We start from the raw sequence: 244,254 nt of genomic DNA on the forward strand, positions 1-244,254 counted from the left end.
AAAGACAATTTAAAAAAATTAACAAAAATAACAAGAGCAGCTTCTCATCTCTTTGAGGACTTCTGCTATGACAGAGAGCCCCCAACCTACAGCAGGAGGAATGAAGACAAAATTCTGTTATAAAAGTGAGGCTTTTCCCTGTTTCCCAGAAAGTTCTTCTTTCTTTACACTCCACTCACTGTCCTCCCAAGGCTGAGGAGGGCCTGTCTGTCTGGATAATCTGCTGCACAAATGCTCCTGGGCACGCCCTGGGTTCCTGCTCTGCGTCAGCAGAACAAGGCCCAGACACAGCTGCACTGTCCCTGCACTGTCCCTGCACTGTCCCTGCCGTGCCTTGTCACCAGTGTGCCCCAAACCCAGCAGCAAACCCAGCAGCAGCACTCTGCAGCCCCTCCCATCCTCACAGCATTTCACCTGCTCTCTAGGAGTTTCACAGCCGTGAATAAAACAGTGATTATCTGGCAGGAATAGCAGAAGCCTCACAGGGACAGCCAGAAAAGCTCCCTGTTGGCAGAGCAGGGCTCACCATCATTATCCGTGTGCAGTGTGGGCATTAAAGCCTGCTGTGGGTGTGCTGGACAGCACCAGCAGCCCAGCAATGCCAAACTTCCCCAAGCTTCACTGCACTTCTCCATTTCTTCCACTGCACCCAGGTCTTTCTTCCTTTCCCTGTCAGAGCACAGTCTGAATGCTCCCTCGAGGGACCAGGAGAGCAGTTGGCACATGCAGGGATTTGGTAATGGCTCATTCATTCTCTCTGGTGGCAGTGGTCAGGGTGTATAGACCCACACTGTGTCTGTGCACATCAGCAGCACAGCACTGAGTGCATTATGCTTCACAATGCCTGGCTTAGATAAACACACACCTGCAGTCACACCTTGCAAGAATGATTTTCCTCTTCAGCTCCTCCCGCTCGGGGCAGTGCACCGCAGAGTCTGGGAGGAGAAGCTCCCACTGATCCCTGCTGCCTGAATGGCAGACAAACTGTTTCCCTGGTGTCCTGACCCCTGGAGAACCTGCAGAGAGTTGTTTGTTTAAGGTTAGCAGCTGCTTATGACATGTAAAAAAAATGTAGAAATCCCTTTCCTGCAGTCCTTCAGGAAGGGGCTGCTCCAGCGGGGTCAAACCCTGCACCAAACAAAGGGACAAACCTTCAGGGACAAAACCCTGCCACCAAACTGCTCCTGGGGCCTCCCAGGGGACCACCACCCCCCCAGGGCTCCCTGCTGGGGTGAGGGCTGCTCAGGGCTGCAGGGCAGCCAAGCCCACCACACTACTGCATTATTTTTCACATTATTTGCTGAGGTTTAGGCACGTCAGCGTCGCTGTCCATTTCCACAGCAATGTGTTCAGTCTGGTTATTTGCAGGGAAAACCCATTGGGATGTGGAGCTCCCATACGAAATCTGGCCGTGGTAACTGGGAATTTAACAACTGAGAAGCCCTTCTGAATTTCCCAGCCTCACTCTGCATTTGACAGAGCACTGGGGATGCCAGCTGCACACTCTGAATCGCCCCTTTCACTCACCCTTACAACACCCCAACGTTATTTTTGCATTTCAGTCTTTCTCCAGACTTCCAGATCAGGAAGAAAGGGTGCTCTAAAAAAAATCAGTGAATTTTTAATGCATTAATATGGGAACAAGGAAAAAAGTCTCTTCATAGTAACCACTGTTAGCAGCTGCTGGCTGTACAGCAGGGTTGAGACTCAACTACATTTTTCCCAACACTCACAAATATTTCTTCAGAAATAAGTACAATACAGGTGAAACACATTGTTTTATTTATAAAAAGTTACTTTAAAATGTATCGATAATTTTTTTCATGGCTTTTAAACAAATTAGAACCAATCCCCATAGGCAGTTTGCTTTTAAGGAAAAGGGTGAAACGGAAGGGGTGTGGAGAGAGAAAATTACACATGATGCAGCATCTGTGATCTCTCAGAAAGCAAAAAGGTCAGCTCAGTGCACCTGGAACTACAGCCTGATAAAATCCATTAGTCTCCAGACATGTACTTTGCACCTCCAGTTTCTTCCATCTTTAACCATGATTGGAGGATTAAAAACTGTCCTTTCTTTCATCCTCATGTTCATACATATTTTTCCATTTCTGTAGTTCCTGAGAATCATTTATCTTCCATGCTTCAGCAAAGGACTTCATTTTCCTCCTGCGGGAGGAAAAAAAAAAAAAAAACAACCCCTAATCAAAATACAGACACATTTTTAAGTGAAGCACATCAAACCCTGAAAGTCCTACAGTCATCTGCAAAATATTATACACAGTCCAAAATAGCACAGCTCAAAATGTTATGTGATCTTCAAACAACAAGTTAACATTTTCTAAGATTCATGTTCCTGCTCTAGGTCAGCCAGCAAATTAATTTCATAACTAACTTACAGCACCAGCAGCACTGACAAAATGATACAAACAAATGGTAAGAATAAATTGTTAAAGGAAACAAACAGCATTGTAGTCAGCCCTGTTTAATTTTGATCATTCAGTTCGTAGAAATTTGTATTTGTAGGACCATAAAAAGAAAACATATTTTCAATATAAATGAGTGCACACATCCTTCCTGTTTTTTTCTCAGCATTTTTTGATTTTTAAGAGCTGTGACAAATTACAAGACGTTTAAAATGGGGTAACACACATGGCCAACGACAGGAATGTCAAAACTGGATGAAATTACCCAGTGGATTTTCTTAAATAATATGATTTAAAAAAACAAGAAGAGGCATCTGGCCCGTGGGCACTGTGACAAGGGCAGTGCCACCAGCAGGTCTGGGTGTGGTTCCCCAGAGCTGGAAACTCCTGTTCCCAGCACACAGAGCAGACCCACTCTCTGAGCAGCACAGTAAGGACCCTGCTCCAGATTTATTTCTTTTTTTTACTTTTGCCAATTACAGACTGATATTTCCAATTAGCATCAGCCACTGCATTATTTTTCCTATAAACTGTCAAGTACTTTCTAAAGTTTCTCTCTGGCTTTATTAAGAGGGGATAAAAAAACATCGTTAGGCGCCGAGCTCTGTCGAGTTTCAAAGTTTGCACCTATAAATAATTAGTAGTCAAAATGTTCTCATGTAAAATTATCCTGTCAGGATTAGGTACAGCCATCAGACAACCAAGATCTTGGTTCATTATGTTCCCATGGGGCTATTTGAATTTTGCTCACAGGACTGCCACGGGAAAAAAACAGCAAAAGAAAAAAAAAAATACAGTGAAAACAGTTATGAATATCTAAACTGTGCACATAATGCTACAGGATTTACAAATCCATAATGCCACTTGATACACACAGGAGTTTTCATAACTACTCTAATATATAAGGTACAAACACCCCTGAATGAAAACTGGGAATGAGGGAAATAATAAAATCCCCAGTAGTTTCAGTACAATTCTTAGTGTTTGTGGGGGCAGTCAAAACATATTATAAATATTTATTTTCAAGTTAAACCAGACAAAGAATGTCCGTATTTCCTTCTGCACTTTGGTATGCAAAGACAATTTCAAGTTCCAAATTAAGTAATAAATATTTTCTAAATTAAAGTCATTAGTATTTTCACTACCACTGATGAGAACATAAGTATTATAGAAGGAAATAATTAAAGAGAAAAAAAAAATCACATTTGTTCTGACCTTTTCATGTTCACTGTTCTCTCCAACTCCTTTGATTTGTGAGCTGCTTTCTTCAAGATTTCTTCAGGAATATCTGCCAGTTTGGCAACATTTAGCCCGTAACTCCTTGCAGAGACTCCTTTAGTTATTTGATAAAGGAAAGTGATGAATTCAGGATTCTCTTCCACTTCAGATCCTAAAAACATATCAAAATATCCTCTATGTAGCAAATACATAAGCACCCTGTCCTGATCAGCTTACAAGGTAACCAGATAATACAATATGAAGAATTATTTAGGGGAAGGGTTAATGGCAAATGGCAAGTCATTAAAGAAACACATTCAAACTTTTTACAATTATTCAGTGAACAGGCCTTTATGATGCCTCTTTTAATTGAAGAACTGGGGCCATCATGTTTCAAAAACAGTTTCAAAACAATCAGATGTGTTTTTTTCACTCCACAGAGTGCTACATTTTGGAGCTGCTTGACGCGGCAGGACGAAGACACTGAAAGTACACGATATTAAATTATGCAGCCCAGCTGAAATGAAATCCATGGGAGCTACAAAACACATCCTGCTCGTGAAGCCCCATAAATAGCAAATGTTTCCAGACAGTGAGATCTTTCAGAGAAGGAGCTGCCATATGTTTGATCCCTAATCCCTCCTCCCTAATCCTTTGTGCTTGGCTGCTGTGGGAAGTTGGATGCTGGGATGGGCGAATCTCTCCCCTACCCCAGCTCAGATATCCTCCTGAAACACGTGAAGGAATGCATGTCCACTTTTCAAACCCCCCCAAATGTGTGACAGTGGGTGAATCACATTCAGGTGAGGTGTAAATTGTCACACTGACATCCTAGGGTTTTAGCTTTTATAATTTTCATCTGTTCGTGGTCCTGCAGCTCTTGAGTGTGTAACTCTGAAGTCCATAGTCAGTGTCAGCTGCTGCTGCCCCGTTTTGGGCAGACACAGCAATTCCTCTCCAGGCCTGGCACTCAAGGGCACCTCACAGCCCCAGGGCCCAGAAATGTAAATAAAAGTGAGTTGGGGGCAGCAAACTTGGGCTAAATGACTTCATTAGCTGAAGCTGTGATTGGAACAGATTAACCCCCAATCTGCAAATGCACCAAACTTACAGAAGTGTGCAAACCCATGGCCCGTGGTCCATTTTTGGGTGCAGCCCCTGAGGGAGGGCTTTGTCTGCCCAAAATGTACCTGAAGGCCCTTCAATAAATGTAACTGCTTTTAACTCTCTTAACTTTGTCTGGGCCCTGTTTTTAGGCAGCCCAAAAAGCATCACTAGCATGGAGTGATCCCTGAAATGCTGGCAGCAGCCCCTGGGGACTGCTGAGGCTGGTGGGTCAGGAGGCAAGAAAAAGCATTTGGCAAGGTCTGAGGAGGAAAATGGCTATGAACAGCTTTTTAGAAGTCTGGCCCCTGTTTTTGGGTAGTCTGAGAAGGCATCAACATCAGAGTTACTCTGTGGCTGGTGAGAGGAATGAGAGATTTGTCTTTACAAACAAGCTGTGGGCCTGCTGGTGGATAAAACCAGCACTGGGAGAGAAAAGAAACAATGGGAAGGATTCCACTGATTGATGGATGGAAAAAGATGATTGCTTTTAGAAATAAACTTTAGGTTTGCTGGTAAATGAAATTGGACATTGAAAGATGAAAGAAACAGTGGGGAAGAAAAACCCCTAAATTCCATAAGAATTAAAAGTTAAAAGGGGGGGTTATACATTAGAGGGAAATCTCTAGTATCAGGTGTTCTGGGAAGTCTGTACCTCTCAAGTACCTCATAAATGGAGAAGATGTGGCTGGGAAATTGGGATAAAAAGGAGGCTGAGTCCTCCAAAAATGTGTGAGACCTCAAGGGAACGCCCCATGGCCTCTCCTTTCATTCCAATAAAGTAAAAGGACTCCTCTGTCTCCTTTTTGGACATGAACCTGTGATGTTTGTGGATGGATTTTCCTGGCACCGAGGTGCCTCTCACTGACCTCTGTGCTGCCCGGCGTCCTCCTCGCTGAGCAGGAAGGCCATGTGGTAGTTGCCCACGGCGCGCGGGTACAGCCGCTGCAGCTCGCACACCGACGGGTAGTGGGTGACAAACAGCGTCAGGGCCTGCACCTGCAGCACACACACAGCAAACACGCTTTGGCCCTCACAGGCTGCTCCCCTGTCGGAGCCCAGGACGTCTCTCTGACCTTCCTGGATGATCCCAGCCCCGGCTTTGGGGCCCTGGCAGGGGGTTCATGCAGGTAAAGACCCCTGCGGCTTTGAGTGTGGCCATGGAGCCAGCTGCCAACCTCACATGAAGAATTAAATGTCACAAAAGTTTAGATACCACAGCAGCAATAATCACAGGGTGAGGGAACAGTGTGAGGATTCTGTACGTGGGGGTTTGGGACTTTGCTGAGGCTCCAAGGGGAGGAATCAGGGCGGGCCCTGCCCTTCTTCCTTCTTCTTCCTGGCCCCCATGGTTTGGGGGATGCTGGCGCTTCCAGACTGGTCTGGAGTGGACAGTCACTGTCTGGCACAGGTGACAGCTCTGGGAACAGAACTGTACATACAGCACACGTAGTTTTTAGTGTCACAGACAGCAGCAGCCCCGTGGGAGGGCAGCGTGCCCCTGGCTGAGCTGCTGAGCAGATCGTGGCAGGCCAGGCAGAAAATGTTCAGATAACAATTAATGAACAGCCCTGAGAACTGCAGCCCAAGAGTCCTGACTCCTTCAACAGCCGGGTTGGGAAAAAGAGACTTTTAACACAATCTCGGGGTCGTGCTGATAGGGGAGACTCCCGGACTGCCTGAACACAGCCACGCTGAGCTGGTGTCCTTTCCCCACAGCCATGGCCGGCGCGGCCTACCCGCGCCACAGGCACTTACATCTCTGATGAAGTGCTCCAGGGTGGCATAAGCAATGGCAATGCCATCGTGGGTGCTTGTCCCTCGGCCCAGCTCGTCCAGGATCACCAGCGACCTCGAGGTGGCTTTCCTGATGATCTCAGCAGTGTCTGTCAGCTCCTCCATGAAGGTGCTCCGGCCTTTGTAGATGTTGTCTGCGGCGCCCATCCTGCACCGGGACACAGAGCACAAAAACTCGTCACAAATGGCAGCTAATGCTGTAAAAATAAAATAATCACAGGCGTGAAACCATTCTGTTACAATCTCTGGTAGCTGATACAAACAGAGGAGAAAATGCAGGCAGAACATTCACCTTCCAGAGCTGAGTCCCAGCTCACACGTCTCCCACCTTCACAAACAGCACGAGGCAGCCTGCTTTTCCCTCAAAAAGAACCCTGGGACTTCTGAACAGCCAGCGGACGAGAATTCCATCAAAGCTGGCTGTGAAGGTGAATTGTACCCCTTTGGTTTAGTTCAAAGCTCTATTCGTATGGGTTTATAATGCTAACAGTACCCAAAGGTGTCCGATACTGGCATTTCCACACAGAGTGCAAGCTCCTGTGAACCAGGTGTTTGTGCATCCAAACAGCAGAGCAGCCACTTCCCTCAGGCACTAACAAAACAACCATAATTTCCCCTAATTGCACAGGTATACAATCTTAACCAGCATCCTTTAACAAAATTTAAAGGTATTTTAGGAATTCTCATTCTGTTGAAACACAACTCTTAGCAGGCTGCAGGCAGGCTGCTCCACACTCAAATTCCTCCACACTCAAATTCCTCCACATTCCATACAACCCTTCTAGCTCTGAATCAGATCCATGTAACCCTCAAACCCCATCCCAAATTGTGAATTTGTGGCCTGTGTCTGAGAAACCTGTTGTTAGTCCACCCTGGTTTTCCCTTTTCCTGCAGCTTTCCTTACCTGGGCAAGTAATACCCATTCTATACTGAAGAAAGAGCATTTCTTTTTTGCATTTCTGCTTTTGAATTACATTAATCACATTAGAGCATCCCTTCTGAGACAGGTCATCACAAGCATGCCACTGAGGAGGGATGTAAAACTGGATTTATTCACTCTTATCAGACAGTATATAGTTACATAGGAGCCACATTGATTTAAGGGAAACTAACTCATGGGTTTAGCATATTGTATTTCCCAATTTAACAGCTGGCCACAACAGTATTTAGAGCCAATCAGAACCTTTAAAGAGAAGCTCAATATAGTGGTTTCTTTCTCTCCTTTTTTCCTGGGTCTCTGTCTATTATAATTGCTTCTGTGACCTCCTGAGGCACCACCAAGACACAAATGATTTTAGGAGGATCTTATGACTAAGAGCATTTGACTAAAACCAAGCAGACTGGCCCCAGTATAACTATGATTTGTATATATTCTCTGCTCCCTGCCCTGAAAATCTGTCGTGCTATCATGCATAACTGCATAATAAGCAAATCTTCAGTTATAAATTAACTACTTTTGGTTGGAGATGGGCATATGAGAAAACTGAGTTTTTGTTTCATTGAGTGTGTGCTTAAACACACACACAAAAGTCACACTCCCACATACCCCAAAAAAACAGGTGCTTCTGGCCATAAGCTAATTCAACTGCACATGATTTTTCTCTGAACTAAGTGTATAACTCAGGGTAATGAGGTTTTGTGAAATTAACATTTTATTAAGCCACTTACTGCTGTAATCCTTTCAAATGCTGGGTTAGGAACGATGAAGATTTCAGTGAATTTCTCACAGTGCCCCCACCAGCCCTGTGCCCCTTTCCCAGCTTGGGTCAGGCACCAGGCTCTGGTGTAAAATCAAACAATCCTCCTTACTGCACAGATCCACAGAGAACAGGATAATTTAGGCCACTTTAACACTGTTAGCTGCAAATACATTAATCACAACGACAAATACTTTTTATGTTTGAACAATCTCTGGCTCCTTAATGAACAAGTTCAGTGTTAGCCTCCAACGCTACAATTAGTGGCATTATTATTTTGTCATTTCTTACTTGGCTTTTCCTTACAGGGACAGCATCTCACAGGCTGTCTGTTGTGTGCCTGTGGTGATTACACACAGAGCTTCCATTTTTCTCTGGGATTGCATCATTTCCACAGAGCCCACAAAATATTTTAGCCTGCTTTGTATCTAATTTGCATTCACAAAAATAATTTCCTGAACTTCCTCACTAAATGCTCAGGATACAAAGAGAAATTAGTATTATCTTTCCCTTGTTGTCAGAGACAGCTGGAGAAGAAGTCTTTCCTTCCAGCATTTGAAAACATTCAAATCCAACTCGGGCTTGACTACAGATTAAAAAAAAGTGCATTTTTAAATGACATAAAACCTCTTAAATGTCATCCTTTGAAAATTGATAAAATTGTTCTTTCTGCTTCTGTCCTTTTCACTACAAGAATTATACTTGTTTTTTGAACATACATACTGAGCAGTGTTATTCCAGAAATAAGCAGGAATAACTGTTTTAGTGTGGATGATTGCATTTATTAACTGTTAGTTTGTTAATTTGCAGCAAGGCATTGCTGCCTAACTTTATGCTGTACTACTCCTGATAAAATAAAGCTGTTGAGTCACAAAACCTACTGCTCAAACAACCCTTTTTTTTGGGGTTTTTTTTTCACATTTAAAACAGCCACAATAAACCCCACCAAACCTCTCCAGGACTCAGTGGCTTGGAATCCACATCTTAATGCAGATCTCCTCCAAAATGTTTTTACACATTAAAACATTAAATTCTTCTTCCCCAGTCCTGCCCACAAGGAACGTGCAGACAGGCAGCATGAGCAGCGTCTCTTTGGATCCATCACTCCTCAGCAGATGCAATTTGGCTGGAAAACACTTGTTTTAATGTCTCTCTGACAGCCAAACCCAAATTAAAAGCTCTTCATCTTACGGTGTTCAACCCATTTATTATGCAAAATATAAAAAATTAAAAAAAAAAAAAAAGAGGATGGATTATCTGTTTTCAGTGCTCGGTTCAAGTAGCAAAGATTCCTGTCAAAGGCTTCAGGAAAAAAACAGCAGAGAGGCAGTGTTTTGTAAGTTAATTTTCAGAGGGTGAGTTAGAGGATATAACTGCACCGCCTCTCAAAAGAAGTTATCCCACGTGCTCTTAGAGTTGGCTTGGGTTTGAGAGCACAGTGTGGGCCCCAGGAAGTTCACTCCTCTTTCATTTCACTGTGCACCTCTCTCACAGTTTGTGGAAATGACCAGGCAGCCCAGCAGCTCACAGTGGTAACACTCCACCACTGAATCCCAGAAAACAAGACTGCAAAGCCAATCTCTAGAGCTTTATTTTCACACAGCTGTCAACAGCCCAGTGCTACTTACTGGTTTTCCTACTCTGTAAAATACTTAATGCTGGGAAAAAAACCCCCAAACTTAAACTAAGTTTTCCCATTGATTTTAGTAATACCCATCTGAGTTTAGAAGCTCACCTAAAATACTTACTGCAAAAATGGAACCTGTTGCAGAAGAATAAACCTAACTCAAGAACAATTAACATGAAAAGAAAATTACTCTTTTCTCCAGAAGGAAGGTGTAGAACACTCTCAGCACCAACAAAAATCACTTTCTGTGATTCAAAGATAACACTGAGAACCCCCATGAATAAAATAAATTTATAATGTAACTTTACAATTCCACTCACTCCCTCACACAAACCCCTTTGAAATGTCATTTCAAAGATCACTGCATTTGCACAGGAGTAATTTAAATTAAAATAACCACTTTACAGGAAGGGAGGACTAGATGTGCTGCTGCCTTGCAGCTCACCCCTTTCCTGGCAGGGGCCTGATCACCACAGCCTGCCTGTGCCCAGCAGGGCAGTGGGGACAGGGCAGTGGGGACAGGAAGGACACTGGAGATGCATTAAGTAATTCCTGAGGAGATTGCATGTGCGAATTTGTAACAGCTCACTGGCAAGAAAATAATGCTTCACACTCCCCCACAACCTACTGGTACATCATCCTCTTCGTTTCCATCAAGATCTCACTGATGCAGACCAAAAAGTGACAGAAAGAAAAATAATTTACAGAAGCTGTAATTACAGAATTAGGAAAAAAAAAGAAGTGTGACGGAAAGCATGGCTATCAGGATAGTTATTATTTCTGCATTATTCATGGGTGACTTCTAAGAAGCGTGCCAAGTTCCATGGATGATGACAGGGAACCAAAGGATGCTCATGGCATAAACCTGTTTCCAGTCTACATGCACACGTGCTCAACCATTTCTACAACTGCTTCTCTGCAACTTTAAATGGAGAAGTACCAATGGTATATTACATAATTAAGGAGAACAGCTGTTGAGAAGCCTGACAGAATGCATTCAGTGCAAAATACATTTTTCTTCTGTACATTATTGTAGCTATGTGATGCTCTCAGTCACTGAGAAATTAATGAAGATATTAAATGACTCTGAGGGATACAAACTTTGCATTATCCTAGAAAGAAAAGCGAGTCCAAAGTGATTTCAATACTCAGTTTCACAGTGGTTTCTAAACTTTTCTTTCCCCTTCTCAGTGTCTCAAGGTAACTGAGGCAGCCAGAACAAATAATACTGAAATCATCTTTTCCTTCTAGGGCTGGCCCACAGGGGAATCCTGCACACACCAGCAGCCCTGCGTTCTAAAACAAACATTTCTAACAGGATTAACTTTCAACATGTGAAGTGCATGGATTTTTAAATTTTTTTTTCTGAAAGCCAGAGGGAAGAAGAACACCCATGGACTCGATCTTTTCAAAAGCTTCAGCTGGACTGACAGGACAGGGAGGACAGAGTCCCTGTGAGTCAGTGCAGGGAAGTTACCAGCACCCCTCATGCCTAGACTTCATGGACTGACAGAAACTCAGTTATTACAAAAGGTTATGTCACGTTTACCTAGTGAGGAGCTCCCAGTAAATCTGCTTGCTGAAATTCAGCAGTGATACTCTCAGTACCATTTGAACTCCTTAAAAATACTCGTTACATTGCTCAGGGCAAATACATCACCGACTCCTTAATTATCAGTGTAAAAGTTACTGATCAAGAGAAAGACCAGCTTGTGAGGGCAAACGTTTTGCTGAAGGGTAAGATTATAAGAGCAGATACTCAGGTTAGAGTGTTTCTTTGAGAGTCACCACTGTTAGCTTGAAGAAGGTTAAAAACCAGACACAAATCAACACCTTCAAATATGCACAGGTTTGCACTCACTGCTTGGGACACCAGGGAGGGAACTCAAGGTAATTAAGTTAATGTGCATTTGTAGCTCAAGGATTGAGGCCAGGGGGGATTAAAGAGCAGGAACTATAGCAACAGAGTAGGGACAGTGGCTGAAGCACTCAGCACAAGTGAACTTTTCCCCTTTAGACCTGTGGACGCCAAGGACAATCCAATTCCACCTGTGACTGGGTCAAGTCATGGGATGGAAGAGTTTCAGAAAGGTAAACACAAGCACTCAACCTCCCTGTGAACAGCTGGTCAGCTCTGCAAGGCAGATTTCCTCCTCCCCTGGCCCCGTGCAGCACCATGGGGAGAACCTCTGCACCCCATCAGGGGCAGCAGGAGGTGCTCTCTGTGAGATACAAAGCTGTGTTTGGTGTCAGGTACAGGCAGCGTGTGTGCTTGTGATTGTGAGATGGGTGGAAACTGATCATGGGACAGTTAAAAGACGAATTCTAATAAAGAACTGAGGGAGTAAAGCATGGAAGAAGGCCTTTGAACCCATCCTTTGTTTGCAATTAACCTTTATAGCATCTGAATTAAAGCTTTAAGGATGTTGCTGCTGGACAGGAACTTTCTGCACATAGCTAGGCATTGAACAGCTTTGCAATAATAACCTTTTGAAGTATAATTTTAGAATGTTGCTTGTAGTAAGGAGCTTTGAAAATATAAGTTTAGAATACATGTAAAGGAAAGATGCTTATCTCAACACCTTAGCAAAACAGTAAAAAGCGGCTTGAGAAAGGAAGATGAACATCAACCCAAGGATTGATGGCTTCGACCAAGGGAAGCTGGACATCACTGTTACGAGATTTATAGTCTTTGCAATTAAAAGGTGGGCCCACATCTGGAGTCTGGACCGCACCAGCTGGGAGACCTCTTTCTTCTTTCGGAAGTCGGACCCCACCATCTGGGGATACTCCTTTCTGGGGTACATCCTGAGAAAAACTAACTCACAACAGTGTATAGGATTGTGATGTGAAAATTAGGAACAGAAACTGCTGAGAAGGCGTGTGTGCACCCCTGGAAATACCTGTGAGCCCCAACCATCGGGTGCAGCTGGAGGAAAACCTTCCCCCACTGCACCCAGCGCTGTTTGCTCATCCTTTACCCCATTAATTAATAAATTGATTGCTGCTTGAATACTGGCCCAGTCAAGCTGCTTGTTTATAACATCTGGGAGTGTCCCTGAGTGTGAGCACCTGCCCTGAGATGGATTTCCACACTCCAGTCCCTGCACACACAAGGGCTGTTCGTATTCAGACTTCTCCCAACAACAAGCATGCACCCCAAAGGCTGTCTGGCTGGGTATGGCAGTGCTCCACGTGTAAAAGATGCAAACCTCACACTGCAGATGCATGTTTCTGTGAAATGAACAGAGACATGAAACCAAATTAGCTACAGATACATGCACAGCCTGGCTTAACTCGTTCCTACAGAGCCACAGAACACTGTCAGAAGCAATTACAGTTCAAATGTACTGTGATACGTCCAAGACACAACTTTTGTAGAAAAAAACAGAACAAAACAATTCTTCAGTTTAACAACACTAACTACAACTTTTGCTTATTCTTTTTTTTTTTTTTTAATCCCAACCAAAGCTATCTTCACATTATAAAAAATGGTGCAATGTACTTAATACAGCACCCTGTTCCTCCCCAAAAGATGGGAACAATTTACCCCAGAGGTGCAATTACATGATTGATTGTGAGCATAAATGAAAGGCTTAAGTAATTCTTGTTACTCTGGCAGTAAACAAAAATACAATTAAGGAGGAACAAAATGAAGCAAATTACTGTGCCATAAAGAAGTAACATTTCTGAAAATTACTTTGGGGTTATTGACAGCTAAAAGTTGTGTTGGTCTGACTCACTGTGCTTTCAATACAAACAATACTTCCTTGGCATGTCAGTATATAAAATTCTCATGTGGACTTGCCATTCGCTTGGGACTGCTTTGTGAGAGCAGCTCCCTTCTTTTCTGCACAATAAATAAATCAATGTGCATGGCAGAACCACTAAGCTTTACCACATACACACAAAATAAACAAAGACCTGAAAAAGTACCTTTGATTTTTTAATTTTTTGACCATTATCTTTCAGAGTCTAACTGCTCAGGCAAATCGAGAGACTTTCTTCAATTTGATCTAATTTTATTTTTTTTCCCCCCAAAGGAAGATCTGAATGATTTAAACATTTATTTTCAGGTTCAAAGAACTTTTTAAAAAATCTCCAAAGTCCTGGTCAAAACCAGGTTATGTACAAACAAGTTGTTCAGCTGAGATAAACTCCTCCACAGTTTTGACTCAGCAATCAATCTCCTGGTGATTTCTGTACACACCTGCAAAACCTGCCAAACACTGCTGTCACCTCCCCACTGGTTTCACAGCCTAGATTTTTCTGATCATGAAGAAGCTGTCTAGAATAATGCCTTCATTTGTCTGAGGTGTTGTGGTTTTAAATGGTATTTCTAGGAGAAATTATCTTCATTATCTTACCCTGTAAGCTTCAAATAAATCATTAAAGCTTAATAAAGAAATAAGTGGAAGCAAGGATTTTTAAAATGTAGACTCTGGTCTTTAGAGTTAAAACCAGAAAAATTCACAAGTGATATAAAAATGACAGGCAATATTTGCCTATTCCTGTGCATTTAGGACCATTTCTAATAATGTACCTTGTTATTTATTTTTTATTTTAAATACAACTGTTCCCCCCTCTGTGCTTCTCCTGTGCAGCTCCCTTCTGATAAGCCAGTGAAACTGGCTGAATGAAATTAAGTGTAACATGGTTTGCCTAGTTACAAAAAGTTGAGCATTCCTTTTGCCAGGAGAGGTCACACCAATGGAACAGTCACAGACATTAATACTTAGGAGTATGATTTTAATTTTGTTCTCACGTGATTTACCTCAATGTATTGCAAAAAGCACTTGGAGAACATCTTCCACTCAGTTTCCAGTTTGACAGAAACATTCTTTTCCCTGCTTCACATACCCATTCCATCCTGTGCTTTCTGATTTTCTCGGGAGCTCTTACAAAATATACCCTCAGCAAGCCCTGAAACATTTTAACCTGAAAGTAAATCTAAAAGTAATCTAAATTAAGCAATTTTTAAAGTATCTTTCAAATTGAATGACGGCGGCATTTCAATAAAGAAAAGAAAAAATAAAATACAAGCATCCCAAATCAGTTGTCCAAATGCTTTCCACCATGATTTTAAACCTTACTGAAATTTGTGATAGTGCCACAGGTATGCACATTTCATCCAGTTAAAACAAAATGTTTGTCTACTTGTTTCTTTCAGCTCCACACACTTGTGAAACAGGAATGTGACTTAGTCAAGTTGTCAGAATTAAATAGCTGCAAATGCATTCAGGGAGGTAACACTCACAGTACATCTATTATAAGGCCTGACCTTTCTGAGAGTAATTCCACCACTTACAGATCAGAAAAACAGACATTTTAATAAACCATACAGAAGAAAGTGCTATGGCTTGTTTGATACATGGCCTCTCCAGAAGTCTGGAGTGATGAGGACCGAGTTTCCTTGGGCTCTTTTTAGTTTCCTTTGAAGAGATCCTCCATCTCTAAACTGTCCTCTAAGCCCTTCCTTCCAGATATGGGGAAGAGGATGAGGGCTCCACTCACCCTGCACAACCCTACAGGGACACAGCCACAAACACTCCCTCAGTTTCTGCCCCATAAATCTCTTTTAGGTGACAACAGTCAAGGCAGAGGAAAAAAAAAATGTGAGAGGATCCACAATGCCTGCAGGCGAATCATACCAGAAATGTCACTTTGGGACACAAACGCCCCTTCCCCTTCCATCTTTGTGAGCCAAATGCATGTGACTGCTGTGGCTCTCTGCTCACAGGATGATGGAGATGAGCAGTGCCAGGCACACCACTCCAGCAGGCATTCAAAGGCTGATTTATTTTTTAATGCCATTACGCCGTATCCCAGGAGAGTTTTGTGAGGTTTTTACCATGTGAGGTTTGTGCAGCACTCACAAACCTCAGTGGAATGGCCACACCTGGTCCGAGTGGGTTTCAGATCAGCTGAAGATCCCACCTGAGCAGTGGCACAGCAAGGGAAGTACAGCCCCCAGCTGGCAGAACAGCACTTAGAGGGACTCTGAGAAAATGTCTTGGCTGCTCCAGCAGCTCCCTAAAGACAAAAAGAGACTGAATCTCATCAGTCTCACCATGTTAAGCCAGGTACATGTAAAAGTAATACCATTTTTTCTTTAGCCTGGAATGAGTGGTATGTAAAAAACATGCATGGTCACTCTGTGCAAACACTGGGGAGGCCAGGAGCAGAGAGCTTTCCTCACGCCAGTTCCGCTTCTTGGAAAAGATGGGCACTTCTGGGTACCTCCAAGGCCAAGTGTCACACAAAACCAGGCTCAGCTGGGGTGGAATATCCAAGCTGGAGTGATCACAGAATCCCCTGAGCTGGAAGGGACCCACAGGATCCCCCAGTGCCACCCCAGCCCTGCAGAGACCCCCAACAATCCCACCCTGGGCATCCCTGCAGTGCTGTGCCCACTCTTGGGGAGCCTGGGCAGTGCCAGCACCCTCTGGGGGAAGAACCTTCCCTGATCTCCATCCCTGTACCGTTTTGCCCGGGGGTTTTGAGCTGATCTGATGAGCTCTCAACACCCCAGCGTTACACCCCAGAATAGCTCAGCATTCCTTGGGAGGCACAAAAGGAGCAGGAGGCTGATGTGACAGAGTCAGGAACAAAAAAGGTTTAATAAAGGCAAAATAACAAACTCAAAGCGACCCAGGTGCCACAGACTTGTGCTCCTGGTAAAGACACCTCACAAAAGTGATTTGGTTTCTTTGTTCTGTGCTTTTCTACTCAATGGCCCAGGCGGGACCTTTTGGCTCATGGCCAATTAGCTGTCCCCAAACTTGAGGTGAAGCCCCAAGGTCCTATCAGTGATTTTCTACCTGATCACTGGGAGAAACTTCTGGGCTCTTTCCTTTTTGGGGGACAGAGGAAGGTTCTGTCACTCTGTCCATAGGGGGCACGTTCCTACACATCCCAAACTCCCCTGGCCAGCTCCAGCTGTGCCCTGGTCCTGTCCCAGGGATGGGAGCTGCCCCCAGGAGCAGGTGCAGCCCCAGCTCTGGGGCTGGCCTCACCCTGGCCACTGACTCTGCCATGGCAAACTGAGTCATGCACATGCTGGGTGTCCCCTCCAGGGTGGACACAGCCTGTGTGCTGTGTGCACGTTTTCCCAGACCCTGCGAAGGGGTGTGCTCACCACCTGAGCTGTGTCACCTCAGGCCACAGCTGCGAGGACATGGCTGGCACTGCCATGGACCTCCCATGCAATTTTCAAAAATTTCAATTTTGCAAGGACCTTCCCTTGCAAAGGCTTCCAGTTCTTCTGTTGTTGCTTGAAGTGATCAAAATCCCCTCCCTGTACTGAACCCATCAACCAACCACTCCAAGGCAATGGCGGGATGGAATTCCTGTGGCTCCTTGGTGGCTGGAATTCCTGTGACCCAGCTAAGGCCAGTGGTGAGGGGGATGAAACTGTCCAAACATTTCTGTGCTCTGGTTTTACCTGAGCAAACAGCTTTCACACATGTTACACACCATTATACAAGAACAACGGATTGTAAAATACCAAGGCAGTGAAGTAACTTCAGAGCTGGGACAGACAGGCCCGGGATTCCATCGTGGCCACGTCTGTCTGAGGGACTCTGTGCACAGACATGTAAGGCAAGGTAGAATCAAAAAAACATCCCTCCCTAGCCAAGGTGAGCAGTCAGCATCTGTTTTCACAGGTATTTTTCATATATATATAAAGGAATATATATTTATTTCATATATATGAAGGAATCTGAAAACAAGTGAGTACCTCCTAACTGCAGACTCAGCAATGAGGAGGGCCCTCCACGTCAAAAATGCATTTAAATCATCTGTTACGAGGAGAAAATGCAGGGAAAAGTTCTTGACACCTAAACACAGATCATGTGACGTGAAGGGACTGCCCTGCACTGCCAGCCCCCTCCATCCCTGCCTTCTCCACATACCCTACAGACAATTCCAGCTGCATTTGATACCATGAGGATTCAAGTCATGCTCAGAGGCTAAGCAGCAAGGTAACTCTTTAAAGAGAGGCCAAGTGCATGGGAGGATGGTCTCCATGGCTCTGTTTATTCCTGTGACCCTCCAGCATGAGGCTGACCCCTGAAAGAGGCAGTTCTCAAAGGTATCTGAGGTGCTTCACTAGCTCAGCTAAGAGGAGCTGCACCTTTAACAGCATTTCCAGCTTGGCTGGGATGAAACCTCACCGCAAGGTGTGGGTCACTGTAGTGACTGTGCTGGCTGCCTGAAATGACTGAAAACAGCTCTTATTTCAACACAGGAAGAGAAATCCAGGCAGGTAATCCTCCAGGAAGGAAATAACTCTGTCCCTGTGCCGTCACCTGGCACTGGCAGGGGTTGTTCTCCCTGACACGATTCTTTCTGATGGCAGCCTGTGATGTCCAAAAATTGGTTCTCAAAGTCTTGAAGGCACTTGGTAGCCTGAACTGCTAATTATCTCATTTATTTGAAGACGTTTTGCCTTCAAAGTGCTCCAGCATTCCCCCTCTCCCTCCCAATTTCGAGCATGGACCCTCATGAACTACTGTTGGCCCACAGGAAGTAGGATAAAGCCTCCTAGCAGTGGGAAATTCTATCAATAATTGATTAGAACCTCTGCAGAGGTCAGCTTTTTTTCAGCAGCTGAACGCCACCCCTCCCCAGGGCATGATTAGGCCAGCAGAAGTCTTGTCATTAATTCCTCCATACATGGATGTCCACCCTTGCTTTGTCTCCCTGCCCAAACACACACAGCAGCAGCATTAGTTTCAGTGTCTGACTGACTCTATTAGAACTAACAAAAACTGAAGGCTGATTTTAAAGTAGAAAATGAGCCTGTTTACTGCAAGGAGAAACTTGGATGGGAGTTTTCAAACATCACAGAATTAAATATTCAAATCCCATTTAAAGTCAATATAGGTGGGATGCCAACCTCTTCAAAACCCTTCTAAATTTTTAAAATATAATGCCACTGATTAAGTTTAAATTCTTTAATAAAAGATTGCAAGAAAACATTATCCCTTATTGGAGAAGGGGGAAAAAAAGAAAATACCAACCAGCAAAAATCCTCAAAATCCTGTGTCCTCCCCCTAACCTGGGCTAGGCTCAGCACTGTCCCCTGTCTTACCTACCCAGTAGTGAAGAAAGATCATTCCCATCTTCTACCTGTAAGCAATTCCTCGTGCATCTCTGAAAACATTTGGTGTGATCCAGTATGCAAAGCCAATTTAGAGATGCTATCCTATATAAGCAAGGCATATCAAAAGGAATAACCATAGTAGCAACCTTTCAATTTCCATGGAAACCCTACTTGGAAAAACAAGATCCTGGGGATACAAATCCCTTAAACCTATATAAATCCACACTTGGAAGATGCAGTCTGCAAAGCAAAAAAGGGACTGGGAAAAGGTTTATCATGAAATCTTGGTCACCCTGGTGCACAGAACCCCTTGTAGAGCCAGCTTGTATCACTGGCTGATCCCTCCCTGCATCCTTCCCTGCATCCCTGAGCATCCCCCACTCTCTCTCCTGCAGGGGTACCTCACTAACAGCATCCCCCAAAACATCACCACAGCAGTGATGGAACTACCTTGGAGACTGGCACCTTCCCATGGTAAGTTTTTAAAGTACTAAAAATGCACTGAAGTCACCATCAGCAACAAAATGGAAACCTGCACTTTTTTCAGCAGGACCTTGTGGCCTGGGGTGGTGGTGCAGAAAGTAGGTCTACATAGCTGGTATCATTAAAAAAAAAAATTAAATCATAATATTAAAAAAAAATCCAAACAAAACTAACCTGCAAAACAAAGCATAGAAGGTGAAAACAAACAAAAAACAAAACAAACAAAAAACAAAACAAACAGACAAAACAAAACCCAAAAAAACCAAACAAAAAACCAAAACAAAAACGAAAACAAAAAAAAAAAAAAGAAGCAAAATTGGGTGAGAGTTAAGAGAAAGTCTCTGATCTCTTCCAGGTCATTCCTTACCAGAGGAGAGTACAGAGGCTTTAGAAAAAAGCATTAAACCTCAAGCAGGACATAGTGTGTGGCAGCTGGTTTATTGATTCTTTCCTCAAACCAGGCATTAAAAACTATTTCAAGGGTAACTTCCTGTGGCTGAGAAATTCCCTGAATGCAACACCATATTAACCTGCCTGACAGAACTACATACTTTAAGACCTTTCCCAGAACACTGAAAAAAACCAAAACCTACCCAAAAGACCCCAAACCAACCAAAAGAGAGGTGCCTCCTTCTTGGATGGTCTCTGTGTATCTCGAGCAGAATCTTCTAACCTGTTCCTTTTCTCCTTTTTTTTTTTCCTGTTACCTTTTAAATGATGCATGACTACATCTATCTTAAAAATGTATTATCAATTTCTTCCTGATTAATATTTAGTCAATTAGTTTACTCTTAATTGCTGGTGTAACTACAAGAATTTCAGTAAAATTGTTCCACATATTCATCTGGTGTTTGACACGTCACATTAAATGAGGAACAGTGCATCCAGCTGAGCTTGCAAAAGTATTACAGACAAGGGGAAAAAAAAAATTCAACCCCTTGTGTTAGAATGTGACTGGGCTACAAATTACACGGTCTGGAACCTCACAGAGTAAAAAACACTCTGTCTGCTTGGCTGTAAGTCTGAAAGAAGAAGTTTGCCCACACTACTTTATCAGAGAAGTTGTGAGAAGTACTTGGGTTTCATTCTAAGACAGAGAAAAGTGAAGCAGAATCAGGGAAATACACTGGGGAACAGGTGGAACACAGATAAAAATCCAAATTATTCTCTTTCAAGCGGGCCCAAAACAAAATACCTCTCCCAATGACTGTGTCATATTTCTTAGTATTTTCTGCAGAAATCATCCTTTTGCAATGACAGTCTAGGAAAAGCAGAGGAAAGCAGATACCCAGCTTGAGTGTGTGTATGATTAGAATTTAAGGAAGTGAGAACCCAAGCGAAGTACTCCATGTTCAGCTACAAACCCCAGAGGAAGACAAAAAACAATCTTCAAACGCCCCGTGATGCTCTAATGCTCCTCCTGTGTCATAAACCAGGCCCTGTGTGTCTCTGTGTCCCCACAAGAAAGGCTCACCTCACCACCCAGCCCACTGCTTCCAGCACAGGGTGGGGAAAAAAGTGAAGCGTTTTGATTTATCACCTCCAGTCACTTCTGGGAAGAGGATACAAACTGTTTGCTGCTGTGCTCAGCACTGACCTGCACCAAGGTGTGATCTTCATTTGTTTTTGTCGTGACACAGTGGAAAGTAAGAACACGACACTCTTAGAGGATGAAGCAATTGCAGGTGGGTAGTACCTCAGGTTCTTGATCAAAAGTCACCTCTGGAATACATGCTGGCATCATCACAGAACAGGAATTTCCAGAAATTCTTGCCTAGGCCACTGATTGCTGTGGAACTTATAGCCACACGTGACAATCCGCCTCAAATACCAGCAGCAACACCAAACTTTGATTAATTAAAGTGATTATTGAAGAAAAAGGGGGGAAACAGGGCAATAAACCCTAGCAATATTAGATTACAATATACAGAGTTTTGACTCTACTGATAATTTTTACAAATTACTCAGCAATGTCTCAGGAATGAGACAGTGAAATGAACTGTCATTATTCATTCTTAAAAGGACATCAAGAGAGGAGCAAGTGTGTTCAGGACTGATAGTGCAGGAAGGAGATTAGGCATGAAATATATGCAGCCCAAAATTTTCAGTCTGTAATATTTTGAGTGTACACAACAGAGCTTCAGAGCAGAAATTGTGACGTGATTTTCAGAGGTGACAACATTCGTTTTAGGGGAAACACGTGGCTACTACCCAGCAGCATAAATTTGGCTGAGATATCCATTCAGGCAGGTGAGCTAGATACCTGGATGTTAGTCAAGACAGACACATTAAAATTCTAACCCCTTGAAGATTCAGAGATTACAAAACAAGTACCATAGCTTACCAAAAAAACTGGAATCAAAACCTAGCAATGAACCTAAAGTGCCTCTAAAACGAAAAAAAAAAAAAAAGGAAACTTCAGGTATATATTCTTAAGTCCTAAATGAAAAATTAAATCATACTTTGATACACACACCCCCTGCCGCAGTAGCCTTCCCAGTTTTGAGAGGTTACCTGGTAAAAATTCCATCCACAACACCGATGCTGGCCTCTTCTGCAGGAACAAAGGAGCCAATCTGTGCCATGGCTGTGATCAGTGCCACTTGCTTGATGTAGGAGCTCTTCCCTCCCATGTTGGGCCCAGTTATTATCATGACCCTTTCACCATCTCCCTGCAAACACAAAGCAGTGGTGAAACACAGTGCCCTGCACACAGTGCTGCTGCCAGGAAGTCTGGTGTGCTCAGAAGGATACAGGACAAGTCTGCGGGGTTGAATGTTCAATTTCTAGGTGAACAGCTTTCCTTCATTCTTAGAGCTCATCACAATCACCTCTCCAGATATTATCAAGCCCCAGATGCACCAAAATCAACCTTGATTACTCTCGAGCAAAACGGACAGAGTGAGGGGGAACCTTCCTGTTCTCCAGCCAAGAAACAATCAGGGAACTCAGTCACCAGCACGGGGAGCAGTGAAGGATGCTGAGGGATGCAGGGCTGGATGCAGCCAGGCCAGAGGAGGCTCCAGGATGGGCGCAGGGATGGAGCAGCTCTGCTGGCAGCAAAGGCTGGCACAGCTGGCATTGCTCACCTGGGCAGGAGCAGCTTTGGGCTGAGCTCAGCGTGGCCTTGCAGGGCCTGAAGGGGCTGCAGGAAAGATGGACACAGACAATTGCCAAGGGCTGCAGGGACAGCACACAGGGAGTGGCTCCCAGTGCCAGAGGGCAGGGCTGGATAGGATATGGGATACTGGGAATTGTCCCTGGCAGGGTGGGCAGGGGCTGGGCTGGAGTTCCCAGAGCAGCTGGGGCTGCCCCTGGATCCCTGGCAGTGCCCCAGGCCAGGCTGGACACTGGGGCTGGAGCACCTGGGGCAGTGGGAGGTGTCCCTGCCATGGCAGGGGTGGAATGAGGTGAGTTTTTTGGTTCCTTCCAACCCAAACCATTCTGGGATTCTGCAGAATTCCTCTGGAGAAAGGGAGAAAATGGTGAGCTTCCAGCACAGCCAGGACTGCCCAGCTTTGGCTGTGATCTGGATTCCCCTCCAGTCTGAGCTATCACTGTCAAATGGGAAGATCTGGTAGGCAAAGACCTGACCTGGATTTTACATTAATAACTGCCTGGCTGGGTATGAAAAAAGGGCATTCAGAGTGGCTACAAGGAGGCATCAAGACATTCCTGAGTCTGGCAGTGCTTGGCTGTAAGACAGATGCTGTGAGCAGGCCATGCCCAATCTCCATCAGCATCTCTCATCACTAAAACCAGGCCCAAGAAAATGAGATCAGATGCAAGAACTCATCTCAGCTCTAAGACTCCCCATGGTACTGCTATGTGTCTGCAGCTCCACAATAAAACTCACTGTGTTCCTCAAGTGCAAGAGAAGTGCTGATACAAAATTAAAACTTGTCAATGGACCCGTAAAGCTGTCTCACAGCTTAAGTCGAGACTAAGAGCTGGAGTTATGCAAGGACATCACACAGCCAGACTCTCCCGGGGGAGCATCTGATGAAATGCAACAAGTGAGGACCTGAAGAGAAGCCAGCAGTCCCCACTGCCCCGTGGCAGGGGCAAGGGAGGCAGGACAAGCTGTGCATAATGGACATTAGTCACACTACGGGGGGAACTGGGCACTGGCCAGGCACTGTGGTAACAGCAAACAACAAATCTCCATGCAGCAGGTCTCAGAACCTTCACAGCCTGGGGTTTCAGACATTCTGATTATAGGGGCACACACAAAATGCAGGCAGGACTGTCACTTATGTTGTAATTCAGGTATTGGAGAAGACACAGGGCATCAGTATTTATTATATGTAAAAAGCTGATCAGCTTTTGCAAAAAAAAAAAAAAAACCCAACCATTCAGAGGTCACAATGCAGCCAAAATGTCAAAAATGCCATTATTGGGAATAAGGGATTGGATGTAATGAAGTGCACAGGACTATATGAGAACAAAATTCATATCATTCCAGCCTCCAAAGTGTAACTCAGTACTGCCACTAAAACTTTGTCAGGGCTCAACAGCACAGAATTCACAGACACTCAAACCCAGAATGGGTTCACAAGTTCATCTGCTGGGATGCACAGATCTTTTGCATGTGTCTGGTGTCTGTCCAGGCTCCCTCCAGCCGTGCTGTGGGACTGATGGCTGCTGTGCCAGGGCTCTGCTTCTCAGAATCTGCTGCAGTGTCACACCAGGGAACCCCTCTGTCCCCTCACAGCTGATGCAGCCATGAGCCAACACCTCCCTGGAATCCACAGCTGAAGAAAGCAATTCTAAAACAACCCACAAATGTTTGAGGAGGACAGGGGGAATGGAAAAATAAGCTGTTTATTTCAGGGGATTAAGGAAAAAAAAAAAAAAGCTTTTCCTCAAGTTAGATATTTGACAACATTTCAGCTGACAACATGACAGGAGATGCATTTTCCTGCTGATTCAAACACATCAGTTGAAAACTGGAGATGCTTTAATAAACTGGTTCCCACCCACCTCTCCCAAGAAAAAGAGAACTCAAAGAACTGTGGAAGCAGAAGTGATTCTGCCGTGATCACTTGGTTTTGTAATATTCAGTATTTAGAAAGCCAGCATAAGAATGGGACTAAAGAGGGAAAAGTGCATGATGATTCCTGAATGACACGCTGAATTTTTCTGGAAGTGCCATCTGTCGCTTGTTCGGAGTTGACAAATAATTTTGAAAACATTCTCTGATGTATTGCAAAATATCTGTAGCATTGTTCGGTACGGAACAGCACTTTAAAATGCTCCCCAAGAAATACACACGAATTTGAATGCTGTTTTTACAGCAATGCCCCACTCTGGCAGCTGTTCCATACCTTTCCTACATTCACTGTACGAAGAGGCAGAGAGAAGTTGTGAGGATGTCTTTTATATTCATTAAGGACAGCTATTTAATATTTATAAAAGTATATGGAGAGATAAATATTTAACGAAAAGCTTCAAACAGGCATGTAATTTAAAAGACAGATTTTAGTTTATCAGGAAAAAGAGGCTGTATGACACTAATATTTGCATAGAGAAAGGAAACTGCATCGTAGAGACACACTTTTAAAAAATACAAGCAATCTTAGAATTAATCTGAAAAATTAAACCCCTTTTCATAATAAAAAATTCCAGAAATCAGACAGAGCTTGTCTGATGCAGACTCCCTATGATGACACTGTTAAAAACCCTGGAATTATTCATTTGTTTTCTGAAAATGACCGTTTGATTGCAACACCCATTTTCCTAATTTTGACTTCACCTTCCTTTTCTTTATGCCTCGAGAGTGAACAAGGCTGCAAAGAGAGCACCTGGCAGCAAGGAAATGAGCAGAGGGACAGAACAGATGTGGTGACATCTAGCAACACCTCTCTGAAATGCAGCCCAGCAGGCTGCATGATTTAAACCACCTATTTCCACTGGCTGCCCAAGAAGCTCACGCCAGCCCCCTGCCCTGAATGATTCTGGAGCTCAGCCAGTTTCTGGGTACTCACTGAAAGGCTGGTGGTGTTTGGAACATACTGGTCCTGCTCTCCCAGCAGAACATCAATCACAGGGTGCCTCCCGTTTTTTATGATTATTTCACGACGATTGTCTTGCACAGCTGGTCTGCAAAAGAGGAAAGGTGTTCATCTCAGTGTTAGTGTGACTGAATATGTGAAACTGCTGTGACTGAAGCCTGCGGGATTGTCACCTGCAGTGTAAGTTTTTGTGGGAGAAGATACAAGTTATAAAAATTAATTACTGCCATCAAGTATTTCTAAGGAAAATACTTTCTAAACAATAGTTTCTCTGAGAAAAATAAAGCTACAGAATTGTAAGGCTGAAATTAACTAACACTTTGGGTGGGCCTCAAAGGGAAGATGTGGGGAGTGAGATTTTTCTGGGGTTGAAGAATGATGACGCAATTTTAAAGGAAAATGGAAACAAAATAAATGGCATCCTGCAAACACAAAGCACTGGGGAAAGAGGTACAACCTGATAGTGGTGGGGGGGTTTAGCACAAAGGCAATTCCAACAGTTGTGCAGCTGACATGAAACCGGTATAGGGACAGCCTTAGGCCTCTTACCACCTCTTCACCAGCATTCCTCAAACTGAGATTCACTCAAAAGTCTGCAGAGTGGGCACTCAAACACCTCTGGACTGCCCACACCATCACCCGCAGCTCCCCCTGGCAGCCTGAGAGCCCTGCTGAACTGCCTGTGCAGAGGAGGAGCCTCCCAGCACTCTGCAAGAGGGGCTCACCTCTCCCCAGCACCTCTGCCCCTGCCCTGGCTCACGCACTCGCCTCGGGCAGAGCCCTAGGAAACAACGCTCACAAACCAAAAAGCATTCCTCCAAACAGCACTAAACTCCAGCCTTTCCTCCAGCAGCCCGCCAGAATTAATTATTGACACCTCCCCTGCAGCTGAGGTTTCACTGAGAAGTCTCCTTCCTGCTAGTTCACAGGCTCTGAGCCACTCTGAAATGCAGTGAATTATTTACACTCCGCGCAGTGCATTAATCAGATTTCAGTTTGTTTTCTCACGAAATAAGCGGGCAATTATTTTCAAAGAGATTTTGTCAGAGAGACACCCAAGATCCCAAGAGCCCAGAAGTGATCAGTATTGTCCTTAGTGATGCACCAAGGCAGAAGTGTTTGCAAGTGGATTTCTCCTCATCCCCGTGCCTCTGTGTGGGTCTGGGGCAGAAGCAGCAGCTCAGCTCTTACACATGAGCCCAGCTGAGGCATCACCACTGCCCTGCAAGCTGGAGCTAATATTTACTATTAATTACCTGAGATACACCTTCCAAACACACCTCAGATACCCCAGATTGTTAGGTGTTATAAAGACACCATAAAATCAGACCTGTCTGAGAATGAAAACCAATAATTTTTTTAAAAGAAAGACATAAAAAAAGTCCAGCGTTTATTTACGTGTAAGTGAGATATCATCTGCTAGACTCAGGCCAAACAGCAAACATTAGGATGTCAAATTTGAACTGCAATGTTTACAGATTTGCATTAAGTGCTCTGCAAAATCAGATTAAGTTGAAACTGCTGTAAACAATTTCGGCAGTGATTTTTATCACGGCACACATATTAGAACATAATTTATTTTAAATACGCTCTATTAAATCGTATTTAAATACACTTTATTTTATAACTATGTATAAAATCCCAGGTAGAAATTAAAAATTAAAAATTGATTACCTGCAGTAGTCCCCTTGTTTGGCCACCTGGGCCAATGAGAACAGGCAGTCCACAGTTGCTAGGTGACAAATGGCTTTAGACACGGGGTGATAATGTTCACTGAAACGGCTGCATCAAAAGGGGGAAAAGTTACACAAAAACAGGGAAAGGAATAATTCCGCACAAATACAAAAGGATTGTCAAAATGCACCCCATGCAAGCTCCTCACAGGGCTCCTGTGCTCTTTAAGTCACTCTGGATCCAAATGCCCCAGCAGTGTATCAGACAGAACCTCAATCAAAGTGGACTTCACCTCCCATTCCAGCAGTGAATTATTTTTTCAGCACAGAAAATCAGGCAAAATTAAATTCATTAGGTAGCTCATAAAGGGTCAGCAGTTGATCCCTGCTGCCTGAATGAGGTGTACAAAAATGCCACCATTTATCAGGATTTATACAGAATACCATCAGCTGGATCCAGCTGTTGATTCAGCCTCAACTGTAAGTTACAGTCAAAGAAGAACCAATCTGAGAGTGCCTGAACACAGGAGTTGTCTAAAATGTCCAATGAATTATGGTATCTACGACAGAAAATTCAAGAATTCATTTTCAGTTTATGGTGCTGCTTCCCCAGTGCAATAAGGACATTATCAGGAGAACAGAGTTTTCAGTGGAGCTCATTCTCATAGTCCTCTGGAATTCCTTTTTTCCTCTCTCCTAGCCTCAAAGCTACAATATGGGATACACAACCAGCAGGGGAGCAAAATTTAATAAGCAAAGACATAAACGAATGGAGGGGTGGGAGAGAAGAGCACTTTCCTACACGCAGGTCTTTCCTTTTTGTCTGCTGCTCTCCTGCAGCACTACTGAGAACAGGCAAGTGAACATGGAGACAACTCCTTTACAGTACTGCAAAGGAAACACAGCTGGAAAAGTGTCAATTGGAATGCCTTCCCAGTTTCTACTCAATTTTCAGGATTTCTGGGCTCCTAACGGGAAGCAGATCCAGTGAGACAGCTTGAGCAGGGGCTTGGTAAGGTCTTGCAAACTATCACTGTGTGACACGAGGAACAGTTTCAGCAGTTCTGCAGTTCATGCAAGTAGAAAATAACAGAGGCATTTGGAAGTTCAGGAAGTATTTTTTTAAACTCCCATTTTGAAGATCCTTTCCTAGAGAGGCAAATGACCCTACTGAAAACTCTGACCTCAGACAAACACACGTGCCAGATGTGAGGGACAGTGAAACTCCCATTACTTTCTAACAGACTATCATGGCCAGGGTAGCAGACAAGATACAAAAAAAATTAATAAAACTACTGTGTAATATCAATAAGTAATATAATAAAACCAATGTAACCCACTGGAGGTTCAGTTTCCCTCAGAGTCAGCTGTACTTTCAGATTGTTAATGCTGTGGTATTCTTTTTCGGAGTTTGGGAAACACCTTGTATGCTTAATGGTGTGTTTTGTTTTAAATATTTTTAAATATTTAATGTTTTGTTTTATTTTATTCAGAATTTTAAAAGGCAGAGACACCACTGCTGGCCTGAGGCTCAGAGGTCTTGCCCTCAAATGGTTTCAAAGGAAGAACAGCATTTTAACTGACCACCAGCCAAGCTGCTGCGGACAATTATTAATGCCTCTGTTTACAAAACGAGCGTTTTCCTGTTGCTGCCCTCTCACAGAGCGGGGCACGGGGGTGGAAGCACTCACTCCAAGAAGCACAGCCACCCTGCGCTGCAGAGGAGGGCCAGCTGCTCACGGAGCTGCTGCAGGACCCTGTAGCTGTCTGTGACCAGCGGCGAGTGGAAGCGGCTGACGGCCTTGGTGCTGCACGGGGAGACACACACAGAGGGGTCGAGGTTACCAAGTGTAAGACTCTGCCCAAAATTGCTCTCTCATCTGCCTCACGATCGTCGTGAAAAAAACTGAGACCACCGAAAGAGGATCCTACATCCTGGTTTGGTGGGGCTTGCCAAGGCCCCGGGACTGGGACTTGAGTTATTGTTCACAGGTGCGTTTGTCCACCTCATGCTACACTGCTCCCAGTGAAAGGGCACTTTGCCCTCCTCCACCTGCAGCGCTTTGCAACAATGGCCCTGGGATTTTTCCACCTCCTAACCTGTCTGGACTCTTTTCTGGAATGACCTTTTGGTGATCTCCACAGAAGACCCTTCATCTACTGTACAACCACCGTGACAGATGGACTGAGATGGGAGAAGCCGCTCCCTCCAAGACTGAGACATGAAATCCCTATATGGAAAAGACTCCTTTTCTCCTCAAGGACTGAAACCTCTAACCTGGGGGGAGGAGGGCAGTGTCCATGGGGGAGAACAGCTGATCAAACTGAGATGTTTGCCTGCAGGTAGTGACCACTGGACCAGGAACACAATGGCTCTCCCCCACTGCTGAGATCATGAGACTATTGTATCTTTTCCCCCCTCCTTCCCAACTTTCAATAGAAAATTCTAATAAAAACCCCTCGAGTCAGCTAGCTAACTCGAGATCTCCCCCAACGTGAAGGCGACTCCTCGACTGGACGTCAGCTGGACCTCGAAGAATTGCATTGCCTCTACGTTGGTAGATATTCTTTCTTTCTTTTCCTTTTCTTTCCTTCAGGTTTTCTTTCTCTTTTTCTCTCTCTCTCTCTCTTCCCCAGTCCCCTCCAATGCATTTTGCTGTGATCATTCAATAAAGTTCACTGATTTTGATTGTAACTGCAAACCCCCTTGCCGTGTTGGTGTTTTGTACCCTGAGATCAGACAACGAACCATCACAATCCTGTCCGTGAGGGTGGATCGTGGCACCAAGCAATCAGCTGCACCATCCACATGCCAAACTGGAGTCATTTTCTTATCTCTGCCAGCCCCCACAGGGGTGTGCTGGAGAAAAGTTCCCCCGTTGGGGGCAGCCACCTCTGGTGAGAGCGAAGCGCTGGCTGGCGGCACTCTGCCCGCTCGGGAGGCTCTGGGATGCTGTGCACAGCGTGCCATCACCACCCCGGAGCACAAAACTGCTCAAAACTGCTCAGCAGCAGCTGCCCAAGTGCCTGCTGCCTGCTTCAGCCAGACAGAAACAAACTCACTGCAAAGAGGGAAGCTCCATGAGAAGCCTGAAATAAACGCAGTTGATACAGATTGTCTTGGTAGTTTTCACTTGAGGTACTTGCTACTTATTTGTGTGTTTTCATTAAGGACTCCATTTGGCACATCCAGGCATTCTTTTACAGAATCCAGATTAGCTGTAATTTGTTCGCCATGTTTAATTCTGTCTGATCTGTGCACTTCTCAGTGTTAAAAGAAGTTTAATTAAAAGAGAATTGAGCGTTAATTCTTGCATAACTGAGTAGAGCATCACAGCAGAGTTCAGCTAAGGGAGAGATGTCTGCGCTCACACATTACACTCTGGGGCTTGTAGAGAATTCAGCACTTACATGGACATTGTAACTTTCAGCTATTCAAACCATCCAAATCATGAATCAAATGACTGAAAAGAAAAAAAAAGCCAACTACATAAATCAGTTCATCTCTGCTTCACCTGCTGGAAAATTATCCAAAATCAAGCTGACATCAGACCAACTACCACAGCAAGAAGAAGAGGTCTGTATGAGTAAATACAACTCTATTTCAAATGCACTGAATTTACCAAGATGTGCAAGCACAGCTACTTTAATCTTTCTGAATAAAACAGTAACAATCAAAACTGTGTGAAGGATTTGCATGTGCAAGCTACAAGCACAACTGAATCAAGGCCACAGATCTGACACCTTGAAGGACTGAGTGAGTAATTCTGTGCTTTGTGGATGCGCTGCATAAAACAAACGTTGTAACAAATAAATTTTTCTCAGTTTTGTTTGGTTTGTTTTTTCTTTTAAGCAACAGATTTACAGTTTGGTTTTCAACCTAAAAGACCCCCCAGCAAACCTTAACACGTGGGACAACGAGATTATGTATTTAATGAATTGTAATACCAAAATACCTCGGTTTTTCCTCTAAATTAAAACAGAACTAAACTCCAAAGACATTTTACATACCTACTAACCATAACCCAGTCAGATGGCACAGATGATTTATGGGAATTCTTGACTTCTATCAAAAACTGAAACGACAGAAATGTAACGTTACACACCATGGGAAGTCAGGAAGGTCAGAGAACCAGAGATTCATCATTTATCCAGAAACTGCAAGCACCAGAGGGAAACCATGCTCAGCCTGAAGAGAAGGAGCAGCCCGGAAGGGAATGCTCTTTCCTCCCCAGAAGAAGCTGGGGTTGTGACACACATCACCCTCGTGCACCTCTGCAGAGCTCTGCTGCAGGTTTGAGAGAGCTGGGGGTCAGACAGGGAGGCACAGGGACCAGCAGCAGCGGTGCCAGGGTGCCCGGTGCACTGAGAGCTACATGACGTGCTCCCTTCTCATGACTCATGTCAGTTATCTCTGTAACAACAGCCCGAGGTCCTGGGTGTCAGGGAGTTGAGGCATTCTCACGTCACAGAACTCAGCTGGAAAACAGATTTCCTGCAGAGATTAGGTTAACACAGAACCTGACCACATTTATGGAAAGCCACAGGACTCATGGCCGGCAAAACTTCTCCGTTGTGGCTAATGGGATTTAGAAACTTCCAGAGGAGCCAGCAGTCATGCCCAAGAACAAACAAGGATAACAATCCTAACACAGGAATAGAGCAGGGACAGGGTGCACTGATTCTTAATTCACCCAAAGCACTTTCAAGGTATTTCTCTGCTGTGGAGGAGCATTTGAATTTCACATCTATCAGGGTGCTGCAAGAACACAGGAAGAATAAAACACACAGATCTGAGGAAGAAAGAGCTCAAATCAAATAAATTCCTGTTCTAGCCCTGTGCCCTATTCCTCCAATACAACTTTGTTTCCATTACTTCCATTCCTCTGGCATCTTTCTTTTCCTCACTGGCCATATTCTCTGACCCCTCTCTGCTGCCTCTTTTGGTGTCTGCTGAACACTCACACCAGATGTCGTGAAATAAGAGCAATCCCCAGCCTCTGCAGCCCCTTTCATCAAGGCACTCTGTCTGCAGAGGTTTCTGCCCTGCTGCAAAGGCCTCCTCTCTGAAATGTGTGCAGTGACTGCTGCCTCTGGAACCACTTTTCAGTACTTCCTCGGATGCTCTCCTCCCTTTGATCAGTTCCTCTCTTTTCCTTTACTTCACACAGATGGCAGCTATTAACCCAGCTTCCCTGAGAGAAACCTTTCAGATCCTGCTCTTCCCTGCCTCAGACAATACTCAAACACACTCTTCCACTTTTCCTTTGGATTTCAGCCTCTGTTCTGACAGCCCACCCGACTCCTGGGCCGTGTGTTTCCAGTTGTCAGCTTCACCCTCAACAGGAACATCCAACTTCAGGTCTTTATCAAAGGCTGCTGTCTCTAATTCATCCCTTCCCTCATTCTCAGCAGTGTCTGCTTGCTCCCTCCTGTGTCTTTTGGATCTTTCTCAGCTTCCAAAGTGCCCCACAGGCCAATTCCAGCCCCTTCCCTCCCTGTCCTCACCCACTCCTCTCTTCTGCTCACACCTCTCATTCTGTTTCCCAACTCCTTTCTTTCCCCAGTTTTCTGTTTTCAGAGTTTTCTCCAGATTCCTGCTCTCAGTTCCAGAGGGCAACGCTGAGCAGTGCTACCTGACTGCTCCTTTCAGTGTCCCCACAAACGTGGCAGGGTCTGCTGTCTCTGCTTTCCACCACGGAAGCTCTCAGCTCGCTGGATCACATCCTGCCCACACTTGTGCAGCACCCACGAGCAAAAGCTCCAGTCCAGAACACCATTTCCGAGAACTGGAACTAAAACAACACTTATCACTCTTTAATACTGTTCCCTCTTCTCTCCCATCTTTCAAATTACAGTCTGACTCAGTACTCAGAAATCCTTTCACCATTCTCCAAATTAACCAAATGCTGTGCCTCCTGGTTCTCTGAGAGTATTCCAGTACTTAATAGCCACACAATTAACCTTGGAAGTATGTGTTTTTACGCAGACAGAGAAGCAACAAATTCAACTGCACTAATGTGCTCCTATTATTTAAGTCACTGAAGTGATTGACTTAACAAATAAAGGAGTCACACGGCAAGAAAGCTGCTCTTCAAAGTTGTACAAAAGATTATAGTCAAATACCCTCATGAAGCACCACACTCAGTGAATAGAGTTCCAGCTAGGCCCCGCTTTTAAGCTATTTTCTAGGCAAGGATGGGTACAGTCATACATAATAAACCCCACAGTACCTCTTGACCCGAAACTGCAACATACTCTGCAGAAGGGTTCTTAATCTGTTTACGAATATCCGGCAGATGCAACTGGATTTTGCAAAGCACATCCTGGATCTCCTCCTTTTTCTTTTGGATGGCAGGGAAGTCCGTCAGGTCCTTGAACAACTGTGTTTTATCTCCAGTCCTGCCCGTAAGAAATGCAAGGTAAAAATAATGGTGAAAAGAGGAAGAGATAGCTCAGTTCTACCAGCTGCATCCTTATTTTCTTTTTTTTTATTGGAACATTAGCTCGATTCCCTTTTGAGTACACATTTTCAGGTGCTTGGGCCATAGCACAGCCCATTTACCCAAAGCTGCTGTGTTCATGACAGGAGCAGAAAGGCACTCTGACAACACCTGTACTGCAGTTAAACATGAAACTTCAGGTGATTTCTGCATGCCATGAACACAGATTTTCAACACACTGAGGATCTGGCCAAATTTGGGCTCATTTTTGTAAGGATTGCATGGAAAAATCCTCCCCTCAGGGCCCTCAACGAAGCAGAATTCCATCAGTACTTTCCCTGAGCAGCTTCCTTCTTTTGTCCAGAAAAGATTACCCAGAATACTTGTAAGCACACGCAAAACAATGCCCTTTTCTAATTTCAGTGCCAGAAAAAAATGACAGAACTGTTTTGGCAGCACTAGCTCAGGTCAGGATTGCAAGCTGAAACAAGCAATGCCATTCAGATGGTTAAAACTGGGAAGCTGAAGTGGCAATTAAAAATACAGCTGCCAACAACAAAAACAAAAAATTTAACTTACCCTAGTAAGTATCAGGCAAACAATAAAAGAACACTGTGATCAGCCCTAAGTTAATTGCAATGTAACTTTGCATTTCAGAGACAATACAGAACTCTGCAAGTTAATTATGTAACTACCTTGAAAGCTAATATGTGGAGAGCAAGTAATTAGCCAACTGAAAGTATTACAACGTGGAAGCAATAAAAAAAAAAATCTAATATTCTACTTACTGCACTGCCCCTTGGCCTGCAAATGGAGCAGCAGCTGGAGCCAGGGGCAAGGCAGGTGGCACAGAGCAGAGCTCTGGCTGTGCACTCCTCCCTCGTTGGGATTACATAAGCGACAGTGAAGATGCCATTTTAAAGTACAATACTAATTTTTAGAAACGATTTCGTGCTAATTAGACTAGTTTCCATGGGAATGCAAGGCAGGAAAAAATAAAAAAAAAAAAAGATCCCCAGTAGCCAGCAGCTGATTGTGAAGACTGTCACTATGTGATGCCTACAAAAAATGGTAACGTTGGCAGTTTCAAAAGCACAAATCCCAAAATCTCAATCTCCCTGCTAAAAAAAAACCCCAAACCTGGAGAAAGGGATGCTTTTGAGAACAATTAGAGGATTTCATCCACACCTCATAACGAAAACAGCACGTGGTGCAGTCTGTACACGAGTGTGCATGGATGGATGTGAGCAGAAGCCAAGACTGTGATTAAAGGAATGTTGTTGAGTAAAACTAATACCACCACACACATTTGAGATACATAAAGGCCAGAAAGTCAGCTGGCTTAATCATTCTGAATAAATGTAAATAAAATAAACCCATTCTACAGATCATTTTTATCTTGTGTACTACTCTAACCATTGTTAGTTCAGTGACAGAAGAAAACACCCCATGTTTGGAAACTACCTACGCTGAATCTGGTATAATTTAGATTGGTATAATTTAGATACAGTCTGTTTTGGCACAAACTGTCACAACTATAATTGGGCACCAGGCATCAGCAGAAGTCTCATAATCCACCTTGCTATTGGGCAGAGGAAATCCTTCCGCCCCTCTCAGCTTCCAAATTTATACACCTTGGGTCCACCTCTAAGTCAGAAGCAAATAAAATAAAGTTCTGGGCTTTGATTCTCAGATTTATTTTTCAATCTGAGTTTGGAAAAGGAAAAAAATGTTTTATAAATAAAGTGGATTTTTTTTTTTAGTCTGTTCTGAGGAGAAAAGTTAAGACTAAGTAAACTTTGTGCCACAACCTCAGCAAAGAATCCAGGGATGACAGTGGAGGCAGCAGTGCTTCAGAACAAACAGTACACAGCAAAGTATTTAGAGATATTCTCCAATATAATGTGCATTAATTCCAACCTAGCATCTTCATCCTCTGCCTTCTCTTCTTCATGGACCAACAATGGGCATAATTAAGACAAAAAAGGGCAGACAGCTTTGATGAATTCTCACAAAAGCAGTGGAAGGCATATTGCTGACAGCAGAGCTGCCCCTCTGCTGAAGGTCAGGCCTCTCTTCAAAAGGAAGAGCTTCTCTTAAAAAAAATTAATTAAGAAGTTGTTAAACCAATTAACATAATGCAAAACGTGTTCTCCTGGGAATTCATCACCCAAAACAGGTGAGAAACTCTCAAAAACTCATTCAGCCTGAGGCAGACACCCTCTAGGCAAAACACTGCCTCACCTGGTTTAACTTTACAAAAGCAATGTAAGCCACAGGTAACAACAACCTGTGCTTTAACTAAAAGGAAATGTACCCACATAAATACAAAACAAAAATGTAAAACTGAGGTGTATTAAACCAAGAGGCATAATCTGCATCACTGAACAAATTTACTCAGAAAGGCCACGAGGCACAGGCTGTTTTCTCCACTTACTTGGCTGCTTCTTCATTAAGGATCTTTAAATATTGTTTCACTGGGGAGAGAAGTTCTGGGATTTCCAGCAGCGCATCTTTTAATAGAGGAGACCTCACATGGGATTGTATGACTGGGACAAAAGCTTGAATTTCCAAGTCCAGGCGAGACAGGGTGCTGACTATCAAGAAGAACTCCTGGGTAGAGCACTGAGAAGGGAAGGAATGTCTGAATCATTACATTTTTCACTTACAGGTTCTTCTGCTTTTTCAAAATGTAACAGCATGCAAACAAAATGTATGGACAGTAACAGAGCTGCACCATCTTGCCCCACTAATTGGGGGGGTTAATTAACCACACCAATTGCCCCATGCCTTGTCCTCAGGATTTTGGCAAGAGCTGATCTCCAGTGTTGCTGTTGCTGGGGGCAGATGTGCACACAGAGGCAGCAAAAGGGGCAGTAAGGTGAAAACAGCAAAAAAAGCAGGCTGGGAGGTGTCAGGAGCACCACACCTTGTCCACGTGGCCCTGTGCACCCCAGGGCTGCCCTGGCAGGGCAGGGTTTGAAAGGCAAGGTCAGGCTCAGACAGGGAGAGACTGGGAACAAGAACACAGGGAGGAGACAAAAATAAACACAGAAAAAGCAAAACGTGTCGGGTCTCACCCCCGGATTGGGGTGACCCCAAAAGATGGAAAAGTCTCTCCTCCAACCCGTGCCTGCAAAGAAAGACTCAGCAGTCCTCTGTTGTCTGTTCTCAAGGTTGTTTATTGTTGGTTATCTCAAGATTCTTCTCCTGAGCTGCTGTGGCCCGTTCAGCAGGTCAGACAGAGGCACACTGCCCTCCCAGGGGCTGCTGCCATCTTTTATATCACACATTACCTGTTACATGTTTATGCTTTCTCCCCAATACCTGCTATCTATATTGAATGGTGACTGTCTACTCTAAACCAATCTGTGAGTGCCAACATCACCAAAGACATGGAGGCTGGGAAGGAGAAAGAAGGAGCACAGGGCACACCCAAATCCCTCCATCTCAGAACCCCTGACCCCCATGTACAAAACTTGGACCCCTGCGTACAAGGCTTAAACCCCCCTGTACAGCACTCAGAAATCCTTCCTTTCACTTTGTGACTGCTTCTACTACAACACCTAAACTTGTGTGTGTGGCTTGTAATTCTCCACACAGAGTTGGTGATTTGCTCCACGGGCTAAGATCCAAACCCCACGTGTGTCTTTGGCTGCTGCCAGGGTCTCAGAGCCCCCTGCCCGGGGCTCTGCCCATCCAGGGCACCCAGAGGGGTGTCCTGGGTACCCACAAAAACCCAGCGCCCTGTTTAAAGTGCTTGTAGCTACTGACAGCTTGGGCTCTGCCAGCCCTGCCTGAGCAGGGCCAGGGGACACAGCAGCTGAGCTGTGCTCTTTGCAGGGCAGCCAGGACGAGGGAAGAGACATTTTCTTGATCTCATTTTTCAGAAGGCTGATTTATTATGTTATCATATATATTATATTAAAAAATGCTATATTAAAACTATATTAAAAGAATAGAGAAAAGGGAATTATCAAAAAGCTGGACAAGAATAAAATGGAATAAGTAAGAAAGGCTCGTGACTGACTGAAGAGTCTGACCCAGCTGCACCCTTGATTGGTTAATAATGAGAAACACCTGTTGCATTCCACAGCAACAGACAGCTATTGTTTGCATTTCTTTCTTGAAGCTATTTGGCTTCTCAAGAGAAGAAAATCCCAGTAAAGGATTTTCATACACATGTCGTGGTGACACTGAGCCACCTGAGCTACCTGTGCTGTGGCTCATGCACCGTGCTCCAGGGCTCTGCTTGTCACCTTCAGCTGCTGCTCAGGAAGGGTTTTTGGGCAGTCCCCACCCCTCCAATGCCCCCAGACACCCACCAAGGGGCAGCTGGCTCTGCAGTGCTCCCTGCAGCACTGGGTTTTTGCATTTGTGCTGCACCTCAGCTGCACAGCACACGGGGACACCCAGCCCTGTGGACAGCAGGGCTCCCAAACCTCGCTGAATTCAGCCCCACTCCCAGGACATTCCAGCCTCAGAACCTTGTTAAAGGGCTGTCCATAAACAATTATGCTGGTGTTTCTCCATATTTTACTGATCTGTGGAAACATTCCTCCTTTAGCCTTCTGAAATTCTCCCATCAGTCAACGAACAGCGCTGAAAGAAAACCAGTTTATTTCCTCACCTGAGGATGCAAGGAAGGCAATAGGATATATAATATTCAATGTCTGCCACATCCTTCTGTTCCTTTTTTTTTTTTTTTTCTCTTCTACCACAGCAATCTAGAATTTAATTTCTGGACAGGACTGTATGGTGACCAGCACAACACAGCTCACAGAAGAGACAGTGAATCACTATGCCACAGAACACATCTACATTTTTATTTTGTCATCCTTTGTCTTTCCATTTCTCCCCAAAAGTAAATTTTCCTTTCTCTTCCTTCCCACACTCAAATGCAAGAGCTAAGGCAGTTCTCTCATTTATTACACTGCAGTTGTTCCCAAGCAATGTCTGTACCCAAACACAGAACCAAGTATTGGCCAAAATGCAATTTAACCAGGGTTAGCAATTCAGGAGGGCCACAGACACTGCACCCCAAATACTTCTGGAAGACCTAAGCTCATCTGTTTTACAGAACCACAGAGTTTTGTGGGACAGGACACCCATTAGGAGGTTTCCCTGCAGATGCTCCACTTTTTCTGTGTTGTTTTCTTTTTGCCTGCTCTCAGGCCTATATATTCCAAGATACTGTGTGCTTACTACTAACCCATAATGCAACAATCATCATGTAAAAGTGTTACCACACAGCACAATTTTCCTTTCCATTGAATTATTCCAAATATCTCTACTTTTACTCCTTTGTATTACACTAACTGAACTGGTTTCTTGCTGTTAACACCCTTCAAATACCTCTAGGCCTTCTGTTCTCCTTTAATCATCAATTTAACCATTTAAAAAAAAAAAAAAGGTCTTTTAGTCTTGCTTCATAAACGACCCATTATTCTGCCTCATGAGAAGTTGGGGTTTCCTCTGCACTTGCTGCAATTTATCATCATCTTTCTGATAATCTCCTCTATCTTACAACAAAATTGAACAAAATAATAAAGGAGTAAACATCTCAACAGTTTTTCAAGTCAAAGCACGGAGGAAAGGCCTGAAACTGTAAACAAATGATGAACCCCAGCTCGGACTCCAAGTCAAATAGAACACTTTCTGACTGACTGCATCACCATCACCACCCACACCCACGAGGACGAGGGATAAAATCCTGCCAGGCTCCTCCAGAGTGTGCCCAGGAGCTCCCTGGAGGCAGCAGGGTGATCCACAGCACGGGAGAAAATGTGCACACCCAGAAATGCCTCAGCTCCTCAGGGAGGGGGCTTCAGCTGCTCTTCTTCTCAGGAAGGAAATAAAGGGCCCTGAGCAGTGCAGCACCTGTAGGAGCGTGGGAAAGGGGAGATGTTTGGGGGAACACCTGGCTGAGGTGTTTGCAACAAGGCTGGCGAGGCTGCTGCAGCTCAGGCTTCACTAGGAGGAGAAAGCTGCACTTCAGGGCACCTTAAACAACGCCTGAAGTTACGAGGTCTGTCAGAGGATGGTTAATAAACATTCTTAAATTCCTCACAGCAGCTCTGACGGCCCACAGGGCACGGTAAGAGTCACCTAATGAGTTAGAACCCGTCTGAACCCGTGGCTACAGACCTCTGGAGAAAGGGAAATTCACAGAGTTTCACTGCAAAAAAAAGTGTCCCCAAGAATGGGGTGAACATAGCTCTTCTGTGCTTGTTCAGGGTTCCTGCTCCCCCTCGCTCCACGCTAGCAACACTGCAGGACTTTGCATGCAAAATTTAATGTCTCCCCTGCAGAAATAATTCACTAAGCAAGCAGATAACTTGGAGCAGACACATTCAAATAAATCTGGGCTCCATTACAGTGGGACTGGTTCCATTCAAGTCCTAGGTAACCTCACAAAGATACGTGCTGTGTTATAAATTAGAAGCTTTTAAAATACAGTAAAAATTGTTTACATAAAGCAGGATTAACAGCCTTGCATTCGCAGAAGATTCTCACAAGCTGATCCAATGCTGTTTTTGGGAGGGCAGCAATGATAGCCATAACTTCTCTGGCACTGGAGAAATAAACGTCAGAGTTGACAGTGATGCCAAACAACAGTTTCAACCAGCAGTTTATCAAACTGCCCTGAAAATGATCCTGAAAATGTCCTGAAAATGAAAGATCACGGAGATCTAACACCCTCTCAGCAACGCTGACAGCAGTTCAGCCCTGTTTGCATTACTGAAATTGTTTCCAACACAGACCCACAGCCAGCAGCCACCATCCACTTTTAACTCCATTTAAAAGCATTTCAAATTTAAAAAAAATATGGGTGTCTAAATGCAATATACATTTATCACGCCTTTAAAACTGTAATTCCCACCTTTATCTCTTTAGCATAGGGAGCAGACTTTGGTTTGGGAGAAATGAGGTATTTAATTTTAAGATTATTAAGTCCCCTTGTTGTGACTTTATATTAATCAGCTTAACGGGGAACAGTTTGCTCAAATCAGCATTTAGCATTGCAAACCTAAAAATATCTGTGGTGCAGACTGTCTAAAAGATTAAAAGTGTAGTATAAGCAAGATGTGCATGATATTACCATAGGAGGGAAAAAACAAAAAGTAAAAAATACAAAGTATATGTCAGGTGAAGCCAAAGGATTATCGTATGGGGAAAATGTATTTAAAATGTATTTACTAATAGTAAACAAATAGTAACTCATTTCTTGGGCATGTGTAACAGGTACTCATTTCACACAAGAAAAAGCAAACCAAACACCAAAACAGTAACGTTTTTCTCTGAATCTTCTGAAACTCACACCCTGTTCAATGAAATACCAAATGTACCTCCCAGGGAAGGCACCACTGAAGGATTTCAACGCTTGGCACCCAGCTGAGCTGCACCCTTGTCCTCTGAGGAGCCTGGCTGTGTGCCACAAACAGTGAGGAATTCACTGGAAATGGGAAGGCAAGTCCCTCGGGGAGGCTGTGGGGGCACACAGAGCACACCCTGCCCCTGCAGCACCTGCCTGCTCCCCTCTGCTCAGGTGAGCAGCCACCTTCAGAGCCTGGTGCACACCTGAGCAGGTTTTCCCAACTGCTGGCAAGGAACTGAGGACGAGAGAGAGCCTGGGGCTCAGGTCAGGGGCAGAACAAGCTGAAACTGATGCTTTACTACACGGGGTGCTAAGGTTTGAGTACTGCTCTCCCTCCTTAGGTAAACAGCTCCCCTTTAATCTGCTTTGTACATCTAATGGCCAATTGTTATGATAATTCCTCGGGTGACTGTGCTTCAGTCAAAAAATAACGTTTATTGAGCAAAGGGTACAAATAAGATAAACACTTATGGGTTGAGCCTGTGTAAATATTTATCTTCTGGAACACACTGAAAACACAGGCATGAAAACAGCAAGAGACACCAGGTTGGCCCTGTAGGACACATTTCTAAAAGTGCAAACGGCATGTTTGCTCTGTACTGGCTGTAAAACCTGCTCAAACATCGGTCACTGACCCTCTTCTGCCACACTCCAAGGCAAGGCTGAACAGTCTCCACTTTAACTGAGGCAAAAAAAAAAAAAAAAAAGAAAAAAAGGAGGGCTCTGCCATTTCTGCTTTCCACTGATGCCAGAAGGAAATGCCCGTGGTGCAAATTGTGCTGGGGGATTTGGTGATTCTCCTCCCAGCACCACCTCGACCACCAAGGCCTGATTCTGCACCAGCTCCGGGCACTGCTGAGACAAAACTCAGCGTCAAAATTCCAAATTCCCTGTCCCTCGGATGCCCCTGCAGTCATCTTCTGAGTGCTGCCCAGAAGTGCTCACCCATTCCATCTCCAGCCACCCTTCTTTCCCCACAGAGAGGAAGGTGGGGAGTGGAGAGCATTTCTGCCAGGTGAGGCGTCAGGGGCTGGACCTGCACAAACTGAGAGCACCAGCCAGTCCTCGTGGAGCAGCTCCTCTCTCCACGGGACTGCAACACTGCTCTTGCCTCCTTAACCACTCCCTCAGTGCTCTTCCAGGCTGGGGCAAAACCACAGCTGAACTGTGACCCCCAAGGTGATACCTCATTCCCACTGTAAAAATACTGCTCTAATTCCAGAGTGGATGTACCTGGGGTAAACCAGATACAGGTCTTGGTGGTTTGAGGCAATGGGAATTTGTGAAGCGCCAGGTTAACAATTCCCAGCTTGAATTATGCCATCAGACACGACTTACTAGCAGGCTTTCTAAAAAAAAAAAAAAAAACAAAACAAAAACAAAAACAAACAAAACAAAACAAAACAAAAACAAACAAACAAACAAACAAAAAACCCCAAAAACCTCAGACCAGGAAAACAGACAGTGATGTTGTTGACCACAAGAGCTCCCATCAGGATGCTTTGCCTTGCTCTGCCTTCATCTCCTTCTGTCTTCCCCAGAGGTTAGTGGTGCACAGGCCTCTGCACAATACAATTCCTGCAGTGGCTGACCCGAATGTGAGAAGCATTCCAAAGAATGCTTACAATGCCTGAGACACCCCAGCCTTCTCTGCACACCTCAGAGTCTCCCTGCGCAGCACACCTCCTCAAATAATGACACCACTGAAGTACAAAGGGCCTGGAGGATGAAATGCTTGTCACATTCAGCTATTTTCCCTGCAGCTGACACTGAACTAACGAGCACATTCCTTCAGTGAAGTGTTCCACTCGGAGTCTTGGATGCCTCAGTGGAATGAAATGGCACTGAGCCTCACTTTGAGCCCGTGGGAGATGGACATCTGGAACTCACAGAGCTGGAGAGGGCTCTGTAGTAGGAGATGAAATGGCAGCATTCACTTGGGGGGGAAAACACAACAAAATCCATGAAACCCAGTCACTCCATGTCCTTGAATACATATCTGCTTGGCTGGGACCTCTCCTCAGGCTCCATATTCACCAGCTGTGTTCAGAAACAGCTCCCCAGCATTTGCTTTTATTGGAAACAGACCCTGCCTCCAGGGACACTGCCATCTCCTCAAAGTCCTACAGGTCTTCAGGGATTACTCAGTGCTTCAGGTCCTCTCCAGATGTTCTGCAGGCTTTTACCAGGGGAAGCAAATCCATCAAATAAGAAGTGTGTGCTTAGAGCTTCCCCCCCACTCATTTACCCTTTTTAAGGAGCCTGCTGGAGCATTCCTCCTCTCCTGCAGCTTCTTTCCAACATCTGACTCACTAAACACATCTTCATGCTGCAGTGGCTGCTGTTCAGACAATCTGCACTGTCACCTCATCCCAAAAACCACGTGAAAATCCAGGGTCTCTGCATGGCTCCACCTAAAAGCGAGCTGAAAGCTGAAGGCTAGCAGCTCTACAGCAGGGAGGGACATCTGAAGAAATAAGTACATCCAGAAATAAAACAGAACCAAACAAACCAAAGGAAAAACCCCACAGGGCAGCAGCAGAGTAGTTCCAGGGTGTTGTGAAATGCAGATATATTCCTAGAAACAGTACTGTGTATGGAACCTGAAATGAGTTAAACCATTAAAAAGTGAATTATCTAATTCCTGGGCAGTTGTTTGGACAGAGAAACCCAACAATTTTATCATGTGAATGTGGTACACTTCAGAGGATGGGCAAAGTGGTGCACACTCCTCTTTTCACAACCTTCCTTATGGCTGGATATGTGTATCCATCCCCTGAAACACACAAGCCCTTCCAAGAGCCACACACTGCAGGGCCTGAAAGACTGTATAAAAACTGGCTTTCAGATCTTCAGACACAGGAAAACGTTATGCTGTCACCATGCAAAACAATTTCAACTTTGCTCTCATTCTACCCACCTATTCCTTTATTGAAAGAAAACCTGCCAAAACCTCTAAGTAGAGCAGTGAAATAAAAGAACATGAAGTACTCCACAGGTGGCACTGGCACATTAATCTGCTTCAACTAAGAACTGTCAGTGTCTCATCTCTCGTAAGTGGTTCTTATTAAAATGTGGACCTGAGGTCCAAACTGGAGAATTTAAAAGCAAGCCAACATTCATTTGCAAGCAGCTAGCAGCAGCCAAGTGGCTCCACTTGCACGTGTGATTTTAGGTGAGCACAAGGAATGCAAAGCTTTGGTTTAAAGGCAAATAACAATTCATGGCAGGAGGGCCTATTGCACCATCCCACCTCCCTGAATCCAGAGCCTAAATCATGAGTCCTGCACCATTAGCAGTCCAAAGCACGTGCTTCAGAACCCTACTCAGACACTTCTTCTAGCAGCACATCACTGATCACAAACCAAGATTTCACCACGTCTGACTTTTGTAAACCCACGTGCCTTTAACACGTCAGCCTCAGTCCCGCTAAGTGGAAAACATTTTTAAACAAACATGCAAACCCAAAGGAAGTACCCCAAGAGAGAATGATGCTGCTCAGAAAACAATCAGTTAGTGTCATGATGGGTGTACCTTCTTGTGGAAAACACTGCAGAGGCCTCGCTCTAAATCTGGCAGCTTACAGAGAAGATTTTGAACCTGACCAAACACGCTGGATTCTGACAGCAGAATTTCAGACACGGCATCAAGGCGGGCATTTATTTCACTGCAAAAGAAGAAGAAGATCAATAATTAAAACCTGTGTTTCTCTGAGGGGAAGGGGGAGGCAGCGAACCTCTTCCTTCGGTTTGTTTTGGGTTGATTTGTTTTAGTCTTCGACTAATGCCACGTCCTCACGAGCAGCAGAAGAACTGAGGAATGCAGAGAACCTTGGGAATTCACACCAAACCCAAGCCAGAGCCTGGCCGTGAGCTCACTCTGCCCCCTCTGTGCTCACAAGACACACTTCAGTGCCCAATTCTGCATGTGCTCCTGGTGGCAGTAACACTGAACCCCGAGTACTCCACCCCACAGGAGCAGACAAGTGCCTGGAGGATGGGCAGGGGGTTTGGAGCTCACGCTGCACCCCATTTCACCCCAGCAGGGTGCAGACACCCCTGACCATTCTGCCCCCACGCCTGAGCCTGACTAGTGATTGGTAATTACCTGGATCAGCACTGTGTTGATTTCTCTACCTTTTTTTTTTGCTAAAACCTGTAACATTTATCTCCCTATTTGAGGACTGAAGTCACGGAAACATCCTCCTGAAGTGAGGAAACACTTCTTTAGTGAGAAGAGGTGATTCCATAGCTCTTGGCAGGTTCCTTACAATCATAAAAAGCAAAGGGCTGCAGAAATGGACAGCCACCACCAAGTGTCACCCAAGTTTTTAGAGTCTCCTCTGTATCCCTCCAACACGGACTGGCTGCAGATTGCAGAGGGAACCATCCATGGACTGGCTGCAGATTGCAGAGGGAACTCCATTTCTGCTTTCCCTGCAGCAAAATTGCCCTCCTGCTGCATTCCAGGGAAGTACTGAAATGGGGGTCCGTGGGTGTACCCAAAGCCCACCCAGCCAGGCAGCTCAAGGAGGAATCAGCCCATTGATGCAGACACTCCACACCCCAGACAAGCGTGTGCAAAAGCTGCCCAGCCCACCTTCTCAGGGACCAGAAGGATGCTCAGAGCTCAGCCAGCACAGAGGGATGGGAATTAAAGATTCAATCCGAATTTAAGATTTTTGGAAGATTGCCTGCCTTGCCCGTGGCTTTTACAGCAGAGGGTTCAGGCCAGCTGCCAGTGTGGCTGCTCATAAATAGTGTCCACGAGGAAATCAAAGAAATTAGGCAGCTCCAGAGGTTGCAGACATTACAACAGTCCAGCAGCCAGAGGCCTCTGGCCCTGGAGACAGCTGAATCTACGAGCCCTGGAAATTTTATTGCGCTTGATGTGGAAGGGGAAATCATGCCTGGCTGTGCTCTCAGCTAAACACAAATCTAACATCTTCCACGTGCCAGGACTGTTTCAGTGTCATTCTTCTTCATGCCAGACAGTAACACCAGCCTCTCACCTGCCACAGACGACGCCCTGATGGCCAGAGCAGCCTGGCTGGGAGCACAGGGTGGCCCTGCCCTGCCCACCTGGGGCAGGTGCAGCTGCACACCAGCAGGGACAGCCTCTGCTGCTGGGCCTCGCTGCCATCCCTGGGTGGGACAGACCCTCTGACAGCGGGACATCAACTTTAAGGAATTTAGAGGTTTTAGAGGAGCTGGGATTTTAGTGACAGGTAAGCTTTACTGGAGCTAATTACAATAAATGGGTAGGCCTTGATGGAGTTAAGAGTTAGTAGCTAACTAATAATGGATTGCTGGGCAGCACGATGTTTGGTCAGCTGGGTTTAGAACGAAGAATACAGAAATAATAATAATGAAGAATATAGAAACTGACAAACAGCTTTGAGGAACATAAAACAATTGTGGGATTCCTCTGCTCTGAAACCAACTGAAGACAAGGAATGGGAATTCCACCAAGGGTTCGTTTGTCACATTTGCATTGGAAAGGCAGAAAGGTCAGAACGAGGAGGACTCCATTTCCTTCCTCATTTTGGGACCCCTCCCCATGAAAGGGACCACCAACCCATTTCAAGGAACACACTGTGCATGCTTAATGGCTTTTGAATTAATTACCGTAGCAGGGAATGGGATGTACCAAAGCTATGAACATGCATTTGTATTCTGGGTATTCAGTACCTGCCCAAGTAAAAGCACTCTGTGATCACCTGTACATGTATTTGTATTTTGGGTATCAATACCTGCACAGGTAAAAGCACTCTGCAGTCACCTGTAAATGGCAATGTGCATTTGGGAGCTATCCTGCAATAAACCTAAAGTTCCTAACTTTAAACTGTCAGAGAGCTCATGTCCATCACTGTTGGATATCAGTATTAGATCAATACCCATATTTTTAATAAATCAACAGCACCACAGCACTCACCACCACCCAAAACTGGGGAGAACAGGAAGGTCAGACCTGGCAGGCACTGCTGCTGCAGGTCACAAGAACACCTGGCCCACTGCTCCAGCAATGCCAACAGGCACATTGTGAACATCTCCCCCATTCCTGTGGGCAGCCAGGCGCCTTGGAAGCAGCTCCCACTGACAGCAGGGTCACAGGGAGGAACCTGACACCAGTGGCAGAGCCACAGAACGCCCTGACAGCTGCAGGGACATCCTGAGGGGTCAGTGTCACCACCCACAATCCCGTTTTCCTGGGGAATTACCGACGTGTGCTGTACATGAAACCCTGGAGCACTTCTCCTCCACGTGAGGGAGTACTGAACTGTTAAACTGTACACATATGTACCTTAAAGAAGACAAAAACCTTTATTTTCCGTTATTAAAAAGCACTGTAAGCAGCAGAAGTCTTGTTAGTTAATTTAAGCAGCGCTGTTACTACGTGGCCAACTGGAAACTGGCAGTAATATGCAAAATAGATGCAGATATTTTAAAAACTCCTCCCCTCCAAAGCCTAATCTGCGCTTTAATCATCCTCACATATGGCTGTGTTACTGGAGCTCCAGTAATCTAAAAACTAAGCAGCCCTACAGGTTTTCTGCTTTAATCCCACAAATAAGAAAGGGTCAGGAAAATGGCATTCAGTACCAAGTGACCCATTTTTTTTTCCCACCTGTAAGGAAAACCTAGTAGGATTCCCATCTCAAAATTCAGAAAGTACAGTTAAGAATTGTCTAAAACACCATATACCCATGAGGAAGGAAGGGCTGGGACGAGGTACCACGAAAACAGATGATGAATTTCAAAGTATGCTTTTAAATGTCAAATATTTAGATATTTAATACACAAATCTTTAAATTACCAAACATTTTATTGAGTGCCAGTGTATAAATATATGTATTGCACTGATAGGTTGCTAAGCCATCTCAGAAGGAATTTGCTCTGCACTGCACAGTTTGGGGCTGCCAATCTCTGCATGGTCTGGGAAAGAATTCCACCACCAGAAAACCTGGATCTAACATTGTGCAAAGAAGCCCAGCAGCCAGCTGAACTGGCTACTACTTCATGCTGCATTCAGGTGAAATATTAGCCTGTTCTTTCTCATCTGTATAAACCATGTCAGCAATCTGAGTTTTATCCAATTTTCCAAGCAATCTTCTGTGGAATAATGTAACATAATTCAGTTGACTAAAAGCAATACTCTTACTTCTGCCATACCCTCCATCTAAGAATAGCATCATTAATACAGTACTAAAATCACTTTTCAGTGTATTTAAACATAACAAAATCTAACTGCAGAATTGTTATTGCAGCCATTTAAAGGAACTGCTTGAAGTGAAATAATGAGATACTCCCCTGCATTATTCTGCTGCCAAATAGTGAACAATACAGAAAATTAGAAAACGCGAAGAAGATGTTTGAATCCTGAACTAAAAAATTATTTTGACAAAGTAGAAGGCTGCAGACACGAAACCACTGCACTGAATTAACATCTGAGCAGCCTAAACAGGATTGCTGGTGTGCTAATAGAGATCTGCTGGTCTCTCCTGCAGCAAAACAAAACCTGACATTTTTAGATGTGACAATACATCTTTACATTCAAAGCAGAGTGAAATTGATAATGTAACTGATATATAAGAACTAAGCACATTTTCATTCATGTAAATTTATTATTTAAATACAAGGTAAATAAATATGAATTTATCAGAAATCTATCAACCTGTGCTAAATGCACACAGCATGAATTCATTCATCACGCTGAGGGCATAAGTCAGGAACAGTGTATACAATTAAGTTTATTTTGTTAAATCCATTCTAGGACACCAGTGATGTGCAGAACTGCCAGTCACAGGAATTCAATCCCTTAAAAAAACATAATTAAGGGTATGAAACAGCAAACATTGCTCTCCATAGACTATGGTATCTAAATCAAAGCCTAACAGCCTCCTAACTGCAGCACTGCAAAGAACGAAAATGTATCATTTAAATCACTCACTTCTGTATTATGGGGCTTCTTCTGACCTCCCCTCAGACCAGGGCTGACAAACAAAGACTCTGGATGAGCTGATTAAGTTAAAGACCATGTGAAATGGCACAGAGTGTCCCCTGCTTTAGACCACTCCTTTGATGGCAGGCAGTTAATGCCACCACAGCCCTGGCAGAATTACCACCGTGCACTCCATAAACTCAGGATGTCCTTCCAAAGAACAAGCAGATAAAGCCCTTGGGGGCCAGGGGGATGAAGTCCCCAGCACCGACAGGCACCAGCTGCAGAGCCAGCCAAGGCTGCTGAGGCTGGAGCAGGGGCAGGGATGCCTTTTTCCAGGACAAACATCCGTGCTGGAGACCAGCAGGGCAGAGCAGCGAGGTCAGGGAGCCGCAGGGTCAGCAGCATCCACAGCCCTGGAGCCCTCTCCAGACAGGTCTGAGCAGACTGCCTCCCGTGCCTGCTTTGCACAGAGAGCCAGGAGCTCCTGTCCAAGGCAGGAGATGTCACCATGAACAGCTCCCTGCAGGCAGGGTGGCCCAGGTGTGACAGCCCAGGGCCCAGACACCCCATCAGCTGCATGGGGACTGGAGGCAGGAGCATCAGCGACCCCTCTCTGCCCTTCCTCCTCTCTCATCCACCTCCCTCTCTCTCCACTCTGGTCAAACCCACTGCTGTGTGCTCATCCCACTCAGGACTCACAGACCAATTCCCCTGCCAACCCTGTAATGAAGATTATTAATGAAGATCACTAATTCCTAATGGAGATTTGTGCCCTTTTGTGGATCCCCCAACCTCTGTCCTTCCCTTCACCCATCCTGGGTGCTCCTTTCCCCTCAAGGCTGGGATGCCACCCTTACCTCTGCCTTTCTGCCTGAAGTGCTGGCTGAGCTAGGAACTGGCTCAGTTATGGGATGGACTTGTTAAATTTTAGTGTGACAGCTGGAATTTTATCCATTGGCCCCAATGAAATAGCACAAACAAGGCCAGGTATAAATAGTGCAGTGAAATTTAAGTGAAACCTAAAAAAATTAAGCATCCTTCTGGATCTGTTCACTTGTTTTTTTAAGTAACTTCCTCCCAAAACTCCTGATGTCTCATGCCTCTCCAGAGGGGTCCAGCAGGAGAGGACAATCTCCCTGAATGGATCTCAAATACTGAGCAGCAGTACACAAGCACCCCAAACTTCAGCTTCACATCTGTTAAAAGAACGTCCAAAATATGCAAATGGCAATCAAACACTTTTGTTTATGTTCATACACAACGTATTTCTGCTATTTGTGCCTAAAAAGGGAGCAATTAGCTACTTTAGCCAACATGAATGAATGCCTGATTGCTCCATTTATAAGGAATTAGACACAGCAAAGAGACCAAAACACAGCTAAGCAAAAACTGAGTCAATACATGTGATGATGCTGCAATCTTTTTCTTCCCTACAACAATTTTGAGATCTCAGGCATATGCTGTAACCTGCATTTGTGCATTTTATACTGGCACTGGTTCTGTAAAGTTGTTATTCTTAGGAGGAAAATTTAGCCCTGCTGTAGGATCAGTGGATTTTATTCACAAATAACTGCTGGGGAAAAAAAAAAAACAACCCAAAACTTCTAATCCTGCTCTGGATGAAGATGGCATCAAATGGGAACCAGTTTAACTGCAAAATAAGATGGGACAGGGACATTTAGACAGTCTGTTTTGCCACCCTGATATTTTAAATACGAGACCAAGGACAAAGTCAAACTTGAACGACCTTCCTTTAGAATTATACCTTGTGTAGAGAAGCATAAATAAAGCAGCACTCGATGCATTCAAAGTGAGAAAATGCAGAACAAGACATTATTTTATACTACAAAAGGCATGTCATTGCCTATCTCACTGTAAAGGGACCCTCCTCTTCCCAGTTCTACAGTACATATCCTCCAAGCAAGTCATGCTGCATTAGTAATGCAAATTTCCACTTCCCCTTCCTCAGGAACTGTCTGTAGTCCTGAACTCTGCAGTTCTGAATTTGCTGCACGGACAGTCATCCTGAGCTCCTGTGGACAAAGCACATTCACACTAACAGTAATTGTCAACACCATCCTACAAGGCTTTAGCATTATAAAAGCACCACCTCGTCCAGAACTGGAATGTTCTCATCCCCTGAAAACAGAGGACAAAGTATACTGGGATCCCAGGGGGAAAAAAATGGAAATACAGTTCTTGAGAGGTAATTAAAATTTTGGTTTTTCTGAGGCACAAAGCAAAGGTTGACATGGTTTTGGCAACTGTCTAAACAGGTACAGTTTTCTCCTTTCTTGAGATTTAAACATCAGCTTTAACTAAAAAAAAGATCAGGTTATCTTGGCTACAAATAAATGCAGGCACATCACAGGCAGCACTAAAAATGTAACAGAGACAAAAGATGATTAAAGAAATGCAATCCAGGCACTTGTGGGTCACTCAGTCTGCTTCAACTACTTCAAACACAAAAACCCCCACAACCCTGTAGACAGCACCCCAAAGAGAGAGATTACTGTGCAAACTGGTATGTTCATACCAAACAGCATTCCAGTTTATCTCACACACATCCCCAAGCTTTTTAAATTTTGCACTGGAAATTCTGTTAACCCCAAGGAAGCACTTCTGCAGCAGAGGCCAGCAGCAGCCAGGCTCTCCCCAGTTCCACAGCTGGGTCTCTCCCTCCTCCCTAGCACCAGAAATCAGTTTTTTTCTCCAGATTTCACCTCCTTCTTCAACTCCAGCCAACCTTGACAAGGCTGTGTGTTTGACACAGCCAGAAAAGAGATTTCCTAGGAATTGTGCAGGAATCAAGAGCTGAGCAAGGCACAGACACAAATTAATGCCCAGCCAGGGAAAGGATGCAGAGTTTATTTGTTTGTTTGTCTGATTGCACTGCAGATGGGCAACTGACACCTGGGGAAGGGAAAGGCAAAGAGGCTGGAAGGGAAGGAGGGAGCAGTGGATGTACAGAGAGAGGGAAGGACACATTCTGCAGAGGTCAGGTTTCAGATTGCTCGTGTGCAGGGCAGTGTCTGTACAGGACAGCATCCAAAATAAACAGCACAACAAGAGATTAAAGCTGTGGGAAACTTATCTCTTTCCTCCTCATGTAGGTACTGAAGAAGCAGCGACTTTGACAGCAGCCTCAAGGGTTCTGAGATCTACTTCCCATTAGGAAAGGAATTATTTGTAACTGTGGCACTGTGACAATTCACTGGTGGGGAAGTTTGGAAAGAATTTGAGATGGGATCTTTGAATTGTTCAGGATGATGTGGTTTATTTTCCTTATCTTTTACGTGGGCAGGAAGGGTGAGCTCAGCTCACATCTTCACCACACGGCTCAGAAGGTCACAAGACCTTTAGGTACAAGACCTATTAAGGATTCATTGACCAATAAAACACTGCCAACAAGGATATTTATGCTTTTGACCCAGTCTTGAAATATTCTGTCTTATGGACTCATGCTATAGTATAAGCTGTCTTAGCCAGTCATGTTATGGCACACAAACCCACAGTGCTGCATTCTAATGTCCTTGTTTACCTCTGTAACTACTTTTATTTTTTCTGTATCTTAAACTCTAAACTCTAAACTTTCCTTTCCTTAGCTCAACGTGTCTCTGCTTTAAACCATAAATCCACTTTCTCACTTCTAGCACCTGAGTTTGGGAGCCTTTTCCAAGGTCTCAGATCAAATCCTGGGTTTGATTCTAAGCTGTGGCTTACAGCCCCAAAGTTCTGAGAGCTCCCTGCGTTTCAGATTCCAGCACTGCACACAACACTGGATGCTGAGAGCTGTCCCCAGCCCCCTGGCTGCTCTGGTCCCTTTCCTGCTGGAACCTCACTGCCTGAGTGGGGACAGAGCCTCCCCTCACCCACAAATGCTCCAGGCCATCATCTCCTTCTCTTCCACCTACAGACACCAGGGGAGAAAGGCACTCGATGGAACTTGGGAGTTCAGAGGTAAGACAACACTTCTAAAACCCACAAATACCTAATTCTGCAGAAAAACAACCTTCCTCATTCCTCCTGAAAAGCTCAGTTGCTGGAGACTGATATGCTCTTATCTCACTATCTTCGTGTACCCAGGTGAGTAACTGAGGACACTACACACCTCTTGGCTAAACTTTTTTTCCTGCCATTTATTTTTTTTTTTCCCCAAATGTGTACATCTTGTCTCTGCATGCATTGCATCACTGGTGATTTAAAGAGCATCTTCAAGTTTGCCCAAATGAGTCTGTACACATTCCATCTTTATTCACCCTAATGCATGGTTTGTTCACAGGAAATTTAGTCATCATCCCAAGTGATTTTCAACTCTAAGGCATAAAGCAGTAATTACACCCTCTCACTTCTTGATACACCTACTCACCGACTGGAAAAGATGCAGTAACAGGAGCCTTACTTCCTCTGAGAATGTCACTCCAGGAGGCACAGGTGAATTGCAATTATGAATGTTCTCTGAGTGCATTTGTGTGCATTACTGAGAACACTACTGCCAGATGCCTGATGCACTACGTAAAATCACAACGTGAGAGTCAGAAAGGGAGAAGAGCACAGAGCAAAACAGCTTTCTCAGCTTCAAGCAGCACTGAGGAGCACCACCACCTCCAGCCACAGCAGCCTGACAATGCCAAGCATCACCCTCCAGAGGCAGGAAGGAGCAGGGGGGAAAGAGGAGGAAACAAAGCCACGAACCTGTGAGGCTGGACCTGCAGTGAGACAAGGGAGAATTTAAACTAAATATGTTGGTTAACTGAGTGCTGGGGACTGCCTGCCGTGCCGGGCAGGAGGAGGAGCTCCATTTCCCGGTGGAGGGGTGGCTGACCTGCTGCCCCACGGGTGTGGTCACTCGGGGTGGTCACTCGGGGTGGCCAGCCCCGGGAGGAGCCCAGCCAGCTCCTGCCCAGGGCCATCCTCAGTGCTCTGGCTCCCTCCACTGACAGCTGCACACACACACCCGGCATGTCTCCAGGGCAGGGAGGGAAATAAACTGATTTATTGACATTTATCCCTGCAAAGCGGCCCCGAAATTCTACCTGAATGCTTCTCATCATACAATGCCCTGGTTAACTGCCATACTGTTAGGATGGTTATATCAAAAAGCCTTTGGAAGTGGGAAAGATACACAAAAGCTATTACCAGAAGAATTAAAAAGAAAAAAAAAAAAGGAGAAAAAAAATTAACTTATTAGAAAAAGGCTAATAAGAAAATTAAGCAGTGATGCTGCAGAAGTACATTGCTTTAACATACTAGATTTTGTCAAGGAAAAAAAAAAATGCTCCTGAAGAAACAGTTGTAAATTACCAGCAACAGCAAGATGCTGAAACACTGATATATCTCCTACTTAAACCTGTCAAAAAGTAATGAGCATTAAAAGTGCTTAATTTATTTTCAACGGTAAAACAGAAAAATATTGTGGATGACCAAGTCAAAAGATCTCCTGTATGCTACAAGTGAAGGGAACAAAGTGACCACTTCAAAGAACTCTACACTGACAATGCTCAGGAAACACACACTCAAATGAATGGATCCAAAAACTCAGCCTGTGGGCAAATGCAGCCCATGGACTCAACACTGCTGTTTACCACATTCCACCACAGCACTCAGATCGACTCTGCCAAGAGAAATCAGGAAGGATGGAGTCCATCTCAGAACTGGGACAAGTGAGGAGCAGCAGAGTACTACCACGAAGCACAGCATAAACCAAGCACAGGTCAAAAACACTGGAGTGGCCAAATAACCATCATCACCTTTCAGGATTAATAACAAGGAACCCTCTGCTGTGCAATAGCTGTATACAGGGACAACAAAAGCATCCACAGCTGCTTCAGAAGAAATTAAACACATCAGGGATGTAAATGCTTGTGAAGCAAGGAAGACGTCCGACATTAATTGGCAAATTTAGGAACAAAACAAGCTCCAATCCCAGGAAATCCTCATTCATTGTCTGGAAAAGGGTACAGAATTGGAATGGTGCCCGCTCTGATTTCTGCAGAGGAATGTCTAACTTGGTCCAAACCCAATTACTACTCATCTGAGCCCAAAAGAGTGGTTTAACTCCTTCAAACCTAAATACAACACGCCCCACTGCTGCTGTGCAGACTCTGCTGTGGATCTCGGGTATTCTGGATAAACAAATTCACTGGGCACACTCAGTATCACAGCCAGAAAACAGAGATCCAGCCCAGCACAGGGAACCACCTCACCTCAGCCTCAGCAGGGGCTGGGTCACCCATTTCTTCAACCTTCGACGTCCAAACGAAGTTTTAGTGTGATCCAACACCCAGAGCAGGCTTCCCTTTGTTTTCATGTCAGTCTGAAACAACAAAAATAACTTAATTAATTTTACCTGCTTGGTCGGTTTTGCAGTAGAAGGATCTTCAGGTTATCCAAAACATTGTGTTTGGGGTTTAAGATGTGGCAACTGTACGTTCATTATCAACTTCATTAATCAACAATGCCTTACATGAAGAACCTCCAGGAGTCATAAGTTACTTAAGTATGTTTTCCCTTATGTTTTCAGGAAATGGGCAGGATAAATTAAACAGTTAAAGTAAGCCTGTGCACAGAGCTCTGAGCAGGAGCACAAAAACAAGCCCTACTGCAGACATCACTCAACTGCAGCTGCTGAAGAAACCAAACTTCAGGAAAGTTCTCTGTGAGTCAAAGTGCAGCACAGCTCCCAACTCGTACTAAAAGCTAGTACAGATTAACTTCATTTATGCTTCTGAAAACATTTTCTCCCTTCAGTCTGATCCCATTTGAAATAATTTAAGACTTATGGGTCGGATTTGCAAATCTGATGAACTTCATTGGGAAAAGCAAGTCAAAAAGCTGTGAAAATCTCAGCATTTATTAAAAAAATGTTACATCTGTCCTTACCTGATTCTGCAAAATTTCAAGATTTTTCATTGTTGTCCCATTAATCGTCATGTATTCCTTTTCACTGGACAACTGCTTGAAATTGCTGGGGAGAGGAATTTCAGATGTTGTATCTTAAATCTGGGCATGGGCAGAACACTGAAACACTCTCAAGTTTCTCAGAGTAGAGAATTCAAAGCTTCGCAAATACATTTTTAAAAGTCAAGCAAGAAATTAACATCTCTTCAAATGAATAAAATAACTGAGCACTAGTAACTTCTTTTAGCTTTCTGCTTGGGAAAATAAAATTTGAGACTCACTTCCCCATTTCCTACAATGACTCTGACAAAGCTGAGAACAAAATCCAGCCCTCCTGTTATCTAACCCTTTTCCACTAAATGGTTAATTTATTTACTTTACAATTTAGCAATGGCAGGACTAACAGTTAATACTTCAAGAATGGAACAAATTTTTAACACAACTCATCATCAAAACAATTGTATCAAAATACATATTTCTTTTTATTACTACTGCAAATTCAAACAGCCTGAAAGTGCAATTATGCAGGAAAATAAAAACAGGGGAGTTCGAAACTATTTGATTTTTGTTTTAATATGAAATAATCAAAATTACTTGACTTTTTGATACTCCTTAGCAGAACTGGATGAGACCAACCCAAAGGCTGTGTTGCTTTAGAATCACCATTAATAAAATACTGGTATCAGCTGTGCAGTCATATTAGGCCTGACAATCATTTCAGTCTCAGACACACAGGCAGCAGTCAGGACTCACTAAATGCTTCTGACAAACCAAGTCACGATTGTCTGGGTTAATCATCCTGCTGACTGCCCTTTGCACAGAATCTAGGACACTCTTTGCTGTCCTAGACTAAGCAGAACCACTTGCTGGGCAAGATTTAAGAGAGTTTTACTTGACTTTTTTGACTCACAAGAAGTTTTTCAGTGCATTCAACATTAAACCCTCTGGAAAAGCACTTCAGCACTCTACCTTTTCCTGTTAGACACACACAGCTGCCTTGCTGCTACACTAAAAACAAGAACAGCACCAAAAACTTTCAGAAATATGAAATATTCAGAGACTGATCTTATGTATTTATGTCATATGCAGGTGCTTGGGCCTGCTACCAAATTTTTTCCCTAAATAATGGGTCAAATTAGAAGTATTTTCCACAGAATTGTAAAAAAGGCAGATTCAACTGAGGGCCCTCAAGAAGTTTAATGACAGCTTGGAAGTGCAGCTGACTCAGAACTGTACCCATAGTCATAATTATTCTGCTTTGTGTGCTATTTCAGAGACCAAGGAAGTTGACCAGCAAAAGAAAACACTGGAGGCAAGAACAGCAACACTTTCCAAATCACACAATATTGCAAGCAACAAAACAATACTTCTTTTTATTGTCCTCAGTCACAACTGCTGATGCTGGCAAAAAATTAATTAGGAATGATTCCTGCTTGGCTCCCACTGCCTGCATGAAACGACGAATCCCATCTGCTGTTCCAAAAGCACCTTCCTGCACCCAGGACCAGTGCAGCTTCCCAGTTTGCCACTGCTCCAGCCTCTGGTCTCTTAAACCCAGCTGGGTGAGAGCCAAGCCCTTCCACCTGCTCTCCAAAGCCAAGAGGATGCTCCCGGGTTCTCCCTGTCACATCAGAGCTTCAGGATTGTGGGTTTTTCTGGATGTTCTCCTGGCTCCAGAGCACAGGACACACTCTGCTCACAGCAGGGCTGCTCAGGAGTGCCTGAAGACAACTCACTCTGTCCCACTGCACCGTGGGTTTACTCTTCTTTCACAGTGTATTTACAGCTCTTTTCAGATCACACAAGCTGAAGTTGTTTTCACAGCACAAATTATGTGTGTGTCTTACATCACCCAGGTGTTTTCTGTGTCTGAGTTACTTCACCCTGCTATTAATCGTGGTAATTGAGAGTTTAGAGCACATGAGTAACAGCCAAGATCAACTGCAGGATATGCCCAACCAACAATTCCACATGTCACAGCACAGAACATGTTTTGCTTCCACCCACTCGTCTTCCTTCAGCTTGGGATCAGAACTTGATAAAAATGTGGAAAAAAAAAAAAACAGCCCCACATTCTTTATAAGGTATGTAGGGACCAAAGGGCAGAGGAAGGGTGTGGGTAACTATTAAGCCAGGGCTGGTTTTGCAGCACAGGTCCCAGCACAAGCCTGGTGTGAAACGCTGCTGCCAGCCCTCCCTGCACTGCTGACCTTCCAGGAATCACTGGGACAGGATCACGAGGCCAAAACTCCTCCCGCAGGTGACACTGTGACCCCAGCTTCAAAGCACAGCCCCGCAGCACCCTGAGCACTCCAGCAGCACAGAGCCCAGTGGAAAGCAGTGGAAACAGCTGCCAAGCTCCACCACAGGAGCGTGGCAAGGCAGGGTCGAGTCATCTCTGGGCTCAGAGAAAGGAAAGGAGTAAACAAACAGAAGCTTCCAGGGAGATTTAGGAATCTTACAAGGAACACTCGTGAGAATGAGGTTCCTGCCCATAAAATTACTTTTTCAGAGCAGGACCACAGGATGACGAGTGTGAAAAGGTTACTGCTCTGCTTCAGCACATCCCCAGACTTCAGTTATCACGTGTAACTGGAGGAACTGGATCACCTGTGTCATTTCTGCACTACTTGAGGGGTTTATAAAAAAGAGCAGAGCAACTTTCTACGCAGGCAGTTAGGACAAGGGGGAACAGCTTTGAACTAGGGTAGGAGAGATTTGGTTTCATGAAGGAATTGTGCCCTGGCAGCTGGGGCTGCCCCTGGACCCCTGGCAGTGCCCCAGGCCAGGCGGGACACTGGGGGACAGTGGAAGGTGTCCCTGCCATGGCAGGGTGGCACTGGAGAAACTTGAAAGTCCCTTCTGATCCCAGCCAGCCTGGGATTCTGTGACTTGGCCTCTGGAGAAGCTTGCAGTGAATGGTGGTTTCAATGTGCTGCGTTCATTATTTTCTCCACAGGAGATAATACATGTAATTTCATACTCGGCATCTCAGCCCAAGTGAATGCATGTTATTTAGATCAGGAAGTTTCAACTACTTTAATTTTCCAAATCTCTTAAGGTTTCTGAGTGAAGCTGCAAGGCACCCTGAAAGCAACAGATTTTCTCCGCTCCATTACCTTTTACAGAGCTCCAGGGTCTATGTCTTTGAGATCTCCAGCGGTGAATAAACCACTAAACAAACTCACGCAGACAAGAAATGCAGGAATCCCTAAAAGCTTTAAGAAGTAAAAAAAAGTCTCCCCATTTTTCAGAAGCAGTGGTTTTCTTTAGGTTCCATACCAAAGACGTTTACCACAATCTGTGTAGCAAAGGATGTCAAGCCCAAGACTGTGTTTTGTGTTTAATTAACCAGGTTTAAGCTCATCAGTGAGTATTTCCACAGGGCTAGAACTTCTGATCCGAATCCCTTTTTGCTCTGTGTATGATTTCCTGCACTTCTTGAAGCTCATCCATCACTGTTCAAAACTTACAAACCACTGTCTACAAAGTCTCTCCCCTCCATATCCAACATGCTGGAAAACACAGAGGTAAACTTTAAACACACCACGCCACACTTCCTCAGCAACTGCTATGCCAGTGATGATTTTTTCAAACAAAATTGGGTATTCAAATGTGCTTGAAAACCTCTCCTAGATGTGCACTAACTTGTTGACAAAAGCCTTTAATAAAGGTCTCTCTGTATGCAAAGGTATTGGAACACACTGATTAACAAAAACTTGCACCATCCATTATTAAATATATTTTTTACTTGCTGCTGGAACTCTAAAGCAGCGTAGCCACAGCTTGGGGTCCTGCTGTGGCAGAAATCTTTATTTCTTTGTAATGTTTTGCTTTTTTTTTAGGATCTTAAAAGTACATTTAAAAGCTTCATCGAAATATTAGAGCAAAACCTGCTTCCCCCCACCAGTGAGGATTCCTTAATTTACGTGGTAACTCATGACTCTTCCTACTAATCTAAAATGGAATTTTTTTTTTCAGCTGGGAGAGGAGTGTTTGTCCAAAGAAGGCACAGAGGTGAAATGGATTTTTCTGTCATTCCTCCTGTCAAGCAGGTCTCCTTCATCCAGACCTGTGACACATAACAAACTGAAAACTACCTCACAACTCCCACTTCATGCTCTCTGACTCATCTGTATATGCTCACTGACCTGAATTCTTCTAGGAATTTTGAGTTCCTTGACAATGCAATGGAAGTTATTTCCCTTCTATTTCCCAATTCAGGACATTAATGAGGCTGACATCATTTGCTTAAAAGTCTTTCACCGTTCTGTATTCAGACAGCATTTCACTGGCATTAGGAAAAAACACTGAGGTTGAGTTTTTGTGAATATTTGGCTCAGTTTGTTGATCCCCATGACACACTATGAGCAGCAAGTGGAACTCAGTGTTGGGTAGCTGGAGCACAAGTGCTTTAAAAACAAGCACAGCAGAATCCAGGCTCCTGACCACAATGTTATCCCAAGAAATGTTATTTTATTTCTTCACAGAACTTCACCAAGGCGTTAGGTATTTCTTTTCCTTTTCCTTCAGATGCTCATACAGTCCCCAGAAATCCATTAGAGCAACCTTCAGCAGGCAAATGCCAATGCTAAGATTTAGTGCTTTTCCTTCCCAGTCTATAATGTACTTGATTTTAGGATGCAGCTGTTACAAATGTGACTGACTGCTGCTACATAAGCCTCCGCATAATTATATTTGTCCTCTGCTACAGAATTACTTCTACATAAAAGATGGATTTCACATTTTCTCCAGCTTAAAGAACATTCACCTCCTGTGTGATTGCACACAGGGCACTGTGACAGCGGTGACCCACGAGCTGACCACGAAATGCCATTTCCTTGGAATTCATTTTCTTCCTCAGAAGTTCCTCAAGATTTCTCCACCTATGCCAGCATATTAAAAAAACAATTTCTTTATTTTTTTTTTAAAGGGAGTCAAAGAAGATAAGCAGGCACACCACAGTGCAGGAGCACCACAGATCAGCACACCCCTTGGTGGATGAGCAGGGAAGATGCCACAGGAACTCTTTCCCCATCAGCTCTGTAAGCACACCAAGCCTTTTTGCTAACATTCAAGCACAACCTGGAGAGAAGGGCAACTTCAGGAAAGAAATCCATCCCAAAATTCAGAACACATGTATAGTTTCTAAATATTTTGGTGGACATCTGGGAAAGTGTTTAAGCAGTGCTTAAAGCTGGCACCTGCAGCTGGTGTTTTAAATGCAGCTGGTGATCTAAACTGATAATGCAGGGAGCCCTTCAAAACTGGGCTCCAAACTCTCAGAATCCCACACGAGATGTGAATGATCCACAAATGACATGACATATTTCTGAGTTTCCAGTCTGCAGCCAGGCTGGCTTTATTAAATCCTGCATACTTTTGGCACAGAGGAATACTGAGACAACTGGGAGAATATTTTGCAGGGGATCCACGACAGATAAAGCTGTTTTATTTAATAAGCCTCAATGATATTTTCAAAGCTAAGCCAGGTAGGACAGCAACGTTTTATACTCGTGCAAGACAGGATAAGAGAAGCTTTAACAGTGGCATCTTTCCATTTTCATTTGATTCCACCTGCACAAGCCTGTCACAAATCTTGAGTACTCATCTCAGCATGTCTAATACACCCAGGTGTTGGGACTGCTTGGGAGGTGACAAGGTCATGTCCACGTCTGTGTGGTTTTGCAGAAACTTGGCACAAACGGGGGTGCTCTAGCAACAGCTTCTGCCATGATCCTTCACTCCTACTTACCCCTGAGTCCAGCCAAGGCACTTTCCAGAAAGCCAGGATGTGCTAAACAGTTTTCCTTAAAGCTGATGACTAGATACAACAACTGACACAGACCTGCTGGGTCTGAAACAGACTGCCTGATCATTGCAACACAGAGCTCACACCTGCCTCCAGAGCCACAGAAAGAAAACATTATCTGCACACTGCTGGCAAACTGCAACAACGTCTGCAAAGCTAAGTTGATGTGGAGGATTTTGTGGACAGTTGGCTAGCTGAGAAGGGTCACACAGACATAATACCGTTGGTTAAGCAAGAAAGGGACAAGTATGGGAGTCAGCAGTCAGTATAAGGCAAGGGCACTGTGCCCTTGGTGCAGCAGCAGGATAAGGAGGAAGATCTTTGGTTAGAAATACGAAGAAAAGCAGAAAAGCTGTAACAGTATAACCACAAGAATGCTAAAATAGGTGCAGCTGGCCGATAAGTGACTAGCCAATAATGAGCTCGCCTTTTGCAATATGCATTAGTCTCATTAACACCAATATAAATAGGTGTGGCTATCAATTAAGTTTGGGATTTGCTGATCACTTATGTTAAGTGCCGCTTTTCTCCCGCCGACTCCAACAACTTGAAACAGCATTTTTTTTTTAAAGCTGCCCAGAAAAGCCCCACATTTTGGTTACACAACGAAACTGAGGCTGAGATACAACAGCTGATACCAACAAACTTTAATTTTTTTTTTCCCTAGGATCTACCAGGTTTTGTCAGCAGCACATGCTCATTCACATCACTGACAGTAATGTCTACACCAACATACTTCATAAAGGTTTTCCTGAAACACCACTCGAAGGAAATACTTGATTCTTTCACTTCTGATAAGGAAATCAAATGTAAGGTGTAATTTTTTTACAAAGACTGTAAAAAATTATTATGTGTTTACAAAGACTGTAAAAAATTATTAGTGTGTTTATCACTAGCGAGTTTTTCACTACAATCAGGAACACTGTCTGCTAAAACTTGCAAGAAGTGGGGCTTCGATATATAAGGCAACTTACCTTGGATTGTAAAGCATCTTTTCTAAATTAAATTCTTTGAGGTATGTAATTACTGCTGCCAGAGAGCAAATAACAGGCTTATCCAAGCTCAGTATTACAGACAGGTTTTGAGGACCTAAAAAGAATAATTTTTCTTGTTAAATGTTTATTTTCTGGTTAATCCACTGTGTAGAAAATCTGCTTTTCAATTTATTATAATAGAAATCTGTAATGTATATACAGTGCTGTATGACATCTATAAATCAACATAAAGCAAGGCTCCAAAATAACACTTATGGTTCCAAATAATGCAGACACATTGCAACACACGATGAAACAGAAAACATTTGACTCATGGGTTTTTCTTCATAAAAAAATCCACTAACTGTTGGCATAACAAACTTCTAAATATACAAACTAAGCATGGAATTCTGACATCTTCTTTTTTGTGCACAGTGCTCTACTACAGTGCCTGCTCCAGCTGCAACAACAGCAAAACTCACTCCACGATGCCACAGCACAAACTGGTATTTTTAAAAACCCCACACAGTTCAGGTTTATTCAGGGATGCTTTTAAAGCTGTTCTGAGGTAACACCTGCAAAAACTGTGGAAGTTGGTTAACAAGAATGTTGCTCCCATCTTCAAAGAGGGCAAGAAGGAGGACCCAGTGTCACTGTAGGACACAAAATGATGAAACGCTCACCGGTGCTCTCAAGGTGAAGAAAAAAGGGGAACATTTATTTTCTGACTCCAACATTTATAGTTTTCTGAAAGTGACAGTGTGTGCTCTTTGCAGGGCAGCCAGGATGAGAGGAGAGATGAGAATCTTGACTCTGTGTTCCAGGAGGCTGATTTATTATGTTATGATATATATTATATTAAAATGCTATATTAAAACTGTACTAGAAGAGCAGAGAGAAAGGATCCATCAGAAGGCTGGGCAGGAACAGAAAGGAATGAATAACAAAGGCTGTGACTGAGCAGAGTCTGAGCCAGCTGCATCCTTGATTGGCCATTAATTAGAAACACCTCCATGGACCAGCCCCAGGTGCACCTGCTGCACCCCACAGCAGCAGGGAGTTCTTGGTTACATTTCATTCCTGAGGCTGCTCAGCTTCTCAGGAGAAGAGAATCCTGGCAAAAGGATTGTCATAAACATGTCGTGGTGACAGCAGTGGACTGGAGGGTGGCAGTGCCACCTCCCCAATGACCCTGGACCAACCAACAGTCCATCAGATTCCTCCTCCTCCATAAAGGAATGCAAAACAATGAGTTATTTACAGAAAGTGTGTGAGAAAGTTCATTACAAGAATGTAAACATCTGAAGGTGATGTGGTGGTCTTCAGGGCAGTCAGGACTTGGTGAAGGTAAGGAGAGATCTTGACTCCATTTCAGAAGGCTGGTTTATTATATTATGATATATATTACATTAAAAAGACCACACTATAACTATACTACAAAGAACAGAGAGAAAGAATCATCAGAAGGCGAGACAGGAACAGAAAGGAATGAATAACAAAGTTCTGTGACTCCAGAGAGTCCCAGAGCTGCTGCCTCCTGGATTGGCCACCAAGCAGAAACATCCCACACTGACCAACCGAGGAAGCACCTGCTGCATCCCACAGCAGCAGATCACAAATTGTTCACACTTGAAGCTGAAGCCTTCTCAGCTTCTCAGGAGAAGAAAATCCTAGCAAAGGGATTTTCATAAAATATCATAACTACAAGAAGGCTTAGAAAATCTTAAAAATCAGGGCGACAGCCCAGGACACTCCCAGGAGCCAGCTCCATGCCTGGGAAGGTGATGGGACAGGCGGCTCTGCAGGTCATCACCAAGCATGCAGAAAGAAAAGCCATCAGGAGCGGCCAGCAGGGGCTGGGGACACTGTGTCCAGCAAGGGGACACTGTGTTTGAGAGAGCTGGGCAGAGAGAAACCCAGGGAGGTTCAGCAAGGGCAACTAGAGGTCCTTGGGAGGAATAACCCCAGGCACCAGAACAGATTGGGAGTGACCCAAAGGAGACCAGCTTTGTGGGGAAGGACCTAGGGGTGCTGGGGGATGGCAAGTTGACCATGAGCTGACAGTGTCCTGCGTACCAGGAGGGCCAGTAGGATCCTGGAATGCATCAGAAAGAGTCTGGCCAGGGACAGGTCAGGGAGGGGATCCTGCCCCTCTGCCCTGCCCAGGTGAGGCCACATGTGGAATGCCGTGTTCAGTTCTGGGCTCCAGATTCAAGAAAGACAAGGAGTTGCTGTAGACGGTCCAGCAGAGGCCATAAAGATGATTAAGAGGCTGGAGCATCTCTTATGAGGAGAGGCTGGGAGCTGAGCCTGTTTAGTCCAAAGAAGAGGAGGCTGAGAGGGAATCTCCTCTGTTATAGATATGTTTTATGGAAAATTATTTTTTTAGGATTTTTTTTTTTGAGAAGTTGAGAGGTTTCAGGAATAAAATGTAAATAATAACTATTTACTGTTGTGGAATGCAGCAGGTGGATCTGTGATTGGTTTTATGTAGTTGTTTTTAATTAATAACCAATCACAGTGCAGCTGTCTGGATTGTCTTAGTTAGTTATAAGATTTTATTATTATTATATTTTTTAAGCTTTTTGAGAGAATCTTTTCCTTTAATATAGTTTTAATGCAATATATATATCATTAAATAATAATATATCATAAAACAATAAGTCAAACCTTCTAAAACATAAAGTCAACATTCTCATCTCTTCCCTCATCCTAAAACCCCTGCAAACACCACCATACTCATCAATCCATACAAATACCTCAGAGGGGTGTCAAAGCATGGTGCCAGACCCTTTTCAGTGGTGCCCAGTGACAGGCTGAGGAGCAGTGGCCAGCAAATAAAGGCCAGCAGCAGGGATTCTGTGGGATTCTGTGAACCCGAGGAGCATTTCAGATGTTGAGTAATCCCCCTCAGCTGTTACGTACGTTTAAATTTAAATCTGACTAAACAAACACCTTCAAGCTATGAAAGAAAGAAATGGCAGCCCTGTTTCATTTCTGTTTGAATGACCCTTTTCCTCTGAGCTCAACGTGAGATCCCACTGTGCAGAAAATGAAGCAAAGGTGGCCAAAAGCCTGTGTGACTGTAAAGGCTAATGCTTCAAAGACATTTGGAATGAAAGATTTGTAATGCCAGGCACTTCTTTTGCATAAAAATCTGAATGAACATACCTGCAGTACCAGGCACCTCTTTTGCATAGAAGTCAGAAACCCTCTGGAAAGCATGGCTGTACTCAAAATTGAGGCTTTCCATCCTTTCTATCCTAATTCTGTCATCCTGTAACCTGCAGAGAAAACAACAAAAACGGACTTTCAGGTTTTCACACACCCTTCATGAAGGAGGTTACAAAGGTGCACTTTCTTTGATCTTTGCTTTGTTAGGAGCTGAATGGGTGAAGAATTAAGAGATGAGCTATTAAAGTAGGTTGAAAACATTTCCAAGCATGCTGTATTTTTTTAGATGTTTCTTCTAACACCTGTGAGAGTACAAATAAAGCAAACCCAAACAGCAGCAAGCACAGCCAAAAGAGAGACTGCAAGAGGTGGTGTAGCATACCTGCAAGGTAGATACAAACACATCTCCACCAATTACACAGCAACTATTTGCTTTGTCTCTTCTTAAAGACCTCTGATGATCAAACACTTAAGCTATTATCCTATCCCATTCTGTATCTAATGATCCTTTGGAAGATTTTGTTCCATGCTGTAGAACTAAGGGGCTGGATTTCTTTTAGCCTTACTGCAGTCTGGGCAGCCCAGGCTGGGTTATTACTGATAACCCCCTCCTGCCAGCAGTTTTATTACTCACATCAGCTCCTCCCAGTTTTAACAGCACCACCAAACACGAGATGCAGCATTTCCATACTGTTTTCCCTAACTGGTGGCTGGAATTCAGACGGGATGCTGCCTTATCACTGCTGTTGATAAGCACTGAAACAGATAACGCCGGTTTAAAAACCCCAAAGAAGAACTCGTGGTGGCCCTGCCTGCCTTGAGCAGAATTACACAGTGAGCACTGAGCCACGGGCCAGGAGAAAGCTCCAGTGAAGAGAAACACACAAAACCTACTTGGCCTCAGGGTTTCCACTCACTCTCACACCCCCACGGGATGTGAAGCAGCCAAGTGCTTGGAGAAGACTGGAACTGTGCCAATGAGAGGGACAGAGCAGGCATTACAGCATGGAAGTTAGTCAGGACCCTTCCAGCAGGGCTTTCCAGCTTCACAGGGAGAAACAGACAGATTTTCTGCCTTACATTCTCCATAGCCCCACCTGAAAGGACCAATACATCTCTGAGACCCAGCTCTCAAAAAGGGCAGGTAACTTCCACAACGTGTGTCCAGCTAACCAGACTTGGCCCAGCACACGCCCAGTGATCCTGTTCTGCCCTCAACTGACTGATCAAATTAAGTTTTCAATCTTTACACACTCTGGAGTCCCCTCTTCCCAAGCCTTCTCAGGATGAGCAAACATCCTTCAAGCAAAGGAAAACACCAACTCCAGTCAGCTGATTTCTTCCTGGCCTTTTCCCCCTTGTGTTGGACAATACTTTTTTCTGACCCACAGATGGGGCGACTGAGAGGCGTTTTAAAGACTTCTATTCCATCTTCAGTCTCAGGAGAAGGGTGAGACAACACAGATGTTGTAATTCACACCAGTCAGAAGCTGACTGTTCCCTAATTCCAGTACACTCTAAGAGTTTCTTGGCCTGCCAGCTTTAGCCACACCATGCTGTGGATGCTTTAAAGCCAATTATCTAAAATTACCCCTCATGGGTCCCACTGCAGTGCCCCTTTCACAGTTCTGTTTCTCCAAAGTATCCACTCTTATTTGCAAGGCCATCCTTCGAAACTTGTTTCCAGCTCCATGTCTCTCTCAGCAATGTCTGTCCCATTCCATGGCATTTCTAAGCCAGCATTTCTGGTCTCAAGGTTTGCACACTGTGTGGGCCTTCTGCCAGGCTTTGAGAACTCTCTACAAATCCATTCCCCACACTTCTCCCTCTCTCTTGGACAGAAAAAAAACTTCTTTGATGGTTTTGTTCATCATTTGCCGTGCACAGCGAAGTACACAAGGCACTATCACTAACACCGCCACTACCACAATCAATGCATATAAACCTATTTTGCAGAGCTCCTTCAGCCAAGGTGCAAAACTCCATCCTTCAAACAAGTCATCTAACCATGACCCATCATTTGTTTTAGTTTGATTTGTCAAGTCTCTCCGTTTCTGAAGTTGTTTGTGGACGGACGCTGAACGCTCAGAAAAGTTCATGCAACACAGTCCTTCAAAATCTCCACAAATCCATTTCCCAACCCATGCTCCATGCCCCACCAATCCTCTGGGCTCGGAGACAGCAGAGCTGTGGCTGGAGCTGAGCACGGCCATGAGATTGGCCAGCAGAAAAATCACCCCAGCAGTAGAAAAGTGAGGGCGTTGGAGCGACGCTCTGTGCACGAGCGCCTGTCCAGGATAATCCCTGAGCTGCAGGAGTCTGTCCAGAGAGAGGTGAGGCAGCTCTCAGCTCAGGGCTGCGCTCTGGGCACGGTGTTTGAAGGCTGGCCAGCAGGTATTGCATTGGTGTGGGAACCCAGCACATCCCTCTGGGTGCCCTGGATGGGCAGAGCCCCGGGCAGGGGGCTCTGAGACCCTGGCAGCAGCCAAAGACACACGTGGGGTTTGGATCTTAGCCCGTGGAGCAAATCACCAACTCTGTGTGGAGAATTACAAGCCACACACACAAGTTTAGATATTGTAGTAGAAGTAGTCAGGAAGTGAAAGGAAGGATTTCTGAGTGCTGTACAGGGGGGTCTGAATTTTGTCCATGGGGGTCAGGGGTTCTAAGATGGAGGGATTTGGGTGTGCCCTGTCCTCTTTCTTTCTCCTTCCCAGCCTCCATGTCTTTGGTGCTGTTGGCACTCACAGATTGGTTTAGAGTAGAAAGTCACCATTCAATATAGATAGCAGGCATTGGGGAAAAAGCATAAACATGTAACAGGTAATGTGTGATATAAAAGATGGCAGCAGCCCCTGGGAGGGCAGTGTGCCTCTGTCTGACCTGCTGAACGGGCCACAGCAGCTCAGGAGAAGAATCTTTAGATAACCAACAATGAACAACCTTGAGAACAGACAACAGAGGACTGCTGAGTCTTTCTTTGAAGGCACGGGTTGGAGGAGGGACTTTTCCATCTTTCAGGGTCACCCCAATCTGGGCACGAATCCCCACACATTGGCAATGAGCGAGCAGTGCTGAACCAAAGGCGCGTGTGCTCGCAGCGCCTGGCTGGAACGCTGTCAGTGTGCTTCTGCCGCGTGTGAGCGGGCAAAACACTCCCAGAGTGAGCTGTAACACTGAGATCTGCGTGTGCTGCCGGGGAGGAGAGCTGCTGGCACCTTCCCCTTGTCACAGCCACGCAGTGACAGTGATGCTGGAGACAAACAGCTCGGGGCACGCTCCCGGCAGTCCTGTTTGTGATTTGCACACAGAGCCCTGCTGGCGATAGGTAGGGACCTAAAAAAACCATCTTTATGCAAAGATTGTATTTTTAATTTCTGCCTCTTTATGTTTTCACAGCAATGACTACAGAAAAGCAAGGCTTAACAAGGTCTGCAGAGCTGATTCGTAGAATGAAAGTCAAAAAAGAAGGCTTTGAGGTGTATTTCACTGGATGGCTCATGCCACACCTGTTTGCTTTCTAGTGTTTAAACATTCATTGCTGTAATTTTCTTTAATCCATTTGTGATTTTCTTCCCTTTTACAACCAAATGTGTCCAACTCCTTAGCATAAACTCTGGAACATGATAGTTACAATCAGTATGTGTTCAGTGACTTCTGACAGTACTTGTGTTTGTTAACTCAATAAATGGGAAACATTCAAAATTACTCACTAAGTTATTAACTCAGTGATCTGCAAGGATCTTCAAATATTTTAGCATTTCTATTGTAGACACAGCAATATCAAATACATATATGACATTGTGACTGGAGAGTATGCACCTGATATTTCAAAGTAAAAAAAGTGCAAAGTTACAGATTCAATGCGTGAAAAAAACCCTAAATTTTTAACAAGATGCATGAAAACAAAGTTTGCTGCAGAAGGTTTTCATGTGTGTCCTTTGTGCAGCAAGATGATCACCAAAGGCCATTTTCCTGATTATAGGCAGGATGGAATGTCGATGCTTATTTTATCTCTCTTGTTTTGTCTCTCCAGCCACCAATGCCTGTTTAAATCAGAAGTCAATTCCCCATCAGCCTCTGTAAACATCACTCTTGTCAGCAGCTCCAAATGAGCTGCAGCTCAGCTCTTCCCAGCTCCCTGAAAACGAGCCCTGCTCTCAGTCCCTGAGCTCCTCAGGGATCAACTCACCAACCCCTCCAAGCTCCCTGAGCCCCCCTGCCCAGTCCTTCTGCACCCCTGGAGTGGACACAGAGTGAGCAGGGAGGGATGAACCCCCTGTGCCCCCCACCAGAACACCCTGCTCCTCCCAGCCCTGGCAGCTGGGGCAGAACTGCCTCTGCTCTCCAGATAAATTACAAAATCTACCCAAAATCTGCCCACCACCCACAGCCAAGGGTCTGAAACCAGTGTGTCCACGGACAGCTGGATAAAGGATGGGATCCTACAACACACACAGGCACGCCACACTGCAGTAATGCAATAAATAATGGAATAATGCAATGTTGTAATAAATAATGCAATGATGTAAAGTGTGGCGTGTGCGTCCTAACCTGCTCCTGTCACTGGAGGGACTGATTGATCTGTCACCCTGCTGGCAAAGTGAAAAAGGATCAACACTGCTGGGTTTAATTCCTGTATTTATCTGACAGTTCAATGCATCAACTTAAAATTCGTTGCTTAACAAGTGCTGTAGGAAAAATATTTAAAAGAGAGCTCTCAGTTTGACAGAGAGGTCTCTTAAGAAAAACATTTTTGAAAATGCTGGAAGCTGAAAGGAAACAACACAAATAAAACTAATTTACAGAAGCTGACTCAAGATACCTAAAAAATAATAAAATCTTTTATTAGGAATGAGCTTGCTTTCAGCACAAGAGCTAACTGCACTTTGCTGAATAAAGCAGGAATCACTTCACTGTTGCTCTACAATTCTCAATTAAAACAGGCATAAAGTGAATAAAGACTTGCTGCAGAACAGACACGTCCAAACTGAGTTTCCTTACAGCTCAGTAAGTCCTCCTGAGGAAAGCAAGTAACTGCAGAGTTTTACCTTTATCCTGCCATGCCCATTCTGCTTTAGTACATTCAAATGCAGGGGTGCACAGACCAGAATTTCCCTGCACAGCCCTGTATCTCACCACAAGGACACCAGTGATGCAGAATTTGGGAAGGTGTCTGCTCCTAAAATTTAGTACAACACTTTTTACTTCTGATGCTAAGCACAGATCTGCGAAGCATAAATCATTTATTTAGTTTTTCCTGTACAATTTATTCAGACTGCTCTTTTCTCTGCATCCCTCATAGTTTACTCTGCTGGGATGACCAATCTGCCACTGAAAAAATGCCAGCACTGCCCAGCAGGGCGAGGCAATGTGAATGCATTAGTCCTTCCAGATATCCAAGCACGCTGTGTCACCTTCCCTTATCACCACACCTGGCAGAAACTCCCTTTCCTTCACCTGTCACCACTGGGTTACCTTTGTTATCCAGCCTCTCCTAGCTCAGGGTGATGCCTTATCAAGGCTGAGCTGGAGCAGAGGCTGGGCAGAGTTACAGAATAAAGCAGGGATTTATTACAAGGATCTCCTCCCTGGATCCACCTTGGGCAGCACGAGAGCCCAGCTGTAGCTATATTTTATGAAAATCCTTTTGTCAGGATTTTCTTCTGCTGGGAAGCTGAGGAGCCTCAGGAATGAAATGTAACCAAGAACTCCCTGCTGCTGTGGGGTGCAGCAGGTGCATCCTTGATTGGTTCATAGGAGGTGTTTCTAATTAATGACCAATCAAGGAGGCTGGGTCAGACTCTCTGGGAGTCACAGCCTTTGTTATTCATTCCTTTCCATTCCTGTCCAGCCTTCTGATGCATCTTTCTCTCTGTTCTTCTAGTATAGTTTCAGCATGGTTTTTTTTAATATAATATATATCATAATACAATAAACCAGCCTTCTGAAACATGGAGTCAAGATTTCCTGTCTCTTCACCCTTGTCCTGGCTGCCCTGAGAAGACCACACCGAGCCAGGGCTGCACCAAAGATGACCCAAAATGGTCCCAAAATGAACCCAAGATGAACCAAATTGGTCCCAAAATGATCCCAAAATGAACCCAAGAGGAACCAAAATGGTCCCAAAATGAACCCAAGAGGAACCAAAATGGCCCCAAAATGAACCCAAGATGAACCAAAATGGTCCCAAAATGAACCCAAGATGAACCCAAAATGGTCCCAAAATGCACCCAAGAGGAACCAAAATGGCCCCAAAATGAACCCAAGAGGAACCAAAATGGTCCCAAAATGAACCCAAGATGAACCAAAATGGCCCCAAAATGAACCCAGGATGACCCAAAATGGTCCCAAAATGCACGGGCGCTCCCGGGGTCTCTCCCTTGGCTCAGCTCTGCTCCATTTGCACCTTGCAGTTCATTGTCCCGTTCCAGCTTTAGCCCAGGCACTCCCACCCTGCTTGTTTTCCTCTCTGCAGCCCACGCTGTTTGTGCTCCTGGGCTGAGCTTTGGATCAGTTGCTCCCCAGCTGGAGCAGGAGTTGTTTTGTCTCCCTGCTCTGTGCAGAGAGCTCAGCATCCCCTGATGTGAAGCTCAGACCCGCACACTAAAGCAACACAGGATCTGGAAAATATCAAAGCTGAAACCTGAGGCATCAAGGGGGCTCAGTTCTGAGTGTGCCTGTGGAAATGGAGAACAACCATCCTCCCTTTTTGGGTGAGCCTTGGCACAGAGCTGCAGCAGCTTCTCTGGCAAAGCCCCAGGGACATTTCCAAGCAGTTGTTCTTTTGGCACCGAGCACAAACATTTTTAGAAGCACAGCTTTTTCTGCAGGCAGAGTCAAGTGTTTCCCCACGTTAGCTCTGAGCAGCTTTCAGATGCCAGAGATGGAGACTGCTGTTGCAAAAAAAAAAAAAAAACCAGCAGCACAGTCACCTTTTCTGAATATCTGACACAAATGGCTGCTGTCCATGAAGACCAAACAGAAATCACCTCATGGTGTTATCAGTATCAACACAGCAGCCCACAGCACCTCCAACTTCCAAAACGCCCCATCCCAGACCCTCCTGAATGCCAGAAGCTGCTGCAAAGCCCAGAAGCAGCTCTGACACACTTTAATATACATACACACATATATGTGTATCTGCTTACTCACATCCAAATATATAAACACACACACAGAAGAACCTGAGGAAAACTCCTTGCTTGCCTTTTTCCATCTGAACTACCAACACTTCTCAACACATTTTCTGATTTTCTCAGGAAGAGCTACATCTGAAAAGAACTCCAAGCACACTGACAAGCCTGGAACCAAGGAATTCTAAGAAAACGTTCTTGTAGCTTAAGGAACTCAGAGGCAGGAGCTGCCAAAGAAATGGAGTAAGGAGGACAGAGAAAAAGCACAGGGCTGTGCAGGCTCTGCATGAGACTGCATCCCTTCTGTCAGGGCAGAACTAGGTAGCACAGGACAAAACACAGGCACAGCTGTATTCCAGCAGCTTCTGCACCCACACGTAGAAACCTTCTTCAGGCTTCCTCCATCCTCCCGTCTGAAGAACGGGATGAGACACATTGCACTCATGTCTTGGAAAGTAGAAAGGATCAAGAACCGCTAGGAAGCTATTTATTATTAGCACCAGGATGAGCAACAGTCAACACTGAAACCAGACAATCCCACCACGTCAGTTTAATTCCCCTCAATTGCAGAGGAGCTGGCTCTCTGTGGACAGGGAAGACGCAGATCCTGTACCTGCTTGATCTCAGGGAGGCTATTTCACAGCTCCACGCGTCCTCAGAGCTGATGTGCAGAGCGTGATTCACAGGGAAGTGCTCTTACAGAGCGGCACCAGGCAGGCTGGAGAGCAGCACTCGGGCCCCCCGGGAGCTGAGGTGAGTGTTCTGAGCTCAGCACCGCCCTGGGAGCACTCTGCTCCAGCAGCACTCACAAAGGCAGTCCCAGAGAGGACAACTCCAGCCCACTCAAACACGGCGTGAGGCTGAGGCCAGGGAAACCAACTCACACTGTGGCAGAGAAAGCCCTGAAATGTACCCATGTTCTCCACCACGTATGGCTGTGAACAAACACATTGTGGGAACCCAGGACTCTCCTCTGGGTGTCCTGGATGGCCCGAGCCCCAGGCAGGGGGCTCTGAGACCCTGGCAGCAGCCAAAGACACACGTGGGGTTTGGATCTTAGCCCGTGGAGCAAATTACTAACTCTGTGTGGAGAATTACAAGCCACACACACAAGTTCAGGTATTGCAGTAGAAGTAGTCACAAAGTCAAGGGAAGAGTTTTTGAGTGCTGTACAGGGGGGTCTGAATTTTGTACACGGGGGTCAGGGGTTCTAAGATGGAGGGATTTGGGTGTGCCCTGTCCTCCTCCTTTCTCCTTCCCAGCCTCCATGTCTTTGGTGATGTTGGCACTCACAGATTGGTTTAGAGTAGACAGTCACCATTCAATATAGATAGCAGGCACTGGGGAAAAAGCATAAACATGTAACAGGTAATGTGTGATATAAAAGATGGCAGCAGCCCCTGGGAGGGCAGTGTGCCTCTGACTGACCTGCTGAACAGGCTGCAGCAGCTCAGGAGAAGAATCTTTAGATAACCAACAATAAACAACCTTGAGAACGGACAACAGAGGACTGCTGAGTCTTTCTTGGAAGGCACGGGTTGGAGGAGAGGCTTTTCCACCTTTCGGGGTCACCCCAATCCAGGGGTGAGACCCCACACATATGGAGGGATAAATGAAGCCCTAATCTCTGATGCAGAAGTTCTTTCCATTCAACACCCCAAGCTTGTAGAGCTTGGCAGCTTTAACACGACTGATGACAATCAATGTAACACCCCTATCTCTAAAATCTCTTTCTAGCACGGTGCAAGGCTCAGTTCATCAAGTGGATCATCAAACCCTGTCCCATCACAGTGCCAGGGCAGCTCCTAGCCAGTGAGCAGCACTGCCTACAGGAACTGCAGTGCCTTGTGCAGCTGTCAGATCACACAGCTGATCAGAGCCAGCACAGCCCACACCCCCAGCAGTATTTCCTTTCCTTTACATACACAGATATACGTTTGTATATTTCAAATACAGACAGGAATACTCGGGTAAGGTCAGTGTTTGTTTTCTGGTGTGCTCAGCTGTCTGTTCATCATGACCCACCTCACATGGCTCTGTGTTCTTAGCTCAGATTGCTTTTATCCAAGACGTGGGGAGGCTGCCACTGAAAAGACATTTTGGGAGGTAAGCTGAACTTCTGCCTGCAGTTAAAAAGTGTTTTGCAGGAGCTGTACAGAGGGAGGATGCAGCTCACACTGGTCTGGTCTGATCAGGAGCCTGGCTCAATCTGCCCTGTGTTTGTCCCAGTGCTCCCTCCCCCTGCACCCTGACAGAGATGCCACAGGCAGCCTGGTAAGCCAAGTGTGTCCCCAAAATCAGCAGTTCCTCCAGTCAGGATTACGCCAACCAGAAAAAGTCTCTCTCCTTGCAGGGCATCAAAAAAATTAAACAAAACAAAAAAAAACCCATACCAAACCAAATCAAAACCAACAACCAATCAAAAAAACAAAACAACCACCAAATAAACACCCAAATAAAAAAACATACCAATCAAAATCAAAACCAACAACCACAAAAAAAAAAAAACAAAAAAACCAACCACAGACGAACAAACCAAGGCAACAAGAACACCAGAAACCAAAGCACAGGAAAGCTCTGCCCAGGATCTGCCACACTACACACACACAGATGAAATAATGGATGAAATAATGCTCTTTCTATTACACCCCATGATGCAAAAACAGCTGCTTCTGAACAAAAGTGGGAGTGAGGAAGGAGAGAGGACACAGCCAATCATTTGCTCACCACATCTTGGGATTATCCCTGTGGGTACATACAAGTATTTCCACCTATCTGGATCTGTACAGCAAGGATGAAAAATGCCCTGGTGACACGGGAATGAAACTCCACATTTCTGCTGTATGTCCTAAAACCAGGCATGGAAGGCTCTTCCCATCTCTCTTCCTTTCACCTCCCTGGCAGGCCATGAAATGTGAGCCCTACACTGTGCTTTTGGGATCATTTCCAAATTCCAAGCCCCTCTTCTGTCCTCGAGGATGGAGCATTTCATATCCCTGTGTCGCCCAAGTTTCTGCCGAGTGGTAAACAAAATGTTAATGATCTGTGTTCTTTCCCATCAGGTAGGGTCACATTCTACATTTTCTTTCAGCGTGGGCCTTAAACTTCACACAGCAACGTACAGCTGGACAAGCAAACAATAAAAAGGGAGTAATTACTCACTTAATTCAACACTATCTCTTACTGTTGTGCCTGGTCTCAACTGCTGTGCAGCTGCAGCTCTGCGTGTTCACATCACTGCACCTCCTGACTGCCACAGCACCCCTCTCTGATTCTCTGTTCTTCACATTACCACTGCTGCTGTGCTTTGTAGTTTAATATTAAAATCTGACTTTTGCTCACGCCCTTGCTGGTGATTTTTTGAGCAAGCTCGGGACACCACTTAATTCTATTTTGGTTTCTTTTTGAGTTATCAAGCCTTTCAGAAGGCTTTTTTACCAAAAGGGTAAAAAAAAAAAGTAAGTCTGCAACACCAGACAATAGGGTGGCAGACAGAAAAGTTGAGTTCTCTATTAAACATTATATAACTCAAGATTTTCACCACTTTACCTTGCATCACTTAGAAGAAAAAAAAAAAAAAGACTTTGAAGTGCTTAAAAGATATTACCAATAAATTAAATAATAAGAAGAGCATGACCAAAAGGTGGTAGAGTCTCAAAACTAATTCTTTCAAGGCTATTCTGTCATCTTTTACTTTGGTTCCTTTCTAGCATGGAGCTGATGGAGGAGAAAACATCTCACTCCAAGACATACCCAGCAGCAGAAGAAGCAGTCTAAATTCAGCTTGAACAAAGCCAAGCTCAATGCCTAATGATATTTCCCAACTATTTCAATTATCCCCACTTCCCTCATGCTGTGTGTGAGCACAAAAACCTCCCAGGCATTTTAATTTCAAAATATTTGAAACAGCACTGGCCCTCCCAACAGCTGAAGTTACGTGGGTCATACACATCCATATGCAAAACACACAGAGTGCTTTGTCCAAAAAAACAAAAGCATTTCCCAGGTGAGGCTGCTCAATCAAAAATCAGAAGCAGGCAGCTACACCACAACACGCTTCTGGGAAGAGTCTCAAATTCAAGTTAATTACTTTTTTACCTCAAAACAAAGCTGAAAGCTGCAGGAGGTATCAGCCACAGAAAATCCACAACGGTTAGAGAGACACCAGGAGCTGCTGGACAGGGGCCAGGGCAGGCACACAGAGGATTTGGGCTCTGAAGCAACTGAACACTGAGAGATGCCAGCCCCAGCTGGACACGCTCCTGTGCCCCTGCCTGGGCAGCTCCAGAGGAACCTTCCAGCCCCAGATATCCTGGGATTCTGTGATACAGGAGGAATCAGAATCACCCAGGTAAGTGGTAAAAAGATACTCTACAAGCACAGACTAAGAACATCAACAGGAAGCTGAATGGAAGGCACCACCAGCTTATGGAACATCGTTTCTAATGATTAGGTGAGAAGTAACTGAGATGGTGAGAGACAGGGCCCGTCCATGTTTCTGATTTAAATCACCCTGAGCTAACCTCCCACACTGCTGCCACTACTCTACCTGCCAAGAACTGTCAGAAACATCATTCCTGTTCTTTAATCACAAGAATTGCTCTGGAAAGTTACAAGGAGCACTGAACATCCAAGACAGACCTCAGCGAGGAAGCACACTGCCTCTGCAAGCAGCAAGGCCACACCTGATCCTCCTCCCATCACTGCTCTGAAATTATTTCAGTTCAGGGCAATTTAGGTTCATACTCAGTGTCACACGAGGATGGGAGAGCAGAAAGGCCACAAAAAGAGGAAAAAAAGAGAAAAAACCTCAAAAAAAAAAAAAAAAAAAAGACCAAACAAACAAATAAACAAAAAAACCCACACCAAAAAACAAAGAAACAAAACAAAAAAACCCACAAACAAACAAAGAACCCAACAAAAACCCAAACATAACAAGTAAAGATAAAAATCCACCCCGCTGAATCCTGTTGATAAAACACTCAGGCATCATGTAAGATTACAGACTGACTTAATCAGAAAAAGTAAAATCAAATTAGTCCATGATACCTCAGTTTAATTTAAACATGGAAGGAAAGTACACACATTCCTGTGTTTTCAAGTTATGCTGGTGGGTTATCACATATGGCACTCAGGCAGCACACCAGCAACTGTTCTTTAATTCTATGTTTATTCTAAGAAGTTACAATAAAAAGGAGAAAAAAATAGAAAATATATCTTCAGGATTTTGATAATTTTATCCAGATATTTTTTGCACAGATATTCTGAATTATTGTCTTTGCTAAGTAACTATATTCAAAGTAAGTACCTGATCTATATCTGAATGTGAGAATTCTGGACACCTGCTCCTCTGGGTATTAGTCTTCATTTAAATTAAAAAAAAATATGGAAAATACATTCATTCAGGCTGCAGAGGAAGAGAAAACCAGCATGGTGATTGCATTCCATTATTAGGGGGCTACAGCATATGTCAAATGAGGACAGACTAAGGAAAGTGAATTCATTTGGCATGGAGGAAGTGAAGAGGGCATCTTCTACCACCCTGGGGGCATTCAGGAGAGCCTGGAGCAGATTCTGCTGAGAGGTGCAGGGACAAAACCAAGCAGCCATGAGCTGCATTCTGCCCCACAACGCCAGCTAAACACTCCAACAGGTGATGCAGTGAAGCTGGGCGCTTCCCTTCCTCGACTGTTTCCCAAGGTGGACAAAGACCTGGAACAGCTGGGCTCCAGAGAGCTCATCCAAGCCAAATTCTCCCAAGATTTTGAGGAAAAAAAAAAGAGATTCTGAGAAACCGTGTAAGTCATCAGGCGTGTCATAAACCAGCTGTGGACCAAGTGCACAAGTAAGAACAAAACACAGCAGCACAGCCACTGCTCCTGCAGACCCCCCTGTGCCACAGCAAGGAGAGCACACAATGTTTAGTGCACTGCTGGCACTGAGGGGCTCTGGGATGGGCCTGGAGCCTGCTCTGTGCTCACACCACAGGTGAGCTGCTTGCTCCTCGCCCCAGGAAGACAAGGTCTGTGCTCTGGGCAGGGGATGCTCCGTGGAGAACAAAGGGATTGTCCATGCAGGAATTCCCTTAGTGCTCTTGTAGAGGACTTCACCCACCTACAAGGTAAGAGACAGGATCTTATTCCCTCATCAATGGGCAAGGAACTGCAGGACGTACCATTCAAGCCAAAAAAGCATATTCTTCAGCCGAGGCTGTGGCACAAAGTCTCCTTTTTGTGTTGCTTTTTGGCATGTGTAACTCACTGCTCACATTTCATTCTCCTCTCACGCCACTGACAGAAGCACTTGAACCAAATCCAACTGAAAGGACATGATAGATTACGCAACTAATTCCTCTTTCCCTTTTTTTCTCCTCGATTTGGAGGCTCAGCATTTGGGACACTAGCACATTCAAGCACCCTCTACTCTACAGAAATAAAAATTTTAAAGCCACAACAGGATCTTCCAGACGTCAGCATCTGCGATTACAGACGTCATCAGAGGCCACAAAAAACCCCAAGTATTAAACAGCTCCAGCCTAAAAATCAAACCCACTGCTCTGGAGACACTTCAGTACCCATCCAAATTTGCCTCTGTACACGGCCTGGATCTTGCAAAGCCTTTTCACACTTTTCCAAGAAAGATCCAGCTGTGTGATGCTCCAGTGCATTGTCCCTAATGACCTCACAGCCACAGGAGGCTGGGAAATTGTATTACCCCTGATTTTCTTCCAGAAATGTCTCCATCTGAGCTCTCCTCCGATGAGGAAAATAAAAAGACTCCCAATTCCAAGCTCACAAAGACATCTTCAAGTATAAACACAATAGGCAAAGCTCTGCTCTAGCCCCACTCCTTTCCTCTTTGCAATTACTGGAGTTATCCTCCTTCAATGCAGTCAAACCATGGCAGAACAAAACCTTTAAGATGTGAGTAGGGAGGTGAATATAACAATAAATCCAAGTCTGAAGTGAGAAAGAAACTCCTTAGGAAGTAATGTGAATGAGAGGAAGAGAAGACATAAAAGAGCAGGAGGAATTATTGTTACGTGTGTTAACTTGGCAATTAATACTCCTTTCCTTCTGCACTCAAAAACCAGAAGAAGCTTCAGGGCTTTGGGAATGTGCATTAATGGTGTGCTATTTTTAATAATTCTTACCTCAAACACAAATGTGGTTTTCATACCTAAAAAATGAAATTTAAATTTAATTTTAAATCTAATTTAAAAAACAAACAAACAAAAAAAAAGTCCTGCAATTGGTAGCCAAATGTTGAAATAAGGCTTCAAACCCTGAGAGCTGTGTGCCCATGGCCAGGAAGGCCAAGATCTGGTTTCTGAAACGAGGAAGAAGCTGCTGAGCTTGGTCTTGACCTGCCCTGCCCAATGAGAAGTGTGGTTTTGGCACAAAGTGAGGGTGGCCCCATCCCCAGAGATGCCCTATTTTGGGAGCTCTGCAGCCCCTAAACTCCTCACAGCAGGGAAACTGAAATGTGGGAAGGGTCCAGGAGCCCTCCTGGCACCTGGGGACAGCCCTGTCCAAGCCTGGGAGCCAATTCTGTAACACCAAAGGACAAAACACTCTGCCCATGCAGGAAGATCTGCTCAGCCTCAGCCCAAAAAACACCACGGAAATCCCTCTACTGAGGCAGAATTTGGCACGGGCAGCTTCTCATCTCCCTCAGATAAAGAGCTTTGCATGTTTTGTAATGGTTTAACAGAGGCTGCTGGACAGAAAACGGGATGCATCTGGCTGGTCAATTACACTTGTAATTAATGTCTCCTTTGATAAGCTGATACAGACTTAAGAGTCCATTAAATGTGATGAATTGAACTTGTTAGTTTTTTTAAAAAAGTAATTTCAGGCTCTCCTGTGAGATGTACAAAGATGCTTAAACACAGTCTCATCTCTAACAGAATAAATACAAGTAGAGTGTTAACAATTATAACCCTTATATAAAGGGTTAAAACCCTTATTATAACAATTATATAAAATTTAAAAATATTTTAAAAATTAAAAAAATAAAAAATCTCTTATATAAAATATTTTCTTCTTATTCCACATTCCTGTAATCCAAGAGTAGGATGTTTTCACCAGAAATTGTTATTTACCTTGATTTCCTGTTCTGTGAAAAGCTAATACAGGAGAAAAAGCAAGGCAGCTCTTCCCATGGGTTAATTTAGCAGGTAACTTAACACACGCTGTGCACTGTGTATTCTTTCTTTCCAAGGATTTACCATTAAGGACCCAACTGCAAAAAGCCACTTAAATTATTTTACAAATGGAACCAAAAAAAAAAATTTTTTCGAGGAAGAAGGTGAAGGCAGCTTGGGCCAAGTGGTATGCTTTTAAGGAAAAAAAAAAAAAAAAACTAAAAAACAAGAAAGAACTCTAAATTGAAATTCAATTTATCTGATGTTTACAATTTGGGGGCTGGCAATGATTCAGCTCAAAATATAGTTTTAAGCATCACAAGGCTGCACATCATCTCTGGAGAGGTGAGCTGAAAACAGAGGCAGCACACTTTTGTCTTTGTTCTGCCAGGGGCTTTTCAAATAAGTCAAAAATTAAAGAAAAAAAAGTAGTATCTTAATTCTACTGACAGTGGACACTTATTCCAACTTATTAGACTTTGTAACTCAACACCTAAGGAAACTGAGTAATGAATCCTCTATTATCACCAACCAATTAAATTGTTACAATATTAGAGGGAGTAGAGGGATAAAACTACTAGGTGAAACTGAGTTTTTTTGTCAGATGAAGTATTTATGTTCACAAGACACACGGCCTTCTTTTTGTTCAGTCTTTTACAGCACAAAAACTTGAAGCTGTATGTAGTTGTTTTAAAACACAAGAAGTTGTTGGCATACCCTGACTATAGAGAATGTTCCCAACAAAATCCCAAGGATTCCTTTCACCCAGCTGAACGAGAAGGGCACTGGTCTAGATTCTGCTCAAGGTCAGTGATGAGCCAGAAGTATCTGAAAACACATCCTTATTAATACACACTAATTCCTTCATGTTTTTGAAATCCTTCCCGTGCCTGGGCTGCAGCAGAGGGGCTTCAGATCCTGCTGAGTCCTCCCTCAACAGCCAACTCCAAATGTTCCACTCTCAACGAGGCCACGCTCAGGACAAGTTCTCTTTCTTTGAAGAACAAACAGAAAAAAGGGTTATGTCAAAAGAAAGAGGTTTCTTGGTTTTCTTGGTCTCCACTTCCTGCTGCAGCTCTCCACGATGCCACACGAACTTTTGCCATGATCAGACAGAAAGAGGCTGTGGGAACACAGCTCCTTGACCCAGCTGCTGGTGAAACTCCATTCTGGGGCTCCTTTCCTCAGTACATTAAAACCCAAACTCGTTACTCTGCAATTAATAACACCTGACAGTGTGCTGATTATCTACCACAGGGCGATCAATTGATAGAGTGCACGGCTTCCCCTCTGCCACAGCTCAAAAATTACATCATGCCTTTGAGTACTGAACAGCAGATTGCAAAGCAATCACTCCAAAATGTGACTTAATTGGAGTTAATCACAAGTGCGCTTGAGGATGATATTCATGAAAGCATTTCCTTGCTTAGGCTTGCCCAAGGGCACTGGCTCTCAGATTCTGGTGCCAGCTCAGGTCTGTGCTCTGACTCTGGCTGGGTCCAAAAGCTGGCGCACGTGTGATTTCCCTCACTCTGCCCAAAATTGCTCTCTCATCTGCCTCATGATCGTCGTGAAAAAACCGAGACCACCGAAAGAGGATCCTGTTTCTGACATCCTGGTTTGGTGGGGCTTGCCAGGGCCCCGGGACTGGAACTTGAGTTATTGTTCACAGGTGCGTTTGTCCACCCCATGGAACACTGCTCCCAGTGAAAGGACAAGGAGCACCTTGACCTTCCTCCGCCTGCATCGCGCTGTGACAATGGCCTGGAGTTTTCCACTCCCAAGCCTGGCTGGACTCTCTTCTGGAATTACCCTTTGGTGGTCTCCACAGAAGACCCTTCACCCACTGTACAACCACCGTGGCAGATGGACTGGGATGGGAGAAGCCGCTCCCTCCAAGGCTGAGACATGAAACCCCTATATGGAAAAGGCTCCTTTTCTCCTCCAGGACTGAAACCTCTAACCTGGGGGGAGGAGGGCAGTGTGTGTGGGGAGAACAGCTGATCAAACTGAGATGTTTGCCTGCAGGCAGTGACCACTGGACCAGGAACACAATGGCTCTGCCCCACTGCTGAGATCATGAGACTATTGTATCTTTTCCCCCCTCCTTCCCAACTTTCAATAGAAAATTCTAATAAAAACCCCTCAAGTCAGCTAGCTAACTCGAGATCTCCCCAACGTGAAGGCGACTCCTCAACTGGACCTCGAAGAATTACAGAATTGCATCGCCTCTACGTTGGTAGCTATACCTACTCTGTCTTTCCTTTCCTTTCCTACAGGGTTTCTTTCTCTCTCTCTCTCTCCCCAGTCCCCTCCAATGCATTTGGCTGTGATCATTCAATAAAGTTCACTGATTTTGATTGTAACTGCAAACCCCCTTGCCGTGTTGGTGTTTTGTACCCTGAATATCAGATAACGAACCATCACAGTCCTGTCCATGAGGGCGGATCGTGACACTCACCTAGACTGCTTTGTCACACAGGGCTACTTCCACCTAGACCAACTCCAAGCACCAGTCCCAGAGCCACCTTTCAGAGACAAACCAAGCTGGGTTTTCCTCAAAGCCATCAGCAATAACAAGTGCACTGTACTGGCAGTAGACACAGGGTGCTTTATGGTAAGGCTGACCTTATCCGCTTCAAGATGCAAATTCATGTGCTGTCTTTTCAGAAAATTAAAACAGCTTCACAAATCAATTCATACTCCAAGTAAGGATTTCTGACAGCCACACAACTGTTTCCCCTAAATTAAAGGCTTTTTTTCCCTCTTCCTAGCTCCCTTTCTCTCAAATAATGATGTTTTTCTTTTTGAGATTTTTTATTTGGGGGGGGTGGTAGGTTTTTTTTCTCTCTGTTTTAGTTTTGAGGTCTTTTGTGAGTGGTTCTTTTGTTGTTGTAGTTTGTTTTCTGGTGGTTTTTGGGTTTGTTTTGTTTGTTTGTTTGTCTAGCAACAACAACAAAAAACGAACCAGCACTGCCCTGGGAATGGGTTTGATGGATGGACTGTTCAGGAATCAGGAATCAGCTGGTTGTGCACATCCAGAGGGCAGTGCCCAAAGGCTGAGTCCCAGGGGACATCAGTGACCTGCCCCTGGGTCAGGGCTGGATCCAGGCTGTGCTGAGCAAAGGGAGCAGCCCTGGAGGAGCCCTGGCGGTGCTGTGGGGCAGGGCTGGGACCCCAAAAACCCCTGTGCTGGGCTGAGCCCCAAAAACCCCTGTGCTGGGCTGAGCCCAGCGTGGGCAGCAGGGCAGGGGGGATTCTGCCCCTCTGCCCCTCAGTCAGACCCCACCTGCAGAGCTGCCCCAGCCCTGGGCAGCCCAGGAAGGAGCTGGAGCTGCTGCAGCCAGGCCAGAGGAGGCTCCAGGATGGGCACAGGGATGGAGCAGCTCTGCTGGCAGCAAAGGCTGGCACGGCTGGCATTGCTCACCTGGGCAGCAGGAGCTTTGGGCTGAGCTCAGTGTGGCCTTGCAGTCCTTAAAGGGGGCTCATAAGGTACTCCACTCAAGTAGTCCCATAAGGCCCAACAGGAATACACTCAAATATACTTGCTAGGAAATGTTCCTAAGTACATCTATCTCCCTCTGCAGAAAGGCTTTCACAAAGGCTGAAAGACTTAACACAAAATCTTTTTGGTTTAAAAAATACTGTGCTGCTAAGCGAAACAGAGTTAATTACAACATCAGTGATTCCAAATTCTCTGCTGAGAACCTGTGGGAACCCAGGACACCCCTCTGGGTGCCCTGGATGGGCAGAGCCCCGGGCAGGGGGCTCTGAGACCCTGGCAGCAGCCAAAGACACACGTGGGGTTTGGATCTTAGCCCGTGGAGCAAATCACCAACTCTGTGTGGAGAATTACAAGCCACACACACAAGTTCAGGTGTTGCAGTAGAAGCAGTCACAAAGTGAAAGGAAGGATTTTTGAGTGCTGTACAGGGGGTTTAAGCCTTGTACACAGGGGTCCAAGTTTTGTACATGGGGGTCAGGGGTTCTAAGATGGAGGGATTTGGGTGTGCCCTGTGCTCCTTCTTTCTCCTTCCCAGCCTCCATGTCTTTGGTGCTGTTGGCACTCACAGATTGGTTTAGAGCAGAAAGTCACCATTCAATATAGATAGCAGGCACTGGGGAAAAGTATAAACATGTAACAGGTAATGTGTGATATAAAAGATGGCAGCAGCCCCTGGGAGGGCAGTGTGCCTCTGTCTGACCTGCTGAACGGGCCACAGCAGCTCAGGAGAAGAATCTTTAGATAACCAACAATAAACAACCTTGAGACCAGACAACAGAGGACTGCTGAGTGTTTCTTCGAAGGCACGGGTTGGAGGAGGGACTTTTCCACCTTTCGGGGTCACCCCAATCCGGGGTGAAACCCCACAAGAACCCAGAAGATATTCACGTGAATTTTGAACATCTAACAGTCGTCTGTACTACTCCAAATTCCCAGAGGAAGAGTCCATGCCTGAAGCACACTCCTCAGGAGTCTAATTTACCAGAAGCCTCTTGCCTCTGCCATACATAGGAAGGAGCATCTGTTAAGAGACAAACACTCTCAGCCAAGCACAGAATCAAACTGCTGAAGGCAGCCCAAAAGATAAACCTTGCTCCTTCCTGCAGTCCCTTACAAATCCACTTGTTTCATTCTCTTCAAAATTAAGAAAACAATTACATTCTGTGTTTATGACAAATAAATGAATTCATGGCCTTTCTCCCTTCCCCAGCTCAGGAGGGGCTGGGAACCAGGACCACAAGAGCTTTCCTCTCCTCCCTCCCCATCACTGCTACCTGCATGTCAAACAGGCAGACAGCCTCAGTCTTCCTCTCTCCCACACTGTCTCATTGCCATCAGTGCCTGGATTGGAACTGCTGAATTTCTAGCTCCTGGCAATTTCTATCTCCCAACAACGAGGAAATGGGGGAAGAAGTGATGTTTGAGAAGTTTACACACCCAAGGTATCACTGTTTCCCAGGGAAGGAGTTATGTCCCAAGTCATCTTCAAAGCTGAATGAATGTACTTATTAAAACAAAACACTTGGACTTTAACAAACATGCCAACATTCACAGGCTGCTAAAAAAATATTTAAACTTGCACGCCAGTTTGAAGAGCTTAAGACTCATTCTCCATTTGAATATGTGAAAAATTGAATATATACTGAAAGGAAAAACAAGAAACATCACAGCCAGAAAAGACAAAAAAAAAAAAAGTATCACAACTTACTTGTCACCTCCTACAGTTTCTGATCTGTCCTGTAATAATAAATCAAACAGTTGCCAAAACATGCTAACAAAGGCTTTGCAGCTTTATTTTTCCTGCTTCTGTTTATAAGGTAAGGGGTTTTTTCCCTATGTAAAAGTTAACTTCTTGATACCCAGAAACTGGAAAAGCATCAAGGCTCAACACTTAACTGTTCATTTAATAATTTCTACCTCAAATGGAGGGGAGAAAAAAAAAAGTCTATGCCCATGAATGTTACTAATCAGTGCAATAATGCCACAAATGCAACTGCTGAACACAGCATGTTTTCACGTGAGAAATAATGCACCTTTGAGCCAGGTGTGAGTCTGGGGAAGCTCATCAGAGCTGTGGCCTGGGGGGATATTTACAAGAACACAAGGGCAGGGCAAGGCAAGGCCTGCAAAGACCAGCTGTTGCTGCAAAAAGCAGTGCTAACATTTTAAATCTAATTTATCATCCAGGGTGATGACAGCGCACTGCACTCTGCATTTGGACACAGGGCTTTGCAACTGCCTCTTCAACTGCAGCACCAACTCCACGTGCATGAGGGGACAGTGATTCCACCTGGAGAACATCCCAAACTGTGAGGGGCAGTCAGGCAGGCGTGGTGAATAAATAAATATAAATAAATAAAAATAAATAAAAACTTCACTCTTCAGCAATTTGTCAAACAAGATGCAAGCCCCACGCTTCCCTCACCTGCCACAGAAAATTCTGAATGCTGTATGGAGAACAGCAGCATGTCCTGACTGAGACAGGATCAAAGTGCCAGAAAACACCATCCAGCAACTCCACCAGGCCACTGCGAGAGGTGGTAACACTGTGGTGGAGTTTTCATCCCCTGTCCATTCAAAAGGAGAGAGCTCTGGCACGACCACTTCAAGCAGCGGGCTGCACAGACCATGGGCTGGGCTCTCAGCAGTGCAAAACACCTCTCTGGTCAGTAAATGTCTGCCCACTGATGCTTTTTGGGGTTTGTACTTGCAGGAAACAGCTCACGTGCTGGTTTTGCACTTTTTCCTTCCCTGCTGCACATTTAACTGCGTGCAGCTTCCATTGACACGAAACTCAGGAGGATTGTCACAGCTTGCCTTTCACTCAAAAATCCACGGGAACATTACAAGCTACACAAACCATGAAACCACAGCTTTTTATGACCACCAGCCCTTCAGACACTCTCCTCTGCTCCACCACCTAATGTGCAATGCTGTTTACTCTCACTGTAACCCTTTGGGGTCTTGTTTTTGCCACTACAACCCTTCCTGTCCTTGCTCACCTACAAACCTCAGGAGCTGAGCTATGTGAATAAATGCACATGCCCTTCACCAAAAAAAAAAAAAAACCAAAAAAAATTATATGAATGCATCCTCTGCTCTGAGCAACCAGCAGTCACATACAAAGACCACAAAATTAAAAGCATTTTGTACAACAGTTACAGGTCAGAGCTCATTCCAGCTGAGTTTCTACTTGACTGATGACATAAATCCATAACTCTGTCCATGAGAGCAATTAGCACTGAACAGCACCATTGACCAAATGTAATAAACCCACTACAGCTCACTCTGAGAGACCATGCCAGAAACTGGAGAGGAACAAACCTGCAGAGACCTCACCCAATACAGTTAAAAGCAGAGGCCACGGCTAAACCAGAGGGCTATTAGCACTGCACTTAGCAGAAGGAGCTTGAAAATATATTTGCAGAGGTCCTGAAACACAAATTAAAAAGGCTTGTGTTGAACATAATGATGGGGGTTCAGCCACTCGAGGGATTCCACCACGCCTGGAGAGGGAGGATGAGGTTTAGCTCTCAGTGGGTCTGAAAGAGAAGGGAATTCCAGGGAACCAAGCCCAAGCCTACTGCAGTACTCAGGAGAGAGCAGAAACCTGAGCCCCACATTCAGAACCCTGGGGTTATCACAGGCACCAAGCTGCAGCCTGAACCAAGCAGTGCAGAGCTGGGTGAAACGCTGTGGGTTACAGTTACTTGTGACCAGCGTGCTTCCACAGGGCGTCCAAGAATGCTACAGAATGAAACACTGAAAAAAAAAGGGGGAAATGGAAAAAAGAGGAGCAACGGAGCACCCTGAAGACGAGCTGAATTTTTCAACAAAACAAGGAAGGAGGAGCAAAAACATCCCAAAGGAGCCTCAAAGACAGGAGACCAATACAGGCTAGGTTTTAAAGCAGCCAACATGTTAAGGAGGGTGGGTGCTGACCCTTTACTAGAAAGAACTTGGAGTACAAAACACTGTGTTCTTAGGAAAAAAATGGAAGTATTTTCTGAAGGCAAGACTTTTTCTTTGCTTTCTAGAAAGAAGGAAATTAAAGCCATGACAAGATTTTGCTCCAGGCGGGTCAGCACTTGCAAACAGATGTTACTAACAGTTTGGGAACAGCACAGTACTCACCAGAACAGTTTCTCTTGAGCCCCTTTTTGTAACCTACTTTTAATATAAGCTTTGCTTTTGAGGGAAGGCTCTTCACTGGCCCCCAGCTCAGTGTGCTTCAAGAGTATTTTCTAGTCATTAAACCTGCTCTAGAAGAGCAAAGAATGAAAAACAAAAAAACCTCACAGAAATTGAAGGGAAGCACAGAGACTTTCAACTCTTGTCAGTGTAAAGGGGCACTGAACCAACTTAGGGCTGCTCTCACAAAGCTGCAGCGCTTTACCTTAGCTCCACATTTTATTTCATTCTCTTGGTAACCATAAGCATAGTCTTTGTGCTTGGCTCATTCAGTGCCAAGCTCTAGCACACAACATCCAACACCAAATCACCCCTGCTGCAACCCTTACACTACACAGGAGCAGCAGAAAGACTTCTTCCCTTTTCTCTTCTTTTTTCTCTTTTCTCTTTCCTCTTCTCTTCTCTCCTCTTTTTTCTCCTCTTCTCTTTCCTCTTCTCTTCTCTCCTCTTTTTTCTCCTCTCCTCTTTTCTCTTCTCTTCTCTCCTCTTTTTTCTCCTCTCCTCTTTTCTCTTCTCTTCTCTCCTCTTTTTTCTCCTCTCCTCTTTTCTCTTCTCTTTTTTCTCTCTTCTCCCTTCTCTTTCCTCTTCTCCCTTCTCTTTCCTCTTCTCCCTTCTCTTTCCTCTTCTCCCTTCTCTTTCCTCTTCTCCCTTCTCTTTCCTCTTCTCCCTTCTCTTTCCTCTTCTCCCTTCTCTTTCCTCTCTTCTCTTTTCTCTTCTCCCTTCTCTTTCCTCTCTTCTCTTTTCTCTTCTCCCTTCTCTTTCCTCTCTTCTCTTTTCTCTTCTCCCTTCTCTTTCCTCTCTTCTCTTTTCTCTTCTCCCTTCTCTTTCCTCTCTTCTCTTTTCTCTTCTCCCTTCTCTTTCCTCTCTTCTCTTTTCTCTTCTCCCTTCTCTTTCCTCTCTTCTCTTTTCTCTTCTCCCTTCTCTTTCCTCTCTTCTCTTTTCTCTTCCCTTCTCTTTTCTCTTCTCTCTTTTCTCTTCTCCTCTCTTCCCTTCTCTCTTCTCCCAACCTTTCCAAGCTCCAGTCTCCTGGGACTATTTTTCTCTCCCATCTCTACCCTGTTTTCATCATCCCAGTGTTTTCCTGCAGCATCCCCAACGCACAAAGAGGTGAAGACCCTTCTTGAGCCACAAGATCTTAGTTACCACTGGTTTAGTCAGAAAGGCCTTAAAAATATTATGGACAATTAAACTTTTTACAGCTCATGGAAGATTCTCAGCAACAGGTTTTGGAAAAGAGCTGCTAAGAGATGAAATCACCAGGTACTGGCCAAACCTGAATACTACAGACATCTCAGTATACATTAAAATGAAATAACTGCTGTGCAAAAGAAACCGCACAAAACCAAACCTAATTAAAAGCACAAGAAAGCAGCATATTGAAATCACTTAAATTACTATGAAATACTTCAGGGCCCTCTAGTGGTTTAATCTCTGGTATGAGAAAAAATCCACAAAGAATTGCTTTTAAAATAAGGCTACTGAGCTGTATGGCAATAATGTGCTCTATTTCTGTCCCTCTCATGTAATTAAGGGCATTTGGGCTGGAAAGCTGCCTAGCAAATTACCAGAAAGGTGAAAAAACTACAAACTAATCCCTGTTCACAAAATAGGCTAATGGGTAGCATTTTTTGTCTTCATAAAAATGAGAAGTCACTCATTAACATTCTCTACTGTGCACAACCAAAAAAAACACAAAGAAAAAGGAAAAAAAAATCACAACCACTCTCCCAAATTCACACCAGAATGACTATTTCATTCAAAATTGAAAAGCCAAGCTCTAAACCAGCTCTCTACAGCCCCAAACTGCATGGTAAGAAAGAAAAAAGGGAAAACCTGAAATTTCCTAAAAAGAAAAATGCATCTGCAACATTTCATCCCCTCTGTTCAGAACACTGCTTCATCTTTCATCTGTCACCCTAAAAGTTACATCCTACTCTGGCTTTACTACACAGAAAAAGTGATACAGAAAACAGGTAACGAATTTCCTCTTGGAACATGCCAAGAGAACTCAAAGCAAAGAGAAGATTAGTCACAACACTTCCAGGTCTGTACCCAAGCCCTGGATGGTGTAAAAGGACAAACAGGATCAAAAACCAGTTGCAAAGGTATTTTACACCTGTCTACATTAATAGAAAAGCAAGTTTTGTGTCTTTTAGAGACCTCAAAACTACAATAAACAGGGGAAAACAGTCACAGAACACCTCTTTTAGATCTGAAAGGTAAGTGAGCTTGGAAATTATTCTAGCAGATGCTGTGATGAGGAGTGTGGGGGCAGGACCACGATAATGACAATGTTTAAGTGCACAAATCCTTCACAGGCCAGAGTTAGAAACCATGAACCTCAGCCTAAACACAACTTAGGAGCAAGTGCCCACAACTCTGAGGGATTTGGGAAGTTCTGAACCCAGCAGCTGTTGCGTTCTCAAAGCAAAAGTGTTGTTATCTTACTGCAAGAGTCCCATACCTTCTCAGTGATTTCTCATGGGTAGTTCTTCTCAACACTGCTCCTTCTTCTTCAAAGCCCAGACAGCAACTGACTCTAGGTCCCAGTTCCCCCTGTCTTATGGGACTGTTCTTCCTTACTGGTTACAGCTGTGAGTCAAGCCTGTTTCTGATCTTGGATAACTGGCCTGGCTGCAACTCTTTGGGGGTAAAACTGCTTTTTACACATGTCTTATACTCTATTCCCACCACAAGCAGCAAACTGCAGCCACTCTGGAAAGGGCCACGACAGAACTCCACCTCCATACCTGCTCCTGGATCCCAGCTCCACCGCTGGCCCTGGGAAAGAGAGCCCCACAGAACTCACCTCATGGAGGTTATACTGTGGATGAGCTTTTCAGATGGATCTGACAGCCTTGATGGAAGAATTATCTCAACTGGCTGCAGGCGCAGAACCCGACTCTCCAGCTCCGAGCGCGAAGCACCGTCCCGAAAACTGTCAAAAATCACCTCTCCTGTGGTTGGCTGGATGGCCTGCCAAACAAAAACACACACACATATGTCCAGTGGATATCCACATTTTCAGGGACTGCTTCAGTGGCTCAAGCTGTTAGGCAGAAAGAAAATTTACGGTGTAAAATTACCCAGCACCCCCACACGCAGAGAAAGCAGCGGATCAAAAAACCTGAATGTGCTTTTTTTGAAACTGGTGACACAACAATAACCCCCAAAACACTAACACAACTTCGTCCTGGTAAGGGACAACAATACCTCACAAATGTAAATGTGCTTTTGTTGCTAGCAGTCCATCACTGTTCAATTTTTAACACCAGAAAATCTATTAGCTGAAGTCCATGAAACGCACGTGTAATTCGAACTGGAATTTGAACATTTGCTTCTGTTGTTCTCTCCCAGCAGCAGTATGACATTCAAACAGAGACACAATCAAGATGCTTTTTAATTAATTCATTACCAGCTGACTGGGCTTTGCTGTGTGTTTTGCTGGTCAAACAGGACCGGGATTAATCTTCACCAATACAAATCTGAAGTGTAAGTGGTAAAAAACCCTCTAAAGTCTCTTCCTCTAAAGAATGGTATTTTGTAGAGGAAAAAAGTGCTCACAAGCTTTAAAATATTGACCCTAAAAATGTTTAAGCAATGAAATTTGTAAAGGATCTGAACTAATGGTTTCCCTAATGTATTGGGTTAAAATACTAATATGTTTTCAAGTGATACAGGAGCAAAACTGTCCACTGTTCAACTATCCACTCCAGACCTTTTCTGAGGTTTTCAAATGTAAAGCCATCACAGTTCACACACAGGTGTCTTACCTAAAACACCCCTTTTTTCCCAAAAAAAAAAAAAAAAAAAAAAAAATTGCTACTCCCCCACAAAAAAAAATCTGAAAGACAGAACAGTCATGAATTTAACAAGGCAGCCGCCCACCTACCCAGAAAAGAAACAAAATGCACAACAAAAGAACCCCACAAGACCCTAAAATACTGACTCCTGAGAAACTAACTTACCATGATGCCTGTAACAATGTCACCTTTCTTCCTGTCCTTCGGGTGGTCTCCATTTTCACAGATGCAGAGGAGGTAGCTATCAGGGACATCTGCTGTTACCTCTCCAACATCTACAGAATCATCCAGCTTCAGCAAAGGGTTCACATGTGGCAAATGTTCAAAAAAAATACCACAAGATTTGGCTGGACTGCTCACAGGTCCTTCCAGACCTTAGTCTTGTACTCTCAGACATTAACCTAATAATCTTTTTAGCTCCTGGTATCTATTAAGTTTGTTTGAGAAATTAAATTAAAAACATGAGGTAGATAAGACAGGATAGGGCAAAAGAAAAAACGGAAGAAAAGAAATTAAATGCATTGGTTAAAAGCTGTTTCTCTCTTATTTTAACATTTTTTAGGCAAGACCTGCAGGATACTGCAGATTTGGTAAGTCCACTGCATGACTTCAGAAAGCAACTACAGTAAACACAACAAACCTACAGCCCCAAGGAGATTAAACTGTAAAGACAGCAAGATGTTTTACCACAACATAAAATTAAAGGAACTTCATTTCCTGCTGCCACTCTTATGTTCAGCTCATGTTCCATCCTAGTGGTAACACCAGAAACCAAGGCCTCCCAAAGGTTAGTTTCAAGCCAAGCTTATTTGGAAAGGATATCTTCTCCAATAAGGGTAGACTTAGTGTAGAGGGCAGTCAGCTTACGGCTGAAGAGAGAGCTTTTATTTTCTCCAGCAGCTTTCAGTGCTGCAGTTTCCATTTGTTTTATTACTCCGACCTACAGGCAGACAAACAAGAAACAAAGTTAGATCTCTGGCAACGAACTATTATTTTTATTATTCTATGTATCTGGTAACCTTTTAATATGTGCAAACAACAAATGCATAATTCAAGCTGGAATGCATGATCAACAGAAAGGGCTCTCACATCAATCCCACCAATGAGATTATAAGGCAGTGCTTTTCCTGACCCTTTTCCTACTCCTGACTGCCCTCTCAACTTCTGTACCTGTGCTTCTCATCCTATTTTGAAACAATTTAGCTGGACGTCATTGCTTATTAGAGAATGGCTGCCTGCATCCAATTTAGAATCAACAAGTCCTTTTCTTAGAAATGGAAGCAGAAAAAGAGGCTATCACCAGAAAGCCACAGAATTACAGGGATCCAGAACAGGAAGGAACAGAGGAAAAAAACAGTGGGCTGGGATAAGAAAAACAAGGATGTGAGGAATAATAAAACAGAGAGACGACACGTACATTTCTCCTTATTAAATGCAAAAACCTGACACAAAAACACTGAGGAAAATAATTGCTCTGGAACTGTTCCTGAAAAAATGAGGATACTTCTCTGAATCTGCTAATGGCTCATGACACCCCCAGCACAGAGAAACTGAAACAAAGGGAAGCTGTCCATTTCTACTGCAGGAACCAGGGATAACGAGCTGCCCACTTCTCAGCTGAAGCCAGGGGCTGGTACAAGCAGTGCAAGTTCTCTCGGGGCTGGTGTGTACTCAATTAGCAGGAGTCAGGGGTAACCTTGTGTCCCTTGGCTACGAGGCGGCGCACGTGGACGAAGAGCCGGTGGCTGGGGATGCTGGCAGTCATGAAGTTGTGATCCAGGTGACAGTAGATGTTCAGCTCCTTAGCTGCAATCTGCAACAGGAGTCAGCCAACGGGTCACAAAGTAATTTAAGAAGGTAAGGAGCTTATCTCTATGACAACAGTGATGCACAGCTGCAATTAAAAGCTCGGTGACAAAAGGGAAAACATTCCAGGAGAAAGCGTGGAGGGGCCCCTCCACCTCCCTGTCCCAGCACTGCCACAAACAGGGGATTCACTGTCACAGGCTGCAGGTGTCAGGTTTTAAGGTTGCACCTTGATCTTTACCACTGTGAGGTAAACCACCCACACTGCACACACAGGGGCTGAGGCACAGCTCAGCAAAAGGTCAAATGGTTTTCACGCCACTAGAAAGGCGGCGGGAATGGAAGTGTTCAGTTTGTGGTCATGAAGATGGGATTAACCTGCCCAATCCACTGAAATACTGACAAATCAATATTGAACAGCAGTGGAAACTAAATGCTTAATAAAAAAAGAGTAACAACACTTAGTGAAATGTGACATTATCATGCGTGATTTGCACGGTCGTTTTGCCCCAGGAGTTCACTGAGCAGGGGACGGGGTGCTAGGCAGGACCTGCAGGCAAACACTGACCTGTCCATCTGAGCTGCATATTTCTATTTCTGGGCTCTAAGTACACCAGCAAATGAGCAGACAAATTACACAGCACAACTATGATGGGGAAAATGAATTCCCAGTAACCAAGCAACATTTCTCAGTGGTCTCAAGTGTGAAAATAGCACCAAACAAAGGCTGGTGGCAACAACTTTGGTACAGCTTGTAAGAAAAAGCATGATGAAACATTTACAAACCATCACTTTAACAATACGTTTGTTACACAGTCCTTTCCAGCTCCTACAGATCTGCCATGTGTAGGTGCCACATCCAGGCATGCATTCAGGATGCTCTCTGCACCCAGGCTACACCTGCTACATTCATCTTTTCTAACACCACCTGCTCCACTGCCTTTCAGTCTGAAAGACTCCTAATGTCATGCATTACAGTTATACATTAAATATATATTACAGCAGAGTTCTGAGCCCTGATATGCAATCCACCTCAGAAAGTTTTTCAGCTTTAACTCTCACAAAACATTATTCAAGGAACTCACCTTAAATTCTCAATATACAAGACAGCAAGCACCACTGTGTGATCACAAAATAACAAATGCCACTTTGGCAAAAAAAAAAATTTAAAAGTGTGCATAACAGATAGTATTGAATTTCAGCACGCAGAGATTTTTCATCCTGATTTCAAGCAACAAAACAAACCAAAATACCCCTTAAAACTTATGCCCCACCCCAAAGAAGTCTCCCTTCCAGAAGTGGCCCCACACCTAGGATGACACCAGGATAAAACAAATATCTTTCCATAATCATGGAAACAATTACCTCAGCATCTTGTCCAAAGAACCGGTATTTGTATCCACATTCCACACACAAAACAGCATCTTTATACTTTTTCTTCATTTCTATGAACTGGAGCTCTAGTGGAGTGTAAATGCTCTTGGTTCTTCTATTAAGATTTGCCTCTGAAGAATTTTGAGAATTTTCATAGGACTTAAGAGACGCAGAAAACTGACTAAGATTACATTGTGGCTCCTCCTGTAAATAAAAGGTGGGAAAGTGGAAATTAGGAACCATCAAACAAATCAGCTGCCCTCTCCTTGGTGTGCACTGACCACAGAGCTAAAGATGGCTGTTGCATTGAAGAGCCCCCCAGCTGCAGCACAGCTGTTGCAGCAGGATATACAGAACACAGTATATTTGGAATGAAAAGGGATTAAAAAGTCATGAAAGTCAAAGTTAGCTGGCCCTCAGACACCTGGGGGGAAATCAGAACCCTGCTGTATCATAGGCTCTCAAAGCACAGACCAAGCCAAGGCAGGCTGCAGAGACTGGGCAGTCTAAACAGGCCATACATTGAAATAACTGCTCCAGTTTACAGGTGAGAAACTCCAGCATGAAGAGATTAATGACGTTCCAAAAACCCACAGTAAACCAAGAAATGAACCAATCCGAGTCTCGGCCACCAGAGCTGTACTCCTTCTCCAGTCTGCACTTCCTCCGTAGGCTCAGCAAACCTCTGAGAACACAGAAAACCAGCGCTACAGTTCCTAAAACCTTAAATGCAGACTGCTTTGAGTTCACTCCGTCTGCAGTGTACCATTTGCCATGACATGATGCAGCCTGTTCTTGCCAAGCTACCTCAGCTCTGCCACGCCGTGCTGTCCTGTACTGTCAGCAGAGTGATGGGGTCAGAGGTGCAGAGAAAAACGCTGGGAAGTGTTTGGCTGACAGCAAAATTCCTCCTCACTTCCATCACAAGATCAAGTACAGATAATATTGGTTGAAAAGAAAATACAAAGGCAACGCCCTCCAGAATTTTTTTAAGCATGCGAGTATTCAAAACACCATCAGGTTGTGCCATAAGTTCTGCACCTGCAAAGAAATCAAATAAACTTCCATTTCTACCAGGGATCCCGTTCAGATTGTAAGAAACAAAATGAGCAGACTGTTTGGCAGAAATGGTAATTCAGAAGAAAAAATTAAAAAAAAGAAAAAAAAGAAAAAAAAGAAAAAAGAAAAGAAAGGGAAAAGAAAGAAAAAAGAAAAAAAAGGGAAAAGAAAGAAAAAAGAAAAGAAAGGGAAAAGAAAGAAAAAAGAAAAGAAAGGGAAAAGAAAAGAAAGGGAAAAGAAAGGGAAAAGAAAAGAAAGGGAAAAGAAAGAAAAAAGAAAAGAAAGGGAAAAGAAAGAAAAAAGAAAAGAAAGGGAAAAGAAAGAAAAAAGAAAAGAAAGGGAAAAGAAAGAAAAAAGAAAAGAAAGGGAAAAGAAAAGAAAGGGAAAAGAAAGAAAAAAGAAAAGAAAGGGAAAAGAAAAGAAAGGGAAAAGAAAGAAAAAAGAAAAGAAAGAAAAAAGAAAAGAAAGAAAAGAGAAAAGAAAGAGAAAAGAAAGAGAAAAGAAAGAGAAAAGAAAGAGAAAAGAAAGAGAAAAGAAAGAGAAAAGAAAGAGAAAAGAAAGAGAAAAGAAAGAGAAAAGAAAGAGAAAAGAAAGAGAAAAGAAAGAGAAAAGAAAGAGAAAAGAAAGAGAAAAGAAAGAGAAAAGAAAGAGAAAAGAAAGAGAAAAGAAAGAGAAAAGAAAGAGAAAAGAAAGAGAAAAGAAAGAGAAAAGAAAGAGAAAAGAAAGAGAAAAGAAAGAGAAAAGAAAGAGAAAAGAAAGAGAAAAGAAAGAGAAAAGAAAGAGAAAAGAAAGAGAAAAGAAAGAGAAAAGAAAGAGAAAAGAAAGAGAAAAGAAAGAGAAAAGAAAGAGAAAAGAAAGAGAAAAGAAAGAGAAAAGAAAGAGAAAAGAAAGAGAAAAGAAAGAGAAAAGAAAGAGAAAAGAAAGAGAAAAAAGAAAAAGAGAAAAGAAAGAGAAAAGAAAGAGAAAAGAAAGAGAAAAGAAAGAGAAAAGAAAGAGAAAAGAAAGAGAAAAGAAAGAGAAAAGAAAGAGAAAAGAAAGAGAAAAGAAAGAGAAAAGAAAGAGAAAAGAAAGAGAAAAGAAAGAGAAAAGAAAGAGAAAAGAAAGAGAAAAGAAAGAGAAAAGAAAGAGAAAAGAAAGAGAAAAGAAAGAGAAAAGAAAGAGAAAAGAAAGAGAAAAGAAAGAGAAAAGAAAGAGAAAGAAAGAGAAAAGAAAGAGAAAAGAAAGAGAAAAGAAAGAGAAAAGAAAGAGAAAAGAAAGAGAAAAGAAAGAAAAAAGAAAGAGAAAAGAAAGAGAAAAGAAAGAGAAAAGAAAGAGAAAAGAAAGAGAAAAGAAAGAAAAAAGAAAGAAAAAAGAAAGAAAAAAGAAAGAAAAAAGAAAGAAAAAAGAAAGAAAAAAGAAAGAAAAAAGAAAGAAAAGAAAAAAAAGAAAAAAGAAAAAAGAAAAAAAAAAGAAAAGAAAGAAAAAAAAAGAAAAGAAAGAAAAAAAGAGATGGCTTAAATCCTATACTTATATGCTTTGGGTCATGGGAATGTACAAAGTGTGCAGTCAGAGATCACCTGGGGAAAAGCAGCACTTAGCTGTAACTGCAAAATCCCCACAACTGCACACCACTGAGCAAGAGAACCCAGTCCAGCTCAAATAAAGCTGCCCTGCACCCAGAACTTGGGGGGCTTCAGGAGCTCAGATGTCTCTGCTGCAAAATCCTCAGCTCACAGACGCAGCACTCTTCTGCCCAAGGTCTGTGCCAGGGTGACCTTGTCTCATTTTACAGGAAACCGTCGTGACAAACCATGTGAAATAAGGGCATGAAGCCAGGCAGAAGGGGTAGAAACAGACACACAAGCTGACTTGTTGAGGTGGTCTGAGTTACCAGCTGGAGGAAGGTTACCAAGTGAAAAGCAAGACACAAGCAGCTAAAAGGATTCCTTCCAAGGAAGGCAAGAAAAATCAGGTTTCTGGGCTCTCCAACTGACCACATCCTCATAACCTCAACAGATTTATCTGGCCACAAGCTGCTCACTTCAGCACCTGGACCCCACATCCACACAAAGCAGACCCACCCAGATAAAGGCCACAGCCCTCAGACAGGGAAGGTTAAAATCAGCTTTTCACACAAGCCAGATGGAGAGCTCCACTAAAGAGCAGCCACCACAGCAAGGCATGAGATGCATTCTAGGACCTGAGCAGCTGGCCCCCAAACCCCCCCAATTAACTAACGTTAATTAGTTCCCCCATCAGTAAAGGGGAAGCAAAATGCCATTATTCCATTCAAAATTCCATTATTCCATTCATTATTCCATTGATTTGCACCCTACATATCATCATGACGATTTTTTTTTTTTTTGTGTGAGCTACCCCTACCTTCTGCAGATGAAAAAGCAGTGACACCTTTACTAGTTAGATTTGCCAGCAACTAGATTAAGCCCCATCCCAGTGATAACCCCACACAACATTTCTGCAAAGAAATGGAAGCTTGAGAGCCCACAGCTGGAACTGAAAGCCAGCTGAGCAAAGTGCCTCTCTGAACATGTGTTGTTAGGGTGTTGCAGCTTCCCTCAGAGGCACAGGTGACACCAACAGGGTTTGCTCCCTCAGGATGCTGCTGTTCTGGCACTGAGGAGCCAGAACAGCCAACACCGTGCAAGGAGCTTCAGGAAAACACCTGCACACAAACACAGGTCTGTGGGGCTCTGCTGCACCATTCCACATCAGAGCACAGGAGCACAAAGGGGAGCTGGTGCCAGAGTTTGCTGGTTTAACTCGTAACAAGCAATCCACACAGCCCACAGGGCCACAGCTCTGCGTACCTTCTGTGCCACCTTTGAGCCGCTGTCCCAAGATGGAAGAGGATTTTTCAGTTCCGAGCTCCTCCCAGTAACGCTGGGACACTTTTCTTTCTCCTGACAGCCATCCTCCCGGAGGGTGGTACACTGCTGGTTTGAATCACTGCAGAACTCCCTCAGCCTGCCCAGAGTTTCCAAACTGATACGGGACTTCTCACGCTTGTGAGATTCTTCTTCAGTAAAAAATTCACAACAAAAACATATTAGCAACTTATTTTCTGCAAGGGAACATCTGTTAGAAGAACATCAGTAAGCACAGACGCAACCATTTTGCTCCACGTCTCTCTTCCCTGTGTTCCCTCTCCTCTCCCACTGCAGTATTTCTGCCAGCCTGACAGAATCATGCACCTAAACAGCTTGGTCAACTTCCCCAGAAAAACAGTATTCCTCACTTGTGTGCTTCTCTCTATGTGGGAGGAGATGCAGCTTTACTTTTTGGACTGACAACAGCACAGTCATGAAGTCAGCTAAGAATACTGGGAATCAAGCAGATTTTCATTCAATACATTTCTCTAAGCAGACAGCATTGCCTCTTGAAGGGTGTACCAGAGATACTTCAAAGCATCACACCAACAAATTTAACACCGTTCCCACTCTGAAACTCAAGAGGCTAATTCCTTCTATTGCAACAAAATGAACTTTACATTTCATACCAGCATTAACTTATTAAACTCCCTGCTCAAAGCCAGATGCAACTCAGGCATTTCTGAGGCAACGGAGCAGCTGACAGTGAAAAACTTATTTACTGGCTGCCAGTGCTTGAAGGTTTGCTAGGAGTCAACTCACTTTTATCCTGAGTCTTCGGTGGGTTGCAGATCTCTTCCAGAGTAATCTGCCGTGCCTTGGTCTTCTTCTCACAGGGTTCACTGCTTTCAGTGGATGTGCTCCTTTTTGTGCCACATTTAGAAGCCTGAAACGTAAATTAAACTAATAGGTTCAGTTACCTTTTCTGTTTGCTGCTCTATAAGAGAGAACAAAGCAACTTCACAGCAAGTTAAGGCAAAATAGTCCAACCTCCCACCCCTGGTATTGCTGAAGGCCAGACTGGAGGAGCTTGGAGCATCCTGCTCCTTACATGTCTTTTGAAACATGCAGTTGGAACACTATGTAAACAGAAAATTCACCAATTTTGCTGTCTCATCATTGATCTTTTGCGAGAAGCTTGACTAAATATGAAGAAGTAACTTGCAAGTCCAACAAAACACAAGCACTTTGCAGAGAAGCACACAACAGGTGCTTTCAGCAGCTTGCATCCACATCGTGACCTCAGCTGGTTTAACCACGGAATTTCAATTTCCCTAGAACTGAGCAGGAACGCCAGCCTCACCAACTAAACCAAAAAACCTCCACACAACCACAGCCCACATGAGCAGCAGTTTTCAAGCCCACTGCGAAACACCACCAAATTAACACTAATTAGGAAGTTTACTCTGCAAGGGCAGAAAGATGTAATCACACCTTTCAAAATACACTTGGACCAAAGGCAACCAAAACAGCTGGCTTGAGTCACAGGCAAAAAAAGGGAACATCCAGCCAGAGCCAGAAGGGGCTGGAAACAGTAACTACAGGGAGAGTGGAAAATACAAACTCAGAGGGAAATCCAGCAGCAGAGACACAGCCACTTCTCCCCAGTGGTGACACGGGGAGGATCTGCATCACTGCAGGCTCTTTTGGCCTTGCACCCACCTGCACTCAGACCCTGAGGCACCTGAGCTCAGCACCTGGGGCAGGAGCACGGCTCACTGCATGCCAGAGCTGCCCAAAATTGGGATTGATTCCTCAGTGTCACTCTTGCTGATCAAGCCCCAGAGAACATCCTGACTTACGACAACCCTAACATACCCCACATTTTGCAAAACTGGAGGGCGCAGGGGTTCAACACTGCAGTGGAGCCCCAATGACATGGACCAACATCACCAAACCTGCGCCAAGCTCCAGCTCCGCTGAAACAGGCACATCCTGTATCACAGAATCCCAGGGGATGTGGGGCTGGAGGGCTCCTCTGGAGCTGCCCAGCCCAGGGTGCCTGGGCAGGGGCACAGCCCCGTGTCCAGCTGGGCTGGCATGTCTCACACAGGGACACTCCAGGCCCTCCCTGGGCAGCGCTCCAGGGCTCTGCCCCTCCATGCACACGAGCTCTCCCCGCTGCTGGCCTGCCACTCGCTGCCCTGGGCTCGCTGCCCACTGCTGCTGGCCCTGGCAGCGCCGAGCAGAGCCCGGCCCGTGCTCCGGCAGCCGCTGGAGATGCTGGCATGGATGGACGGGATCCCCCCTCAGCCTTCCCTTCTGCAGCCGGCCCAGGCCCGGCCCAGCACACGATGCTGCAGAGCCCAAACCCTCTCTGGAGCCTCTCCAGCAGCTCCGTGTCCTTCCTGCCAGGCTGCTCCCCGACTACCCGGGCCCACACAGACCGTACAGCCGGGGCCTGGGGTGGACACCGGGATGGACACCGGGATGGACACCGGGATGGACACCGGCACAGCGGGCCGTGCCCGCCCCGCCCCGCCCCGCGCACCGTGTAGCGGGGCCCGCTCTCGCCGCCGCTCGCCGCCGCCCCGAAGAACCTGCTGAGCACCGGCTGCCCCGCGGCCCCGCCGCCCCGCCGGCCCCGCGGCATGGCCGGGCCCCGCGCCGCGGCACCGCCTCCCGCCGGATGCGCCCGCTCGGCCCGCCCCGACCCGCCCCGGCACGGCACGGCACGGCGCCGGCCATGGCGCGCTCGCTCAACTCCATCGTGGCCGTCAGCCAGAACATGGGCATCGGCAAGGACGGGCGGCTGCCCTGGCCGCCGCTCAGGTACCGCGGCCCGGCGCCGCTGCGCCCCCCGCCCGCACTACAGCCCCCAGCGCGCCCCGCGCGGCCCCGCCGCCCCCGCCTGCTGCCGCGCGGCGCGGGGCGCGCTGGGAGCTGTAGTGTTTGAGGGGATGCTGTGTGAGGCGGGAAGGCGGCGGCGTGGCGGGAGCGCGGCTGTGGGGTTGTTTTTGGCGTGGGCTCTCTCTCTGTCGTGCCGTGGCCGCAGGTTGTCGTTCATGAGAACGCAGCTGTGGGAGAAAGGTCCCGTCTCGGCCAGGTAGTGGCTCAGCTCTGTGCCAACCGCCTCTCCCCGGCCTCCGGCAACACACCCATCACCAGTGGGGGTTTTTGGTTGAAATTAGAGAGCTTGCAAAAAGGAAAAAAAAATATGTATAAATTAGAGAACTTATTCTTAAGACACGTCGTAACGCAGTTCGTGCTTCCCCGGCAGGAATGAGTACAAGTACTTCCAGAGAATGACGAGCACGGCCCGCGTGGAAGGTAACGTGAGGGCTGTGTGGCGCCCAAACTCGCGCTCGGCCTTTCCCTGCCTTGGCCCCTTCCCTGCTGCCCTCACACGTCCCACCAGTACCTCAGCCCTTTCAATCGGTCGGGCGACACGAGGAAAGAAGATTAATCATGTTATAATAGGAAGCTTGACTAGGCCGTTATTCGAGCAGCAATCAATTTATTAATTAATGTGGTAAAGGATGAGCAAACAGCACTGGGTGCAGTGGGGGAAGGTTTTCCTCCACCTGCACCCCGATGGTTGGGGCTCACAGGTATTTCTAGGGGTGCACACACGCCTTCTCAGCAGTTTCTATTCCAAATTTTCAGGTCACAATTCTATACACTGTTGTGAGTTAGTTTTTCTCAGGATGTACCCCAGAAAGGAGTATCCCCAGATGGTGGGGTCCGACTTCCGAAAGAAGAAAGAGGTCTTCCAGCTGGTGCGGTCCAGACTCCAGATGTGGGCCCACCTTTTAATTGCAAAGACTATAAATCTCATAACAGTGATGTCCAGCTTCCCTTGGTCGAAGCTATCAATCCTTGGGTTGATGTTCATCTTCCTTTCTCAAGCTGCTTTTTACTGTTTTGCTAAGGTGTTGAGATAAGCATCTTTCCTTTACATATATTCTAAACTTATATTTTCAAAGCTCCTTACTACAAGCAACATTCTAAAATTATACTTCAAAAGGTTATTATTGCAAAGCTGTTCAAGGCTTAGCTACGTGCAGAAAGTTCCTGTCCAACAGCAACATCCTTAAAGCTTTAATTCAGATGCTATAGAGGTTAATTGCAAACAAAGGACAGGTTCAAAGGCCTTCTTCCATGCTTTACTCCCTCAGTAAATTTTTTAGAATTCGTCCTTTAACTGTCCCACGATCAGTTTCCACACATCTCACAATCACAGGCACACACGCTGCCTGTGTGTACCTGACACCAAACACAGCTATTGTATCTCACAATCAGATATTTCAGAGGAGATGCATATTGCTCCTCTTAGGGAGAAATTTTCAAGTCCTTCTTTCATCTGAGGAATGAAAAACTTCATCTAAAGTTTACCTAACAAAAGCTACACACGAAACTCCTAGTTACAACGGGAAGGTTTTCACAGGCTGCTTACTTAGCAGAGGTGGTTTGTTTTCTGCAGGCTGCGTTAGCTTATCTAACTTGTTTGCTGTGGCTCAGCCTTGGCCATTCGGTCCACCCCTCTGACCCTTGTGACAGTAATTCTGCTTTTTTTCTGAGTTTTCTGAGTGCCGAGCCAAATCCATGCACCAGAAAGTCCAAACCATAGAGCAGAAATACTGCAGTTGATTGTCAACAGGGTCACTTTTTTCATGGTTTGTGTAGGGGGTTTTTTTTGTGCTGTTAAAATTCACTTTTTTTTTGGTAAAAACTCACTTCTGGTCAGCTTAATAAATTCCCATGTTTTGATTAGGTGCCCTACTCCATTTTCTGCCCTGAAGTTGCGTTTTGATTAGGTGACTTGTTCAAATTTCCTGATTTGAATGTCTGTTCCATAATCCACAAGGAATGTCTAATCTCATTTTGAAACAAAAAAAACACTTTACATGTGTTTAGACGACCTGATTCAGCCCTTTGCAGCCCTGCATATACTAAAAAAGGACAAAGCACAACTGGCAGTTGTAAGCCTTTTTTAGATGTCTGCAAGTTGCATCTTACCTGGCAGGAATAAGCTGTGAGCAAGAAAAAAGGTGTTTGGAATATAATTACAAAGAAACATCTTGCTCTGTCCTGCCTGCAGATCTTTTGATAAGCTGTGATCTCAGATGCTAGGCAGGTACAGTGCTTCATAACCAGACTTCCCAATGGATTATGCTGCCGTAAATCGCCACACCAGGGATGTCACCTTTGCCTCTGTCGTGTCTCAGCCTGGAAACACCATGGAGAGAGTGACCATGATGGCATGGTGGTTTTTTTTTCTCTGATAACTCCCTTTCCTCATAAGGAGGAATATTCCTTTCCTTAGCAGATTTACATATGAGAGGTAATCAGGTTGTGAATGCTTGGCTTTGGTCAGAAATTATGTTTATGTGTGAATGTTAGGGTGTGACTGACCACCCGTAGCACTTTGGCTTTAAATTTAACTGGTTCTTCTCCTAGAAATTATTGTGGGTTTGTGTTTTATTTGATTTATATAATTGTTGTGGGCCTGAGCTCGTGCTTTTGCTAGCTGCTGCAGAGGGGCTTGGAAAGGCAGGGGAGGTCCATCAGTGTCTCTAAATAATTCAAACCGATTCTCTCTTGCTCAGGTAAACAGAATGCAGTGATAATGGGTAAAAAAACCTGGTTCTCCATCCCTGAGAAGAACCGTCCCTTAAGGGACAGGATTAATATTGTGCTCAGCAGGGAGCTCAAGTAAGTATGATAAATAAGGGCTCTGTGAAACAAATAAAAACCTGCACCAAAAAATGGAGTGACAGCATACAATAGTTCCGAATGTAGCATTTTTGATACCTGTTCAGAAGGCTGCTGTTGGTTTCTGCTGTTGGTTCTGAGTGTTATGACTACTTTCATCTCAATTTTTAACTTTTTAAAATTCATTCACAAGGTAATTGTCATGCCTTTGCATCGTGAGTACTACTTCTGGCCCTACTCACAAACCATTTGACAGTTTTCAGTAGTGTTTCTGACTCATGTATTTAACTGTTTTTCTAGTTCCTGCTTACACTGGTGGCCCAAAGTCCTTTTTTTGAAGTTCATTTCTATTAGGATTTGTGGATGAACTGTCCTTTTCAGGAACTCACTTCTTGAATGCATCACCCGCAGTCAGGAAAATATTTTTAAGTACAGATGTCCATTTGTAGTGCTTTATTGCTTTGCAGGATGTTGGTGGATTTGCAGGTGGTTATGTGAGAGTGTTGGCTTTTCTACTGGTTTTGTTCTGAAATTGAACTCAAAATCTGCATTTTATTTCTGGATTTTCTGTATTTAGTGATCTGTGTTTAATTTATAATTTCTAATTTATTGTAATATTGTATAATTTATTATAATTTTAATTTATAGTTTATTGTGTCTTTATCTTATAGCTGTGTAAATTTCCCAGTTACACTTTTTCAGAAACGTGCTGTGAAATTCCAGATTCTTAATTTATAATGCCTCCTAAATTACAGTTTAGCTGTGATCTGTTGAACAATCCTAGTCAGATGAGACTTCTGACATAATTTAGCAGTAGCAGGCACTTCAAAATAATTAACTGACGTGCAGCATGTAGTTATTTGTCAATTCAGCAAAGCACATTTTGTGTCTAGATTGGGTTGATGATCATGATGAGTTCTCCTTGATTTATTTAGTAACAGAGCCTTGCTTTTTCTAGGGAAGCCCCGAAAGGAGCACATTACCTTTCCAAAAGCCTGGATGATGCTCTAGCTCTTTTGGATTCCCCGGAGTTAAAAAGCAAAGTCGACATGGTTTGGATCGTGGGAGGCACTTCAGTGTACAAGGTACATTTAGCCTCCTCCTAAATCACTCATTTTCTGTGATGGGGTGAGGGTGGAGTTCCTGTTACTGCTGCTTCAGGGGGTGCTTTCCCCCCACATCACCAGCAAACCGCAGTGGTTGCAGCAGGGCAGGTCTCAGAGAGTAGGAGCTTAACTCTCAAGCTCAGAACTCCTGCCTGGAAACTGAACGTTGCTCTTGCCATTGGGCCAGTGTCACGCTGTTGTTGTGCTTCTGAGAGCTTTTCATAAAGACCTAAATTGCTGGATTCTTCAGAAAAAGCCCATGTTGTTACGTTTATTTTGCTGAGCCCATGTTTTTGTGTTTATTTTACTGAGATTGCTGGCTGACCCTGCACATGGTGTGAAAAGAAAAAAAAAAAAAAAGGACAAGTGCTCCAGCGTGTTTAGCCAGAGTATGACACTTTGTACATGTAAATGGGGAAGAAAATAGGATTTAGAGAGAGATGACAGGTCGTGGTGTCAGCAATAACAGGAGATAACCACACAACAAAAGGTCGCAGTCGCTCTGCTTTCCCACCCAGCAGTGTTCCTACTGCTCCCTCTCCCTGGGTCAAGAACTGTAAAGCAAATTCTGTTTAACAGTGAAAGGAGCAGTGCTGCTGTCCTGTAGTCAAAACAAGCATGCTGGGAGACACTCTGCAGTTGTTGCTGGGCGTATCTCAGACTTGAGATGCGTGATGACAGTGCCATAGTGCACCTGCTGGGAACTCGGGGCTGATGCTGTGCCCTGTGCACGGGGTAGGAAAGTGCATTTTTCTGGTACTTCTTGCCTTTACACTTTGTGCTTTTCATTAATTTCTCCTCTGCGTCTGAGGAAATGCATCTTTCACAGTAAAAGCAGTGAAGTAGTTAGAGATTGCTGGGATTGTAAGACGATGAGGTGCGTATGAAACAACACTGTCAGGTCCTTGTGGTGAAGTCCACCATGTGTTCCCTGTGAGAAAGCATTCAGCCTGTCGTCAGATGCTATCCTACAGACAAATGTCCTTGGCTCTCTGCCATGACAGTGCCTGTGCCATGCAGAGGCTTTCTGGAGAGGGCTTCTCCTCACAGGGGGCAGAGCCAGAGCCAGCAGCAGCATTTGCCCCTTCCCTGCCACAGGCTCAGCTGTAAAGAGTTGTTGCTTCTGCTTCTTCCAAGAGCATCTGTCTTGGAGGCTTGTGATATTTGGAAGAAAGTAATGCCTTTTTTTAGACCATTAATCACATGATAAATTGGCAGTTTTGATCGAGAATAAATTGGAATGTACTATTTGTACTGATCAGTACAGGGGAATGTGTGAAGTAATAGGAGACCTGGCTACCCTGGACTTGGACAAGCTTTGAGAGAGATGGGAATGTCCACTGTGGAGAAGAGAAGGTTCCAGGGAGAGCTCAGAGCCCCTTCCACTGTCTAAAGGGGCTCCAGGAGAGCTGCAGAGGGACTGGGGACAAGGATGGAGGGACAGCACACAGGGAATGGCTCCCACTGCCAGGGGGCAGGGCTGGATGGGAGATTGGGAATTGGGAATTGTCCCTGGCAGGGTGGGCAGGGGCTGGGATGGAATTCCCAGAGCAGCTGGGGCTGCCCCTGGATCCCTGGCAGTGCCCCAGGCCAGGCTGGACACTGGGGCTGGAGCACCTGGGGCAGTGGGAGGTGTCCCTGCCCATGGAACAAGATGAGCTTTAAGGTTCTGTCCAACCCAAACCCTTTTGTGGTTCTAAAATTTTAGCTGTTTCCTCCCTTTCAATCATCTGCTCAAGACGTTTCAAAGGAAAGTGTAATTAAATTAGGGAGAAATCTGACCATTTTATACAGATTCCTGCACTCCATCTACCTTTGTGATGTTAACTGAAAGGGTTTTACATGCATGTCTTCCAAGACTACAGGTAATATTTTTAGTGCCTGTATTAAAGAAGCACAGAGGATTTTAGAGTAATATTTCCATTATACTATGTAGAAATATGTGGGAAACAAAGTAGCAATTGGTAATTGAAGCGAATAATTTTTTTGAGTAGTTGTAGGTATTTGGTTTTAAAGCATTATTTTGATTTCACTAGTTTGTGTGGCTCAAAGGTTGAGATCTGATTTTGTTCATTAATACAGGCCTGTGCTTGTCTGTAGAAAGACCTACCCCATTTTGATTATTCAGGCTGTTACAGGACCCTCTTACAGGAAACCAAGTCTGTTTATACTTTCTACTGTCAGACAGAAAGGATGTCCACCTGAGAGTTCCCTGCTGCCCTTTCAGACCAGGGGAAGCACGTGCAGGTGGCAGATGTGCAGGTTCCCAGTGGGATCTGCCTCCAGGCCCTCTGCTGTGGTTTTCTGTGTGTCCCTGTCGTGCTGTGTGCAGGGAGCATGGTGTGTGCAGGCTGATTGCTCTGCGGGCTGCTGGCCCCTTGAGGCACAGTGGTTTTCCACTGGGATCACGACAGAGTGGAACCACAGGCAGCCTGTCAGGGGCTGCTGTGGGTGTCAGGGGGAGAGGGAAGATGTGGGGATCCTTGGGACTCAGCTGCTGTGCCCAGGTTGGTCTGTGTTCCTGGGCACAGTCTGGTGACATTCCATTGGAGTGGGATTCCGGGGAGTAGGAAGCAGACACAGGATGCATGGGATGTGAGGGTGTCTGTCAGAAGCTGCAACAGTAGCTTTGCCATTGCCAGACAGCGCCTCCAGGGCCCCCATTTTTTTCACACAGTGGCTTTTTGTCCTGTGGACACTTTTAACACAGCTCCTAGCCTTAGCACCATATCATCAGTTAATCACTTTGCCTTGAGCTCCACCGTGATCAGGGCTGCTGCCACCAAGCTCTGGGAACAATCCTGCAAGCCTCTTTCTGTGGATGGTGTGAGCAGGGAGTGTGCCATGACCTTCCAGGCCTTTGCTGGTTTGTGTTCCCCCCACCCCGGGCAGTGCCCTGGGCTGTTCAGGATGGCTGGGCAGCTGCCCTGCTGTGCCCTCTGCTTGGCCCCAGTGCTGGAGCACCAGCCAGAGCTGCCCTCGGCCAGGGAGCTGGGCCAAGGGACAGCAGCTGCCCTGCTGTCTGAGTTTGGGACATAGGTGTGCACTCGGTCTCGGGTACAGCTGGCTGCAGTGCCTTGTCCAGCCTTTAGGAACTGATACTTGCTGTGGGGTTCACAGAGGTCCCAGGATGAGAGGAGAGGTGAGAATCGTGACTGTGTGACAGAAGGCTGATTTATTATGTTATGATATATATTATATTAAAATGCTATATTAAAACAATACTAGAGGAGCAGAGAGAAAGGATCCATCAGAAGGCTGGGCAGGAACAGAAAGGAATGAATAACAAAGGCTGTGACTGAGCAGAGTCTGAGCCAGCTGCATCCTTGATTGGCCATTAATTAGAAACACCTCCATGGACCAGCCCCAGGTGCACCTGCTGCACCCCACAGCAGCAGGGAGTTCTTGGTTACATTCCATTCCTGAGGCTGCTCAGCTTCTCAGGAGAAGAGAATCCTGGAAAAAGGATTGTCATAAACGTGTCGTGGTGACAGGTGCAAGCCAAGGTGCTGCATCATGTGCTCCAGGATGGTATTTTGGGTCAGGATGCTGCCTGCCAGCAGTGGGATGGAGGCAGGGGTTTGCTGCTGTTCACATCCTTTTCCTCCTCCAACTGCAGAAGAGCGAGGGCCAAGTCTGTGACCGTTTATAGGGACACAGAGCATCCCTGTGTTGGTTCTGGCCACCTGTCCCACTGCCCCTTGGTTCTCTAGGACACAGTTCTCTCCAGGGCGTGGGAGGATTGGCATCAGCTGCCTCAGGCCCTCTGCAGGCTGTGGTGGCCATCCAAGCCCTCATGTAGGTCATGCTGAGGCTGTGCTCACACAGTCTAGGAAACTGACCTGACCTCTGCAACAGGGGAAGGGGGAGCACTGGGGACAGGGAGAGGCTGGGTGGAGTGTTGGTATTGGCAGGTGAGAGCAGGAAGGATTGAAAACAGCTCCATCAGTTCAGTGAGGGTTCAGAAAAACTCATGTGGGTGTCATTGTCTTGAATTTGACTGGACACTGATCCCTCATCAGGTTTATCATCTCCTAATCTAGCCACAGGGCAGGAGCAATGCCCCCAGAGAAGCTTTTGGGCTTCTGACAGCACAGGATTACCAGGTAAATATGCTTGAACACTAGTGCAATGCCATCTGGATCCCCTGTGCACTGTTCTGGGTCTCATGAGCTGCAGGAGGAGCTGGGGTTGCTGTTGTTTGCCTGGATGAGGAAGGAGGAGCCCAGCAGTGGGTTACAGCAGTTATGAAGCTGTTACCCATCATGGCAGGCACTCTGGGGTTTTATGTGAGCACTTCATGTTTGGAGGGCTGTCTGCTGGCTTGTGAGTGCTTCTTGTGTGCTGGGGGCTTGTGGTGCTGGCTCACTCTGTGGTGCTGGCCCTGGAGTCCCTCGCAGCTGTTAGAGCTCATCAGCACTGGAGCACAGCTTCTGGCTCTGTTTCATCCCCAAGAAATTTCATTCATGGCTATCAAAGCTGCTGCCACGTTTAGCTCAAGCATGGTGAGAGGGGAGAGCTGGAAGAATCATTAACAGTTGGGCTCCGTGGTCTTGGAAGTCTCTTCCAACCGTAGTCATTCTACAATTCTGTGATTTGAAAGCCAGGTTTCTGTTCTGCGTTCTGTTCTGTTCCCAGTTCTGCTGCACCTGTGTGGACATATTGTCTCTTGAGAGGTTCAGGTCTTGGCCTTGACTCTGAAAATTAGTGCTCTCTGCACATCCTGGGGGGGTCAGAGGCCCACAGAAGGCTTTAGGCTGGAAAGGGTTTAAAGGCTCCTGTCATTCCAAACCTCTTGTCATGGACTGGGATGTCTTCCACTAGACCAGGTTACTCTGAGTCCACTCAGTATAAATTGTATCAGTCTCTTTTAGCTACATTTAATCTGTGTGGTGTAGATGGGTCAAAAACAACATTGAGGTTTTACTACGAATAGGACCTGTAAGTCCATCACATCCTTAAATATTAAATAGGATGTTAAAGAAACCAAACAAAACCAACAGCAGCAAAAACACACACATACAAATCCACAAAAACCAATAGACCCAGGTGTGAACTTCCTTAAGTGTATGGTATAGTTTAATGATGTGTGGGGGGAGTATGTCAGCATTCCACCAGCTCAGCTCTGTGCCTCCTCTAATTTCTCTTCAGTCCCAAAAAAATGGTGAAACCAATGGAGTGGGCTGGTCAGGGCAAGACTGAATTGCATATCAGTGAGGACCTGCTTTATTCCTCGTGGAAAGGACAGCATTGTGACAAAACTCCTTTGCCCCCCTGCCATGTCCTCAGCAGTATTTCACTGAGGCGGTGTCAGAGTCCAGGCCTCCCTGAGCAGGCTCCTTTGGAGGCTCCACCTGTGGAACACCTGGTGTTTGATACAGAATTTACTCTCTGAAGTTGCCTGTGGAGAGCAGGGGGGAGCAGGTGTTTGCAAGGGAACAGGGGCTGTCCCCATGGGCAGTAATTGCAGTGGCAGGGCTCAGGGTGGAGGGACAGCTCCGTGGGGCAGGGTCTGGCCCCATGGCCACAAGCAGGCACAGCCTGGGGGTGACCAGGCAGGGCTGTGGGCACAGGCTGAGGCTGGGTCAGGATGGCAGCCAGCGGCTGGTCTAAGTGTGTGCTGGAATCCCAGAGTGGGGGAAAGTTGCCCTGAGCAGGGCAGAGCAAGTGGAAAAGCATGTTAGCCCTTGCCCCTTGTGCTCACTGCCAGGCACAGCTGCTGAGGAGCAGTATGTGGCCTGAAACCAGCCTGAGCCTGTTGCTCTTCCCCAAGCTCTTTTCTCTTTGCTGTTTACTGGTCATGGGCCACCTACACACACAGGCCCCCAGAGCCAGTCTGGCAAACTGAGGAAGCATCTGCACTTCTTCTGTGCATGTGGGGACAGTCACACAGCTGGCTGGTTCATCCATTCATCCATCATAATGAAACCATTTCCCTGGAACAGAGGTCACCAGCTGGTCTCCCTGGGATTAAATTTAACTTTCTTTGCACTGCCTGTGGTCAGTCCCTCCCTGTGCTCCTCCCTGGCCTGTTGTGGTAGTAGAGAGTTCTTGATAAAAGCTGAATTCCCCGCAGGGTTGGATAGGAAGTTGATTTGTTCTTCTACTACAAAGCAGGAGTTTCTCTGTTTACAGAGCACTTGTTTTTATTTGCGAAGCAGATTATTATTCTGTCATTTTGCAAGTGTGACTCTTCTTACCTCCCTGTCCCTAAACAAAGAAAAATACTAGTATTTGTGTACAAACTGGATGGACGCCAGTTCAGTGCTGTTCGATGCTTGTGTGCTGTGACTTGCCTCTTTCATTTCTAACTGTTCTCTAGTAGAGCAGCTTTTCTACAAATTAGCCTCTCAGCAGTGGCTAATTAATTTTATTGGATTCCATTTGTTATTACTTGGTTCCTGTGCTTGTTGAAGTAGTACCTAATAGCCTGCTGCATGGTGAGTCACCTTCCACAAAAAGCACTGCTCGTTGCCAGTTTAAGCGAAAGAGAGGAACAGCTGCAAGCTTTTCAGAAATGTATTCTAACCAGCCCTAGTGCAGCTTTTCATGGGTTATTTTAATGCCCACAAGGTCTGGAAGAGCTGCCATTTTTTGATCTTTGAACAAAGTGTCTATTCGTAACTCCTGAATTTGTTGGTGAAAACCCCACCTAACAAACATTATCTTAGAACATTTTCATCCAAGGAGCTTGGAAATGTAAAAGCTTTCAGCACGTGTTACCGTTTTGCCACAGTCCAGAGGTCCAACTTTGAAGTTAAACTACGGGGTAGATTTATATCTGGAATTCCAGAAAACTACATCACAAATCCCTAGCAGTGATATTAAGCATCAGAACAAATTACCTTGAGGTGTGGGCATCTCTCACCACTCAAACCTTCCTGTCTCCCGAAGAGGTGTGATTCAGAAATTGCTTGTTGCTGCTGGGCCTACTGTTCCTTTCTTCTCACAGGGCTATTCAAATTTGGTTCTTAACTTCTGTCAGATACCCCAGGCTCTGAGAATAGGTATTGCTGCCACTTACCAGGTGGAACTGACACAGGGTGAAATTATCCCTTTAGAAAGTGCTCTTCAGCAGAGTCTAAAAGAGGAGATTCAGAGTGTAATTTTCACGGCTTTGCTAAAAGCCTGTGATACATAAAATTGTGACAGAGTTTGTGTTGTTTCTAAAGGCAGCAATGGAGAAGCCAATTCATCATCGATTGTTTGTGACAAGAATTTTGAAAGAATTTGAAAGTGACACATTTTTTCCAGAAATTGACCATAAAGACTACAAGCTTCTAACAGAGTAAGTACCAAAATTCGTATCAGGCTTGTCTCCAGAGTAACCTAATTTGAATGTTTTAAGGCTCATACTAAGGCCGTGTTGGTTTGAGTTTGAGGTGAATTTTTCCCCAGAATCATACTTCACTTACATCCTGGATTGGCACCACACCCTGCACAGATTTTCTTGGAACTTGCTGTGTTCCTCACCTTTCCTATGATCTTCACAGTAAAGAATTGTCTGTGTCAGTTTGCTGCAAAAGTAGCTTTTTCTTATTGTTTCCTGGTTTAGAATTATTCATGTATTTACTAAGCTTTGTAACTCTCAGTGTGTTGTTAGTAAATAGTACTTGGCCTCTGAAAGTCTTTGATAAATTGCCAAAGACAACTGAAATGGACTTGAGTGGAGAGGCTTGAGCTTTGTGTATTTCTAATGTTGTTCCTTCCCTCTTGAGAAAATTACTTCTTCCTAACAAACACAGTAGGAAAAGGTGTACAAAAACTTACAGTTTCTGCCATTCACTGTGGTTTCTTCTATATTATCCTTGTCATATTCCAGTTGTGCTTTTATGTCCTCTCCAACAAGATAACATCCAACAGGCACTGAGGAGCAGCAAAAATTCAGACACCTGCCTCAAAACCAGGGAGGACCAGACCTGTTTTCCTCCTGCTGCTCCTGTTTTGGCTCCCAGCTGGTTACAGAGCAGCAATGGAAGAAACAGAAAGTGTGAGGAGTGAAAGTCTCCTCGGGGGGCACAGGAATGGATTAGCAGGGCTCTGAGGGAGGATAGGCAGGGGCAGGGAAGAGGGATGCAGGACAGACAAGGTGGGTGGGGAGGATGAGTCACCTTCTCCAGCTCCAATATATTGTGAGCTACTCTGTGCTCATTGGAGTGTCCTGAGATCTGACCCAACGCTCCCTCTCGGCTGTTCCCAGCTATACGTTGTTGTTGGCCAATGTACTGAAATGAGCAGTGGTGTTAGAACATGATTTTGTAAAATAACAGGTAATTTCCTCACTGAAGTGGAAACCTGACGATGCCAGACACTACCAAATAAATTTAAAATGTATCTCTCCCTCAAAGTCAGTATTACTCATACAGAATCCTCCTTCTTTTGCGGGGAGATGAAAAGATTTTTGAAAGTGTCTATTAATAAGAAGTGGTTTAGAAAACCTGGAATATAGAGGAACTCTTTCTATGGTAGCAGTCACCTGTTTAGTAATCTCTTGCAGACTTGTAAAAAGCCTTGTCCTTGGCATTTCCTCTAAACCAACTTAGGAAAAGCAAGGCAAGGGAAAAAAAACAAAGTGTTCCATAATCTCTTCTTCCTTGGCTGACATTTGGAATAACATATTGAAGACTTTAATAAAAAATGTTGGGTATTTCTTTAAGCCAAAAATAGGGGTGTTGTTTTGTGTCAGAGTATGCTTTCTTGATCTAAAAGATGTGCATATAAATCATGGGTAGTAGTTAATATGAGTCCTAAAAACGGTGTACCTGTTCTAAAAGACAGTGTTTTCATATTTCTTTCTCCAAACGACTTGCTCTTCTAGTTGATTGGATAAATTACAGGTGGATCATAATGATATCCTTACCTGCTTGTTGGCTTTTGCTTTTTTCCTCTCCTCTCTCCCTAGGTACCCAGGTGTCCCTGCTGATATCCAGGAAGAGAATGGGATCCAGTACAAATTCGAAGTGTATGAAAAAACTGTCACGGCACAATAAGGGAGGCATTTTGTACTTCTGGCTAAGGGCAGGTATTTTAAACCATGAAGTTTTACTGAGTGTAAAGATACATTAAAGTTTTGAAGGAAATCATGCCTGATGGTAAAATACCTCAGTAGTGGATGGTTCCAGAAACCACACCCCACACTTTGAAGGTACACCCTGCAGAAGGGGGGTCTGAGCAATTCCACAACAAAGTCTGCAGGAGACCTTGCACTGATCTTAGAATCCATGGCAGCATCCCTGACAATTCTTCAGATGAGGAAAGGCATTAGACTGTGTCAGAGCTTTTCTGCTGAAACAAAGGGTTTTAGTGTCTCTCTCCTTGTTCAAAACGTGCAGCACTGAGAAAGCACCAGTCCTCCCCAGTTTGGCTGGGGTGTTGTGCACATTTATAACAGCCTGTATTGGTGCAGGGGTAAAGGCAAGCAAGCTCAGCAGGGCAAGGGGGATCAGGAAGTCTCACGCAGCAGTTGAGGGGTGCACTGATCCAGGACCTGCCACTCCAGGGTGCATCCCACGGGATCACCAGTCCTGCTGCAGAGCCTGCTCCAGGTGGGCTCCTCTCCCTGTGGGGCCACAGGTGCTGCCAGGAGCCTGCAGCTGCAGCAGGAGCTGCCCACAGGACCACAGCCTCCCTCCTGCACCTTTGTGCGCTCCTCAGGGCTCCCCGTGGGCTGGGGGGAATCTGAGCTGCTGCTGCCTGACCTGCCTGCAGGGCTCTTCTCCCCTCTCCTCACAGCACCTCAGCCCAGCTGTTGTTCCCCATGGGTTTTTCCCCACCTCCTTAACTGCTGTCCCAAAGCTGCCCGTGTCCCTGGTGGGCTCAGCCCTGGCTCTGCCCTGGAGCCAGTGGCATTGGCCCCACGGGACACGGGGGAAGCTCCCAGCAACTTCTCACAGAAGCCCCCCCTGCAGCCCCCCTGCTCCCCCCCACACCTGGCCTCACAAACCCAGCAAAATCTGGCAAAGAAGCTGTACTATTTCCCTAGGTTCACAGCTTTGTGCAAGCTTTGCTGCTCTCATGAAAAGTCACTGTGTCAGTTTGACTGCAGCCACTTTGAGGTGGAAGAAAATATACATTGATTTCTTTAAAGTCTGTGTTCCTATGCTCCTGCCAAGCATTATCAGTAGAGATGCAGTTTGTTTATCAGTGTGATTTTGAATAATCTGTGTGACAAATTCAGATTATAAGCAACAGTGGAGTAATTCTGTTTCATCTTCAAATACTAGATATAGTTAAATACAAAAATACTAAAAATATCAAATAAACTGGTATAACTTACACTGATATTCCCTTAGAATATCAGCTAAGAGCACCCCTTGAATTTCCCATGGCACCTTACTACAACACCTAGCTGATAGAAAACATATTTGTTGTAGCACCTGCTCTGAGTTGTCTCAGTTTTCTCTGTGTTTCCTTTGAAACTGTAAGAACTTCCCTCTATTGATCTTCTTGTTCCATGTGTGCTGATGTTACATCAATCGATAAAAACAAGTTTATGCTTACATAATGCTGCAAGAAGTCTCCGGAGTTTTAAATTGACAGCACATTGTTGAAGGGGGAGGAGAAAGACTGCTACCAGGGAGATGTCATTTGTTTTTTTTAAATACAAGTCACGGTGACCCTGGCAAGAGAATAACCTCCCAAAAGTGTTTAAAACATACCTGTTATAGGTCAGTGTTGAAAGCTCTGACAGTTTGCAAAGTACTGTGTTTTAGGACAGCTGACATTTATTAAAAGTGGGAGAAAAGACTTCCTGCAATGTTGGCTGAGGCCAACATACACTAGAAACTTTGTGCCTAAGTGCAGAGATAGGGTTCACTGAGGCCACGATGTTTTGTAGCATCATTTCAGTTTCAAAGAACTTTTAACTTGGGTGCAAAAACAAGCCTGCTGAGAACATAAGTGGTTGCTCTTGATTCTTTGTGGACTCACTCAGTCCTCTCCAGATTTAACTATGTCCTTTGTCAGATACAACAACAAATTAAGTTAATTGACGTTTCGTGGAAATGCGAACTTCTGTCTCCTGCTTGAAACTTTTCAGAACATAATGCTGTTCCTTCAGTGTGGCTCTCTGCCACACAGATCCATTTTTGTTTGGTGTGGTTTTCCGTAGAAGCACTGCATTGGGACAGCACCTTTTGTACCACAGCTTCACAGTATACACAGCCCCACCAAGAATTAGGAGAATGCATTTGGCTGCAGTGAAGCTGAACCCAAAATCATGTTCGCCCCACGGACAGACAGCCCGGGCACCACTCTCCAGCCACCCCAAAGGCTACAGGCTTGCTGCCTCAGGATGGGTGGGCAAAAGGGTGAGAGCCTGTGTGCTCAGCAAGCACATGCAGACTGTTTGCTCTCGGGTGTGTTGTGAGGGTGCTTACCTGGCCCCTGTTGCTTGCCCACGTTAAAAGTAAGTCTCTCACACTGTGGCTTGAAGAGGAAAAAAAAAAACAAACCTGTGTTCCAAATGCGTCTTCCCCATGTTTTGTTTACTCCTGTACCTCATTGATGAGTGATTCCTTGAAAAGCCATAGATTCTCATTATGTCCAGTACAGGGGGAAATGTCATGTTTTTACCCAGTTCCATGCAGCTAAGTGCAATGAGCAGCATCACGAGTGACAGTGTAATTACCAATCACCAAGAAAAGTCTATACAGGTATAATTTAATCCCCCTCATTCATGCTTTACTGGGAACAAACTGTTCCAAACATATTAAAATTTTAATTTTCAAAGATATTACTAGATTTAACGAGATAGCCAAAACTAGAGGGTTTGCATAAAAAGTGAAAAACAAACATAAATGTTTTTATTGCTTGTCTATTACTCATTATCTCTTACCTGACAGTGGACAGCGATTTCCATTTGGCTGTAGAAAGCTTATGTTTTCAGTAGTGTTAGAGCCACAGTGTATTCAAGGTCAGAGCTGGGAACATTCCAACAACAAATCTCTACCACGGACAGCAATCCGTGGAAAAGAAAGGTACACTCTGAAAAATAAGTTAGCTAATTTAGCAAATAAAATACTATTAGTATTTATACAGAAGAGCAGGGGAAAAACAGGAAGGGGAGAATGGCAATGATTATCTTATTCAGGTTATTTGAGGAGAGCACTGGTAGCACTTGACATGACATCTTAATGGGGAACAGACAATTTGTGTTGACTTCATCAGACGACAGCTAATTTGCCGAGGACTTAAACCTAAACGCAAACTTAGCCTGAGTAGTTAAAAAGTTATGCTAGCAGAAGAAGGTGGGAGCAGGCAGGGGCAGCAGCTGACTTGGGGGAAGGATTGTTCCTTAATCAGGACAGAAAATTAGGTGAGCACAGGTGACAGATGAGGCGACAAAGCCTGGTGGAGTACAAAACTGGGAGATGCCTCTCTTGTTATTCAGGTGTGCCTTAGCTGTCTCTGCTTGCCCTGGAGGGCTGTAGGAATAAAGCCAACCAATTTAGGGTAAGGCTGGCTGAAAAATCTGAAGAGCCAGGTCCTGAAACCGAGGAGTGGAAGAGGAGAAAGAGAGCTGAGAAGAGGAAATTGATGTTTCTTAGAAGGATACATGGTTTATCGAGTTAGTTTGCCCTGTAGCTATAATTACTAAGAAAACACTTTAAGAGCGCTACGGGGGTTTAGCACCTTGAAGATGCTGTGGCAAAGAATGTCATTAGAGAGGGATTTTCAGGATTTGGGCGTTGGTGTGCCTGCCTTTGTCGGGCAGGCAGAAATCCTCAGCTGGAGCTGCTACCCGGAGGTGCCTGCTCTACACCCGGGGAGCAAGAATCCCATCCCAGAGCCTCCCGTGCCCAGGGGCGGTCGCTGAGCCCAGCCCAGTGCTCTCCTGCGTCCCTCGGTTCTGGGACTGCGTGAGGGAAACTTGCTCTTTTCCCTGCCTTCACTTGTTTTCAGCTGGCTCTGGGGTGATCCTGGGTTATTCTACCCTCTGCTCTCTGCAGATCGTTGTGTGTTCTTTCTGTGACATCAAAGCAAAATTCATACAAGAAGCGTTTTGTTAGATTAATTGACGTGGCTGGAAAAAGAATAGGTGAGCTCTTAAGCAGAGGTCCGTTCTGATTACATTTTCAGAACTTTTTTTCGAGTGACTTGGACAATGGCTTACATTGCAAAAGTTGTCTGTTCATCTCCAATTAAATTGCATGAGTTGAAGTAGATAATGTTTTCTCATACATCTTGTTTTGCTCTTTTTATCATTTGATGGTTTAGCTACAGCTTTTGTATATCATCTTCAGTCCTTGAGCTGTAGTCCTGGCCATTCTGTTCCTTATCTCTTCAGTTGTCCCATTGGATTGAAAATTTACAGAAATTTAGAGAATTGGGCTGATCAAGAGAACCAGGTATTTCAGATGCCTCTTAAGTATGTGCTTATTTCTGATTAAGTGGTAGTGAAGTGTTTCTCTTGAAATTGGGCCATATATTTGCCTAAGTAAACAAAGCTGTAGGCATGAAAATAAATATTTTGTTAAGTGATAAAAAAAAAAAAAAAGAAAAGTAAATGCAAGCTGAGAATAAACAGAACCTGAGAGGGCAAAAAATGAATGCTACACCATTACCTATGGAGCCCCAAATCCATCTCTTTTCCTTTCTCGAGCAGTTCAGTTTAACAAGTTCCTAACGCCGAGCAGAGTCTTCTTCAGTAAGCAAGCCATTATTCAAAGCCATAAAATCATTTATAAATTACGTAAATTATTAAATTGAGATGGACACTTGCATGAAAACAGAACATTTTGATGCTCAGGCTTCCTCCAAAGGCAGTTTTCCACACAAAACCCTGCTGGGAACACTCACATTGGTTTCGGACAGCTGTCCCAGTGGATGGATTACCAGCCCTTCACTGGAGATCCCTGCTTCACCTCAATAACTTAAAATGGATTGGGCCACTGAATTGCACTGAAGCTTGTTCAGTTGTACTAAGGAGCACTTTAGAAGCGTTTAGTCTTTTTAGTTCTGTATCTGTAGCTCATTGAACATGTCCAAAAAAGCTCCTGGAAAAAAAAAAAAAGAGCTGGGGAAAAAGCTTCATTTTCACAAGAGCACTTTTAATCACTACACCTCCTCTATGTTAGGTTTTGCTCAAAAAGGTTAAAATTTAGATCTGGTCCTAGGTGGAAAACCTCATTAATGTAACATATCTTAAGTTTAGAAAGATTTACTGTTTCCTAATTAATTTTAAATCTTTTTTTTCCTCATACCTGTTCAATTGTTTATCATGTTGGAAGGCAACCCATTGGACTGGAGTTCTTTACTCATGGAGTATTTTTGTGCGTATTGCTATTTCAGCCAGTCAAAATTGATTTCTTTAGTCTTGGCTCTCATGAAATTATGGTTATCTTTCCAATGGAATCATGTAAATTCTGTTCCTTTTGTTGCAGACCAGTTTCACCTCTTTTCTGCACAATTCACTATATTTTTTTCGTAGTATGTAATTCAGATTCTTTCAGAAACTGCTCTAGACATAAAAGTACAGCCAATGTCCTGCTGCAATCTAAACAACAATTTGTAAACACATGTGTGAGAAAGATTCTGCTCTAAGGATGTTCACAGACTGTGGGAGCTGGCAAAAGATGGTTATCCCCTGAGCCTGCTGATTTATAGCAGCCAGGGAGGCAGCACTTGAATTGTGCAGCATTGCAAAGGCTTGTGCCCGTGGAAGGAGACATTTATTGCAATATATTCTCTAAAGCTGTTAGAGGGAGCCCTGCTTCCGTCACCAGCCACAATTATTCCTGCAAGTGTCACAAGTGCAGTTCCCACACACACTCAGTTTTTTAATCGAAGTACTTGGCAGTAAACCACCAAACACTTCAGGGAGATTATTTATCCAGGCAGAAAGCTCCATGTCCTAAATAGCTAATCAAAGCATGCGTGACGGAAACCAGGAGATACCTGGGCACTGGCATGATCTGCCTGGAGGCAAGGGGTCACACCACAGCCTGGTGGGCCCACGGAGGAGCAGAGACGGTGCAGTGCCTCCAAATTGCCTGGGAAACAAACCAATAACATAACAAGGCACTTCTCTGGATGTTACGCTGCACGCATGGGGTTTTTGTGAGACACTTCATAGACTCCTAATTCCTTCTGTTTGGTTTTGGTCATTATTTTTGAAGCACAAAACATAGCACTCCACTTCTCTCTTAGACCTCTCGACTGATGTCTCTACATCATCTACCATAATCCCCTTTCAAGAATTTGAACAAGCAAGCAGCTGTGCCTGTTACATTTTAGAGATATATTTTTAAGAACACTGTTGTTTACAACATGAGCGCGTTCCCCTCAGCAAACAGTTCTACTACAGTAAACATCTGCCTCTGCACCCAATGGTTTAGAATGTATTGAAGTGTTTAATGTATTTATTTTTATGATATACCAAATTAGTGTGTCATAAAAATGGGTTTAGGGTTTGGGGTTGTTTTCAGTCATCCCAACTAAACCAAGTTAATTAGGCTTCTGTATTTTTTCCATTCATTCACCACTTTGGAAATAATTCCCTGCATCAATACATAATAAAGTAACTGAATTACTGGAACGACTTATGTTACATTATATCATGTTCAATAATTTACACGGCAATGAATTAATATATAAACAATTACATATCTAAGCAATCATGGCTCCTTCCCTTGAATGATGGTGTAGGCTGAGGCTGGCCAGTACCAAACAGACACACAGAGTGTTTACAATTTCTCATGGGAAGCAAAATGCAAAACTAGGGCAGGGGGTGAGGATGTCAGATCAAATTTAACTATTTCCATTCCTTTCCTTTCTTTTATCTTCCTGCGAACAAACGGGAGCAGCTGCCCTAGCTGATTTGCAGGGTCCCCAAGGACGCAGGAAAGGCCTGACTGTGGCTGATGACACTTGGGCCCCACAGGTGTGCCTGCACTGCCCGGTGCCAAGCTGGGCTTTCAGCTCTGAGCCTGCCTTCCCAAAGCTTCCTGGGCTCCAGGCCTGCAGTCCAGTGCTGGGCCTCCTGCAACTTGCTGGCAACTGGCGTCCAGAAAACTAAATATGTGATGGTCCTAGCTGCCTGCCCACATTTGGGCACAGTTTATTGAGAATCACCCACCTGGGGCCATGCTGAGATCTCAGAAACGGAATTAGGTCGTGGCCTTGAGGAACAGCACCCCGAGGGCTGAGCTCCTCCTGAGCCAAGTGACAGTCTGCTCCCAGGATCTGGTGCTGGCTGATGAGCAAGTCCAAGTGGAGGAACATTCTCCTTGTTGAACATTCAGAGAAAGCTGCCAAGCAGGATTGCAATCCAGACAGAACGTTACTATGACTAGCACTGTGACCCTACAAACATTGGTCCTGACGTTGTGACCCTACAAACATTGGCCCTAAGTGAGTCCTTCCCTGAGCTGGGGGGCATTTCCCACAGGGATGAACCTGTACGGGGATCGTGCACACCTGAGCAGGCTCTGGCTCCGTGAGTGTGTGACTGTGAATGTGCCACAGCAAACGGAGCAGGAATGTTGCTCTCTGACACCTAAATGTACTAGATCCGTAAGTCAGGCCTGTGAGTTACTGTCATGCTTCTAGTAAATTCTACAGAGGCCTTTGTTAAATTCTTTAAATTAGGCTATTAGCACTGCCACTTCGTGTAAGTGCTGTTAAAATCTTTAGGCCTAAAGCTTTGGTCGAGTCTGAGGCTACGTTTTGCAGGGAGGTCCCCTCTGAACCCTGTAACTCAGTGACAGGCTCTCCCGCATGCCTTTGCATCCTCACCCTTTCCCATTCTTACTCTTTCTCCTGTCCTCAGCCTCCACCTAGATCACTTTCATTTGACTGTAATTTTAGATTGATTATTCTAGATTTTGATCTCTGGGCTTGAGCTGTGAGTAGTAGAGTGAAGCATGTCAATGGGCTTTGTTGCACTTTCACTTTTATGTTAAACCTGATTTGGCAATACCTTTTCCAGTGATTCTTTGAGCAACCTCAAACATCCATTTGTGACAAACAGTTTTTATTAATGGAAATTATTATTAGAATTCGGCCACCATGGATCTTTCTCCTGGTACATATCCAGGTGGCCCAACTGTCAGGGAAGTACAGGAGAGGGTTATCAAAATGTGTGATAAACAAATATGCCATGTGCATATGCAAACATCCTCTGTGTTTTCTAATAAAATTTGTGCTTCATAGATGTGTTGCCTGCTCTGGCTTTCCACTCTCCTTCACTTTTAGCAGGAACTTCTTGATACCAGTAGTTGTTTTTCTATCCAACCAAGAGTATCCATGGTGATGTTTATAAGGAAAAAATCTAATTATCTTCATAAAAGTGTTCTTCCTAGAGCTGGTTTGATACGCGGGTTTTTTTGGGGGGTTTTTTTTGGTCAATGATTCATGTTGGCTATCAAGCTCAACAGCACAATGCGGGCAAGGATGGAAGGAGGAATAAGAAAGGGGACATTTAGAGCTGCAAGAACTACAGAAGTGGTACTGTTTCAGCAGCAGGAGTGCTGGTATATACACAAGTGTACAGTGCCTCTCCATCTCACAGAATTAACTCAACAACAGGACTGTGAAGAGCTGTAAACTCCTCAAGAGTGGGTGCTCAGTACACAAGCTTTTCTGAGGCTGCATGGCAAAGACTGAGCATTAAGAACGTGGATGAGGTAGGGGAGGAAAGAAAACAACGATAATTAGAATATCACCGCTGGCCGAAAAAGCCCCAAAACATCTGTGGACATTCTCCCAACTTAGTTTTTGAAAGAGAAGGTTAAAGAGTAACTGAGGAACCTGCCCTTGGAATGTTGTTTGTCTTAGTGGCTTATTCATACCATTTATCCAGCCCTTAGTCATGATGGCTTCTCATTGATCCTGACGTGCACTTTTGAAAAATAGCAAGGCACAAATCCCCTTCTCACTGCTCCTGGAACCTTCTCTCCCTGCGATGCCGGGCTCAGTGCTGTGCAGCTGGGTGCTGTGCCGTGGCTCGCTGCTCGTTGTCCAGCCGTGGCGGCTGGTTTGGCTGCCAGCTCACCCTCTGCTGCCCTGCCGCGCTCACCTGGCGGCTGTGCGCTCACACAGGGTGGGCGAGGCGGCCCTGAGGGTCTCACACAGCCCCGTGTGAGCAGCGAGGACGCCCCGCCAGGTGCACTCCAAGGAAACCCCCCCGGGAGCCTCTGGGGACCATCAGGAGGGCCTGTGGCTCACAGCTGTGTGAGAGAACACGCCGTGAGCACCACCAGAGGCACACAGCAACTACAGAGAGCGCAGCGCAGCGCAGGCATGGAAGGGTCAGGCTGGCTGCTCCAGGGCGGCCCTGCCTGGGCGACCTGCAGACCTCCTGCCATGAACAAGGAAGGCGTGGGCAGGGCCCGACTGGATTTCTGCAGAGAACATCCTTGCGCTGTGTCCCAGGAGATGCCCACAGGCTCTCCGTCAGAAGCCAAGAGGCTCAGGCAGCTGCTCCTGGATAGCCTGGAAGAGACAATGCCCTGCAGGGCTCTCGCTGCTGTGCACCGGAGGAGAATGCACACACGGCAGAGCTGCATCCTTCCGGCCGCGCTGCGTGACAGGGAAAGAGCCAAGGGGCACGGAGCAAGGCTCTGAGCCCCAGGAAAGCCTTTGTCACTGTGAGGGTGAGCGAGCACCGGCACAGGCTGCCCAGAAAGGCTGTGGAGCCTCTGTCCTTGGAGGCATTAAACAAATGGTGGCAGGGTGTTCCTGGGTGATCAGGAGGCTTGGACTGGATGTCCTCCAGAGATCCCCTCCAGCATCAGCCTGACTGTGCTGCTGCGGAGGCGTCCAAAGCTTGCATGGAAACCAAGAAGTGTCTTTGACTGTGCTTTGATAATTTCACAGGATTCTAGCCTGTGAAACTAACCAGGAATTACTGCAGAGCCAAACTTTTTCACACCTGAGGGAAGCATCTCCTTGGGCTCAGCTTCCTCTCAGCCCCGTTAAATCCTGCCCTGGGTGGCTGGAAGCAGTGTGGTGGTGAGGAGGCTGTTCGGTGCATTGCTCCTCCGTTGGCTGCACCGACAGGAGACCACAAAGCACAGGGACCCCTCGGTGCTGCCTCTGTCCAGAGCAGCCACCCGCACCAGGGCAAGCCCCAGAGGTGCTGCAGGCTGGGGCCATGACAGGGGCCGGGGCCGGGGGTCAGGAGATGTGAGGTGATGGGGTGTGTGGGGCTGTGAGCTGTGGGACGGTGTGAGAGAAGGGGGGGGTGCAGGTGTGAGGGTGCGTGGGGTGACAGGAGCGGTGAGAGCTGGGCAGGAGCAGGGTTCGGAGGGGTGTGTGGGGTGTGAGGGGTCTGAGGGGTGTGTGGGGTCTGAGGGGTGTGAGGGGTCTGACAGGTCTGAGGGGTGTGTGGGGTCTGAGGGGTGTGTGGGGTGTGTGGGGTGTATGTGGTACGAGGAGGGTGAAGAGTGTGAGGGTTGTGTGGGGTGCGAAGGATATTTGGGGTGGGAGACGTTTCAAGGGATGTGTGGGGTCTGAGGGGTGTGTGGAGTGTGTGTGGTACGAGGAGGGAGAAGGGCGTGAGGGGGCTGTGGGGTGTATGAGGTCTGTGGGGTGTGTGGGTTGTGTGGGGTGTGAAGGGTTTTTGGGGTGTGAGGGGTATCTGGGTTGTCGGGGTGTCCGGGTGTGGATGTGGGGGGGGGGGCGTGAGGGGACATAGCCGGGTGTGAGGGGGCTGCGTGTCCGGATTTGGGGCTGGGGGAAGAGCCTTGGGTTGCTGGGGGTGTGAGGGGGCCGTGGGTCCGGATTTGGGGCTGGGGGAACAGCCGTGGGGTGCTGGGGGTGTGAGGGGACATAGCCGGGTGTGAGGGGCCCGTGGGTCCGGATTTGGGGCGGGGGAACAGCCGTGGGGTGTGAGGGGACGCAGCCGGGTGTGAGGAGGCTCCGGGTCCGGACTCGGGGCTGCGGCAGCGGCCGCGGGCGCAGGGCGGGCCCGCGCTGCGGGGGTGGGCCCGGGGGTGGGGGCTGCGCGGGGCAGCGGCCGTGCAGGAGCAGCGCAGCCCCGCCGAGGCCGAGGGCGGTGCCGGGGGCGGTGCTCGCTGTCCCGGCGCTGCCGAGTGTCCCGGTGTCGCTCGGCGCCGCCGGGAGCGCCAGGAGCGGCGGCTCCGTCCCGTCCGCCCGCAGCCGAGCCGAGCGCGCAGGGAACGGCGCGGCCGCCTCGCCGCCGACAGCGCGGTAAAGTATTTAAAGTAATTCTCGCAGCTTTCGTCTGCTGCTCGTGGTGTGTGCGTGTTGCTGTGCGTGCTTCTCGCTGCCGGGAAGTTTGCCGGCTCCCTGCTCTTTGCCGGCTGCGCTCGGGGAAGCCCTTTAGAGCCGTCAGGTTGCGAGTTGTGCTGGAAACTTTGGGGTGGTGGTGGTGGTGGAGCAGTTTTGGCAGCGTTGGAATGGGAATTTTTTGTGAATCAAAAGTAACTCGTACGTGGTAAATTTAAAGCAGCAAAACAAGTTTTTACTGCCCTGACTGAATTTGCCAGGTTTAATGTGTATATGAAGAATCATAAAAATACCGAAGTGCTCGTGCTCTTTGAGTGTGAAAGCTTTTTTTCCGAGATGAGATCCAATGACAATTTCACTGGAATGATTCTAGACTCTCTAAGCACAACTGTGAGAGCTTGTTTAGCAGTGAGGGTGCTGAGGCTCGGAGGGCAGGAAATCTGGCTCTCACATTAAACAGGTGAGGAATACTTTGCGAGGACTCCTTCATTCATATCATGCATTCATGACACTGTTGCCTTTATTTGTTTATTTGTTATAACGTCGATGGGCTCTTTCCCCCTCAGTGCTGTGATTACTCTATTAGATTCAGAACCAGGTTTTCATGCTATGAGGTGCCCGGTGCTATTTTGTCTCAGAGTACTTTCCAGGACAATATTGCTGTTTGAAAACAAAGCTAAGCCCTTTCTAAACAGCACGGTGCAGGAGTATTATTTGCACAGGGATAAGAGGAATTTGTGGGTGATTTGACAGACCAGCCCGTGATTCAGTGTCACACACCGAGTTCCATAAGTTCCTCATTCCTCAAAGTGCTTTAAGGCTTGAAGCTGCTTCCAAAGTTTACCTTCACAGGTGAGAGGCACCTGTGTCAGTCCCGACAGCTTAGGAACTCATGGAGAGCCTCTGACATGGCAGTTAATTGCATTTAGGAATGCTGTACAGTCCCAATCTGTCCAGCACCGATCTGCAATGAATTGTCCAATAAGTTGCTGTTGTAGGGAATCTGCTCGGCTGGTGGTCTTTCACTTCAGAAACGCCAGCTGTGGGGTTTTTGGAGCAGGTTGTAGCCAGTCCGGGTGTGATGTGATGAACTGATGAAGCTGTGGCTGTCACCCAGCACTCGGGAGTGTGTTCTGCATTATGTTGTTCTAGTTGTGAGCCTGTAACACTTTCTTCTGATGGTACAGTATCTGATTCCAAAGTGTTCGTGTGTTTCTCTTCCCCGTGTCATGAATCCTCTCTTCACTTTTCTCTGCACAGAAGCATCTCAGGCTTTCTCCAGGCAAGCCCATACCTGCCAGCCCCATTTACTCCTGCCTTTCCAACTTCAGCTGTTGTCTTAGGTCAGCCTTCCCGTCCCTCAGACCAGCTGCAGTCGGCGGAAACAGCGAATTTCAGCAACAGGAGGGGTTAGAGGAGATGCCAGAGGAGCAGCCTCACCTTCAGCCCTGACCTGCTGCACCACTTCAGGTAGCATTATTCTCTCTCCGTGCCTGTTCAATATTTAATGTTCTTTTGGCCGTAAAAGGGGTTTCTGCAGATGGAAGGGCTTCTGTAATAAAAGCTATGTGCCGTCACTTGAATAAAGTGAGCAGTGAAGTATCAGAGGAGCTTTAGATATATAGGAAAGAAATGTGAAATCACCAATAACTTCCAGGTGAGTCAAAGCCAAGGGACAACACAGCCAGAATTCCAACATGTGTGTTATCTACCAGGTATTTCTCTGCAGTTTCCTTCTGGAAACCTAAGTGCACAAATTGATTGGACACATTTATGAAGGACTTCACAATAATCGTGAATACATTACTTGTCAAAAGTACACATAAAAATCACAATGATGATTTGCACTTCGATGAAAGCTGAGATCGACAGTAGTGAGTCCTGTACTTTTATTATAATAGAGTGAATCCCTAAAGTAATTTCAGTGCAATTACCTTTTAAAAATGTTTCATCAAGACAGAGGGGTGAAAAAAAACAAGCCACCAGTCAAAGTCAGATTTCCTCCCCAGATATCCAGGGAGTAAATCTGGTGCTCATTTTTTTTGCTTGTTGGACTTCTGGAGCAAAGTATGTTGAGATCATCCTTTGACTTTGGTATTCACAGTAAAACAAAATGAAATTACTGGTTTTCAGTTACTCACCAGAACATTACTAGTGTTTTCAGTGATGAATAAAAATGATTAATTAATTGCCTTTACAGTTAAACCAGTTAAACATTTTTATCTCTCAAGAAACACATTGTAAATAACAGAATGTAATAATGTAATGCATACCTAATCTTGTGTTGGGATAATATTGCTCTGCCCATTATTAAAGACTGATTTTTTTTTCTTTTTCTGTAAAGGCTTTCCCTACACACGGGTAAGCAAGCGCATACAAGACAAAGAAGTTTTAGTTGCCTGTCTGCAGGTATACATTCTTATGTGACTGTGTATTGTTATTTATGAATGTACATTGCTATGTATGTTATTTATGCCTAATGTTAATTAAGCTACTCATTTTTTTGTGTGTGTGAAACCCCCTGATTCTCTTTGATGTTGTCAAATGTTTCTTTTGTTGTAGAGCTGATACTGTCTGCTCAGGCAGAAGACTGTGTAAAAGGACAGTCAAAAAGTAAGAAGGTGACACTCATGCTTTAATCTTATAGAAACACTATAATTATACTGAAGGGTTTTTTAAGTTTTTAACGCATTTGTTGTAAGTCTAAAGGGTGGGAAAACCTTTCTCCTCTTCTTCCCTCCATAGTTTTTTCACAAACCACGAGGGCGTTTACGGAGCAATTAGCACGGTTAAACCCGCTGTTATTCTTTCCCCATCCCTTCTCTTTCCCGGGTGTGTTTTCCCGGGCACAGCGGGCGTGGCTGCGAGGCCAGGGCAGGTGCAGGAGGGCAGGGCAGGACGATGGAGGCAGCGGACGTGCCGCCCGAGGGCTACTCGCTGATCAAGGCCGTGTACCAGCGGCGGCTGCGGCTGACGCGGCTGCTGATCGACGGCGGCGCCTACGTCAACGAGAGCAACAGCCGCGGCGAGACGCCGCTCATGGTGGCCTGCATGACCCAGCACGCCGACCTGCAGAGCGCCAGCAAGGCCAGGATGGTCAAGTACCTGCTGGACAACAAGGCTGACCCCAACATCCAGGACAAGTCGGGCAAGACGGCCCTGATGCACGCCTGCCTGGAGAAGGCGGGCCCCGAGGTGGTGTCGCTGCTGCTGATGAGCGGCGCCGACCCCAGCCTGCCGGACCACTCCAACTGCTCTGCGCTGGTGTACGCCATCAACGCTGCCGACAGAGACACGCTGGAGCTGCTGCTCAAGGCCTGCAAGGCGCGGGGCAAGGAGGTCATCATCATCACCACCGACAAGTCCGCCTCAGGCAGGCAGAAAACGAAGCAGTACCTGAACGTGCCTCCCCCAGACCTCGAGGAGTGCGCTTCCCCAGCTGACTGCACCTCCCCGTCAGAGATTGAACCGGACGAGGGTCCAGAAGACCCTTTCAGCTTCAAAGAGCTGTACGGCGGGCAGCAGGGGGACAGCTCGTCTGAAAGAGTGCCACTGATGACCAAAGCCAGCTCCACCCCAGCACGGTTCAAGCTGACACAGGTGCTGCAGTGTGACCCGTGGCTAAAGTGCTGTCCAGCAGTGTTTCACCAGAGGAAAATTGCTTCTCCACAAGAACTTGAGGGCATCAGTCCCATGGAGGAGCTCTCCTGTTCGGTGGGTGGCCTTGACTTGGGCAAGAGCATCACCACCAGTCACGAAGGTAGAGACAGGAAGGACACTGCTCAGGCGCTGAGAGCCTCTGATCAAACCATGTCAAGGAAAGCACTGCGCGATGCCATAAACTATCAGACTCCTTTTGTTGAAGAGAAGCATAACCCCAGTGAGATTCCCATGGGCATGGATGCCAGTTTGGGGCAAATCAGCTTGCTTTCAAACCTTGGCAGTATTCTCAAGAAAGGAAGCGGAGAAGCAAACTACAACATCTCCGGCTCTCAGCTGACTAACAGTCTGATTCCTGCTGCTGACACCAAAGGTAGTAAGTCACCAAAAGGAAGTAAAGAGATTCTTCCTACCTACCAGACTTTGTTGCCAAGTCCGAGAAGAGCTCTGGAGATGTCTCCCGCTTCTCCACGAGGCAGAAATCAGGCTCCTCTGGAGGAAGAGGGCTCAGGAGCCCTAGTGGTGGATCAGACGAGGCCAGGTTTTCTGCCTCCACTGAATGTGAGCCCCCGCCCCCCAGTTCCAGAGCTCACTGTCATAAACACAGTCTCTGGAATGATTTCTTATGGACAAACTCACTTAGTGCCCCCAGGATCTGCTTTCCCTAAGGGGACCAAAGAGACCAATCTGCTGCGGCGGAGGCCGTACGAGCAGATCACAGTCTGAGCAGGTTCAGCAGTCGCTGAATCTTTAGCAGGAGAGCAAAGGGGATCTTTACGATATGTAAATATTCGCTGCAGTGCTTGGCTGTAATGGTATGTATCACAAAATAGAGCAGGGCTGTGATGTGAAGTGACGTCTGCCTCAGGATGAGTGGTACAGCTCAGAAACTAAATGAACAGACATCTAACGAGGCTGTCTTCTCCAAACTAAGGAGCGCTCATTTTGCTGGTTTTGTAAAGTTTTCAACTTGCCTGTGACAGACAACCCACAACAGTCCTTCAGCATTGCAGTTCTCATTGTAGGTTGTAAATACTACCCCTCCAGGCTTTCCCCAAACACGCACCCTTGCAGCACGCAGAGAGGTGTGCACAGGGGGTTTGGGACCCCGCAGCGTTTGACTGTGATGCTGGACGCCGGGCTGCCCGTGTCCAGCTTGTACATACACAGAAACCCCAGAGGCAGCGGCGGGCTGGGTGGCAGCAGCCGCACCCCGGCAGTGTCCCCTGGCCCCCGCAGCCTCGCAGACACGTCGCCGCTGGTGACAGCGGTGCCGCAGGGCTGTGCCGCCCGCGGAAGCCCGGCCGCGGGCGGGCAGCGTGCCCCGGAGCCCGGCTGGCCCCGGGAGCCGGCGCTGGCAGCCGCGGAGCTCCGCAGCGCTGCCGGGAGCCAGCCGGGCGAGTGATCTGCCCCGGGGGTGCCGCAAGCCAGCCCCGCTCCGGCTGTCCCCGGGCACCGCGGGCTGCTGCCGCTGCAGCCTCTGGAATCCGCTCCAGAGGGACTTTGTCTCATTCGGGAAAGCGAGGAAAAGCGCTTTTATTTGGGAAAAGCGAGGGTGCGGGGGGCAGCGCCTGCGGCTGGAACAGGCTCTGTAGCCTCCTGCGGTTGTGGAGCCTCCAAAAAGAGACGTGCCTGGCAATCTGCCCCGGTGACAGCCCTCCTCGCCGGGCTGCGGACACCGGGACACCGCCGGAGTGTCTGCACGAGCCGGGGCACTGCGCGCACACACACACACCCACACACACCTGGGAGGAGCAGGAGGAGCAGGAGCAGGAGCGGGAGCTCTGTCCTCCTGCTCAGACAGACCCCAAAAAGATCACCCCACAGCTTCAGGGAAGCGAGGCCCTGGCACAGCTTCCCCGGAGAAGCTGTTGCTGGCCCATCCCTGGGAGTGTTCCAGTGGCTTGGAGCCACTTGGTCTAGTGGAAGGTGTCCCTGCCGTGGCGGGGACCTTGGAATGAGATGGGCTTTTGTTTCGGACGGTTTCCAACCCAAACCACTCTGTGATCCTGTGAGTGTAGTTACGAAACTCACCTGGGAGATGGAAACCCACATTTTGCCTAATTTGAAGCCGAGGGCTGAATTTCCCACAAGTGGAGAGCAGTCCTCTGCAGCCTCCGAGCTGCTGCGTATTTTTAAGTGTCTCTATCTAAAAATCTGAAAATCTTTCTTTCCTTTAGTGTCTTGTGATTCCAAGTATCTCCCTTGTCTCTGTGTGCATCCCGTAGATGCTGGATTTCTGGTATTGCATTTAGCATTTAGGTCTCATCTTCTAAATTTTGAGGAAAAGTGGATGTGTTCTGTCGTACTTTACAGAAATTACTTGTGTTGGAGTTGTGTCTGTGTAGTGTGAATTTCAGTATACTGAAAATAGGTATTTATTTCCTGAAGATACTCAGTGGGTATGTTGCAGCTTCAGTCCAAAAGCTCACCGAATCTGACATCGCCTAAAAAAAGCCTGTATTGTTATTTAGCTTTGCACTTAGCAGGAGACAATTTAACGGGGATCTTAAGCATCAAACAGTGCTAAGGGGATCTTGAACATCAACCAATTCAAAGAGGATCGGAGACATCAAACAATTTGAAGGGGATCACAAACATTACGAACATTTAATGGGGATCATCACCATAAAACAATGTAATGGGGATTCTAAACACTAAACCATTGAAAGGGGATTATAAACATATGCTCTCTGTAAATAACTTTTTGGGAGTATTTGTTTCCATTCAGGTTCTGCCTTTTCCTTCAGGAGATTTTTCCTGAATCAGGCCCTGCGTACACCAGGTACAAAAAAGGATTATGTGGACATATTTTTATGATACAGAAACTATGTGGAACAAAATATGTCAGTATTAACTGAGTACAAATTAGTCCCTACACAGAATTGTACTTTCCAGATGTTTTTATGATAATACAAAAGGAAATGGCAAGTTCTCATCTGTTCACCTCATAGTGAAGTTCAATATTTGAAGGGGAAAACAGATCTTTAAAAAGTAAAAATTCTTTCTTAGAGGAAATTGACTATCACCAGGTGTTCTAACTGGTATCTTTGCTGAGGGTATAAAGCCCAACTTATGCTGTTTTGATTTTAAAATTGATTATGTACATGGGACTGTGGTTCCCTTAAATGAAACCGTAATTTTTCTATTCAATGCTCAGACAGTGGAGGGAAGTGGCAAGAGTCTTGAAAAGGGAAGTTTTTTGGTAGTGTCGCCAGTATTTTGTGATTAATTGTGATGCAAAGTAGTGTGAAGTGTTAATGTTTTTGTTTGTGCTGCTGCTACAAGTGACCTCCAAAGGAAAAAGCTTTGTTCTCTTGCTGTCGTTATGCTGAATAAATAAAAGTTACTTTTCCCCCTCAGAGGGAACATGGAAATAAGCACATGCTTTTATTCACTGCTCAGAAAATGATGAGTCATTGCAAAAGGTACTCACTCAGGAGTGTTTCTCGGGCCGCCTCTGTACAAGAAAATGGGAACGGTTACTCGGACTTAATGCAATACAGCTAAATTCGTCCAGAGTATGGTGCGAGAGAGGCTCTTTCCACCTGCCGGCAGCTTCCTGTGCCTCCACTTGTGCAGCAGAGATGCACTTGTGTTATCTTTGAAGCCTTCATCCCTGACATTTCCCAGCCAGACCGATGTTCTTTTCAGCCGAGCGCGGTCAGCGCGACCCCAGCGCCTGATGTTAAATCCTGGGTTAAAAACCAGCCCTTGGTGGCGGCACAGGAAGCGCCCGCGGCCGCTGGGGAGCCGGGCTGTGCTGGGGAGCGGCCCCGCGGTGACACCGCGGTGACACCACCGGGCTGAGCCACGGCCACACGCCCCCGGCGCAGGAGGGATTTCAAACCCTCGGGAAAGGTGCAAAACAATCCGGGTTTTTTTTTTTTTTCCTTCTCACCTTCATTTTCTCTGCAAAGTGCTGTGAAACCACACAATGGAAGTAACTTCAAAACAAATAGTGGAGGCTTCACAAAAAGCAGTGATTATGTAAGAACTCCCATTATTTTGGTTTGAGAGATTTAAGAACAGCAAGTCACCACACAAAAATGTCGTAAACTAGCAGTTTTCAAGGTTGTTTTTAAGGTGCAATGTTCAAAATATAGGCTTCAAAATATCTTTCGCTGCGCATTTAATTTGGTTTTGCTTTTAAGGAGTAATTGCTTTGTTTTGATCTTTGTCTTTCACAACTACACAGCACTTCCAAAAGAATGTTGCCATAATTTGATGCAGCTATACAAGAAAAACAGTAAACCAAGCAGGCACTAAATTTCCTTTTCTCTCCTCATCAGTCCCGTGTAAGACCTTTATCTCCCTGCATGCCATATCAGCAGAGCTAATTCCTGTCCCAACTACAGCAAGGGATTCGTAAACATTCTTACGTTTGCACTGTACAGCACCGCTGGTGCAGGAATGTGCCCCCTATGGACAGAGGGACAGAACCTTCCTCTGTCCCCCAAAAAGCAAAGAGCCCAGAACTTTCTCCCAGTGATCAGGTAGAAAATCACTGATAGGACCTTGGGGCTTCACCTCAAGTTTGGGGACAGCTCATTGGCCATGAGCCAAAAGGTCCCGCCTGGGCCATTGAGTAGAAAAGCACAGAACAAAGAAACCAAATCGCTTTTGTGAGGTGTCTTTACCAGGAGCACAAGCCTGTGGCACCTGGATCGGTTTGAGTTTGTTATTTTGCCTTTTATTAAACCTTTGTTGTTCCTGACGCTGTCACATCAGCCTCCTGCTCCTTTTGTGCCTTCCAGAGAATGCTGAGCGATTCTGGGGTGTAGCGTTGGGGTGTTGAGAGCTCATCAGATCGGCTCAAAACCCCAGGCAAAAACGTTCTACACTGGCACTGCACTAACTTCAGGGAAATCAGCTTTCACAACGAAACACCTTGAGAAAGCCCAGCGGGGCTTCTCAGAGCCAAAGGGATGAAATCCCAACTGTCATCACTCAATATTCCAGCGCCCAGCGGTCAGCCCTCCCGCACAGACAACGGGTCTTTCTCTCCCGTTCACAAGCTGACCTTTTCTGTAAGAAAGCTCCCCAGCATGCAGCTACATCTAGACACACACATATATGTATCGGTGTCAATATGCAGCATTCCCGTTCCCCAGCAGCGCCTGTCACCCGAGCCAGGCACTGCCCGCGCTGGTGACGCACGCAGCTGCACAGCTCCTGTTGATCCAGGCGTTTTTTGTCCCAAAAGTTATGTCCAGTTCAAAATGACGCCGGGCTCTCACGCTGAGCACCAGAGATGCTTTCTAGAAATGCGCACGGGGCTATTTATTCTCCAGCTCCTGAATCCCAGGCACAGAGGCACGCTGAGGAACTGCAGTAAATTCCTGTTTTTTCCCCGAAAGCATCAGCAATTTGGAATGCTTTCATTCGAGTTTCGCAGACGGAGTGAGTGACAGCCTGCCTTCTCCCGAAAACCTGCTGATTTTTAAACATCAACCTGTACACGACTTTTAAAACCAGCCCCACAGCAACACATTTTATTTTAGGAGAGCATTTGAATAAACACGGAGAAACAAAATCAAATTAATTTATTTATGTGCAAGTCAGGCCAGACTGACATAAACAACCTCACAGGGGACTAGCAAAGATACCTAGGTGAAATTACTTACAGAAATTCATATATATAGAATAATCCATGCAGAATAATCAAATGCACCACACAGCCATTTCCAGATAATTTCCAGGTAGTCCAGATGATGTCTTCTTTAATTTTACCTGATTCTCCTGTTTGCTGACATCCACAGATACTGCCCAGAGATACTTCTTCCTTAAAAATACCTCTGGCAATGGCTGATGTTTTTCACTGAACAGTTTAGGGAGTTTTAACAAATCTCAGTATTTCAGGCGGGAACCGGTCAGTGGGAGGATTTCCAAACAGCAGGAAAATGTGTCCCTGTGGTCCCAAAGGGACCTGCCACTGCGAGATGAAACCCTGCAAATCAATGAATGCAAATGCCCGCAAGCAACCACAGCTGAGAGATGAATCGTTACTCACTGTAGAAATCGCACAGCCAGGCGCTCCCTTGATGAGAGATTACCTTAAATCAGGTACTCGGCTTAGCTATCCCAAGTATAATCGGGTAATTTCCTTCCTTATGTGGAAAAATCTGCTCCTAATTTTAGCCAAGCATGCCTTAGCAGACGACCAAGAGGAAGCAAGCTCTACCCCTGAAGAACAGAAAACAGCTATTGGATAAATCTCTCAAAGGAGTTGTAGGTTACAAGAGGGAGTCTTGAATTTCAATGTGAGACCACGATAATTCAAGATTTAGGACTAAGAACTGTAACTAACTTTTCTACCACAGCTGTACCAATGCCATGTCAGAGCAGTAAAAATTACTGCAATTCACTTCAGTGCTCACAGCCTGTAAAATGTTGTGTGCAGCATCTGTTTGGTTACAGCGAGTTAATGAAATTCCTGCAGGAACCACGTGAGAGGAAAAGGGGGACAAGAAGCTGACAAAGTTTCTCACAGCATTAGCTGTCATTCAGAAGCTGAGATGTCCTCTGTGACTGTGCAAGAAACCTTTGCTTCTTCTGGTATCGTTTGTGCTGCCTGGCAGAAGCCAATCCCACAGGGCCTGCATCTCAGTCCGCGTGGATTTTGGGGATTTGCAGCAGCAAAAGGGGCAATAAAAGGTTTCACTGAACCAGACAGGGCCCTCCCTGCAGGTGGTGAGCAGGGGCTCAGCTTTTATCCGGGACATTTCCACTGTGTGGAATTCTGAGAGCTGCAGGGCCACGCAGCCCAGCGAGGGAACGAGCCTGCAGCCCTGGGGAAAGCCCAGGTGGGGACAGCTCAGCCGTGCTGGGGACAGCCAAGGCGGGGACAGCACTGATGGGGACAGCACTGTCACTGCTGCCACACCCAGCCCAGCTCGCAGCACCCGCCAGGGCCGCTCACTGGCCATGGCACTGCTCTGGCACTGCCTGGGCACAGGGAGCACGGACACGGGGACACCTGCACCACGGCCACAGTGACCCCAGGCACGGGGAGCACGGGCAGAGCAGCTGGCAGTGTCACTCTCCCCTCCTGCAGCGTGGCACCGGGGTCCCACGCCGCGAGCAGGCACCACGGGCAAGGCACTGCATCTCTGTGTGGGAGGCCTTTCCCCACAGTGCCAAACAAAACCTCCCCCAGGAACCACAGGCGTGCTCAGCACAGCCCTTCTGGCAGGGAAAGTGCGTTTCTTTGACTTGAAAAGTCCTCACATTTAAAGGGGTTTACAATGTAAAGCACTGCAGGGTCAGGCACTGCCTGCTCTGCATTTACTGTTCTATTCCAATGGCTTTTCTGAATTCAGAATTTTGTGGCTCAAAAATGTCATAATAAACCCTACTTTTATCAAAATTTTCTCGGATGAGAAGCAAGTCTTCTACAGAGTACACATCTTCCTTTCCTGTCCAAACAGTGAGGCTGAACCTATGTCCAGAAAAGGGGAGAAAACAAACAGAACAAAGAGGAGTATGTTAAGACAAAGCATGCAAACCAGAAAGACACTGCACTAACAGACTCCTAAAAATACTCAGGATTGCAGCATCCTAACTTTAGAAATGTGAGCAAATACAAACAACTGCACCCCCAGACCAATTTGTCTGTGACTGTTCTGCCAGATCTCAGAGGGATTTGAATTAAAGAACTCAGGTAAATACCCAGCAACGAAATTCACCAGACTGAGCATCTAAGGTTCGATAAATTAATCAACAGTCACAAGCTGAGCCTCAAAACAGGAAGCATGATGCAATCCCAGATGCAGGTGATGGTTGTGCTCTGTGCTTTGTCACATCAGGGATGTGTAGAGATGCCACCTAACCCAATTCTCATTAACTGCACAGAACTTCTCAAAAAACACTGAGATCCCCCAAAGCATTATTCAGCTAAAGCATTACTGCCACAGCCTCCACATGAGATACACTTGGTTTTTCCCCATGTTTAATAAAACTGAAATAACTTTAAAAATGGATAAATGAAAATTCATTTGTATGTGAGCAAAACTGGCTCAGAAATTTCTGTCTTCTAATCATGCCACTGAAGAACCCCCCTGAGTTTTATGAGGAGGGGAAAGAGAAAATCCCCATATTTCTGTGGGAAAAATGTTTGTATCCAAGGACATTTGAGACTGGCACAATTTTTAAGGTACATTCTTAGCGCAATAATATTTTAAATTCAATTTCCCAGTTCTAACAGCTTAATTCCAATTTCCGTCTTGAGTCTTCATCATAGAAAAGAATATCAGCACTCAACTTATCCACCCTGTTGTTTCTGAATAATTAGAAATTTTTCAGAGATTCCCTCAAGTTTTCTGTCTTGGGCTTTGACCTTGGATGGAACAGTTTTATTAAACTCTGGGCAGGCAGAGCAGTTGGAAAAGATGAGTATATGGCAATATGTGGGAAGCTGGTCTTATCCTCATTCTATTACATGTGAGTAATTTTTATAATGAAATGGTTAGGGGTTGTTAAGAAAGATTTTGAAATGAAAATGTAAGTTCCTGTATGAAAACCACTGAATACATTTCAAGTGCCTCAGCAAAATTAATTAGCTCGCAGGGAAACACCTGACTTCCAATCTAAAAATCATCTTTGACATTTTGCAAAAATGCTACCAAAATATAAATAGCATTCCAAAACTAAGTCTTTGGATTGGATGAATTCCCAATTGCAGCATGAAACTATTTAGTCAATTTAACTACATCCATCTCAGGAAATGTTTGCAGCAGCACTGGGTCGCACACCTAGGCACCATTTAAAAGTCCTCATAGCAGGTAATAAAAAATAAGCTTCTGGAATTTAACTACCTTACAGAAATTAACAGTGACCACTTCTGTCTGAGGACTCAAACGCTTTGAGGCCTGCGGGCAATGAAGCACTGGCACAGGAGGAATTTCCGCATCTCCGATGCCATGGGGCTGAGTGTGACACAGGTGAGGACAGGCGAGGGCCGGGGGCTGGCACTGGCCTGGCTCTGCTGGGCCCTGCAGGGAGGAGAGCTGTGGGGGCAGCACTGACCTGGGGCACTGCTGCAGCAGCCACTGCAGCTGCGGGATGGAGCCGGGCACCAGCGCAGCCCTGACCGCGAACGACACCGGCTGCGACAGCGGGAGGCACAGCTGCCACATCTCCTGCACCGCGGGCCACTCATAGCCTGGGGACACACAGGACACTCACTGGGGACACTCAGGACACTCACAGCCCCTGGGGACACACAGGGCACTCAGCCCATGGGGACACACGGGGCACTCAGAGCTCACAGCCCTGGGGACAGACGCAGCCCCGGGTCCCCGAAGTCCCCTGGTGACACAAAGCCTGCTCATCCCGTGCTCCTGAAAACCTCGAAATTCCCTGTGAAACTGCTGCGTGGCTCTGAGCCCACACATGCCAGAGGGAAGATGCAATAAATGCACCCTCAACGTGGAACATGAACTCACCGTGCAAGCCTTTATTTCCCATACCTTACACACACTCTTAGTTTCTTTACATACAGCCACAGAACGTGGCATTTTTAATGTATTTTTGCCCTTTCTCTAAAAACCTCTGACTTCAATATGGCCTGGTTTAACATTTCCAAGGACCCTTTAAAAACAAAACCATCAAGAAAAAATTGGGACAAAAACTTAAGTTAATCCATTAGGAATGACGTTATACACAAATCTAACACACACGGACAAAAATGTTCTGTGCCTAAAAATGCTACAATCAAGCAATCTGAAGCACTGAAAGTGCCTTTGGTGGGGTTTTTATTAGGACTGGAGCTATTTCAAATTATATTTACCTGCTCTTTTGTTTCTACAGGCTATAAAAATCCTGTAACAACAGTTAATAACTTTTTCCTCAGTTACTCAGATGAAATGTAGTGAGTACAAAGAGTAAAAATGCACTAAGTATTAAAAAAGTTTTCTGGGGCAAGCAGCAACTTCTAGGTGAAATCACTCAAATGAGCTGGTTTTCTTAAGTTTTATTGTAGAACCTCACTTAGTATTTGCATAAACTGAAATCTGGGCTGGAGATAAAATGAACTTTGTTCTCACGGGTTACCCAGTATTTCTAATACATTTTCCAGCAATTTTTTCCTGCACTGAAAATACCTGGGAGAAAGCACTGAACCCTTTAATAACACTGCAGTGTATCATACAATAAAATAAGAAATCTTGCTACTGAGTAAGCAGCAATGGGGATAGTGTATAATCCTGCCATGGTGGCCCCAGGCAATACTGGGGGGACTGTGCTTCCCATAGTGAGAATTGCAAGAGGAAGCCTGTGAAAAAGATCCTATATTAATGAAAATCGGGAAGTTTACAGCAAAAATCCAAGTATCCAAGAGCAATGAAATGTTAGGGATAAGGCTGACCCGCAACTGGATTGCAGTGATCAGAAAAAGCAGAGATAAAGTTCCACATTCTCAGCTGATCTGTTTTTCCTCAGGATGAATGCCAGGGCTCCAGATCAGTGCTGCCGAGATTCAGGGACAGCCCCTGAAACAGAGGCTAAGGAGTTTGTCCCTCAGAGGTGCTCAGCAGGTGAGAAGGAGCTGAAGCACAAACCAGCTTATTTTAGGAACAAAAAGATGTGCTTTCCACCCACCTGTGCTGCCACTGCAGCACAGTGCCCTGTCCAACACCCCGGCACAGGACAGAGCTCCTCAATCACTGCAGCTCCCAGCCAGGACACGGCCTGGCGCTGCTGCCAGCTGCACACACCCTGCCAGCAAAGCAGCCCTGCCCTTACCTTGCCCTCGGTGGCAGCCTGTGGTCCAGCCCAGGGACAGGGTGGCATCGGGGCAGGAGGAGGTGACGGCGCGCAGGAAGGCGCGGGCGTCCAGCGGCGCGCAGCTCCCGCCGGGCCCGGGCAGGATGTCCCCGTTCAGCCACACGGGTCTGTCCAGGGCCTGCCCCGCCTGCCCCAGCAGCTCCAGAGAGGGTCCCACGGCGGCCAGGCTGCGCCGGGACACGGGGCAGGGTCAGGGACGGCAGTGTCACCGCAGTGTCACCACACCCCCGTGCCACGCCCGCTGCCATCCGCCGGCTGCCCCTGCAGGAGCAAAACCCCAGCGTTCCACCCCCTGCTCCCAGCACTTCCCGGCCTCACCTCACCACCCCCGACCCTGGCACCTCTTCAGCGCAGGCCTGAGAAGGGCTTTAGCAAAGGAAGCCACTGCAGCCTCTGACACCTGTGCTCCATCAGAGCTGAGAGCCACAAATGCTGTAAATTCAGTCCGAAGAGTGAAAGGCATCTGTCCCCCCTTAACCACGCTCCCAGTGGCAAAGATTTTATCACTGTGCCACATCCAGACTCAAAGCCAGATCCATGCAAAGTGATGCACCTCTACTAGGAGAATAAAAGGCCCAGCACAGACCAATTTAAGGCAACTAGAAGATAGAAAAGGCACCCACTTGAACGTTTAATGCCCGGTTCTGGTTCGTCCCACAGTGCCTAAGTGTGGCAGCACACAGAAGCCTGCCTGCCCTATGACCATCTGACAGATTTAAGTTGTTAAAGATGTCTGAATTGTTAAATATGAGCTGGCATCACTTGAGGAACCAGTGCAGACACCCTGTGAGCATTTAACAAAACCTCTGGTCACATATTCCTACTGTCCTGTCCAGACACGAGAAAAAGCACAATTTGCTTTTTCCTATCTCTAGCCCACCAAAACTTCCAAAGCACTGTGGAAGGAAAGGAGATGGGCAACAGTGGGGAAAAGAAATGAACACCAAGAAAAATCTTCTTTCTGTCACAGCCCATTAATTACTGCACGATGTAACATTGAGGAATTGAAAACCACTGTGGTCAGAGTTTTGGAATTAGGTTAGCTCTAAAGCACAGAGCCAGTCCCCTGAGCTGCTTGTCTTGTTTGCTCTGCAAAGTCACTTTGTGTATTTTGTGTTTCGTGCTGCTGGGGTTAAGGTGTGGGGCTGCAGCATTGCTGGCACAGGCTGGGGCCAGAGCAGCTGCTATCCTCACATCTCAGGGCTGGAGGAATGCCTCCCCTCGTACCCAAAGCAGTGAGAAAAAAGCACAAAGCAAGATGGCAACAGAGGGGAAAAAAAAACAAAACCCGAGAGAGAAGAAAAAACCAAAGCAAAACAACAGCAACAAAAAAAATCCACTCCCAAAAAAACGCAAACCCGAGAGCACTGGTGTTGTTGCACAGCATTTAGAAAACTCAGACTGCTGCCTTCATGTGAAATGGCTTTGGCATTTCTGAGGTGGGACACTGAAGACCTTTTGCAGAATACATTAATTTCAGTAGCCAAAGCCAGCAGGAGATGTAATTATGTGGTCAGTCAGGCCAATAGAGCAGACATTTTAAAAAGTACATTTTTAAAGCACCATTGAAATTATCTCCGAAACTTCAGCAATTAAATATTATGAAAAGGAACATCAAAATCTGTTATCACTTATTTGACTCTATCTGCACTGTGTGATGTACTTTTAAATGTCTTTACACAATAATACTTCTGTGATGCCATGCACTTTTAAAAGCTTTCTTGAATCGCTCCACTTGGCGGTAAACTTCTTGTGGAAAAATGAAAGGTAGGTAGGTTAAAATTCATTTAAACAGTAATTAAAATGGAGGAAAAACTTCACCAAAACTCACTAGAAGTAAGCCCAAACAAATGCCTACTGCTCTTTTTTCCTTCTCTGCCCAGAAGGACACACACAGATCCCGTGACAATAACAGGATTTAGCCTGCCCACGGTTTTTACTTTCATGAACTTTCATTTCAAACTCTTCCAGGGCAATCTCATGGGGCTTTCAGGTGTGTTTGCCACTCCAGAAGTGAAACAGCTAATGGCTCAAACTGTGAGTGAGCCTCTGTTTAGTTAGTAAGGGCAGAGAAAGGAGCCCTCCAGAGAGGCACCAGCATTTCACCTGCCCAGTGGGAAAGTTCTGCTCACAGCACCTAATTCACTGAGTAAAAAAAAAAAAAAATCATTACCTGTAGCTCAAAACACTTTTAAAGGGTTTGTTCTTGCCATGATTTGAGAATTAAGGACTATGTTTCCACATGGATTATGCCTCTGAATGCTACACTGCACAATAAGGAGGGGTTTGGTTGACAACCAGCTGTAGAATTGTAACAGGTAAGAACGCAAACAAGCAACACACCCATCCTTTTGTTGAGATACCTCTTAAAGTCGAGCTTGATGCCTTTATTGGTGCTGCCCATCTGTGCCAGCCACTCCTGCAGGGTGATGTCGCTGTCAGTGTCCGGGGGGTGAGCCAGGATGGGCTCCCCGTCCCCTCCCCGAAGGACAACATCCACCTCCACCATGTGCACATCGCCTGGGGGGTGAGAAATTACACCTCAGCCTGCAGTGCCTCAGGGTAGGAACGTGCCCCTATGGACAGAGGGACAGAACCTTCCTCTGTCCCCCAGAAAGCAAAGAGCCCAGAACTTTCTCCCGGTGATCAGGTAGGAAAATCACTGATAGGACCTTGGGGCTTCACCTCAAGTTTGGGGACAGCTAATTGGCCATGAGCCAAAAGGTCCCGCCTGGGCCATTGAGTAGAAAAGCACAGAACAAAGAAACCAAATCGCTTTTGTGAGGTGTCTTTACCAGGAGCACAGGTCTGTGGCACCTGGATCGCTTTGAGTTTGTTATTTTGCCTTTTGTTGAACCTTTTTTGTTCCTGACGCTGTCACATCAGCCTCCTGCTCCTTTTGCGCCTTCCAGAGAATGCTGAGCGATTCTGGGGTGTTGAGAGCTCATCAGATCAGCTCAAAACCCCAGGCAAAAATGTTACACCTCAGGGCAACAATTACCCAGCAGGTCTGCCCACACCAGCCCCTGCACCCTCACTCCAAGGGGAACTGCTGTGTGTGACACAAAAAATGCCATTCTCGGGGGTTTCCAGTCACGAAACTCTTTGCAAGCCTACAACCAAGTGAAAATTGATGTTTCAGTGTGCATTTGGCCAAGCTTTCTTCTTCAGGGGAACAGAAAAACGGACTTCCAAGAACTTGTTAAATTTCAGATCTCTTCCTCTGCAAATAGGGTTCCTGAGAGAGGAAAGATGAGCGCAGGACTTAATACTGGCAGAGACTGAGCATTCCCCTTGACTCATTGCCAAAACCGACAAGGAAAACGTTAGCTCACAGACACGACAGGCAAAGAGGGGTCTCAGGAGTGCTCAGGCTCTTGAAAACAGCTTTATGTAATGAATCTGGGCAGTGCTACCAGCTCTGCAGTGTGCCCAATACACACACTGAAGACTGAAATCCGAAGAAAAGAGCTAGTGATGGTATCCAGGATAAAGGGTGTTACATATACATTTACACAAGTATGTGTCTTTCAAATAGTCACATAAATTTACATTCAATCCGCTGCCGCCCAGGCTGGTGCACCATGGCCCTTGTGGCTCTGCCAGGAGGGGACACACGGGGGGGATTTGGGATCTTATCCCAGGGAACAGGGACAGGAGCAGAGGGAACGGCCTCAGGGTGGGCACAGCAGGAATTTCCCCATGGAAAGGGGGCTCAGGGCTGGAAGTGCCCAGGGAGGAGAGCCCATCCCTGGAGGGATTTAACAGCCGTGAGGAGCCTGGAGGAGGGAGAGGAGGAGGAGGGAGAGGAGGGAGAGGAAGAGGAGGGAGAGGAGGAGGAGGAGGAGGAGGAGGAGGGGGAGGAGGAGGAGGAGGAGGAGGGGGTGTAAGAGGAAGGGGCCTGTGCCACACTCACTTCGCGCGGCCTCCGCCGCCCGGGCGCTGCTGTTGGCGGCGTGGAACCAGCGCACGGCAGCCCCGTCCCGGGCCGCGATGCGCCCGCAGCGCAGGAAGTGATCCACGGGCCACTCGCTCCAGGCGCCTGCGGGGACACGGCGGCGACACGGCGGGGACACGGCGGGCAGCCCTCACAGCCCCGGCCCGCCCCGGCCCCGATCCCGATCCAGCCCTCACAGCCCCGGCCCCGATCCCGATCCCGATCCCGGCCCCGATCCCGATCCCGATCCCGATCCAGCCCTCACAGCCCCGGCCCCGGCCCCGGTCCCGATCCCGATCCCGATCCCGATCCCGATCCCGATCCAGCCCTCACAGCCCCGGCCCCGATCCCGATCCCGATCCCGGCCCCGATCCCGATCCAGCCCTCACAGCCCCGGACCCGGCTCAGCCCTCACAGCCCCGACCCCGATCCCGATCCCGATCCCGATCCAGCCCTCACAGCCCCGGCCCCGGTCCCGATCCAGCCCTCACAAACCCGGCCCCGGCCCCGGGCTCGATCCAACCCTCACAGCCCCGGCCCCGGGCCCGGCTCAGCCCTCACAGCCCCGATCCCGATCCCGATCCCGATCCCGATCCCGATCCCGATCCAGCCCTGACAGCCCCGGCCGGCCCCGGCCCGGCGCGGCCCCGCGCTCACCCCGCGCCGCGCTCGCCATGGCCCGGCCCGGCCCGGCGCCGCCCCGCCGGGGGCTGGGTGCCACCGCCTTCGCTCCGGGCGGAGCCGGGCCGCGCCTCGGTGCGGAGCGTGTCGCAGCGAGCCCGAGCGGGGACGGTGTGTCCGTGTCCTTTGGAGCCTCTTCAGCAGGAAGGGCCTGAGCCGCGGGACAGGCTGCAGCTGCACACACGGACTCCCGGGCTCCCAACGCTGCAGCACGGGAGGCAGGCAGGGCGAGAGGCCATCCTCAGCCGGGCCAGGCTGGCTCAGGGTGGAACAGCGGGAATTTCCCCATGGAAAGGGCACTCAGGCACTGGAACTGCCCAGGGGGAGTCTGGAGTGCCCACCTGGAGGTGGCACTGGGAGCCCTGGGCTGGGGACAAGGTGGGGATGGGGCACAGCTGGGACTCCATGGGCTGGGAGCGATTTCCCAGCTTAATTCTCTGGTGCTGTGTGAAATTGGTGTACACCCATGCGTGCCTGGCAGCCTTGTGGAAATGCTCAGAGCCCCCATGTGCTGCAGCTGGCCCCTGCTCAGGGCAGCAGCAGACTCAGCCCTGCAGGTCACAGTGCAATTCGGGCACTGCTGGGGGAGCTCCCAGCTGTGTCCCTGTGTGAGGAATGTCAGTAATGGCAGGGAGAGGGCAGGGGCTGTGCTGGAGCAGCACCCAGGCCTGCCCAGCACTGAGGGAGCAGCCGGTGTCTCTCTCCCGGGTGTCACTGCTGGCTTGTGGCACACCGAGGAATCAATCCCATTTCTGGGGCAACATCAGGAGTCCCAGCAATCTGCACAGACAGGACACACGCGTTCCAAACCTTTGTTTGTTTCATTACAAATAAGAGGCGGAAGGCTGCAAGCACTGTAGTTAACTTTATTGATCATTACTGAAAAGGAGTTAGTAGAGGTTAAGTGCCAAGAGGCAGCTGTTCCTTCAGGTGCCCTGGCTCTGTCACAGACCCAAAACACTGTTCAGCCTCTTGCTGGGGCTCCCTCGAGGGCCTGGGTGCAGCTTGTTTTCCACAAGGACACGTTTTGTTCGTACTGTGCCTGGCTTCAGCCCTTCTCCCTAACGGCAGCTTCTCAGGAGAAGTCAGCACAGGAGCTGAAATGCAGCTCAGCTCCCTCCAGGGTAAGATCTCCACGCCTGAACCCTTCTAGGGCTGGAGTGTTAAAGCACAGATAACAGCAGAGCAGATTAGGTTAAATTACAAACTGTTTTTGATACAAAAACATAAAATATCCCCTATTAGCATCAAGAAGGCATCCAAGTTTTAATACTCTCGTTATAAAATTGTACCAGCATTTTTACTGAAAACAATATAGATCTTGTATATATTTAGTTTTGGTTCCGCTCTCGACAAGCAGTTGTGTGGCTGCTACCAAACCCCAACTGCAGTTTGATGAACCTCAGTACAAATCACATGCATCACAAATACATAAATAGATCTAAACGACCCGGTATAAAAAATACATCCTATGCAAGAACCTCAGGTATACTAAAAATCCCAGAACGGTTTGGGTTGGAAGGGACCTCAAAGAGTCCCAACCCCACCTGCCACGGGCAGGGACACCTTCCACTAGAATCAAAATTCAGACTTAATACATCTGTTCTCCCTGAAAGCAAAGGTGGCTACTAAAATGTGACAAAAGCAGTAGACAGGAGCAGAGAAAATACTGCAGAATTCTTGTCTGACTTATTGCTACATGTAGATCACATCAAGAGTAATCTGTTTTTTCCTAATCCTTGAAAGGTCAAATCGTGTATGGAATTCTGGACAGAGTAAAGAAAAAAAGCACTTTTTATAAAAATAGCATCCATTTAAGTTAGATAAATCCTTATAAATACAAGAAAGGAAACAGTTACACTATAAAAGATTAATTGAGAGCATATGTTCCTGAAGCACCAGCATCACATCCCCAGGTTAAGGACCTCCGTGAGGAGTTTATCCACACAGCCGCAGCGTTCCCCTGTGCTGCCAGAGCTGCAGGCCTGGGCTCTGGACCCCTGAACCCCAAACAGCTGTGGGCCAGCCCTGCTCCAGTGCTTGGCTCTTGCAGGGATCACACAGAACCCCAGCAGCGTTAGGAACGCACTGGTGTGAGGGTGAGAGGCAAGATCCCACGACTTGGAGTCACACTGCACCTACCAAGTGCTGCAGCCGTGTGAGAGTAACAAAACCTGCACTCTTCTGCACCTGTATGAAGCGTCAGCTTTCAGAACCTCATGACACAAGCTGACTCTTTTGTGGTAGAGTAAGCAGAGAGGATCTCAGGGGCATTAAAAAAACAGTTTGAAAAGCTATTAAAACATACAAGGTTTAGAAACTTTAACATTTTTTTTGTGTTTGCAGCGTTACAACTTTGGTGTTCAGATCTAGCAAATCAGGATATGCGTGTAATCAGCCTCATCAAGACAGGCGCTCTATGATGAAGAATACTAATTCCATTTTCAGGGGCAGAGCTGCAGGATCTGACATTCCACCGTGAATCACAGGAATCAGAGCATCGTCCAAGTCGTTCAGGTAGCTCTGTGGAAGAAGGTGCCCTCCAGATCCTGCTAAGTATTCAACCTAGGAGGGAAAAACACTGATTTAATTAACACTTCTTGTATTAAAAGGACTATGCAAAACGTGCTGTATCACAATAAAGGAATATTTCAGCTACCATGAATTGAGAAACTGATGACTAGGACAGCTTCTTCCCCAAATGTCATCCTCAGCCTGGATCTTGGGTAGGGCAAAGCTCCAAACATCCACGGAGAGATCCAAGGTATTTACAAGGGAAGGCACCTCAGTGGAAATGGAGTGTGTGCACTAAAAGTTGAAAGCTTACCATGTCTGAGTCAATGGAAACTCTGAGTCCTATCTTATTCATCCCGTTACTTTTCAAGGTCTTAAGGTGAGGGCAAAGGGCAGTGCTGCAGGCAATGGCAATCTCTTTTGCAAACTGGTGAGGAACAGCACTGGAGAGTTCACGATCCTTTACAAAATGGTAAACCTGAGATCAGAGACAGGGAAGGGCAGTCAGCAGCCTGGTACATCCCAAAGTCAGGCAAAAGAGTAGCTCAGGATCACATGACACCACACAGGGCAAGCTTTGGTGCTTGTCTGCTGGCAAAGCACCCAAGTATTTCATCCACACAATCAAAACACTTCAGGAACCATGGGAATGCCTGCACTGGGCATTTACAGAGCTGTCACTGCCAACAGACTTGAGTCTTTTTTCAGAGGAGAAAAATTACAAGTGTGTAAAGTCACCAAGCAGCTGCAGAGAACAAGAATTTCTGCCTGGCAGCATGGCTGCACATAAAATCAGCTCATTTTAATAGCATCACATTACCACTTAAATATTCAAAAAGTAACAAAAAAGGCTCAGGAACAACGTAATTCACTAACTTCAGTGCACTTCATGACTTTTCCCTCTCTTTCCAAGTCTCTGTATTGTGGTGCTTTTTCACTCCGAGTTCCTTCCATTGATTTTCCATCCACTGGGCTTAAAATCCTATGGAAAACAGTAGTGTGATTAGTAATTTAAACAACATAGTTTAGGTACAGTAACTTCTATGAAGTAATATTTGCCCATCCTTTAGGGCTATTTAAATGCCTTTACAACAAAATGCAATACAGGACTTGCACTATGAAAACAGGGATGGTACAGAAGGAAACATCCTAATCAGGGAACTAAAGGCATTAACAGAAACCCAATCTTGCAGGTGTAAGACACTCTAAACCACCTTCGGTATCAAGCACTTTCTGCCACAAGAACACTTCAGATTAATTTCAAGGAACTGAAGGGAGGTATCTGAGCACTGGGAGCAAGAGTTCTCTCAGATGTCTGGCTTTGGTAGCACATTTACCCTTTGTTTGTTTTCTCCTCGTTTTCTACCCAGCAAATATCCACGTATTCCTTCACGTCCCCTGCATCCACTTTTCCACAGGTTATCCTGAAGTCCTCCTTGTCTCTTAGTGCCTGACGTAGGCCTTCCATGGTTTCTCGTGTTATCTGTACCATTAGCCCATCTAGAAGAAAACCAGTTGAAATTCCACATTATCCACAGGAAAAGCAGCACAGCTTCTCACAGAATCTTGGCTTAAGCTCCACTGAGGCCAACCCCCTCCTACAGCTAATCAAGAAATGCACAGAGGCACTCCATGCCCCACCTACAGCACTAAATGTTACATGAAAGAGGAAGAAAACCTATTTTGTCGACAGAACTCAAACGAAAATACCCTTTTAAAGTTAATTTTTGAAATTTCTTTTGCATATATGTGCCATTATATGTATTTCAGCAATTAGGCAATGAAAATAGTTCCATAAAGGAAAGACCTGCACTGATTAAACCGAGTTTAAATTTGAATGTTTTAAAACAAGCAGGTGAACTATCATGTATTTTTATGCAGCATTTCTTTGCACACATAATTTAAAAACCTGAAAAGAAATGTTTAGTTTACTGAAGCAAAAAGACCTTGCACAAGAGTGGTGCTATTTTTTTTTTTTCTTTTTAAATCTCTTAAGAGGAGAACAGAACAAAATTCTTACCTTCAACTATACTGGATTTAGCTAAAAATCCTGAAGATGTTTTTAAGGCTCCATTAAACACCACAAAACTTGCACCTGTAACTAGACAAAGTAGGAAGGAAGTCAGCACCACTTTGTGTCCCTCCAGCAGTCATAACTGATACTAAACCTGCAATCCTCCTAAAACACAATTTAATGTGACTCCAGAGATGCATTCTCCATGCAGCCTAACACTGAACTTTCATTTCTGCTCCAGAAATGTGATTTTTTTTTTTCTCCCCCAGACCTCTTACCTTTCCTGGGCTGCCCCGTGGCACTGATGGCCTGAGTGTGATAGAGGCCCTGCTTGCTCTGCACACACACCAGGTGAGAGTCTGCCTCGGTGTTGAAGCTGGCTCCAATGCTGATTACATGTTCATTAGAGGAACTGATCACCTTCATCACCTGCCGACACACAAAGTTTGTCATTACACTGATGAATCTCACCAAGAGGGGGTTTTTTGGCTGTTGCTTGTTTGGGTTTTTTATTTTTTTTTAAATTACTAAGCAAAACATCATAATCAGGAGATCTGCAAAAGAGAATGTTTGAAAATACATGCTGAAGGATTTTCAGTACCTAACAGCTATCCCAAACCTCTACTCCTCATTATCCACCTTCTGTATCACAGAAGGAAGCGCGTGCTCAGGTGATTGCACGCCCCTCCCACTACACATTTAGGTCAGTATAAAGTTCAGAGGGGGTTTTTTTCAAAGAGCTGATGGTAGAGCTGTGACTGGTGTTATACAAAAAAAGGAAGACTAAAGCAGCTTGGATTAGAAAGCTAAGCTACTCACCTCACTGTGCTTCCTCAGAGGTATTTTAATGCAGCTTCTACCCATCTCCACATGGACAAACAGGTTGTCTATGGTATGCAAAGTATACTGGTAATTTCTAAGGTCCTATAACAGACAAAGCATTTATGTTAGCAGACAATTAAGTATTGTTTTCTTACCTTCATCACTTAGATGAAGGTACTCTACATACATCTGTAGGACTTCCAAAAAATAGTAGTGTTTAGAGTGGCTGAGGACTTAGGGGTCCCTTTCTGCCCACCAGGTGTATGTGACAGGCATCTCAGTGAATGTATTAATAAATCCAGAGCACTGACAAATTAGCTCTGTTAACTCTATTAGCTCTATGGCTACTTCATTCACATTAGAATCCCAGTGATTTAGGGAGAGAAAAACTTCACCATCCTCCCTCTCTGACAGAATTCTAAGTGTGGAAGCCACCACCTAGATGAGTTTGTTTGCAGGCTCACAGCCTGTCCTCTACAGCTCCAACTTGCTGATTTGCAGATTGAATAGTGCACCGTTTCTTATCCTTCTCTGTGACAGAAGTAATCTCCCATCACTCACCCACTCTGCAAAATTCTGTTTATTTCCAAAACAACAACATTAGGTCTGAAATGGTCTCATTTGCTTTTACTCCAGCTGGAAAAAAAAAAATATAAGGAGGCTCTTTTCACCAGCTGAGCCAGGCAATTCAGTGCCTTCCTCCATCAGCACAGCTGCACCAAGAAGGGTATCTACAAAACACCTCAATGCACTAAGGTTTCCATGGGACTAAGGATGTAAATCACAGGGGCCCTTTGCCTCAGCCTCTTGTGTGGGGACGGGCTCTGCATGATCTCTAACCGAGCATTTGCATCACAGGAGCCAAGGCAGCCCCCAGAAAACACCCTGCAGCCATGCAGAGACTGAAACCCCTGCAAGGAGCACATACTGCCCCTGCCTGCCTCAGGCTGACACAGCCACGAAGGGGGACCCGAGTAACTCAGATCCACCGGGAAAGGAGCTCCACAGAAACCCCACCCAGCAGCAGCACAGCAGGAAGGCTGCCCAAAGCCTGAGGGTGCAGCTGCACAGGGGCACTGGCACAGCACCAGGGAGGCTGGTGGTGGATTCCAGTGGGAGGCTCCTACAGGAGGAGGAAACTGTTCTTTGATGGGGCTCCTCCTCCAGCTGATCCCTTACCCAGTGATCTGCACACCTGTGCTGGCAAAAAGGAAAAAGGGGCAAAGACTGCAGTTTCATCTAGGCTGCAATGGTCTCCAGGCCCAGGAGAGGATGTAGTGATCGCCCAAAGGAGACCTGTTCTGCTTTCCATGGCCCTGCCCTGAATGCTGGGATGGAAAGTGCTGGAAGTTCTGTCTCAGTATCAGAAGAGGATGGTTACTGGTTGTCACCATGACATTTTTATGAAAATCCTTTGCCAGGATTTTCTTCTCCTGAGGAGCCTCAGGAAAGAAATGCAAACAATAACTCTCTGCTGCTGTGGAATGCCACAGGTGCATCTGGGATTAGTCCATGGGAAGTGTTTCTAATTAATAACCCATTAAAGATCCAGCTGGGTCAGACGCTCTGAGAGTCACGAGCTTTTGTCATCATTCCATTCTATTCCTTTCCAGCCTTCTGATGAATCCTTTCTCTCTATTCTTTTAGTATAGCATTTTTAATATAATATAAATCATAATATAATAGATCAGCCTTCTGAAACATGGAGTCAAGATTCTCCTCTCTTCCTTGTCCTGGGACCCAGGAACACAGTCACAACTGGTCAGGAACACAGGCTCACTGCAATCTGAAATCCAATCATTGGGGTAACAGAGGGAAAGCTCCCACAGGACATGCCATGAATTCCAGATTTATGATTTCGCCAGAAGCTCCTTCACAAAAGACAGCCAAGCTGAACAAGTGCAGCAAGGTTTTCCTGACAAAGCAACTAGTACTGCAGTTAGTCCCCAGCATCTGCCTGTCAAGTGTTTCTTCACATTCAAAACTGTCAGATTGAAGACCAGAATCCCTTCACCACAATGATGCTCAGAGGACAGAAATACACCTGAACAACGATGACTGCCAGCATCAGTGCAAATGCCAACACCTCCCTCACTCATTAAAAGCCTTTTTTCACTACCAGAACTAATGCATAACAGCGCAAGGTGAAACTAACTGCCTTTTTAACTCTCTCACCAGTTTTAAGTCAGGTATGAAGAACAATAACGTTTGCCCTGTTTTCAAGATTCAGAATTTGTTATGGGGATATTTTATGTAATTTTGATTACAACAGGAAGGGCAGGTAATAAAGCATTACTCACAACAAGCAGATTCATAATCGTGTGTCCAATGTCTCCGAAGAGTGGCTTCCTGTGCCTGACACTCACCAAAGGAGTTGGATAGGCTAGGAAGAAAAAGGTCATATTTACCTACCAACAACTCTAAAAATTGCCATTCCAAGTACTTCTACAGTTTTTCTCAGCTATAAGCTGTCTCTAAATCTCAGTATCAGACCGGCCAAAGGAAGCAGAGCCCCTCTCTGATTCTCAGCCACTGTGTGGCTCTCCCCCCACTCACAGTCACAGCTGACAAAATTGGTTAAAAAAGCCAAACACAGCAAGTGGTTTGGTAAGAGAAAGAATAACAACAAAGCAGCTGCCCCCCCTGTCACCACACAGACAGGATCTGGCTGCAGAGGTCCACTGTGGGCTGCAGAAGTCCATGAACAGGTGACAGGTACATGTTTATTTGTTGGACAACACCCAGCTTTACAGAGACAGGGCAGCTCAGAGGCGTTTTAAAAGATTTCATCCCATTGCCAGTCTCGTTAAAGGGTGAGACACAAGAGATGTAAAGCTCAACGCCCTCCTATCAGTAACCAACTTATTTCCAGGTTACAATACCTTATAAATGTTTTTCAGCCCATCAGCTGTAGCCACACAATGCTGCTAATACTTCTAACACCAACCACCTATGATTTCACCCCACGCGGTCTTGCTACAGTGCACCTTTGAAACTACAGCCATCTTTGGAACCTTGTTTCTAGTTCAATCTCTCTCTCAACAAGGTCATCTCTACTCCACGGCTTTGCTAAGTCAGCACACCGTGTCTCAGAGTTTGCACGCAGATGTACAAGGCTCTGTGAGCTTCCTGTCAGGTTTGGAGAATCCCTCACAAATCTGTTTCTCGTATTTATGGACCTGCAGCTTCCACAGTGGTGGGCCACAGCCTTTTTACATGCCTAGATGTTTCCAATGTATTAATAAGTTATCCTTTTAGGTAATCAGTACCTTTATTCAGTTTATGAAGCAGTAATATTTTGCCAATACACCAAACTCAAATAATTTAATTGTAATAACCATTTTATCAGAGTCGTAAACTGGGCTTGTGAGCATCCCTTCAAACCTTTCTCCTACAGCCAAATAAAAAGATATTTATATTTTACTGTCAGTTTTCTCATCTAGTAAGAGAGAAAAAAATCAAAGAAGACTATCAGAAGAACACTCCCAGGTGGCTCCACATGTTTGGCTTATACAAGTGTAACATAAAATACTGCAAAGGTGATTTTAAAACAGCTTGCTTGTCTAAAAACTACTTGTATTTCCCAAAGGGAGCTTTTACATTTATGCAGCTACTGACACCCTTAAAACTTACCCCCATATTCTGCCCCCAGTCTCAGCATCAAACGGATTGGAAACACTTTTGCCCAGGGTATTTCCAGCTTATGGATAAGAATGCCACAAAGAAAAGGGTTATCTGGTAGAACTTGATCATCAAGTTTCTGAAAAGTTGGTGCAACAAACAGGAATCCTCCATGCTCTTTGTTGCCGAGAAAGTTTTCTGTGAAAGTAATGTTCTCCATGTTTTTTATGAACTTCCCTGTAGAAAGAGGAATGGAGGGTGTTTAGAGACCTGGGCCACCCACGCCTCCGTGGCAAGAGAACTGCTCTGAGCAGCGAGCTCTGACTGACCTGCCAGCCCACCCTTCCCCTCACACCCTCCTGAAGCCTGTCAGGTACCTGAACACACTGAGTATGAGCCCTGCACTTCACCACCAAATGAACCTGACCATGAAACTAAGCTTCTCCAGACAAGTGCCCAAAGTCCTAAACACATCAGTGGGCGAGTTCTGATCAACAGAGCTAAAATATTTACATTTATCAGCACTGTACTTCTACAAATGAAGTGCCAGGTGGCCTAAAAACCATAGACTCAGGGCTCATACCCACAATGTGACTAAACAACAAAAAAACCTGCAGACAGGATGTTTACAGAAGTAAATGAAACAAATATAAATCCATTTGTTTCTGTTATGTAGAACTCTAGTCTAACACTGCGAGCTCTTTCAACAGAATCATTAGAGAAATAATTCAAGAAAAATTACCTATCAACTTTTAGGTTTTAAAGATCAGCAGGAAAATTCTACACAGGAAAAAGACATTAAAATGACACACCTTTCACTGCATCTTTATAGATGTCAAGAAACAATTTGAATATTTCACTAGGGAAAACATCTTCCTCTGGCAAACGCTGCAACAGAATGACAATTTCTGCCTGACCCAAACCATGCAGTCCATTTGTTGAGAAGCACCAGCACTTTTCTGAGGAATCTTTAAAAAGATAAGATACCACAGTAATGCTGTTTTACAGACAGAAGAAAAAAAAAAAAAAAAGTCTTGATGTAATGGAAAAGAAAATGTGCAATACTTACATGTTATTAGCTTCACATTGACAAGCAAGTTTGCATTTAGAATAAAAGTCAATGGATTAGGACCTCCTTCCCCAAGCAGCGAGGTGACCTTTTGGTGAAATGGATGTTCCTCCACCAGAAGATCTAAATAAACTGACACATGATTTAGTTCAAAATACCAGCTGATGACCCAAACCAAGAATCAGTTCACTTTATGACACAGTCATCCCATCCTCCTACCCTGGTGCTTATTCCCAAGATTTGAATAGCTACAGATCAACCAGGGAACAGCTTACCCCAAGATTCAAGGAACACAGAGAACTGGAGCAGCAGCTTCTAAGAAAGGTGCAGACCAGGGCTGCCATTCCTTTGGAAATCCCTGACTGAAGGTGTGCTGACTCCTCATCCACACCCTGAATCTGCCAGGTACCTCTGATGAGCACAGCCACCACCACCATGCCATTAGGTGGTGACCCATTCTCCTCATAACATACTGATCTTGTTAAAAGTGCACAGTCCTTACCCAACAATCCAGTACGCAACAAGTAAACTGCATGAGAACTGCATCAAAATACAAGGTTTTGAGTCTGTATTTACAAATCTGGGATAGTGGAAGGTGTGGGTGACAGGCACTGGATGAGCTTTAATGTCCCTTCCAATACAATTCTAGGATTCTATGAGTAAATATCAACAATCTTCTCCAGGTGTCAGCAGATTTTACCTTTCCCTGTTTCACCCAGTGCAAGCAGAAGTGGGGGCAGCTGGTCACCATCAGGAAGAAGGCTGATGTCTCGTCGCACCCAGTTCTCAACCCCACACAGGGCTCTGTAGCTGGAGGCAGCGACAGGCACAGCCCGTGTGCTCTGCCCCACTGAACTGGGACTGCTCTCCTCTGCTGCTGCAGGGCAACTCTCCTCAGGCCCCAGGCTGACACATCTGTTACTAGGTGTCACCTCACTCTGGCCCGGCGTGGCCTGCTGTGCCCCATCTGAGGGAACAGAAGGATGCAGTTCCTCCGTTCTCGTCATCTTATCAATTTCTTCCTTCAGTTTTTGGTTTACACCAGCTACCAGGTCATCTTCCTCCGGGTTTGCAGCCTGTGAAGAAGAAATAACAACAACAACAAAAAAAATCTACACTGTCTCATAACCAGCTAAACTTTCATTATTAGTATTCTAGAGGCAAAAGCAGAACGAAATCTGTCACAAAATTTGGGAATAAATTTCTTCTTATAAGAAGGAACCCATCAAATCTCTCCTGGATACTCCTCTTTTTTTTTTCTTTTTTTTTTTTCTTTTTTTTTTTGTTGTTTTTTGTTGGTTTTTTGTTTGTTTGTTTTTGTTTTTTGTTTTTTTTGATTTTTTTTGTTTTGGTTTTGTTTTGGTTTTTTGTTTTACATGGGTGAAGATGCATAGTTAATATATCTGTTTGGAAACACAAACTGGATCAGCAGCTGTGCACTGCAAACATTTCTACACTATTTCTACTATTCTACTAATAGCTGAATGTAGCTTTGCTCATTCTGATTAATTTCTAGCTTGGAGTCCAACCCACACTGCTCCCCCAGCAAGACAGGTGTGACAAGCCATGAACACAGGCACGCTGGGATGTCAGCTGTCATAAAAAATGAAATTCAAAAACCCAACCCCTCTAGACCCCTCCAGTAAAAACAGAGATGCACTTTATCCTTCTTTAGCCTTGCATCCTGTATCCAGAGGGAAGACTTTGTCCGTGCAACAAGAAAAAACCTGGCAACTCTATGCTTGCACTGCAGCAGTTCTCCTGGTGTCCCATCAGCTTCCAGCAAATCCTCCACTTAACAAACATGCTGCCACAAAATAAAAAAACCCCACCAACTCCAAAGGGAGGACTCCACAAAAACACAGACGAAAACAAGGCTAAATTGGCTAATAACAGCCTTCTTCCCTGAATCTGCCTGTGGGTGTTCCACACCACTTGGCATTTCTGCCCTTCACACGCCCTGTGGCAGCACTTCCAGGATTTTGTGTTGCCTTTGCTTTGGAGCTGCACTGGGCTGGCTTTGTCTGAGCTTCTGAGGCTGCACAGGAGAACCACCAACTAACTGCCTCCCGCTCACTTTGCCCATGCTGCTTTTAGTTTGAGACACTGCTCATCATCTGCAAGTGCAGACATCCTGCTCTTTCCCCAGAATGAGACAGGCTGTATTTTTTGTTTACTCCAACTCTTTTTATTTGATTACTAAAGTTCTTCATGAGTATAACCTGATTTAAATGCTATACACCTGTTAAACGCTCAGATCCTCTATACACAAATAATAATGATCTGGGTTTTTTAAGCTTTAACAATATATTTTAAAAACTCTTGAGTGCTGTGAGAATCGTGGAATTTAAGGTATTACTTCAGACAGTGCTTCAGTGCTATGTTTTATCCTAAAAAGGCTTCACCTGAGGAACCTTCCTAAGTCTTTCCTCAGAAAACTTACACCTCTTCTGTGGACTTTTTTTTTTTTTTAAGTGCAGTTCATTCACTAGTGTGCATGTGACTCATGATTAGAAAAACAATCCCCCTCTCAGCTCAGTATTAGTTCACACTAAAAGCAATACACAGATTTATTGCACCCAATAATGTGGCACCCTATAATTGCAGGGTGCTAAGCAAGTTGGTTAGTCTAATCCAGCAGGGAAACTGATGGGTGATATTTTATATATATATATTTAAATATATATATATTAAATATATATATATATGAATTTATATATATGTGTATATATATATATGTATATACACATAAACTGATTGATTATATAATATATTTTATAATATAATATAGCAGGCCACTGGAAATCAAAAGGAACAACCACAAGCTTTTGCTGTAAGCATGTATGCTTATATGACAGCCTTAAGAACTGTGTCTGAGGTCACCTTCACAAAAGTGGTCCACCAAATACTGTGTACTGAAAAGCTGCTTTAGCAATTTTTCAGCCACACCAGTTTTGAAGTTCACAGACACCTCAAACCAAAGAAGGTTTTCCTTTGAACACTTGGCTCGGTTTTACTCAAATTGAAAATTACTACAATATTTTCCAATCCAAGGACTTCAGAGGCGCTGCCAAAAGGATTGTGCCAGGTTCCAAAGGCTGTGACTCAGCAGCCAGGGTGTGTAAGGCTCCCATCCCTGGCCAGCAAAGGTCTCCCAGCAGGTAATTCATGCAGGTGAACCATCCCAACTCCTACTGCAGGCGTCTCGGGCAGGTCTGCGTTCTCTGGGCTGGAGTCCTGCGACCTCTTTGCTCCTGAGGACAGCTTTGCTGTGTCTGCCACCTCCCCGTTTGGCAGAATACCATCTGCAAACCAAACCCTCTTCTGCTCTCTGGGGCACAGCCCTGCGACAGTGAGAACAACAACTCCGTATTATCGCGAGTTACAGCCACTGCAGCAGCTGAGAGGGACAGGAATGAAGCCCCCTCTCCCCACCACACGTACAGAGAACGTCTGCTCACTGGGACAAAGCACAGGGTGACACTGGCCAGCCTCCAGTCAGGCAATGTAACCTCTCACTGGCAGAGGAAGCTGCCCTGCCACAGTTAAATCTATCAATTCGTATTACAGAAGGCTACTTCCTCAGCCATAACAATGAAATGCATATCACAAGTAAAATATGGAGTACACTCTAAAAGGAGTTGATTTATTGTTTTGTTTAACAATGTGTTTTCTTTGAAGAGGGTCAGATGTTTAATAAAAGTGGAACAAAGACACTAGTTTGCCACTAATCATTTGTATTTACACAGGGAATGAAGCTTTGCTTCTCCCTTGTAACTTCTCCCTGAACAGCTACTTTTGTTTTTACTCTAAGACCAGCAGTCCAACACCGGCCAGAGATCTCCCTAGAGATGTAAAAATTATACAATGAACAGCTACACAAAAAGATTTACAATGTAAACAGAGAGGGCAATGACAACAGTAACATCCACTTTTCATAAATGGAGATTTAGGACCGGCTGGGGCCTGGCACGGAAACTGGGAAGTGAAAGTGTTTCCATTCCGAACGTTCCTGTTTCACACAAAAAACACCCGCTATAAATCCCACACGCGATAAGCAGCTCTTTCCAAAGAGGCTCTCAAAGTGGTAGATGTGTGTTACATTGAGGATCTGTACCTTCAGGGCCGGGTTGTTTAAGTGCTGAGACAGGCGGCAGCGCAGACGGTGAAGGAGAGCTGGCACCCCCGGCTACCTGGGCCTCCTCTACAGGTGGAACAGCAGAGGAACGCTCAGAGGAGACACTGGAATTGGGGACAGGACCAGTTGGACTCATCATCCTTTCAAATGCCTGTGCTAAAATAACGTGGTTAGTTTTTAAGATCTCACAATTGATTCCATTTCATTTGCAGAGCAGCGGGTGGGTGGGGTTTTTCTGGCAGAGGCAATGCCCAGTTTGTGATCTAGCTGTGAAAAACAAACTGTCAAAACTGTAGTGCGGAATAAAATTCAGATTGATTTTCTACCTGCATAACTGCCTCACTTCCCATGAGATAAAGAGACCTCCCCTTGTCCTCCTTGCAGTGACTACACCACTGCGACCCCCGGCCCGTGGGGCAAACACGTGTCACATCTGCCAGGCTGAACTCCTCTCAGGTGCCTATTAAACATCTGACATGTTTTCTCCTTGTTATTTACATACCCACCAACAGGACCTCAGCTGTTTCTCCTGGTGTTTTCATAAGCATCCATGGTCGGCTTCCAGTTAAGGAAAGGTTATCTGATGAGTCATTTAGTGCAGCCCTGGTAAGTGACTTTAAAAACACCAGGACAGGAAGCAACATAAAGTGGGCAAACATGTGAGAACAAGCACGGACGTGGCCTTTAAACACGCTCAGGGCTGCTGTGGAGGGAGGATAACTTCTGCTAGATTCCAGATGACTCAAACTGTATTCTTTTGTAACTTTCTATTTAGTGCTGTGGAGTCAAAAGCTACTTTTTATTTTTAATTAAAAAGCCAATCAACTTGAGACTCAAAGTTCAAAATAAGAACTGGAATCCAAGTAAGGAACAATTGTTCTCTTTATCCTCCGTCTCAGAAATAGGAAAGCCTATACCAATTAAAGTAATTAAGCTCCCCAAAAAGAATAAAGGTGAAAGAGACGGTTCAATGATTACTGCAGTTACTCAAAAAAAACCTCTTTACCTTTATTAATATCATCATAACAGCCAGTGCAGACTCTTGCTTCCTTCTCCATGTATTGCAGTTTGCATTTTCGTTTGCAACAGCTACCACAAAAAACCTGAATCAGGAAAGGATTGCATTAAATATTACTGGCACAGCAAATAAATAGGAAAGCACACTTGCTTCGTTGTAAACCATCTGCAGCCTTGCATTCAAGCCTGTATCTCAATCCCTGACAAAGAAACCCTCAGGAAAAAAAAAGAACAACAAAAACAAAACCCAGCAGAAAGCAGCAACAGGGAGGACACAGCTGAAATCATGATAAAATTCTTCTCTGGAGGGATGAAAAGAATTTCAGGTTCCTAAATTCCTAAATTTCAGGCTCCTACCTACCCCAAATTCTTCTCAACCCTACGTGTGATCCTGCCCTAAGTATTTTACATCAGCCAACAGTGCCAGGGCCAAGGATGGAGGCGCAGAGCTGGGACTTGCTCTGGTGTTTGGGACCATCTCTGCAGCCCTGTGTGCTCACCACGGCTCTCGGGAAGCTGCCACCAGCCTGCCAGGCACTCGAGGCTGCCTCTCCAGCCTGGCACAGCCCGGAGCTCCCTGCTGCAGCTGCTGGGGCAGGCTGCCTCACAGGCTGGGGCTGCTGAGTGGCTCTCCTGCTCGCTCAGCAAGAACAAGCAGTGCTGCCTGCATGGGACAAGCTCCCTTCAGACAAGTATTTGCAGAGAACGCTGCTTTGGAAGAACAGAATATGCTCTTCTTATTCCAACAGGGTATACATCCTGTCTGTTCTGAAGCAGAAACAGGGGGGAAAGTGTGTCTCATTAGCCTGGACAACATCTACACAATCCCGTTCAAAGAACTCTGTCTTTAGAATAGCTGGTGTTTTGCAAGAGTTGCCATAAATATCTGCAGCTTTTGTCACTTTCCCCTTATGTTCTTTGAAGGATGATCTGCAAGATTTTTAACGAGTCACACCATTTTTAGCTATATGCAGAGTCTGGACCCTTCACAAAAGGTCTTCAGAAACTCCTAAAGATGTTCTCTACTCCTACACCCAGTGCAGAAAAACACAGTGGATCAAGGCGGGGGGAGAGGGAGGAGGGAAATCCCAAACAGGAGTGGCACAGGAAGAAAGAAAGTTACTACAATGAACTCCTCCAGGCAGGAAAAGTCACTGCAAGAGCAGTGATTGATCAGTGTAATACGAGCTAAAAAAAGGAACTATTCCAGCTGCTTCTGGATTAGTGCCACAGGTAATCCACCTCAACAGGAAACACGCACGCTCAGTACACGCGTTAAGAATGTAATTGATGAGGATTAATTGCTAATCAGTTATAATCCACTTCAGGACTTCAGGTGCCAAGCGGCACAACCCTCAGCAAGGAGGATCCTCCTCATACCCTGGGTGACACCGGGGCCTGCAGGGGGTTGCAGGAGGATTAATCCTGATGCACCTGAGAGGCGACGCAAACTCAGGGGCAGGAGAAAGGGGGTGAGCAGATGAGTGGGTCCTGCTTGAACCAGGAAGAAGAAAGGTACCACAGCAAGAGGCAAACACCTGCACGGTGGAACTGCAAAGCTGCTTGGCCTTGTGAGGGCTGCAGAGGGGAGAGAAAACAGGGACCACTAACGTCACACCTCCCTCGGCCACAGATGCCAGAGTCCACAAGTGTTGCTATGTTCATTGATCAAAAAAAGAGGTATGGGAATCCATACAATTGTCTTCTAGAACAGTCCACAGAGGACAGCTGTGACTTCCAAACAGTTTTCCCTTCATTCCCAAATGGCTGAAAACATAACAAACAATGGCTTCAAGAGGAATGTCTGATTTGGGATTCTTTTAAGACAAAAGAAGTTGCTACTAAAAAGACAGAAAGTCTTACGAGGCAGAAGGTTGGGCTGCACATTCAGAAAAGCTGTAATTGCACAGCACTCCCGTATCTGTAGGGTTCAGACTACCCATGCTGCCTTCACCCCCTCTCCTAATAAAGAGACACTGTGATGCTCCTCAGTGACACTGCTGCTCTGCCACGAGCCCCTCAGCTGACACACTCACAGCTGCCACCAGCACTGTGCACTGAAGGGGCTCCCATGCCCATCTCTAGACAAGGGGTGACAACCTCACAGCACGTGTGAAACAGGAACCCAGAGTCAGTCAGCCTTATGGCTGAAAGGGAACCCGCTCTGAAGGACTGTGCTTAAACCACCACAAAATCTCACTAGGATATTCTGGCAGTGGGTTGAAAAACTCACACCTACATTTTAGTTCACACTGGCTGCAGCTGAGTAAATGAGCATCATGCTTTGAACACGCAGTGCTAGAGGAGAGGTGAGAAGAAAAACGACCGTGCCTCTCCAGGTGGTGCTTAACACTGGGGAGGCAAAGATTTGGTGCTGGCACTGGTCTTTGCTGTGTCTCCTCATCCTCAGAGCTTACAGAGCAACACTGAACAGTGAGGTCACTAGTATCCCTAGCATTTCCATTTATGCACTAGTGCAAGCCACAGTAGATCACAAGGGAATTCTGAACTGAGTATCAGTTTTGGAATCACTTACTCTTGGCAGAAGACCTCGGTCTGAAAAAAAACTCTGCAATTACTCACTTTGTTGGTGAACCACATACTTTTCCCCCCAAGTTCCTCAGAAAGTGATACATCTAAACACACTGGAGGACAGATTTAGACCATAAATCCTTTTGCACTGGTACTGCTGCTACAGCTCCTGAAAAAACGCAATCCCTTCAGGTTCACGGGCAGTGCTCTACAGTTATAATAACCAGTAAAACCACTGGGTTCTCATCACCACCACCTCAATGTTTTAGAACAGAAATATTTAAGCTAAAAGCTCAGTAACGGGCTGATTCAATACGATTATGATGAAGTAGTCCATCATCTCATCTCCCCTCCTCGATGCAAAGCACACCAACCTAGCCAGTAATGGCAGATAAGAACATACTTTGTACTTCTCCTTAATCACAATTTTCACAAAAAAGGTCATGTGTTTCTCAATTAACATCAGTCTTTTCCAACTGCCTTTAGGTTCCCATGGAGGGAAAATAAAACCTGGTCTTTTTTAAATGAAGCACTTTGAGCCTAGAAAACTTCTGTCAATATTCCTTCCCTTCTCCATCTGGGTTATGCCTGAATCAGAATGCCCTTTTCCCGTGGCAGCACAGGACCCCTCCCCAGGAACTCACCTTCCCACAGGCCCGGCAGTGGTGCCGTCTCTTTGTGAAGGTGAACTTGGCCTGGCAGTTCATGCAGTTGGGTGCCTCTGAGTCTGGGACCCACAGGGGCTGCTTCCACGACAGAGCTGCAGGAGCTTTGCGTGGCTCAGCACTTTCAGATGTCTGACTGGCTCCAGCCTCAGAGCTGCCTTCCTCAGGGTCAGGTTTACCAACATCTACGCTGGCGGTTGAGAGGGGAGCTTCTGGGCTAACAGAACTGGATTCCTGGTTTCCTCTTTCAAGTTCATTTGTTCTATTCAGTTGTTTCTGACCAGCAGCTCCTTGGGAAAGGTCGAGCAACTGCTTTGGTCTTGCACCTTTAATGCAAACATCAGAAGCCAGAGCTCCACCGCCACTCTCAGTCATGCCCTGACTTTGAGACATGCTGACCTCTGCTGCAGCTTCCACTTCACTGTCAGGAATAGATGCCTGAAGGTTACTGTTAATGCTCGTTATCTCCTCCAGTTTTGTTTGCATAAGCTCTTCCTTGACCTCTGTGAAATCCAGGTTGTTTAGATCTGTTAAACTCCCTCTATCTGCATCAGCTTCCACCAAGTTACCATCGTTGTCTGAAGACTTCAACTCACTGGACTGCAGACTTTGTCCATACAAGAAATCATCAAGCTCAGCGTCGCTTATTAGAATATCACTTTTAACAGCACTCTCCTCAACAGTAAAGTCAGACATAACAGAGCTCATGCTCTCATCATAAAAAGTGTCTACACCAACAGCATATGGCTCAGCTCCAAGGTCCAGAAAAGCAGAAGCAAAAGCTTTGACTTGCTGGGAATCACTATCATCAATGACATTCTCAGCAGTGTATTTCTCTCCACCTCTGCTTTCTTCTGCAATACTTTCACTGATTTCAGCTACATCTTCTCGCTCATGCCAGCTAGTACTTTCACAGGATTCCCTGCCAGGGAGATGAGTTTTGGACTCTCCAGCATGAACAGTTACAGTATCACCAATAGCCTCCGCCACTGCATTTTGAGGTAGAGGATTAACCTTTTCTTCTGTTACAGCTAATGAACCACACACGGACACAGGAAGGGAAAGACAAGACACAGATGTCTGGACATCCTCAGCTGACATGCACGAACTGGAAACTCTGCTTGGTGTTTCACTGCTACTAAGTTCCTCACTACCTACATTCTCTTCTGGGCCTTTCTTCTCCAATTCTACTTCAGCTCCTCCTTGACACGAGGAGCCTGGTAAGACACAATTTCCAGGTATTGCTGCATTGCTGCTGTGCAGGGGATGCCTCTTTGGCAGATCTGAAGGCATGGAACCAGCATGACTCCCATCGTTTGGCTCTACCTTTCCTACGGCATCTCCTCCGTACACTTCTTTGCTTGCTGCAGAGCACACACTGTCGCCTCGTGTTTCCAAGGGCAACTTTCCACAGGCTTCCTCATCTTTGGGACCACGTGCATTCCAACTCTGGGATGCCACAGCGACACATTCAGCATCCAGGGCAGCAGTTTGTCCAGGGTGGTCGAGTACTTCATTGCACATTACAGGTTCTCTCCTGTGTTGATCACCACACAGACCCAGGACTGCTCCTGCAGCGTAACTCTCTGGTTTTAAAGCCAAATTATTAATTTGTCCTGTTGTAAGATGCCCTGAGTCTTCAAACACTGAGTCCCCATCCCTCAGCTGTGTGCTGGCAGCCCCGCTGCAGCCAGGTGAAGCCACACCAACAGGAACGGGGACACAAGACATGCCACAGCCAGCAGAGCCCTGGCTGCCCCGCAACTCATCCGGAGCCCCTTCTGCAGCAGCCACTGAGGAGATCAAATTTGCTGTGTCACTGATAAGATCACACACAGGCACGCCACACCTGCCCAGGCTCAGAGCCTGCACTTCGTTCAGGGAACCACTGTCCACAGTGGACAAGAGGTCGGGTCCAGCAACACCCTTCTCTTTGGGTGGCGAGAAGCTGAGCACGTCGCCCGTGCCTGCAGGGGCACGGAGAGAGCTCTCCTCCGGGGCAGGACATCCAGCAGGATCCTCTGGCAGCCCTGGCGTGGGGTGTGCATGCTCTAAGCAATCCAGGGCTGAAGGGAGCTTTGAGTCGTATGGATTTTGAGGTGTTCTGAAGCACTCACATTCATCTATTTTAAGCAAGAAGAGATCAAAAGCAAAGTTTATAAGACTCCTGTCTTTCCAGAGAGTACTCCCTCTCAACCCCATCTACTCATCAATACAAGCTTTTACTTAGCAGATGCTACTTTCAAACTCCATGGTAACAGTCATTTGACCGTGTACTTCCACTAAAAAGGCAGTGCAGAAACCAACCTGTATTCTGCTCAAATTCATCAAGCAGTTTGTCCAAGTCACAGACTGCAGCTTTAAAGTAACTGTCCATTCTAGCCACAGTTCCAGTGAAGCTTCAGCCTTCTTAAACCTACAAAGAAAAACACAGCTTTTAATCCAAAGCATTTTTTTGTTCACAAAGGCCAAGTGTTTGTTTTAGACAGCAGCTTATATGAGGTGGTATTTTATTTTTATGAATACTTTGTGCTCTCTCCATGTAAACAAAACCTAAGCACAAACAGGGCTGCAGCCTCTAAGTACTCTGGATATGCTCAGTGTACTCAGCATTAGGAACAACACATCCCCAAATTTACTTCAAACTGCAGAATTGAGGCTACTTATCAAAAAAACAAAAACAAAAACAAAAACCCAAAAAAACCCCCCAGAAAACCCACATCTGCTATGGCATTCAATGTCAGCATGTTTAAAACCAGAAGGAGCATTAGGGTCTTCTAGTCTGACCCCATAAACATTTTATGCCACACAGCTCAGAGGCAAAAAACAAAGTAGGCCATTATTACCTTTCAACATAACAGAACTGTGTAAATAATAATAATAACAATTAAAAATGTAACATGGTAATTGAGCTCATAATTTCTGCTCTACTCAAACGACACAAACAACTACACTTCTGAGACCCCAAGAACATAAAACTCTTATTACAGACTTACCAGGTCATCAGAAAGCTATTTATTTATCAATCACGTTCACACTTTAAGGCAACGTGTGGCTCAAATAGAGGCTTGCAAAAGCGTTGAGAAAGGTGAAATAAATATGCAGTAACGCAGTACTTTGTGCCCATATGTAAGCCAAAAATGTGAAAAATGCATATTACATGTGTTATGTTAGGAAGTTATACTATATTAATCTTTTTCAGCAGTGTGTTAAATATAGTTTTAGGCTATAACATAAGATAAAAACAGAAACAGTGCGATGCAAGATACTTTTTCTAAGTAGCTCAATAAATCCTTCACACAGAGATAACAGGAACAAGACACCCAAATCCCTGAGAGAAGAATTACTGCCACCTTATTGGGAAGAGCCAGACCTGGTGGGGACGGAGATGGCTGATTTACGAGATGAGGGGGGAAAGTGGACAATAACCAGAAAACACCCTTTGTTTGGAAAGAACTGTTGAGTCATGTATGAGATATATGAATGTGCAACAGGCTGTTGCTTGTAAGGGTTAATCCTTTGCCATGCTTTCAAGAGGAAAGCATTTTTACTCTTAACTCTGTTTTTTTATTGTCCTAACTCTGATAGTCCAAATTCTCATTGCTCTAATTTGTGTTACTATTTTTATAACCATTTTAGTGGCACAATTAAACGTCTATATCATATATTATATAATTAAACTTTAATTACAGATTAAAACTTTTACAGTTTCAAGCCGAATGATCGGCGTTCCTCACAAGAAATGAACAACCTGAATATGCCACTGTTAGGATATCTGTGGCCGGTGGTCGGTCACAGGCAAGGTCTCCAGGCTGCAGTCTCTGACTGCTGTCTGGAGGGCTGGAAGAGCAGCAAGCACAGACACAGCGCCCCTTCTCCCCACCCATCTGCACCCAGCTCCTTCCTGCGGCAATCACGGCCTCCCGGCAAGGGGCATGCAACGACATCAACTGGAAGTTGTTTCAATTAAGAGCCTTACACGATTAACAGCTTTCGGTGATTCACTGAGGGACACCAAAGTGCAGATGCTGTCCCTCAGGCACGTATCCGCGGGCAGTCGATACTCAGATGGACCGCATAAACAAGAAATATTGAAGGGTTTTGAGAAAACCGGGGCGTCAGAGGATGCGTGATGCTGGTTTGTGCCCTCTGTAGGTATTTATTATACAGCCCCACCACTTATCACAGCTACCAGCAACAACAGAAGCTGGCAAATAACAGGAACCTTCCCCATCCGAAAGAAATACAGACGAGAGGCCGAGTGATTATTTCATCTTCACCTTCATCTTGTACTTGAAAAGGCCTAGGGAATATTCACCGTGTTGCACTCTTGAGAGGCACACAAACAAATACTGATTGAAGCACAAGGGCACTATTAGATGACAAGGCTATTTTTAGATTATAATGCTAATTAGAAGGGTGCGTTGATGCTGTACAGCGTTGGCCCACTAAACCCTCCAGAAAAAGGAAGAACTCAATGAAAAGAGCTGTAGAACTAAAACCACATGCCAATATTTACATCTATTTAATACAGATTAACTCACCTCTACAGAGAGCCCACAAAACCATCATACCTCAGTCTACTAACCCAGCATTGTTGCTTTGTTTAGTTAAATCTGTTTTTTATATAAAATGATTGCTTGACTTGGTAAAGTATTTTGAATAACTAACCTAACCTTGAAAAACTAGCACATGCATTATTCCTACTTTCCTTACGCTCTCCTCAAGCCTTTCCTAGGTTTTCATCTTTCTACAACAGACCTACAAGCAAAAAACCTGAAACCCACACCAAAATCAAAACCCCCAAGACAGGGCAGACCAGCAGCAGTACCCCCCTGTCCCTCTTGCACCTCTCTGTCCTGACTCCACGTGTCTGCATCACCAAAGAACTGTAAAACCCTTCTAGTTTCTCATGTTCCAAACCCTCTCTCAGCAAGAGGAACGAGTTTTGTTTTCTGCTGCCTGGATTTGCCTGCAGCCTGTCCCAGTGTTTACATTATTGGATTAGAAGGCATGAAAAAGCTCTGGTGACACATTTTTATTAAATGGCTGCTTGCTTCCCTGAGTGAAGGTCGGAAGGAACATGGGCTCCAGCAAACTGCATTTCTTCTGACCATATTCTTTTAACAAAAGGCTTACACTATATTCTAACTATCAGAAACCAGGAGCACCACCACTGCAGATGTTTTTTAGGCAGACACAAACTCTTGTTTTCTGATTTTGTTTTTTAGAGCTCTGAATACAGTCACGACACACTCTCTAAACTGGTTCACAGATTTGTTAAAAATAAACATTATGCTTATAACTTTATCTGAGGCAATGAGTCCCTAACAGTGCAAGGAGACATACAACTTTGGGCTCTCACCAGCTCCATTTTATAGACTTTATAAAAAACTTTTAAGCGATATTTAAATCACTGTCTGTTAAAGACTATATTGTTTCAGATAAAGATAGATTAAATATTTATGTGAGAGGAGACTTGCAGGTAAAATAGCAGTCTGTCTCTGCTATGGGAAAATGGGAAATATAATAACCAAATATAAATATAAATGGGAAAATAATAACCAAAGCACAAAAGTGCACACTGGAACACGTCACTTCTCCAGCTAAACCTCTGCTGTGAGTCTAAACAGGCTCATCTTACACCTCCAGCACACGGTCTGACACGCTCCCAACACAGCACCACGCAGAGCTCAGAAACAGAGGCAGCAGTTCCACCCCGTTACAAGTGTTAGCTATTAACTGTGGAACGCAAATCCTGTGATCTCCATGACTGCACTGACCGCGGGTGCGGCAGGGCGTTTAAAAACACTTCACAGCCTCCAAGGCTTCCTCCAAACCCCTCATGAATTACTTATCCCTCCTAACAGGCACGTGTTCCAGAGCTCAAACCCACCATTCCCCTGGGGAATCTCTCAACACGCTCTGATTTAAGGGAGAAGATAACACAGGGCTGCTGGGATACCGGGTGGCCAACTTACAGCATGGACTGCCAGGGCTTTTTTTCCAGACACACTCTGCAAACGGAGGCAGTGACCAGCTCTCAGTGGTGATAACCTGAAAAACAGAACGCACAGGTTAATTATTAGCAGCTAACCAACTCAAGGTCTGAAGACAAGCTACTTGTTGATGTCTGAGACCCCCTGAAAAGCACTCCGTGCAGCACTCACACACAGACAGCACCAGACATGCAGCTGGCTGCAGCTAATCCCCACTGCAGAGGCCAGGCCTGCTTTTACACCAACCACACCACAGCAGCCCAAGCTGGGGTTTGGAGGCAAAGAAGCACACAAGCAGGGCCACAGTCCCCTCTGTCGGAGCCCCGGGCATCTCTCTGCCCTTCCTGGATGGGCCGGGCCCTGGCCGGGGGTCAGAGACCCTGGCGTGCAGCCACAGACCCCCGAGGCTTTGAGTGTGGCCATGGAACCAGCTGCCAACCTCACATGAAGAATTGAATGTCACACAGGTTTAGAGAGCACAGCAGCAATGATCACAGGGTGAGGGAACAGTGTGAGGATTCTGTACGTGGGGGTTTGGGACTTTGCTGAGGCTCCAAGGGGAGGAATCAGGGCGGGCCCTGCCCTTCTTCCTTCTTCTTCCTGGCCCCCATGGTTTGGGGGATGCTGGCGCTTCCAGACTGGTCTGGAGTGGACAGTCACTGTCTGGCACAGGTGACAGCTCTGGGAACAGAACTGTACATACAGCACACGTAGTTTTTAGTGTCACAGACAGCAGCAGCCCCGTGGGAGGGCAGCGTGCCCCTGGCTGAGCTGCTGAGCAGATCGCGGCAGGCCAGGCAGAAAATGTTCAGATAACAATTAATGAACAGCCCTGAGAACTGCAGCCCAAGAGTCCTGACTCCTTAACAGCCGGGCTGGGAAAAGGACTTTCAACACATCTGGGGGTCACCCTGGAAGCAGCGACTCCCAGACCCTGCAGAGGGATGACCCCAGGATGACCACCACCTCAACCGCAGTGTTTTTGCTCGCGGGTTGCGTTGCTCCAGCTGCACCACGGCGTTTAATGATCAGATTCAGCCCGAGCAGAATGCTGAACTAAGGACTGCGGGAGGGGGGCTGAAATGCTTTTCCCACCTCACCACCCCAGCAGCTGCCCCAGGCAGAGCGAAGCCTGCGGTGTGAACACGAGCACGAGGCACCAGGTTGACAGTGGAACACTCATGGAGCACAGCGTGCCCCTTCTCCCTCACTGAGGGGGATGGTTTTTGTCTTTTCTTTTACATGTTCCCAGTGCCTTTAGCACACATTCCTGTAATTCTTTAGGCCTAATATCTTAACATAATCTCGGTATTCTGCTAAGCCAAAAGACTCAACTCCTACAAGCCTCAGGAAACCTTACACCATCTTGAGAAACCAAGACGCCCTCTCAAACACATCCTGTAAACTTGCACCTGTCTAAGAAAAAATGCTTTAAAATAAAAAAAAAAAAAATCACTCTATTTGTTTTAACCTCTCATTGAAACGTCTTTGTTAAATATACTAATTTACAGAATCTATACCATAATATAGTCTATAAATCTATACTATAATACAGTCAAAATCTATAAACCATTGCACACTCCATCTACTTGGTATATTCCAACGTGACAAACTGTAACGCCATAAAAATCCTTGTTAAACACCAAAATAAAAACCATTTTATCCCTTACCCCTGTCTAACTCTTAATTCTAAGATCAAGGAAAAGGCATCAAGGGCACTGAAGGAATTAACTAGCAGCTGTTTACCCCTCCCTAACACCATACAACCACACGTAGGCCTGAAGCCCTAAAGACAAAAAGCTTAAGGGAACAGTTGCCCACAGATCAGCAATCAACCTGATGGAGAAGCTCAGCACAACTGAAGAAACACTGCATGAAAAATTTAAATAGAAACAGACATTATTCTCGCTGAGCAGAACAAATAATCGTGCGAACCAAAAGCTGGGGCGGCTGCTGCCACGGCAAGTTCAGCAGCTGAATCGTGGGGTGAACAAAAAGCTGCAGAAGTTTTCACACATATATGGACAAGCTCGTTACAGGACACACCGCAACGGATTGTCTTGTTTGGAGAACACCATCCCGTCAGTTAAACACAAACTCTTCAGAAGGACAGAAGTCCACCAGCAGCGTGGACATTGCCACCCTCGCAGCTCCACCCCGCATCACCTCCAGCTAACGAGGATTTCTTCCATTCGTCCACCCACAAAACCCTGAACTGCGAGCAGCACTGCTCGCACCACCCAGAGAACCACAGAATGCCTGAATTACGGGGCTGGAGGGCTCCTCTGGAGCTGCCTGTCTCATGTCTCACACAGGGACACTCCAGGGCTCTGCCCCTCCATGCACACGAGCTCTCCCCGCTGCTGGCCTGCCACTCGCTGCCCTGGGCTCGCTGCCCACTGCTGCTGGCCCCGGCAGCGCCGAGCAGAGCCCGGCCCGTGCTCCGGCAGCCGCTGGAGATGCTGGCATGGATGGACGGGATCCCCCCTCAGCCTTCCCTTCTGCAGCCGGCCCAGGCCCGGCCCAGCACACGATGCTGCAGAGCCCAAACCCTCTCTAGAGCTTCTCCAGCAGATTCTTTATTCCGCTGTGAAGCCCAGACAGCGAACTGGAGGCGGGACAGGCCGCTTCTGATTGCCGGTACCAGCAGACAGACCCAACCCAGCAGTGTGACCCGGGACAGAAAATGGCCCTGGGGCTGCAGAGGCCCGGCAGAGCCCGCGGTGCCCAGCGGAAAGGCTGTACTGCTCGTATGTAAACATAGACTCAAAATGATTCACACTCTCTAAGTGTCCAGTGTACGACTGTGTTTCCGCTCTATACCCCACACATGTATTCCACATAACCTGTAAAATTATCCCGTCTATTTTACACCGTATATATTCTCCATACACCCTACACAGCACTCTCTGTATATACACCATACTCGATATACCGTATATAAAAACAGCAGTAAGCAGTAACACCACTAACACCCACAAGACTCCGTGGGCAACAATAACCCACCCAGGCAACCTCGGGCCGAGGTCAGACTCCCACAGCCGCGTCGCCCCGACCTCACCCGGCCGGTTCGGGGCCGTCTCGGGGCCGTCTCCCCTCAGGGCCCGCCCCAGCCCCGCCGGCGGCTCCGGGCGGCGGCCTGGACCCTCCGCTGCGCGCAGCGCGCCTGCGCGCCCGCGCCCGACGTCACCGCCCACCCCCGCCCTGCGCGTGCGCTTCCCGCCACGGCCGCCGTGGGGCGCGGCCCGGGGAAAAGGGGCGGGGCCACACGTCTGAGGGACAGCCGGAGAGGGCGTGGTATGGTGAGATGGACGTGGTCGTGTTTGTGATTGACAGCGCAGGAGGGCGGAGTCGCCGACAGGCCTGACATCAGGGGGCGGGGCCTGCGAGACTGGGCGGAGCCGCCCGTGGTGGTCACACCCCCCAGCTTGGTACCGTACCCCGCCGGCAGGGGACGCCCCTCCCGTCCGGGTGTCGCGATGTCACACCCTCAGACACCGTGGTGACGTCACTGCCGCGCCATCAGCCCCCCTCAGGCCCTGTCCCTGCCTGTCCCGGTGACATCACACCCCTCACAGTGACGTCACTGCCGCTCCATCAGCCCCCCTCAGGCCCTGTCCCGGTGACATCACCCCCCTCACAGTGACATCACTGCCTCTCACCAGCCCCCCTCAGGCCCTGTCCCTGCCTGTCCCGTGACATCACACCCGCAGTGATGTCACTGTCCCTCCGTCCCTGGGCTCAGGAAGGCCCAGGCCCAGCAGACCCTTCCCCGAGGGAGCCGGTGAAGCCGCCCCTCTCCCCCCAGCGCCGCCATCACAGCACAGCTCCTGGTGTTTCCAGAGGATCTTCTTTTTCACAAAGCCGCGCCGCCCCACGCTAGAGCCACAGCTCACGCAGCCCCTCAGCCACGCCGCAGGGCCAGGAGCGCGGCCTCGGCCGCGCGGCGGCCGCTCCCCCGAGGGGCAGGCGGCCATGGCCGGCGCCGTGAGGGGCGGCCGGGGGACATGGGGCTCCGAGCCGATGCCTTCCTGCCGTGTGCCCCCCGTCCTGCCCCAGCCCGGCCTCCGCCGCCCGGGCCAGCATGTAGCTGACCTTGCGCTGGTGCGCCAGGGCCTCCTCCTTGTCGTTCACCTGCGGAGAGAAAGGAGAGCAGGCTGTGGTCGGCTCAGGGAGCTGCCACATTTTCTCCTCACGGGGAAAAGCAGGGCACAGTTTTTCCCAAGAATATTTCTGGGATTCACATTCTCAGAACATCAGAGAAAGAAAACACAGTTCTTATCCCTTGCTGCGCCTGTGTTGTGCCAAAGTAGAATGCAATGTGGATTGTTTACCCAAAGTGAGGATGTTTTGTTCCCTGGCCTGTCAGTGTGTCTGTGTCGGGACTGTCTGCTGACAGACACGGGACACTCGTGGAAGGATCAGAGGATGAGCGCAGTGCAGTGCAGTTGTGAGCAAGAGCCAGTGCATGGCAGATTCAGCTTTAGACGTACAGAATAATACAGTGTAATAAACTACTTAATCAGCCTTCTGATAAGACGGAGTCAGATGCACCGACTTCTCTCCCCTCGTCAGAGCTGACCTTGATTTACAACATCGGGCTGTGAACCCAGCCAAGGCACGCTCCCGAGGGGTGAACCAGGCACTGACCAGATCGATCAGCATCCTCAGGATCTCGTGGGCGCTGTCCAGCTCCTTGACCTTCCTGCAGTCCCCCTCTGAGGAGAGCAGGCTGGACAGCTTCTGTCCCAGGCTGCTCTTGTTCCCTTCCAGCTTGATGCGTTCTGTGGAAAACACAGGTGAGTCAGCTGCAGAACCGCTCAGGAAGGGCAAAACAGCTTTGGGAGAAACTTCTAAACCTGGATCCCATTAAAAAAAATTAATAACTTAAAATAATTTCATGTAACGATCCCATAAAAAAGGGCAATACGAGCTGCAGCTTCTCCCACTGCAGCTTCTCCCACTGCTCCTGCTGTCCCACAAAGGCTACACAGACCTTACACGTGGCCACATTGAGAATTCTTTTTTCTCTATGGAAAATACACTTTCGATGCTCTAGGTAAACAATAATTCATGGTAGTCTGTTTTTACATCGCAAGTAGCTTAAAAAATAAAAAATATTGTCTGATACAGGCCACAGACTTGCAAGTTTGTGATAATTCCAGAACTAGTAAAACACATTAAAAGTAAGGAACAGCTGTGCCAGGTAATGGAGCCTGAAAGCACTGTAGGGGAAACAGCTACTCAAGGTTGTGCTGTTGTAGTGCTACACCCCAGGAGTGCCCAAGGAATCTGGGAGACACACCACACTTCCAAGCCTGGCACCTCCTGGCCAACAGTCAAAACAAATATATTGTTCCTAAAGTCTGCAGTGGTTCTGGCTATGATGTAAGCACTTAAATATGACTCTTTATCCCTTTATTTTCTTTTTTTTTTTTTTTTTAAGAAGATTATTACAATTATTCCTACTTTACCGACTGGAATTCTTCCTCTTTCACACAGGCCTTTGTAACTCTGTATTAGGGTAAGAACACTAATAAACACTAATATTGATAGACATGCGTAATAAAAGGCTAAAAATGTTTAAGGAAACAAAAAAATCTCTTCAGTACTCCAGTGAATTTTGGAGTGGCCTGGGTTAGAAGAGACTTTGCAGCTCATACTGTTTCACACCTTCCGCTAGACCAGGTTGCTCAATACCCCATTTGGAGCAAAAAAAAGTTCCCCTTTCCCAACGGTTCCATAGAGGTAATGTGAAACAGAACCCCGAACAGCAGAGCAGCTGCTGGTAGCACACAAACCAGCAGCTGAGCCCCCAGCACACAGCCACAACACGGGCAGAGGAGCCTCTGCTCGCTGCTCTGCCAGCCAGCCCTCCCCAAAAAAACCCACACTGCCCAGCTACCAGCGCCCCGCAGGCGCCTCCAGCCTGCAAATCTGGTTTCCTTCTTCAGGTTCATCACTTCTGCCAGCCTCAGGGCCTGCTCCTGCCTCTGCATCAGCTGCTGCTCAAACGCAATTCTGAAGGCATCTGCCGTGATGTACGCTTCGTCCTTGCTCTTCTTCAGATTTTCCGCCTGGTTTTAGTTCAGGGGAAATTTAAAGGGTATTAGCTGATTCGGAAGCAAAAGCAGATTTTAAATTAAGACGCAGACAGCTTGCAAGTAAATACAATCAAGGAAGCAGCAGGAACCAAAGGGTTTTCCTGACGTGTGGAGAAATGTGTTTTGAAACGTGTATTAAAGTCCTTACTCTTCATTGTCTGCAAATGTTCACACCCCCAGCCGCCTACACAATCATCTCTGTGTATTTATTTAATCTCTGCACATCTACGAGAGCTCGAGGAGGGAAATAATGTCCCATCACAGCCAGGCCAAGAGAAAAAGGAGCGAGAGATTGGAACTCATGTCAGGGATCATAAGGGACAGGCCAGCACCTATTTTCAAAACCAGTCAGTCACCTGGAAGTTCTGCAGCAGGACCACAAGGATGCCCACCTCATTTGCAGAACCAAATACAAAACAGAAGAAAAATTCTAAATCCACACGATTTCACTAAATAGAAAAAAAATCAGGAGCCTGGAATTCATGTCATTGGTGTAAGTGTGACATAAATAGATATTTTCCAGCCAGATCAGCTTGCTGCCCTAGCTGGGTGAGTGGGCTGTGGGGGCTGATGCCCACAAGGGAGGGGTGAAATGCACTGCCAGGAAGGAAGGGAAAGGTTCAGTGCCAGTCCACATGCACAGTGTGTACATTCGTGTAGGGCACACACTTAGGGCGTGTTCTCTTTTTTCAGATTAAAAAAACATGGGGAGAAGGAAAAAGAATGCAAAAATTATTTTTTTTTAACTGGTCAATCTGAGAAGATACAATTACAATTTTTTTTTCTACCAGCTAAAATGGTGGCATCACAAGCACCACAAACAAACTTCACAGTGTTTCTGAGATCCATTGTGGTTTGTGTAAGCAGTGTCTGGGTGTTCCTGGCTTTGTCTGGACTGGTGCAGGTGCACCCCCCTCCTCGTCCCCACCCTGCCAGGCCTTGTCACCTCCTGCTTGAGATGAAGGAGCTGCTTCCGAGTGAGAGCTGCCACTCTGGCACAGGGACAGGGCTGCCCCTCGGCAGGACTGCAGGCGCAGGCTCCGAGCACTGCCAGCTGAAAACCCAAACGAGCCAGAGGTCAAGGGTCTGCTCACGGAGGAAAAGAAACCCCCCCTGAACCAGGTGGTGAAGGGGAATGGCTCCCAGTGAGAGCTGTGTTTCCAGGCAAAACCTGACTGGTGGGTGAGCACACCCTGCAGCCCTCACTGGGGCCACGCTGGGCTCACTACAGCACGAGCAAGCAGGCTCTCAGTGCTAGGGAGAATAAAAATAAGCACCACAGCCTGTGAAAAACAGCCTGCTGCCTTCTTCTGCCCGATGTTTCTTTGCAAGGTGGACCAGGAAGAGGAAAACTGATTAACAGGCACGCAAAGGCGTGTGCTAATAAGCTAAAAATGGGTTCGAATAAAAGGATGTGCAATGAGCAATGATTTTTCTCTATGTGTTTAACATATCTCTGAAGCAGCCATTTGGAAAAACGCGCAGGCAATACTTACCTCAAGACCTGTGAAATCAGTGATGTCACTTTTGTTGAACATCATGTTCTCCTGAAAAACCTTCTGCTGTTTCACGTCTAGCATTGCAAGGAATTCCAAGCACTGCTGGTTCAGGACTGCAAAATAAAACAAAGGAAGAGATTACAAGTATCTGCCGCTCCGATTTCTTAATTTCCGAGTTCAACTACACCCGAATGAAGCAGTTCTACACTTCAAGCATCAGTCTGGGAACAAGATGAGACCGTAGGAGTAGAAACTCATCTCCCAGTAGTTTCTCCTTCTGCGTTCTCCCAGAGAAGTGATGGCCCACTTAGAGAGAGACCATTTCCTGTATTGCTCTGCCTCAGGACTGAGCGCTGGGTCTCCTTGTACCCTCAAAAGTCAGGCAGCCTCTCATGCAGAACAGCACAACGCTGGGTAAGTAATGATTTAAGTCAGCTATTTCAAAGCTTTTTGGAAGGCAAAAGTAAAGGAAAGGACTCGAGCCCCCTGATTCAGTGGCTGCCCTTTCCAGTTTAATTCCCAGGCTTCTGCATATCTGCTAAGATCAGCTGCCAGGACAAGATCCCCACAGAAATCTTCCACCACAGCTAAAACCTGATTTATTCCTGAAAAGCAGTGTGTTCAGAGCAATAGCTGCTGTTGGCTTACTTGCATTTTCAGCCTTAAGTGTTCTAACTTCTTCTGTCCTCAGTTTCAACGCTTCCTTAAGAGCTGCATTTTCACAGTATATCCTGCAGAAGTCAGAAAATGGCTTTATTGTATTTTTAAAAAACATTTTTAAGTGGGCACTCAATAATTTAAAAAAATAACCTGTTAAAAGATGGTATCTAATATTTCTGCAAATTAAAATTAGGATTACTTGAAAGACAGAATAAAAAAAATCAAAAGTGAAAGGAGTTGAGTACTAGATATAAATTTTAAAAAAACAAAACAAAACCTCCATGTATAAGTAGGCAGTGCCCATAGCTTCAACAAGAGATGAGTTTAAGTGCCACATCTCCATTTGGAAATGCAAAGAAACTGGTAATTATGAACCTCTGAAACTCTTGCTAGAAATTTCCTATTTCCTTGAAGGAACAAAAGTGATATTAGAGGAGCGGCAGCTCTGGTCTGTAAACTTCCTGTAGCCTGAATCCTGTTTTCTGGAACAGCTGTGCCTTCAGGTGCTGCAACGTGAGAACACACAATACACACTGATAATGCATTTTTCCTTGAAGCATTTCCCTCCTGAACAGAACAGTGGCAATCCGACGTCCTAAATGTCAAAGCAATACAATTTATTTGGTGCATCTCAGCTCTCAGTAAACGCAGCCTAGCCTGAATTATTTCACTTGGGGAAAAAAAAAAAAACAAAGGAAAATGCACATTTTTCTTGTCCTGCTGCCTCGGATGTCAGAGAACTACCAGGAAAGTATGAGATGCTGTGCAAAGTGGGCTGAGCCCCTGGCTGTCAGTGTTCTGAAGCTGTGGCTGTGTCTTCCACCAGCCAACACCAGTTTGGTGGCTCCAAACTGCACACTTCCAACCTACTCAGTCAGGAAAGCCAGAGAGCCTTTCAAGAGGCAAATGTGTCTCTGAACAGCTTGCAAGCTTGTGGCTTATTCGATTCGAAGCTGAAACATATCTAAATAAAAGCACATTCTGAAGTGTGAAAACGACAGCAATAATAATAACAAGTAATGACAGAAACAACTCTGATGGGTAGACTTCAGAGATACAGTTTCTACTCGTAGATGGGTGAGCCTGCTGGTCCCATTTCTCAAGGTCTGTCATGTATAATCAGTTTAGTGCCTCTGGCACATTCTTCTTGCCCAGCCACACCTGCTGTCCACCCAGAGTGACTCCTGTTCAACAAAGAACCTCTTGATCAGCCTCTCTCTAAGCTCTGCATTTCACTTGTACTCATGCCCAGACCTACAGTGCCAGACAATAAAGAAATTATTAACCAGGAAATTGTATTTCCACGGGCGTGCATATACCATTATTTTCTCTGCCTCGTCTATGGTTTAGGTAAATAAGGATAATCAGTCCCCACCTGGCTAACATCATACAATTAAAAAAACTCAGCCTAGCAAAGCCAGCCTACAGACAGCTTAAAAAAAAAAAATCAGGACAATACATCTAGAAGTTTTAACTGAAAAATACAAATGTGACTAGTGTGAAAAATCAAAATCGTCCAGAATTTGGAAGGGAAATTGGGAAAATACTAAACCCCCAAAGAACCTGAGGAAGCAAGTTTGGAACACAGAACAGATGGCACAGAGCACTCAGTGAAATTTTAAGCAATCAAACGAAAGCCCCAGTGATACACAGTGCAAGCCAAATACCTGTCATATTTTTCCGTCCAGGCGTCCTCTACGTTTTTAAATCTGTCCTGATCAAACTCAATTTCCCACTGCAAAATATTTATTTCCTGTAGAAACAAAACACACTTGCAGCAGCTCATCACAGGGTTCCCCTCAGAAGGGTGCCAGGGGTGCTGGGTTTGGCAGAGATCTCAGTGACAATCTGAGATCAAATAACAAAACCGGTACCAAACACCGCAGTTTCTGCACCACCAGCCTGGGGACCCCAGGCTCTGATCACAACTAATCCTTCCAGAGGCCTCCAACCAAGACAAACCCAGGCTGTCCCACCTCCAAGATGTGGAACAGAGCAGCAGTAGGATGAACAAAGCAAAAAGCTCAGTCTAACGAGGGAGCTCTACACCACCTGCCTCCTCCTTCCCCGCTCCAACTGCGCACCCATTCTGTCACCGACATATTGTGGTTGTGATATTTTATGAAAATCCCTTTGCTGGGATTTTCTTCTCCTGAGAAGCTGAAGGGCCTCAGCCTCAAGTGTAAACAATTTGTTATCTGTTATTGTGAAATGCAGCAGGTGCTTCCTCGGTTGGTCCGTGTGGGATGTTTCTGCTTGGTGGCCAATCCAGGAGGCAGCAGCTCTCGGACTCTCTGGGAGTCACAGAACTTTGTTATTCATTCCTTTCTGTTCCTGTCTCACCTTCTGATGAATCTTTCTCTCTGTTCCTTGTAGTACAGTTATAGTGTGTTTTTTTTTTTAATGTCATATATATCATAATATAATAAACCAGCCTTCTGAAATGAAGTCAAGATCTCTCCTTCCCTTCACCAAGTCCTGACTGCCCTGAAGACCCACAGTAATAGTCATATTTCATGAAAATCCCTTTGCCAGGGTTTTTCCTCCTGAGAAGCCTCAGAAAAGGAATGTCAGCAATAACTCCCTGCTGCAGTGGAATGTGGCAGGTGCACCTTTGATTGCTCTCATGTGAGTTGTTTTTACTCGATGACCAATCCCAGTCCAGCTGTGTCAAAGCTCTGAGCAGTCACAAGCTTTTACTCATTCCTTTTTAGCTTTCTGATGAATCCTGTCTCTCTATTCCGTAGCACAGATTTAGGACAGCATTTTAATATACTATAATATCATAATATAATAAATCAGCCTTCTGAAACATGAAGATTCTCATCTCTTCCCTCCTCCTGGGTCCCTCGAACACCATCACACCCATTCCTCAGGGTCCTTGGGAAGCCTCACATGAGTCTGAGGAGTTGTGCAGCTCACTCTGAGCAGCTGAAACCCACAACCAAGGTGCAGGAGGAGCTCTGGCAGTTCTACAATATTATTGTTGTTATTATTATTATTATTATTATAGCATGAAAAGGCCTAGATCCAAATAGCTAAGTTAATATTTCCCTTTCTACTAAAAAGGAACAGGAACTCCTTTCACAAAACCCCTGGAATTAATGTCAGGCATGCACTGATTTAAACAGACAGTCTGATCACCCCTTTTCAATAGCCAAGGGCTTCTCTGTGTGAAGGAAGCACCCACACTTACCTTCTCTAGAGTCCTCTTTTCTTCCTCGGTTTTCTGAAGCATTGCTTTTGTGTGGCTCGTGGCTTTATCAAAGACTGCCTGCAAAATTGACAACAACCAACCAAAGCAAAACCCAAAATGCAGCTCTGCCAAATGCTGTGATTAAACAGAGCTAATTTTCGTTTTCACATCCATAGCCAAACACCAGAGTTACAAACACCAGCAGCCTCCTCGTGGGCCCCAGAGGGTTCTGATCTCAAGTCTAAGTGGCATCACAAATTTGGCTTTCAAGCCCAGAAGCTCTGCTGCTGACAGTGCAGCATCATCCTGCGCCTCACTCAGGGCTCGTGCAGGAAATCACACCTGGAACAACTGGGTCACAGCACACCTCAGGCCCAACTGGCTGCAAATATGGGATGGTGGAAGCCACACGGCTGGAAACGCGTTATGTAAGCAGGCCACATTCCAGGAACCCATTTCAGCAGAATTTGTTGTGAGGGAGAACAAAAATACTACAAAGGGTGAACAAAAGAGCAACCTGACATTTAAGGCACGCTGTCCTCTAGGGCAGCAGATGGAGCAGCCAACTCAAAATACTCATGCTTTGCAGCAGGATCCCAAGCACTGCCTAAATCTTCAATATAAGGGACTGGAGAAAGGCCTTAATTTTATCTTTAGTAGATAAATCCTCAGGGATTGCCAAAGATAAAATTATAAGAATTGCCACAACACTGAAGTCTTCTTAAATAACACACTGGTTGCAGTAAATTGTAGAGGAGAGTCTGTAGACACTTGCAGACTCCATGATGTAAATTGCAGCCCTGGGAGGGCCTGAAGGTTTTTGAGGTTTTGATGAGGAACAGCAGAAGATTTCCTCTGCTTTCCTTGTTGCCACCAAGAGATTTCTGAACAGCTCCTACCATGCTCTGCAGGATTCTCAGGGCTTCATCCTTTCCTTCGAGCTGTCTCTGAGACGCCTCAAGCTCAACTTTCAGAATTTCAAGCTCCTGAAGTAAAACACAATGCAGATACACTGAGTAAAAGCCAAGGTAATCCTGTTAAGATTCAGCTGTCAAACCACTGTAAATTTGCCCTCCTTAAAAAACAGACCTCTGTTTCACCTGCACGATGTCTTTCCATGGGCTCACCTGAGGTTAGAGAGCACAGTGCATGTGGCACGTGTATTTTTACAGCTGCAGTCAGCTGAGGCTGTGATGCCAACACATTTAACCACAGTAAAATCAAGATGTACTGTTAACTAAACATCCAAAGATTGCTTACACTCCACATTTTCAATCCCCAAAGCTTAATGAAACATAAACATCTGCTAGAAAAGTACAACAGTACCTTCAATATTCTCCCCATCTTTATAAATACTTTGTAAACACACCCCCCAGATAATAAAGCACACCTCACACTACGATTCCCTGACACCAAATTTAATGAAGCTTCCAACTCCTGCTGTAATTCCAAGAACCTGGGTGCACCCAAGTCTCCCAGCACGCCAAGATCCTCTTGCTACATGGAAGGGAAATGCAGGTTTGGAGAGCAGCACTTCACCAACCTCCAGAGCTTCCCGGAGTTGTTGCTTCAGTTCCTTGTTTGACACTTCAGTGTTAGATTCTGTAGGATCAATGGAGGATAATAAATGATAAGATATTGTGACATTTAAACAAAAAAAAGTGAGGATTTTACCCTGAAAACAGGTCACATACAAAGGTGAATTTCCATCTTTGTGTTGTGGGGTTTTTTTTTCTTGTGGAGCTAATAAACAGATTGAAGAAACCCATCAATACAAGCTTCAACTGTTGCTTCACAGTTGAAGAAGTGAAATGGGGGAAAAATGTCTGTTGTAAAAAGACATAGAGTAAAGGCAAACATTTTACAACTTCCTTTTAAAATAAAGCCAACAAAATTGCCATCTTGATTAAAAAAAAAAAAAAAAGTCTATATTCTTTTCTGATTGTAACTTTTCAACATCCACACTCAAAACATCAGCTAGCACTATTTAGAAGCAAGGGCAGTTTTCAGGAGACAGAGACAGCTCAGCTTACTGGGGAAAGAATAACAGGGAATTGTTCAAAGGAGAAAAATAAGGAAGTTACACAGAAATGCCTCAGTCAAAATATTAAAAATTAACAGGAGTTAATGCTGTAATGAACAGCACTGCCTGCATTTGATTGTTTTTACAGCAGCATTGCCTTCACAAAAAAGGAAGAAGAGTGCAGGTTCCAAAAGCTGCTTCCTAACCCCTAACTTAAGCCAATTCACTGATTTCAACTGAAGAGCAAATAAGATTTTGAATATTCAGCTACAAGCTTCAGGAACTGTCTTTAGGAAGATTTTAACTGGCTCAGAGCAGGAATCCAAGCAACTTCACAGACACAGCCAAACCCACGCAGGCGCGCCCACCACGGGATGCTCTCCCAGGATGCTCTCCCGTAAATGTCGCTTTCAAACGCACAACTAAACACTTCAAACCTGGACATTCTACATAAGAATGGCCACTGAGGATTCACCGCTGAGAAGCAATTCTGCTGCTCACGGAAGGTGGAGGATCCCAGCGCCCTGCAGGGATTTTGGCAAGTGGTTTGAATTTAATGACACTTCTCGGGGCACCTGAGCGGCTCCCTTCCACTAACAGAAACCTTTTCCTGTGGTGAATAATTAACTTCCAAGTTACTCTTACCACAGCTATTCTGCCGTGTGGAACTAGAGGCAGGTTTTTTGAGCGATCCGTCGTGGAAGCTGTTTCGTTTTGGAGCGGGAAGAGCTGCAGCATCGCCTTCTTCTGCCACCTTTGCTGGCAAGGGGGGATTACAAGTCTTCCCAGAACCCTTCCTAGATCTAACTGAATAGGAATGTTGTACGTTTTCCCCTTCATAAACACCTCCCGGTCTTCTCCCCAGTCCGTTCCCCAGGTCGCCACACGTCATGTCATCCTCTTCTGCTTCCTCCATCTCCTCCTCCTGCTTTTTTTTTTGCGGGGTTTCGGTTGCTTTGGGCTTTTTTCCTGGCGGAGGGCCCCTCACCTACCGGCGAACAGCGCCTCCAGCAAGGGCCAGATTTCCTCTGGAAAAAAAAAACCCGGAAAACTCCGCGTTCGCAGCAGCAGGACGAGCGCCGAGAGGGAAACGCGAGGCGGCGGCAGCCGCGACCGGCGGAACCGCTGCCGCCCGCGGTGAGACCCCGGCCGGGGGGAACACCCCTGGGGGATACCCCATGGGGATACCCCACGGGGATACCCCTCGGGGATACCCCTCGGGGACACCCCCGGCCCCGCCCGGGACCCCGACCCACCTGCGCGGCCGCCGGCGGCGGAGCGGTCCCGCCCCGGGGCGGCTCCGGGAGCGGCCCGCAGGCTGCTCGGAAGGAGGGGTTGGGTGTAAACAAGCAGCTTGACTGGGCTAATATTCGAGCAGCAATCAATTTATTAATTAATGGGGTAAAGGATGAGCAAACAGCGCTGGGTACAGTGGGGGAAGGTTTCCCTCCAGCTGCACCCGATGGTTGGGGCTCACAGGTATTTCTAGGGGTGCACACACGCCTTCTCAGCAGTTTCTGTTCCAAATCTTCACATCACAATTCTATACACTATTGTGAGTTAGTTTTTCTCAGGATGTACCCCAGAAAGGAGTATTCCCAGATGGTGGGGTCTGGCTTCCCAAAGAAGAAAGAGGTCTCCCAGCTGGTGCGGTCCAGACTCCAGATGTGGGCCCACCTTTTAATTGCAAAGACTATAAATCTCATAACAGTGATGTCCAGCTTCCCTTGGTCGAAGCTATCAATTCTTGGGTTGATGTTCATCTTCCTTTCTCAAGCTGCTTTTTACTGTTTTGCTAAGGTGTTGAGATAAGCATCTTTCCTTTACATACATTCTAAACTTATCTTTTCAAAGCTCCTTACTACAAGCAATATTCTAAAATTATACTTCAAAGGGCTATTATTGCAAAGCTGTTTAAGCAGAAAGTTCCTGTCAAACAGCAGCATCCTTAAAGCTTTAATTCAGATGCTATAAAGGTTAATTGCAAACAAAGGATGGGTTCAAAGGCCTTCTTCCATGCTTTACTCCCTCAGTTCTTTATTAGAATTTGTCTTTTAACTGTCCCATGTTCAGTTTCCACACATCCCACAATCACACCTGCCTGTGTGCACCTGACACGAAACACAGCTTGGTATCTCACAGGTTTGCTCATTCCTGAGCTCATTTCTGGCTTTCATCACTGTTTTTTACCACACTGCAGCCCTGGAGCCGCGTGGAGACGTGACCAGGCGTGGTCACTCCAGTGTTCTCAAGGGCTGGGGCTGTCCAGACAGCCCCACACAATCCCCCCACCTGCTTCCTGCTCTCGGCCAAGCTCTGCCCCAGCTGCCCAATTCCCCAAGGAAACACTATTTTTCACCGTTTTGGTTTATAGTATCATCACTTTTCTGCTGCAGTATCGCCCCACAAGAGTCACCAAAAAAGAACCCAAAAAACCAAACAGCTCATTTGGAATAAAAAAAAAAAGAAGATGTAAATATGTAACAGCAACACTCCTCACTACAGAATTTTTCAAGAAAGTTGCTTTACTACCCAAACTCGTGTATATAAAGGGTTTTTTTAAGCAAGTACTTCCTACAGAATCTTTCACAAGGCCTTCCTTCCAGGCAGCTTTTCTGTGAGGAAAGGTTTCCTGTTCCTTGTGCAGCCCTGCCCCCTGGGGCCCAGGCTTCAACAGCAGCCACAACAGATCCCTGCTCGGGATCCCTGCGGGTCTGTCCCGACAAGGCAAGCATCTCCCGGGTCATCTTCCCACAGCTGGGACAGGGACGGGCAGGACAGAGAAGAAAGGGAAAACAGTTTATTGTTTAACACTCCAGAGCAGTGCTCGCACAGCTGACGTCTCCTTACACATGAAGGAGTCTCCAAAGCTCCGTGCAATAATTTTAAAGTAATTCTCATGTCAGTTCTCTTCCCTCCAAAGCAAAGGACCCACCTTGCCCTGCACTCTGCATCGTCCCCACAGTGGAGCACAGCAGTTTTAGTGCCACAGCTCAGCATCAAACCAGCTCCTTTCCAGGACACTGTTCCACCCTCAGGAAATCAAAAGTGCCTCAGCTGGCACCTGCTACCAGGATTTTACCGTTTCCTCACAGGGAATTCATGATTTGGTTTTAATTGTAAGGTCCAAAGAATTCTCAGTTATGAACACAGCTCCTGCTACATGGGACAGCCGCCTCATTTTCATCCTTTCAGTCACTTGCATCAGCTCTCCTGCTGCCTCCCGGGGTGCTGTTACACATCCTCACAACCTAGTCTGAACCCTCTTCTGCTCCCCAGCCAGCTACAACAAAACTCATGTTCATTTACAATACAAAAATTATCAATATAACTCATTAAACCCTCCCTCCCAAGAAGAGATCCAGCAGTTACTGTTTCACCAGAAGTCAGTTGTTGTCCTTCATCCATTGCTCAATCCATTGCATAATCTGATCCAAATTTCTCTCTAGGTCCTCTGGAGTGTTGCTGGGTAACTGGTGCACAATCTCCTTTTTATAGGACAACACGGCTTCCTCGTACAGAGTCTGAAAAATTTCACACTGAATGTTGTCCTGCAGCTTCTTGCCCGTGTAGCCCCTGGAGAAAGAGCAGCGAGAGGCAGCGTGAGGCACAGAGCCAGCCTCAGGATGCCACAGACATTCCTATGAGAATCCTTTGCCAGGGTTTTCTTCTCCTGAGAAGCTGAGCAGCCTCAGGAATGGAATGTAACCAAGAACTCCCTGCTGCTGTGGGGTGCAGCAGGTGCACCTGGGGCTGGTCCATGGGAGGTGTTTCTAATCAATCAAGGATGCAGCTGGCTCAGACTCTGCTCAGTCACAGCCTTTGTTATTCATTCCTTTCTGTTCCTGCCCAGCCTTCTGATGAATCCTCTCTCTCTGTTTTTCTAGAACAGCATTTTAATATAATATATATCATAACATAATAAATCAGCCTTCTGGAACACAGAGTCAGGATTCTCCTCTCTGCCCTCATCCTGGGACCCCTGCGAACTCCCCACATTTGGTGACCCCGAGTGACTGAAGAGCACACCAGGAGGCGTTTTTGGGCTCAGTGCAGTGCCACAGCAGCCCTGCCCTGGTGGCAGCCAGCCTGGGGACAGCCAGCCTGGGGACAGACCTGCTCTGCAGCCTGTCGTACAGGCAGGAGTTGTCGGTGCGCAGCACGAACACGATGTGGAACCAGCGCTCGGGGAAGAAGTCGCAGCCGTGGTAATCCACAATCACGCCTCCCTCGCTCATCCTGGCCTCCAGCTCATCCACCACCTGCACACAGAGGGACATCAGCCTCACCTGAGCTGCACACAGAGATCAGCCTCACCTGCACTGCACAGAGAGAGAGGGGCTCACCTGAACTGCACAGAGAGAGGGGCTCACCTGCCCTGCACAGAGAGAGATCAACCTCACCTGAACTGCACAGAGAGAGATCAACCTCACCTGAACTGCACAGGGAGAGAGAGAGGGGCTCACCTGCCCTGCACAGAGAGAGAGAGGGGCTCACCTGCCCTGCACAGAGAGAGAGAGGGGCTCACCTGAACTGCACAGAGAGAGGGGGGCTCACCTGAACTGCACAGAGAGGGGGGCTCACCTGCACAGCCCCAGAGAGGGGGGCTCACCTGAACTGCACAGAGAGAGAGATCAGCCTCACCTGAACTGCACAGAGAGGGGCTCACCTGAACTGCACAGAGAGAGAGAGGGGGCTCACCTGCACTGCACAGAGAGAGAGAGGGGCTCACCTGAACTGCACAGAGAGAGATCAACCTCACCTGAACTGCACAGAGAGAGAGAGGGGCTCACCTGCACTGCACAGAGAGAGAGAGGGGCTCACCTGCCCTGCACAGAGAGAGGGGCTCACCTGCCCTGCACAGAGAGGGGGGCTCACCTGAACTGCACAGAGAGAGGGGGGCTCACCTGCAGTGCACAGAGAGAGGGGCTCACCTGAACTGCACAGAGAGAGAGATCAGCCTCACCTGAACTGCACAGAGAGAGAGGGGCTCACCTGAACTGCACAGAGAGAGAGATCAGCCTCACCTGCCCTGCACAGAGAGGGGGGCTCACCTGCCCTGCACAGAGAGAGAGAGAGGGGCTCACCTGAACTGCATAGAGAGAGAGGGGGCTCACCTGCACTGCACAGAGAGAGGGGCTCAGCTGCCCTGCATATAGAGAGATCAGCCTCACCTGCCCAGCCCCAGAGAGTGGAGGGGCGGCCCTGGGCTGCACTCACCCTGTCCTCATCCAAGATGGGGCACTCGTACTCCTGGTCGAAGCCTTCGTAGAGCTCTCCTGCAGCACAGAGAGTTCACACAGCGTGTTTGCTGGCTGCCACAGCAGCCACCACAGCCACTCACATCTCTGCTTGTGTCTCGGGACACTGCAGGCAGCAGGCAGAGCTCGGGGTAGGGCAGGCCTTGTTCACAAACCCGTGCAAGGATGGGTTTGTTATTGATTGCTTAGCACCACGTGTGCTGCCACAGACATGCCCGCTGAAGGGAGTTCATTTACTGCACATAATCACAGGCTGGGTTGGGCTGGGAGGGACCCCAAATCCCCCCCAGTGCCACCCTGCCACGGCAGGGACACTGCCACTGCCCCAGGTGCTCCAGCCCCAGTGTCCAGCCTGGCCTGGGGCACTGCCAGGGATCCAGGGGCAGCCCCAGCTGCTCTGGGAATTCCAGCCCAGCCCCTGCCCACCCTGCCAGGGACAATTCCCAATTCCCAATCTCCCATCCAGCCCTGCCCCCTGGCACTGGGAGCCATTCCCTGTGTGCTGTCCCTCCATCCTTGTCCCCAGTCCCTCTGCAGCTCTCCTGGAGCCCCTCTGGGCCCTGCCAGGGCTCTGAGCTCTCCCTGGAGCTTCTCCTGTGCCACAGCCCAGCTGAGGTGCCCCAGACAGTGTCACAGACATATTTTAAGGAAATCCTTTTGCCAGGATTCTCTTCTCCTGAGAAGCTGAGCAGCCTCAGGAATGGAATGTAACCAAGAACTCCCTGCTGCTGTGGGGTGCAGCAGGTGCACCTGGGGCTGGTCCATGGAGGTGTTTCTAATTAATGGCCAATCAAGGATGCAGCTGGCTCAGACTCTGCTCAGTCACAGCCTTTGTTATTCATTCCTTTCTGTTCCTGCCCAGCCTTCTGATGGATCCTTTCTCTCTGCTCCTCTAGTATAGTTTTAATATAGCATTTTAATATAATATATATCATAACATAATAAATCAGCCTTCTGGAACACGGAGTCACGATTCTCCTCTCTCCCCTCGTCCTGGGACCCCTGTGAACCCCCCCCACAGCCCAGCAGCGTGTCCCCCCGCCCGGGGGCTGCCGTGGCACCTCACCTTCCTTGGCCAGGTCCCCCACGTTGACGTAGCTCAGCCCAGCTCTGGAGGCCAGCTCCTTCCCCAGCGTGGTTTTCCCGACGCCCGGCGTGCCTGCGGAGCGAACGCACAGCCCAAGGTAAGGGCAGAGCCTCGGGTGCCCCCACACGGCCCCCGCCAGCTCACCCGCAGCCTTCTGACAGCCCAGGGTGTGAAAAATGCGCGTTTTATGGCTGGCTTCTTGCAAATATTAAAACGAATGTTGTATGTGTTATGCTTGAAAGTGATGCTGTGTTAATTTTCTCAAACATAGTTTTAGGTTATAACATAATGTTAAAATGGAAACTATGCTGTGGGATATTCTTTGAAAGAAAGGAATGAGGTACTGGCACCAGGCAGCAGCCACAGGACACCTCAGTCTTTCAGAGAAAGGGAATTTATTGCTCCATTATCAGAAGAAATAAACTTCTTCCCACCTCTTAGGATTCAGAGGAAGAAGCTGACACTGCCCAGCCAGAATCCTGTGTTTGGATGGAATTTCTGCATCATGTGTGAGGTGTATGAATATGCAACAGGCTGCTGCTTTTAAGGGTTAATCCTCTACGTGGGTCCTTTTTCGGGCTCATTTTGCCCAGAAAAGGCACCCGGACTGTCAGTAACTCTTTGTTTTTATTGTCTTCTATTGTCCAAATTGTTATTACTCTAATTGCGTCGCTATCTTTATAACCATTTTATCACTATAAAACGTTTAAAGTTTTAAAACCAAGTGACTGGCGCTTTCCACAGGATGAAAAGCGGCAAAAAGCTGCGGGACAAAGAGAGGCAGGCGAGGGGAGCGAGAGGGGAAAGCAGAGAGAGAACTCGGGCCGTGAGCAGGAACTCACAGCGTGCGGGACCCACGGGCAACCCGCACTCCTCCCAAAGCCCTCAGCCAACACGGAGCAGCCTCGTGAAGGAGGAAAGCTGCAAAGCTGCAGAACCACCCCGAGCTGCGCCCCCGCACCCTCGGCCAGCCGGGCTGCTGCTCCCATGGCGCCCGAACCCCTCCGGGCTGCCGCCCCGCGCCCCGAACCCCCTGGGGCTGGGCTAGGAGCCGCCCCGCAGCCCGCAGGGAGCCCAGGCGCGGACCCCGCACCCGCCGTCGCGGTGCCCACCGGTGATCAGCAGGTTGGGCCTCCTCATGGCCGCCGCCATGCTCGCCTCCATGCCCGTCGCCTTGGAGACACGTGCGCGGGGGGGGCCTCCTCCGCCGCCGCGCGCGCTGATGGCGTCACCGGCGCGGCGCGGGCAGCTAAGCGCCGGCGCAGAGGAAGGACCCCTGCGGCCGTGTGAGGGGACGCGGCCGGGCGGGAGCGGCGGCAGCGGAGCGGGAGCGCTCCGGGACCCCGCGCCGCACCGGGAGGAGCCGCACCGCGGCTCGCCCTCCCCCCGCAGCGCCGGGGCACGCCCGCTGGCCTTGGGTCGCCGGCTGGGCCCGCCCCGGGCGAGGATGTCCGGCGGCGGCCCGGGAAGGCCGGCGGAGGTGGGTGTGGGGAAGGACGCTGCTCCGTGGGTTCTGCGTTTGTCCTGTTTCAGTGCGGGTTGGTGTGATTTTTACTGAGAGGGGTTCGGTTTGGTGTGGGAGGGACACGCCGCTTTCACGGGACGGAGCGAGTGGCGGACGCAGCTCGTCAGAGAAGCTGCCGTCGAGTCACAAAGTGCAGGAGGAGCCCCAAAAACCTCCCGGACAGCGCCCCACGCCCCCCGGCTTTCCAAACCCCGCAGAGAGAGGAGCAGAACCAGTGCTGGAAGAGGTTTATGCCAGTGAGGTGCCAGCCCGGGGGGATTTGGGGTCCCAGCCTGGGGGGATTTGGGGTCTGGGGCCCCAGCCTGGAGGGATTTGGGGTCCCAGGATGGGGGGATTTGGGGTTTGGGGTCCCAGCCTGGGGGGGAATTGGGGTCTGGGGTCCCAGCCTGGGGGGAATTGGGGTCCTAGCCCGGGGAGATTTTGGGGTCTGGGGTTCCAGCCTGGAAGGATTTGGGGTCCCAGCCTGGGGGGGAATTTGGGATCTGGGATCCCAGCCTGGAGGGATTTGGGGTCCCAGCCTGGGAGGACTTGGGGTCTGGGGTTCCAGCTCGGGGGGGGAATTGGGATTTGGGGTCCCAGGATAGGGGGATTTGGGGTCTGGGGTCCCAGCCTGGGGGGATTTGGGGTCTGGGACCCCATCACAGCCCAGGGCAGTCACGTTGTGAGGAGGAGAGACCCCCCCAAAACCTCCTGTGAACCACCCCACACCCGCAGCTCTCCACCCGCTCAGAGAGGGCTCGGGGTGCAGCTGGGTGTGGTGCCAGCCCCAGAGCTGGCCAGGACAGGACGGAGGGACAGGGCAGAGGGACAGGGGTGTGCAGCTGTCCCTGAGCCTCACGCAGCCTCGCCCTGCAGCACTGAGGCTGCCAAAGCAGATGCGTTTGATAGTGACTGGGCTAAGAGCTCTACACCAGGATTGCTCCCTGCACAGTCCAGGCGCTGCTCGAGTGCACGGTGCGGCCACGGCTGGAGTGGGAATTTTCTGAGCAGTGGGGATGCAAGGGAAAGGCTGGCCTTTACTTCTTGGAGGCGTTTTCCAGCCTCCTGTGACCCTGAGCATTGGGGTGGCTGTGTGACAGCTACAAAAAGTTTCAGAGCAGAGAGTGGCCCACCCACATGGCTCTCAGGGATCACATCGTGCCCCTGCAGCAGGAATCCACCCTCCCCCAGGAAGGGAAACACCAGGAGGTGCCACTGGTGAAATTTGGGATGGGCTTTTCCAGGTGCTGCCCTGTCAGCCAGGTGTGCCAGGCTGGGCCAGCTCAGCAGCTCTCAGTGGTGTCTCCTGGTTTTGCTTTCTCTGGGGATTTTTCCAGCTCTGCCACAGCTTCAGCTGCCTCTCAGGATGTGGAATTGAGGCGTGGAGGAGTCGGGCTGCTTTCAGCATTATTCACCCCAAAGGCAGCATGACCCCCCCTCCTGCCTTTCCCTCTGGGGGCTGTGCAGGCAGAGCTTGTGTGAGCCCCTGGCAGGCAGAGCCTCTGCTGCCTGCGGGCTCCGCGTGCTGCCTGCAGGCTCCGCGTGCTGCCTGCGGGCTCCGCGTGCTGCCTGCGGCTCCGCGTGCTGCCTGCGGCTCTGCTGCCTGCGGGCTCCGCGTGCTGCCTGCGGCTCCGCGTGCTGCCTCGGTAACTGTCCTCTGCCACACGTTTCTAATTTCCGTGCACAAATGGTTGCATGGTAACTTTAAAAAAAAATTAAAATATTTTGAAATTTAATTCGATATTTAAAACAATTTAATATTTTAATATAAATAATCTATATCTTAATAATGTTATGTAAATATAAATAATTTAAATATAAATATTTTTAAATATTTTAAATATTTTAATATATTAATAGAAATAATTCTAATATAAATAATTTTATGTAGATATAAATAAATTAAATATAAACAAATTTTTAATATTTTAATATTTTGAAAATTTAATACATTAATAGAAATTATTTTAATATAAATAATTTTATGTAAATATACATAAATTAAATACAGATAATAATTTAAATTTTAATATTTAAAATAATTTAATATTTATTAGAAATATTTAATGTATATAGTTTTATGTAAATATAAATAATTTAAATATAATTAATAATTTAATATTTGAAATATTTAAAATAAGTTAATGTATTAATAGAAATAATTTCAATATAAGTAATTTTATGTAAATATAAATAAATTAAATATAAATAATAATTTATATTTTAAATACTTTAAATATTTTAGTACATTAATATAAATAATTTTAATAGAAAAAATTTATGTAAATATAAATAAATGTAAACAATATTTTAATACTTTAAGTAATTTTAATAATTTAATATATTAATAGAAATAATTTTAATATGAATAATTGTATGTAAATATAAATAATTTAAATATAAATAATAATTTAATATTTAAAATCTTGTAAAAAGTGGGGGAAAGTGCCACACACTGAAGACTACACAGAGACAGTGCGAACATTACCATCATATAAAAGTGGTCTGAGTAAGCTGACGCTGCTTTTCCATTAATTTTTAGTTCTTTAGGTTGCGTGTGTGTTCGTGGAGTTCTCCCCTTGTTCTGATTTCGCCACTTTGCTGCAGAATGCTCCTGCCACAACGATGCAGCTTGTTCTTTTCATACAGAAGAATCACAGAACCCCGCACCAGCTGTAGCTGCAAGGACCAAATCCCCCCTAGAGCCACCCCAGCCATGGCAGGGACACCTCCCAGTGTCCCAGGCTGCTCCAGCCCCATCCAGCCTGGCTTGGGCACTGCCAGGGATCAGGGGCGGTAAAAACATCCCATTTTCCAGGGGTAGCTGTGCCGGTGAGAGCAGGAGGGTTTGTGTTCCCACCCAAGGGTTTGTGTGTGTTCCCGCAGGTGGCGGAGTGGCTGGCGCATCCCTTCGACGGCTGCCTGGGGAGCGCGGGCGCTGCCCCCGCCGCCCCGAGGCCGCGGAGGAGCGGCGCTGCCCGAGCCCGCGGGCAGCAGCAGCGAGCGCCGAGCCCCGCCGCGGACAGCAGCGGAGCCGCGGCTCCTCCCAGGAAGAGAGCCAAGCCGGGAGCTGCCGAGCCGCCCTGCCGCAGCCAGGCCCTGGAGGAGCTGCCCTGGGTGGAGAGATACCGGCCTGAAAGCCAGGTGGGAGAGTGCTGGAGGTGCTGTGCCTCTGTGCTCGCCTCTCAGCACACCCGGCGTGATAGAGCACAGGGCTTCTGGGCCACTGGTTTGCTAGCGTTCAGGAGCATGGAATCACAGAATGATTGCATGCAGGTGCTTCTGCTGGACAGCTCTGGCTGTCAGGGTGCACAGACCCAAATCTGACCCGCCATGGTTCGGGATGGACACGTTTTTATACCCTTACCAAACACGGTTTTATACCCTTATCATTCTATAACTACATATTAATCATTGACCCAAATCTGACCCGCCATGGTTCGGGATGGACACGTTTTTATACCCTTATCAAACACGTTTTTATACCCGTATCATTCTGTAACTACATACTAATTATTGAAACTTACATTGTTCTGTTGTATGCTTTGATTTCATCCAAGCATGGGTTTCTCGTGATCCCACTCAAACCCCTAACGTAGTTCCTCATGATTCTTCTTATGACTAAACAATAATTACATATCTAATTACTAAACAACCATCACATCTAGCAATCATATCATTTATCATTTACTGATTACACAGTGATCTAGCAAACACAAGGCCTAACATTTCCCAGGGTTTACCAAGCCTACCTTTCTTTCTAACTCCCCAAATTTCGAATTTCCTGTGATTTAGATGATTTTTTTAGGTGATTTTTTTTTTCCATGATTTCTATTATTTTCAAATCTTTTACTGTCAGGTTTGCTGCCAGTGCTGATGGACTCACTACCTGCCTGACCCCAGAGAGCTCCCTGTCTGTAGCAGACACACGTTCCCCCAGGCTTCCTGAGCAGGACAAGCTGCTCAGGAGGTGTTGTTTCCTGTCAGTCCCCTTGCAAACTCTCAAACCTGTCTGGATTCCAGGCACATCTGGTGTTCCAAGCTACCTGGGATTTGCAGAAATTACAAAAACCTCTGCAGGATTAGAGTAAAAAAAGTGAAAAGGACTAGATCCTGACACAGACAAGATTGTAGTGTTACCAGTTAAAGAATAATAAATAGCTCATTATTTCCTGACTAGAGAGAATGGAAAACTGATTGTTTGAGGAAACAGGATGAGATTGGCATGGCAGGGCACACACGTAGCTGGAGCACACGCCACCATGCCTGTTGGTGCTCTATCCAGCATTTATTCCATTCAATTTCATCATTAGGAACCAAGAGTTTAATTCATAACTGTCATGTATTTTAACCTTGTTTCAGAATGACCTTGCCGTGCAAAAGAAGAAAATTGAGGAGGTTGAAAGCTGGTTAAAAACACACATATTTCAGAGGCAGCCAAAGCAGGTAAACTTGCTGAAATCTGTACCTGGAGGCATCAAACCATACAAACGAGCTGGATGCAATTTCAAGTTTAGAGAGAAACCTCAGCTGAGGGAGACAGCGACTGTGTATCTTGTGCATTGTAGGAAATACTCTAAGAACATAGGTTAGAGCTCATAGATTTATTTTGGCCTTGTGCTCCTAGGAGGTGGATTCTGATTTGGCTCAGAAATGCTGGCATCCAGTGGTGAAGCACAGCTCTTCAGTGTGTGCTTGAAGCTGCATTTTGCCTCTGCCAGGTTGATGTTTAAGTCTCGTGACACATTTCCAGTTGCACTGAGCTGGTGTAAGGATGTTTTTAATCTCCATTGATAAGAGGCATTCTTAGACACAAACTGCCAGCCTTGCCATGTGTTTTCCAGAGCTGGTTCTTCAGGTCTGTGTCTGTTTGGTTGCCAGTCACGTGCACTTTATTTACCTGAGGCAGCAGGAACTGAGCAAGGCTCTCAGAGTCCTGGCCTGGTTCTCTCTGTCTGAGAGAACTCAGCAGGTGAATGAACAGCACAAAATGTGTGACTGGGGTTTCACTGGGAGAGAGGACCCTTGCCAGAGAATCAGGGAAAGCTCAGCCAGCATTCATCCCTAGCCAGCTGTCAGTCTTTGCTTGTCACACGCGCGATGATGTTTTGTGTCTCTGTGTCAGGGTGGCTCTGTCTTGCTGCTGACTGGCCCTCCTGGCTGTGGAAAAACTGCCACGCTGCAAATTCTAGCCAGAGATCTTGGCCTTCAGGTGCAGGAATGGACCAATCCACTCTCTTTAGACTTCACAAAGGAAGACCTGAGGAACATGTTTGGCCATGGTAAGTATGTTGGGGGGGGGATTTCTTTTAACCTTTTATTTCCCCTTCCAGTTACTTTTGTGGGTTTTCTATCTTGTATTTTTGCTTTGTTTCTCTCACTTATGAATCAGATCCACCTCCATGTAAGTCCATTCCTTAGTGTTTAATGAGAAGCTTTCTGTGGCTTTTATCTGGAAAGAGATTTAGGGGTTTTTTTACAGCATTTAGTCCAAAATAATTGACAATTCCAGTCAGTACAGAGAGCTCTGTAATAGCCTGGTTATAATCTGAACCAAATAAATGAAAACAGGTAAGTGTCTCTGTCTGGGTCCTCAGTTGAATTATTTACACCCCTTTAGAAATTCTCCTGTGTTTGTCACATGTTTGCCAAAGGGCTAGCTCAGTGGTGCTGTCAGAAAATAGCACGGGTGGGTATTAGTTCATGTGGGTATTTATATTTTACTTGGCATAATACAGAATACCTATTTTTAATTAGTTTTCTTTTTCAGACTCAAATTTTCATACGTTTCCGAGTCAGGCCCAAGCAGCTCTCTTTCAAGATTTTCTGTTAAGAGCAAATAAGTATAACAAACTCCAGATGCTTGGGGAGTCCTCAGAAAATGATAAAAAGCTTATTCTTGTTGAAGTAAGTGAAAACTTGTGCAATGTTGTGTTTAAAACGGTACCTTTTGCTGTAATATTGGCATGCTGACTGGCTTCAGACGCTGGGTTGGTGTTTCCCAGAGTGAGCCTGCTTTGCTGCGGGTGAGATCTTCATTTCTCTTTGTGTCTCTGCAGCACTCCAGAGCCACACCCTGCCTGTAGGTAGTTACCCCCAGAGGCGAGTAGTGAGGCAGAAATGGGAGTGTGGTGTGAGCACAGAAATGCTTAACACAGTATCAGAAAAAATCTTGTATTCAGATCAATATGGAGAAGTCATCCCCACATTTCTGGATGATTTAATTTCTAGAAATGTGTATGTGTATAAACAGGAAGAGTGGAAAACACCACTGTTCCTGTTCTCTAATGGTGCAGGAGAGTGCAGGGGACACTTGAGAATGAAGGCAAGCAGGAGCAGTTGAAATTCAGCACTTTCTCCCTGGTTTTACACGGGTGGTGCTGGTTAGGGCACAGGTGTGAACTGAGCAGGTACAGAACAGGGCTTTATTTGTATTTGTGTAGAACTGTGTTTTAATAGCAATTTCTTTCTGAGCTTTTCAATTCTTTCCCAAGAGAAATTTTAGAAATTGGTAGTCAGGTTGTCTGTAAACTTTCAAGACCAAAGCAGACAGAAATTCTGGCAGGGTGATGTGATGCACTGTGGCTTTTAGGAAGCAGAGCCTCGTGAGACTTGTCTTTATTAAGTCACCTTCTTGTGCAGGTGCTGTCACACCTCCCATGGGTGTCCTGCCCTCTTCCCCTAGGGAGCTGCTTCCTGGAGCGTTTTTCCTGCGGGTGAAACTCCTGTTCACAGGCAGTGCCGTCACCCACAGCTGTATCCTAGGGAACTGAGACAGCAAGAAATCATTTCATTGCAGATGATCCTTTTCCTTGAGACATGCTGTGCTTTGGGCTTGTTTCCCCCTGCTGCTCCTCTGACTGTCTCCAGTGTCAGCTGTGTTTAAATGTAGTTGGCAGCAAGCAAACCAGCAGTTAAAAATGTGTGGTAGGGTGGTGTGCCATGACAGTCAGTCTGTGGAGGAGAGTATTTACATCTGAATGCCATGACAGCAGCTCTCTGTTTTGGACAGGACATTCCTAACCAGTTCTACAGAGATCCTGGCAGCCTGCATGAAATCCTCAGGTCAGTGGCAAATGAGTTGTTAATGATGATCTTTAGCGACCTGCAGAGCTGGAGTTTGACGTTAATCACGTTTTGTTGTTCTGCTGTGCAGGAGTTTTGTTCGTAGGAGTCGGTGCCCCCTGGTCTTTATAATCTCAGATAACTTCAGTGGAGACAGCAACCAGAGGTCACTGTTCCCCGCTGAAATTGTAGAGGAGCTGGGTATATGCAATATCAGGTGAGATCTTCTACCTCATTAAAACATGGCACAAGTAACTGAGAGGTTAGAAACTCATTAATTTTATTTTTTTTTAATGGAATTCAACAGTTTCAAGCCTGTTGCACCAACAAACATGATGAAAGTTCTCAATCGAATAGCTGCAGCAGAAGCCTGTATGGTAAGTTGTCAAAGCTCATAACTTCTCTGCAGGGCTAGGACCACATCAAAATATTATTATTTTTGTTACTGTATTTGATCTTTGACAGGAGAGCCCCACATCTCCCCAAAGAAAAAAAAAAAAAACATGTTTTCCCCAGGGTTACAGAAAGCAAGGAACAATCTGGAAAGATACCTTGTTGTTAAGATTAGTTCCACTTGATCTGTGGTCCAAGTCTGCAACGTGGCTTCTGAAAATTGCTCTGGTTATTACAGTAACTATATAAATGAAACAAATAACAAATAAGGAAGAGATATAATCTTTCATGTATCCAGTGAGGCCAGAAGAGGTCATGGAGCTAAATCTTGTATTCTTCCTGACCGGTTTTGATTACAAGCAATCAAGTATTAAGTAACACCTTGCCGAGAGTTATGTGCATTTTTCTCTTTAATATTGTTTTACAAATTGTGACAGTGTACCGAAACGGATTAAGTTTTTTAAACTCCACAGTATTCCATGGTTTGGGCACACGGTGGGAATTCACGTGTCTGTTCATGGTGTGTGTCAGGGGTGGGTTCCCAGAGACATGTTCAAATACTCCTGTTCCTGCTCTTCTGTTGCTTTGAATATTGCTGTTTTCCCTGTTTCTTCTGTTGCTGTTTTTCCTTGCAGAACAGAGAGAATTACACCCTTGACAGACCTTCTCTGGAGCTGCTTTGCAGAGGATGTTCAGGTGACATAAGAAGCGCAATAAACAGCCTTCAGTTTTCCTCTACAAAAGGTAAAAACTACGGTTTTGTTAGGTGAAATGATATTTTCCCCATTTCTGCTGAAAACGGGTTCTGTTCACAGCTGCAGCACGGGTGGGTGGCTTGCAAAAACATTCTGGACACGCTTCTGTGGAGCAGGAACAAACACAGGGTGTGTGGGGGCCTGAGTGGGGCTCAGCTGCTGCAGGCTGGGCTTAAACCACCACACGTGTGCATGTGCTGGTGTGACTTGGTGAGACAGCCTCTTTTCCTCCTGGTGGCTCTGCTATTTGTGCTTGCTGCTCAAAGCTTCTGCAATGCAGCCTTCGTTTGAAAGGGATACTTTAATCACTTGGTTTTTTGCATTTCCTGAACTGCTGATTTTATGAGCATTTTACAATTGCTCATTGCTCAGGAACTGTTCATTCTCAGGACTGTGAAATGGTGACATCATTTACATTAAACTTAGGCCTAAGGAAACAGACTCACCAACTGTCTTCTGCTGTGTGTGGTAGAGCTAGTGATGGTGTTGCTACTGTCACACTTCTTTTTCCTCCCTTTTGCTTTGCCAATAGCAAATGTGCTCGTGGAATACAAGATTAAAGGTAGCTTCAAGCCCATTTTTTTCAGAGAGAGTGTTTATTTTGAGTTTTAGGGTATATTGAAATTAGCTGGGCAGTTCTGGCTGCGTTACACAAGGCAGAGAGTAAAGTTTCTAGATTCAACCTGCAGATGTTGAGGGTGAATTATTCTGATGACGTGTCCAGGTGCACCAGGCTTGGATTGTTCTGTGTGAATCAGAAGAACAGAGGATTGCTCTCAGTGGGGTGATTATGCCATGAGTATGAGTGAATATTAGACTGGTGATATCTGAGGAAAGCACGCAGCATCTCACTGCTGGACACATCCTCCAGAAAATCTAAATAATGTTAAAATAACCAGTTTGTGCTATTTTTAACAAGTTACCCTGGAAATGTAAAACCATGATAGTTAGTTAGCTGGGGAGAAGACAAAGGCAGAGCTTCAGAGCTTTGGTGTGTGGACTGTTGGAGTCACAGCACACTGAGCATTCTCCTCTCACATTTTCCTAACATTGAGAGGGTGTTTGAGCAGAACATCTGTAGCTGTGCAGGTGTTTCAGTGAGGTGAGTGATAATATCCAAGTCTGGGAGCTTCCCCATCTCCCTCCTGGTCTCCTGAGCATGCATAATTTGTTTTTATGTACATAAAGTGTGTTTCTTCATGTGTGTATCTATGTGAGCACCATTGTACATTCATTTTGTAACACTGTTCATGGGTAAAATAGATCCGTGGTAATTGTGGGAGAAAAGAAAAATAAATTCCTAAAGGATAACTTAGCTCAGTAGGGAACATTCAAATGCCACAAAATGAAATTTTGGGTGGAAATTTTCAAGTTTATTAATTTAGAGTAGAATAAGGGTTTCATTTCATGAAGCTCAGAACTTTGTTGAGGAGTGTAGGCAGTTGGAAGAATCACCTAAATGGAAGGTTTTCTTTGCCACTTGATATTTCAGGGAGGTTATTCTACAGATTATGCCAGCAGAAGACAAAATTGATAAGTGATCAGGGTGTAACTGAAGTAACAGTATGTAACTCAAATATAATTTACAAATATTTGTAGTTGTGCTTTATAAACATGAAATTTAAACATGGTCAGGTGGGGAGTGTATCAGAACTACAAGGGGTAAGTCTGAAGGCTTTTTTCAAAGACAGGTGTTCATTGTTCAGAAAAGTACTTGGTACCTCAGCTGTGGCTTAAGGGACAGAAGTGGAATGAAGGTAAGGAGTGATGCTCATTGAGGTGCCTGGGCTGTGTTCCTAATAAATGAATTTTCTCTTAGTGCTCCCATTTTTATGGTTCTGTTCCTTTATTAGTACTGTTTGTTCACACAGAGCATCAGCAGCAGCATAAAAGAGAAAACTTCTGCAGAATCATGTACTCTGTCTTGATTTTTTTTTTTTATTATTTTACTAATAGGCTGCTCATTGGAGAAAGAATTTTGGTTAAAGAAGAAGAAGAGCTCCACAATAAAATGTGAGGAAGCAGTAGTATCCAAAGTAAGAAAGAAAAGTAAATGTGAAACCTCAGAAGACCAGGAGATACAAGCAATTGGTGGCAAGGATGCATCCATTTTTCTTTTCCATGCTCTGGGGAAAATTATTTATTGCAAAAGTAAGAAAACTTCAACTTACCCTCCCTTTCAGTGGGCAAAGCATGTCAGCTGCTGCCAGCTGGAGTTGCTAGAGTAAGGCTTTGCATGGGGCTCTGTTCAGGGTGTGTGGTCAGTCACAACAGCATGAAGCCAGCTACATCAGGGTCCCTCATGCCTCTGGCTGTGCACATTTTGGTGATAATTCCCAAAACTGGTCCAAATCCAGCTGAGGAGAAGCAGTGAAGTGAGGGAATACCAAAATTATTCTGTTAGATTTGTTATATGAATCTTAATGCAGCTAAGTTGACTGTGTAATGTTGACTATAATGATTAAATACCTGTGCCAGTCCTGGAGCTTTCTGGGGCTGGGAAATGCTATAATTCAGCTGCTGGTGGAGCTGACAGCTGCTGACGTTTTCTGTGAACATGAAGCCTGTGCAATCCTTTTCAGGAGAAGCAGTGTCAGAAGCAGAGTGCCCTCAGCTGCCTGCTCACCTGTCCGGGCACCGCCGCGACACCTTGCTCATCCAGCCCGAGGTATGGCTCAGCCTGCAGTGGCTCCAGCAGTGGCTCCACGCTTCAGCTGGGCCCCACGGCATCCTCAGCCACGTGGGGCTTGGTTCTGGCCTCACCTGCTGTGCCAAGTTAGGGAATCACTCACCTGGGAGGGACCACTGGGGCAAACCAGCCCCTTGTGTCTGGGCATCACTGCACAGGCCCTGCGTTCCACTCCCTGGCCTAGGTGTACCACAGCTTTTTGTACAAGGGTCCTTTTCCTTGTCCACCTGTCAAATCCAGCCTTTTCTTCTTCCTCACAGGACATTGTGGAGAAATCACATATGTCTGGAAGCACGTTCAATCTGTACCTCCACCAGAACTACGTGGACTTTTTTTCTGACATAGATGATGTGGTGAGAGCCAGTGACTATCTGAGCACTGCTGATGTCCTTTGCAGTAACTGGAGTGTAAGTGTCACCTTGGTCCAGGCACACACTTGTCTTTAAGTACTTGGACATTGAGCCTCTCAGCTTTTCCCTGCATTTTTGAGAGTTTGCTGCAAACTTAGAGTGTGATTTGAGGTGTTAATGAATGCTGAAGTACATCAGCTGCAGAAGAGATGCAGAACCAGTGTTTTGTCCAGCTTCTGTCAGCATTTTATTACAATGGGCTGTGGCGTTTGTAGGATACTACAGAAGCTGTTTTTGAGTAGGATATGTTTGTACTAAGAAGGAATCAAGCCGTTTCCTTTTTCTCAGCTGCTTTGAATACAGGTTTTGCAGGAATCCAAACCTCAGGAAGCGGTGCACGCTGTGCCAGTGTGTGAGTTTCAGAGCAGATGAGCTGCCTGGAGCTCACCCAAGGCCCCGTTTCTCTCTCAGGCACGGCTTGTGATGGAGAGCTACAGTGCCTCCGTGGCTACCCGGGGGGTGATCCACTCCAACACCTCCAGGGCCTTTGCCCACCAGCAGGGGGGCATGGGCTTCCGACCCTTGCACAAACCCCAGTGGTTCCTGATCAATAAAAAGGTAAATCCCTGATTTGGGTTTTTCTTCATTCTTTTTCCCCTAAAGCGTGACTGTTGAGTAGTTTAGATCAAATGGGATCACAGTGCTAAACTTGTCAAATACCCTATTTTGAGACAGCCTGGTTCTATAAAGCACTTGCTAGGAGAGCAGCTTGCATCACTCCTTTGATGTAAAAATAAACTGGAGGCCAGTGACAAAGTCTGATGCCTGTGTCCAAGCTGGCATGTTCCTGGGAGAGTGTTAATCCTAAATTAATAGAGAGACAACTGGAGTTGAAGTGCTGTGAAGTATTTCTGGAACTGAGTCTGGTTTTGTGCAGTTTGGAGCACATTGAACTGTTGTAAGAAATGTCTGCTGTTATGGTTTTTGTGTTTATCAGAGATAGCTTGTTCAGGTGACACAGCAGGTCTTGGCATTTTTTTACTTTTGAACTAACATGTTGGCAAAAAGCATTGGCCTGGTGGGCTGGGAATTGTGTAATCAAGGAATATGTATTTTTGAATGCCCAATAAAAGGCAAAGTGGAAGGCTTCTACCATTTTTAAGATTGGTATGTTAACTGCTTACCTTTTCTTTATCTGGTCTCATTTTCCAGCAGCTCCCTGCAGCAGGCAGGAAGAAAGTCTGTGTGTTACGGTACAGAACATCTACATTCCTAATGTTTTACCAGGTTTTTCACTTGTGTTTCCCCCCCTTCCTCTTACAGTATCAGGAAAATTGCATTGCTGCAAAGTCTCTGTTCTCAAGCTTCTGTTTACCACCCGAGTGCCTTCAGACAGAGCTGCTGCCTTACCTTGCTATGTTAGCAAACCCAATGAGGAACCAAGGTAAGATGGATCAAGGTCACTCTTGATCTTGGACTCTCTTTGCCCTTGAAACATACTGGCAGGTTTCATAAGCCAGGAGGTCAGTACTGTTTGTTTTAGCCTCAGCATGAGGCATTCTCCTGGCAGAGGTTAATTAGGTGATGCCCAAAGCACCACAGCCAAAATTAAAGCTGCCCTGCTAGCTTGGTCAGACTGTAGCTTAAGGTGCTCTCCAGACTTAGGGCTTTGATTGCACTTGCTGCAGGATTGGATGAGAAGAGTTTTGGAAACCCAGCAGCCACTATTGACTAGATCTTCATTGCTTACTGATGCCTTTCTGAGAAGACAAGGGACTCTGCATGATTCAATCAAGCAAAAGCCATTTATTGTGCCTCTAAACATAGTTCATATTCACTTCTAGTCATGCATTGTTTGGTTGGCAGCTCTGCTTTGTCCACCAGGCAAGCACACATCTTTTTATTAATCTAATTGCTGGAAGCTGTAAGAATTCCTTTACTGGAGTTGACACCCCTATCTGCCAGCAACTTTTCTGCCTCTTCTTCCTTCTTGCAAAAACATCTTTTTTATCCACAAAGATGACCTGGTTCTTTAGTTCCAGAAGGTTAGGCTGGTTCAGTTAGTACATGTCCATTTTTCCTGTGAATACAATCCTACCCTTTCCAGTAACAGCAACACTCTTAATAGAGCAGCTCAGAAAGCCTTTCACAGATAAAAGAAGCAAAATTCCAGTTTGCAGTACATAAAAATAAAAAGCTAAATCCGAGATAACCCATTAGCAAACAGTTCATGCAGAAAAATTTACTTTGTGTGATACATAATGCAAAAATCAGTGTTTAGAGAGCTGGGTCACTTATGCTGTTGTTAATTGTTTCTAATGAAAAGCATCATGTCTTAACTAAGGCCTTGACATCAGGATGAGTGAAATTTGAAGGCTGTGGATTAACAGCTCTACATGATAAATACACAGGGGATGGATATCCGGGATTTGGAATTTGGTGTGTAGGCCATCTGTGAACGTGTTGTGGTACACTGTAACAGTTTGGGGGGAAAAAGTTACATGCGTGGCGTTTAGGTATCTGAAAAATTTCAAATACAGACAGGAATACTCGGGTAAGGTCAGTGTTTGTTTTCTGGTGTGCTCAGCTGTCTGTTCATCATGACCCACCTCACATGGCTCTGTGTTCTTAGCTCAGATTGCTTTTATCCAAGACGTGGGGAGGCTGCCACTGAAAAGACATTTTGGGAGGTAAGCTGAACTTCTGCCTGCAGTTGAAAGGTGAGACTGTGTCATATATGAAGGGGAAGAGCCCTTTCATTACATAGCTCTGTGATGTGACATTCAAAGTATTTTTAAAGGTTTATTTAATCTGAAATCAGGCAGCTGCACTGATTTAATCTTGTAGAAGTTTTGCCTGTAAGGCTACTCTGAATCAGAGATCTCATTTACCCCAGCAGAGCCCCAGCTACACTTCTGTAGCCCCTGGAATTTAAAGAGTGTTTCAATTGGTGTGGTTCCAGCAAAGAATCAAGTTCACAGCTGCAATGAGACAAACTGTCATCTCCTAACCAGGACGTAGTTCTTTGAGGCATCTGACAGAGCATCTCCTGCTTGTCCCTGGTGCTGCTGCTGAGTTTAACTGTCAATTTCCAAGCTGTATTTCCAGGAACTGCCCTGCCCCCCAGCTGTTGCATTAAAATCCATTTTGGTTGTTAGTCAGGGAGGAAGGACAGCGTCCCTGAGGGGTGTGTTTCTCTGTAACCCCCCTGCTCTGTGCCACAAGCTGTGCAGTTTCTCTGATTAACTGTAACTTCCTTGTCCCTTTTGAGCTTCCCTGCAGCTGTGGATGCTGACATTTTGCATCTGCATTAATAAGTTGGTGGGGTGTCACAGTGTCTGATCCAAGTGCTGCCATCCTTTTCCCTGTGTTCAGTAGCTCAGGGGAGTGTAGGTGTTTGCTTCCTGGGAGCAGGGCAGTGCCTCTGCCGGAGGGAATGCGGTTCTGCCAGGGCTCAGCCGTGCTTCCCCGCTGCTTTGCAGGCTGCAGCTGGAAGCTCTGGGTGACAAGGACCCCGGCGTGCCCGAGCTGTCCCACGGCGACAGCGACGCCGAGGCGCTGCCCTGCAGCCAGTCCAGCGGCAGCGACCTGCCCGGCAGCCAGCCGCAGCCCGTGGCAGCCCAGGCCCTGCTGGAGGAGGAGGAGCTGAGGATCGAGGAGTACGACAGCGACTGAGAGACCGCCACACGCCCCGTGCCGTGCGTGCAGCGCTGCCGAGCCGTGCTCCGGGGCCGGGAGCCAGCCCACGCCTGCTGCGAGCCCCAGCGAGCTCCGGAGTGCTCCTGCTCTGCGGCTGAGCCCCCTGCTCAGGGACAAGCCACTTCCTGCCTCTGCTGAGCCGCGACACTGCCTGAGGGCGGCAACAGAAATAAAGGACTGAAATCAGTTTGAAAGAGACGAGAGAGCAGCAGTGTCAGTCTTAAATTATTTGTATTTTTACACGTTTTATTATACTTTGCAGTTGTGCAGCGTGCTTCCTGAGTACGCCTTCCGCACGTTGTCAGCATTTGGAGGGTTTATTCAAATTCACACTCAAAAAAAAAAAAACCCTGCTGTTTGGAAGTTGAGCCCTTCTGGAAAGAGGAGGCTGAAATTTACACCTGGAAAGTCACCATACTGATGATGTAAAGAAAACTTCTGCTGTACCCATACTGTTTTGTACTCGGACTTACACAAGACATAAATAAGATCTTCATGTCTTTATAAGTGGAACTAATGTTGTACCATGGATTATTTTGTATTCCTCTTGGGAAATACATTTTTCATAACTTTTAGAGGGGAAAAGGCAGCAATTAAGCACAAGTTGTACTTTGTAGGAAGTTAAATGTGTAATGTGCAGTTTTTCTCCTTGACTTGCAGCTGTGCTGGGGGGAACACTGATCTGTGTTTGGTATCTGACACCTGGTGGAGAGCTGTGGTTAGCAATGCCACGTTGGCATTCCTGCATTGTTTATGGGAGAAAGCACGTGTCTATCCACCCTGGCCTCGGGTTAATGCCATTAAAGAGTCTGCACCTGGCCTCTCTCAAGGGGCAGGTGTAGTCTCCTCATCTACAGCTGTCGCTGAACTCTGAAGGGGGAAATTTCTCTGCTAAGTCTAAAATTCTGTTACAGCTCTACTCATTACAGCAAGTCAGAATGTCTTTGGCTGTTCCTGGCCATTAACCCTTTTCTGTCTCCCCACGGTGGTTTGGATGGGCTGTTCCTGGGGTGCTCCTGCACAACAGCCAGGCACAAAATCCTGACTTTCATTTCGCAAGCACGCTCCCACCCTGCTTTGTTGTGTCTTTTCAGCTCTCTCTGCAGTAGCACCAGCTAACTGCAGCTGCTGTGCTGGCCCTTCCCTTGCTAGGGCAGAATCCAACGCTCCCCTGGCCAGCCCCAGCTGGCACTGTGAGCTACAGCGTGCAGAGCTGCTGTGCACAACGTGTGTCACGTGAAAACACCGCCTGGGCACACACGCAGCCCCCAGCACTGTGTGGAGCCTGAGTGTTCAGCAGTGCCCTGTGAGCACCACCAGGTGAGGCTGGGGCTGGGCTGGCAGCACGGGGGGGCAGGAAGGAGGGTCAGTGCAGCCCCCCTGCTCTTCTGGCTCCTCACTTTCGCTGGTAGGGCTCTGTGTGCAAATCACAAACAGGATGGGACTGCCGGGAGCGTGCCCCGAGCTGTTTGTCTCCAGCATCACTGTCACTGCGTGGCTGTGACAAGGGGAAGGTGCCAGCAGCTCTCCTCCCCGGCAGCACACGCAGATCTCAGTGTTACAGCTCACTCTGGGAGTGTTTTGCCCGCTCACACGTGGCAGAAGCACACTGACAGCGTTCCAGCCAGGCGCTGCGAGCACACGCGCCTTTGGTTCAGCACTGCTCGCTCATTGCCAGTGCAGTGCTGCTGGCCAGCCTTCAAACACCGTGCCCAGAGCGCAGCCCTGAGCTGAGAGCTGCCTCACCTCTCTCTGGACAGACTGTCCTGCAGCTCAGGGATTATCCTGGACAGGCGCTCGTGCACAGAGCGTCGCTCCAACGCCCTCACTTTTCTACTGCTGGGGTGATTTTTCTGCTGGCCAATCTCATGGCTGTGCTCAGCTCCAGCCACAGCTCTGCTGGCTCCGAGCCTTCTGCAGATTTCCCAAAACCCTCTGATTTTATGGACTCCCACACTCACTGTCCCACCTACAAGCTGGGGAAAGAGCAGAGCTGGGCTTCACACAGGGCTGAGAGGGACCTGGGGGAGCTGGCCAGCAGTGCTTGAGCAGCAGCCAGCAGTGTGGCCAGGAAGGCCGGTGGCTCCTGGCCTGGCTCAGGAATGCTGTGGTCAGCAGGAGCAGGGCAGCAATTCTTCCCCTGTGCTGGGCACTCACTGGGCAGCACCTCGACTGCTGTGTCCAGTGCTGGGCCCTGCAGTTTTGGAAGGGCGTGGAGGGGCTGGAGCGTGTCCAGAGAGGGCAGCAGGGCTGGGGAGGGGACTGAGCACAGTCTGTGAGGAGCAGCCGAGGGAGCTGGGGTGTTTATCCTGGAGGAGAGAGGCTCAGGGGTGACCTCCTCACCCTCTGCAGCTCCTGAGAGGCGGCTGTGGCCAGGAGGGGCTGGCTGTGGCCAGGAGGGGCTGGCTCTGCTCCGGGTGGGCACAGAGCGAGAGGATGCAGCCCGAGCTGTGCCAGGGGAAGGCCAGGGCACATCGGGAGGAAAGAGGGGTCGGGCACTGGAATGGCTGCCCAGGGAGGTGTGCAGTCGCCGTCCCTGCAGGGGTTTAACAAAGCCTGCACGTGGCACTCGGTGCCATGGTTTAGGTGATGAGGAGGTGTTTGGTCACTGCTGGGACCCGATGGTCTCAGAGGTCTTTTCCAACCTGGCTCATTCTCTGATTCTGTGATTTAGGAGCAGCCCCAGAGGGAAGGGTGCCTGTGCTTTCTGGGTGTGATCAGACAGCTGAAACTGCTCTGGGTGCCTTTGGGGAGCCCCGTGGCTCACGCTGGAGCACCCAGCCCTGTCTCCATGTGAAGCCGTGACTGGGCTCAGGGCTGTCCCTCACAGGGGACCTCGGCCAAGGTTAAGGACAGGACACACGGACATGGATGCAGGTGGCTGAGAGCAGCATGGAAACACAACAGGTGAACACAAGAAGCAGTATTTTCCTTCTTCCCCTGGTGCTGTGGGGACCAATGTCCTGTTGTGATGTCACCTGCTGGGGGAGGGTGACAAACCAAGTGTCTGCGCCATCACTGGGGCTGTGTTGTGATGTCACATCCCTCCCTGATTGTACTTGGGCGCTGGCAGGGCAGCGTGGCTCCAGCCTGGATTGCTGCCAAGCAAGGCTCTGGGGCCTGGAGAGTCCAGCCAGGCGTCTCCTTTAGCTGCCCCTGGGAATTCCCTGCCCATGTCCCGAGCCCTGCCTGGCCTGCTCAGCCGGCACCGCGGCGCTTGCAGCACTGCAGGTGAGCCCGTGGGGAATGCTCCCCACTGGCGGGCTGGGGCTCGGGGAGGAGGGAGGGTGTCCTTGAGGGTCAGGGCCTTTCTTCCTCCCCTGCAAGCCCCAGGACAGCCAGCGCTCACGGCCTCTCTCCATTCTGCAGCGCGTGACACGCCCTGGAAGCGCCACAGAATCCCAGAATCACCAAGGCTGGAAGAGACCCTCGAGATCCCCAAGTCCAGCTGTGGGCCCAGCAATGGGCAGCGTCCTGTCCCTGCATCTCCCCGCGGCCCCGCCGGCCGCGAGCAAGGCCACGCAGACCGAGTGGAACTGCCCCGTGTGCCGCAGTGTGGAGGGCGACACGGCCGCCGTGCCCTGCGGCCACCGCTTCTGCCTGGGCTGCCTGCTGCGCCACACGGCCGCCAGCGCCACGTGCCCGCTGTGCGCCAGCCCCGTGCTCAGCGCCCGCTTCTCCGTGCTCAGCCACAACGACTTCCTGCAGTGCCTGCTGAGCCCGGCCGGAGCGCCGCCGGGGCCCGGCCGCTGGCCACGCCGCGCCCTGTTCCGCCTGGTCTACACCGCGCCCGGGCCGGCCGCCCTGCGGGCAGCGCTGGCCGCGGCTGAGCCGGCGGGCCCCGAGGCCGAGGAGGAGCTCCCGGTGGAGCTGCGGGCAGAGCTGCTGCAGGGCCACGAGCGGCTGCTGGAGCCCGTGCGGCCCTGGCTGCGGCACAGCCTGGACACCATCTACGGCCCGCACTGGTGGGAGGCGCGGCAGGTGGAGACCATCGCGCTGGCCACGCTGTGCATCTGCGGCCCCGACAGGGCCGAGCTCACCCACATGCTGCACCGCTACCTGGGCGACTACACCGCGCCGCTGATACACGGCCTCGTCCACGTCGCCGTGCACGGCTGCAGGGAGGCCTGGCTGCGGCGGCGCTCACGGCCGGGCCCTGACGACGAGCGGGACGAGGCGCAGAGCCCCGCAGCCAGCGCCAGCCGCTCCTCGCCGGGCGGGACCCCCGTGCTCGCCCTGGCTCCGGACCCTGCAGGGCCCAGCCGGGGGGACCGGCCCGGCCAGCCAGAACCCGGGGCTCCCGGCTGCCCCCCGGCCACGCCCGGCCCCGCCGAGCAGGAGCGGAACCACGGTGAGCCCGAGCAGCACCGGGCCCAGGCCGGGCCGCAGGAGGACACACCGGCTGCGGGCCCCTCCGCGCCACGCCGCGGCTGGAACCGCCGGGCTCTGGGCCGGGTGAGCCGGCGCTCTGAGGGGATGAGGGCCTGCAAATCCTGGCGGCTTGTGAGGGTGAGGAGGAAGAAACTCAGGAGGAAATAAAAGGCTGTTTCCATGACACAGTGTCCCCCTCCGCCGATGGCCAGGCTGCTGCAGGTGCGGGGATCCTGAGTGAAGCACAGGTGTGGAGAAAGATTGCTGCATCATGTTTTGCCAGAAGAACTTCCCATCCCCTTTCAGAACCCTTCAGTCAGCCCGTTGTAGACATTTCTCAGTGTTAGTGATGAGAAACCATCAGTCCTTGTCACGATCCACCTCACGGACAGGACTGTGATGGTTCGTTATCTGACCTCAGGGTACAAAACACCAACACGGCAAGGGGGTTTGCAGCAACAATCAAAATCAGTGAACTTTATTGAATGATCACAGCCAAATGCATTGGAGGGGACTGGGGAAGAGAGAGAGAGAGAGAAAGAAACCCTGCAGGAAAGGAAAAGAAAGAGGGAATGGGTATAGCTACCAACGTAGAGGCGATGTAATTCCAGTCAGGGTCCAGCCGACGTCCAGTCGAGGAGTCGCCTTCACGTTGGGGAGATCTTGAGTTAGCTAGCTGACTCGAGGGGTTTTTATTAGAATTTTCTATTGAAAGTTGGGAAGGAGGGGGGAAAAGATACAATAGTCTCATGATCTCAGCAGTGGGGGAGAGCCATTGTGTTCCTGGTCCAGTGGTCACTGCCTGCAGGCAAACATCTCAGTTTGATCAGCTGTTCTCCCCCACACACACTGCCCTCCTCCTCCCCCCAGGTTAGAGGTTTCAGTCCTGGAGGAGAAAAGGAGCCTTTTCCATAAAGGGGTTTCATGTCTCAGTCTTGGAGGGAGCAGCTTCTCCCATCCCAGTCCATCTGCCACGGTGGTTGTACAGTGGGTGAAGGGTCTTCTGTGGAGATCACCAAAGGGTAATTCCAGAAGAGAGTCCAGCCAGGCTTGGGGGTGGAAAAATCCCAGGGCCATTTTCACAGAGCGATGCAGGCGCAGGAAGGTCAAGGTGCTCCTTGTCCTTTCACTGGGAGCAGTGTAGAATGAGGTGGACAAACGCACCTGTGAACAATAACTCAAGTTCCAGTCCCAGGGCCCTGGCAAGCCCCACCAAACCAGGATATCAAAACAGGATCCTTTTTCGGTGGTGCCAGTTTCTGCCTTTTTTCACTACGATCGTGAGGCAGATGAGAGAAACTTTGGACAGAGTCTTACAGTCCTTTCCAAGCAGGAATTGCCCAGGAGCCCCTGGAAGGGCAGGGAAACACAAGGGGCTGGAGGTGATGTCCCCTTGTCGCTGCCACAGGGAAGCAGCCTCTGCTCGGGTGTGGGTTTACAGATACCCTGGGCAGCTCTCACATGTCATAAATGAAGGAATTAATTCGCGCTTATAAAAGGATATGTATGAAATGAAATACATCTGTGGGATGCCTGTCAGGGATAGTTCCAAGGTTTAGCAATTGCAGAGTGGGGCTCAAGAGAAGATTACCTCACTACCTGGTGAAATTGCAGGTGGTCACACTGCGGAAATGTTGGGCGATTTCAGGAGCACCCAAGCCATCACCCATCGAAAATGACCGGAGAATTAACATTCATCTTTTCCGGGAGATTGCTCTTGTACGCCCAGGAACTGCTTTGTCCACCTGGACCCAGTCTTCTTCCAACTCCATGGAGAAAGAAGACCACATGAATATGCGAAGGAGAAGAAAAGAAGAAGAGGAACTTCGCCCTGGGCAAGAAAAACAGTATAAAACTTAGGCTCAACAGCCGAGCTTCAAGAACACTGGGGGTTCCGACAGAGGTCGGATCTGTGTTCACCCAGTGCTGATCCCAGGCTCAACGCTGTCCCTTTGATTGTGGCTATTGAAATTTTTATTTCGATTCACGAAATAAATTCTGTTTCTTTTATTTTAATTTGTCTCTCTTAATTATTGGTTCGGATCAATCAGATTTTACCTGTACCACTGGGATGTGTGCTGAGGCTGGCAACAAGGCTGGCAGAGGCAGGGCGCCTGGCTGGGAGTGCCTTGGTGGGTGTTATAGGTAACAATTAATTTAATAATTAATAATTAATTTAAAAAGTATTTTATTTCACGACTGATACACGCTCTCGATAGCCACAATCCAAGGGACCGCGTCAACCCCGGGGTCAGCGCTGGGTGAACACAGATCAGACCTCTATCGTCCTAGTTCACACATGCCATCTGGTGAAGCCTGCTTAAATACAGTTTTTCTTGCCCGAGGCAAGGTTCCTCCTGTTCCTTTCTTTTCCCCGCATATTCATACAGTCTCTTTTCTCTGTCCTGCCTCGGACAATGCTGTCTCCAGGAGGAGATGAATGCTTGGAGGCTGGCTAGGAACTCGGCACTGGGTTTATCTTAATGTAAGACAGTTATCTGACACTGATCCTTGTGGTGCTCCCTGAGATCAGCTCCATTCCTTCAGGAGCCACTTCTCTTTTCATGCCAATTTGGCATTCCGCTCTGCTGCCATCTGGATTTCACCATGTGGTGGGGTAACCTGTCACCCTGATTTTCTAAGACTTTGCTAAGCCTTCTGATGTTTGCATTCTTGTAACGAACTTTCTCACACACAATTCTGTAAATAACTTGTGTTTTGCATTCTTTCATGGAGGAGGAGAGAACTGATGGACTCTTGGTCTGTCCAGTGTCATTGGAGAGGTGGCACTGTCACGCTCCAATCCAATGTCACTTTTTTATAGAGTCAGAAAATAAAGGTCCCTCTTTTTTGTTCACCTGAAGGGCAGCAGTGTCCGTGTCATCATTTCGTGTCGTATTGCGACAGTAACCCTTCTCTATCTCCAGCGTCAAACTTTTTAAACTCCAGCGTTTAAACTTTTTAAGATTATCTCTTACAGGCATTTTACAAACATAATTCATTTCATACACATAATTCTCACAAGCACGAATTTATGCTAAGCTATATATCGCAGTGGGGCTTTTTTTTGCCAGGCAGCTCCAGGGGCACGGAGCAGCAGCTGCAGGAGGAGAGGAAGCTGCTGGAGGTTTGCACTGTCCTTCAGCCTCACCAGCCCCGGAGATGGATCCATGTTGTGGTGTGGTTTTTGTTTTATTAGTATGATTATTGTTTGATTTGCAATTTTCTTGTGCTGCGTTTTGGTCTCTGCCCCTTCTCCCAGAACTTTCTTTACTCCTCATTTTATTAAATGCCATTCTCTCCCTAAAACCTGCCTTCTCTTGAGCACCTTCCCTGTCGGTTTCGTACTTCTTTAAACTTCATTGGTTCACTGAAACTGTTCTTTCCCCCTGGGATTCCTCCCTGGTTGATACTTGAATATTTGTATTTTATCTCTAGTTCTCCTGATTAGTTGAAGATTGTATCCTCCCCTCAGCCCTCTTCTTGTTTACAAGCTTTGCCTGCCCCGAGCTCGGGGTGCTGGGACGCTGAAGAGGGGAAGTTTTACCATCAAATGAAGTCATCCCAGGAACTGTGCTGCTCTTTTGTTTTGCGCCACGCCTTCCCTGGCAGCTGGGATCAGCGGAGCTTGGGAGAGAGGGGACTGTCGCTTCCCTGTCACCATCTAGCTGGGATGAGTGACAGATCCACAGCTGGGAGCTCCTCACCCCGTCCTGTGTGCCAGCACTGAGAAGGGTCACGACGCCACGGGCAATTCCTGTGTCCAGAGGGCAGCCCCGGCCGGTGCCCACCTGTTACAGGCAAAAACTGAGCGAGCCAATTTAATTTCAAAAAAAAAAAAAATTTCGTGACCACTATACAGTCCCGAAGCCACACCATTGAGGGACAGCGCCGAGGCCGGGATCGGAGCTGGGTGAGCGCCGGCCTGACCTCTGTCACATCAAGCCCCCACGGTTCACGCATGCCGCACGGCAGAGCCCGTTCTTATACTCTTTTTCTAGCCCGAGGCTCAGTTCTTTGTCTTCTTTCAGTGCTCTCCACATCCACGTTGGTTTCTTTCCGTGTCCTGCTCTGCACAAAAACCTCGTCCGGGAAGCGATGTGCGATACCGCATCTATTTAACATAATAATTATATGTATATAATGTATTGTAATTATCTAATATAAATCAGGCATTCAGATGCCTGTTCCTGATGGCTCAGGCTGGACATCTTCATGGGCCATCATCGCTGGGTGGCTCCTGGTCAGGCCTGGTCCTCTTCATATGTTGACTCCCTTCCTGCCAGCCGCCATCCCGTGTGGTTGCTCTCTGTCCCGAGCGCGGTGTTCATTACGATTTTTGTAATTCAGACATATTCCATACACGCTCAGTTTTAATCAGCACAAATTACTGAGTTACTCAACACCTCCACGAGGGCCTCCCTGCCCCGCGTCCCACAGCATCCTGTGACACTCACGCCTCTGGCCATGGATCTGCAGGACTGTCGCCCTGATTTTTAAGATTTCCTAAGCCTTCTGATGTTTACATTCTCTTAATGAACTTTCTCACACGCTTCCTGTAAATAACTCATTGTTTTGCATTCCTTTATGGAGGAGGAGGAATCTGATGGACTGTTGGTTTGTCCAGGGTCATTGGGGAGGTGGCACTGCCACCCTCCAATCCACTGTCACTTTTGGAAAACTGTAAATGTTGGAGTCAGAAAATAAACGTCCCCTGTTCCCTTCACCTTGAGAGCAGCAGCGAGCGTGTTGTCATGTCGTGTCCCGCAGTGACACTGGGTCCCAGAACGGGGTCCGGAGGGGTTTCCAAGCAGACACAGAACGGATCAGCAGCGAGCTCTGCAGTGCCCGCGGGCTGGCGGCTGTCCGTTCCGAATGGCCGAACTGACACCGCACGCTGCACCCCCGGGAGCTCCTGCCGGCCCGGCCCCGGCTGTCCCCGCTCTCCCTGAGCCCGGGCTGTCCCCAGGCTGTCCCCATGGTCCCCGTGCTGTCCCCGGCCATCCCCGGGCTGTCCCCGGGCTGTCCCCGTGTTGTCCCCGCTGTCCCTGGCCTGTCCCTGTGCTGTCCCCGGCCTATCCCCGTGCTGTCCCCATGGTCCCCGTGCTGTCCCCGGCCGTCCCCGGGCTGTCCCCAGGCTGTTCCCAGGCTGTCCCCACTGTCCCCGGCCCTCTCCCTGTGCTGTCCCTGTGCTGTCCCCAAGGTCCCCGTGCTGTCCCCGCTGTCCCCATGCTGTCCCCGTACTATCCCCGTGCTGTCCCCGCTGTCCCCGGCCTGTCCCTGTGCTGTCCCCGCTCTCCCCAGGCTGTCCCCGTGCTGTCCCCGCTGTCCCCGGCCTGTCCCCGCGCTGTCCCTGTGCTGTCCCCGTGCTGTCCCCGCTATCCCCGGCCTGTCCCCGCTATCCCCGGCCTGTCCCCGGCCTGTCCCCAGGCTGTCCCCGCTGTCCCCGTGCTGTCCCCGTGCTGTCCCCGCTGTCCCCGCTCTCCCTGAGGCCTCGCTGTCCCCGTGCTGTCCCCGCTGTCCCCGGCCTGTCCCAGCTGTCCCCGGCCTGTCCCCGGCCTGTCCCCGTGCTGTCCCCAGGCTGTCCCCGTGCTGTCCCCGCTGTCCCTGCTCTCCCTGAGGCCTCGCTGTCCCCGTGCTGTCCCCGCTGTCCCCGCTCTCCCTGAGGCCTCGCTGTCCCCGTGCTGTCCCCGTGCTGTCCCCAGGCTGTCCCCGGCCTGTCCCCGCTGTCCCCGTGCTGTCCCCGGCCTGTCCCCGTGCTGTCCCCAGGCTGTCCCCGTGCTGTCCCCAGGCTGTCCCCGGCCTGTCCCCGCTGTCCCTGTGCTGTCCCCGTGCTGTCCCCGTGCTGTCCCCGTGCTGTCCCCAGGCTGTCCCCGCTGTCCCCGCTCTCCCTGAGGCCTCGCTGTCCCCGTGCTGTCCTCGCTGTCCCCGTGCTGTCCCCGCTCTCCCCGCTCTCCCTGAGGCCGCGCTGTCCCGGGCTCTTCCCGCGCTGCCCTCTCCTCCCCCCGCTGTGCCTGCCCTGCCCTCCCCGAGGCCGGGCTGTTCCGTAGCGGGCCCCTCCCTCCGCGCCGGAGCGGTCCCAAGTCGCGAGGGGCGGGGCCTAGCGCGACGCCGGGCGCCGATTGGCTGCCGCGCGCCCCGGAAGCGGAAGCGGCGGCGGAAGCGGAGGGACGGTGGTGATGGCGGTGGAGCTGGAGGTGGCGGACGGGCAGTGCCGGCTGCGGCCCTTCTCCTGCGAGCTGGGGCTGCTCTCGCGGCCCGACGGCTCGGCCGCCTTCCTGCAGGGTCTGTGGGGCTGCGTTCCCCGGGACTTCCCTTCCCTTCCCTCCGCTCCCCTCCCGCAGGGTCTGTGTTGCTCCGCACACCGGCTCCCTTTCTTTCCTTACTGGTGCTCCTTTTCCCAGCCTTCCCCTCCTGAGACTCTCCTTCCCAGCCCATCCCGGCTCTGCTTCCCGGGGCTCCTCGTTCCTTCCCAGCCCTTCCCGCAGGGTCTGTGGTGCTGCGCGTCCCGGGGCTCCCCTTCTCCCGTTGCCACCCTTCCCGCGGGGTGCCGGGGCTGCCGTTCCCGGGGCAGCTCCTCACGGTGAGCTCTGCTCTGTGCGCGCAGGGGACACCTCGGTGCTGGCCGGGCTGTACGGCCCCGCCGAGGCCAAGATCAGCAAGGAGCTGCCGGACCGGGCGGCGCTGGAGGTGCTGCTGCGCCCCAAGGTGGGGCTGCCAGGTGGGCACGCGGAGTCCCGTCCCTGTCCCGAACCCGGTTCTTCCCCCAGAGTGGAGGTATTTGGGTTATTTACAGGCCCTTATCTCAGATTTGCTGGGTGGCAAATCCGCCAATGAGCACAGCCACAGCCCTTCGCTGCTGGCAGCTGTGTCAGGCACGGGCGCTGCTGCTGTGCTGCAGGTGCCCCGGCTCTGCGGGTAATTAGCGCCCTCCCTGCCGCGGCCTGACGAGCCCCTGCCTGCTGCCCCTGCCCGGGGCCGCGCTGGCTCTGTCTGTGCTGTCCCTGCTGCGCTGCCCTGCTCCCGGGCGCTGTCCCGAGCAGCTCCTCCCTGCTCCTGGGACTGTCCCCTCGGTGCTGGCGGCCCCGGGGTGTGTCCCCCGGCAGGGCGCTGCCCGGGGCCGTGCGGGACGGCTCTGCCCGAGGCTGGGCACGCTGCGAGCTCGCCCCGGGCTGGGGTTACACCTCCTCTCCCGAGCCCCGGGTGCCAGGGCACGGGGGTTTGGGTGCTGAGAGCTCCCCGTCGCGCAGGCGTGCTGGAGCGCAGCCGGGAGCAGCTGCTGCGGCAGACGTGCGAGGCCGTGGTGCTGGGCGTGCTGCACCCGCGCACCGCCATCTCCCTGGTGCTGCAGGTGCTCAGCGACGCCGGCTCCGTATCCTTCCCTCCGCACGGGTCGCGGGGCGTCCTCACCGCCGCGGTTCCTTGGGTTCAGCTCAGGGTGCAGAAAACACCGGCGCGGCAAAGGGGGTTGCTGTAACAATCAAAAAGCAATTCAGTTTATTAAATGATAGCAGCAAAATGCGTTGGGGGAATTGGGGAAAAGGGAAAGAATAAGGGAAAAGAAGGGAAGAGGGGAAAGGAAAGGTTTATAGCTACCAAACGCAGAGACAATGACGTCCTTCAAAGTCCATCGACAGCACTCGTCGTATTCACGTCGGGGGAGAGCTCGAAATCTCAAACCAACTCAGGGGTTTTATTATGATAACTCTATTGGAAATTGTGGAGCGGGGGAGACAAATACAATAGTCTGTGATCTCAGCAGTGGGCAAGAGCCGTTGTCTTCTTGGTGCAGTGGTCACACCTGCAGCAGCTTGCCTCCCCCACACCCCCCCCAGGTTAGAGGCTTCGGTCTCAGTCCTTGGGAGGAAGGGGAGCTGTTCCATGTCGGGGTCTCATGTCCCAGTCCTTGGAGAAAAGGCTTCTCCCATCTCAGTTTGTCTATCACGGTGGCTGCACAGTAGATGTAGGGTCTTCCATGGGGACCACCAAAAGATCATTCCAGAAAAGAGTCCAGCCAGTTCAGGAGGTGGGGAGATTCCAGGGCCATTGCTGCGGAGCGATGCAGGTGAAGAAAGGCAAAGTGCCCCCTCTCCTTTGGGTGCAGTGTTCCATGGGGTGGGCAAGCACACCTGCGAACAATAACTCGAGTTCTAGTCCTGGGGCCCTGGCAAGCTCCCACCAGACCAGGATGTTCAACAGGATCTTTTCAGTGCTCCCAGTTTCTGCCTTTTCACGACGATCGTGAGGCAGATGAGAGACCCTTCGGGCAGACACTTACAGAGGGACAGCACTGGGGGGTTCTGGGGGCGTGGGGGCTGGGCGCTCTTGGTGCTGTAGGTGCCTTGACACCCCCAGCTGCTGTCGTGCTGCCTGAACGCCGCCTGCATGGCGCTGCTGGATGCGGGGCTGCCCCTGGCCGCCCTCTTCTGCGGAGTCACCTGCGCCCTGCAGCCGGATGGCACCATCCTGCTGGACCCCACGGCCCGACAGGAGCAGGTGAGCCCTGGGGGAAGGGGGGGCCCCGCTCTGGGGGGCCCTCCCAGCCCTCCTGACCCCTGTCCCCGCAGGAGGCGCGCGCCATCCTCACCTTTGCCATCGCCAGCAGCGACAGGAAGGTGCTGATGGCCACCACCAAGGGCAGCTGCTCTGTGGAGGAGGTGAGGCCCTCCCTGGGGGGGTTTTGGGGTGGGGGACTCCCTCACAGGGGGTCCCTCAGGCCCAGCCCTTCACCCCGCTCCTGTGCAGATGCAGCAGTGCCTGGCCGCAGCCCAGCGCGCCGCCAGCACCATCTTCCAGTTCTACCGCGACTCCGTGCGCCGCCGCTACTCCAAGAGCTGAGCCGGGGACACCCTGCGGGCAGCTGGACTGGCCTGGGCCCCCAGCCCTCAGTAAAGGACTGTTTTCCCTGCACTCTGCCTCTTGAGTCCATCCTGTGCCACTGGGGCTGGACAGCTCTGGGGATACGTGTCCCAGGCCCTGCTGGCTCCTGAGACCCCCGGAATGGGGACACACGGACACAGCGTGGGCATGGGCCTGGTGGGACACCCAACATGGCGGCCTTGGGGAGCCACACACGTGCTGGTACACCCAACATGGCGGCCTTGGGGAGCCACATGTGTGCGGGTACACCCAACATGGCAGCGCCACGGTGCCAGACATGTGTGGGTATGCCCACCATGGAAGCCGTGGGGAGTCACACATATGCAGGTACACCCAACATGGCAGCGTGGGGTGCCACATGTGCTGGCACATTCAACATGGCGGTTCGAGGGTGCCACACATGTGCGGGTACACCCAACATGGCAGCACCGGGGGTGCCACACGTGTGCGGGTACATCCAACATGGCAGCGTCGAGGTGCCACACATGTGCGGGTACACCCAACATGGCGGCCTTGGGGAGCCACACATGTGCTGGTACACCCAACATGGCGGTTCTGGGGTGCCACACATGTGCTGGTACACCCAACATGGCAGCCTTGGGGTGCCACACGTGCAGGTACACCCAACATGGCGGTTCTGGGGTGCCACACATGTGCGGGTACACCCAACATGGCGGCTCCAGGGTGCCACACATGTGCTGGTCCACCCAACATGGTGGTTCTGGGGTGCCACACGTGTGCGGGTACACCCAACATGGCGGTTCTGGGGTGCCACACACGTGCTGGTACACCCAACATGGCTGCCGGGGGGCACTGGGGGTGTAGGGGGCAATACCGGGGGTCCAAGGGGAGGCAGCAGCGGTCAGCAGTGGGGGATGTGCCCAGTCATTTGGTTTTAAAATTTTAAATGTTTCATAATAATGAAATGGTTATAAAAATAGCGACATAATTAGAGTAATAACAGTTCGGACAGTTGGGATTAGGACAATACGGGGCAGTAAAAACAAAGAGTTACTGACAGTCCGGGTGCCTTTTCTGGGCAAAATGAGCCCGAAAAAGGACCCACGTTAACAGAGGATTAACCCTTAAAAGCAACAGCCTGTTGCATATTCATACACCTCATCCATGGTGCAGAAATTCCATCCAAACACAGGATTCTGGCTGGGCAGTGTCAGCTTCTTCTTCTGAATCCTGACGGTGCCCTCAGGGCTGAGTGAGGCGGGAAGAAGTTTATTTCTTCTGATAAGGGAGCAATAAATTCTCTTTCTCTGAAAGATTGAGGTGTCCTGTGGCTGCTGTCTGGTGCCAGTACCTCATTCCTTTCTTTCAAAGAATATCCCACAGCATCGTTTCCATTTTAACATTATGTTATAACCTAAAACTATATTTGAGAAAATTAATACAGCATCACTTTCTAACATAACACATATAACATTCATCCTGATATTTGCAAGAAGCCAGTCATAAAATACGCATTTATCACAGGGATATGGGCCGGCACAGCGGGGTTCACTGGGGCTTTGGGCTCCATGAGGGGGGCAACAAAGGGGTGCAGCGGGAGCCGTAATCGAGCTGCCAACCCCTACCAAATAAAAATTATTTTAGAAAATAATCAAAACCAAAAGAGACCCCACAGGAAACCTTACCTCCCCCACTAAAATAAATCCTCAGCAGGCGCAGGGAAGCCGCGCTGGGGGGAGAAAGGCGAAACAAGGGGAGAGAGGGGGGAGTTCTGTGCGTGCGTGAGGGGGAAGGGGGCGGGGCCGAGTGTGAGGGGAAGGGGCGGGGCCGTGTGTAAAGGGAAGGGGGCGGGGCCGTGTGTAAAGGGAAGGGGGCGGGGCCGTGTGTGAGGAAGAGGGGGCGGGGCCGTGTGTGAGAGCAGGAAGGGGGCGGGGCCGTGTGTGAGGAAGAGGGGGCGGGGCCGTGAGTGTGAGGGGAAGGGGCGGGGTCGTGTAAGGGGCGGGGCCTGTGTGTGAGTTGAAGGGGCGGGGCCGTGTGTGTGAGGGGAAGGGGGCGGGGCCAAGGGTGAGGGGGGAAGGGGGCGGGGCCATTCGTGAGGGGGAAAGGCGTGGGCTTGTGCGGGTGGGGAAGGGGCGGGGCCATGTGTGAAGGGAAGGGAGCGTGTGCAAGGGGAAAGGGGCGGGGCCGTGTGTGTGAGGGGAAGGGGCGGGGCCATGTGTGAGGGGAAGGGGCGGGGCATTCGTGAGGGGAAGGGGGGCCGTGTGTAAAGGGAAGGGGGCGGGGCGCCTCACGTGCCGCCCCACGTGACCGCGCACGCGCCTGCCCACGTGACGCGGCGCAGACATGGCGGCGGCGGCGGCGGCGCTCCGGGGCCGCCGCTTCAAGTGGTCGCTGGATCTGGGGGCGGCGCCGGGGGCTCGGTGAGGGCCGGGGGGCTCGGGGAACGCGGGGGGAGCCGGGATACCGAGCGCTCACGGTGACCCGCCCCGCTGTGCGCAGGCCCCGCGGAGCCGCCGAGGGCCGCGGCCCGCTTGGCTTCGCTGACCGGCAGCTGGGGGAGGGCGGCGTCCACGAGAGCGACAAGATCCTCATGGAGAAGGTGCGAGGGAGCGGGGGGACGGCCGGCGCTCCGCGGGGCTGCGGGGGGGTCTCCTGTGTCCCTGCACAGCCCGGGCGCCTCTGCAGGAGTGGTGCCTGCCCGCCGCGGGGCTCGCTGGCCCGGGTCCCCCGCGCCCCGGCTCCCCGTGGGGATGGGCCTTGCCCCGCGTCCCTCCCCTGCCCCGGCCCTGCGGGTCCCCCCAGCCCCGGGCACGCGTAACGGGTGGTCCTCGGCCTGGGATCCCCCAAATTCCGGCTCCCCATCCCCATCCTGGGATTCCCCAAACGCCGTGTCCCACACCCCCCGGCCCCGTGTCGTTGCAGCGCTGCTGGGACGTGGCTCTGGCGCCGCTGAAGCAGATCCCCATGAACCTGTTCATCATGTACATGGCCGGCAACACCATCTCCATCTTCCCGGCCATGATGGTCTGCATGATGGGCTGGCGCCCGCTGCAGGCCCTCATGTCCCTGTCTGCCAGTGAGTGCAGCTCCTCTGCGGGGACAGGCCCATGGGGACAGCCCCCAGGGTGTCCCCGCAGCCCCCTGGGTGTCCCACAGTGCCTTGGTGTCCCACAGTGCCCTGGGTGTCCCACAGCCCCCAGGGAGTCCCCGCAGCCCCCTGGATGTCTCCACAGTCTCCAGGGTGTCCCCGCAGCCCCCTTGGGTGTCCCCACAGAGCTCTGGGTGTCCCCACAACTCCCAGATGTCCCGCAGTCCCCGGGTGTCCCACAGAACCTTGGGTGTCCCCACAGCCCCCTGGATTTCCCACAGGCCCCTCCATGTCCCCTCAGTCCCCTGGGTGTCCCCACAGTCCTCTTGGGTGTCCCCGCAGTCCTGTTGGGTGTCCCCGCAGCCCCCCGGGTGTCCCCACATCCCCCTGGGAGTCCCCACAGCCCCCTGGGTGTCCCCGCAGACCCCTGGGTGTCTCCACAGTCCCTATGGTGTCCCCACAGCCCCCTTGGATGTTCCCACAGTCCCCAGATATCCTGCAGTCCCCGGGTGTCCCCGCAGATCTCTGGGTGTCCCCACAGGCCCCTGGGTGTCCCCTCAGTCCCCTGGTTGTACCCTCAGTCCCCTGGGTACCCCCACAGATCCCTGGATGTCCCCACAGTCTCCAGGGTGTCCCTGCAGCCTCCTGGATGTCCCCACATCTCCCCTGGGTGTCCCCTCTGTCCCCTGGGTGTCCTGCACTTCCTTGGTTGTCCCCTCAGCCTCCTGGGGGTCCCTGCAGCCCAGTGGGTGTCCCCACAGCCCCCCCCCACAGCCCCCCTGGGTGTCTCACAGCCCCATGGATGGGCAGATGTGTCCCACAGCCCCCTCCAGATCATTCCCCTCTGCCCAGCGCTCCCCCCGGGGTGCTGCCCACCCCCGTGAGCCCTGTGCCAGCTCAGCAGCCTGAGGGTCACTGACAGGCGCCCCATGCCCTCTGTCCCCCCAGCCCTGAAGGCCCTGGAGAGCTCGAGCCGGCGGGCCCTGCAGGGCCTGGTGTTCCTGGTGGGCAACGGGCTGGGGCTGGCACTGGCCCTCTACAAGTGCCAGGCCATGGGGCTGCTGCCCACCCGCCCGTCCGACTGGCTGGCCTTTGTCACCCCCCCGCAGGTGAGCCCGGGGTGCTGGGGTCACCCCCCAGAGCCAGGGGGGCTGGGTCACCCTCCAGGGTCACCCCCCAGAGTCAGGGGGGCTGGGGTCACCCCCCAGAGTCAGGGGGGCTGGGGTCACCCCCCAGAGTCAGGGGTCCTGGCCCACCCCCAGGGTCAGGGGGGCTGGGGTCAGCCTGCAGGGTCACCCCCCAGAGTCAGGGGTCCCGGGTCATCCCCCAGGGTCAGGGGGGCTGGGTCACCCCACAGAGTCAGGGGGGCTGGGGTCACCCCCCCCCAGAGCCAGGGGTGCTGATACCACCCTGCAGACTCCTGGGTCACCCTGCAGAGTCAGGGGTTTTGGGGTCACTCCCAGAGTCAGGGGTGCTGGGGTCACCCTGCAGTGTCAGGGGTCCTGGGGTCACCCCCCAGAGTCAGGGGTGCTGGGGTCACCCTGCAGTGTCAGGGGTGCTGGGGTCACCTTGCAGAGTCAGGGGTTTTGGGGTCACTCCCCAGAGTCAGGGATGCTGGGGTCACCCTGCAGAGTCACCCCCAGAGCCAGGGGTGCTGATACCACTCTGCAGAGTCAGGAGTTTTGGGGTCACTCCCAGAGTCAGGGGGGCTGGGGTCACCCCCAGAGCCAGGGGTCCTGGGTCACCCTGCAGTGTCAGGGGTGCTGGGGTCACCCTGCAGAGTCACCCTGCAGACTCAGGGGTCCTGGGTCACCCCCAGAGTCAGGGGTGCTGGGGTCACCCTGCAGAGTCAGGGGTTATGGGGTCACCCGCAGAGCCAGGGGTGCTGATACCACCCTGCAGACTCCTGGGTCACCCCCAGAGTCAGGGGTTATGGGGTCACCCCCAGAGCCAGGGGGGCTGGTCAGCCGCCGGGGCCCCCCACTCACGCGTTGCTCTCTCCCCTCTCTTGGCAGCGAATGGAATTCACTGGGGGGGGCCTGATCCTGTGACCCCCTGCGCCCACCCCCCAATAAAGGCCATGGCAGGATGGTGACATCGTTTCTGCGGCAGTTCTCAGGGTCTGGGGGCTCAGCCCAGGCTGCACTGGCTGGGGGTGAACTGAGGAATGTCAACTGGGCTGTACTGGGAGCACTGGGAGTGCAGGGCAGTCTGCACTGGGAGCACTGGGAGTGCAGGGCAGTCTGCACTGGGAGCACTGGGGGCTCCTCTCCGAGCCACAGGACCATACTGGGAGCCACACTGGGAGCACTGGGAATGGCCTGCATGGGGAGAGCTGCAGCCTGAGGCTGGCTCTGTCCTGCAGGCACTGGGCTCATACTGGGAACACTGGGGATCTTGTCATGATCTGGATCTGACTGCAGCTCATGCCACTGGGAGCACTGGGGCCATACTGGGATCCTGCCCGAGGCTCACTAGCATTGTACTGGGAGTGCTGGTGTTGTACTGGGAGCACTGGGCCCACACTGGGATGGTGCTGGGTGTGCCCACTGCTGGTTTCTGCCACATTTCACATTTTTATTTCGGTAGTTGCCCCGTTTTGACTGTTTTTCTCATCACTTCTTGCACATTTGTGCCCTGTTTTTGCCCTTTTCCCTCATTCTTTCATACTTTTTCCCCACTTCTGCAGTAATTTCTTCCGCTGTTGCTCCCAGTAGAGCCCAAACCTCTGCTCCCCAGTATGGACCAGTGCCTCCCAGCGTGGCCTTGTGCCCTCTGCACGAGTTGGAGCATGAGATGTCATGGCCCAGTATATCCCAGTATATCCCAGCAGCTCCCAGTGCCCTTCCACACCACCCCAGCGTTCCCAGCTGCACTGGGGGCAGGGATGGGTGTCACCCAGGGCCATTCAGCGGGGACAGGATGATGCCACCCCTTGTCCCGGGCTGTCACCGGGCACGGTGACCCCAGCACAGCGTTTCCCAACGGCCACACCTCCCACAGACTCATCCAGCTGGGAAATGCCCCCAGCCCAGGGAGTGCCAGCTGTGCCCTGTCCCCACCCTGTCCCCAGCCCACGGCTCCGAGTGCCACCTCCAGGGATGGGCACTCCAAACCCCCTGGGCATTTCCAGCCCTGAGCCCCCTTTCCATGGGGAAATTCCCGCTGTTCCACCCTGAGGCTGCTCTCTCGCTGTGCTCACAGGGTCTCCCAGAACAAACAGGAACGTGGTGACTGCTTCCCTGAACTCATTAACACGCTCCCTCCCGTTTCCCTGGAGTCATTAACTCCCTCCCACCAGCACACATCCCCCTGTGCCGGGGGTCTTTGGTGGCCCGTGACCCCCCAGCTGGGTCTGACCGCTGGGTGAACCGGTGCTGCTGTGCCCAGTTAGGAGGAAGGCTGGCAGAGGCGGCCTGGCTCATTAATTAGTGAGGCTTGCAATCAGTGGGGTGTAGTTTCTTACTCCCTCCCTCGGTTAATGTTTATTGCGCTCCTGATTGTGCACTTCCACGGTCTAAGGATTTTCCTAAACGATCATTGTGCTCACCCGCCAGGTGCAATCCATTCTTCATCTGCACTGTCAGGAGCTGTGCAGAGCCACAGGGTCCCCCTGAGCTGCCTTTGCTCCACCTGAGCCCCGTGCCAGCTCCCTCAGCCCCTCCTGGGCTCCGTTCCCTTCCCAGCTCCGTTCCCTGGACACGCTCCAGCCCCCCAGGGCCGGCCTGAGCTGAGGGGCCAGAGCTGGACCCAGCTGGAGCTGGAGCCTGGGCAGGGCCAGCCCGGGGACAGTCCCTGCCCTGTGCTCCCGACACAGCCAGAGCCTTCCTGGCCACCTGGAATTGTGCCCACCAGCCGGCTCTGGTCCTTCCTGCTGTGTCTCCAGGGGACAGCGGGAGGGTCTCCCTGGGAATGACACAGCCTGCCCTGGGAGGGGACCCGTCAGCAGGGCAAGGAGCCACCAGGCTGGGTGATAAGGTGTGAAGAGAGGCCTGGCTGGTGCTGGAAAATCACAGCTTCCCTGCTGGCAGGCGCCCAGGACTGGGAGGGCAGGATCATTTGTGGGAGCAGCAAGGCACAGCAGCGGCTGCTCTGAGGGGCACGATCCATGTGGATCCCACCTGGGTCTTACAGGGCTCTGGGCCTGTGCCGGACCCGGGGACACCTGCGTGGTGTCCCTCCTTTCCCCAAGGTCAGCGTGAACACACCTCATCCACCAGAGCCAGACCCTCAGAGCCCTGACCCTGCTGCCAGCGCTGTCCCCAGCACTGTCCCCAGCACCAGCACCTGGCATGGCCATCCCTGGGCCAGAGCAGAAGGAAAATCCCTTCCGAGACAGGAGGGGGGAAAGCCAGTTCCTCCCTGCAGCCACCAGGTGCCCTGAGCTCAGGAGCGCCCTGGATTTCATTCCCAAGGGAAGCAGATGGGTAACTTCCCAGGATGCAGCAGGCAGGGAGTCTCCAGGGACTTGGTCGTCGTGGCACAGCCGCTGTGCCGTTTATTGAAGCACGCTGCGGGGGGCTGGGAGCGGTGCACACGCACGGGGGGGAGCCGGGCAGCCTCAGCGCGGGGATGGACGCGGCGCGGGGCTTGGCTCGCAGCGCACGGAGCCGCGGCACGCACCGGGAGCCATGCGGAGCCGCTCCCGCCGCCGAGAGCAGCTGCAGGGCCTGCCGCCGGCTCGGGGCTCATATACTGTCCAGCTTCTTCAGGATGAAGGGAGCTGCGGGAGAAAACAACAACGAGTCGGGCGTTTGTGTGTGCAGCAGCCCCGGCGGCTCCGGCACGGCCCCGAGACGCGGCACGTCCCGGGAGCGCGGGACCGCAACACCCCCGGAGCCCGGACCGGCACACACCGGGAGTGCGGGGCCGGGATATCCCCGGGAACGAGGGCCCGGAACAGCCCCGGAGCCCGGACCAGCACAGGCTGGGAGTGCGGGGCCGGGGAATGCGGGGTTGGGATATCCGCGGAGCCCGGGCCTGGCACATGCTGGGGACACGGGGCCGGGACATCCCCGGGAACGAGGGCCCGGCACAGCCCCGGAGCCCGGACCGGCACAGGCCGGGAGTGCGGGGCCGGAACAGCCCCGGAGCCCGGGCCTGGCACATGCCGGGAGTGGGGGCCCGGAACAGCCCCGGGAACGAGGGCCCGGCACAGGCCGGGAGTGCGGGGCCGGAACAGCCCCGGGAACGAGGGCCCGGCACAGGCCGGGAGTGGGGGCCCGGAACAGCCCCGGGAACGAGGGCCCGGCACAGGCCGGGAGTGCGGGGCCGGAACAGCCCCGGGAACGAGGGCCCGGCACAGCCCCGGAGCCCGGGCCGGCACAGGCCGGGGCCTTCACCCCCGCTCACTCACTGATCCGCAGCAGCGCGACGTAGATGATGAAGTTGCGCACGGAGGCCAGCACGTCGCGGCGCATCTTCCGCCGCAGCTCCTCCGGGTCCATCTTGGGCCCCAGCCCCTCGATGCGGAACATGGCGGCGCGCAGCTGGAGCCGCCGCTGGAGCTCGATCCCGGTCCCGGTCCCGCTCCCGGTCCCGCTCCCGGTCCCGCTCCCGACCCGGCCCCGGCGCCGCTGGCGGCCACGCGCGGCGGAAACACGTGACCGGCCGCGCGCGCGGGGGGGGCAGCGTCACTTCCGGTGCGGCGTGAGGGGAGAGGGGACATGGACGGGGAGCGGGGACGGAGGGACAGCGACAGGGCGGGACCGCGGGCGGGGAGCACAGGGACAGCGCCCAGGAGCAGGGCAGCGCAGCAGGGACAGCACAGACAGAGCCAGCGCGGCCCCGGGCAGGGGCAGCAGGCAGGGGCTCGTCAGGCCGCGGCAGGGAGGGCGCTAATTACCCGCAGAGCCGGGGCACCTGCAGTACAGCAGCAGCGCCCGTGCCTGACACAGCTGCCAGCAGCGAAGGGCTGTGGCTGTGCTCATTGGCGGATTTGCCACCCAGCAAATCTGAGATAAAGGCCTGTAAATACCCCAAATACCTCCACTCTGGGGGAAGAACCGGGTTCGGGACAGGGGTAGGCCTGGCTGTGTGTGGGAGAGCACCTGAGTAACAGAATCCCAGGGGATGTGGGGCTGGAGGGCTCCTCTGGAGCTGCCTGTCTCCTGTCTCACACAGGGACACTCCAGGGCTCTGCCCCTCCATGCACACGAGCTCTCCCTGCTGCTGGCCTGCCACTCGCTGCCCTGGGCTCGCTGCCCACTGCTGCTGGCCCCGGCAGCGCCGAGCAGAGCCCGGCCCGTGCTCCGGCAGCCGCTGGAGATGCTGGCATGGATGGACGGGATCCCCCCTCAGCGTCCAGTTGCTGCAGAGCCCAAGCCATCACGCACCAAGTGCTGACATCACCTGTGCTCCTTTTTAGGGCCTGGGGCTGCATCAAGCCTGAAGCTCTCCCAGAGACCTGCACGCACCAGGATCCCACAGCTGCACACAGAAATCACGTTTGTTACCCAACACGCAGCAAGCCAGCAGTGACACACTGGAGAGACGCCGAGTATTTACTTCAGTATTTATTTCAGTTCAGTATTTATTTCAGTTCAGCATTTATTTCAGTTCAGTATTTATTTCAGTGTGTAAACCCGGGTGCTCAGTGCAATCCACGACTCCAGTCTCGGAGCCTCCTCTGCTCAGGATGACCTGAGATGTGTTACAAAGTCCTTTTCCCAGCCCGGCTGTTGAAGGAGTCAGGACTCTTGGGCTGCAGTTCTCAGGGCTGTTCATTAATTGTTATCTGAACATTTTCTGCCTGGCCTGCCGCGATCTGCTCAGCAGCTCAGCCAGGGGCACGCTGCCCTCCCACGGGGCTGCTGCTGTCTGTGACACTAAAAACTACGTGTGCTGTATGTACAGTTCTGTTCCCAGAGCTGTCACCTGTGCCAGACAGTGACTGTCCACTCCAGACCAGTCTGGAAGTGCCAGCATCCCCCAAACCATGGGGGCCAGGAAGAAGAAGGAAGAAGGGCAGGGCCCGCCCTGATTCCTCCCTCTTGGGACCCCAAACCTCCACTCTAAAATCCCCAAAATTCCACTCTTCACCCTGTGACAACTGCTGTTATGCTGCTCAAACTTCTGTGGCTTGTCATTCTCCATACAGAGTTGGCAGTTTGTTCCAAGGATGGCCCGAGCCCCGGGCAGGGGGCTCTGAAGCCCTGGCAGCAGCCAAAGGCACCTGTGACTTGATTCTGACCCTTGTAACAAACTACCAACTCTGTATGGAGAATGACAGGTCACAAAAGCTTGAGCAGCATAACAGCAGTTGTCACAGGGTGAAGAGTAGAATTTTGGGGATTTTTAGAGTGGAGGTTCGGGGTCCCAAGATGGAGGGATTTGGGTGTTTGTCGCCGTGATATTTTATGAGAATCCTTTTTCCAGGATTCTCTTCTCCTGAGAAGCTGAGCAGCCTCAGGAATGAAACGTAACCAAGAACTCCCTGCTGCTGTGGGGTGCAGCAGCTGCATCTGGGGCTGGTCCATGGAGGTGTTTCTAATTAATGGCCAATCAAGGATGCAGCTGGCTCAGACTCTGCTCAGTCACAGCCTTTGTTATTCATTCCTTTCTGTTCCTGCCCAGCCTTCTGATGGATCCTTTCTCTCTGCTCCTCTAGTATAGTTTTAATATAGCATTTTAATATAATATATATCATAACATAATCAATCAGCCTCCTGGAACACGGAGTTGAGATTCTCATCTCTCCCCTCATCCTGGGACCCCTGCAAATCTCACAACACACGTGCCCTGTCCTTCTCCTTCCTTCTAGCCTCCAAGATTCGGGTGATGTTGGCACTTTTAGATTGGTTTAGAGTAGACACTGACTGTCTAACATAGGTGATAGCTATTGGAACATAACTATAGTACACATAGTTTTTAGTATAAAAAACAACACCAGCCCAGGAGGCAGCCAGTGTGCCCCTGGCTGATCTGCTGAACAGATCTCGGCAGGCCAGAGAAAGAATGGAAGAGATGAGAAATAACAAACAACCTTAAGAACTGCAGCCAAAGAGTCCTGAGTCCTCCTTCAACAGCTGGGCTGGGAAAAGAGACTTTCCAACGCATCTCGGGGTCATTCTTATCAGAAGAGATTCCGAGAGGCACTGTCCTGAGGAGCTCCTCTTTTCTGCTGGCATTGTCCCCTCGGTGCTGGCGGCCCCTGGGTGTGTCCAGCCCTGCCCGTGTCCCCCGGCAGGGCGCTGCCCGTGGGGGCTGCAGAGCCGGCCCAGCCCAGCCCCGGGGCCGTGCGGGACGGCTCTGCCCGAGGCTGGGCACGCTGCGAGCTCGCCCCGGGCTGGGGTTACACCTCCTCTCCCGAGCCCCGAAGCTCTGTGTCCTGGGGAGCTGTGACACCCTCCAGCACTCAGAGCACGAGGAATGCTGCCTGAGGTGCCCACGGGCTCCAGGGGTGCCTGGTGTGGGGTTCACAGAGGTCCCAGGACGAGGGGAGAGAGGAGAATCCTGACTCCGTGTTCCAGAAGGCTGATTTATTATGTTATGATATATATTATATTAAAATGCTATATTAAAACTATACTAGAGGAGCAGAGAGAAAGGATCCATCAGAAGGCTGGGCAGGAACAGAAAGGAATGAATAACGAAGGCTGTGACTGAGCAGAGTCTGAGCCAGCTGCATCCTTGATTGGCCATTAATTAGAAACACCTCCATGGACCAGCCCCAGGTGCACCTGCTGCACCCCACAGCAGCAGGGAGTTATTGGTTACATTTCATTCCTGAGGCTGCTCAGGTTCTCAGGAGAAGAGAATCCTGGCAAAGGATTGTCATAGAAATGTCTGTGACAAGTGTCTGAGAGGGGAGCAGGCAGAGCCCTGTGGCTCCACTCAGCATTCCCAGAAACTGCCTGGGCTCTGCAGGCAGCCAGAGGGAAAAAGGGATTTCTCTCAGCTCAGCTGCCTGTGACCCGAGGCAGAGGCAGTGACAGAGCAGCTGCTCCCACTGTGCCCGTGCTTACAGGGCTAGTGGAGCCTTCCTGGCTGCAGGCCCTGCCAGGGCCCCGAGCAGCAGCCATCCCAAAGAGCCCCAGCAGTGACAGCACAGGAGCAGTGATCCCAAAACAGTTCCCAAAGAGCCCCAGCAGTGACAGCACAGGAGCAGCCATCCCAAAGAGCCCCAGCAGTCACAGAAGAGGAGCGGCGTTCCCAAAGCAGTTCCCAGAGAGCCCCAGGAGAGGAGCAGCATTCACAGGACAGGAGCAGCATTCCCAAAGCAGTTCCCAGAGCACCCCAGCAGTGACAGCACAGGAGCAGCGATCCCAAAACAGTTCCCAAAGAGCCCCAGCAGTCACTGGAGAGGAGCAGTAATCCCAAAGAGCCCCAGCATTCACAGGACAGGAGCAGCGTTCCCAAAGCAGTTCCCAGAGCACCCAGGCAGTGACAGCACAGGAGCAGCGTTCCCAAAGCAGTTCCCAGAGCACCCAGGCAGTGACAGCACAGGAGCAGCAGTTCCCAAAGAGCCCCAGCAGTGACAGCACAGGAGCAGCGTTCCCAAAGCAGTTCCCAGAGCACCCAGGCAGTGACAGCACAGGAGCAGCAGTTCCCAAGGAGCCCCAGCAGTCACAGGACGTTCGCTCCCAGAGCTGCTGCCAGCCAGGGCAGCCTGTCCCAGCCATGGGAGATGCAGCACTGCCCTCCCCAGAGCTTTCCCAGCAGAATCCCCAGGGAAAGCACAACACAGCTGCCCAGTTTCCCTGCTGACACACACTCAGGGCTGTGCCAGCTCCAGGAAGCCTCGTTATTCACTCTGCCCCGTGGCTCTCCCCAGTCCCTGCTAGCAGGAGCAGGCTGGCAGGTCCCGAGCCCATCTGGGCAGAGGACCAAGGAGTCTCGCCGTGCATTTTGTGCCTGCTGCTCCTCCAGTCACACTTCCTGTGGGAACAGTGAGAGAGGGGCTGCTTTCCAGAGCATTGCTCAGGAGGAGATGGAGGAATGTGAGCAATTCTGGGCAAAGCCGAGTGGAACACTGTTGTGAGATTTGCAGAGCAGCCAGGATGAGGGGAGAGATGAGAATCCTGACTCTGTGTGACAGAAGGCTGATTGATTATGTTATGATATATATTATATTAAAATGCTATATTAAAACTGTACTAGAAGAGCAGAGAGAAAGGATCCATCAGAAGGCTGGGCAGGAACAGAAAGGAATGAATAACAAAGGCTGTGACTGAGCAGAGTCTGAGCCAGCTGCATCCTTGATTGGCCATTAATTAGAAACACCTCCATGGACCAGCCCCAGATGCAGCTGCTGCACCCCACAGCAGCAGGGAGTTCTTGGTTACATTTCATTCCTGAGGCCTCTCAGCTTCTCAGGACAAAATATGTCTGTGACAAAACACGGCTCAGGATTGAGCCGAGGCTGAGAGGAACAGCAGGAGGGGACAAGAGTGCTGCTAAGGGGCAGTACAGCTGTGCCAGGACAGGGAGCAGGGAGTTCCTGCCACAGGCTGTTGCACTGGAACCACCCGGTTCTGCCCGTCCCCTTGTGAGACAAACGTTTCCTGTGGGAGGTGTTCCCCTTGGGTAGGCCAGAGACCTCAGGTGTGAAATGCCTGGCAAGGCGGAGAAAGCCTTGGCTTTGGTTTTGACACTGTCCTGAGCTGTTCCTGGGATGTTCGTGGCAGCTTTCCAGAATTCCCTCAAGCCTCCGAACTCCAAAGCTTGGACAGCTCACACCACAATTACCACTTCAGCTGCATCAGTCCCGTAAATGCAGGAGAATTCCACCTTCCATTCCCTGCAGGAAGAGCAGTGCTCTGGCACTGGCTGGCCCGCTGGCACTGCCCTGAGCACTCTGATCAGAGCAGCTCAGATAACACCAAGGTTCAGCTGTCAGAAACACTGAATTAGACACAAATCTTAAACCCCACCTGATAGTGATGCCTCAGGTTTCATCTTTGATATTTTTCAGATCCTGTGTTGCTTTAGTGTGCGGGTCTGAGCCTCACATCAGGGGATGCTGAGCTCTCTGCACAGAGCAGGGAGACAAAACAACTCCTGCTCCAGCTGGGGAGCAACTGATCCAAACCTCAGCCCAGGAGCACAAACAGCGTGGGCTGCAGAGAGGAAAACAAGCAGGGTGGGAGTGCCTGGGCTAAAGCTGGAATGGGACAATGAACTGCAAGGTGCAAATGGAGCAGAGCTGAGCCAAGGGAGAGACCCCGGGAGCGCCCGTGCATTTTGGGTCATCTTGGGTTCATTTTGGTTCATCTTGGGTTCATTTTGGGGCCATTTTGGTTCCTCTTGGGTTCATTTTGGGACCATTTTGGTCCATCTTGGGTTCATTTTGGGACCATTTTGGTTCCTCTTGGGTTCATTTTGGTCCATTTTGGGTTCATTTTGGGTTCATTTTGGGACCATTTTGGTCCATCTTGGGTTCATTTTGGGACCATTTTGGTTCCTCTTGGGTGCAGCCCTGGCTGGGCTCTCGTGCTGCCCAAGGTGGATCCATGGAGGAGATCCTTGAATAAATCCCTGCTTTATTCTGTGACTCTGCCCAGCCTCTGCTCCAGCTCAGCCTCCTCAAGGCATCAATACCAGTGGGGAAAAAACAGTTCCAGGCTGGGAGGACATTGAGCAGACAAAGGAAGTGCAAGGACTGGGAGAAGGGTGAAGGAATGTGAGAAGGGGTTGCAGAGATCCTCAAGTGCTGTGGCAGTGCTGTGAGGAGGAAGCGGCCAGGTCCCCGTGTGTGACCAGCACAGCTGCTTGGCCATGGTGGCACCACCACCAGCTGGTCAAATCCCTACCAGCAATGCAGCACTAAGAACCTGCCATCCTCTGCTTGGTTAGATGCACCAGGGCACAGCTCCTCTGGAATGCCGTGCCTGTGGAGCACAGAAAACGCTCCTGCTTGGATTCCGTGCTTCACAGACACTCACTTTCCTGGAATGAGCACGCACAGGATAGTCATTTCCCCAAAACCATCACCTTGCGTTCCCTCCCCTTCGCTTGTGGATTCGTCTGTCCCAGGGCTCTCCTGGAGGGCACAGAGCCCAGAGCTGCAGCTGAGCCCTTGAGGAGCTGGTGTTGCTTTCCAAATGTGGGGCTGGGCTGCCGAGCCTCCTGTTCCTCCTGGTGGATGTTTGACAGGATCCCCTGGAATGAGCGCTGCGTGCTTCCACGGGGCAGGGGTGGTGGGGAGCAGCTGTGGTGTGAGCCCACTGCCTGTGCAAGCAGCTCTTCCTGGGGCACCAGCGGGGTGCTGATCACACCTGCTGTCCCTGCCAGGCCCGGGGACACCGGGGGACACCTGAGAGCCCAGCAGGGCACAGCGGTGCATCTGCTGTGGGTGAGGGCCCTGGCAGCTCCCTGTCACTCTCTGACAGTGCTCACCTGTGGTATTTCCTGGGTCCCCAGGACAGGGAGGAATTGAGAATCTGACTCCATGTTCTTATTATTTTATGATATTGTATTATATTAAAGAATGCTATACTAAAACTGAATAATAGGGGAAGGATACAGACAGAAGGCTTCACAAGATGATAATGAAAAACCCATGACTGCCTCCTCAGCTGCTGCTGATTGGTCATTAGGTAAAAGCAATTCACCTGTTGGATAAACAATCCCCAGCCACACTCCAAAGCAGCAAAACAGCGAGAAGCAAACGAGGTAATATTGTTTTTCTTTGTCTCTGAGGCTTCTCAGCTTCCCAGGAGAAAACCCTGAGCAGGGGGATTGTTCAGAAGAATGGCAGTGGCACTCACCTTTTTGAGGCTGACAGCAGATTGACAGGGGGACACAGAACGTGGATTTACTACGGACCAGCCTGGCAGGGTCACCCCAACACCAGCCTGTTCAGCACCACGTGAGTCAAGGAGTGTTCTGGGTAGGTGGGACAGGCACAGTCTGGCTCTCTCCTCACCCCACGGGCAAAACCAGCAGGCAGCTTTGGTCCTGGCCTCTTGCCATTGCTGTGGGTAATCCTTCTGGAAAAGCGTGGGCTCTAGGTGGAAACAAGCTCCAGTAGCCAAGGAATGGAGCCTGCAGGTGACAGTGGCAGGGCTGGGTGGGATGCACAGGGCAGAGCTGCCTGGGAGCCTGGCAGAGCCCAGACGCTCCAGCTGAAGCTCTCCCCACTGGGTTCCCCTGCTCCCAGGAAGCCCTGGCACTGTGGTAGCACACAGCAGGAGAGAAACAGCCCACAGCAATTAGAACTGCCCTGATTATTCTTTTTGAGACCTCAGTCGGGTTTCTAGGAGCAAGGAACTCACCACGGTGGACTGATTCTCCTCGATAAAAACCTTCTGCACACTGGCCTTAGGTGCTGTCCAGAGGTGTTTCTCAACTCCTAAATGGTGGGGATGGCTGGAAGGACAGCATGCCCTCCTGCTGGAAAAGGCAGTGTTAGCCTGGCCTGGCCCCTTTGTATGCACTGCTGAGATGGGCAGGAGCACCAGGGACTATTGCTGGGCTCTGTGTACAAATCACAAACAGGACTGCCGGGAGCGTGCCCCGAGCTGTTTGTCTCCAGCATCACTGTCACTGCGTGGCTGTGACAAGGGGAAGGTGCCAGCAGCTCTCCTCCCCGGCAGCACACGCAGATCTCAGTGTTACAGCTCACTCTGGGAGTGTTTTGCCCGCTCACACGCGGCAGAAGCACACTGACAGCGTTCCAGCCAGGCGCTGCGAGCACACGCGCCTTTGGTTCAGCACTGCTCGCTCATTGCCAGTGCAGTGCTGCTGGCCAGCCTTCAAACACCGTGCCCAGAGCGCAGCCCTGAGCTGAGAGCTGCCTCACCTCTCTCTGGACAGACTCCTGCAGCTCAGGGATTATCCTGGACAGGCGCTCGTGCACAGAGCGTCGCTCCAACGCCCTCACTTTTCTACTGCTGGGGTGATTTTTCTGCTGGCCAATCTCATGGCTGTGCTCAGCTCCAGCCACAGCTCTGCTGTCTCCGAGCCTTCTGCAGCTTTCCCAAACCCTCTGATTTTATGGGCTCCCACAAGGGACCTCCACTCCTCAGAGGTGTGTCAGAGAGGCAGAGCAGAGGCTCTCTGTGGCTGGGCAGCATCCCCACGGAGGGGCAAGGCAGGGGATGCTGGAGCCTTGGTGCTGCTGCCACAGGGCCCAAGGAATCCACACTGCTACAGTACTGCTGGCAGCTCTGTGCCCACCAAAGGCTTCCTGCCTGTCTGCCAGGGGGGCTCAGCTCATCCCCCTGCCACCTCCAGGGCTCCATGGCTTCTCCTGACACCTCCAGGGCTCCATGGCTTCTCCTGACACCTCCAGGGCTCCACGGCTCCTTCTCCTGACACCTCCAGGGCTCCACGGCTTCTCCTGACACCTCCAGGGCTCCACGGCTTCTCCTGACACCTCCAGGGCTCCATGGCTCCTTCTCCTGACACCTCCAGGAGCTCCACAGCTCTTCCTGAAACCTCAAGGAGCTCCACAGTTCCTCTGACACCTCCAGGGCTCCATGGCTCCTTCTCCTGACACCTCCAGGGCTCCACGGGTCCTTCTCCTGACACCTCCAGGGGCTCCACGGGTCCTTCTCCTGACACCTCCAGGGCTCCATGGCTCCTCCTGCCACCTCCAGGGCTCCATGGTTCCTTCTCCTGACACCTCCAGGGCTCCACGGCTTCTCCTGACACCTCCAGGGCTCCATGGCTCCCCTGACACCTCCAGGGCCCCAAGGCTCCTCCAGGATCACCCTTCTGCCAGGCCTCTGCTGCTCCTCCTGTCCCTGCCCTGTCCCCACCAGGCCACCACAGCTCTGTGCTGCAGCAGCTGCTGCCCAGAGCTGGAAGGAGGCTGGCACAGCACCCCAGGCTGGCTGTGGCAGCACTCCTGCCTCCTCTGCTGCTCCTGCCGAGCTCCTGCACTGCCCAGGATGGGGCATCCTGCCTGGCAGGGACGAGCAGGGATGGCCAGAGAGCCTCAGCTCACAGGGCTGGCACTGCCTGGGTGCCATGTGTCCCCACAGCCACTCAGATGGGCAGGAGAGAGGAGACAAAACAACAGGCTCGTGGCTTGAGATGAGGTCCGGCAGGGATTGCTCAGCAAAAACAGACCCATCAGTGTCACAGCCTCCTCTGGGCATCCCTGTGCTCTGCTGTGGGGTCCTCCAGCACTGCCAGGGGGTCTGTGTCCTCCCCTGCACTGCCAGGGGGTCTGTGTCCTCCCCTGCACTGCCAGGGGCTCTGTGTCCTCCCCTGGAGCTGCAGGGGGGTCTGTGTCCTCCTCTGCACTGCCAGGGGGTCTGTGTCCTCCCCTGCACTGCCAGGGGCTCTGTGTCCTCCCCTGGAGCTGCAGAGGGGTCTGTGTCCTCCCCTGGAGCTGCAGAGGGGTTTGTGTCCTCCCCTGGAGCTGCAGAGGGCTCTGTGTCCTCCCCTGGAGCTGCAGGAGGGTCTGTGTCCTCCCCAGCACTGCAGGAGGGTCTGTGTCCTCCCCTGGAGCTGCAGAGGGGTCTGTGTCCTCCCTGGAGCTGCAGGAGGGTCTGTGTCCTCCCCTGCACTGCCAGGAGGTCTGTGTCCTGCCCAACACTGCAGAGGGGTCTGTGTCCTGCCCAACACTGCAGAGGGGTCTGTGTCCTCCCCAGCACTGCCAGGGGTGTCTGTGTCCTCCCCTGGAGCTGCACAGGCTGTGGGCAAATCTCAGCTGCAGCAGCTGCAGTACCTCCCCTCCTCCTGCGCTGGCGGGGGCTCTGCGGGGCTGTGTCTCTCAGGTGTTCTCTCACCTCTCTGCTCGCCGATATCCCCTGGGAATTTACTTCTTCCTGCTTAACTGCTGTCCCGAGGCTGCCCGTGCCCCTGGTGGGCTCAGCCCTGGCCCTGCCCTGTCCCCCACGGGACACGGGGGAAGCTCCCAGCAGCTTCTCACAGAAGCCCCCCCTGCAGCCCCCCTGCTCCCCACACCTGCACAGGTGGTGGCACAGACCCAGCAGTGCCAGCAGCCCGTCCTGCTCCCTCCCTGGCCTGGGAGCACCACGGAGACATCACAGAGAGCCCCCTGCCTTTGGGGGGTCCCAGGACGCGGGAAGAAAGAGATGAGAATCTTGGCTCCACTTTTTAGAAGGCTGATATATTATATTATGATTTATATTATATTTTAAATGCTGTATTAAAAGAATAGAAGAAATGATGTAGACTGAAGGCTAGTAAGGAATAGAAAGGAATGATAACAAAAGCTCGTGGCTCTCAGAGAGTCTGACACAGCTGGATCTTTGGTTGGTCATTAGGTAGAATCACTTCACATGGACCAACCCAAGATGCACCTGCTGGTAAATAACCTTTAGACTACATTTTACAGTTATTAGATACTTATTGTGTGCATTTCTTTCCTGAGGCTTCTTAGCTAGAGTAGGAGAGAAATCCTAGTGAGGGATTTTCATGAAAATATCAGGGCGACAGGCCTGGGAGAGGCTGAGGGGCAGCAGAGACAGCCCTGCCACACCAGAGGGACACTGCCACACGAGTGGGACACTGCCACACCAGTGACACACTGCCACACCAGAGGGACACTGCCACACGGGCAGGGCTGGCCCTGCGCCCCCAGCCTGCCCCTGCCTGCCCCCCAGCCTCCCCACGCCCGCTCTCCCCAAACCCCGCGGATGCTGAGTTCTCCTGCCCGGCCCCCTGCAGCCAGCCCCGGGCAATCCTGAACGTTCCTGCCCTGCCAGGAGCGCTGAGGGAGCTGGGGCTGCTCAGCCCGCAGGAAAGGACACTCGGGGCTGCCCTCGGCACTCTCGCAGCTCCTGAAAGGTGCCTGAGCTCAGCGGGGCTGGGCTCTGTCTGCAGGCACTGACACAGCCAGAGCACACAGCCTCCAGCTGCACCCAGGCAAATACAGGCTGCACAGCAGGGAAAAGCGTTTCCCAGAAAGGGGATAAAGCTCTGGAATGTTCTGCCCGGGGAGGTGGTGCAGTCCCCATCCCTGGGGGTGTTTGACACAGCCTGGATGTGGCACTGGGTGCCAGGGTTGAGGTGATGGGGCTGGCTTGCACTCGATGGTCTTGAAGGTCTCTTCCAGTCCAGGCATTCTGTGAATTTGGGGGAAAATTGGGAATTCCAGGGACTGGGAGGTGGTGCAGTCCCCATCCCTGGGGGTGTTTGACACAGCCTGGATGTGGCACTGGGTGCCAGGGTTGAGCTGTTGGGGCTGGCTTGCACTCGATGGTCTTGACGGTTTCTCCCAGCTCAGTGATTCTGTGAATTCTGTGATTCTGTTCCTCCCCTGTGCCCCACGGCTTGTCCCGTGCCCCTGGCTGTGCCTCTGCACCTGGGGGTGCTCAGGAGAGCTTGGTGCCCCCCCTCCCTGTGGGGCTGAGCTGCCCTGGGGCTGGGAGGTGCTGGATGGGGCTCACGGCCCCAGTGACCCCCCTGGGGGTTCCCCGAGGCTTGGGGCTCTGCTGGTGTGTGCAGATGAACTTTTCTTCACCAAAGTCAGTGTTCCCAGGCTCTGATCTCTCAGAGGCACAGCCACGTCTTTGCCCAGCTGCATTGGAATGTGCCCCAGCCAGCTCACCTGAAGCCAGAGAGGTTTAATTCACCCCTCAGTTCTCAGCTGGGGTGTCCCAGGGGTGCCCTCAGCACCCCGGGCAGGTTTTGCCACCCCTCAGACCGTCCTGTCCTGCTGTGCTCCGGGGCCTGGGGGCTGTGTCACCCCAAGGGCCCCTCAGCACTCCCAGCACTCCGGGGAGAGTTCCTCCTCCTGCTATTTGCTCTTCTCTTGGGAGAGATGAGGGCTGCAGGGCTGTGGGGCCCCTGCCCTGCTGGGACCCCTCGGGTGGGGAAACCAGAACCCCCCCAGGCTGCAGCAGGGAGACAGAGAGGATGCTGTGAAGCAACGCCAGGGCCTCAAGGGAAATGTTTCAGGCTTCTCGCCCACTTTCCTGTGATCCGGGAGGGGGCAGAGACGAGAGGAAAGGTGAGCCCACAGAAACTGCCACCTGTGAGCACAGCAGCTTGTGCGGCAGCAGCGAGGGTGAAGGAGACCCCAGGTGTCCTCAGCAGGATCCGTGTGCTGACCGTGGTGTCCTGGATGGACTGCATTGTGGGAACCCAGGACATCCCTCTGGCTGCCCTGGATGGGCAGAGCCCCGGGCAGGGGGCTCTGAGACCCTGGCAGCAGCCAAGGACACACATGGAGTTTGGATCTTAGCCCGTGGAGCAAATCACCAACTCTGTGTGGAGAATTACAAGCCACACACACAAGTTTAGGTGTTGTAGTAGAAGTATCACAAAGTGAAAGGAAGGATTTCTGAGTGCTGTACAGGGGGGTTTAAGCCTTGTACACAGGGGTCCAAGTTTTGTACATGGGGGTCAGGGGTTCTAAGGTGGAGGGATTTGGGTGTGCCCTGTCCTCTTTCTTTCTCCTTCCCAGCCTCCATGTCTTTGGTGATGTTGGCACTCACAGATTGGTTTGGAGTAGAAAGTCACCATTCAATATAGATAGCAGGCATTGGGGAAAAAGTATAAACATGTAACAGGTAATGTGTGATATAAAAGATGGCAGCAGCCCCTGGGAGGGCAGTGTGCCTTTGTCTGACCTGCTGAACGGGGACAGCAGCTCAGGAGAAGAATCTTTAGATAACCAACAATAAACAACCTTGAGAACAGACAACAGAGGACTGCTGAGTCTTTCTTTGAAGGCACGGGTTGGAGGAGAGGCTTTTCCATCTTTCGGGGTCACCCCAATCCGGGGTGAGACCCCACATCTGGCATCCCTGGGTGGGCAGGAGACCCGACACTGCGTGACGCCTGCATCCCCCGTCATCTGTCCTGTTGGTGCTGAATAACAAGTTTTGCACCTTTAAGACTTGTTCCAAGGGTGAAGGGGGAGAGAAGAAGCGTGGAGCTTCTTTCCAGAAACTGCACTCCCCCACATTCCTGCTCCTGGACTGTGCTGTCTGCGGATGGACAGACGGCAAGACAGAGCTCTCCTTTGCTCGTAGTTAGTTTTAGCTAGCTGAGGCACAGAAGTTCCCTGGACTGTGGGTTTGTTGTTTTTTTTTTTCCTTTTCTTTGGGCCTGTTTAGACCTTCTCCAGGCTGAACACCAGAAGAGCAGCGGCAGCTCACACCTGTGACCCACCTGCGGCATTTCCAGCGCTGGAGGGACTGGTGGGAGATATCTGACATATCAGAGATGTCTCTCTCTGATGAGAGACTGAGTGAGCTGAGCTGCAGCCCAGAGGGGACTTTCCGAGTTTGTCTCTCTTTTGGAGGGGCGAGAGGTTTTATTGTTTAATATTGTTTGGGTTTTATTGCTTAATGAACAGGTTTTTTCCACTTTTCTCCAAGGAAGTATTTTTTCCTGAACTGGGTGGGAGACGGGCCGACTGAATCCGCTTTCTAGAGGAACCTTCGGGGCTTCTCTCCCAAATCTGCCCTGAACCAGGACACTTGGTGATGAGGAGAGCCAGAACCCTTCAGGCATGAGCAGAGCAGGGTGAGGGTGTTCCCTGTCCGCAGCCTCACCCCGTGGAAGCACAGCCAGAGTGCCTGGAGCTGGAGCTGGAGCTGTTCCTGTGGGGCCCCTGCCCCAAACCCCTGAGCACAGAGGCTCTGCAGCACAGCCAGGGAGCCCCAGCACCTCTGCAGAGGAGCTCCAGAGGGGCTGAGCAGCCCTCGGAAACTCCTGGTGTTCTGCTGTGAAATGTGAAGGGATTTCCTCCTTAGCTGCACCTTTGCAGAGTTCTCCAGCTCCTTAATCCCAGTCATTCCAGAGGTGTCATCTGAGTGGGTCCACAGGCTCAGCTCACGAATGGGAGAGCTCCCCAGGGGTTTCATCCTCCCTGTTCAGAGCCTGGCACCTCAGCAGCCACAGGCTGTTACTCCCCAGGTGGCTCTGAAGTGTTTCCCAGACCTGTTTCACAGGGTGACAGGGTCCAGACGTGAGGGGTGATGGATGCTGTTTGGAGACAAAACGTCCTGTGACTGTTGGAGTTATTGTTCCCCACGCCTCTGGAACTGCCACTGCTCGCAGGGAAGGAAACCACGGGCTCGGCTCCCCCCACACAGCCCCAAATTTCATGTTTCGTGGGTCAGCACAGGCTTCAGATGTGTCTTGCTAGTGGGTGCCAGTACTCACCCCCAGGACAAACAACCAGGGCTTTGTTTCTTTTTTAATTAAGCGTCTGCTTCCTGTGTGGATTGCTTTGAAAACATCACCCAGGGCCACGTGGGAAAGGAGATGTGATGCGCGTTTCCCAGGGAAGCTGCATGAATCAGCAACTGATGCAAAGCCTTTTTCTGAGCACTGCTTAATGTTTCATTAATTTCAGATGTCAGGCCTCAACCTCTTTTTTTTTTTTTTTGTGTCAATTTCAGTGACCACAGCCTGGTGCCGCCCGTGAGAGGTGCCAAACTTAGTTCTCACGTCAGCAGAAGAGAAAAAATAACCCTAATTTCTGCGGGTTTGGGAGAGGAGCAGTTCCTGGAAGAGGGGCAGCGGAGGACCCGCGGTGCGGAGATGCTGCGAGGCACAGACGGGGCCGATCGATGGCTGCCTCTCCGCGGGCAGCTCGGCTCACTGCGGCGCTCGATGCGGCGGGGCCGGGCAGGGCACCTTGAGGAGCCGGGGGTGTGCGCTCCGCGTCCCGCGGGGGCCGGCTGGCCGTGCCCTTGGCACCGCCCGGAGCGGCAGCTGCGGGGGACACCCGGACAGCACCCGCTCCCTGCGGCCCTGCCCGCGGAGCACGAATTGGGGACTCGGAGCAAGGGACGCCCCGTCCGGAATTGCCCCCGAGGCACTCAGCCCTGTGTTCCAGAGCGACATCTCGACAGAGGTGGAGCCCTGCACACGCTTGGACCATCAGCACGGGCACGGGACGAGCCGTGGGGCGCAGGGGAGGAACAGAATTCACAGAATCACTGAGCTGGGAGAGACCGTCAAGGCCATCGAGTGCAAGCCAGCCCCAACACTTCAACCCTGGCACCCAGAGCCACATCCAGGCTGTGTTAAACACCCCCAGGGATGGGGACTGCACCACCTCCCAGTCCCTGGAATTCCCAGTTTTCCCCCAAATTCACAGAATGACCGGACTGGAAGAGACCTTCAAGACCATCGAGTCCAGCCCAGCCCCAACAGCTCAACCCTGGCACCCAGTGCCACATCCAGGCTGTGTCAAACACCCCCAGGGATGGGGACTGCACCACCTCCCCGGGCAGAACATTCCAGAGCTTTATCACCTTTCTGGGAAACGCTTTTCCCTGCTGTGCAGCCTGTATTTGCCTGGGTGCAGCTGGAGGCTGTGTGCTCTGGCTGTGTCAGTGCCTGCAGACAGAGCCCAGCCCCGCTGAGCTCAGGCACCTTTCAGGAGCTGTGAGAGTGCCGAGGGCAGCCCCGAGTGTCCTTTCCTGCGGGCTGAGCAGCCCCAGCTCCCTCAGCGCTCCTGGCAGGGCAGGAACGTTCAGGATTGCCCGGGGCTGGCTGCAGGGGGCCGGGCAGGAGAACTCAGCATCCGCGGGGTTTGGGGAGAGCGGGCGTGGGGAGGCTGGGGGGCAGGCAGGGGCAGGCTGGGGGCGCAGGGCCAGCCCTGCCCGTGTGGCAGTGTCCCTCTGGTGTGGCAGTGTGTCACTGGTGTGGCAGTGTCCTGCTTGGTGTGCCAGTGTCCCTCTGGTGTGGCAGTGTCCTGCTCCTGTGACAGTGTCCCGCT

General features: G+C 48.2%; 11 protein-coding genes across 24 annotated transcripts; 5 read left to right on the plus strand and 6 right to left on the minus strand.

Moving 5' to 3' along the window:
- Window positions 1-1,765: 1,765 nt before the first annotated feature.
- On the minus strand, window positions 1,766-102,260 carry MSH3 (mutS homolog 3). 3 transcript variants are annotated; one of them, XM_038125454.1, is made up of 24 exons: window positions 102,149-102,260; window positions 100,420-100,543; window positions 99,598-99,803; window positions 95,723-95,935; window positions 94,248-94,364; window positions 93,374-93,491; window positions 92,717-92,862; window positions 91,558-91,724; window positions 65,768-65,880; window positions 62,597-62,711; window positions 55,793-55,877; window positions 55,117-55,226; window positions 44,501-44,633; window positions 36,026-36,213; window positions 33,379-33,547; window positions 31,157-31,221; window positions 28,837-28,953; window positions 27,147-27,254; window positions 25,446-25,560; window positions 21,973-22,130; window positions 6,504-6,690; window positions 5,615-5,744; window positions 3,639-3,813; window positions 1,766-2,166 (listed from the first exon to the last, which is right to left on the minus strand). In XM_038125454.1, the coding sequence occupies exons 1-24, from the start codon at window positions 102,248-102,250 to the stop codon at window positions 2,058-2,060; spliced, it is 3,270 nt and encodes a 1,089-aa protein (XP_037981382.1). In that variant the 5' UTR covers window positions 102,251-102,260; the 3' UTR covers window positions 1,766-2,057. The 3 variants fall into 3 exon arrangements, with proteins under 3 accessions (XP_037981382.1, XP_037981385.1, XP_037981383.1); XM_038125457.1 differs by having other exon boundaries at window positions 99,598-99,806; XM_038125455.1 differs by lacking the exons at window positions 62,597-62,711; window positions 65,768-65,880 and having other exon boundaries at window positions 99,598-99,806.
- Window positions 102,258-115,498, plus strand: DHFR (dihydrofolate reductase). The gene is made up of 6 exons (XM_038125468.1): window positions 102,258-102,429; window positions 102,878-102,927; window positions 105,207-105,312; window positions 106,271-106,397; window positions 113,591-113,706; window positions 115,321-115,498. Exons 1-6 carry the CDS (start codon window positions 102,287-102,289, stop codon window positions 115,406-115,408), a joined length of 630 nt encoding a protein of 209 aa, XP_037981396.1. The 5' UTR covers window positions 102,258-102,286; the 3' UTR covers window positions 115,409-115,498.
- A 10,927-nt stretch (window positions 115,499-126,425) lies between these two features.
- Window positions 126,426-134,143, plus strand: ANKRD34B (ankyrin repeat domain 34B). Of its 5 annotated transcripts, none has more exons than XM_038125461.1 (5): window positions 126,426-126,572; window positions 127,872-128,081; window positions 128,956-129,020; window positions 129,174-129,232; window positions 129,464-134,143. In XM_038125461.1, the coding sequence occupies exon 5, from the start codon at window positions 129,513-129,515 to the stop codon at window positions 130,995-130,997; it is 1,485 nt and encodes a 494-aa protein (XP_037981389.1). In that variant the 5' UTR covers window positions 126,426-126,572; window positions 127,872-128,081; window positions 128,956-129,020; window positions 129,174-129,232; window positions 129,464-129,512; the 3' UTR covers window positions 130,998-134,143. The 5 variants fall into 5 exon arrangements, with proteins under 5 accessions (XP_037981389.1, XP_037981388.1, XP_037981386.1 ...); XM_038125460.1 differs by having other exon boundaries at window positions 129,174-129,224; window positions 129,357-134,143; XM_038125458.1 differs by having other exon boundaries at window positions 129,174-129,224.
- Window positions 134,144-137,120: 2,977 nt separating this feature from the next.
- Window positions 137,121-145,997, minus strand: FAM151B (family with sequence similarity 151 member B). Of its 4 annotated transcripts, XM_038125465.1 has the most exons (7): window positions 145,651-145,986; window positions 144,973-145,098; window positions 143,557-143,576; window positions 143,420-143,475; window positions 141,015-141,223; window positions 139,299-139,434; window positions 137,121-137,712 (listed from the first exon to the last, which is right to left on the minus strand). In XM_038125465.1, exons 1-7 carry the CDS (start codon window positions 145,667-145,669, stop codon window positions 137,559-137,561), a joined length of 720 nt encoding a protein of 239 aa, XP_037981393.1. In that variant the 5' UTR covers window positions 145,670-145,986; the 3' UTR covers window positions 137,121-137,558. The 4 variants fall into 4 exon arrangements, with proteins under 4 accessions (XP_037981393.1, XP_037981395.1, XP_037981391.1 ...); XM_038125467.1 differs by lacking the exon at window positions 139,299-139,434 and having other exon boundaries at window positions 141,015-141,317; window positions 145,651-145,997; XM_038125463.1 differs by having other exon boundaries at window positions 143,420-143,576; window positions 145,651-145,959.
- Window positions 145,998-146,520: 523 nt separating this feature from the next.
- Window positions 146,521-173,188, minus strand: ZFYVE16 (zinc finger FYVE-type containing 16). Of its 4 annotated transcripts, none has more exons than XM_038125453.1 (19): window positions 173,072-173,188; window positions 170,048-170,123; window positions 166,374-166,482; window positions 164,046-166,189; window positions 160,859-160,955; window positions 159,832-159,918; window positions 158,910-159,058; window positions 156,415-156,790; window positions 155,715-155,846; window positions 155,458-155,613; window positions 154,658-154,882; window positions 153,325-153,407; window positions 151,022-151,126; window positions 150,481-150,631; window positions 150,209-150,289; window positions 149,526-149,688; window positions 149,065-149,170; window positions 148,502-148,666; window positions 146,521-148,239 (listed from the first exon to the last, which is right to left on the minus strand). In XM_038125453.1, the coding sequence occupies exons 3-19, from the start codon at window positions 166,441-166,443 to the stop codon at window positions 148,078-148,080; spliced, it is 4,452 nt and encodes a 1,483-aa protein (XP_037981381.1). In that variant the 5' UTR covers window positions 166,444-166,482; window positions 170,048-170,123; window positions 173,072-173,188; the 3' UTR covers window positions 146,521-148,077. The 4 variants fall into 4 exon arrangements, with proteins under 4 accessions (XP_037981381.1, XP_037981380.1, XP_037981378.1 ...); XM_038125452.1 differs by having other exon boundaries at window positions 155,715-155,837; window positions 159,832-160,008; XM_038125450.1 differs by having other exon boundaries at window positions 159,832-160,008.
- On the minus strand, window positions 170,110-185,137 carry CCDC125 (coiled-coil domain containing 125). Its single transcript, XM_038125600.1, has 13 exons — window positions 184,804-185,137; window positions 184,193-184,575; window positions 183,068-183,126; window positions 182,424-182,510; window positions 181,519-181,602; window positions 179,996-180,081; window positions 178,317-178,399; window positions 177,666-177,781; window positions 175,971-176,142; window positions 174,716-174,849; window positions 174,101-174,199; window positions 173,127-173,337; window positions 170,110-170,123 (listed from the first exon to the last, which is right to left on the minus strand). Exons 2-13 carry the CDS (start codon window positions 184,461-184,463, stop codon window positions 170,110-170,112), a joined length of 1,416 nt encoding a protein of 471 aa, XP_037981528.1. The 5' UTR covers window positions 184,464-184,575; window positions 184,804-185,137.
- A 917-nt stretch (window positions 185,138-186,054) lies between these two features.
- On the minus strand, window positions 186,055-191,135 carry AK6 (adenylate kinase 6). The gene is made up of 5 exons (XM_038125074.1): window positions 191,008-191,135; window positions 189,875-189,967; window positions 188,768-188,826; window positions 187,664-187,809; window positions 186,055-187,123 (listed from the first exon to the last, which is right to left on the minus strand). The coding sequence occupies exons 1-5, from the start codon at window positions 191,057-191,059 to the stop codon at window positions 186,934-186,936; spliced, it is 540 nt and encodes a 179-aa protein (XP_037981002.1). The 5' UTR covers window positions 191,060-191,135; the 3' UTR covers window positions 186,055-186,933.
- RAD17 (RAD17 checkpoint clamp loader component) lies at window positions 191,013-206,863 on the plus strand. Of its 2 annotated transcripts, XM_038125072.1 has the most exons (16): window positions 191,013-191,375; window positions 194,286-194,543; window positions 195,762-195,845; window positions 196,525-196,681; window positions 197,170-197,306; window positions 198,412-198,464; window positions 198,556-198,681; window positions 198,772-198,841; window positions 199,493-199,601; window positions 201,569-201,763; window positions 202,195-202,280; window positions 202,562-202,708; window positions 203,123-203,269; window positions 203,975-204,095; window positions 205,284-205,341; window positions 206,134-206,863. In XM_038125072.1, exons 1-16 carry the CDS (start codon window positions 191,034-191,036, stop codon window positions 206,324-206,326), a joined length of 2,283 nt encoding a protein of 760 aa, XP_037981000.1. In that variant the 5' UTR covers window positions 191,013-191,033; the 3' UTR covers window positions 206,327-206,863. The 2 variants fall into 2 exon arrangements, with proteins under 2 accessions (XP_037981000.1, XP_037981001.1); XM_038125073.1 differs by lacking the exons at window positions 191,013-191,375; window positions 194,286-194,543; window positions 195,762-195,845 and having other exon boundaries at window positions 196,545-196,681; window positions 197,157-197,306; window positions 206,134-206,326.
- Window positions 206,864-216,849: 9,986 nt separating this feature from the next.
- Window positions 216,850-219,631, plus strand: EXOSC5 (exosome component 5). The gene is made up of 6 exons (XM_038125939.1): window positions 216,850-217,006; window positions 217,329-217,442; window positions 217,972-218,093; window positions 219,077-219,217; window positions 219,289-219,378; window positions 219,467-219,631. The coding sequence occupies exons 1-6, from the start codon at window positions 216,901-216,903 to the stop codon at window positions 219,557-219,559; spliced, it is 666 nt and encodes a 221-aa protein (XP_037981867.1). The 5' UTR covers window positions 216,850-216,900; the 3' UTR covers window positions 219,560-219,631.
- Window positions 219,632-221,823: 2,192 nt separating this feature from the next.
- On the plus strand, window positions 221,824-224,745 carry EMC4 (ER membrane protein complex subunit 4). The gene is made up of 5 exons (XM_038125940.1): window positions 221,824-221,982; window positions 222,062-222,161; window positions 222,485-222,638; window positions 223,599-223,759; window positions 224,666-224,745. The coding sequence occupies exons 1-5, from the start codon at window positions 221,906-221,908 to the stop codon at window positions 224,699-224,701; spliced, it is 528 nt and encodes a 175-aa protein (XP_037981868.1). The 5' UTR covers window positions 221,824-221,905; the 3' UTR covers window positions 224,702-224,745.
- Window positions 224,746-227,115: 2,370 nt separating this feature from the next.
- Window positions 227,116-228,215, minus strand: TOMM5 (translocase of outer mitochondrial membrane 5). The gene is made up of 2 exons (XM_038125942.1): window positions 228,007-228,215; window positions 227,116-227,373 (listed from the first exon to the last, which is right to left on the minus strand). The coding sequence occupies exons 1-2, from the start codon at window positions 228,125-228,127 to the stop codon at window positions 227,339-227,341; spliced, it is 156 nt and encodes a 51-aa protein (XP_037981870.1). The 5' UTR covers window positions 228,128-228,215; the 3' UTR covers window positions 227,116-227,338.
- Window positions 228,216-244,254: the final 16,039 nt, after the last annotated feature.

The sequence above is a fragment of the Motacilla alba genome, chromosome Z (assembly GCF_015832195.1).
Source record: "Motacilla alba alba isolate MOTALB_02 chromosome Z, Motacilla_alba_V1.0_pri, whole genome shotgun sequence".
In the NCBI taxonomy this organism is placed as follows: Eukaryota; Metazoa; Chordata; class Aves; order Passeriformes; family Motacillidae; genus Motacilla; species Motacilla alba.

Coding starts and splice junctions, on each gene's coding strand:
- MSH3 (XM_038125457.1), bottom strand. CDS start 102,250: ATGCCGCGGGGCCGGCGGGGCGGCGGGGCCGCGGGGCAGCCGGTGCTC. Junction 33,548..36,025: donor CTTAATGAAGAAGCAGCCAA/GTAAGTGGAGAA, acceptor TCTTACGGGCAG/GACTGGAGATAAAACACAGT. Junction 2,167..3,638: donor AGAACAGTGAACATGAAAAG/GTCAGAACAAAT, acceptor TTCCTCCCGCAG/GAGGAAAATGAAGTCCTTTG.
- DHFR (XM_038125468.1), top strand. CDS start 102,287: ATGCGCCCGCTCGGCCCGCCCCGACCCGCCCCGGCACGGCACGGCACG. Junction 102,928..105,206: donor GAGCACGGCCCGCGTGGAAG/GTAACGTGAGGG, acceptor TCTCTTGCTCAG/GTAAACAGAATGCAGTGATA. Junction 113,707..115,320: donor GACTACAAGCTTCTAACAGA/GTAAGTACCAAA, acceptor CTCTCTCCCTAG/GTACCCAGGTGTCCCTGCTG.
- ANKRD34B (XM_038125461.1), top strand. CDS start 129,513: ATGGAGGCAGCGGACGTGCCGCCCGAGGGCTACTCGCTGATCAAGGCC.
- FAM151B (XM_038125463.1), bottom strand. Junction 139,435..141,014: donor AGGCTGCCACCGAGGGCAAG/GTAAGGGCAGGG, acceptor GTGTGTCCCCAG/GCTATGAGTGGCCCGCGGTG. Junction 137,713..139,298: donor CTGCTGCAGCAGTGCCCCAG/GTCAGTGCTGCC, acceptor TTCTGGACATAG/GTTCAGCCTCACTGTTTGGA.
- ZFYVE16 (XM_038125450.1), bottom strand. CDS start 166,443: ATGGACAGTTACTTTAAAGCTGCAGTCTGTGACTTGGACAAACTGCTT. Junction 155,847..156,414: donor ACTGGGTGAAACAGGGAAAG/GTAAAATCTGCT, acceptor ATCATGTGTCAG/TTTATTTAGATCTTCTGGTG. Junction 154,883..155,457: donor CTATAAAGATGCAGTGAAAG/GTGTGTCATTTT, acceptor CTCTTTCTACAG/GGAAGTTCATAAAAAACATG.
- CCDC125 (XM_038125600.1), bottom strand. CDS start 184,463: ATGGAGGAAGCAGAAGAGGATGACATGACGTGTGGCGACCTGGGGAAC. Junction 182,511..183,067: donor AACTCCGGGAAGCTCTGGAG/GTTGGTGAAGTG, acceptor GTTTTACTTCAG/GAGCTTGAAATTCTGAAAGT. Junction 181,603..182,423: donor TGAGAATCCTGCAGAGCATG/GTAGGAGCTGTT, acceptor TCAATTTTGCAG/GCAGTCTTTGATAAAGCCAC.
- RAD17 (XM_038125072.1), top strand. CDS start 191,034: ATGGCCGCCGCCATGCTCGCCTCCATGCCCGTCGCCTTGGAGACACGT. Junction 195,846..196,524: donor TTCAGAGGCAGCCAAAGCAG/GTAAACTTGCTG, acceptor TCTCTGTGTCAG/GGTGGCTCTGTCTTGCTGCT. Junction 202,281..202,561: donor CCTTGCTCATCCAGCCCGAG/GTATGGCTCAGC, acceptor TCTTCCTCACAG/GACATTGTGGAGAAATCACA.
- AK6 (XM_038125074.1), bottom strand. CDS start 191,059: ATGGAGGCGAGCATGGCGGCGGCCATGAGGAGGCCCAACCTGCTGATC. Junction 189,968..191,007: donor GCCCAACCTGCTGATCACCG/GTGGGCACCGCG, acceptor TTCGCTCCGCAG/GCACGCCGGGCGTCGGGAAA. Junction 188,827..189,874: donor GGGGGACCTGGCCAAGGAAG/GTGAGGTGCCAC, acceptor TCTGTGCTGCAG/GAGAGCTCTACGAAGGCTTC.
- EXOSC5 (XM_038125939.1), top strand. CDS start 216,901: ATGGCGGTGGAGCTGGAGGTGGCGGACGGGCAGTGCCGGCTGCGGCCC. Junction 218,094..219,076: donor TGCTCAGCGACGCCGGCTCC/GTATCCTTCCCT, acceptor TGACACCCCCAG/CTGCTGTCGTGCTGCCTGAA. Junction 219,379..219,466: donor GCAGCTGCTCTGTGGAGGAG/GTGAGGCCCTCC, acceptor GCTCCTGTGCAG/ATGCAGCAGTGCCTGGCCGC.
- EMC4 (XM_038125940.1), top strand. CDS start 221,906: ATGGCGGCGGCGGCGGCGGCGCTCCGGGGCCGCCGCTTCAAGTGGTCG. Junction 221,983..222,061: donor GGGGCGGCGCCGGGGGCTCG/GTGAGGGCCGGG, acceptor CGCTGTGCGCAG/GCCCCGCGGAGCCGCCGAGG. Junction 222,162..222,484: donor ACAAGATCCTCATGGAGAAG/GTGCGAGGGAGC, acceptor GTGTCGTTGCAG/CGCTGCTGGGACGTGGCTCT.
- TOMM5 (XM_038125942.1), bottom strand. CDS start 228,127: ATGTTCCGCATCGAGGGGCTGGGGCCCAAGATGGACCCGGAGGAGCTG. Junction 227,374..228,006: donor CGTCGCGCTGCTGCGGATCA/GTGAGTGAGCGG, acceptor TTTCTCCCGCAG/CTCCCTTCATCCTGAAGAAG.